The 282,756-nt window shown below is 51.0% G+C and overlaps 6 protein-coding genes and 1 pseudogene across 12 annotated transcripts; 5 read left to right on the forward strand and 2 right to left on the reverse strand.

Moving 5' to 3' along the window:
- The first annotated feature begins 6,901 nt into the window (after positions 1-6,901).
- On the forward strand, positions 6,902-32,709 carry Ldlrap1 (low density lipoprotein receptor adaptor protein 1). Its single transcript, XM_021160565.3, has 9 exons — positions 6,902-7,115; positions 15,458-15,600; positions 16,889-17,001; positions 19,035-19,149; positions 23,889-23,961; positions 24,298-24,381; positions 24,870-25,000; positions 26,007-26,041; positions 27,133-32,709. Exons 1-9 carry the CDS (start codon positions 7,031-7,033, stop codon positions 27,278-27,280), a joined length of 927 nt encoding a protein of 308 aa, XP_021016224.1. The 5' UTR covers positions 6,902-7,030; the 3' UTR covers positions 27,281-32,709.
- A 39,563-nt stretch (positions 32,710-72,272) lies between these two features.
- Man1c1 (mannosidase alpha class 1C member 1) lies at positions 72,273-212,418 on the forward strand. Of its 2 annotated transcripts, none has more exons than XM_021160348.3 (12): positions 72,273-73,591; positions 135,506-135,602; positions 182,434-182,549; positions 184,421-184,501; positions 190,793-190,887; positions 194,342-194,459; positions 196,833-196,926; positions 199,329-199,444; positions 206,470-206,689; positions 209,493-209,665; positions 210,807-210,922; positions 211,615-212,418. In XM_021160348.3, exons 1-12 carry the CDS (start codon positions 73,067-73,069, stop codon positions 211,739-211,741), a joined length of 1,878 nt encoding a protein of 625 aa, XP_021016007.1. In that variant the 5' UTR covers positions 72,273-73,066; the 3' UTR covers positions 211,742-212,418. The 2 variants fall into 2 exon arrangements, with proteins under 2 accessions (XP_021016007.1, XP_085694980.1); XM_085838854.1 differs by lacking the exon at positions 72,273-73,591 and adding an exon at positions 93,389-93,469.
- A 10,434-nt stretch (positions 212,419-222,852) lies between these two features.
- On the forward strand, positions 222,853-237,248 carry Selenon (selenoprotein N). Its single transcript, XM_021160663.2, has 12 exons — positions 222,853-223,066; positions 223,469-223,586; positions 227,098-227,231; positions 229,522-229,731; positions 229,926-230,050; positions 230,499-230,636; positions 232,066-232,147; positions 232,296-232,484; positions 232,739-232,844; positions 234,228-234,340; positions 234,428-234,529; positions 235,360-237,248. The coding sequence occupies exons 1-12, from the start codon at positions 222,884-222,886 to the stop codon at positions 235,531-235,533; spliced, it is 1,674 nt and encodes a 557-aa protein (XP_021016322.1). The 5' UTR covers positions 222,853-222,883; the 3' UTR covers positions 235,534-237,248.
- A 2,018-nt stretch (positions 237,249-239,266) lies between these two features.
- Positions 239,267-248,246, forward strand: Mtfr1l (mitochondrial fission regulator 1 like). 5 transcript variants are annotated; one of them, XM_021160664.3, is made up of 7 exons: positions 239,267-239,365; positions 241,875-242,000; positions 242,369-242,473; positions 243,847-243,956; positions 244,150-244,361; positions 245,153-245,474; positions 247,837-248,246. In XM_021160664.3, exons 2-7 carry the CDS (start codon positions 241,986-241,988, stop codon positions 247,940-247,942), a joined length of 870 nt encoding a protein of 289 aa, XP_021016323.1. In that variant the 5' UTR covers positions 239,267-239,365; positions 241,875-241,985; the 3' UTR covers positions 247,943-248,246. The 5 variants fall into 5 exon arrangements, with proteins under 5 accessions (XP_021016323.1, XP_021016327.1, XP_021016324.1 ...); XM_021160668.3 differs by lacking the exon at positions 239,267-239,365 and adding an exon at positions 239,371-239,389; XM_021160665.3 differs by lacking the exon at positions 239,267-239,365 and adding an exon at positions 239,395-239,533.
- A 2,319-nt stretch (positions 248,247-250,565) lies between these two features.
- On the reverse strand, positions 250,566-264,911 carry Aunip (aurora kinase A and ninein interacting protein). The gene is made up of 3 exons (XM_021160847.2): positions 264,782-264,911; positions 252,964-253,093; positions 250,566-251,380 (listed from the first exon to the last, which is right to left on the reverse strand). Exons 1-3 carry the CDS (start codon positions 264,857-264,859, stop codon positions 250,566-250,568), a joined length of 1,023 nt encoding a protein of 340 aa, XP_021016506.1. The 5' UTR covers positions 264,860-264,911.
- LOC110293078 (replication protein A 14 kDa subunit pseudogene) lies at positions 261,747-262,538 on the forward strand (annotated as a pseudogene).
- A 1,711-nt stretch (positions 264,912-266,622) lies between the features above and the next one.
- Positions 266,623-276,754, reverse strand: Paqr7 (progestin and adipoQ receptor family member 7). Of its 2 annotated transcripts, none has more exons than XM_029476650.2 (2): positions 276,567-276,754; positions 266,623-268,642 (listed from the first exon to the last, which is right to left on the reverse strand). In XM_029476650.2, the coding sequence occupies exon 2, from the start codon at positions 268,609-268,611 to the stop codon at positions 267,574-267,576; it is 1,038 nt and encodes a 345-aa protein (XP_029332510.1). In that variant the 5' UTR covers positions 268,612-268,642; positions 276,567-276,754; the 3' UTR covers positions 266,623-267,573. The 2 variants fall into 2 exon arrangements, with proteins under 2 accessions (XP_029332510.1, XP_021017095.1); XM_021161436.3 differs by lacking the exon at positions 276,567-276,754 and adding an exon at positions 272,689-272,767.
- Positions 276,755-282,756: the final 6,002 nt, after the last annotated feature.

Raw genomic sequence — 282,756 nt, forward strand, 5'->3', positions numbered from 1 at the left:
ATAGAGGAGGGCACAGGCCCAGGCAGCACTGGGAAAGGCTTCCCAGGGGTGGCGACTTTTGATCAAGCCTTGAAGGAAGAAGAGTGTTGTTTGCCAGTTGAAGGGCAAAGTCGGAGAAGGCTCTTCAGGTAGGAGAAATAGACCAGGAGGACTGAGAAAACACAGAAGGGAGGGGAGAGAAGGAGAGGGAGGGGAGGGGAGGGAGAAGGGAGGGAAGGGGGAGGGGAGTTGGGGCAGGCAGTGCAGAGCCACTCAACTGTAGTTTGTGGTTGTCAGGAATCAAGAGAGAAAAAGAGTATGGGATTTCAATATGAAGTTTCTAAAAGAAAAAAAACAAAAACAAAACCAGGCTAAAAGATTTGGTATTTATTCTACCAGGTCCAATCTGTGGCCCCTGCGAAGAAAACCACCCTGATATAGAATCATGAATTTACTTAGAACAGTGTCAGGGTATGAGGAGAAGTTCTGTTAGTAAGGTGGTTATCATGCAAGTGTGAGGTCCTGAGTTCAATCCTCTATACACTCACCTATCTCCACACATAAAATAATAAAATAATAAATAAATAAATACAGTTTTTGAGAAATTGATGAAGACCCCTGAAGTCAACCATGTGAACACACAAACACAAAAAAGTTGGTTTTTTGTTTGTTTGTTAGCCATTTTTGCTCTGTAACTTGAATGTGTAGTTCTTGAGCACAAACTCTGAAACTACAGCCCTGTGTCGCAGTGGCCTGGGGACTTTGCAAATGTGGAGAGTTCCTAGAAATCAAGCTGTAGATCTAGGAAGAGAGCATGCAAGGTCTCAGAGGCCCTCCATCCTGTGCTGCCGCCAGCCATCTGTGGAGAAGGCGTGGGCTGTGAGATCGTTCTAGCTGGGTTTGGTTGTGCACACCTAGTAGTGCTAGAAAGGCAGAGGCAGGAGGATCTGTGTGAGTTCAAGGCTAGCCTGGTCTACATAGAGAGTTCCAGGACAACCAGCGTTACATAAAGAGACCCACTTTCAAAACAAAACCAGAAACAACAACCAAAAAATGAAACAAAAACAAAAACAGAAAAAGGAAAGAAAGAAAGAATGCTTCCAATTTATCATAGATGGATTCTTTTTTTATTTTAACCTTTATTTTCTGTGCATTGGTGTTTTGCCTGTATCTGTGTCTATATGAGAATGTCAGATCTTGGAGTTACAGATGATTGTGAGCCACCATGTGGATGCTGGAATCTGAACCTGGGTCCTCTGGATTCAAATTCCAGCCCCATAGATGGATATTTTTTAAAAATACAAGGAAAATTAATTGGGGGGGGGAGACCCCCCAGCCTAATGTCTTTATTATGAGATTTGGTTTGCATCAAATCCTCCCCACCTGCTCACAGGTCACAGTGGTCCTTACCTCCCTCCCCCCCCCCCCCCCCCCGCACCCTTCCCCCCCTCCGGCTCGCTTCCTCGCTTCTCAGATGTACACAGGGCTCTCCTGATCAGAGCCATGTGCTTAGAACAGCTTCCTTAGCCTAGGCAAAGAGCATGCTCAGAGGAGGCAGGTGGCCTGCCCAAGGTCACACAGCTGGTGACAGCTGGTGAGGGAGGGGGCTGAACCCCAAAGCCTTGCTGAGCCTCTGAAGGCCTGAACCTTGCTTTTTCTCTTCCCCTTTGCACAAGGTCAAGGGCCCTGCAGATGGCAAGGGCTGGGGTGTGTGTGTGTGTGTGTGTGTGTGTGTGTGTGTGTGTGTGTGTGTGTTGTGGTCTGGGTTTGTGGAATGAGGTGTATGTGTGTGGTACGTGTGGTGTGTATGTATGGTGTGTGTGTGTGTGTGTGTGTGTGTGGCAAGGGCAGGGTGTGTGGTGTGTATGTGGCATGTGTGTGTGGTGTGTGTGTGGTATGTGGGTAGGTGTTGGAGCCAATTTAAGACAAGCTGGGACCTGCTTGCTCAGTGTTCTTCTGCAAGGAGGTGGCAGAGGCAGGCAGCCTCTGGTGTCCTGACACCAGCCAGTGCTCAGAGGCCTCCAGGGAGGGGCAGGGAAGGAGGGCAGGAAGAGGCAGGGGACTCATCAGTGGCTGGCAATTACACAGTGCTTTGTCATTCTTAATTAGCTCAGTGGCTCTGCAGACTGCTATCTCCCAGGGCTGTCCACGCTGGTCTGGAAGGAGATGACTGCAGGGTTCACTGGGGACAGCAGGCGGGGTGGGCAGGGCTCCTCAGGAGCACCTCTCTAGATCCCCCAGACCCTGACATTCCTCCAGTGGCAGAGAGCCCCCATCTAGGAGATATATTGGAGACTATAAAAACAGAAAGCACGCCCTTGGCTGGCTTCTGGGCACCTCCTGCTGTTCCCTGGCAGGTCCACGGGACCCTGGGAACATGAGGACTTCCAGTCTCCTGCTGGAGACCTGCTCAACTGTTGCTGGGAACTGCCCACAGGCTCAGAGTCACTACAAACTGGGCTGTTGGCTGGGCACTTTCTTCACGCCAGGCACTGGCTGACCACTCACAACGCATGAATCCCAAAAGCCTCTCAAAGCCCTCGAAGGTGGCCCTGAGCCCATTGTACAGACAGGAAAACTGGGGCATCAGTTAGATTGGAAGACACATACATAAATGGAGAATTTGGTTGCAGAGACCAGGCATGTAGAACTCCAAAGTCTGTGCATATGTGTATGTGTGTGCAAGCATGTATAGATGTGTATGTCTACACATGTGTGCATGTGTTAGGGTAAGAAGAGAGGTATAAGTAGCTAAGGTTTGGGTATGGAAGAGGCCACTTAGATTCTGTTGCGTGAGTGAGGAAGCCAGGAAAGTGGGGAACTTTCTAGAAAAGAAAGCATTGTTAAGCAGGGAGAGTGGGCCAGATGAGCAGGTGAGCAGGCAGGTGAAAGGTCAGGACTGGGTAAGGACAAGTTCCTTCAGGATTGCTGGCTCTCCCATCTTTCAAATTCCCTCAGGGCGGCTGGTCTCCACCAAAGCAGCAGAACTCTGGTAGTCAAGGTGAGGCCACCCTCCCTGCTCAAGACTCTGGCTAATTCCAAGGCCAAGTGCGGGTGACTCCCACCTCCTGCCTACCAACCTCAGGTACTGCCCTCCGGGAGCTCTCTCTAAGGCAGAGGGGGCCTTTGCAACTCACACCATGCTCCAGAGCTGTCTCCAGGACACTCACTTTCCTGCAGGGAGAGTCTGTCTTCTAAAACTGCCTGTTGTAGGATCCCGGGGAGACCTAAATGTCCGACCCGCGGCACCAGTTTGACACTTTTGAGGAAACTGAGGCCCGAGGTATTTAGAGGTTGTTTTTGCTGACGGTTAAGCTCATGCCAGCCTCTTCCGGACTAACCTGCTCTGTGGCAGAGCAGCAGCAGGAGGAGGCTGACTCAGGGAAGCAAGAAGATTAGAGTTCTTATTACATTTTACTTATTCGTTTTCCTGGGGGGCAGCGTGTGGGCATAGCGATCAGAGGACAGCTTTGAAAAGTCAATTCCTTTCTTCTACTCCGTGGGTTCTAGGGATTGGCCCAGGCTTTGGCTCCGCAGCCAGGCTCCCTGCTTCTCCTCTCAGTCTCTATACAGAGAGGCTAATGGTCCAGCCGGCTTGTCTCCTGCTCTCTCACCTGGGCCCTGGAGAAAACTCAGGAAGAGAAACCGGGTGGTGGTGGCAAAAGCCTTGAATCCCAGCACTTGGGAGGCAGACGCAGGTGGATTTCTGAGTTCGAGGTCAGCCTGGTCTACAAAGTAAGTTCCAGGACAGCCAGGGCTATACAGAGAAACCCTGTCTCAAAAAGCCAAAAAGAGAGAGAGAGAAAGAGAGAGAGAGAGAGAGAGAGAGAGAGAGAGAGAGAGAGAGAGAGAGAGAGAGAGAAAAGAAAAAGAAAGAAAGAAAAAAGAAAACTCAGGAGAAAAGAAGAAACCATTTGCCTAAAATCAGAAGCTGCCCACTCCTGCTGGGATCACCTTTTTCCCACGTCATAGGTTTTTGTTTTGTTATTACTAAGGGGCTCACAGTCATTGTAGAAGTGTTTGTAAAATTAGATCAGATAAGAGAAAAATTAAAAAACAAACAGGAGGGTCGGGTCGGGTGTGGTGGTGCTTGCCTTTAAACCCAGTACTTAGGAGGCAGAGGCAGGTAGATCTCTATGAGTTCGAGGCCAGCATGGTCTACATAGTGAGTTCAAGGACAGCCAGAAGTCCATAGTGAGACTGTGCCTTAAAAAATATAAATTAGGGCTGGTGAGATGGCTCAGTGGGTAAGAGCACCCGACTGCTCTTCCAAAGGTCCTGAGTTCAAATCCCAGCAACCACATGGTGGCTCACAACCATCTGTAATGAGATCTGACTCCCTCTTCTGGAGTGTGTGAAGACAGCTACAGTGTACTTACATATAATAAATAAATAAACCTTAAAAATATATATATATATAAATTAAAGCAAAACAACTGCCACCCAAAGTTAACCCCAGAGGTCTGGGGATATAGCTAGTAAGATGCTTGCCCTAATGTGTTCCAGACTCTGCGTTCAATGCCCAGCACCACACATACCTGGCACGAGGGGAAAGTCTCCGTAAATTCTAGCACTTGGAGGCAGAAAGACCAAGGTCATCTTCATTGGGTTACATAGTGTATCAGAAGCCAGTAGAAAGCAGAGAAAACAACCTTAAAGCCTTGTCTTGAACACTGAGTATGGTTTCCCTGCCCCTGTCCCGTAGTTTTAAGCACCCCAGTATTACATGTGGGATGCTAGAGCCCTGGCTGCTGGTCCTAGCCTGCTGTGTGACCTTGGGCAAGCTCTCGCTCCTCTCTGGGCCTTTGCCTCCTCACCTGTGAAATGAGGCTTTGGGCAGAGCGACTCAGTGTCGGCCCCTTGCAGCCCTGACCGTCTGTCTCTACTTCTCTTTCTGGGCGCAGCAGAAGGGCCCCCAGCAGTCTGCCCCTCCGTAGGTGATACATGCCTGACAACTCCCAGCAAGTCACCTCCGGAAGGACACACAAAGCTGCTAAACAGCCTTTGCTGCCCACACACAGTTCCCAGGCAGGTCTGATTACCGGGTCCATATGTCTCCCCCGGCCAGCCAGACACCACCGCTGCGCTGCTCCTGGGCTCGTGGCCCTGGTGACTGTTTTCCCTCCAGGCTCCAAAAAAAAAAAATCTCTCTGCTGGTCTAGGATCTAGCTAACCCTGGACAAGAAAGCTGGGGGGGGGGGGGGGGTCAGCTGTCACCTCTCTACTCACTTCTGAGCCTTCTGAGGGGATAGATGACTGACCAACCTGGTATGGTTGAAACCTGGAGAGGTCAGGAGAAGGAAAGAGCAGCCCTCCCTGCTGACAGTCCTCCAACTCCTCTCATACCGTTGTGTCCTTGAGGTCATGGTCTCTAATGCATGGGGGATCACGGGGGACAGCATTATAATGTTCCAAGTTTAAAGCTATGGGAGCCCATGGGGAGAAATCTAACTCAGAGACAGTGGTCCAGGAGAGCTTCCTGGAGAAGGTGGGTGGACTTTTGAGGGCAGGAGCTATCTCCTCTAACTCCAGTCACACAGGACAGCCCCATGGGAAAGGTCTTCTTGCTTCCTTTACAGCTGAAACTTATAATGGCCAGACCATGCCCCCCCACTAGGATTCCCACTGGGGCATCACTCTCTGACTCTTGGGGAACCACAGGTGTGTCTCCTGCTGTAAAGGAGGCTGTGGCTGCCTGTACTGTCCACTCAGGCGGAGCTCTTGGAACAGACAGGAGGTTTAGAAAGAGTGGAATGTGAGCCAGGCCTCCTTGGGCAGCCAGAGCACACAGCATGTGTGTCTCCCAGCCAGAATAGATCTGCTGGCTTCTGAAACTAGCCAGAGGTCACAGCTGCGCTGCTGAAGCCCAGCTTCTGGAAGCCAGGTAGTGAGCACCAGACACCTTTGGGCACAATCTGAACCAAGGGTCAGCGGGGTTTTTGTTTTTTTTTTTTATTAGTTAGAATTCTTTGTTATTTGGGTTTTCTGAGACAAAGTTTTACTCTATACCTCAGGATGCCTTGGAATTTGCAGGAATCCTCCTGCTTCAGCTCCCTGAGCGCTATGATTACCGGTCTGAGCCATCGCTCCTGGCTCTAGAGTTAAATTACCAGCTTCCTGGGGCTGGAGCAGGTGCTGCCTTGGAAACAGGCTAGAGCAAGGCTACACACCGAGGGCCTGCCCAGACAGGAAGGTGGGTGTACTACACATAGGATCACGCTTCATTTGACAGATATCATGACTCAGAGCAGGGAAGGACAGCCAGGGTCACACAGCACGCCTGAGTCTGTGTCTAGGGTTGCAATGTCCCTGAGACTATGGGGGCAGAGGACAGCTAAGAAAGCTGCTAAGGGCATCTACCAATACACTCCCGATCCTTCCCAGCAAAATTCGCGGCCTTCATTCCCTCGTTCAAAGACTCCCATTGCTTTGGTGAGCCCCTCCCTCATATTTATTTAATTATTTACATTTATTTTGTGTATGTAAGCAATGGGGGAGGTGCCACTGTTAGCGCCAGGAGGTCAGAGGACAATTTGCAGGAGTTCTCTTCTTCCACCGCGTTGTCTCCGGGATCATTGTCAAGCTTGGCGGCAAGTTCCTTTATCCACTCGACCCTCTCCTTCTCACCTACCGTTTTTTTCTTTCTCTTATTTTTGAACAAGACCCTTATCGTTCTACCTTTCACTCTTCCCATCGGTGAAACGGTATCCAGGTGCCTTTTAGCTGAGCTATCTAGAAGGCCATGGGATCCCGTAGCTAGAGAACGGGGAAAGGCACTGGGCTGGGAGCCTTGGTGGGTTCTGAGTTTAGGAGCACGGCGCGTGCAGCCTCGGAGTCGGTCCAGGTCGGGGAAGGGCGGGGTTGCGCTCTAGGGGCGTATCCTGGGGCGTGGCGGTGGGCGTAGCCCCTCCGGCCCCGCCCCTAGACGTCGCCGGGAGGGCGGGGGAGGAGCGCAGCGGGCGCGCGCCGCCTGGCCCGGCGGAAAGTTTTCCTGGAGGAGTTTTGGCGGCGGCAGCGGCGGCAGTGGCGGCGGCGACAACCGGAGCGGGCCATGGACGCGCTCAAGTCGGCGGGGCGCGCGCTAATCCGGAGCCCCAGTCTGGCCAAGCAGAGCTGGGCGGGCGGCCGGCACCGCAGTGAGTGTGTGCGCCCGGGGTCGGGCCTCCGCCGAGCTCGGGGCCAAGGTGGACAGGGTGGCTTCGTCCCGCCCCGCGCGGCGGGGCCCGGGGGTCATGTCCGGCTGCACGTCTGGGGCGGGTCGACAGGGATCAGGCTTAACTCGGGGTCCCCAGGTGTGGCGCAAAGGGGACGTCTAGAGCCTCTCTACCCACTCCAGCACAACCTACAGGGTCCCCTCTGGACGCTGGAGTTTCGCAGGTCTCTGCCGCGAGGGGCGATCCCAGCCCGGGTGCCACTCAGGGTCCCGCTTCCTCCCCTCTGGACGCGTCCAGGTGGCGAGGCTGGAGCCCAGGCTATTTACAAACCCTGTTTTCCTCCGTACCTTCCCTTGGGGGCTGGTCCGAGTCCCTGGGCACCTAGGCAAAAGGCAGACTCAGACTCGCTGCCATTTCTCCCGGGAGTCTGGAAGGGTGGAGAGGAGCCTCCCCCAGTCACCTCTCGGGTTACTTTCGGAGAGCCGTCACCTGGCACCCTCCCCCGAGGCCTGAGAAACCTAGCTTAGGTCCCTCCTCCCTTTTCATTCGCGTGGGATCACCCAGGCCTTCCCTTCCTGATGTGAAGCCAAAGCATCCGGTCTCGCGGCACACCCTCACCTGCCACCTACCTGGGGCCCCCCACCTCTCCCACTAACAGTGCCCCCCTCCCCGTCCCCAGCTTCTCGCCAGCACCTTCCCTTGCCCGGCTTCACCAGGGGAGCCTGAGTTTCCTAGTCCCTGGAGCGCCAGCGTGTCTGGGCCTCGGGAGCCCGCCCTGCCCCTCCTCATTCCCACTGTGGTGTTCCAGTTGTGGGCTCCTCCTAGCCCTGACTGGCATCGGGAACGTGTGCTGGTGCCTACTGGTGGGGGTGGGGTCAGAGGCCCCTTGGGCTGGGCATGTACCGTCTTCCACACTTCACTACCAAAATAGCCCTTCAAAAATTCGTGGGATGTGACCAGGGCTTCTGAGTGTGACCTTCTCTTCCAGTGGATGAACCCTGTGGTTTTCTACTGGGACAAGAGGGAGAAGGGTGGGTGGGGAAGAGGTCTGAAGGGGAGGGAACCAGGAAGCCGGAGATGAATCTAGGGGATCAGGGTACATTTTGGATGGTGAGAAGTTTCCCTGCCGGCTCCAGTCTTAAGGCAGATCACTTGTTCTTAGTGATTCTGTTTCCTATCCCGGAAAATAGGGATACAATTCCTGCGGGGCTGGGGATGTGTGTGTTGTGTTTGGTAGGGTGCTTGCCTTAGCTTGCAGGAAGCCCGTGGTACTTAAGTTCTTGGTTCCAGTATCAGCACTAAACAAATCAGGTGTAGTGGTGATGTCTGTACTTCCAGACCTAGGGAACTGGAAGCCTAAAAATCAGAAGTTGGCAGTCACGAGGTGTCAGATAGTGAGTTTAAATGAGGCTGGTCAGGGATAGGTGTCAGTTAAGATGTTGCTAGTCTATTTTACAGGTTGGTGATGAGATCTCTGTTGTCTAGGCTGGCCTAGGACTTGCTGTGTAGACCAGGTGTGCTTTGAGCCTCTGTCTCCCCCAGTGCTGGGATTAAAGGTGTCCACTACCATATATATATATGTCCATGTCCTCCGGGCTCAACCTGATTCTTACCAGGTTGGCCAGTTCTGAGATGGGGGCCTCAGGCTGTCTGTACCCCGGAGGGATGCAGCGCTCTCCTCTCTCCCTGCTTCTCCCAAAGCTCTGTGCTCAGAATGAGCTTCTCAGAAGCCTGGCCTATCTTTTTGGTTAAGTGTCAAGTTCGCAATCTTCCTTTCCCAGGATGAGTATTGCTTGGTCTGGAACTTTTGTGGGAGAGTCCGTGCTGGTCTTACTTGCCTAGAGGTGGTCTCAGTGAACGCATGCTCCTGCTTCTGTCTCTGGTATTTGACTTCTTTGAGCTCATTGGCTCCTGGGAGGTGACAAAGCTTGGGATTCTTATCTTCAGACCCATTTTAGAGATAGGACCAGGAAATGAAGTCCTAACTCTAGGCCTAGAGCATGGCCTGAGGCAGTGCTTCCCCAGCCCAAGGATCTAAGCCTTGTACCTTGGGTTTTCTGGCTGTTGGGGGGCAGGCTCTACCCCAGGTTTGGCTAGCTGCCCCCCAGGACCAGGTTAGACAGGAAAGCCTTGGGTGTGTCCAGCATGAGAGGTTGGGACCTATCCAGCCCTTGGGTCTAGCTTTCAAGATCAAAGGCCAGAGCCTGTTAGATGGGAAAAGGGACTTGTTCTCAAGCGGGAGGACCTGAGTTCAAGTCCTGGGCTCCACTTGGAGGAAGGAGAAAACCGATTCCCAGGAGTTGTGACCTCCACACATGCACTGGGACTCTTCTTCTCCACAGACATACTGAGTATTAAAAACAAAACAAAACAAAAGCTCAGAGGACAAAGCAAAACTGGGGGATTCTGGGTAGAATCAGCCCCTGCTGAGAAAGAGAACCCTGGAGGGAGCTGCAGCTTCCCTGAGGACGGAGCTGCCAAGCACAGACCTGTTGGCTTCCCACTCACCTGGGAAGAGGACTTTTCTTTCTCATGGCCACTTCCCCTTATGAGACAGGGTTTCCCAATATAGCCCTGGCTGCCCTGGAACTCACTCTGTAGGCCAGGCTGGCCTCAAACTGTGGGATCTCCCTGCCTCTGCCTCCAGAGATCTGAGAACAAAGGAGTGTGCCACCACCTCCACTGATCTTATTTCAGCTCCTGGCCAAGAATTTTCCCCAGCTCAGCGATATTCTTCCTAAAGGTCCTGGGAGTCACTGTGATCCTCATTCTTACGGGTTGTGCTAGGCTGTCAGAAACACCCCCCCAAAAGATAAATACAAGGTACCTGGTTCAGTAATGTGCCGGTAGGTGGGGAGTTACTCTTATTTACCTGTAGGCATGTAAATATTCCTGGGCATAATCCTTTAATCCCAGCACTGGGGAGGCAGAGGCAGGTGAATCTCTGAGGTTCAGTAAAGCCTGGTCTCTAAGCCAGTTGCAGGACAGCCAGAGCCACACAACAGAGATACCTTGTCTCAAAACCAAACAAAGCGGAATGCTGCCTGTACCTTACCTGTGACAATGATAGAGGCACCGTGAGTGGGTCAGAGTGTGACTTTGGTTCTCAGTTCTGGTGGAGGAAGGGACAGGGGGAGAAGGCCACAGATAGATAGTTGGTGGGGGTGGGGTGGGGGTGGAGCCAGCATAAAATGCTAGCATTAAGTAAGATAAAATGGCAGTAGGACAGCTTTTTCAGATAGCAGTGACTGTGCTAGTCTAGGAGTAGCCATTGAGACATGAGAGGGTTTCCCAGGACAGCTGAGAAAGGAAGGAAGCTGTGGACGGTGGGGCAACCCCCGGACCTAGTTCAGAGGTGCCTCAGGATAGAGTCAACACTAAGCTGTCTTGTTCCTGAATGGCTGGAGCATGCTGTACATAGAGACCAGAGTTCCCTAGTTTAGGGGCACCACAGGACACGAGGTACCTCCAGCAGCCAGGCTGCAGAAAGAATGGTGGGTGCTAGTGTCAGTGAGGAAGTAGCCTGCAAAGAAGGGATCAGAGAACGAGGCCCTGATAGCCACCTCTCTTGAGAAGGTGACCTGGAAGAACATTTGGCTAGTGGGACCGCAGTTCTGGGGGACATTGAACTAGAGGCTCCTCTCGGTCTGGTTACTGAGGGAGGGGCAGGATGTTTGAGGAGTTGGGTCACCCGATGTTGACAGGGGTCAGATGCTCTCTTTGGGTGCCGTGGCTTGCGTGTGTCACCCCTGCCTTGCACTGGAAGGGGCTTGGTGGTTGTTGGGTCTTGGGGCTGCTGTGTAGGGCCCTTTGTTTCTATTTCTTGCCGGTGCAGTGACATAGTGACTTCCCATAAAACTCTGTAAGCCGCCCGCCCGTGTGCTTTAAAGCCCTTTGTGCTTGTTGGGTGGCAGTGACAGTGGCTGGTTCTCATGGGGCTCTTGGTTTGTGCCAGGCAGGGTCCCGTGCAAGCTTGTCTCCCCTGTGACAGTGCCACGGAGTGGGTACTGCTACCCATTTCAAAGCTAGGAAGCTAAGGCTCGGGGAGAATTGCCCAAGAGAATTTATTTTTTTCTTCCAATGTATGTAGATATGAGGAAGCCCTGGCAGGAGTAACAATCAGTTGTTCATTTTTTCTTTTCTTTCCTTTTTTTTTTTTTCAAGACAGGGTTTCTCTGTGTAGCCTTGGCTGTCCTGGAACTCACTTTGTAGACCAGGCTGGCCTCGAACTCAGAAATCTACCTGCCTCGGCCTCCTGAGTGCTGGGATTAAAGGCGTGTGCCACCACGCCCGGCTCAGTTGTTCATTTTTAAGAACAATCTTGGTGGCTTTAGCTTCTGGAATTGGCTTAGTCCTTTTTGGAGGGGGATGGGGTGTTAAGACAGGGTTTCTCTGTACATATCCCTTGATTGTCCTGGAACTCAGCCATCCACTTGCCTCTGCCTCCTGAGTACTAGGATTGAAGGCTTGCATCGGTCACAGTGCCTGGTTCTTAGTCCTGCTTGCAATTGGAAACTTTCTGCCATCGAGGTCCTGAAAGCTCCGCCAAATTTGTCAAAGGTGACTGCGTTCCTGGCAGGGCAGCGTTTAGGCCCCCTCCTAGGATCTCCCTGCAGTTTCCTAGATAGCCTCACCAGGCTTGGGAACCAGGCTAGGGCCTGGGGCAAGGCCCATCCTCACCACCCCTGTGGATTGGCTGCAGCTCTGATGTTCAGACTCCAGCCAACCAGGTCTTCTAGGCAGTGAGGGGCGGGCCAGGATGCCCATGTATCTCTAACTCTTCCTGGGGCCTTGACAAGGAGGGAGCACGTGGTACCAGCTGGAGCTAGACTGGACATGTGGTCTGTCCCCAGCTAACTCCCACAGCAGGTCATCTGTAAAACTGCAAAATGAAAGTAGCAGAGTCATTGCCCACCATGGGGCTGAGAATAACTCAGGCAGGAATGAGGCTTCGGGTGCAGGCCTGTGTTTGCCCAGGGGCCCCTAGGAGCTCTGCTTGGGAAGGGGTGCAGCCCTGGCTCCTTGCTGTTTGCGGTGTCTGGTGGTAGGAGACCACACTGGTCTGTCTGTTTGTCTCAGCACTCTTTCTTGGGGAAGTTGTGGCTGCCAGAGGCCTCAGTGAACAGCAAGTCACGTGCCCAGAAGCACAGGAGAGGGACCCGTGGGCAAGCACTCAGCCCAGAGGCCGGTCCAGTTCCTGGTCCTGCAGCCTAGGGAGCAGACGGGAAGGCAGGACCTTTGAAGAAAGGCAGGCAGAGACCGCTGCTGGGTGGTGGGTGATGCAGCAACAGCAACAACCAGGATTGGGAGAGCCTGCATAGACCTGCCCCAGGCCTGGCCTCAGCCGCCTACCTTATCATACCTTGTCTAGTTCTTTCACCCACAGTTTAAACCGTCCCATGGGTCCTGGAAGGTTGCTAAGTTGCTTTCTCTGTTTTATTTTATCCTTGAGACAGTCTCACTATGTAGCCCTAGCTGGCTTGCAGCTATGTCACTATGTAGATCAGGCTAGCCTCAAACCCACCTATTAGGATTTGGGGCCACCACACCCTCCCTTTAATCAATTCATTTTTTTTTTAGATTTTTTTTAAATTATTTTTTAGTAATGTGTGTGCATGCACATGAGTGCAGGTTCCCTCAGAAGCCAGAGAGAGGTATTGGATCCGCCTCAGGCTGGAGTTAGAAGGAGATGTGAGCTCTCTAACCAGACCCAGTCATCATCGTCATCACTCTTAACTGCTGAGTCATCTCTCAGCCCCCATTTCTTTTTCCTTCCTTTTTCTTTTTGGAGACAGTCTCATGTATACCAGGCTGGCCTCTGACTGGCTGTAGAGTCAAGGATGACATTAAACGTCTGATCCTCCCGCCTCTCCTTCCAAGTACTGATTACAGCATGTGCAACCACACCTGGTTTATGCAGAGGTAGGGATGGAGCCCAGGACTTCATGCCTTCTAAGGAACCCTCTACCAATAAACAACACCCCCAAATTCCGAATTTCCCCCATTTTATTGATGAGGAAACTGAGGCTCATGGAGTATCAAACTAAGGGCCTCGAGGTAGCTTGCCTACTTCGGATTAGGCGCCCTGGGAGAGGCTGGGTGTGTGGATCGCTGCACAGTTCTGGCTGTCCTGGAACTCACTATGTAGATAGATCAGGCTGGCACCAAACTCACAGAGATCTGCCTGCCTCTGCTACCTAAGTGACTTGGATTAAAGGTTTGTTTCTGATACTAGATCTCAAGGTGTCGTTTAAGCTGGCCTCTACTTTAGAATCCTCCTGCCTCTTCACGAGATTATAGGAGGGCACTGCAGTACTGTGCTCCGAAGGAGCATTCTGGGTATTGAGAAAGTAGGTGCTGCAGTAGGTGGTGGGAGCTTGGGGGGCACGGGGGGGGGGAGAGGAGGCATGTGCACGCATGCGCGTACGCGTGCGGTCTGGAGAGGAGGGAGGCGCTTTCAAACACCCAGCCATCGCTGTGGGCATCTGACTTGCTGTGTGATCCTGCACAGAACTTCTCTGGGCTTCGGTTGTATCATCTGCCAAGTAAAGGCTTGGACGGAGAGTCTCTGAGGCTGGACCTGGAATTCAGTGTAGGAGGGGGCAGAGCCATAGAGAAAAGGTCAGATCAGGGAAGGAGAGGAGTAGAAACATGTCAAGCATTTGAGGTCGAGGAGGAGAGAATGTTTTGACAGCGAAGAGATCACCAGTGACCTTGGCAAGCTTTGGCCCTTTGGAATGAAGTGAACGGAAGTGGCTTTGGACAGGGGCCAGGAAAGGGCTGAGCTGGAGGAAATGGGAGAGCGGGACCCAGAGATAGGGGAAGGGTGTTTGCCTTAAGGCAGGGATGAATAATGAGAAAAGGCCAGTCGCGATTGATTAGTATTGCCTGCCTGCGGCCATAGTTGAGAAACATTGCTATCTATTAGCAATGTCTGTGAAGGACACAGGCAGTGGGCATGGATGGGTCTCAGGTTGGAAGTGGTGGGCTGGGTACCTTATCTATGAAGAAGTGGCAGTACTGGTTATTAGCCTTGGTTTCTTCCAGAGCAGGGAGCTGTTCTGGAGTCCTCATTGCCTGACACAGAACTGGGGGCACCACAGGGACTCTCTGCTCCCTTTTGGAGGAGCTAATGGATCGGACGCTGTGTTGGACTTCCGGGTCATCTGAGTTGGGGCTCAGCCTCATGTTTGGTGATGAAGCCCAGAGGGCACTGTGTCGAACAGAGCTGAGGTTGAGGGTGTTCGGGCCATCCCTGTATTCTCAGTAAACATTGCCAGCTGTGTGCTGGGCTCTGGGTGAGCAATCAGCGAAGTTCCTGCTCACTTGGGTCTGAGAGGAGGGGTCGTGCTCGCCGGTCTCCTCCCGCTCCCACCCAGGAACATGCAGTGTTCGTGGGGGGACAGCGTCTTGCTAAACACATATTGTGAGCTGTGAGCCCTGTGGATGAAGTGACAGAGCCCCTGGACCCTGAGGCTCTGGGACATGGCCAAGGAAGGCTACAGGGAATCCAGAGGGGGGTCATGGTGGTGTCCCTTGCGTCCAGGATTCTGCCTGCTCCTGACAGTACAGGAATATCGTGACCTTTCCCTCAAAGCTGGCAGGGAAGGCAAAGGGCTTCTGTGTGGGATGGGCACACTCAGATGAGTGCCTCCTACGGTGCAGTATCTGTGGGGTGACAGGAGGGGCCCTAACAGGGCTGTGCACTCACGCCCAGTGACATCACTCTCTTAAGTAAGCTTGGCTCTACTTCCCGCTGTGCGATGGGTGCCCTTAGCCTCTGTTGCAAGGAGGAATTGGGGCATGGCCAAACCTTCTCTTGGAGTCTAAGCCCCCTTGATCTCAGCAATCTTTCCTGCATGGGGGCCAGGTGGGCCCCTTCCCAACTCTCCCCTGCCCTCTCTGTGAACCCAGGCTCACCCCTCTCTTTTGGTGACATCTAACCCTAACTCTTCTCCTTGAGTCTAAACACGTGCGGGGCTCTCCCTGTATTTGCCGTGGTAGCTGTTAGCCCGTGCCGTCAGCTCCTGGGTCTCAGTTTCCTTATCGCCTTATCAAAGAATCAGACTGCGGGCTGAGGGAGGAGGCAGGACCATCTGCCCACATCTGCCCACAGCACTGATATTGAGTTTGGATTCAGGAGATGGCATAGCCCGAGTCTCTGTTTGACTTCCTGGTCTTCAGAGCCGCTGTCTGCGGTGTGTATGCAATGCAGGTTGTGGGTGCTCCTAAGACTGAATGGGGTCAGTGTATGTGATGCAGAGGAGGTGGGCGGTGAGAGCCAGGCCGGCTCAGCAGACTGAAGGTTGCCTGTCCTGTCCTAGAGTTACCAGAGAACTGGACGGACACGCGGGAGACACTGCTGGAGGGCATGGTTTTCAGCCTCAAGTACCTTGGTATGACGCTGGTGGAGCGGCCCAAGGGCGAGGAGCTGTCTGCAGCTGCTGTCAAGAGGATCGTAGCTACAGTGAGTGCCCAGATACCCTGTGCCCCACCGGGACAGCTCCCCCTGCCCCAGTTGTCCTTGTCCCCAGGTAGGATCTGTGTGACGTGAGCCTGGCCCACCTTGAGTCTCCTGTGTCCAGCTCATGGGCATTCATGGAGATTGCCTTTGTATTTGAGGTAGTCTGCATCCGCCTTTCAGACCATCCTGGCCGTGGCTGCTTCCAGCCTTGAGTCCCCACATCAGGCCCTGGTGACTCACTAGCTCCAAGGAGGGAAGGACGTTGTTTCCCATTTACCATGTCTCTACTGCTTGGCTGTGAAGCCCAACAGAGTGTCTTCTCCCTGGCTGTGAGGGAGTGTGGGCCCTTTAAGTCAGATCCCTAGGGCGTCCTTGACCTGCAGCTCAGGTCCTGGCATGTGGGTGGAGCTGGGTCCCCAGGTCATGGTGCTGGGCTGTGGCAGCACCTCAGTGCTCTGTCTAGCCTTGTCCCTCCCCCACTACATGTCCTCCGTCCAGTCCAACTCTTCCCCTGGGAGTCCCCATCTTCCTGGACAGGGAGGTGTAAGGCCCCTCCTGTGAGGGCCAGTGCTCCCCAGACATCAGCTGGGAGCGGGCAGTGATTGTCTGTGGTTTGTTTTCTGCTACTGTGCTGCCCAGACAAGAGTTGGGTAAGAAAGGGTTGGTGTGTCTTTTTTTTGTTTGTTTGTTTGTTTTGTTTTTTGAGACAGGGTTTCTCTGTATAGCCCTGGCTGTCCTGGAACTCACTTTGTAGACCAGGCTGGCCTCGAACTCAGAAATCCTCCTGCCTCTGCCTCCTGAGTGCTGGGATTAAAGGTGTGCGCCACCACACCAGGCAGGGTTGGTGTGTCTTAAACTTGCACCACAGCTCATGGCTGAGGGAATTCAGGGTGGGAGCTGAAGTAGACACTCTGAGGAATGAAGCTCACTGGCTTGTTCCTCATGGCCTGCTCAGCCTGCTGTCTTCAACAAGCCAGGACCACCTACCTACCCAGGGGCAGCAGCAGCCCCGCCTCTGGGGCCCTCCCACATCATCACCAGTCAAGGAATTGCTCCCTCAGACTTGTCTCTACAGGCCAGTCTGATGGAGGTGTTTTCTTAATTGAGGTTCCCTCTTCCCACTTGATCCTAGCATGTGTCAAGTTTACAAAAGCTAGCCAGCACCAAGGTGCCAGTTGAGTGTCCTCCCTGTGGCCCCTGCCAGTTAGTCTGTGCAGTGAGATACAGCCCGCCAGGCAGCCCTCTTCTCACCGTCCCCTCCCCACCTCCCCTGTCCCCCGTGTGCCCCTAGGCCAAGGCCAGCGGGAAGAAGCTGCAGAAGGTGACACTCAAGGTGTCACCCCGGGGGATCATCCTGACCGACAGCCTCACTAGCCAGCTCATCGAGAACGTGTCCATTTACAGGTACGCTGTGAGGGACTGCCTCGTGTCTACTCTGCCACTTGAGGGGATGATCAGAGTGTCCTATCTGAAACTAGACCTTAAAACTTTCTTTCTGAGTCCCGGGAACCTGAATTTCCTTCATCTGTAAAATGGCCTGGGGGCAGGTCCTGCCTTCCTCTGCGGTTAGGTCGGTTATGTTGTGCCACCGAGAAACCCACAGCTCACAGGGAGGCTGGGGTAGTGGGCACCGCTGTTCCCTAACCAGCTGATGCCGTGCTTAGTCAGGCTGGGAGCACACGGCTGTGAAGTCTGCCTGGCCTTCTGCCTTGAATATAGTGCCCAGCCCCGGTTATCGGGTTCAGTGCCCCCGAGAGGCCTCAGGCAGGATCTGGAACAGTAATGGAGATGCTCTCTCCCTGGTCCCTGGTGGTAGAGTCTAGCCCCAGGGGCTTGAGGCTACTTCTGTCTCAGCTGGTCAGGTGTAGGGGTACAAAACTAGAGGGGGGAGGCAGCCCAAATCCATGCTATCCATGGAGCAGCCTGAGGCCCACAGAGGGAAAGGCCCAAGATTGCACCATGAGGGGAGGCTGAGCTGGGACAAGCACCTCGGCTAGAGTTCTGTCTTCCCAGGTCCCAGAGCAGGATGGGGCAGACACCGGTGTGCTGGAGTGCTTCCCGAGGGCCAGGCTGCTGCCTTTACCCCACCATCTCTAAGCCAATGCTTGCAAGTGCCTGCTTAGCCCTTTGCTCTGGGCATGTCCAGTCCAGAAAGGAATGGGGGGACGGTCATAGGAGACAGTGTCTCCTCCGAAAAAAAATAAGGAGGGTGTGCCAGTGGGAAACCCAGGAAGGCCTCCCAGTGGTGGTGGCTCCTTACAGGATCTGGCTGACGGCTTTCCAGAAGCAAGGCACGCTTAACAGGAAGCCAGATGCCTAGGATGGAAAAGCTTTTGGGGACACGACACCCACTTCTCCCCTCCTGGGGATGGTCGGTGGCTTTATTGGAGCAGTGTACTAAAATCTGGGACTGCGTTGGTGACTGGTCAATCTGTGAGCTGTCCCACTCCTGAGCCCCCAGCCCCTCCCCTAACTGTGGTTCTTAGGATAAAATAGAAGAAGGAAAGGGTTAGCCAACCAGAGAACAGGCAGTGAGGGCTGCGGAGCTGAAGTTGTGGGGCAGAGAGGCAGGAGGCTGATACGTCTCCCCTGCACCAACTCGGGCTCCTGGGGGGGTCATCTGTACATAGCCCCGTCCCCAGCCTCAGTCCTGGCTCCACCCCTGGCCTCCTGGGAGATGGTCCTGGATATGATCTGGTCTCTGGTTGGTGTAGGGCAGTAAGTAGTTCTCAACCTGTGAGTCAGGACCTCTTGGGGAGGTGTAGGGGAGAGGTCAAACAACCATTTCACAAGAGTTGCCTGAGAGCACTGGAAAACAGATATTTACATTATTCATAACAGCAGCAAAATCAGTTATGAAGAAGCAACAAGGATAATTTTCTGGTTGGAGGCACCACAGCATGGGGAACTGTATTAAAGAGTTGCAGCATCAGGAAGGCTGAGAGCCACTGGTGTAGAGTACGTGAGGGGCCTTGGGAGGAAGGGCGGGGTCTTGCTGTTCCTTCCAGCCAGTGGGCAAGGACCCTCCAGGATTGTGATTCTGAGCTTACATCCCGACTCTATCAACAGCATTGTGTCTCAGACCCCTGGCTCTGAGGACCGCTCAGACGTTAAACAGGGAAGAATCTGCAGGCCCCTTGGTGCATTGGGTGGTGTGCAGTTAGGTTCAGGTGTTCCTGTGAGAGGTGTGACCCAGTGTGGCCTGGAGAGAAAGAAGAGAAAGAGGCTTCCTTCATTTCTTATTCCCATCTCCCCTGTGTGGCCTGAGTCCCTCCCTGGAGATGCCCAAGTCACCTCCACAGAGGCTTGCCCTGGTGGTGACCAGGCAACAGGCTCTCAGGGACCCAGGAGAGGCACATCTGGATTGTGGTCAGATGCACATCCAGATGGGATGAGGTGCCGCGCAGGCCTGGTGATTCTTCTCGCCTGCTTTCCAGGATCTCCTACTGCACTGCAGACAAGATGCACGACAAGGTGTTCGCCTACATCGCCCAGAGCCAGCAGAACGAGAGCCTGGAGTGCCACGCCTTCCTCTGCACCAAGCGGAAAGTGGTCAGCATGAGAACCAGGCCCAGAGGGGACAGACAGTAACATGGACTTACACATGGGAGGAAATTCCCCGGGGAACTCAAGTGGGCGTGAGAGGACTCGGGCTGTGACTAGCTGGCAGTCTGGCTGTGGGCAGTAGGCTAACCCATTGTTCCCTAGAAACACCTGGGTGTGTTCCTCTCAGCGATTGGTTGGGTTTGGGGCTGTGGGGATCATGAAGTAGTCTGGGAGTACAGGCCTTGTAGGGATTATTAGGTTTTGGAGATGGGAAACGGAGGGACCTGGGAGAAGGGAAGACTGAGAAGCCTTCAGCTGGGCTCTCTGGGGTCACACTTGGGAGGCAGATGGCCTCTTTGCAACCCCTCTGTCCTGTGCTCATTGCGGAGCTAGGCTTCCAAGTGTTTTTGTTCGGTCTCCAGGGCAGTACCATAAGGTGCAAGTGGTTAGGGTCTCTGTTGTTTTTTTTTTTTAGCCTTTTAATGACAATCAAACCCAGCCCAGAAGCCAGCAAGCTTGCTCATGCTGGCGCAGCCAGCCAGGTGCAAAACGAAGCTCCGAGCCCACAGTTCCTCTCCTCTGAACGCCCGAGAGGCTGAGAGCTTCCTGTCCGCACCCCGTGGCCACATCTGATGGGGCTTGGTGGCCTCCAGCCTGTGCTGTAACTGGGGAGGAGACAGTGCTCTACTGACCTTGTTGACACGACCCTGGTTTCTGGGGCTTTTGAGGGTCGAGTGGGAGGAGGCGCCTGATGTCAGCTGCCTCAGCATCTGTGTCTTGTTCCGACCTGATCCCCAGGCCCATGCTTCTCAGAGATGAGACCCTTTCCTTCCCCACCAAAGGACAGACACATCAGGAACTGCACAGTCTCTGGGGTCCCACGTCCCTAATATCAGATGAGTTTCTAAAGGCTGCAGGAACAAAATGACAACAAGCAGTGACTCAAAACAGCACAGATTCATCCTCCTTCCAGTCCCGGGAAGAGGCAGGCTGGAGTAGGACAGGGGCTTGCGTTTCTTCAGCAGCCTGGAGAGAGCCATGTCTTACAATCCCACTTTCTAAAGCGCCTTCACGGTCTAATAAGAGTCCTTGGGCCAGCGTCTGTTCTCAGAGGCAGCTGTGTAGTCTGTCTTAGTCACTGTGCAGAGACACTGTGACCAAGGCGACCCTTCTAAAAGGAAGACTTAACTGGGAACTTGTTTACAGTTCAGAAGTTTAGTCTATTGTCATTGTTACAGGAAGCAGGCAGCATGCCGGCAGGTGCTGGAGCACTAGCTGAGAGCTACCTCCGAATCCTGAGGTAGAGAGAGAGAGCAACACTGGGGGCTTCCTGTGGGCTTTTGACTTCCTCCAACAAAGCCATATGTCCTAGTCCTCAAACAGTGGGCCTGCGGGTGCTGGCCGGCCATAGTCAAACCACAGTGCACGTTCTCCATAACTGCTGCTTCTCTGACCATCCCTCTGAGGCCCCTGTGGCGTCACTGGATAATCCAGATTAAAGCCCCTCCCCCATTTCAACACCCTTAACCTAATCCCACCTGTGAGGCTCAGTAGCTGTGTGCAGGACACCCAAAAGACTATGTGTAGTGTGACCATGGGTGAGTGCCGTCCTTCTCTGGCCTGCTCACCTATCAACAGGATGAGGAGGTCACCTCAGCGACCCCTAGGGTTGTTCCGAAGGCCTCATTTCTTCTGCTGCCTTCTGTCCTTGTAGGCTCCCTGCTACCAGCCACCCACCCACCTGGGGTCCTTCAGGGACCTGAGCAGTGGTGGCATCTCCCAAGACTGTCTGGTTCCCATAGATGGCAGGTGACTCTGGTATGAATGAGGCCACATTGACTTAAAAATACAAACTTACTGTTTGCTTCTTCCTACCCACGGAGCACACCGGGCAGGGCCGCCAGCCCTTGACCATTGCGCAGGCAGGCACTCGTGGGAGGGGCATTAGCACGGGAAGCAGCTCTCTCCGAGGTGTGAGTGAGGCAGGACAGGCCCAGCCATTCAGAGGGAGGCCTGAGCCAGAGGACAATACATAGCCTGCCCCAAGTTAGCAGACATTGCTGACAAACAGAAACCAGCTGTGACTAACGGAGCTGCGTGGGATGGGGGCAGGACTCTTGCTGGACACCCAACTATTGATTGTCTGCACAGCCTGGCTGTGATGTGTCTTCCACTCATCTCTACCTTTTGTCACCCAGGGTTCCCAAGCCACTCTGGTGTGTTATAGTTAGCTCTCAGGTTCCAAGGCATAGCACTGAGGGTCAACAGAGTGGATGGCCTGTAGGCCTAAGATTTCCTGATTATCTGAAGGGTTTGCAGGGATGAGTTGGCACCCTTGGCTCTGTCCTCCCTGTTGGCAGCTGTCGCCAGTCAGTGGACGGTGCTCTGCTGAGTCTGTGGAGGAGGGACTGGGTTTGACACTAAGTCCAGGACTTGGCTCTAGGGTGGAGGTTTTTGGATCTAGAGGTTAGGGAGCTGCCTGGAGATCAGAGACTTAAAGGATGAATAGAGTAGTGACCAGGAAGGAGTGTGCCAGGCTGAGGGGACAGATGTGAGGAAGAAGTGCAGCTAGCTTATGGATTGGGTGTGCAAAAGCCTAACTTGATGTGGGCCTGAGGACCCCATCAGGGAGCCAGGCAGGGGCACGGTGCGGAGCCCGGGGTGCAAAAGTGGTCCTCGGTGCGGAACCTGGGGTGCAAAAGTGGTCCTCTTTGAGTTTTTACCTCTCCTTGCCGGCCAAGCAAGAAGCTTGGGCAGGGGTCCCTTCTGGGTCCCTCACAGCCCAGCCCAAGACCTCCCTTCCCTGGTCTCGTTTGGGCCTGACCAGAGCATCCGTGTGAGGAAGTGGTTCGGTGTGCTCAGGTGAGAAGCCTCAGCTCTGCAAGCGCTCGGCCTCTATGCTCAGAAGGGGAGGAGTTTAGGCTCACCACGTAGGCAGAGGCTGGGACACCCCCAGTTCTGTCTGGCCGAGGGGACAGAGCTGTTTCCTCCACGTAGACCTTAGTATTCTTTGTGCAGAAGTTAACGTGGGAGCCAGGTAAGCCCTGGCAGGGCTGATAGTGAGCACAGGGCATGTGTATGCTTCATGCCTGCCCCCCTTTGACTTATTGATGAGGCCTGCTTCCGGGGAGCAAGATAAGGATGTGGACAGTTGGGCCAAGTGGAATCTTCTGGCTAATAAGACAGACAGATCTACAGCAGAGGTCCCAGGAGGGCAGCACAGTGGCCTGGGGGATACAGGTCTTCCCTCTGGGTGTTCCCGTGACACACTGATGGGGAGGGGGGTTCCCTGGGGAAGCAGGTCACCCCCAGGCCTTCCCAGCCCAGCCCTGCAGCTACCTGCCCTCATTGCCTCACCTTTCAGCTCCGGTTACATGTTTACCACGACTTACTGTAACCGGGCAGAGGGGCAGGAAGGCAAATGAACCAGATTTATGTAAACAGCATAAACCTCTGTCCCCGGGTTACCGCAGGTAGACATAATGGCGTTTCCGTAGCCGTGCCACATGGGTGACCAGCCCTTGCTCCAGAGTATAGTGATCTGACTTGGGCTGGTAATTAGCCCATATTTTTAGTTCATGGGCAATTCTCAATGGTAACTGGGTCTATTAAACTCGATTCAGACGTGACAGCTTAAATTGTAAACAGCTGTGAAGAGTTTCATACTTAATTACCATATTTAAGTTTTACCATAAAGCATCCGTACTCCCTTCAAAAATGTAAACGACGGAGACATTCAAATGAGATTTGATACTTCGTGAAGTTTAATTGGCGCAGATCAGTCCGTTTGGAGAGTTCAAAAAAAAAATTTTTTTTAAAGAGTTTTGAAGGCGGTGGCCACAAATTTATTTCTCAATTAAATCGAGTTGTCTGGTGGAAGCTGCTCAAACGCTGAGCTTGTTCTGCAATTGAAGGAGTGTGGTGCCCTTCCCTGTGCCGAGCCAGTTACCACAGGACGGGGCTAACAGGAGATTGTAGCCGACCTATGCCCCAATCAGGACCTCAGACACCATCGCTGTCACTTGAGGGCTCTGTCTGAGCTGTGGTTCTCTCCTCGATTGTAGGAAACATACACATTGGGATGTAAGCCTATGAGATAGAGACATTTCCACCAGCAGATTCCAGAGGAAAGTGGGCAGGGCCGTAGAGCCCTGTGTTGGTGACAGAGGTGGCGCCAAGGCACCCGCTCATAGGCTGGTCATGTGCTAAATGGCTTTTGTTCCTAACTCTTGCCAGCATCTCGATTGTGCTACCTCCTACTTTGCTGGGGGGGGGGTGTCAGTTTTCAGCGGCTGTCACCCCCAAATGCCCTGTAACCCTAAATAGTGGGACTTCACTATTCATTAGTAGTTCATTCAAGTATGGTTAGGCTCTTCACCTCCTGGCTTCTGCTACCTGGTCCAAGAGTTCTGTGGATATAGGGAATTCTCAGATAACACAGGAGGACTTCCCAGAAGAAGTAGCCCTCACAGTTGGTTTAGGTTTGCCTGAAGAGGGCAGGTGGTGAGCAGCCATTGTTGGAGGGACTGGACGGGAAGTGCTTCAGCAGGCTTCAGCTGCCTCTCCAGGCTGTGGCTTCATTATGCCCTAGGCTGTTGTGGGAAATGAGAGAGCTAGGCCCCTGCCCCCTTCCCTCAGCCTTTCGGAGCTTGGCATGGGGTGGGCACCCCCTCAGCCCTCCAGTTCATACTTGCTTTTGCTGGCTGACACTGCACCCATCCCCACCCCCATTTCCTGTTTTTCAGGCCCAAGCTGTCACCCTGACTGTAGCCCAAGCCTTCAAAGTTGCCTTTGAGTTTTGGCAGGTGTCCAAGGAAGGTGAGTCTTCCTCCCCGGCACTGTGAGTGATGTGGGAAGGGACAGGTTCCAGGCAGACGTCAGACCCAGGCTGACCCCACCCTCATCTCGTCCTGGGTTTGTGGTTTTGAACAGGTCCTGTTACTTCTCTAAGCCTCAGTTTCCCCATCTGGACAAAGGCCACCTTCCTACTCCTTTAGAGTGTTTGGGTTTAAGGGAACTCTAGAAGGTGTTGCCCCTCTTTGATGGCGACCTTCGCCTGCCTCTGAGCATACTCAGCCTGCCTCCTCCCCAGTGGCTAATGGAGATGGTGGTGTCTGCTGTAAGGGCTCAGCAGCTCATGCCTTGATCCCACAGAGAAAGAGAAAAGGGAGAAAGCCAACCAGGAAGGAGGAGACGTCCCAGGGACCCGACGGGACAGCACCCCCTCACTGAAAACCTGTGAGTCTTGGGCACCAGGCTTGCCCTCTACCCAGGCCTTCCCTCCTGGACTCTTGCTGTTTCCTGTTCTGTTAAAGTCTGCAACACAAGTGCCTTGTTGGGAGCTGAGAGATTGCCGTGCTTGCTCGTACCTGGGTGTGCCCTAGGAATATGCATAAGTGCATATGCGCTCCTGTCTGCCTCAGAGCCCGGTAGACATCCCAGCCTACTTGGTGTGCTTTTGTACATTCAGCTCTTGTTAGGAATTTGCAGGTTCCAGGTCTGCCCTCTGGGGCCACAGGTCCTCTCTAGCGGACAACTGCCCTGGAGTTCCAGGTGGAACTGGGTCCGGGTCGGGAAACAGGTGATCAGGGTCCTACTTCTGGACAAGGTCAGAGTCCGAGAACAAGTCAGGACCAGTATAGTGCAGGGGTACCAGAATGCGTGCAGAAGAGGCCAGAGGGGCTGTACCTCCTTACTTCCTGATGTCCCCAACTGATTCCCCCTAGTGGTTGCTACCGGGAACCTGCTGGATTTGGAAGAGGTGGCTAAGGCCCCGTTATCTACAGTCAGCGCTAATACCAACAACGTGGACGAAACACCACGGCCTCAGGTCTTGGGCAACAACAGCGTCGTCTGGGTGAGTAGCTCTGTGACCTGGGCATGGTTTGGGATCCAGTGAGCTTTAGCCAGGTCTCTGAACGAGCATGGAGTGGTTTCCAGGTCCAGGCCCTAAGACCATGACTTAGCGGCCTCTGGGCGGACTAGACCCAGCACAAAGAACCCAGGCTCTGGGTGGAGTGGCTGAACAATGTCCCCTCTGAAGCCACGGTTGTGTCCCTGACAGGCCTGGTCCCCAGCACAGCCGTCTCCTCACAATACTCTGACTTGGAGTCTGTGGCCCTTCCCACCCTGAGCAGCAAAGGCTCCCTTGTTCTGGGCATGGCAGGTTTGAGCCTGGCGTCTTCCCTTCTCAGCTGTCTAAGGGCACAGCCCTGCTGCTGGCTCTCAGGACTCATGGCCTGCGCCTGACCTCTGTGTCAGCTTTTTCTTTCCCTCAGTGAGGACACTGGCCTTCCACAGCATCTCCCAGAGGAACCTGAATGGCTCTTAATTTTAGTTTTCATTTGGGTGGTCGGTTTCAGTCTGCATTATCCCAGTGCACCATAAACAATGAAGATGTTAGCATCCTAGCAGCACTGACGGACCGAGTGGACCCTGCTCCAGCATCTGCGGATTCCTTGCTCCAGTTGGTCCTGGCTAGCCTTCTGGGCCAAGAGTCACTGTGGAATGACACCTGGTGACTGTCATGGTTCCAGCCTTGCCTTGCCTTGCCTTGCCTTGCCTTCCTTCCTTTCTGTCAGGTTGTTTTGACTTTTGAGACAGAAGCTCTCTACATAGCCCTGGCTGTTCTGAACTCTGGCCTCAAACTCAGAAATCTGTCAAGTACTGGGATTAAATGTATGGTCCACAGGCCAGGCCCCAGTTTTGAGACCATGGATTGGGTATGAAGGAAGCCTGCCTGTGCTAGTTCCTATAGGCACCCCTCCCTTCCCACCCACATACACATACAGGTCCCGGGTCCCTGTAGCTCCCTTGGGGATACGACCCCACCTAGAGTTCTTACTTCTCCATTTGTTTCCCAGGAGCTGGACGACGGCCTGGACGAAGCATTTTCAAGGTAACAAACACTCTGAGGGCTTGTGCTCGGTGCAGGTCTCGGGCTGGACCTGGGCTCTCCTTTACCCTTGGGCTTTAGCTTTCTGCACAACAATTCTTGGATTCCTCGAGACAGGGAGCTTACTATGTAGGAACGAAAACCTTGCATGGTGTCTGATGTGTGAAAAAGCTTTTGCAGTTCAGTCAAAATGCAGGCGTAGCTTGAGAAGGCTGCGGGTGAGGACTGGATTCCTCTGGTTTCTCTGGCCCGGATCCCTGGGCCTCCTTCGTTCTCCTTTTGGATGCGAAGGGCCTTCACTGCCTCCTGTCTCGGGGCTTTGCTTAGGGTTGGTGCCTTTGCCCTCCAGCCTCCCTCCTCCCTCTTGCACTTCTTGCTGCAACCAGGGCCCGACCAGCAGGTGAGGCCTGGCCAAGGACTCAGGCCGCTTTCTCCCACCTTCCCACGTCACTGGCTGACTCGTCCCACATTTGAAAAACAACTTCATCTGCTTTTTGTGAATGTTTGGTTGTCACAGGTCCTTACTATCAATTTCAAAAATCAAATCACTGTGTATTAAAGTCCCTTGGCCCAGACTGGCCCCATGTCTGCTGACCCTGATCATGAACATGCCTGGTATCTGTTAGCTCACAGCCTTGGTCCTGGGGCCCGTGCATTCACTCAGGGCTGTCAGAGGCCTCCATCCAGGTGTTTATATCCCCTACGGTTCCCTCCTGAGGACAGAGCGACCTTGCACTGGCCTCTCCAGGCTCCTCCAGACAGTAAGGCAGACAGAACAAACAAACCAGTAATGTCTCCTGTGTGACTGTCAAGCACATACTAACCCCACTCACGCCAAGTCTTCTCACGGCTGAACATTTCCTGCCTACGACTGGCTCAGTGGATGCCCTGGCCTCTGTTAGAGCAGGGTATCGTGGCTCTGACTCTCTTGGGCATCCTGTTGTCAGGGGCTCTACTTCCTCTGCGGATCTTTGAGTCCAGCCTTTTTCCCACTCACAGCCTCTCTCCTGGTCTAGTGCTGACCAGGCTGTCCCTTTCCGCAGCCCCTGAAAGCCCCTCAGCTGATGCTTGGCTTACACAGCTTTGCCTTCCAGGCTGGCGCAGTCCCGGACAAACCCTCAAGTCCTGGACACTGGACTGTCAGCACAGGACATCCATTATGCACAGTGCTTATCGCCCACCGACTGGGACAAGCCTGACAGCAGTGGCATTGATCAAGATGATGACGTCTTCACCTTCTGAGGACCCGAGGCTGGCAATACACTACTGGCCTAGACATGTGACGGACCATAAGCCACCAGCAGCAGGCAGCCAACTTCAGGAGCCATCAGCTGCCTTTGGCCAGGGGCGTCAGAGCCTACAGATTTGCGTTGCACAGTCACGCAGGGAGAGGGGGAGAAAGATGCCTGCAGTATCCAGTTGGTGACTCCTGGTTTATGCTCGGAAACCAGTTTGATTCAGGTGCTCATGTGTATGGGGGGCAGAGGCTGGCCTCCTGGCCTCTCTCCTGGAGCCAGTGCCCCCTCCTGCTGTGGGCGTCAGGACAATGACCAAAGCGTTGCATGTTCCTTTTCTCTGGGCATCCTCACTCCTGAAGCAGTCAGAGAGCCTGCCGTTCGTTGTGTACTGGATGGGACGTGGCTTTCAGGAAAGTTGAGGCTTCTCAAGCTCTGCTTCCTCGGGGCCGAGTAACTGAGGCTCTCAGAGAGGCAGCCCCTGACCAAAGACACATTTAACTCTGCACTTTAACTCTCACGGAGTGGCCATGGTTCGAGGTCCGTGATGGTGCTTTGGGAGTAGAGCTTGCCTCCTGCCCTCCCTCCACAAGAGGGCCCCAGTCCCTGACGCGGCCCATACAGTGCTAGGACCTAGTGTACCAGCTGCCCATGACTCCCAGAGTCACTGCAACCATGGTGATCACCTCTGTGGCTCCTGGGAGTGTCCCACCCCCAACAGACAAAGCTGGGCCTGCTCTTCTGTTTTGTCTCTATGTCCTTGTGTGTGCTCCATTTTCTGCCTCCCATAATTCCTGGGATGATACCAAAGCCTAGCACTAGGCTGTGGCAGGCAATTTTACATCCATTTTACAGATAAAGAAACTGAGGTGACACACGTGTTGAGGGGTGGAGTTGAGAACAGAATCCTGATCTGATACCAAAGCTGCCGTCTGTGCTGCCACCTCCCAGCCCACGCCTCTTTCTCTGTGGCTTTGTTGTCCTCCCAGGAACCAGAACTCCCCAGCTATTTTCTGACCAAAATGTGTTTCATAACAAACCATCTGGTGCCTTTCCACACAGCGCTGGCGCAGGCCGCCATGCCCTGCTAGCTGCTATGCTGCTGACTTCTGGGCAGATGTGTTTTGAAGTCTGTTAATTCCACGGGTGAAATGGTATCTCACTCTAGAAACATCTTGCTGTCCTTTTCTGACCTGCAGCCGTAGTGGTCCCTCGACCCTAGCTGGTAGTCGGGCGGTCCAGTGGTGAGCTTCCCTTAATCTCTCTTTTCTTCCTTCGCTGGTCCTGTGGGCTCTGGCATCCTGAATCTCAGCCAAACCAACATCTTTCAATCTCAAGGATCCCCCAGTGACCGGGCTTGTGAAAGCCGGTCTCAGTGTCTCCAGGAAAACACACTCTTCCTGAGTGGCTGAGTCAGACCCTTGCCTTGGGGGGGGGGGGGGAGAGGGCTCGGCACTTGGAGAATTCTTGCTAGAATAAAGGTTGCCAGCTCCCTTTCCCTGGCCAGCTCCAAGGCCCCTGCTCCTTAGCCCAAGTGGCCAGGGTCCCGGCGTGAGGGGGACTGTGTGGTGTTGGGTGATGCTGTAGTCTTGCTTCCTGTGCCTGCTGCCGATGCTGCTGTGTGAAGCTGGAAAGGCAGTTCTGAGCAGGAAACAATAAATGTTCCCTTTCTGAGTGTGAGCATCACCTGGGGTGTTGCTGGTGACAAAGGGCAGGGTGGCGGCTTCTGGGGAGCAGTGGTGTGTCAAGAGATGGGTAGGCCACTGCACCAGAATGGAGGGCGAAGGCAGGTCCCCAGTTGTTGGGCCAGCAGGGTACCTTCCTTCTTCTGCAGACTGTGATAGTGTGACGAGGTCACTGTTGGGTGATGTAAGACCACACCAGTGGGCCTGTGTGTAAGCACTCTCTGTTTCTAACCGTGTGTTCTGGTCGGGCTCTGGGCTCCTGAGACACGAGTGTAAGAGTGTGCCCGTGTGCACCCCTTCCCAGGGATGGTGCTGTTCCCATGACTCTCCAGTGACTCAGAGTTGCAGCCTTTACCTGCTATTGGACCTGGGCTCAGTGCTAGGAATGAGCATGGCCCACTCGAATTCAAGATGTGTGGCTTTGTGTAAAAGGGGACAGAAGCAGAGGGTGGCGGGTTCTGTGAGATCCAAAGTCCAGCTACCATGGGTCAGTTACCTGGTTCCTTGAGCCTCAGTTTTCCTGTCTGCAAACAGGGTACAACAGTCTCCTGTGCCTATGTTCTTGGGGTTTTATGAGACTGTTGACCATTATCACATTATTGGTAGTCCATAGCCAGTGGCTCAAAGGTTTTTCTCAGAGCAAAAGGTCATTTAGATGGAATATGCACAGTCCTAGTGGACTCTTGGATAGTGACTACTACTCTAAGTATACTTCCTGTGTGCCAGCTGACTCACAGAAGTCAGCTAGAGCCTACATGCCATCTGATACCTCCTGCTGAGGGCTTCCTGCTTAGATGGGAGGCAGTCCTCTCCTGAGTGCGTGGTAAGGCCACAGCCCCATCTTATATCCCTAAGCCCCACCCTGCCATGTAGGGATTTCCCAAGAGATTGCTATGATCCAGCTGCTCCTGTCCTGGCCAGACTCACAGTGACCATCCCAGCAAGGCCACATTCCTCAAGTTCCACGGGCTTCTGTCTGGGGACTCCCCGGCCACTCCTCCTCCCCGTGGTTGTGGGGGTCTCCGGCATTTATGCCTTCATTCCATTGAATAGGCCTACTTCAAGTCTGCAGAGGCAGAGCCTTCTGATGCCAGCCGCCGTGCAGACTCCCTGAGAGGCCCGGTGGATCAGAGCAGACTACAGAATTCCTTCTTTTCTCCCCCATAATTTGAAAAGACACCCAACAAGCTCATCTTTCGGTTTAAATTTGGCCAACGCCTTTAGTCTCCGGATGTCTCAAATTATGGATCCTGAGCGCAGCCGTCTGCTCTTTCATGCATAACAGGCAGAGTGAAAGAACAAAGCTGCCTTTCAGACTTGATGTGACCTTCAGCTTCTCTGGGTGCATGTTGGGCCGGCTCTCCAGGAGACGCTGTCACAATTACACCTTGCAGAGGGGCTTCCCAGCTTCCGTGCCTGGGACACAGGCTGGAGACGGCTTGTTCCCCTTCCCCTGCCTGGTGCAGCAGAACAGGCGACCTGTTTGGCTAGTAGGAAGGGCTACTAACCTTGTCAGGACCCTTGTGCCCAGCCTGGGCGAGATCAGTCTGCCATGGCACACTGGGAGGTGAGTAGTAGTAGCAGGTGGCCTTAGAACTATTAAAAAAGATGACTTTCATTTATTCTTTGACAGTTTTATAGATGTAAGCGATGTCTTGATCCTGTGTACCCCCCAACTCAACCCTCCTCCTCCCAGGAACCCCAACACATTCCTTGTGCCACCTTTCCTTTTTCCTTCTTTGTAACCTGGAGTCCAGTTAGTCCTGCCTGGTAGAATGTTGGCTGGTCCCGCTGGCTTGATCCTGTGTAGGTAGCCATGGCTGTGGTGAGGTCTTGACTGTGCTGTCTATATCCCTTCTAAAACAATAGCGCGCCTCCTCTTCCCAGTGTTCCCTGATCCTTGGGAGAGGGGTATGAGAAAGGTCGACACCGACACCCTGTATAGGGAGAAGCCACTTGTCTCAGTACTAACCCATTAGGAGTCTGCAGTAACGGCTGCCCACTGTGGAGAGAAGCCATGCTGGCCAAGGGTAAGAAGAGCGCTGGTCTATGGGTACAGACATGAGTGTTCAGAAGCCAGTGCGGCATTACGTATCCTTTAGCAAAACAACAGTAAGAAGTTCCTCATGAGTCCCGTGACTGATCTAACTATGGAGTTTTGACAAGGTTTGTGGTACAAGGTCTCAATTCCTGCAGAGTAGGTCTTCAATGCCAAAGAGGCTGGTTATCTTCATAACCTTCATGCTATTATTGCCTGAGGGAGCAGATCGGGCATGGTAGGTCCGTCTTGTAGCATGGAAGATTGGATGCTGGCTAAGACGACTGATGTGTTTTCTCCCTCCCCTGGCCTGCATGGCTCCAGACAGCTCTGAAAGCTAGTCAGCTCTGAGGAAGCTTTCAGCTGATGTCTGTGTCAGAGCAATTAGTGTGTCTTCTGCAGTAGAATCTTACTATCTAATTTGGGTGACCTCTGGGACCTCCCTGACCAGTAAGTTGTAGAGAGGTATCTTCTCTTGTCCCGCTTCATCTCTGGGATATCTGAAGGACCAGAAAGATCAGCAAGGTGACCTAAGGCTTACATTTAAGAAGAGGTAAGTCTGGGAATTGAACCCCAGGATATCTGAATCCAAAGCTTATTTCAGGTGCCCACTGTGTAGATCCATTGGCTGGAGCTATGCTGTGCCTACCCAGCTGACTGCCCACCTTGGGCTGCTGCCCTGGACATGCCCACCATGGGACTCTGCAGGGCCATGTGCCCATTGCACCAGGCCCTGTCTTTTCCTTTTCCCTGCCAGCTTGAGGATGGTTTTATCAGAGGAGGGACAGTGGGTGCCAGTGCAAGAGGACTGGAAGGGAACATTTGCAGTGTCACATAGCGAGTTTGAGTTGATCTAATGGCTGCCAAGTAGTATCTGCCTTTGTGGGGATCGTAGAGGTTAATTACCACAGGCCTCAAACTCAGGTCCCATGTGTTCAGTGTCCTGAGCTGGCCCTCCCCCTGCAGGTCACTAAACACCCAGAGAACATGACATTGCTCGCGGGGAGCTCCTGGGGCCACCTAACACATAACACTGCTGGGCAGCTTGGAGCTTCCGGCCCAGACAGAAGTGGTCTGGGACATGAGGCCACGCTGCTAGGCAACCATCAGCACATTTCTGCTGATCACCAGCTTGGCCCTGTCTGTGGATGACAAGAGGCCTCTGCGCTTGACCCTTAATAATAGTCCAAGGGGCGGGGGCATGGTTCCCAGAAGTCACTGGTCCTGCATGCTTGCCTACGCCAGTGGGGAACAGGGTTGAGGGGTATTGCACGGGATACCTGGTGGGTCTGCTAAGTGCGGAATGGTCCAGCTGGACCTCAAGAGAAGAAGTAGAAAGTTGAAGATGCTCTCGATGGCTCGGTAGCTCTGCTGTTGGGGGCCCTGTGTGAGCCGCTCCATGACCAGGTACCCAGGCACTTCCTGCCTCCGTATGGTAATGACTGAATCAAGGCAGAAGTAGAAGGTTTCTGGGAGCCTTCTGAAGAGGTCAGGAGCCGCAGGTCACAGGCAGCACAGGAATTTGCAGGTCATCAAGGCCCTGGTTCCACACTTCCCAGCAGGCAGTAGTTGTGGTGTGCCGGGTCTTCCTTACTCCCAGGGGGCAGCCCTACAACCTCTGAGCTGCTTTGGGGAACCTCTGGTGTCTAGTTCTACATCCCGACCAAAGATGTTGCTTTCCAAAATGTTCTCAAATAAAGGTTCTAGAATCTGCGTGTGTGGTGTGTGTGTGTGTACGCGGACACGGATGTGTCAGGTTGCGGTGCCCATGCGGAGATCAGGAATCAACTGTCCTCTCTGCCCACCTTTACGTGGGTCCCAGGGATGGAAGTCATGCCATTGGACTTAAGGAGAAGCATCTGCTGAGCCTAGACTCTTACTGCCAGGAGATGCCTTTGTTAACACTTGGGAATGAGATCTTCCATGGGCATAGGACTTTCCCTACAGCTGAGAGATGTGCTGAGATAATGACCCCCCGTATATCCAAAAGCCCCTCGAGCCCTTAATGGAGGGACCAGAGCTGTAGGAAGTGAGTAAGACAGGAGGTTGGGGGAGGGCGCTGAGGAAAGCGCCAGTGTGGAGGGACATCAGCTTGTAGCCCTCTCAGGGACCCAGGGCTGTCTGCAGCTCAAAGCTGCCAATCCAGGTACCTGGGTGAGAGTGAGCTGTTGCCACACAGCGTGAGTGGGGTGCTGTGAACCCCTGGTCTGGCACAAGTTCGCTGCACACGTGACTCAAGTAGCCTGTTTGCTTGTTTGGAGGATAGGATGCTGTCAGTCAGTGTGAGGATTCGTGAAAAGCCACCGAGTTGAGCCTCCCAAATGAGCCTCTCAGCTCTGCCAGAATCCCGTTTTGTGGCTGTCACTATTGGCTGCCTTATAGATGGTTTAGGACAGTCTTGGGGAGACCAGGGTAAGAACCACTCAAAATATCAGAACAGAGGAGTCGAGTTGGTCTGTCCTGTGAACTTCTATCTGGATGCCACCCCAGTATAGGTACTGCTCACCCCTCTCCAAGTGTGAGCCCATAGGAAAGATGAGTCGGCTGTCTTGAAGACATTCAATCTCTGGATATTTCAGGTAGAAGATACATGGGGCTGGAGAGATGGCTCAGCGGTTAAGAGCACTGACTGCTCTTCCGAAGGTCCTGACTTCAAATCCCAGCAACCACACTGTGGCTCACAACCATCTGTAATGAGATCTGACGCCCTCTTCTGGTGCGTTTGAAGACAGCTACGGTGTACTTATGTATAATAATAAATAAATCTTTGTAAAATGTAATTTAAAAAAAGATGCCGGGCGTGGTGGCGCACGCCTTTAATCCCAGCACTCGGGAGGCAGAGGCAGGCGGATTTCTGAGTTCGAGGCCAGCCTGGTCTACAAAGTGAGTGCCAGGACAGCCAGGGCTACACAGAGAAACCCTGTCTCAAAAAAACAAAAAACAAAAAAACAAAAAAACAAACAAACAAACAAAAAAGATATATAAAGAACACCTGCTTAGAGAGCTGTGGGAGGGGAGGGTGTGTATGTACCCCTCAGCGTTCCAAGTGTGACAGGGTCGGAGCAGCTGCTGCCAGCCAGCTGTCCACCCTTTGGTCTTCACATTGCAGAGTTGGGAGAGGCCAGTGGAGGCTTCAGACAAGGCTTGGATGGCAGGGAAAGGTGAGCAAGGTGTCCAGCCCTTGAGATCCAGGGGGCCACACCAGCAGGAGGGGAGGGACCTCCCAGGCAGCAGGAAGACACTTCCCTGGGAATGAGGAGCTCAACAAGAGCTGAGTGCCAGGATCACGCTGAGTATTGGCATGCGTTCTGCACCTCCTCGTGATTGTTAGGGAAACCCTGAGTCTCAAAGGTGAGATGTTTTAACCCTGGGCTGAGGCACACAAGCTGGGCCTGCCTCAGGCAGTCTCTGAGGCTGGCTGGGGTCAGAGCTGCTCACTCAGGACAGAATGATGGAGCATCTGCCCCATGCCAGATATGTTAGGTGCTTGGAACATGGCGGCCAACCTAGTGTCAACAGCCCTCAATCCACACATGGAGTTTGCGTTCTATGAGTCTATAGACTCTGCTTGCAAACAGGCACTATGGTGTCTTCACTGAAGGCAGCAGAGGGAGGGAGGTTGGGGTGGGGGTGGGGGAAGGCAAGACTCTACAGGGGAGAAGAGCGCTGCTAACTAGATGGGAGGGGGAGGAGACATCAGATAGAGTGGGAGTGGGGTGGGAGGTGGAGAGGATAAAGGAGACGCCTCGGACGTGGAGGACGTGGAGATAAAGCAGACCCACGGGGACCAGGGGCCACTTTTAATCTGTCTCTATAAGACTCTGGGCAAAGATGTGATTCTAGAAGCTCTGGATACACAGACAGCCAGGGAGCTGTGTCCAGGGCCCAAGAGGAAGGAACTCTGAGCTTGCAAATGAGCAGACACAAAGTGACAGGTGTCACAGTTTCTCTGGTTTCCCAGCTGTTCAATCCAGAAGAAAGTCGGGCACATGACAAGGTGTTTGTCTTGGTGTTGCTCTCTAGTCTGTGGGGTCTGAGAGAAGTCAAAGTGTGTCCTGCGATCTGGAGGCCCGATGGTCTTCAGCCCTAACAGCCTGCTAGAGAGGCTCTGATATAGGGATCTCTCTCTCTCTCTCTCTCTCTCTCTCTCTCTCTCTCTCTCTCTCTTTGGTTTTTTTTTTTTTTTTTTTTTTTTGAGACAGGGTTTCTCTGTATAGCCCTGGCTATACTGGAACTCACTTTGTAGACCAGGCTGGCCTCGAACTCAGAAATCTGCCTGCCTCTGCCTCCAAAGTGCTAGGATTAAAGGTGTGTGCCACCACCGCCCAGCTGATATAGGCATCTCAAATGACATTTTTTGGTCAGGAAAGCAAGTGCTAGGTTCTGTGTGTTATAGTTATGTGGGCCCTAATGGGGCACATGTATGTGAGTTAGGGCACAGATAGGCATGTATGTTTATGTCTGTGAGCATCTCTTGTCTGGGGCGGAGGGAGTAGCCTTGGCTGCCCTGGAACTCAGAGAACTGCCTGCCTCTCTTTACCTCCTGATGGTTAATAGAGGCATGTGTCCGACCGCAGCTCTTGTGTCTTCTCTGGGCTGTAGGAGGGGCTCCTGGGACCTTGGCAGACACGGACTTTGGGACTTGAGAGTTAGCCCCTTGGGAACGTGACAGCTGAAACAGAGGCCCAAACTCTGGTCCCCAGATACAGAGTCATAAAACTGTAGGATGGCAACCCCTATACCCCCAGTTCCTAGTCATAGCGGGACCCTCCCCTCCCAGTTGGGAAGACTGAAGGTCTGGGCTCCACCAATCCTAAGTGAATCTACAGGATAACCAAGACATCAGCACTGGGGCAAAACCAGTTAGAAGCCCAAGGGTTCTGGGTTCCTAGCCTACTCTTGTCCCTTGTCCCATAACCTTAGTCACAGTGGCTCAGTGTTCTCCCCTGTAGAATGGGAACCCACCTCATACTTTAGGCATGAAGTAGAGGTGAGTGTCTGAGTGTGCCAGGCACAGGTTTTTCCACAAGTCACCTCAAACAGTTTCCAGCCCCATCCTCTAATGTGGAACTGTTCCCATCCTTGCTTAGGACCAGAGAGGTAAAGGTACTTGGCCCAAGTCATTCAGTGGAAAGGGGCCAGGCAGCCTGAGATGCTGCCTCAGTCCTGATGGCTAGCTAACTGGGGACATTAGGTCAAGGGTGGCCATTAGAGCTCAGAGAGATGAAGTGACTTGGATCGCCCAGGCAAGAAAGGGTGAAGTCCAAGAGGAGGCCAGACGTAACTGTAACTATACGCCAGTCTCTTGGTTGTGGCCTGGCGTCTTCCTCACTCCCAGCTAGCCTGCCATTAAAAACTGAAAGCTTCAGACTGAGAAGAACCCGAGAAGGACTGGGCCTTCCTCTTTAGATGCCTGCATGGTTAACAGAACCCAGTTCTGTGCCAGGGGTCGTGGGATGCCTGGCGTGGTATAGAGGAGGCTGCATACCCTCACACATAGGTATCAGGGAGCTGAGAGACTTCTGCCTGTAGCCGAGAGAAAAAGGGAGGCTGGACCAAATGAGGCCTCAGCTGAGCCAGTGTCTGGCCATGTCCTTGTGAGGGTGGTGGTCAGACCCACTCACTGAGCCCCCCAGCAGCAGGGCCCCTCACCCTACACCGACATTGTCTGAGATCAGGAGAGAGCACATCCCGAGTGCCATTTTATCGCTAGAAGTTTGTCGATTCAGCTCATTACACTTAATTAGAATTATTTAATTAGAATCTTAATAAAAGAGTAAAGCAGAAAGGAGGCTAGGAGCGGAGGTGAGGAGATCCGTGCAGGGCCTACGAAGCAGCAGCCGCAGCTGGGGAAGTGCGGGTGCAGGGGCTGTGAGGGGTGGGGGGAACTTGCTTGCACAGAGCATCTGTAGCAGGTGGGACCACCGCAGCTCAGGAGCTGTCAGTGGAGGGCGGAGTGGGTGGTCTGGACTGGGCCTCATCTCTTCTTTACCAGATGCCAAGCCCTGGGCTAGGGGAGTGGGCATGTGGTATGGGGCCCCATTTCCGGTCCCCAAGGGACACAGTTCACAGACGAGAAGAGAAGCTTACAGAGAGAACAAACTAGAAGTCAGATGTTTTTACAGATGGTGTGGGAGACAGAGTCATTGCCGCCCAGAGGTGAGGTACCTGTTCTGGCTGGGGTTCACATAGGGATAACTACACAGAGACCCGAACGCTGAGTTGTAGGTAGACAAGAGGGGGGCTTGGGGGAAGTGTAGGGAAGGGTGATAGAAAATGAAGTGTTGCTTCAAAGGGGGGTGCAGAACACAGTAGAGAACTTTGTCACCCTTGGAGCCTCTTTTTCCTCATCTATGGGAGAGGGTAGCAATGGAACCCACCTCACACGGCTCTTGCACGGAGAAGCTGAGCTGATGCCTGCATAGCACGTAGGCCAGAACTGGGCAGTGGCCAGGAGCATGAGCTACGATATTCGTGTGGCGATGTCTCTTTTTTTTTTTTTTTTTTAAGATTTATTTATTATATGTAAGTACACTGTAGCTGTCTTCAGACACTCCAGAAGAGGGAGTCAGATCTCGTTACGGATGGTTGTGAGCCACCATGTGGTTGCTGGGATTTGAACTCCAGACCTTCAGAAGAGCAGTCGGGTGCTCTTACCCAACTGAGCCATCTCACCAGCCCGCCATGTCTCTTTAAGTGGTCAGTTACACCAGTCTGAAGCGCAGAGTTACCAGCCTGGAAGTCTGAAGCTCGGGGAGATTCCGGGAGAGGAAGTGTGGGAGCCACCCCAGCAGGTGTGGCAGCATGGCTGCTGGCTGTCCCCTCTAGGTCATCTTCTTCGCTTATTCCTCCAAGAGGCTTATGTGGTTCAGCGCCTTTGGCTTCTCAGGGGAAACAGTCTACAGCATGGCTTCAGGGCTGATCCCAGAGACCAAGCCAACAAAGCTTAGAGAGGAAGACCTTGTTGCATGGTTAGCAGAATCCCCTGCCCCTCGCCTGGACAGTGGTGGATGGTCCGTGCTTCTCATCAGGAAGCCAGTTCTTTTTTTTTTTTTTTTTTTTTTTTTTTTTTTTTTTTTTTTTTTTTTTTTTTAAATAAACAGTTTTTTTTTTTTTTAAAGATTTATTTATTTATTATATGTAAGTACACTGTAGCTGTCTTCAGACACTCCAGAAGAGGGAGTCAGATCTCATTACGGATGGTTGTGAGCCACCATGTGGTTGCTGGGATTTGAACTCTGGACCTTTGGAAGAGCAGTCGGGTGCTCTTACCCACTGAGCCATCTCACCAGCCCAGGAAGCCAGTTCTAACAAGAAATCAGGGCCGCACCACATCACTTCTCGACCCTGCGGAGTAGCATTCACTGATATGCCTGGTAACAATATGCTTGCCAGAGTTTATTTCAAGTTATAGAGAAGAGGACATCCTCCCAAATGGTGTAGGGTGCAGGCAGTCAATCCTAAAACAGGGAGAGTTGGCTTCAGGGCCACTTGATTGAAACCATCCTGGCTGGAGATCAGCAGAAATGAGAGAAAACTCCTAGCAGACTTGTGGGGCACCAGAAGCCCAGCTCCCTCCCTCCGGGTCTCACAGTTTCTGTTACTTGCAGCCAAATGTACCCCACACAGCACAAGGCCATAAAATAAGAGAAAGAGCCGAGGCTGCCCCGGGGCTGTGTGCATGTGTACAGCCGGCAGAAGAGGGAGAAGCTCTGAGCGCAGCTGCCTCTGGAATTTGTCCCCCAGAGGAATCTAACTCTGCACTGGGCTTTCCACAAATCGCTCCCGTGGCAGGAAAAGGCAGGAGCATTTTTAGCCTGGTTATATAAAGTGTTTCCTGGCCCCAGGCACAGACTGGAGCTAGGATTTGAGGATTTGAACTAACTAACTCTCTCTCTCTCTTCTCTCTTTCTCTCCTCTTTCTCTCCTCTCTGTCTCCTCTCTCACTCTCTTCTCTCCCTTCTCTGTTCTCCACCCCCTACTCCTGCAGCACCCCCCCCCCACTCCCTTGTCACATGGAAGCAGAATCTGCCTTCAAACACCTCCTGTCCCCATGGGCTGTATGGACTGGGCTCTGCCCTCAGGCCTCTGACCTTGATGGTGGTTTTTCCCTTCCAGATGGCCACAGGCCACCATTTAATTAATGGAGTAAATGTAATTTAATTAGCTGTTTCAACACTCACTCCACACTTCGGGCCATTAAAGCCACATTCCCTTGGATGGGCCGTGGGGCTTTCTCCACCCTCTGACCTGACAAGACCAGACAGATCTTTGATTCTTCCATCTCCTCAACGTCCAAAGTCAACTTTTTTAGTGGAAAACAAAAGGAAATTACTGAAGAGACATCAAGTTGCTCATGGGATCTATGGGAAAAGCTGGCTCAGGGGAAGGTGGAGTTGAGGACAGGTTGTGGCTCCTGGCGTGGACAATGTGCCTTATGGGAAACCGTGGCCGTAAGGGATGGGGTGCTCATTGGGCAGCCCAGCACTGCTACTGCTCACCAACACGTCGTTTCAGTCATGCCCTGTGTGACACTTGTGTGTCCCTGACATGAGGGAGGTGCCTAAGAAACTGAGGTAGGGGCAGGTGTGCTTCCAGCTGGCCAGCTGGGACCAATGTCAGGTTCCCACTTAAGACAGACCTGCCTTCCTGCTCATCAGCTAAGAAAGGGGACTGAATGGTAAGAGTTAGAAACCCAGCAAACTAGGCAACTTCATCTCAGCACGGTGTCATCATTTCCACAGAGGTGGTCTCTGCTGAAATTCCAAGAGCTGTTACTGGCTTCCCCCCTGTGGTAGATCAGAGAAGGGCTCTGTGTTCTTGTCTGTCATTGTCTCCAGCCTTGGTGGGCATGGTGACAACAGGACAATGTTGTAACTGTGAGTCCTTGCAAGCCAGGCTTCTGGAGCCTTACCAACTTCAGGGCCCGGCAGAGGCAGGCTGAGCCTGTCCGGTATCAAGCACGGTGGGCCTGCTTGGCATGGGTTTCAGCGCAAGAAGGGACCCCTATGGAGACAGTGGAAGCCACAGCAGGCCAGTTTCTCACTAGAAGCACGGGTGTGGCAGGAATATGTGTTTCCTGTTGCCTCAGGGTGTGGTGGAAGTGTGAGGATGCTGGCTACCGCCCACAATTGAGGTAGTGGAGCCCACTGCGGTAAACTTGGGGCCACTGTGCGCACTCAACCCACATCTGGGCATGCTCACAGAGCCTCCTGATGGTGGCAAAGGTCTCCTCCATCAGACTGGTAGTCTCTGAACCTGAGGCCATCTCCCCTCTCACTAGAGGCTCCTAAGGGCTAAGCAAGCTTCCTCTTAGACATAGCCAGAGCTTCGGTGTACAAAGGTCTCCCACTGGCTACTGAGGATTCTGCGCACTCCTTCCTCCCGATTAGAGGGTAGGGAAGCCATGGGGAACACGCTAGGATCAGACATGAAGGGTGGGACCGGCAGAACTGGGAGGAACCCGTTTATCCTGAAGGAGTTTGAGCGAGGAGTTAGGACTTGCTGAGGTAATCCTCCAGGGGGGCCATTCCCTCCACAGGAGGATGAGGTGTGACCAAAGGAATGTAGTGCCTTGGGGTAGCCCTGCTGGCTCAGGCTCAGCCCCAGCAAGCGGCTGCCAGCCCCGCCCCTTGGAAGCTCCAGCCCCGCCCCTTGGAGGCTCCAGCGTTGTTCTGCCCGGAGGTTTTGAGTACTTGGCCCCTGCTCCTGGTTATTGTCTCATCCTACAGAGGCTGACAGATGTGCACAGCTGGATGGGGGCGCTCAGCAAAATCCAGATGCCTCACCACAGGCCTGAGCCATAGAGCTGGGCTCTGGGTGCTGGTCCCAGCACCATCACCTCCATGGGTCTTAGTTTCCCTCAGTCCAGAGGGAGGGTGCCTTCCTTCTTCCCTCAGACACTAACTGGGGCTTCCTTGGTCTTCTGGCCTTATTATTTGGGGTGCATGGTTTGATTCTATACTTCTCCTCTCTATTTTACATTTAAAAAAACAATTGTTTTATTTTCATTTGTGTGTATGTATTTATGTGTGTGCATGCATGTGCATGCCATGCGAGTGTGGGTACCTGCAAAGGCTGGAAGAGGGCATCAGATCCGCTGGGGTGAGAGTTCCTTGAATCCCCTGACATGGATGCTGGGAACTGAACCAGGGTCCTCGGGAAGAGAAGCAAACACGTAGCCAGGGAGCCACTGCTCTGCAGCTCCATGCCAGTCTCTTCAGAGGCTGAGCTCACAAGCCTGCTCGCAGGGCCTGGCTAGGAAAATGAGCTTCAGTTTCGCGCTCACTGACGTTTCAGCCCGCTCTGCTGGTCTTTAAGCTGCAGCCGCACTTTTTGGATTAAGTTATTGGGTTCCATTATCTACCACTCCTCTCCATCCAGATCCCGTCTAACCCCCCAACACAAGGTAGGAGAGAAAGAAGGTGAGAGGGGAAAGGGACCTAGGTCTCTTTAGATTACTTCCTGATGATTAGGGATATCGAACTCTTTGAGGCAAGTCGAGTCTTCTTCATCAGACTATCCAGCAATCCAACAATAACAAAAGTGGTGGTGATCACAACAGCAGGGACCAGCAGCTGTCCCAGGCTCTCGACTTTATACCCTCTTAAGAGTCCCCAGAATTCCAAACGCAAATTGTCTGCAGCTGGCAAAAATCCCGTCCCTTCTAGAGCATGAGAGAAATCACTGTGGCGGCAGACAATCGGAAGCAGCCCCATGTCCCAACCCCTGGACCAGAACAAAACATAATCACATAACATAACTGGGTTTTTATAAGGAAACCAAAATCCTTACTACATTAAGGAGACACGCATTTCTAGCCTATACCGTCTCTGTTCCTTTAACAGCTTACTTTAGTCTTCTTGCAAGGCAGTTTTACCGGCAGTAAATTCCACTATTTTTATCTTTTGCAGAAATCCTTATTTCTTCACTTTGTGCATATGCCTGTGTGATGTGTGATGTGTGTGCGTGGTGCACACATTTGTGTGTGTGTGAGTGTGGCTGCACACCTGACGTGATGTGAGAGTGGAGGTCAGAGGTCAGTCTTCCTCCTACCTTGTTTGAAACTGGGATTCTTTTTGTCCTTTATCACTGTGTAGCCCAGGCTAGCCTGCCTGTAAACTCTGGGGCTTTCTCCTCTCACCATAGGGGTGCCGGGGTCCCAGAGGTGCACTTCTGTGCATGGCTTTACATCGGTTTTGAGGATTCAGACTTGGGTCCTCACATTTGTGTGTCAAGCAGTTTACCCATCATGCATCTCTCTCCTCAGCCCATCTTTCATATTTAAGGGCAAATTCATGAGATGCAGACTTCTTGGTTGGTGGGGCCTTTTCTTTGATCACATTAAATATTCACACAAATGTGTGTTTGCCCCCCCCCCCACTGACATTCTCTTCTTGTTTGCACAGTGTTTTGTTTTTTGAGACAGGGTTTCTCTGTGTAGCCCTGGCTGTCCTGAAACTCACTCTGTAGACCAGGCTGGCTTCCAACTCAAAGATCTACCTGCCTCTCCAGTGCTGGGATTAAAGGTGTGCCCATCCTGCACTCTCCCCCCCCCTCCTGCAACACACACACACACACACACAGACACACACACATACACACACACACATACACACACACACTCACACACACACACACACTCACACACACACTCACACACACACACTCAAACACACACACACACTCACACACACACACACACCACACCAACATACACACACACACACTCACACACACACACACTCACACACACACACTCACACACACACTCACGCACACACACACGCACACACACACTCACACACACTCACTCACACACACACTCACACACACACTCACACACACACACTCACACACACACTCTCACACACACACACTCACACACACTCACACACACACACACTCACACACACACTCACACACACACACTCACACTCACACACACACTCACACACACACACACTCTCTCTCACACACACACACACACACACACACCAGTAGTTTGCACAGTTTTTCTTTGGCCACTTTAGGGATGGTTTCCTTCATCTTTGGTTTGCTGTAGTTTGAAATCAATGTGACAGAGGTTGTCTGCTGTTTGGCTTGGCTTGGCTTTCCCTCATCTTTTCTCCGGGGTTTGGCCTCTCACATTACTGTGGGAGAAAGTCACAGTGATGACTTCATGTATTGTTTCTGGTCCGTTCTCTTGATCTTTGTCTCCTGGTCTCCCCTTCACATGTGTGACACCTACTGCAGTCACCCCACCACAGACACTAGAAACTCCCATAGCATCCTCCGTCTGTGTCACTCACTTCAGCAGCTAAACACTATCCTGCTTTCTGTGTGGTCCTCTGTCCTGGGCCTGTGATGGAAATGCAACCATATACTCTGTGGTACCTCTCCCACTTAACGTAATGCCTCCCAGGATCAGTGTGGATGTCTCTCCTCCCTTCTTCCTCCTCTCTCTGGTTTAGCCGGGACCCCTGCTGTGGCAAGGGTCAGCATGACAGCTCATTGCAGAACATGTGTGTACTCTCTGGTATCCTGGCCCCCACAGTTTACCTATGTTACTCCTTAGCCGCTTTCCCCTTCCCACTCCTACTTGCTGCTACCAACCTGTGGCTCCTGCTGTTAAGACCCCATGCTTCCTGGGCGCTGGGAGTCTTCTTGGGTGGGTGTTAGGAGGCTGTATGAGCTCAGCACCTTTCTGTGACCCCTGCTGAGCCTCAGCACATGGCAGGCCCCAGGCTGGCTGTTGCCCTTTGACCACAGTGGTTCTCTATTCCCTTCTTACACTTCTCTTTTCTGAGGCTGCCCAAGGGAGGGGACAGCCTCCCATACCAGACAGTATCTCCAGGAAATGTATTTGCTTTTTCTATAAAAATCTATTTTTAGATGTATTTACTTTATTTCATGTGTATGACTATTTTTGCTTGCCTATATATCTCTACATCATGTGTGTGCCTGGAAACTGGAGTAACGGATGGTTGTGAGCTGCCGTTTTAGTGCTGGGAATCAAACCTGAATCCTCTGCAAGAAGTGCTCTTCAGCCGGGCATGGTGACACACACCTTTAATCCCAGCACTCGGGAGGCAGAGGCAGGAGGATTTCTGAGTTCGAGGCCAGCCTGGTCTACAGAGTGAGTTCCAGGATAGCCAGGGCTACACAGAGAAACCCTGTCTCGAAAAACCAAAAAATAAATAAATAAATAAAGAAGTGCTCTTCACTGCTACACAGTCTTTCGGAGACCCACATTTTGTTTTCTTGATACCTTTACCCCTGGGATTGGCTGGTGGGAAAATCTAGTGAGAATCTTGGTTTCTTTGAAAAACACAGAAATATGGGAATATGTCTTCATTTTGATCACAGATATGGGATATGGGGCTGCTTCAGATTGTCCACAGCAGCTGACTAGGAGTTAGTTGCCTTGTGGTCTAAGAGGGGTGTGGGTTTTGCTAGCCACAGACAATTTTGGAGATTGTGTGACCTTTGGAATTCTGGGGACACTTCAGAGGGTCTATAAATGCTAGGGCCCTGAGAGGCAGAGTGGGCTGTTGGCTGGATGCTATTAGTTAAGTAGTTGTGTGCAAAGAAACTAGAAGAAGAAATTAGATATTCTGCTGGGTGAAGATCAAACTGGCCTAAAGGAACTCGATGCTCCTAATCAGCAGGAAGTAGTTTAAAGATAACGTCACCCCCTTTTCCCTCTATCCTTTTTATCCTCTCCTTTCTCCTGTTCGTGTGTTGAAAGGGTGGAAGAAAAGGGGTAGAGACAGGTGGAAAGTGGTTCTGGGTCTCACTTCTCACCTTGGGCTGTCCAGGTGCCTGCTGCACATGGGGTGGGAAAGGATAGAGGAAGGACCGAACGGGTGGATCAGCAGGACCTCAGGATGTCGATCCAGCTTCAAGGTCCCTTAGAAGGCATTCAGTGAAGCACTGTGTGCATAAATAGCTCCAGGGCCCTTAGAGACCTCGGGAAGTGGGAAGGGGCTTAGAGACCTTGGGAAGTGGGAAGGGGCGGGTCAGGTGAAAGAGCTTTGGCAGAGGCTTGCAGTCCCCGGAGCACCTCATTTGCATGGGAATGCCTCATTTGCGTGGAGAGGCATTCCAAAGGCCTGCAGGGCAGGAGAATGGGAGTTGAACCAAAGACTAAGGAACGTTCCTCAGATAGAGGATGTGGGGTCAGGCTCCCCAGATAAGGTCAGGCAGAGAAGAGGAAGCCCTGCTGAAAACGGGAGTCCTCCTTTTTGTGCAGAGCTCAGGGAGCTGTCCAGTCATGGTATACAACGATCTTTACAGCAGCAAGGTTTCCCAACAGTGGAAGAAAGAAGAACCAACAAAGTAGTCAGTCTGGCTACTTTGTTTCACATCTCCGAGGAATCCCTGTCCCTTGCCCCAGTCTTTTGAAAATGGAGAGGGAGGGTGGTCAGTTGCTCTCTCAGTGAGCTCTAGAAGGAGCACCGGGCTGACTGAGCATCCTGTTGCCCCAGTTTGATGGCTTAGCAATGTTCTTGCTCGGGGCATGAAACCCAGGGCTTTGCATGTATTCAACTACTGAGCCACACCCAATCCACATAAATACTCCACTATGTCTCTGATCCTCATTATCCATTCAAGAAACAAAGGGACACCCCTTCTCCTGCCCGTTCCATAATCCCAACCAGTAGTCCCAACATTACTTCAGAATTAATATGAATGATTGGCTTCTGCAGGGCAAACCAGGAGGAGAGAGAGAGAGAGAGTGTGTGTGTGTGTGTGATGGCAGCCCCATTAGCACTTGCAGACCACTTCGCCTCTGCTTCCCCTTATCTCACAGACACAAGAGGAAATGGTGCCAGAGGTCGTCTCCCTCATAGATAGAGGTTTGCATCTTGCTCAGAGAGGTGAGGTGATTTGCCTGAGATCACACAGCAGGTGTGCACGGAAACCAGGATTTGATCCTGTGTCACGGATCAAATTTTTACTAGCTCAGGTTGGTTTGGACCTATTCAGCTCTCCTGGGCCCCAGGATCCCAGTGGGCCCAAAATGGGATCTTTATCCTGCTCCACCTCACAATTTCTTCTTTTCACCAGCCTCCAGCATGGGGTGTGGAGAAGTGATTTTGGAAACAAAGGTCTGACTGGCAAGAGAACTGTGGGCTTTGATGTTGACAAGCCTGGTCTTCATCCCCATCTCACTGTTTTTCTGCTTTGGGGCTCTGGGTCAGACTCTGCCTGACAGTTTCCTCGTCTGTCTGCTGTACTGGTGAGTTTTCTGTCAACCTGACACAAGTTAGAGTCATCTGAGAGGAAGGAATCTTGATTGGGAAAGTGCCTTCATAGATCAGGCTTTAGACAAGCCTTTGGGCATATTCTTAATGACTGATTGACAGGGGAGGGACCCAGCCCATGGTGGGTGAAGCCGTTCTTGGGCTGATGGTCCTGGGTTCTATAAGGAAGCAGGCTGAGCAATCCAGGGAAACAAGCCAGTAAGTAGCACCCGTCCTTGGCTTCTGCAATAGCTTGTGCCTCCAGGTTCCTGCCCTGCTTGAGTTCCTGTTCTGACTTCTATGACATCGACCAGTGATGTGGAAGTGTGGAAGTGTGAGCTGCTTAGGCCCTTTCCCCCTCAGATTGCTTTCGGTCATGATGTTTCTGTCAAGAAGGAAATTAGCCCTTCTTATTTATTCCCGTTTTGTAGATGGCTTGGAGACAAGATGTGAGGCAGTGACACCTAGACTCCTTACCTCCAGTCACAGCTCTTTCCTCTATACCTGGCCACTGTCTTCCCAGGGCTCTGGTTAGTGTCATTCCCAGGGAACAAGCATTAGGTGGCATGGACAGTTTGCAGAGACCTGGACTTCTGAAGACTGGTCCTGCCTGACCCATCACCCTGGGCCCCTCTGAACTGGGCAGGCATTCCCTGCAGCTATGCTGGAGTCTTCCCAAGGGCCTCGTGCCTAGATCCCTGCTTACCATGTGTGGGGTGTACAGTGTATTTGTGTGTGTGTATGTGTGTGTGTGAGAGAGAGTGTGTAGGTATGTGTGTGTGTGATGGTATGTGTTTGTAGTGTATGTACTCATGTGTATATGTGTGAGTGTGTATATGTGGGCATGTGTATGGTTATATTTGTATGTGTGTATTTATGTGTGTGTGCATGTGTGCATTTGTATGCATCTGTGTACATATGTGTATATACATGCATGGGCATGTATGTACTTGTGTATATGTGTCTGCATATGAGTATGTGTGTATATGTGTATGCATGTGTATGTCTGTCTATATGCATTCATGTGTGTGTGTGCGTGTCTGTGTGTTTGTATGTGTGTATGTTTTCACAGTGCACATTAAGCCAGGTGAGGGAATCACTAGTGTGTCTGTGGTTCAGCACCAGGGCAGGGGTGGAGAACCTGTCAGGCTATATGCTGGACTTCTGCCTCACTCTATGCTGGACACAGCTCACACTCCAGGCCTGAGCATCTGGGAGCCTCAACAGGAAAGCCAGAACCCACACTCCTCAACTAGATACTGAGTCAGATCTCTATCTCTGTGCTCAGGCTGAACTGACCCCTGCCTGGCTCCAGGCTGAGACCCCAATCTGGCCTGCACTGGCCCTTGTCCTCGGCTCCAACTGTGACCCAGCTCATAGTCCTAGACTGAGGTCTGACCCCATCTTTAGGCCGAGCCCTTTACTGTATACTGTGATCTAAACCTGACGCCCAACTGAAGCTTGGCTGATTAAAAATTCTCATGAGAAGCCAGGCAGTGGTGGCACACGCCTTTAATCCCAGCACTTGGGAGGCAGAGGCAGGTGGATTTCTGAGTTCAAGGCCAGCCTGGTCTACAGAGTGAGTTCCAGGACAGCCAAGGCAACACAGAGAAACCCTGTCTCGAAAAACCAAAAAAACAAAAACAAAAACAAAAACAAAAACAAAAACAAAAACAAAAAAAACAAAAACAAAAAAAGGCAAAAGGTTTGTTTAGGGCTGGTGAGATGGCTCAGTGGGTAAGAGCACCCAACTGCTCTTCCGAAGGTCCAGAGTTCAAATCCCAGCAACCACATGGTGGCTCACAACCATCCGTAACCGAGATCTGGTGCCCTCTTCTGGAGTGTCTGAAGACAGCTACAGTGAACTTACATATAATAAATAAATAAATCTTAAAAAAAAAAAATTCTCATGAGTCACCTTTAACCTCAGCTTGACCTCTGACCTAGTCTGACGCTGACTAATTTCCAGACAAAAAAGCAACACTTAACTTTAAACCTGACCCAGCAGAAGCCCCAGGTCCTTCCAAATGTGTGTTGGTGCTGGCCAGGGCAGGAGCAGGCCTCGAGGCAGAGCTGTAGAAGCTGTGCACACACATGGAGTGGAGGGAAGAGGGTGGATGTGGGTGCCTGGGGGACAGGCACCCCAGCTGTATATAGTTCAGGGAGATGAAGCAAGACTCCCAGGAGGACTCCAGACTCTGAGGTCTCTGCAGTGGTCAAACAGGCTCCATCAGGTATTAGTAACATGTTGGGATGAGCTAGACAGCTTCACTGACGTTCTGTGTGCCCCACCAGCAGCCTGCAGCTTGCTACAGAATTCTTTGGAGAGAGGGTCTTAATATGTAACTTTACATGCCTAGCCTGGAACTTACTGTGTAGCCCAGGCTAGCCTTGAGCTATCAGGTCTTTCTTACTCAGCTTCGAGTCCAAGCCATCACACTGGACTTGATCTACCAATATCTCTTTCTACATTTATTATTATTATTATTATTATTATTATTATTATTATTATTATTGTGTGTGTGTATGTGTACACGTACATGTGCCTGCCAAACTATGTACTATGGCAGACTTTCTCTTGTTTCTGTGCTGTGTGCTACAGGCTGGCTACCCTGTGAGCTTCCATTTAATTTTTCTGTTTCTGCCTTTCCTGTGGATGCAGGAGCTCTGAGATCACAGTCGAGCACACAACTTCCAGCTTTTTACATGGGTTCTGGAGATTAAACTCTTGTCATCAGGCCTGCACAGAAAGTGCTTTTTTTTTTTTTTAAAGATGTATTTATTTTATGTATATGAGTACACTGTAGTTGTGAGCCTTCATGGGGTTGTTGGGAATTGAATTTAGGACCTCTGTTCACTCTGGTGGGCCCCGCTTGTTTATTATTATAAATAAGACACTGTAGCTGACTTCAGACACACCAGAAGAGGGCATCAGATCTCATCACAGATGGTTGTGAGCCACCATGTGGTTGCTGGGATTTGAACTCAGGACCTTTGGAAGAGCAGTCAGTGCTCTTAACTGCTGAGCCATCTCGTCAGCTCCAGAAAGTGCTTTTACTCACTGGGCCACCCCCCAGCTTGTATTTCTGTCTGTCTGCCTTCCTGCCTGCCAGTTTTTCTTTCTTTTTTGTCTGTTCTTTTTTCTGTCTGTCCTCTTTCCTTCCTGTCTGTCTTTCTTTGTTCTTTCTCCTTCCTTCTTTCCTTCCTCCCTTCCTCCCTCCCTTCCTCCCTTCCTCCCTCCCTTCCTTCCTTCCTTCCTTCCTTCCTTCCTTCCTTCCTTCCTTCCTTCCTTCCTTCCTTCCTTCCCTCCCTCCCTCCCTCCCTCCCTCCCTCCCTCCCTTCCTCTCTCATTTTTTCTTTTCTTCCTTCTCTTTCCTTCTCTCCCCTCGTTCGTTCTTTGTGGTACTGGGGATTGTGCCCAGGGCTTTGCCTGTGCTAAACAAGTGTTCTCCCCCTGAGCCACATCCCCAGCCCTATTTCTGCATGTTAGACTGATGCATCCTGCTGTCCTCTCAGACATGAGCCCATGAGACTGCCACGCCCCACTTGGCCTTTGGTCTTTGGGTACACAGCCTTCTCTTCTTGTCTACCTCTGCATCCTCACCATGAACCATCATTTCCTCTAGGAATGTTTCCCAAGCTCTTCATGGTGGATGTAAGCCTCAGCATGCCTGTTCCTGTCCAAGAAGGGACATGGTACTCTAGGTCTAGAGCCATTGGCAGGTGACAGGGCTTCCTGTGTCTAATGAGTGGTCAGTGAATGTTGGGGTAAAAATGAAAGACTCGCCCACCACCTAACCCAGGACAAGTCTGGGGCCACTGTAGCTCTTTAGCGTCCTCTGGTGCCTGCCAGCAGTGGTCCAGAACGGTACTGCAGCTCACCTTTGCCTGAACCTGGTCTTCCCCTTTTGCTGCCTCAGAGATTGAGTGTAGGGACCTGCTCATGGACCTCATTTCAAGTTGATTCCTGTGTATCTGGAGCTCATTGGGAACACGGATGCAGATGCATCCATGGTCACCGTCCTTGACACAGAAGCAGAGCATGGGATGTCCACGGTCACTCTTTGTACCACAGGCCCTTGGCACGACCACAGCTGCCACAGAGTTGGGAGCCAGCCACACTTCAGGCCCTGGGTCAAGGTTCTGCCCTGCACTGTCAGCCGAAAAAGGAAAGGAGACAGGCCTCTAACTCGTAGACACAGATAGTGGGGCTTCTCAGCTTTCCTGACTGCGTAGACGGAGTTCCACGGGTCAGCACCCTCTGTAACTGTCTGTTGTTCAGAGAACGCTGGGCCACTGTGGAGGCCCAGACTTGTGTGCTGTGGACCCCAAGTCATGCTTTTCCAGACCCACCTCGCACCAAAGCTACTTACATGGTGAGGGAAGGACCAGGACCTGCCGTGTTCCCTGCACATCCATTGCTGTGGACAATTGCATGGCCAGGTCAAGAGGCCAGAAGGGAAGAGCAATTTCCAAAGCTGGAGCTCTGTGCAGGGCAGGATGAGCAGGGAGAAACACCCCTAGGGAGGAACCCCTCAAGGGTCTATGCCTAGATCCAAAGAGCAAACAAGAGCTGAGGTGAATGTTAATGTTAATAGGAAGCAATGGGGGCAGGCTCGGAGTGAAATCTCCAGACAGAGAAAGGCCACCTCTTTTGGCTCAGTGCCTGAGCCCCAGAGACTGTCGCTGCCAGAGGGGCTCTTCAGCTCTGCCTCCAGGACTCTTCATATCCTTTGAACCTATCAAACCTGTTGGCATCTCAGGCTCACCATGCCTGTGGCTGTCTCTCCTCTTCTCCCTCGCCGCTCCTCAGAGAGCTTTTTCTGATCTGACCTAAAATGTCTCCACCACCACTTAAAAAAAAAATTCCCCTCAACCTGCCCTTGAACTCTTTTTTTTTTTTTAAAAGATTTATTTATTTATTATTATATGTAAGTACACTGTAGCTGTCTTCAGACACTCCAGAAGAGGGAGTCAGGTCTCATTACGGATGGTTGTGAGCCACCATGTGGTTGCTGGGATTTGAACTCTGGACCTTCGGAAGAGCAGTAGGGTGCTCTTACCCACTGAGCCATCTCACCAGCCCCACCCTTGAACTCTTGATCCTCGTTTCTTAGTCCAGAGAGGTGGGATTACTGAAGACCTCCAGACCCCACCAACCACCCCCCCCAGTTTGTTCATTCATTCATTCATTCATTCATTCGATTTACATCTGGATCACGCTCCCCTCTAGTCTCACCCCCATGAATCTCCCCCCACACCCCCAACAGTGTCAACAGTTTGAAATTACTTGCCAATAGCAGGCTGGTGCGTACCTTTAATCCCAGCACTCCAGAGGCAGAGACAGGCAGGCAGATTTCGGAGTTCTAGGCCAGCCTGGTCTACAGAGAAACTATATATATCATGGATGGCTGCTGCTTTTCACCTCTGCTGTTAATCATTTTACATCAGTGTAGTTGTTTAGAAGGAAACCACTGTAGCTGCAGTATCCTCACACACACAGAGACAGTGTAACCAACTCCTATGAGAACAAAATGTCATACCACACTACCTGCCTATCAAAGGCTCAGCCCCAATGCTGGCTTCCTCTAGTAGGGAGATCGGCGCACCACGGAGTGGTAGACATGACGGCAGCAAGGAAACCGTCTCTTGCCTGTGTGATTTTTAGAAATCCTGAAGCAGAATTCCAAAGAGAGCATCTCTCACGCAGTGTGACTCAGCGGGGCCTCAAGCCAGGTCCAGCTGCCTTTTAAGATTAGTCCAGCAACGACACAAAACCATCCCATTTGTGACCAGAGGCACAACGGGCAACCAGGTGTGACATTCTCGGGGCATCTCTGAAGGGAAGCTGGGCATGGAGGAGAAACCAATCAACAAGAAAAGCAAGCAAGCTGCTCAGCCCAATTCAGTTTAGTCCCTCCACTGAACGTAGCATTGAGCACCATTTCTTTCCTGAGGCGATCCTCCAGCCTGGCGTGCGAGTGCAGGCCTGTGATCCCAGCTACTTGGGAGGTAGAGCTAGGAGAATTGCAAGTTTAATGCTTGCTGAACTTCAAAGAGGAACCTGTCTCCAAATTAAAAGTAGGGGCTGGAGAGACAGCTCAGCGATAGAAAGCTTCTCTACCAGGCCTGAGGTCCTGGGTTCAATACCCAGCAACCCAGCAAGCAAATGGGGGGCTGCAGAGATGGCTCAGCGGTTAAGAGCACTGGCTGCTCTTCCAGAGGTCCTGAGTTCAAATCCCAGCAACCACATGGTAGCTCACAACCATCTGTAGCTCCAGTTCCAGGGGATCCGACACCCTCACAGAGACAGATGTATGAGCAAAACAGCAATACAGATCAAAGACAAATAAATAAAATGATAGACCAATAGATAGTAAAAAGGTGGTTGAGGGACTGGTGAGATGGCTCAGCAGGTAAGAGCACCCGACTGCTCTTCCAAAGGTCCTGAGTTCAAATCCCAGCAACCACATGGTGGCTCACAACCATCCGTAATGAGATCTGACTCCTTCTTCTGGTGTATCTGAAGACAGCTACAGTGTACTTACATATAATAAATAAAATAAATCTTTAAAAAAAAAAGGGGTGGGGGTTGGGCTGCAGCTCAGGGGAGGGAGGCGCTTTTGCTAAGCACACACAGCACCTTGGGTTTAATCCTCAGTGGTGCAGGAAAAGGGACGTGGGAAGATGTGGGGGCTCGGTGCCAGCCTTGTCTGAGACCTTTCACCCTTCACTTCCTGCCAGTCTCAGAGTTTGGGGGCTTGCCAGCATCTTCTGATGTATCTTTGTTAACACTGGAAGTCTGCCTTTGTATACCTATCACTGTGTTAGTCAATGCCTTAGTAACTTTTCCTCTTGTGTGATAGAATACCATGACAACAGCAACTTAAAACAAAAAGAGCTCATCTGGGCTCTATTTCAGGGGTATAGTCTATCATAATGGGAAGTCATGGGGTCCAGAGCTTGAGGCAGCTGGCCACATTGTGTCCACAGTCAGGAGATAGAGAACAACAATTGCTTATGCGAATTTACTTTCTCCTTTTTGGACAGTCCAGGATCTGAGCCCAGGGAATGATGCCGCCAACAGTGGGCAGATCTTCCTGCCTCAATTAACAAATTTTAGAAGCTCTGAATACTGGCTGTGTGGTCTTGGATAAACTGCTTACCCTCTCTGGATCTTCCACTTTCCTTAACTATCATAGAATAGGTATGTAGCATAATTGGAAGGTCAGAGAAGACACTTGGACTGGGATATGAAGAAAGAGAGAAAGAAAGAGGGAAGAGAACTATAGGCAGAAGGGAACAGTATGTGCAAAGGCCCTGCAGCAGCAAGAAGCAGAGCTGGGGTCAGAAAGGCATCCCAGGACTGTGGTGCCTTGGAGCTTGGCTGCTCAGCATCCCCCCATTTGCCTTCCCACCAGAGGGACTAAAAGTGAGGTGGCTCTGACCTGAGGGAACAGACTTGGTTTAGGCTCTGCTACAATGTTGACTGTCTTCCAAAGGTCCATGTATGGAAGGGCTGGCCCTCAGGGTAGCACCGTTGGGAGGAGAGTGCACAGTGCTCACTCAGGGCTGAGTTTAGCTACTAGCACCCAAGCCAGGCAGTCTACAACATCCCATAACCCCAGCTCCCGGGGATCCGAGGCCCTCTCCTGGACCCTAGGGGCACCTGCACACACATACGCACATACCTCCTTACAGACAATATGGAAACACATAATTTAAAAACAAAATAAATCAGAAGAAAAGGAAGAAGAGAAGGAGGAGGAAGAGGAAGAGGAGGAGGAGGAGGAGGAGAAAAGTGCTGGTGAGATGGCTCAGTGGTAAAGGTGTTGGCAGAGCCTGACAACCATAGTTCAATCCCTGGGACCCCACATGGTGGAAAGAGAGAACTAATTTCACAAGTTGTCCTCTGATCTTTGACCTCTGACCTCTATGTGTGCTGTGGCATGTTTCCCCACACCCCCACTCTGTGTCTACAAGAGTAATACTTTTTTTTTTTTTTTTTTTGAGACAGGGTTTTTTTTTGTATAGCCCTGGCTGTCCTAGAACTCACTTGTAGACCAGGCTGGCCTCGAAATCAGAAATCCGCCTGCCTCTGCCTCCCGAGTGCTGGGATTAAAGGCGTGCACCACCACGCCCGGCATAATATGTTTTTAAAATGTGCATGGGTGTTTGGCTTGGATGTATGCCTGGGCACCGCATGGGTGCCTGATGCCCTCAGAGGCCAGAAGAAAGTGTTGGATCCCCTAGAACTGGTTACATGTGGGAAGCCACATGTGCCGTTGCAGGGTGGCGCTGGCTTCCGCTGGCCACTACGCATACATAGGCTGTAAAGTTCTTTTGCCAAGATGAGGTTTTGAGAATTAACCAAAATTAACCAATCAGATGAGAGACAAGTTAACCAATCAGATGAGAGACAAGTTAACCAATCAGATGTAGGCATGCAAATGAGGTCATAAGCATAACCCAAGCACAACCAATCCGGGTGTGAGACACGCCTCTCCTAGGCCTATATAAGCAGCACCAGTTCTGGGCTTGGGGTCTCTTCGCCTCTACAATCAAGCTCTCCCAATAAACGTGTGCGGAAGGATCCTGTTGCAGCGTCATTCTTGCTGGCGAGTCAGGGCGCATGCAAGAGTTACAGATACTACAAGGATGCTGGGAATGGAATTCCTGTCCTCTGAGGCAGTAACACGTGCTTTTTTTTTTTTTGACTTAATTATTTATTTTATGTATACAAGTACACTGTCTTCATGCACATCAGAAGAGGACATCATATTCCATTACAGATGGTTCTGAGCCACCATGTGGTTGCTGGGAATTGAACTCAGGACCTCTGAAAAAGCAAACCAGTGCTCTTAACCACTGAGTTATCCCAGTAATGTTCTTTTAATTAAAAAAAAAAAAACTGTAAGAAGAAAAAAAGGAAGGACGGAAGGGAGGGAGGGAGAAAGGAGGGAAAAAATGGAAACAGGAAGATGGCATCGCTGGTAAATGCATTTGCTAGACAAGCCTCATGACCTGAGTTTGATCCCTAGAGCCCCCTGGGGAAGGAGAGAAAGATGCCTGAAAATTGTCCTGTGACCTCCATACCGATGGTAAGTGTGCCCACACCCCTGTCCTCAGACCTTACACGCTTATAGCCAATAGAACAAATTAAAATAGAAGTCCTGTTTTGTAGGAATTTCAGGTCCATTCCGAGTGATCTGTGTACAGCCCTCACAGTGCCGTGGGTGCAGTTACAGTTACACAGTGGGTGTAGTTATAGTTAAAATGATCTGTTGCTTATTTGAAACTAAAACTTAACCAGACTCTGCAGTGTTTTTTTACTGGTTAAGTCTGACAGCAGCAGCTGACTCGTCCCTGAGTCACCTCTCTTGGAGCTATTTCACTTTAGTTGGAAAGCAAGTATGGTCATCTCTCTGGGTTTTGTTCTTTGGCATGGTGGCCAGGGCCTTTGGTGGAGGTGGCCATCTGGGATGAGATGGGAGTGGCCTTCGTCTCCACTGACTGCCCTCCCAAGGCTTGGGGACTCAGGTTATAGGTCAGACCCTTCGTCTTCTCAAGCTGGTGTCTTCAGGTGTTTGGGGAAGCAGATGTGTCTTGGGTTGTAAAGGGAATGATGGGAGCCCAAACATCTGTTTCTATATAGGAGCCGGGGGTCCTGGGAATATGTTCATCACTTCCTTGGGCATGCTCAATTGACTGCTAGGGATGGAAGGTGGTCTGATGTAGGAGGGTGTGGCGATCCTAGGCTGGCCAAAGCTCTCCCTGAGCTTCTCCAAGCCAGGAAGGACTGAAGGGAAGGGTACGGAGCAGAGCTCGTCTGCCTGCACAGACAAAGGGTGGCAGAGAAGGGCTGGGGAAGAAGCAGGACAGGGTTAAGTGGCTGCAGCCAAGGCCCACGTGCTTATGGGATGTCCCAGACCTCCAGCACCTGGCCTGCATGCATCTCCCTTCTCAGTCCCATCTTGCCATATCAGGCTTTCTTCCAGGGCCTGCAGAAGTCACCTCCTGTGGGCACCCCTTTGGCAATGCTCCTGTGTCCACTCCACCCTGTCCATAGGACTGGTCACAACACTGGGTACAGAGTGGATTATGCATCACTACTGAGGGCTGGCCACTCTCACACCTGTCCCTCAGACCCCAACGACCTACAGTATCCATCCAGAGCTGCAAAGCCAGGCAAGGGGGTGGGGAAGAACTACCACCCCAGTTCTGCTGCTCACTGAGGTCTTGCTGTCGTCACTGGGCCTTTGTTGGAGCAGCAATACAATTTGGTTGTTTCCAGCTCTCCTCGTTAGCAGTTCCGGACCTTTGGTGCTTCCACCGAGTCTCCTGGGTCTGCTTCCTTCCTTTCCAAATTTCATTAATGTTATCTCCACGGTGCTAATTATTCTTATGGTTTTATGTTCCTAAAAATAGCCCCTTGTCTCGGTGAGAATAGAGAGTCAGGAGGGAGCAGATACATACACGTCCAATCTATCTTAGTTTACCAGAACCCACGTTCAGCCTAATTTAATCTTCACACCAGTCCCAAGGCCAAGAACACACCGCGGGGAGAGAGCATAGTCTCTTCAACAAATGGGAAAAGCAGATAGCCCCAGGCAGGGACATCAAATCCGGCTCCTGTCTCACACCAAAATGGGCTCAAAATGGATGAAAGATGCCAGCATAAGGCCTGTAGCTAGGAAAGTACTAGATGGGGGGAAAAAAACCCCAAAAAACAAAAAACCAGAACCAGACAGGGTTAGCAAAGAACAGACAGCCCCAGGACATTTGTGAGGGCAATATTTGGGGAGGTAGGATCCAAAACACACAGGGATGGGAGAGAAATAGGTTCATGGACTGCTCTGTGCAGCCGAGAGAACAATCAGCAGAGTGAAGAGACAGCCACCGCCCAGACGGTGCTGACACACGCTGATGAGTCCAGTACTGGGAAACAGAGGTGTGTGGGTTTGTGAGTTCATGGCCAGCTTTGCCCAGAAACTGAGTTTCAGGATAGTCAGGGCTACACAGAGAAAGCCTGTCATGAAAAATCAGAACACACACACACACACACACACACACACACACACACACACACACACACAGCTACAGACTGAAGTGAATATGCCAAAGTACACATCTGACAGGGGCTTCGTATACACATTATGTAAGGACCACACCTCCCCAGCAAGAGAGCAAATAGTGTAATTAAAAACTGCATTAAGTCCCCAGGTGTGGAGGTGAGTGCTTGTAATTCCATATCAGGAGGCTGTGGATATTGAGGACAACCTGGGCTATGTCGCAAGTTCAAAGCCAGCCTGTCTCAGGAAACAAACCCAAGGAAGGCAAAGAGCTGGAACTGCTCCCTCTCAAGGACAACAGCTGTGCGAAAGGTGCCAGACGCTGGGAGTCATTGTCAAACTGAAACACCAAAATCCAAAGGGATGGAGCCGGGCGGTGATGGCAAAGGCCTTTAATCCCAGCATTTGGGAGGCAGAGGCAGGTGGATTTCTGAGTTCGAGGACAGCCTGGTCTACAGAGTGAGTTCCAGGACAGCCAGGGCTACAGAGAAACTCTGTCTGGGAAAACAAAAAACAAAAACAAAAAAAAAACAAAAACAAAAAACAAAAAACAAAAAACAGAGAGAGAGAGAGAGAGAGAGAGAGAGAGAGCGAGCTTGCCACGTTCTTGCAGAAGACCCAATTTTGACCCCCAGGACCCATGATTCCAGCTCCAGAGGAGCAGATGTCCTCTTCCAGCCTTAATATGCACCCATACTTACACGAGCAAAATACCCCCCGCACCCACGTACATAATTAAACAAACAAACAAGCAAGCAAATCAAAACCCAAGCCGCCATGAGCTCTCAACTCGTTTGTGGTTTAAAGATGCTGATCACACACATACGCTCTAGGCGTGCACACACATACATATGTACACGCTATATTTTTAAAAGGGCAGCATGGGACGAGCTGGTAAGAGGGCTCAGTGGGTAAAGGAACTTGCTGCCGAGCTTAACGACTTGAGTTCAATCCCTGGTACATGGTGGAAGGAGAGAGACGTCCTCTGTCACAGACATGTTGTAGCATGCAACATGCCCTCCCCCCCGCTAATACTTATTTTTTTTCTAATAAACAAGAGATGATTTTTGGCTCTTATTTTAAGAATGCACACCTCACGTGGCAGATCTAGTTCCCCCCTCCTCCTTAAAAAGCTGTGTGTCCTGACTGTGCACTGGGCAGGGTCCTGGCCTCAAGAGCTCCGTACACTATTTGTCAGGTGTAATTAACAGTTGGGAATGGCCTAGATGTCCACCAGTGACGGATTAGGAAAATAAATGGTGGTATATCCACTTTAGTGTATGCTCTGCTGACGGGAGAACAATGGAGCAGCCATTTAAAAAAATACCATTTGGCTGTTTCGAAGGATGAGGCGGAAGACTATTTAATTTCATGGAAAAATGCCCCTGACACATTGGTAAATTGAAGAAGCCAGTTTCCTAAGCGGTAAGTGCTGCAGAAACCCCATTTTCACAATAATAGCAGGCACACAGTGACAAATTAATTAAAAAGGACTCAGCGACTGCACACCATGAGGGCTTGACAGTCACCATGCGACCTCTCACTGAAACTTAATCTTGATTGTGAGGTGTTTATTTAAAATTTTTTTAAATTACATTTTGTTCAGTTGTGTGTGTGTCTGTCTATGTATGTGTCTGTGTGTGTCTCTGTGTGTGTCCATGTGTGTAGGTCACAGGGCGTTTGGGAATTGGCTCCCTCCTTCCACCATGGATATCATGGGGATTGAACTCAGGTGGACATGTTTATTCACTGACCCAGTGGGTTTAGGTGACAGAAACTTGATGGCATTGTGGTCTTTGGAACCTGAGGAAGGTTAAATGAGGTCACAGGGAGAGGCGGATGGGACTGTGGCTCTCTAAGAAAAGGAAGAGAGGCACAAGGTAGGACAGTATGTCTCTCTGTATGATGTCCTGTCACCGTCTTGGGTCATGAGAATCCCCACTAGTGAGAGGTTCTTAATGACATGGCCCCTCAGTCTCCCATCCGCCATACTCCAGAGCAGAACAAACCTTTATTCTCTATACATTTCAGTATCTAGTCTGTAGCGTTTAGTGATAGCCACTGAAAACAGACCAGCACGCTCACACCCATGGTCATAGCAGTGTTATCCACTGTAGCTAAGGTGGTAGCAATCCAGTATCCAAGGTAGATGGATGCACAAGCGAAATGTGGTCCTTGTGGGGCTGACTCCATGACCCCTCACTGCGGGGTCTGTGAATGTGGATGTGCCTTACATATAGTGAGGCTCCATTTGCACGTGACATGCAGTTGTCCTATGTAATACAGGTCATCTGGATTATGCAGTGACTGAGGGGTGAGTGCCTTGTGGAGACTCCTTCTGCTGTGTTGTTTGGGGAATAGTGACAGCAGCAGAAATCCACGTGCTCACTCAGTAACACAGTGCTGTGTGACTTCATGTATAGGAAATCTCACGTCTATTTCACACTTAGGAAGGTCAGAGGGCATTTTGCAGGAGTCAGGTCTGTCCATCAATCACATGGGGCTAGGGAATCAAACTCAGGTCTTCAGGTTTGGCAGCAATGTCCTTACCAATTGTGCTATTTCAACAACTCAATGTTGTTGTTTTGTCTTTCTAGTCAGAATCTTGCCGTGGAGTCCATGCTGGTCTAGAACTCACAATGTACTGACTCATCCTCCCCATGCTGAGACTGCAGGCATGCACCTCCATGCCCAGTGCTGAGACTGCAGGCATGCACCTCCATGCACACTACAGAGACTGCAGGCATGCACCTCCATGCCCAGTGCTGAGACTGCAGGCATGCACCTCCATGCCCAGTGCTGAGACTGCAGGCATGCACCTCCATGCCCAGTGCTGAGACTGCAGGCATGCACCTCCATGCCCAGTGCTGAGACTGCAGGCATGCACCTCCATGCCCAGTGCTGAGACTGCAGGCATGCACCTCCATGCCCAGTGCTGAGACTGCAGGCATGCACCTCCATGCCCAGTGCTGAGACTGCAGGCATGCACCTCCATGCCCAGTGCTGAGACTGTAGCTATGCACCTCCATGCCCAGTGCTGAGACTGCAGGCATGCACCTCCATGCCCAGTACAGAGACTGCAGGCATGCACCTCCATGCACAGTACAGAGATTGCAAGTATGCACCACCATGAACAGTACAGAGATTGCAGGCATGCACCACCAGGCTCAGCATGATTTTCTTTTACTTTAGGCTTGGCCTCTTAGTATTCCCTCCTTCCCTCTTCCCTCCTTCCCTATCTCCTTCCCTCCTCTTCCTCTCTGTCTTACTCAGGAATGTAGTGGGAGTGGATCAGCCAGGGAGGGCAGTGCAGCATCTGTGATGATAGGAAGGTCCCTGCCAGGCAGGCAAAGCAAGGAAACGGAGATGATCTCTCATCAAAGCCCGTCTTAGGAGACACTGGATCTCTCGTTCTAAAGGTCCTTTCTACAAGATCATGAGAGGCCAGACCTATTTCATCTCGGGACTGGGCTCCATCTTACAGAAAAGAAAAAAAGACCTGAGAACTTGACCTTTAGCAGAACCCATGCTGTATCCAAGTACCAGGAAGGACGCCACAGCTTATCCTTGGCCCATACCCCTAGCTACTTCCTAGCAACAGTCAATCAACAATTAGTCTGATTGTTTCAGATGCACTTTCAGACCACTTATGATTGTTCGTGGTCTTGCTTCAGAGCACCCACATGTTGGCTTACAGAGGTCATTCTATTAGATATTCGCCAGGCTGGACACCCACCACCCCCCCCGCCGCCCCATCACTTACTCTCATTCCCTGTAAAACCTTGTCCTGCTGAGGGTTTGAGGCTGTTCTGCCTTCCCTTCCTGTCCTGCTGTGTGTGTGTGTGGGGGGGGGCGTTGGCTTGGAGGAGAGCCTGAGCTTGTAATAAAGAGACCCTAATAACATTGGAGACGGCTCCTTGGTGGTCTTTTGGGGTTCATGAACACTTCCTGACACAACAGTCAAGGACCCATTTACTTATGTACCAGCATGTTTCAACTGAGGTCATTACCCACTACCGTTCAGTCCAGAAGTCCCAGGCCTGTGAGCTTATGGGACTCTTGAAGTGGGGCTTATTTTAAGGATGACTAGATTGGTATATATATACAAGCAAGATAATCCCCTGCAGATTTGCCCACAAGCCAGTCTGATTGTGTCAAATGGACATTATATATATGTGTGTGTGTGTGTGTGTGTGTGTGTGTGTGTATGTGTGTGTGTATTGTATATAGTCACTCTCCTAGTTGGCTTTAACTTTATGTCCACTTGACACAATCAGACTGGCTTGTGGGCAAATCTGCAGGGGATTATCTTGCTTGTCAATTTATGTAGGAGAGCCCACTCCACTGTGGGTGGCACCATTCCCTAGGCAGATAGTGTAGGCTGCTTAAGAAAGCTACCAGGAAAGATGGCTCAGTGGTTAAGGGCTCGGGCTGCTCTTGCAGAGGATCTGGGTTTTGGTTCTCAGCACCTGCGTATATTATAGAGGCTGACAACCACCTGTAACTCCAGATCCAGGGAATCCAACACTCTCATCCGGCCTCTGCAGGGACTGTATGTATATAGTACACAGACATACACAGAGGCAAAACACCCATACACATAAAGTAAAAATAAATCTTAAAAGAGAAAGAAAGCTACCTCCTCATGAGCCCGAGGATGGGCTACTAAAGAGCACTCCTCATGGCCCTGCTTCAAGTTCCAGCTTCAGGTACTTTCCTGACGTCTCTCAGCGGTGGCTGTAACCTGGGGGATGAGACGATTCCAGTCTTCCCCTAAGTTGCTTTTGGTCAGAGCATCAGACAGCAAAGGAAGCCAGTCACCTGTCTCATTAGTGATTTTCCCCATGATAACTGAACTAAGATTTTGGATGTACTGGGTTAAATAACATTTTGTGTTCGTGATTTGTTGTTGTTGTTGAGACAGGCTCTCATGTATCCCAGACTGGTCTCAAACTTAAAGTAGCTGCAGGTGACCTTGACTTCTGATCCTCCTGCCTCTTCCTCCTGGCTGGCGGGGTCATAGGCGTGCGCATATAACATATTATCAAAATTAATTTTTACTTTTTGAGAAAGGTTTTTAAGAGTTAATGACCACAGTGGCTCAGAAACTCAGACATAACCCCAGCTCAACACAACATGAATTAATCTCTCAGAGAAGCTCCACGAGGACTGCAGAAACTCTGCTCTCCGGTCACACCAGGATCCTGTGCTTCTGACAGAGCAGCTGCCTCTCAATCCCAGTCGGTCACCTGCAGAGTGGACAGCCCAAAGCTGTGTCCAACAGGGCGCCAGAGTAGAAATTCTCTGGCCTACAAGCTATAGCTGTCCTCCTTGCTAGGAGCTCATTGGCCAGAGCTACCCACATGACTTAACTCAACCACCAGGGGGCGGGGCAGCCCCACTTTGCACTAGGTTTTGAAGCTGTAGAGGGATCTCTTTTTAAGTTTTAAACATCTTTTTAAATCACTTTTAATTTTTTTATAGTTCAGTCATTACCCACCTCCCGGTCTGCCCTCCCACAGTTCTTCATCCTAGTCCTCCTCTCCATCTCCAAGAGGACGTCCCCCGCCCCCAACACCCTGCCAGGCCTCCCCACCCCCTGGGACCTCAAGTCTCTCAAGGGTAGGCGCATCTTCTCTCACTGAGGCCAGACCAGGCATATCCTCTGCTGTATATGTGTCAGGGGCCTCAGACCAACTCGTGTATGCTGCCTGGTTGTTGGCTCAGTGTCTGAGAGATCTCAGGGGTCCTAGTTAGTTGAGACTGCTAATCTTTTTATGGGGTCACCCTCCTCCTCAACTTCTTCCAGCCTTTCCCTAATTCAACCACAGTGATCCCCGACTTCACTCCATTGGGTGGGTGTAAGTATCTTTCTCTGTCTCAGTCAGCTGCTTGTTGGGCCTCTTGGAGGACAGCTCTGCTAGGCTCCTGTCTGTAAGCACACCATAGCATCAGTAATAGTGTCAGGCCTTGGAGCCTCCCCTTGAGCTGGATCCCGAGTTGGCCCTGTCACTGGACCTCCTTTCCCTCAGTCTCTTCTCCATTTTTGTCCCTGCAGTTCTTTTAGACAGGAACAATTCTGGGTCAGACTGTGGGATGGCAACCCCATCCCTAGTTTTAAATATTTTGAAGGTATGGTCTCATTCTATAGCTCAGGGTGGCCTCTAACTCCCCTGCCTCCGTCTCCTGAGTGCTGGGATAGCAGGCTTGGGTCATCTTTGCATCTGTTAGGACACATTTGAAAAACATTCTGAATTATGACCAAGTTATGATACATATCTGTGGAATGTTGAAGATTCTTTATGGACAGGGCCGAAGCACTGGTCCAATGGCTATCCCATTTGGGATATTGTGGGTCTCTTTTGCCTGTGAAGAAACTGGCCTGAGAGAGGTGAGGACCTGCTAGGTCACTCAGCCACCTGGCAGCACGTGGACGTGGGGACCAGAAGCACACCCACCTTCAGACCCATCGTTTCTTCTTGCGTGGAACTTGACCGTGAGCATCTGAGTTCAGATCCCCACGAATATCTGCGTCATCTCAGGGTCAAGGCAACTGGGGCCTAGACAGATGGCATGACCTGTCCCGAATCACACAACCCAGAAGAGACAGGCTTTGGCTGGAATGCAGTCTGTGAGGCCTTCTGCCTCTCTGCGGTCCTTATCTGGCTCTGCACACACACTTGAACACCATCAGGGTCAAGTGTGGGTGATTTTCTCATGGTTCTTTGGTCTGGGTGTTCTTTGCCCAACCACACCTGCCTTAGCACCCACTGTTTCTCCTTATTTGGACCCTAGAGACTTGTCACAGACTCTGGAGCCTTGACTTACAGTTGTTTTAAAAAGAACAGACAAGGGGTGGAGAGACAGCTGAGGTGGTAACGTGCTTGCCAGGACAACCTGAGTTTAGATCCTCAAAAGACAAAAAAGTTGAATGTCCCCATGCCGATCTGTACACCCAACAGCGTGGGTGACAGGCAGATAGTGACAGGCAGATCTCTGGGCTTCCTGCCCAGACAGTCTAGCTGAGTTAGGAGTCCCAGGTTCAATAAGAAACAGTGTCTCAAAAACTAAGGTGTGCAGGGTGTGTTCATGCACACTTGTAAGCCCCAGCTCTCGGGAGAAAGAGGTAGCATGTCTCTGTGAGTTCAAGGCTAGCTAGGTCTACCAAGTGAGACTTTGTCTCAAAACCAAACCAAACTAACTGAATAACAAAAAAATACCAAGATGAAAATTGATAAAGAAAGACATCTAGGGGCTGGAGAGATGGCTCAGAGGTTAAGAGCACTGACTGCTCTTCCAGAGGTCCTGAGTTCAATTCCCAGCAACCACATGGTGGCTCACAACCATCTGTAATGGGATCTGATGCCCTCTTCTGGTGTGTCTGAAGATCCATACAATGTACTCAAATAGATAAAGTAAATAAATCTTAAAAAAGAAAAGAAAGAAAGACATCTGTTGTCAATATCTCAGCTCTATGCTCATGGGCATACACGCCTGCATGCACGCCTTTGGGCACTCATGCTGAACACCCCACCCCCAAACAAAATCTCCTTGCTCTTAGCAAGTGGGAACAGGTGGGTAAATTATGGCAGGGCCACCTTTCCAGGAAACTATTTTATTTCTAGCATTATAAGGCTTGATGTGAGCTCCTGGAAACACATTTTTATGACATTCAAAGATATTTATTTTACGTGCCCTTTGAAAAGCACCAGGACCATAAATAATAATAGCTAACAATCTCTGCTGCATTCTATCTAGGTCCTCTGTCGCAATCACATGAGGACAAGCGGGGGGCGGGGCACGGAACCCTGGGGAACCTGAGGGCCAGTCAGTGCTCCTCAAGTGCTCTCAGACGGGATCCTCACCTGCCCTCTGTAGCCCTCACGTCAGTCACACACTCTGTGCCTTGGAGTGCACATTTGAAACTTCCCACTGCTCTGTAGATGTCCCCAAGCTCCCAGAAGGAGGACTTCCCTGGGTAGCACTCATCACAAACAGCCAGGATTGTCTGCAGTCACTCGGGCAGGAACCATATCCAGGGGGCTGGAGAGATGGCTCAGGGGTAAAGAGCACTGACTGCTCTGCTAGAGGTCCTGAGTTCAATTCCCAGCAACCACATGGTGGCTCACAACCATCTGTAGTGGGATCTGATGCCCTCTTCTGGTGTGGCTGAAGACAGCTACAGTGTACTCACATAAATAAGATAAAATAAGTCTTAAAACATAAACATATCCTAGTGGACGCTGGCCATTCCTCTCAGCACTGCCGGAACCTGGCGTACCCTGCTCCACACTCTCAGCTCACTGGGCTGGGTGTACTTCCCCCAGCTCCTCTGATCTCTATATAACTCAGCCATTTCAGCTAGATGCTCTCTTGCCCCAGGCCACCCTATTGGCTGGCAGCTCCTTTCTTGCTCTCCCTCCCCTCCTCTCCTCACATGGCCCAGCTCAGTCTGGCTGCTGTTCACTTTGGACTCTCCCAGATGCCTCTGTCTTTGCCTCTGTCTGTTCTCTCCCTTTTATTTACAATAAACTTTCTCCTCTACCACCCCTAGGAGGGTCCTGCTTTTCCTTCCTTCCTTCCTTCCTTCCTCCCTCTCTCTCTCTCTCTTTTTCTTTCTCTCCTTTCTTTCTTTCTTTCTTCCTTCCTTTTTTTTTTAAAGATTTATTTATTTTATGTATAAGAGTACACTGTCGCTATCTTCAGACACACCAGAAGAGGGTACCAGATCCCATTACAGATGGTTGTGAGCCACCATGTGGTTGCTGGGAATTGAACTCGGGACCTCTAGCAGACCAGTCAGTGCTCTTATCCACTGAGCCATCTCTCTAGTCTCTTCTCTCTCTCTCTCTCTCTCTCTCTCTCTCTCTCTCTCTCTCTCTCTCTCTCTCTCTCGTATAGTGGCATGCTTAGTCTGCGTCAGCACCATCAGACAGACGGATGGGAAAACCAGAGCTCAGAGAGGTGAACAATTTGCCTAGAATCACCAGCCCAACTGTGACCAAGCTAGGACTCAAACTTGTGCCTGGCTGCAAAGGCTTGGCTCTTGGTCAGGTTTCTTGCCCCCGACAAGGCTGTTCCATGCCCAGCATTGGTCCCTGATGGTGATCCCTCCAGGGCCCTGCAGAAGCCCCTACAGTGGGATGCCTTGCTCAGGCTGAAGATCCAGCTGCTGATAGCAGACTCAGCTGCAGGGCTCAGGCTCAAAGGCAAGGAGAGTTAAAAGGAAGGAAGGGCAACTTCAGAGAGCTCCTTCTCTGTGGCCTGGAGACTGGCCCCCAGCACAGCAAGGCATTGACTGGTGGCAGACTGCTAGGATGAGCCCATGCTGACTGCAGGGCCTTTGATCTCAGGAATCACTGGTGTGCCATGGTCTGGGGGAGGAGGGGACATTCTTTTGTCTCACTCCTAGTTGGCTAAGTCTCTCCTGCCTGGGAAGGCTATGTCTGGTGGCCATTAGGGAACTGTCTGATGGTTATCTCAGAGACAGCTTGGTTCTCTCTGCCTGGGATTCTAAATGGGGCTAATGGCCACTTGAGATTCAGATTCTGCTACAGCCCGGAGCCTTCCTAGTACAAGAGAATCAGTAGCAGTCCCTCTTGCTCACGCTCCCACCTCAGACATATAGAGCCCTGGGCACTGGTGCCAATACGGCTCCTGTCTACCATGGCCCAGATCAAGTCTTCCAAGTGTCTTCTAACCACTCCAGCAGCAGACGTCATGAACAGGGGCTACAGCGGTGCACCCCAAAAGGCCTCTACCTCCTTCACTCTATCAGTCCTTAAAATGTTCATTTAGCCAGGCCTAGTGTCACAGGCCTGGGGTCAGAGCTATTGGAGAGGCTAAGGCAGAAGGAGCAGGAATTCTAAGTCAGCCTGAATAACTTAGTGAGAGACCCTGTGTCAAAGTATGAAAGTTAAAGCGGGGTAGGGGTGGGGTAGCTCTGCCATGGAGTGCTTGCTTAGCAAGGGTGAGGCGTTGGGTTTGGTCCCCAGCACTACAATGGATAGAAAACGTTCATCTACCCTGCTTTTCCAACTCCCTGACCTGTCCTTATCAGTGAGGCTGCCTATGTCCCCACCCCACCCCCACTGTACTCTGTCCAGACCTCTCCACTATTGTTATTTTATTACCATCTCCTCCTCCTCTCCTTCCTCCTCTCTTCCTTCTTCCTCCCCTCCTCTTCCTGTTCTTTTCCTCCCCCTCCCCCCTCTTCTTCCTCCTCCTCCTTCTCATAGGGCCTAACCCAGCAGTGTGGGTGGGGTGGCACACCTTCAATCCCTGCACTCCAGAGGCAAAGGCAGGTAAACCTCTGAGTGCAAGAGGTCAGTCATGGTCTACAGAGTGAGTTCTAGGACAGCCAGGGCTACGGAGGAATTCTGTTTCAATTCTCCCCCATCATATAACCCCCTCCATAAATAAATAAATAAATAAATAAATAAATAAATAAATAAATAAATAAATAAAAGGTCTCGACATGTCTAGCCTGTAACTCGCTGGCTCTGTAGGCCAAGCTGGCCTCAGGCTCTCAGCGTTCATCTCCTCTGCCTCCTGAGTGATGGAATTAGAGGTGTGTACCACCATGCCCAGCTCCGCTTCTTTCTCTTTGCAGTGCTAGGCCCACTTTTCCTACTCTGACAGCACATGGAACCTGATGCTACAGCTACAAGGTTGGAAGTAGCTGACTTTGAATGCCATCAGGGTTCTAAGCATGGGCGTTTTTAGCTTTCCTTGTCCCCTTAGAAATGTGACATGGGGTCAATCTCAATGTTGTTACTTCTACAAAGGGAGAGTAAAACCACCTGCTTCAGGGATGCTTTTAGTTTTAACATCAGTCAGTCAGTCAGTCAGTCAGTCAGTCAGTCAGTCAATCAATCAATCAATCGTATGTGTGTGTGTGTGTCTCACTTGTGTGTCTCTGTGCCTGTGTGGAGGTCAGAGGACAGCTTGTAGGAATTGGTTCTCTCTTACCACGTGGACAGAACCAAGTCCATCAGCTTGGCATCGGGTGCTTTTGCCCTCTGAGCCATCTCACTGGCCCTCAGAGGTGGCCTTCTCCACCCGATGATTTATTTGAGACACAGTCTGAATCAACAGCCCAGGCTGGCTTTGAACTTGTGACAATCTTCTTGCCCCTTGGTTCCTTCCTGACAGGCCAACTCCACCGGCGCTGCTTTTCAGAGAAGATTCCCTTTGTACGGAAGCTTTGGGTCCTACTCAGGGCTGCATGCCCTGACACCTTTGGCCTTGGCACATAGTAGGTGTTCAGTGTACTTCCTCACCCGATGATTAGGTCAGTAGCAACAGGAACCACGATCTACCCATCTTGGTGCCGGAAACCAGATTTGTGGGCTATCTACCAGCTCATTTGAGTGAGTGTTTGGGAGCAGAACAGCTCTGTACAAGTGCTGTTGGGCTCTGTTTCCAGCCCAACTGAGAAAGATGCTGTCATGGGTAACTATATGTGACAGTTGGCTGGGCTGAGGAATGCCTCAACAGTGGGAAAGACACTTTCCCCGAGACTGTCTGGGAGGCCATTTGCCAGGAGCGTAGGTGTGAGTGCATGGACTGAGTGAAGGTCTAGCCTCAGCTACACTGGGAGGTATCACTAATCCACTGTGGGCTTACGCGGAGCTGGAGGGTCAGGAAATACTCAGGGAGGTCCTGAGGATGAGCTGAGATAGCCGTCTTTTGCTGTGGGCTGGAGGGGCTTCCAGTTCTGGGGCCTTCAAGCTTAGATGGAGGCTGACTTATACTACTACACCCCTTTCCTGGTGCTCAGGGCTTCCAGCTCAGACTGGGACTGTGTCTATGGTTTGCCTGGGCTCCAGCTCCAGCCTTCATGCTCCTGTGAGCTCAAGCCTCAGGCTCTCAGAATAAAGCTGTCTCTCTACTGGTTCTGTTTTTCTGGAGAACCTTGACTAAGACAAAGGTGTATTCGCTTATCCTAAATCTCGCAAGCCTTTTGTAAGATGAGGCTATTGATAACACTCACTGCATAAGGCTGTTCTGAAGAGTCACTGAGGAATACCCAGAAAGCGGTCACCTTGTGTCCTTCCTTGAGCCCCACTCTCTCCTGTAAATAGGTATCCACTCATCATCCACTTATTCACTCAGCAGACACAGTGTTTAAGACTCAGGGAAGTACCTGGGTGGTGGCCAGCAGTGGCTGCAGTGGCGCATGCTTTTGATCCCAGCATTCAGAAGGCAGAGGCAGGCAGATCTCTGAGTTCCAGGCCAGCCTGGTCTGCACAGGGAACACTATCTTGAAAAATAAAATAAAATAAAACAAACAAAGAAAAAAAACCCAATGCCCTGAGGGAAGTCACAGAGGCCTGCAGGCTCTAGTTCTTGCTGTGAGGGTCTCTGTAGATGGCAGAGTGCAGGACACTGATAGACACACAGCCAGTGGGAGAAGAGGAACATTGCGTGTGGTTCTACAGGGGCTAGAGGTGTGGGTGAGGGCACCTCAGGGTCTCAGAGAGCTAGCTAGCAAGTGTGTAAAGGTTAGAGGGCCACCAGCTTGTGTGTGTGTGTGTGTGTGTGTGTGTGTGTGTGTGTAGCATTGACATCATGTCAGTGTGAAATGGACAATGGACTCGTCCCCTGTTGTCCAAGTGCCTCAATGGTGCTACTTAGCCCCTGGCTCATGAAACATACCAGGGACTGCGTGGGAAGTCCCATCAGAATGGGCACCCTGCTCAGACGTCTTCTTTTCTTTTCTTTTCTTTTCTTTTCTTTTCTTTTCTTTTCTTTTCTTTTCTTTTCTTTTTTTAAAGATTCATTTATTGTATTTATATGAATACACTGTAGCTGTGTAAAGACACACCAGAAGAGGGCTTTGGATCCCATTACAGATGGTTGTGAGCCACCATGTGGTTGCTGGGAATTGAACTCAGGACCTCTGGAAGAGCAGTCAGTGCTCTTAACCACTGAGCCATCTCTCCAGCCCGACTTCTTGTTTTCTATCTCCTCCAATGACCCCCCCTCCCTGCCCAACACACACACACACACACACACACACACACATTCACATTACTCAAACACTCACACACACCCACACTCACACACATTTACACATATTCAAACACACACACTCACTCACACATACACATTCACACATACTCAAACACACACTCACTCACACATACACATTCACACATACTCAAACACACACACACACACACACTCACGCACTCTGTCTCTGTCTGTGCCCCCTACCCCCCTCAGTGCAGACAAGCTGACATTAAAGGCTAGGTCCCTGCCTTCTTCCCCAAGTCCATGCCAGGACTCTCCTGTAGGATCCACTGAGAAGCTCGGACAAGGGAGACATGCAGGAGACCAGGCTAGGCCTCTGGGCTACTGCATCTAAGGAGCACACACATGCTTATCTCATGCGCGAGCTAACTCCAGGGAACTGACTCCTGCCAGCCAAACTCATAAGAGACTGAAACATTTGAAGTAGAAATTTACATATATAAGCTAGGTGTATTGGGAGAAATTATTCATCTCCGGTGACCAAAATATTTGCACCTGTTACCGACAGTAGTCTTTTATCTTTTATTTTCAGCAGAGAGAAATTTATATGCCAGGGGTATTTAAATGTCAGGAGTGGGCGTGCTGGCAATGGCTTGGCCAGGGTTAGAAGGAAGCCTCAGTAGCCCATTTGCAGAAAGCCTCAGGGAAGAAGAAAGATTTATGAGGTGAGAGCCTGCCTGGTCTGCCTCCTCTCCGGGAAAGGCGTCCCTGCAGTATTTTCTGTCTTTCAAATTGCAGTTGAAAGCAGATATTTTCCCCCTTGCCTATTACACCTCTTAATTTGTCTCTCCCTATGCTGTTGTCTCCATAAAGAGTTTGCATGAGAGACCCACACAGCAGTGTTATTTTGGCCCCCGGTGTGAGGTTTAACAGCAAAGGAAGGACTAAAGTCCATGGATGCATGTGTCTTGGGGCAGGGGCACACGGTGTCTGATAACACATGCCGGAGTATGTGTGGGCTTGTGGAGGTGGCTCTGGGTATGCCTGTGCACGTTAATGTTTACTTATATAGACCTGTCTAGATACACTTTGGCATAATTGCTAGGGTGTCCGTGCTGAAATTAAGTGTATATTTGCATGTAAGCACACACCCACAAGGTAGCCTCTGTATGCATAAAAATGCAAATGTTCACATACATGCATATCCTATGTATGACCCGTGCATATGTTCAGGTCCCCGCGTCTCTCTCTGCCTGTCCCTCTCTTTTCTTGCATCCCTCGCCAACCCCACCCAAGGGCCTTGGCCACATTTTTGGTGGCGGTTTGCGAGGAACCCTGGAAATACTGATTCAGCCAGACCTAACCACAGCCACAGCTCTCGGGTTTGGTCCAGCCATCCCCATCCCCCCCCCGCCCCCCCCCCCCCCCCAGAGCGAAGCAGCTGTACTACCGCGACTGGTCTGAGCTCTGGGCATCCCTGGCTACCAGCAACCTGGCAATCCCCGGCTGGTGCTGAGAAGTGACAGGGTCGCCCAACGATGGGCAGCGCCTTCCAGAACAACCTGGTCTCCTGGCCCTTTGAGGGGGAGACCGAAACACAGAGCGGCGCTAGGCGGAGGTGGGCGGTGGAGGGGGCGTCTCGGTCTTTCGGAGTCCAGCGAACGCTGGGCAGAAGCCAATGGGTGACTGTGGCCCATCGGGGATCCCTCGGAAGCAGCCAATGACCTCTCTCCGCTCTGCACCCCGCCCTCTCCACAGCGCGCAGCTGGACCATTGGAGCTACCAGGATGGGGGAGCGCAGCGCCAGCACTGGGAGCGGGGGGCGTGGCCCAGACTGTGACCCGCCCATCTTTCCCGGCTAGGTTCCCCATTGGCCGAACTGCGCTGCCGCGGCGGGCGGAGAGGAGGGGCGCGAGGCGCGCTGTGGGCGTGGTCTGAGGGCGTGGCTGGCGGGGGGCGGGGCAGCGGCGCTGTCGCAGTGAGAGCCGGAGCAGCGGCGGCCCGTCTGGAGCTGCGGCGGGCGAGCCTGCGCGGCTAGCAGAGCCGCGGGGCCGGGAACAGGTGATCGCAGCAGGAGACCCGCGCCCTCCCGAGTTGCGGCGCCGGAGCCAAGGCTTCCTGGCTCAGCGGCAGGCCCAGGGCTGACAGAGGCCAGCTGCAGGCTTCACACGCGCTTCCCGGGTATCCCTCTCCCCCGCGCGAGCATCTGAAGCCCCTGGGTCCCGCGCAGCCTCGGGAGCGGCAGCCGCGCGCGGCGGAGCAAAGTTGTGGATGTGTCCCGACCGCCGGGCCCTGCGCCGTCACCACCGGCTGGGCTCGCGCTCTAGGAGCGGCGCTCACCCTGCAGCCCCGGGGGTTCCCTTTGCAAACTGCTCCAGAGGCTGAAACTTCGGGTGCCTGCGGGTCGGGGCCTGCGTCCTGCGCACCCTCCGCGAGGGCGTCGCGGACGGCATGTGACCACTCCGGCGCGGGAAGGCGCGGGAGGGAGCGGGCTCCGTGGATCAGGCGGAGGGAAGGTTGCGGCGCACGGCGGGCCCGGGCTCCAGCCGAGCAGCCCCCCTCGCCCGGGCCCCGCCGAGGCCGCCGCGCCCCCGCCCCCGCGCGGGAGGATTCGCTCCAAACTCCCTGAACTTCGGGCGGGTCCCGAAGCGGCGGCCTCGAGGTGCGCAGCCTTGCTCGGGGACCCCAGCCACTTCACTCTTGCTCCCCACCCTTGAGGACTCCCGGGGCCCCGGGCGGAGCTGACAGCCCCGTGCTGCTGGCCGCGCCGCGATGCTGGTGAGGAAAGTGCCGGGTTTCGTCCCGGCCTCGCCGTGGGGGCTGCGGCTGCCGCAGAAGTTCCTTTTCCTGCTTTTCCTCTCGGGCCTCGTCACCCTGTGCTTTGGCGCCCTGTTCCTGCTGCCCCATTCCTCTCGCCTCAAGCGCCTCTTCTCGGCCTCGCGGACCCAACAGCCCGGCCTGGAGGTGATGGCCGAAATCGCCGGTCACCACTCGGTGTCAGAGCAGGAGCCGCCTCCCAACCCTGCCCCTGCGGCTCCGGCCCCGGGTGAGGACGATCCCAGCCGCCTGGTCGGTGTCCTCCGTAGGAAAGGGTGGCTGCGGCGAACCCGCCCCACCGGGCCCCGGGAGGAAGGCAACAGGGTTGCAGCCCTCAGGCCGCAGGAAGAGAGCGTCCGGTTCACTTTCGACTACAATGGTTTCCGCAGCCGCCTTCGACACCCGGTTTTGGGGACAAGGACTGATGAGAGTAAGGAGTCCCAGAGTCTGGTGCGAGCTCAGCGAGAGAAAATCAAAGAGGTAAGCACCCCCCCCCCAAACACACACCTCCTGCCAAGACTTCTAGCTGCAAGCGATTCCCCACCTTCTTGGCCTCTCCTGGCTCCTGGTCTACCCGAGACCCTTCAGGCACGCCGCAGCACCGCCCCTCAATCCAAAGTTACTCTCTTTGCTTGATGCCTACTTTAGGATAACTAGGCTAGTTCTTGGCTCCCACCAACCTCCAGGTGGATCCCCCCGCCCCTCCCGTCCCCCTTTAAGTTCCCAGCCCTGGTGGGCTCCAGGCTTTCCCTGATGGGTTGCTAGTAGGAGTGGATTCTAGGTCCTTAGTTTTCGTTTGTACAGGAAGGGAGCCACTAGAAACCCTCTCCCTCCCTGTGTGCCTTTTAAGTCTTGACTTCTCCTAAGCTCCAGCAGGCTCTGGAAAACCCAAGACATGTGAGGTATTTGGGGTCCTGTTTTGTAATCTCTCGGCGTCTTGCAGCCCAGAGATCTCGAGCATTCCTGCTAACTGCTTCTATCGAGCGTTGCCACGATTGTACATAATTGCATGTGAAAGACGAAGGAGTGATCGATAAAGCAGTGGTAATGTTACAGAAACTCCGAGGTTATTGGCTTAATGAGGCGGGTCTTGGACTGGTTCCCCGTAAGGAGTGGGCCGCAGAGGGATTTAGAGGGATCACTTAGACTTGAGTCACAGTCTTAGTTTTAAGACATCAAAAACAAACACGGCTTGGAACTGGCTTGCCAACAATTTGCCAAGAGGCCACTGGTACCTGAGTGTTCTGCCCCACCCCAGCTAAGTGTGGTCTGTGAGAGCTGCGTGGCCAACATAGCAGCGGGAGCTGCAGTGACACCCCCAGGCCACAAGGGGGCTGTGAGCAAGCACTGGGCCAGGGTCTCTTCCCTGGAAGGAAGAGAATGCTTTCCTCTTCCTGGGGACCCAGAAGGAGAGCATTGCTACAGTCTGGACCTCCTAGGTTTACTGCAGGAAGTCAGCAGGGCTGTTTCCATTTCTAGAGAGAGCAGGCAGCACCTTTAGGGTCTCTGCTGCCAAGATGTTCCAGAGCCATTGGAGGACTTGGCTACCCTCTTCCTCTGTGGGAGCTTTCCTTCCTCCCAGGATCACCATTTATGGCTGCTGGTACCCCAAGGTGCTGTGCTGAGCCCTGTTTGAGATTCTATATGAGCAGTCACAGGTCACGGGGGAACCACACATGAGCGAAGTCCTTGGTGTGTGAGTGCTTGTGTGTGTGCACGCGAGCAACTTCAAGTCCACAATTTTCACTCAACTCTCAAAGGTTAATCAAAGACTAGAATTTATAACAGTTACTCGAGAGCCATCCTCTCTGCCCTTTCTGTTAAGGGGCTTTTTCTCTTCCATTCACCCAGGCCACCTGCCTCTCCCTTTCCTGAAACTGTCTCTTAGCACAGCCCTTCTTTCCCACTCTTCCAAACCTCCTTGGTGGGCCACAGCCCCCAGTGAAATCACACATACACCTCGTGCATGCCGTCTCTCATGGGATTCCTAGAGCTGCCAAGAAATTGTCAAAAAGATCTCCAAAAGCATTGGGAATTCTCCAGAGTGGGAGAGGTAGAAGGAGCCACTTCTGAAAGTCTGGGCTAGAGCCTTCTGAGAGCCTCCCTGGTAGGGCATGGCCGAGGGTGGAGTGGGGTGGGGGTGGAGCACGGTAAGCATGGGGGATGGGGGACATGGTAGGCTGGCTCCTGGAGGGGATCTTGGTCCTGCCCATGCAGAGACAGCCTTTATGACTAGCAGAGGCTGGTGCTCCCTACTTGCTGCAGTGGCTGGGGCTGGTAGAAAGGTGTGAGCACTGTAGGCTGTGCAGGTGGGCATGGCTGGGGCTGGTAGGAGGTGTGAGCACTGTAGGCTGTGCAGGTGGGCGTGGCAGGGGCTGGTAGGAGGTGTGAGCACTGTAGGCTGTGTAGGTGGGCATGAGTGGGAGGAGGGCCCCATGGTGCTAGGTATCTGGATGTGTGACACGGTCATCATCGCCTTACACCTCTGGTTGTAGCTAGAGGCAGACTTGTGGTTCCTTGCACCTGCTTTTCTATAGCCTCCTTGCTTTGTCTGCAGACTTCAAGCTCCTCAGAGAGGTGGGCTTGGGGCTGTATTCACAGTTATGTTTGGGGACCTGTCTGTGGTCTTCTCAGGCTCCTTGACTTTGAACCCTGCCCCATGTCCCTATCCTGAAAGTGGTGGCTTAGAAGGTAAGACACAATGATTGTCTTTGTTGTCCCATCAGAGGAGGGCATCTCGCTGGAGGTGTCTATCCATGGGTCTCCTTTGGTTTCTCTCTGTGTCCCACCTAGGGGTGGGTCATTTTAGAGGTACCTGTTTTCCAAAAAGGGACTGTGGCATTTGTCTCTGGTTTGTTTATCTCCAGACACAGATTGATTAGACCCAAGGAGAAGAGGAGAGCTAGCATCAGATAAAAAGAGACCTGTTCTTATACGACGAGGTTTTTGAGAGTGGAAGTAAGTATTAGGATGGAATCAGAGAGAGTGATGGATGAGAGTGGATGGAAACCGGACAGACACTCAGGCTCAGGAGCAAGGAAATGTCTTTGTGAACATTCTGGTGTTAGAGATGGATATGGCTGCTGATAAGATGGGTCGAGGTCACAGCTTCTGGTTAGACACGTGTCAGGACCTACTTTATCCTGGGTTTGAAACCGTAGGTGTCGGAGATGGGGGGAGGGACCAAGAGAACCCGGGTTGGCGTCTTAGCTCAGCTGTTAACTGTCTGTCTTTGGGTAAGCCACGCCCCTTCCTGCAGGACTGGAAGAAGAAGAGGTGATAGGCTGTTGGTGGACAAGGGTCTAGCTTTGGCCCCTCTGTAGAGGTCTGAGCCAGCGAGGGAGGTCTCAGCATTGCATTTCCTCCTTTCTTGTACCTCTTGGTCCCATGTGGTCTAGTGGAGTCACGTGGTGATGGTTTTGATGGCGGTGATGTTGTGTCCCTGGCTTGTACCCATGAATAGCTATCTAAATGTCCATTAATCTAGTTATTCCCGGCACTCAGGTTGAACTTGGGGGAGATGGGGTTGAATGGCTTGCAGCTTGGGCTCGAGAAGGGCAAAGATGGCTAGAATGCATAACACAGCTCTGAGGGCCATACAGACCCACAGGGGATGCTTTCTGGCATTGTGGCATGATGTCACCTACACAGGTGTTGGGATGCATTCATAGCTGTCCTGGGACATGTTTGATAGGGACTGGGAGTCATTGTCCATTGGTAGATGATCTGTGGATTCAAATTCAGGCTTCTCCCAACAAGAGTTGGGAATGGGCAGCCTGTTAGCGTCACATCGCAGGGAAATAATATACACTGTCTTGTTCTCGTGATGGTAGGTTGCTGATCTGAAAACCCCCATGGGTCTCTCCCAATGAAGGGGGCTTTTGTCTGAGGCAGTGGGCAGTCCGGAGCCATGGTACTGGGCACTGGTGTTGGTTATCCCCCTAGCTTATTAGTTACTTTTGAAAACAATTCCAGGAAGGGTCATCTCTTCTGGTTCCTCTTCCCAAAGTGCTTGTCTAGGCAGAGAAGAACTTGGATTGAATTTCTGCGTCCTTGACCGGTTAGCCCTGGACTCTCGTGTGTTACCTCACAGCAGTCTTGCAAAGATTCCATCCTGGGTCTGGGTCTTGGTCTTGATATGGTAAAGGCAATGACCAGGACTCAGGGGCACCTCTTCTCTTCCCCATGCCCCCACGCCCATGTTTACTGCTGTGTTTATGGATCTGCCCTATACCTAGGATCTGGTGTGACATTTAGTTGGCCCAGATACTTGAATATTGATCCAGCTTTATGAAAGATCTGTACATTGGGCTGGGGGAGATCTGTCAGTTGGTGAAGTGCTTGAGGACCTGAGCCTCAGAAGCCATGTGAGGAGGCAGAGCTTGGTGACATGTCCTTATCTTGGTCACGGGGAGGTGGAGACAGATGGATCTTTAGGATTTACTGTCCAGTCAGCCTGGTCTCCTGGGCAGTAAAGAAACCCATTGGTTTTTTGAGACAGGGTTTCTCTGTGTAGCCCTGGCTGTCCTGGAACTCACCCTATAGACCAGGCTGGCCTCGAACTCATAGAGATGAGCCTGCCTATGGCTTCTGAGTGCTGGGATTAAAGGCATGTGCCACAACTGCCCGGCTAAGAGACCCATCTTTAAAAAATAGAAAAGGAAAAAAAAAGCCAGGTTAAGTCAGCTGTTGCTAAGCGGATGCCCCGATTATGATCCCTGAGACTCACATGGTGGAAGGAGAGAACTGTTTCTAAAAGTTATCCCTGACCTCCGCTGACAAACCGAGGTGCTGAGGCACATGCCTGCACCTGTTCCCATAGGCAAAAGAAGCTGCTGGTTTTTTTTTTTAAAGATTTATTTATTTATTTATTATATGTAAGTACACTGTAGCTGTCTTCAGGCACACCAGAAGAGGGAGTCAGATCTCATTACAGATGGTTGTGAGCCACCATGTGGTTGCTGGGATTTGAACTCTGGACCTTCGGAAGAACAGTTGGGTGCTCTTACCCACTGAGCCATCTCTCCAGCCCGAAGCTGCTGGTTTTTAAAAAAGAATTATTTATTTATTTTATGTGTATCTGTCTTCAGACACACCAGAAGAGGGCATCAGATCCCATTACAGATGGTTGTGAGCCACCATGTGGTTGATGGGAATTGAACTCAGGACCTCTGGAAGAGCAGTCAGTTCTCTTAATGGTTGAACCATCTCTCTAGCCCCTGCTGTTTGTTTTTTTATTTTTATTTATTTATGAAGTGTTCTTTGTGTATATATGGTACATGCCAGAAGAGGGCATCAGACCCCATTACAAATGGTTGTGAGCCACTATGTGGTTGCTGGGAATTGAACTCAGGACCTCTGGAAGAGCAAGATCTAGTGTTCTTAACCCCCGAGCCATCTCTTAAGCTCCCAAGAATTGCTGTTCTTAGAAGACAAGCAAAAGCAAGATGGGTAGCACAGACCACCTGAGGTTGACCTCCAGTCTCCATACGCACACATACATGTGCATGTGTGCCCTCCTCCTAACGTGTACCACACGTGTATGAACACACAAAAATATCTGCAAATGAACAGTTAAGGCTGCTGATAGTTGAGGCTGGATCTTTGCCTCAAGAGCACCTGGGATTTCCACGGTGGGGTTGGGAGGGTGTCTCCAGTCATGTTTAAGGCTGAACAGCTCTACCCAAGAGATTGGCTAGATGTATCAGTAATTTCCCAAGGCTAATTTGAAGGGGTGGAGCTCCTGTGAGTGAACTCTTTCCTGCCTGGGTAGCAGGCACCTGAAGGATCCCTTTAATTATCCCAAAGTGCCTTTGGCTTGGCAGGACATATCCATGGCTCTACCCTTGAGGCCTGCCACCTCAGGCCTCCAGGATACTGCTGACTGTGACAGGCGATGGTGTCATCTTGTCGAGTGATCTTTGCTTCTCATTAGTAGGCTGGTTCATTAGTCATGTGTAGTTTCTCTGTATCTTTGATTTATCATCCCTGGTACTGGGGACAGGTAGGAAAATGAAAAGGCCCTGTGTTCGTTGTAGCATGTGAGTATTGGAGCCTGGGAGATGCCCAGGATAATTAATATTAGGAATGGCGCGGATCGAAACAGCTCTCTGCCTGGAAGAGCTGGCTTGCAGACCACTAAGATCCTGTCAGTCTTTCCTGCTCCTCTGTTTCCTACCTGCCTAGCTGTGTAGTTCATTCACGTAGATGGAGACAGGCTGTAATAACTGGACACATCCCTCAGGAGACTTGTGTCCTGAGCACAGCCACACCCTTCCAATCCCTCCTTAGAATTTACCGCTTTGGATCCTCACTCGTCAGCCTCCGCTAACCCCTGCAGATCGCTGGCTCTCAACTTTCTCTCTGGGTTGCCAGCCTTTTGGGGGACTGGGCATTAGAGAGGTGATTGCTTCCTGGGCCTGGCATCCTTAAGTCTGCCCTTAGTGTTAGATAAGAAACAAATAAAAGGATGCCTGTAAAGAAATCAGCTGTTTATTTCACAGTCAAGTTAGCAGGGGGCGGGGTGAGAATATAGATTCCCTCAGGTGTTCAGAGTGACTGATTTACATCCGTGTTCACAAGATGCCTTTTCTCCAGCTTTCCCGCAAGACTGATCCATTACCCCACCAAAAATAAATATTGTGATATATATTAGGCCTTGCTCAGAGGGTCTTTATATTTTTCTGTTATTGGAAAAAATAAATCAGGCTTGTAGATGGCAATCCTGGCACAGGGAAGCTGCTTGGTGATCTCGGTGGGCACTGGGCCTTGTGAATGGCGGTGCTTGGCCTTCGGGACCTGGCCAGTCTGCATCCCGAGTTAAGGGCAGGGTAGGGGATGGGCCAGGAGTGTTAGGAATCTCTGCTTCCTGTTATGTGTCTGTTGGCCACACCGGTGGTGGCAGCTTAGCCGTGAAATGGTGAATTTGGGAAACAAAGGACAGTTGTTGTCTTGAATAAAATCATGGTTTATTACACGTTTGACAGACAGGGACCATATGTGGAGCGTGGCAGAGTGTCATGAGGGGAGAGGGTGTGTGTGTGTGTGTGTGTGTGTGTGTATGTGTGTGTGTGTGTGTGTGTGTGGTTGGTTGATGGAGTGAAGGGGGCCAATGTTACTACAGCTCGGCATGCCTGCCATTCAGAAACACCAGGCTTGTTCAGACAGCAACGACTCCTGTTTTTCCACCAGCCTCGGGCAGGGGCTTTACTCACCAAGGTTTTCATGACCGGGGGGACGGTGGGGGGACAATACATTTTGGGGCTCTGTGTTTCCATTGCTGATAATGGAGACTCCTCAAAGGAATTTTGACCACCAGAGGACCCTAGTTCCACCTCCTTCTTCCTCCTCCATGTCTCTTCTCTCTGCGACTAGTTAGCACCCAGCTTTAGGCATAGATCTTGTTCTCCTCCTGGACAGGGTTTCCTATGTGTAGCCCTGGTCTAGAGCGGCTACTCACTCTGTACATCAGGCTGGCCTTGAACTTGCCACCTGCCTCTGCCTCCCAAGTGCTGGGGTTAAAGGTGTGCACCACCACGGTCCAGCAGATCTTGTTTTCTCTGCAGGCGAGAGAGCTCTCATCAGTCAGCCCTGTTTTTGTGACCCTACCTTGCAAAAGAGCAATAGCCACAAGGACCATGGCCACAGACCTCAGTATGGTGGCTCAGCTACAGGTGTTGGCTGCCTTTCTAGAAGGTTTGTTTTCTAAGATTTGGGTTGAGAGCCCCCACCCCAGATCTGGGAGGCAGGTGTTCAGCCTGTGCTTTATCATACTGGGGTCTGGCCGTCTCTCATTCATGGCAATGACGTTTTTGACTGAAGCTCAAAGCTGGAGTAGCTGGCCGCAGAATTAGTCTGTGTAAACTCTTGTGAGGCAAATTTGTGGTCCCTCCCCCCAGATTTAAATATATATATGTACTTGTGTGCCTGCGTGAGTTTATGTGCATACACGTGTCCTTGGTGGGGCGCTGGAGCCCCTGGGACGGAGGTTACATGCGTGTGGTAGCAAGCTGCCAGGTGTGGATACTGGGAACCAAGCTTGGCCCCTCTATATGAACAGTGAGTGCTCGCAGCCTCTGCACCATCTCTCCACTTCCTAGGTGAAGGGACAGCAGTCGGGCTTTTGTCTGGCATGTTCTGGGTCAGCTCCTTCCTGCTGAGCATCCACTAAGTAGCAGCCATTTTCAGCCAGGGGCTTGTTCTTTCCCCCCATGACCTTCCACCTCAGTCACTTTCCACAGCACCTGCCAAACACCAGTCATTCTTGCTACCTCAGTGGCCTCCATACACACTGCTGCACAGTGCCACCATACCCGAAGGGCCCAGGACTCTCACCCGTCATCGCTGGTCCTGTGTGCTCTCTCCTTTTTCACAGCTTCATGCTGTAGGCGTTATTTAGGTTAGTATGGGTTTATGTATAGTAAAGTGCATAGACCCTTTCCCCCCCCCCCCCAGGGGGCAGGGTTTAAGACAGGTCTGTCTGTTCGTCTGTCGTTGGTAAGGACTCCAGTTCCATCATAGGGGAATAAGAGCTGGTGACTCTTGTTTTGTTTTTTTAAGATAGGGTTTCTCTGTGTAGCCCTGGCTGTCCTAGAACTCACTTTGTAGACCAGGCTGGCCTTATAGATCAGATTGGACTTGAACCCAGCAATCCGCCTGCCTCTGCCTCTCAGGCTCGGTCTTAAAGGAGTGTACCAGGATTGACTGGCATGCATTGCCTCCTCCTCCTCCTCCTCCTCCTCTTCCTCCTCCTCCTTCTCCTTCTTCTCCTTTTTTTTTTTTTTTGTTTGTTTTTCGATACAGGGTTTCTCTGTATAGCCCCGACTGTCCTGGAACTCACTTTGTAGACCAGGCTGGCCTCGAGCTCAGCAATCCACCTGCCTCTGCCTCCCAAGTGCTGGAATTAAAGGTGTGTGCCACCACTGCCCGGCTCGTCTTTTTTTTTTTTTTTTTCTTATTTAGATATTTTCTTTATATTTCAAATGTTATCCCCCTTTCCTGGTTTCCCCTCTGAAAACCCCCTATCCCAACTCCCCCTTCACCTGCTTACTAACCCACTCACTCCCACTTCCCAATCCTGGCATTTCCCTACACTGGGGCATCGAGCCTTCTCAGGACCAAGGGCCTCTTCTTCCATTGATGTCCAACAAGGCCATCCTCTGCTACATATACAGCTGGAGCCATGGCTCCCTCCATGTGTTTTCTTTGGTTGGTGGTTTAGTCCCTGGGAGCTCTGGGGGTACTGGTTGGTTCATACTGTTGTTCCTCCTATGGGGCTGCAAACCTCTTCAGCTCCTTGGGTCCTTTCTCTAGCTCCTTCTTTGGGGACCTTGTGCTCTGACCAGTGGTTTGACTTATTCTCAAGAGAAAAGCATCTGCCTGGTTTCATCATGACAGTGTCAATCATAGCTTTCTAGTGAATACCTTTTATCAGGTCAAATCCCTCCTATTCCTAGTGTGGTGCAAGGGCTTCCCTCCCCCTCCCCCTCCCCTCCCCCTCCCCTCCCCTCCCCTCCCCCTCCCCCTCCCCTCCCCTCCCCTCCCCCTCCCCCTCCCCGTCCCCCTCCTCCTCCCCCTCCTCCCTCCCCCTCCCCCTTCCCCTTCCCCTCCCTCCTCCCTCTGTGTGAGTATATGTATATGTACATGTGTGTGTCTGTGGAGGTCAGAGGACAACCTTGGGTCTGATTCCTCCAGTTCTGTGCGCCGTCCCTTTTAGATTATCATTGTCTTGGTACTCACTGGCGAGGCTAGGCTGGCTGGGCAGTGAGCCTCAGGGGCCCACCCATCTCTGCCTCCCTGGAGGTGGGATTACAAGTGTGAATCACCGTGCTTGGCTTCTCGGGAAGCACTGAGCCACTGTCCTGGTGCCAGCGGGACTGAATGCTGTCAACTGCTTTCCCCAAATCTGTGGAGATGGTGACACTGTTTTCCTCTTTAATCACGTCACGATGGTAAAGCGGGATGACCTAAAAAGAATGTTACACCACTGTACTTGCTGTTCTGATAGTTTGTTGATAGCTTTGCCCATAGTTTTATCATAAGAAATCCTTATCTGCTTTTTGATGTCTACACTGTGACAGCCTCACAGATGGCTTCTCTTCTCTGCGTTCTGAAAGAATTCTGTGTGAGTGTGTTTATTACAGGGTCTCTTGTAGCTCAGGTTGGTCTTGGACTCCAGTGTGGCTGAGAATGGCCTTGACGTTCTGGTCCTCCTGTCTCCCGAGTGCAGGATTTATAGGAGTGCATGAGTGAATATTCCACCCCAGACAGGCACACATATACGTAAGGTTTTTTATTTAAAAGTAGTGTTTTGTGGAGAGGGCTGGAGAAATGGCTCAGTAGTCACCAGCACATACTATTCTTCCCGAGGATCTGAGTTCTGTTCCCAGCACCATGTTAGGAAGTTTGTAACAGCCTGTAACTCCAGATCCAAGGGGTCTGATGCCCTCTGCTGGTCACCTTGGGCAGTTGCACTTTCTTGCACAGACACAAACACAGAGATAACTAAAATTAGTCTTAAAAATTATGGTTTTGATCATATAAAAGGCGTGGAGTCATTGAGAATTTTTTTCTTGTGTCCGTTTTACCAATTTTCTCTCTTTAATTTATTTATTTTATGTATATGAGTACACTGTAGCTGTCTTCAGACACACCAGAAGAGGACATCAGATCCCATTACAGATGGCTGTGAGCGACCATGTGGTTGCTGGGAATTGAACTCAGGACCTCTGGAAGAGCAGTCAGTGCTCTTAACAGCTGAGCCATCTCTCCAGCCCACCAATTTCCTTTTTAGAAGTTTGTCTAGTTCACACAAGTTGTGCACTCAATCAGATGACGTCTTAGCCTCTCATTTTCTTTTACTTGTTTGAGGAATCTTTTGTGATCTTTCTTTCCTGCCTGAAATTGACAGTCCCTTCCCTTGAGTCTTTCTTGTAATAGTAGTTTGGCTGTTAGTTTATTACTCCTATTGATCTGTCCTAGGAATTAGTGTTTAGTATTTTCTTTGTGTGCATGTGGTATGTGCGTGTATGTGCAGTTGTGTGCATACATGTGTGGAGGCCAGAGTCAGGTGTCTTTCCCTCTCTCCCCCTTCCTTCCCCTTTCTCCATGCCCTCTTAACCCCTTTCCCCCCACAGAGTCTCTAGCCTGGCTTGCCTGCAGCTTGCTATGAGGACCGGGCTGGCCTCAAACTCAGAGAACCAGGTGCCTCTGCCTCTTGAGTGCTGTGGTCGGAGGTGTGTGCCATCGCTCCCTGCCCTTTCTCTGTTTTTTGAGACAAGGTTCGTCAGTGAACCTAGAGCCCGCCATTTTGGCTTGACTGATCAGCAAGAATCTGGTATTCTGTTTCTTCAGATCTGGGGCTGTAGGTGTGTCGGGTGGCACCAGGTTTTTCCGTGGGCACTGGGGATCCACAGTCAGATTTCACATTTAAACAACCAAGCACTTTACACACCAAGATGTATTTTGGCCTCAGAACATTTTCTAATATCCATTTAAATGGCTCCTGTTACCTTTTGCTTTAGTTTAGTTATTTGATAGATTGTCTTGGGGTTACAATTGCTGTGATGGAACACCATGGCCAAAGCAGCCTGGGGAGAAAGGGGTTTGCAGGGCTTACACTTTAGGGTTCATCACTGAGGGGAGTCAGGGCAGGAACCTGGAGGCAGGAGCCGATGCAGAGGCCATGGAGGATGCTGCCGGCCGGTTAGTTTCCTCATGTCTCGTTTAGCCTGCTTTCTTCTAGAACCCAGGACTGCCAAGCCCAGGAATAGCACCACCCAATGGGCTGGGCCCTCCCCATCAGTCACTAGTTAAGAAGATGCCCTACAGACTTGCCACAGCCCAGTCTCATGAAGGCATTTTCTCAGTTGAGACTCCGTCCTCTGATGACTCTGTGTCTCTGATGGGTCAAGTTGGCATAGACCCAGCAAGTACCTATGTATACATTTAGTATTGCACCTTCTTAATGAAATCACTGTTCTTCTTCTTCTTCTTCTTCTTTTTTTTTTTTTTTAAAAACAAACATTTATTCTGTGTGCGTGGCAGGCATGGCGTGTTTACCACCGTCTGCATATGTGGGTCAGAGGACAACTTGTGGGAGTTGGTTCTCTCCTTCCACCGTATGTTACCTCAGGGATTGAGCTCGGGTAATGTTTGGTGGCAGGCACCTTTGCCTGCTGAGCCATCTCCTCAGCCATCAAACAACCTTCCTAATGGTATAGGCATGTTTCTGTGTTTGTGGTGAATGCTCTTTGTTTGAAGTTTATTTCACTGGATATATATAGTATATAATAATAGGTATATTTTTCCATTCTTGCCTTTTTCTTTTCTTTTCTTTTTTTCTTTTTGTTTTCTGTGACAGGGTTTCTCTGTGTAACAGCACTGGCTGTCCTGGAACTCACTTTGTAGACCAGGCTGGCCTCGAACTCACAGAGATCTGCCTGCCTCTGCCTCCTGAGTGCTGGGATTAAAGGCATGTGTCACCACCGTGCCTGCACAGCCTTTCATTTTATTAACTGTCTGTGTTTTGTATTTAAAGTGTGCCTATCGGGAAGAGCACAAAGTTGGCTCACTTCCTTACTTTAATCTGATAACCTTCCCCTGCTCGTTAGTTTATTCCATTTACATTTAATGTAATTTATATACTGCTACTCAAGTCTATAATACAGCAGCTCCTTAAATTAGTTCCACATACCTTGTCTCTTCCCCTTTGAGTCATCTTTTAGGTTAATCAGCTGTTTATAACTAATCTGTCATTTTAGGTGATTTTTAAAGACTATAATTTATCATCATCATCGTTATTTGCTTTTTAAGACATGGTTTATTTGGTTAGCCCAGGCTGTCCTAGAAGTAGCTCTGTAGACCAGGGTGGCCTTGAACTCACAGAGACTCCCCAACCTCTGCCTCCTAAGAACTGGCTCTAAAGGCATGCACCACTACTTATAATTTATTTTATTTTTTACTTCTGTGTATATGCGTGTATCTGTATGCATGTATCTAACATGTGTGTAAGTACCAAAGAGGCCGGAAGAGAGTATCAGATCCCCTGGAGAGTTAGCGACAGGTGACTGTGAGCAACTGGATGTGGGTACTAGGGGGTGAGATGAACTCCTGGCCTCTGGAAGAGCAGTGAGCACTCTGAAGCCATCTCTCCAGGTCCTTATGTGATGTCTTAATTATTAGCGTTGTGTCTCTTCTGCAGTTGCACCCTGTATCATCTAATGCTGTGGGATGGGCTTGCCTTTGCTCAGTCTCCACTTTGTTATTGTGCACTTTCAGTTTAACATAGACATAAATATATGCATATGTGTATATACACATACATATATTTTAGTGATGGTTATAAGCAGTGTAGTATAGTTGGTGTTATTTTGGCTTTATTTTAAACAATCAGTTGTCTAAAGAGAGCAATAAAGTTTTCCACCCACATTCTTACCATTTCGAATGTCTGATTTTTTTTTCTTCTGTTTGTGTTCCTGTTTGCTTTCATTTCCATTTAGCTTGAAAACATTCTTTTTAACAGTGTAAGTCTGCTGATGACAGATCCTTGCAGTTTCTGTGTATATAAAAAAGTGTTTCAACTTTATTTTATTTTGGAAGTTTACTCATTCACTCATTTTTTAAAAATACATTTACTTTTATGTGTATGAGTGTTTTGCCTTAGTATATATCCTATTGAGTGTCTCTGCCACACATGTGTTCCTGTCATCTGCAGAGGCCGGATGGGGGTGTCAGTCCCCTGGAACTGGAGTTGCAGACGATTATGAGCTGACATGTTGTACTGGCTAGTTTTGTGTCAACTTGACACAGCTGGAGTTATCACAGAAAAGGAGCTTCAGTTGAGGAAATGCCTCCATGAGATCCAACTGTAAGGCATTTTCTCAATTAGTGATCAAGGGGGAAAGGCCCCTTGTGGGTGGGACCATCTCTGGGCTGGTAGTCTTGGGTTCTATAAGAGAGCAGGCTGAGCAAGCCAGGGGAAGCAAGCCAGTAAAGAACATCCCTCCATGGCCTCTGCATCAGCTCCTGCTTTCTGACCTGCTTGAGTTCCAGTCCTGACTTCCTTTGGTGATGAACAGCAGTATGGAAGTGTAAGCCGAATAAACCCTTTCCTCCCCAACTTGCTTCTTGGTCATGATGTTTGTGCAGGAATAGAAACCCTGACTAAGACACATGTGTAGTGACAATTCTGGAATTTTGGTTTCTTTAGAAGCACAGAAGTATCATAGGAATGACTTCTTGTTCAGACCCCAGTCGTGGGAGGTGGGGCTGCTTCCGACTGACCTCAGCAGCCGACTATGATTTGCCTTGTGCTCTGGCGGAGGTGTGATTTTGTCCGTTGCAGATAGTTTCTGTGACTGTGTGACATTTGGAATTCTGGGGACTGTTCAGAGGGTGTATAAATGCTAGGGCCCAGAGAGGTGTGGGTTGTAGGTTGTTGTGGGTCTGGTTTGTTAAGTAGTTGTGCACAAAGAAGAAACAAGAAGAAATTAGATATCCTGACAGTGAAGCTCAAACTTACCCCAAGGAACTCAGTGGTCCTACTCAGCATGAAGTAGTCTCGTGATGACATCACTCCCTTCTGACTCCTGATTTTATTCAGGGATTTTTTTTTCTTTTTCTCTCTGTCCTTTTTTCTCTCATATTTAGTGTTAGGGAATTGAAAGGGTGGAAGAAAAAGGGTGGAGAAGACCAAAGACCAGCTATACACGAGGGTGCTGGGGACTGAACCCCAGGCCTCTGGAAAGGCAGCCAGTGCTTCTTAACTGCTGAGCCAGCTCTGGCAGCCCCTCATTTGTACTTTTTGAGTCAAGGTCTTTGCTAACCTGTCCAGACTGGCCTGGAACTCGCACAACTCTGCCTTCCTTTGACTCCTGAGCACGGAGATGAATGGTGTCCCCAAACCTGGCCTTCTTGGGGATTGTTTTATTTTATTTCTTAGGTTGATATTTTCATCAGCTTGGACAAAAAAAAAAACCAGTTCACATGTCTTGAGGTACACTGAACTCCGTTATATAGAACTAAGAAGGCTTTCTCTTGCCCTAGGGGCTGATTTTTTTCGGAGTGCCCCCCCTTCTGTGTCAATGAGTTCATCATTTGCATAAGTCTTTTTTAAGCTCATTGAACGTTTCTTCTGGTGGCTGTTATCTGCTGTTAAGTTTACCTAGTAGGTGTTTTAAATGGAAAAGGTTTCTGTTTCCCACGTGTTTGTTCATTGTTTGTATGTTTTCCTTTAAATCCAAAGGCATATCTTTAGAATGGCTCTGTTTTGTTGTTTTAACACAGGGTTTCTCTGTATAGTCCTGGCTGTCCTGGAACTTTCTCTGTAGACCAGGCTGGCCTCAAACACAGAGAACTGCCTGCCTCTGCCTCCAGAGGCACCACTGCTAATAGCTCTTTTTTTTTTTAAAGGCATTTTTATTTGCTTTATCGCCTTGTGCTCACCTCTCCCTCCCACTGCCGTTGAATCTCCCACTCCCTCCGCTCCTCACTGGCTGGTCATTTGTTATTCTGTATTAGACCTTGTGGCTGCTACTTTCTTTCTGAGATCCTGGCTCATCTGTGATCAGTTCCCCTCTCCCTTCCTGGTAGCCTTCAGCTGTCAGTTCCTCTGTGTCCTGATGCTCTGTCCCCTACTTGGCCAGTTTTGTTATTTTCTAACCTGCAGTTGGCTAGGAAACCATTTCATCTAGCTTATTACCAGGATAGATACAGTGCAAGCAGGCAGGCTACAGAGATCTCTAAGGACTGCAGAATCAAGGGCAGCTGGTGCACAGTGTGGCATTTTAAGCACCTCATTGATTGATTGATTGATTGATGATTGATTGAGTGTGTGTGTGTTAGGATTTTTCTGTTGAAGCCATGACTGAACAGTGATGAGATTCTGGAAAAGGGTCCTGGCTTCTGGTTGATCACGTCTTAAATTGTGCATATTTCATCTGCTTCTTCGTGTTAAAAGAGAGAGAGCTGTTTTTAGTGTTCCACAACGTCCCAGCCGACATTACTGTGACTTGCCTCTCCGGGTCTCATAAACAGTCAAATACTTCCTCTGGGTGCTTTACCTTAGACATAATGACTGCCTTTGAGTCTTGGTTTATAAATCTCTACATTAAAAAAAAGAAAGGGACGGGTAGAGGCGGGGGAGTGGGGGGAGGGGAGCTGGGTGAGCCTAATTGCTGAGTTACTGAGGGATTTCTGTGGTGCGTTTGTTCTGTGAGGTCTGATCCCATCTCTCCTCACTCTCATGCTCCTGGTGAAGTATCATGTTTCGTAGGGTTTCTGTTGCTGGGATAAAACATCGACCAAAAGGGAGGGAAGGGATGAAAAGCTCACAACTCCATCATGCCTCATTGCCTAGGGAGGTCGGGCAGGAACCCAAGGCAGGAACCTGCAGGCAGGAACTGAAGCAGACAGATGCTGGAGCAGAGGGCCTCGTAGGGCTCTGTTCTCTTACGGCTTGGTCCTCCTGGCTGGCTCAGCCTGCTTTCTTATACACTCCTGCCCAGGGATGGCCCCACCCTCAATGGGCTGGGTCTTTACACATCATTAATCAAAACAATTCCCCACAGGCTTGCCTACAGACCGGTCTGATAGAAGCAGTTTCTAAGTTGAGGCTCCTCCCCTCTTCCCAAATGTCTGGAATGTCCCAACTTGTGTCAAGTTGATACAAAAGTAGCCAACACAATTTATCACTGTGCATAGTGTCTCATTTGGGTAGGGGGAGGTGTTGAGTCTCAGTTCCAAGTCTCTGGTTGAAGATCCCGCCCCCACGCCCTGGACAGGCTTTTCAAAGGTTAAAACTTGACTTTGCCTGTTAAGTGGTAATTTCTCAGGAAGATATTCCAGCCCCTGTTCTGTTTTCCTGCGTGTGTCCTCTTGACCTAAATCACACTCCTCCGTCCTCCCTGGCTCTCCACAAGCCGTCTCCCCTGTGCGTCACTTGCTTTGCAGAACTCCGGAGTAGCCTTGGGTTTTAATGATAAGAATCAAGGGGAAATGAAGCCTTCCATTCCTCCCTTTCAGAAGCAGACCTTTATAAAAACAGCAAGTAAAATATAATCGATTCTGCTACCTCATCGTGCAAGGGAACTCTTTATAAAAGAGACACGTTCCTGCCTTGGCAGAAAAACAGCAGCTCTGTCCAGAGACTCCAGCAGCTTCTGGTGCTGGCCTTCCTGGGGGGTGGGGGTGGGGGTGGGAGCACTCACTACTCTCAGGGTGGCACTGTGCAGGAGCATCCCCTAGCCATGTCTTGTTCTGCATCTGCCAGGCTACCAGAGAAGCCTCCACGCAGAAGGAGTGGGCAGAGGCGGACATTGCAGGTTTCCTATGGCTGTCCAGTGTGGCGTTCCCCGTGCTCGGTGTAAAGTGCTCTTAGGTTTGGTGTCAGGGGAAGGAGCAGGAGTACAACCCTCCTCCGGGAACTAGAGTTCTATTTGAATGCAAGAAGTAGAATTCTAAGGGCTCATGAGGTGGCTCAGCGGGTAAAAGCGGTTCCTGACTCAACACAAACCTGACGACCTGCAGTTGGTGCCTGGGCTCCTGGGTATATACATACACACACACACACACACACACACACACACACACACACACGATCACAGAGATACAACAATAATAAATAATATAATTTTTACTGATATTGTATCAAGCTGCATACATTTAATAGCTTAATATAAATTTATTTTGTGCAAAAAAAAAAAAACTTTCAAAAGAGAGAAAGAATTTTGACTTAGTACCTACCACCCCTTATATGCAAGGATCCTCAGGGCTGGGGTGGAACTGTTTAAAGCTGCTTTTCCTGAGGACCAGGGTTCAATTCCCAGCACCCACCTTGTGGCTCACAACAGTCTGTAACTCAAGATCCAGAGGATCTAGTGCCCTCTTCTGGCCTCTGGTGGTATTGCATGCAGGTGGTACATAGCCATACATGCAGGCAAAACACCAATACACATAAAAATTAAATAAAAAATAAAAATCTTTAGGGAGTCTGCTTTGAAGGAAAGGGCCCAGGCTGAGATGCTATCATCTAGAACAATTAAGTGAGAAATTCCTGTGGTGGTCGCAACAGAGCCCCAGTATCCCAAGCAGATCTGTCTAACAGACTGACATTTAGGGCAAAGACTGTAATCCTGGCTCATCCTTGACAGAACCCCAAGAGGAAATTGACCATGAGACTGCAGGCCACTAGGTTTTTCATGATGTTGACCTTCTCATGACGTCATCAGAAAGCCAAGGTGATGGTAATTTTGGACGGAGAGCTTTCACTTTGGGATGGAGCACAGTGGAAATGCCATATTCTTAGGTATTCAAAAGAATGAGTCGCCTGAGTCTTGAGCGCAGGGCTTTGGGCCTTTATTGCCTTCTAAAATCTCATGTAGGATTTTGGTAAATGCTACTGTCCTCCCTTTTATGAAATTGGAGATGCAGACTTAATTGCACTGGCTGTAGCCCGAGCCACTGGGCCTTTAGACTCTTCCCGGATGGGTCTGGGGAACGAGCGGCAGGTGTGCCCGTTCTGAGGTGGTTTTCAGTCTAGGCTCATTTTGAAGTTGAGTTCATTTTTTCCTCGCTTAAGAGGGATGCTGAAAGTTGGCTATATGTCAGACTCCCTCTGGGGGTTGGAAGAGAAGAGACTGGGGCAAAGACTCCATTAAAACCAAGTTTTCCTGAGCCGAGAGCACACATGGTTCCCTTGATCTCACGGATTCATTAAAACTTTAAGAAAAATATTGGAAAAACAGACAGTCCACGAAGTCTCATTTGCACAGTGGGCACAAAGGAAGGGCAAAGGGGAGCCCCTGGCTTCACAGAGCTTTATAGAATAATATTGTCACAGGCTCAGGTCACTTCCTCCTACAAACATGCCCAGAGGCAGGGAAGCATTGCTTAGCTGTGTAAATATTTGCCTGTTCAGCCTAAAACATTGTGGGGGGAGCAGATGAACCGCAGAGATGAAAATATTTGCTCGTCCAGGAGTAGATCTCGCAGCGGGCCGTTCTTGCCCTCCCGTGGTGGTCTCTGATGCTTTTCCGTCGGCGGAGCAGTCTTTCCACATTGCTTCTTCGCCTTCTGGAGAGCCTGTGGTCAGCAGGGTGGGTTGCTATCTATAAAATCCAGTCATTGACAGAATTCAGGAGGAAGGGATGCTAACAGTGGAACCTCCCCGAGTCCTGCTGTTACCTCATTTTTGCCACGCTGGGTATGATCTACCTTGAGCCTTGCTGACTGGGGTTATCAGACCCCGGGCATTGAGGCTGCTGTGGTTGAAGCTGCCAGGGAAGGATGGAGAAGATGCTACCACTGAGGGGGAGAGATGGGCCAGCTACTGAAGGGTCTTGCTGCCAAGACTGACAACCTGAGTTGGACCCCCCCAGGACTTTAATGGTGTGAGGAGAGACCCCAACTCCCGTGAGTTGCCTTCCACACACTTGTCATGATATGGGGGACCCCATCTACTTGTTGTAAAACAAATTTGGAAAGAAATAGTTTCAAACAAAGACTATATTGTTGCTTTCCGGAAGCGTTCTTTGCAGGGGCATTTGGATGTGTCTTGCAGATCTCCATGTCTGTGAAAGAAATCTGTGAATTCCCAACCTTCAGCCGACTCACAGCCTCTCTTCGCTTCTGTCCCAACTGTTTATTTCTAACAAATTCCTTGACTGATGCAGCCTATAGAAATGCATCTCATTTGCCCAGTCTCTGATTTCCTTCCAGCTTGGATGGGTGGACATTTAGCCAAGGGGCACCAGTGGAGAGTCAGGCTTCAGAGGGGGAGATCTCTCTGTTGTTAAATCTCGCGTTAAGCCGTGCTTACTCTGGCTGCTGGCTGCAGGAAGCGGTGCCGGGCGGGCGGGCGTCTTGGCAGATGGCCTCCTCGCCTGTGGTTTTCTGGAGGCCTGTGTGGGAGACGATGTTTGTATATTGGTTTTCGTTTATGTGTCGCTCCTATTTTCATCTTCCCGAGGTACCCAGATGCTATGGTGATAGATTGATTGGAAACGACTCATTTGTCAGGGTTCCGTGGGGGACTCAGGTTCCTTGCTCACGTGCAGTGGAGTCTAAAATGTTTAATTAGATGCTGAGGCTTTCTGCATGGGTCCATCTCCGCCAGTCCTCCGAGGACTTAAGTGAGAGAGGAACTGGGGGCCTTTGGGGCTCTGCCTACTCTTCCTTCACCCCTTCATTTTGTCTCAGGGCTGCCATCCTTTTAAAGGCTGCTGTTTGTCTTGTTTCTCCCCCTATTACAGTTACCCTAAAAACTGCCCTCCTGTGGCTGCTGGAATTTGCAGATCTGCTCCGTGTTGCCAAACAGGTCAGACCCAGACCTTTTCAGGATTGACACGCTTGAACTGAGAGGTGGGTGTTGAGAGGAATGTTAACTGCCTTCTGTTCCTTTCTGGTTCAGCCTTTCCTACGAACTGACCTCATTTAGCCCCAGGTGTGAAGACATGGAGGTGCGGTTTCACCCCCACTGTGTAGAGCACATGCAGGTTGTATGTTGCCACAGGCACACGGTGGTTGCACCACAGAGGTGTCCTATATATGGGTGCAGAGGGCCGAGGAAAGTGTTGGGAGTGGTGGGTTTGTGGAGTTGAAGCTGAGGGTGCCGGATTGTGGGAGAGATCGGTAGGCGTGACTGAGATGGGTGGTGATGGTGATATTTGGTATGGCCAAAGTTTCTGCCTGGGGTGGGCAGATTCGGGTAATTCTAGACACACTAAACGTGAGAGGCTTGTGGAATGGAGGTAGCTGTTTCTGCTAGGGGCTGGAGACTGGGCTTCAGGTTGGGTGTGGTGAGGTTGCAGATGTCATTGTATAGTGTGCTAGGGGTCAAAGGCTTTCATGCCCAGCCACTGGAGGAACACCTGAAATGAAGGGGAGGGGACAAAGCTTTTGGGAGCACCAGTATTTAGAAGAACCAGTGGCTGGGGAGATGGCTCAGAAGGTAAGCTCCCTTGCCGCTTTTCAGTGGATTGGAGTCCCGTTCCCAGCATCCATTTTGTGGGGCTCACAGCACATGTAATGCCAGCTCAGGAGGCTCCTCAGCGCCCTCTTCTGGCCTCCACTGGTGTCTGCACACACACAGTGTGCACACAGACATGCTCATACACATAAATACAAATTTAAAAAAAATTTAAAAAGAGAGTGTGGAACCTTCGTTTCCCCTCGGCTTAGCCAGGCACCCAGCATCTCCCAGCTGTGTGAAGAGACTGCCATTGGTCCTCCTACTGCACCTTTCTCCAGGTTTGCTGATGGCAGTCCTCTGTAGTCACGGAGCCTTTCTTCCTGGCTCTCACTAAGGACGGGAAGCCATTTGCTGGCAGGATGTCAGGATTCACCATCCGAGGAGATCTGGGCGCCTGAGTTCTCTGCTTTCCAGCCTCCCACCGAGGACAGTCACGTGACCATGCTGCCAGGCCTGCTGCTGAGCCAGAATCCATAGGCTCTCAGCTGTTCACTTGATTTGCGCTCTCTCTCTCTCTCTCTCTCTCTCTCTCTCTCTCTCCAAGAGTTTCTCTGTGTAGCCCTGGCTGTCCTGGAACTTGCTTTGTAGACCAGGCTAGCCTCAAACTCAGAGATCATCTGTCTCTGCCTACTAAGAGCTGGGATTAAAGGCGTGCACCACCACTACCACTGGCTGGTTTGGTTTTCTTGAGATAAGGTGTCCTGTAACCTAACCTGGCTTTGAACTAGCTATATATCCTAGGCTACTCTTTTTTTTCCTTCTTTTCTCTTTTCTTAGATATTTTCTTTATTTACACTTCAAATGCTATCCCGAAAGTCCCCTATACCCTCCCCCCACCCTGCTCCCCAACCCACCCACCCACTCCCACTTCCTGGCCCTGCTATTCACCTGTTCTGGCAGGTGGGGCATATAATCTTCGCAAGACCAAGGGCCTCTCCTCCCAATGATGGCCGACTAGGCCATCCTCTGCTACATATGCAACTAGAGACACAAGCTCTGGGGGGTACTGGTTAGTTCATATTGTTGTTCCACCTATAGGGCTGCGGATCCCTTCAGCTCCTTGGGTATTTTCTCTAGCTCCTCCATTGGGGGCCCTGTGTTCTATCCAATAGATGATTGTGAGCATCCACTTCTGTATTTGCCAGGCACTGGCATAGCCTCACAAGAGACAGCTATATCAGGGTCCTGTCAGCAAAATCTTGCTGGCATATGCAATAGTGTCTGGGTTTGGTGGCTGTTTATGGGATGGATCCCCGGGTGGTGCAGTCTCTGGATGGTCCTTCCTTCTTTCTCAGCTCCAAACTTTGTTTCTGTAACTCCCTCCATGGGTATTTTGTTCCCCATTCTAAGGAGGAACGAAGTATCCACACGTTGGTCTTCCTTCTTCTTGAGTTTCATGTGTTTTGCAAATTGTATCTTGGGTAGTCTAAGTTTCTGGACTAATATCCACTTATCAGTGAGTGCATATCATGTGGGTTCTTTTGTGATTGGGTCACCTCACTCAGGATGATATCTTCCAGGTCCATCCATTTGCTAGGCTAGTCTTGAACTCCCAATCCTGATTCTCGATATATATATATATATATATATATATATATATATATAAAATATTTTTTTAAAAGGGTGTTGCTATGCAACTAAGCTGGCCTAGGACTCATGAGACATCCTTTGGGTGGTACTTTGTGGGAACACTTTGTCAAATGAGCTCTTCAGTGATGAGGGACTTGGTTTAAGAGTACACAGTGTGGGAGTGGAGGGCTCTGGACACCGGCTGGGAAGAATTGAATGCATCTACTCAGCCACGGCCAGCATGTGAGGTTTTATCTTTGCTCTTCTGCCAGACAGCAATGAAGATGAAGCTGCATACCCCCACCACACATGGCCTCCTTCCTTCTCCAGTGTGTCTCTGGAGAAGGCCATAGACCATAGACCTGCACATTTCATTTCCCAGAAAGAGGGAACCCTGGCTCTGAACTTTCAGCCACAGAGGGTGCACATGGTGGCACAGGCCTGGAGTCCCAACACCTGGGAGGGGAGTCAGGCCACTGCCACAGAGGTCACCTGGCTTGCTGGGTCTGGCCTGAGTATGAAGATAGGCACCTGGGGTGGGGCACCTTCTGCTGGGGGATGGAGACTGGGCTTCAAAAGGGACCACAAGATCTCTGCCACCACGTGTCCCTGTGTAGGCTATCCAGGAAGTGCGCTTCTTCTATCTTGCCCAGATCATTCTGTCTTCAGTGGTTCAGACATCTTAAGGCCTGCATGCTAACCCCGCTGTTCCCCCTGAGTGCAGGGTGAGGCCGGGCCAGCGCTAGTCAATTCCAGTTTATTACTGCAGAATTGAGAAGGGCCTCTGATAGCTGCGCTCTCCTCTGATGGTGCTCGGTTGCTCAGATTGCTCAAAGAACTGTCCTCTCGGGGTCCACAGAGGAGCCTGGAATCATTTCACCAGCCAAATTGAAAAGCATATGACTTTCTGACTCTATACCCTGTTCCTCCTGTATCCACTAGACCTGGACCTGAATACTCAGCCAATGCCTAGTCCCTCTCCCACCCCCTCCACCTCCAGGTTAGGACCAATATGCCCTCTTTGTAGTTCTGTATGTGTGTGTGTGGGGGGGGGGCGTGTATTTCTGAGTGTGCATATGTGCTTGCTATGTAGGTGTGCATGTGCACTCGTGTCTATGGATTTATGTGTGTAAGTCAGAAGACAGCCTTAGAGGTCTGTCTTCGCCTTCCAACTTATTTGAGACAGGGCCTCCTTATTGTCTTTGGGCTGTTATGTGCCTAAGGTTTCTGCATGGCCCTCAAGTTACTGGAGATTCTCCTTCCTGTCTCTACCTGCCAGGTTCTGGTAGGAAAGCAGGGATTGCAGGCCCCAAGCCCATATGCCTGTCTTTTATAGCTTCTAGGGGTTCAAACTCAGTTCCCCGTCTCAGCACTTTTACCCACCATGCCAACTCCCCACTCCAACCTACTTTGTTTCCTTTTTTGGGGGGACAGAGGGTGTCTCTTTTGGGACAGTAAAAACCAATGTCTAGTTTGGGTGAAGAGAAAGTAAAGAATGAAGTGGTTGTGGGGCGGGGTTGTGGGGGGAGTGTTGTAAGACACATATGCAAGTAAGGACAAGGAAAGGCCCGGAATGCTGACACCAGGGTCTCTGAGGCCGAAGGTGCTGCATAGCAGTCTTTGCAGCTATGGCTTGACTGTAGCTGAGCTGTGGCTTTCAGGCCATCTTAAGTCCTCAGTAGCCCTGGCTCAGTATAGCAGTGTTAGCTTGGGAGTCTGTTACTGTCCCTGGGCCTGAGAGACCAGGGGACACCTGACAGAGGCCTCCTTTGGGGCCCATGAGTCTGGACAGTGCCCCCCTATAAATGGCTGGAGTTTAGCCATGTTTTCAGAGACTTCTCTGTATTCTGCCTGCTTGTTCAAATGGGGGAGGTGGGGCTCAGGAAGAGTGGGGTCCACAGCAGCACCAGGAAGAAACAGAACTAGGGCGCGTGTCTGGGCTTCCCGGCTCCACTATTCTTTCTGCTCTGCTCATTTCTGAGGCACTTCACAGGTCTGAGACCTGTGGTCATCTCTCCCTACCCTGTCTCTGTCAGAACAGAGTAAGGTCTTGGGCTCGTTGAGGAGTCAGAAGCAGGCCTAGAATCTGGGCCATTTTTGCCTCTTGAGCTGCCAGCATTCTCTCTCCCCAGGCTCTGGTCAGATGGGAGATGAATCTGCTTTTCCTGGTCTGCTGAAGCCATCTTGACCCCTGGCTGTGCCCCCATCTGTCCACGCCCTGTTGTGGACGGCAGGACTCCCAAAGAGATGAGCCCTTATCTGAGTCACAGCCAGAGTGTGAGGGGGCACATTAAGCATCCTGGCTTTGAGCAAATGGTAAACTCTACTTGAAGGCAGCATTCAATTATGAAATCTATTTCTCTTGCCACATTCAAAAAAAAAAAAAGTCTCCTAATGTGCTTTTGTGCATACACAAATTTTGTGACACATCACTAAATGTGTATGCGGTTGCCATGGAGATGCCTCTCTTTCCCAACGTGGCGTGCTAAGAGCACGCGAAAGGGAAGTTTTCTTTGTGAAGAGAAGCAGAGCAGAACTTGGCTAATTGTCATCATACTAATTCCCAAACTGTCACTCCTCCCTGCCTACCTGTCCCCTTCCCCCGGTGGCAGCTTCACAGAGGAATGAATCCAAATCAGCACACAGGGCTGGGTCCCTTCCTCCACTTCCCCAGGAATTCACAAGCATACCCCTCCCCCACCCCGCCAGGCAGGTACCTGGAGGGAGCCCCGGTTTTCTCGATTTGAGTTTTCACTGGAGGCTCCAGAGCTGCACCCCGGCCCCTCTGGCATCAGCCACTCTGGCATTGCGGCTCTGAAGGACTCGGTGCCATTTCTTGATAGAAAGTCTGGCCTGAATAGGTGGGTCTTCTGCAGGCTCCTGTGACCTCCACTGGGGACTCTGAGCTTCAGTTTCTTCTGTTTGTTGTTGTTGTTGTTTTGTTTTGTCATTGTGACAAGCTTGTAGCATGGCGCCATATAAGATGTTCCGATTTCACGGTACCTTTTGACTATCAGAAGCCCCAAGTATTTTCTTAGTAGTGTGTGAATCCACACGATGGAGATAGGGAGAAAGGCCAGCAGAGACTTAAGTTGGCCCCCCACCCCTAGGTCTCTGGTCTTCCTGGCTTATCTAGAATTTTGACCCTGGGTTTTTGCCTGGTTTGCCTGGCTTAACTGATCCCCTGTGTGGGCAAAGACATCCTTGAAGTTCTGGGCTTTACCAGTTAACTTCTGTGGTTGGTTTATATTTGGCTGGACTGTGGACTGGGCCATTGGGCTTCACTGTCCTGGCAGGGTTTAGAATGCAGTAGCTCCTGTTACTGGTACAGAAGTTCAAGTTTGAGAGTCTTAATGGGTTTACAGTCAAGAGCTGGCCTCAGGACTTGAGGCCACGTCACTTATACTGTGCTTCCTCTTCCTGGTGTCCTGGTTGGACGTTTCTCTTGGCTGAGAGAGGCTGCTTGTTACTTTCCATAACAAGATTGTGTCAGGCCTGGAGAGGCCCGGAGTCAAGCAGAGCTTCTGACTTGCTGTCTCTGAGGAGAGGCCATGAGCCCTTCTGCAAGTCAGAGCAGCCAGGAGGCGTGTGAGCAGGAGGCCAGAGGGCCACCTTGGTTGTCTTTCCTCAGAAGCTGTCTACTTTGTCTTCTCAGGGAAGAAAACTGGAGGTTACCAAGTAGGCTAGGCTGACCAGCCAGGGGGCCCCATAAATCCACCAGTTCTGCCTTCCCAGCTCCAAGATTACAGGTGTGAGCAATCTGAGTCTTCTTACTGGAAAACCTTTAGCTACTGGTCCAAGCAGTGTGACAGAAGTCACAGGACACAACTAACCTTTTATGTCTTTCACTCTCTCTTAAAAAAATTAAATTTATATATAATATATGTATTTTATATATGAACATATACACATATATCATCTTTTTGAGTAACTATGTAGCCGTGGCTGGCTAGAATTTGCTATGTAGACAAGGCTAGCCTTGAACTCACAGAGATCTGCTTACCTCTTGAGTGCTCTGATTAAAAGCAGCATACCCTACTGTGTCTGGCCCCAGAGCTGGCTTTTGACACTAAAGGTGGTGTCCTAATGCTGGATGCCTGTGTGTGTGTACATCTGTATCCCTGATAGAGTCCTGGGTACCAGGGGCATAAGGTTTTTCATCTACTGTTTTGTCTCCTGCTCTCAGGCTGGGGCATGACCTAATAGAATTTGTTAAAGGAGCAAGGCATAGGAACCCTTTAGTTACCAAATTGGTGTCTGGTGCTCCCTTTGTGAAGTCTTGTTGAGGACATGTCACCTCTGCAGGCCACCACACATGACTACTAACAAGTATTTGTTGCCTCCTGGCTCCTCTGAGCTTGAGAGAGGAGGGCTCATGACCTCAGAGAAACCAGGTCAGAGGGCCAGCTTGACTCTGAGCCTCTCCAGGCCTGACAGAATCTACCCTTTGGCAAGAAACTGGCCTTTAACAATGGTGATGGCTCAGGCTGGCTGGATGTTCTGATAGGAACTTTCTTCCTGCCGCTTTAGGCTGTGATAAATCTCGCTGGCGTGGGTATTTGAATGGCTGTTCGGAGAGCCGCCTGTCCCCTTTCGCTCTTGGCTTGTGTTAGTAAATATCAATTTAGTCCTTGTAGGAGGAAAATAAAGGAGACTGGGCTGTCTCTGTAATCCACACACCCTGTAATTCTCACCTGGAAACTCTGGCTCTCCTATTTCAAATCTCTTTTAATGGCAGAGGCTAAAGGGGGCTTTATTGTTCTCACCCAGGCTTAGGCTGAAACTGCCTTCCTTTTGGCTCATGCACTCAGGAAATAAGAAACCCCTTCCGGGAACACTGGAGGAGGCCAACACCGGAGAAGCTTGAAGCTGGGTACTGGAAAGAGTCCCACATAGAGGTGGGGACCCAGGCAGACGTTCTAGACAGAATTGGGCATGATTGCTGCTGAACTCTTGAAATGGCTTCCCATCTTCCATTCTGTCCCTGAGGGGAAGTGGACAGATGAGCCCTTGCTGAAACTATTAGACAGGGAACAACTGATGTATAACAGACAGACAGACAGACAGACAGACTACCCAGAGAGAGGTAGGAGTGTTTTCAGCTCTGTGAGGCCCCGCCCCTGAGCTTACCTGCTTTTTGGGTTGGACTGAAAACCTAACTTTGAGCCTCCTACCTCATCCCTAGGACAGTCTGGACCAGTTGATCCTTGTTGTCCTGCAAAGGTTACGAGCCAGATGGAGTCCTGCTCCCACTTCCGCCCTTCTTGTTCTTGAGCAGTCCTCCCAACAGATGGGAGAGGACAGCCAGCTTTACTGACTGCAGTGCCTCAGAGAGGTCCTGATGTCACAGATGGACTGTAATGATAGCCCTGACTCCGACCAGAGGTCCCATGTCTGCACCAGCTGGTTTTGTGTGTCAACTTGACACAAGCTGGAGTTATCACAGAGAAAGGAGCCTCCCTTGAGGAAAGGCCTCCATGAGATCCAGCTGTAAGACATTTTCTCAATTAGTGATCAAGGGGGGAGGGCCCTTTGTGGGTGGTGCCATCCCTGGGCTGGTAGTCCTGGGTTCTATAAGAAAGCAGGCTGAGCAAGCCAGGGGAGGCAAGCCAGTAAAGAACATCCCTCCATGGCTTCTGCATCAGCTCCTGCTTCCTGACCTGCTTGAGTTCCAGTCCTGACTTCCTTTGGTGATCAACAGCAGTGTGGAAGTGTAAGCTGAATAAACCCTTTCCTCCCCAACTTGCTTCTTGGTCATGATGTTTGTGTAGGAATAGAAACCCTGACTAAGACAATGTCCAAGAAGAAACCAGATGCTTCCCATAGGGGACGGCTACACTTTCCTCGAACTGATGGGCTGTGGATTTAGAAATGTCACTAAGTCCTGCTTCACAAGCTGGAATGGAGTCCCCAATTCTTGCCTGAGCAGGGACTCCTAACAGGTTTGGGAACCAGCAGGCCATATTGCCATCAGTATCCAAGCAAGGCTTTCTGATTGGTTCCATCTATAGCCATTCACACATCCTAACGCCTGACATATCCCACAGATGATGGCGGTCACCTCTTGGATCAAGTGGAAGAGCCTTGGTTCTGTGGGTCAGGGTACACAGACTGTGGAAGCTCTGACAGGAGGCCTGGGCTTGGAGGGATGGCACAGGACAGCTGCCGCCTTCCTGGTTACTGTTGGCAAACAGCAGGCCCTTCTCAGTGGCTGTGATTCGGGCAAGTGCTGCTTGCTGCCAAAGGAGGTTGTTCTGTGTGGCAGAGCCACACTCTCCTGAGAAGTGAGACTTTGCTAATGTGTTCTCAAGGCCGTTCCAGCTGGCGGCCCCCATGCCTGCTCCCGTGGCTGGAAGGTCCCCAGCGCCCACCCGGCCACGGGGCTGGTTCCCTGGCAGCTCTTGGCCCTTGGCCATTCAGCTAAGACTGGAGCCTGCTGCCTAACAGTGGCATCTTCCCTCCTGCCATTGTGCGTCTTGGCACCACGATGGGGTGACTTTCTCTTGAAGCAGATCATGTGTGTGTGTGTGTGTGACCTACAGATTCACAGGATGGAATACTGGTCCCAAGCAAAAAGTAACCTAACTACAGCCTCAGTTTCTTTTCTGGCGCTGATGGGTGATCTTGGGACCTCCTTGGGGTCAGAGTATGCATACCGTGCCTGGCACATGGTAGTTGTTTAATTAAGGTTAGTTTTTACTGTCACTGTTAGAACCCTGACATTTCCCCAGGGGTTACAGCTAGTTGTAGACTGACTTTTTGTGTTTCTGTGGGATTGTAGAGTGACTCTAACTTAAATTGCTCCTAAGTTGGTGACCTGTTACCCCATCCTCTCAGATGGATTGATCCTTACAGAATGCTTGTCCTGGGCAAGGGGCCATGATGGAGACAGTACCTCAGAGCTCATTTCCCTAGACTTGTCTGCAGTGCTTGCCCGGGCCTTTCCCTCAGCTGTCCCTGCAGGCGAGCTCCTGAGTAGCCTGGCTCTCCCCAGACAGAGGAGCAGGGACACATTTGGGCGGTAGGTAATTTGGCATCAAACTATTCCAGTGGCTCCCAGCTGTGAATCCCACCTCTACGTGTGTCAGAGTCTGGGGACACTTTGGGGTGCCACAGTGAGGGGTGGCTTTGGCATCCTGTGGGACCAATCTGAGGGTGTTATTAAAAGTGAGACTGTACCTAGGACACCCCTGTAAATAATCATTGGTCCAGCAGTGGTGGCGCATACCTTCAACCCTGGCACTTGGGAGGCAGAGGCAGACAGATCTCTGTTGAGTTCGAGGCCACCTTAGTCTACAGGACAGCCAGGGCTATAGGACTAAACCCTATCTCAAAAAAAAGAAAAAAAAAAGAAAGGAAAGAAAAGAAAAGAAAGGAGGGAGAAAAGAGAGAAAGAAAGAAAGAAAGAAAGAAAGAAAGAAAGAAAGAAAGAAAGAAAGAAAGACAGCCGGGCGTGGTGGCGCACGCCTTTAATCCCAGCACTCGGGAGGCAGAGGCAGGCGGATTTCTGAGTTCGAGGCCAGCCTGGTCTACAAAGTGAGTTCCAGGACAGCCAGGGCTACACAGAGAAACCCTGTCTCGAAAAACCAAAAAAAAAAAAAAAAAAAAGAAAGAAAGAAAGAAAGAAAGAGTTACCCAGTTGAGAAAATCAGTAATGCTGAGATGGAGAGAGAGCACCCCCACCCCCACCCCACCCCTGGCTAGGCAATGAGATGAACCTGGCGACCCTCAGGGTGCTAGAAGCAGCACCCATCAGCTAGATCCTCTTTTCATGTCTCCTAGCCCGGAGACCCTGCAGCCACTTCTTTCTCGATGTGCTGTGTGACTGTGGGCAGGATCCATTAACCTTTCCGAACCCTCCTTCATCCGACTTTTGTATTCCTAGCAGGAGTGATGGGAAGTGGCTTTTACAGCTGAGGACTTTTCAGTGGCCTGCTGTCTTCTCAACACTGTGGCCCTGGGGACCCTGGGCAGTCCTCCTGACTCATGAGGCACCAGACTTGTAGGGCGCTGGGCTCTGTAAAGGGGAAGCTGTGCTGGTCTTGGTTTGGGCTAGATGGTATGCCGCTCTTGTCGGGCAGAATCCAGGCCAGGAGCTGAGGACTAACCCTGCCAGGCTAGGTGGGCATCGCCAAATAATGGGCCACAGGATTTTGCTTCCATTCTCACGTGGCTGACTTGATGTAGGTGCCACAGAGTGTAATCTGCTCACAGTTTGACAGTGAATTTTCTGTGCCCCCAAACTATGGCAGAGTTCAGTGGAACCAAAACCTTCTCAGGTTACAGTAAACCAGGCTGGTTTAAAACGGACACAAAACTTAGATCTTAGCTCCCATAAGCACAGTCACTCACTCCAGCCTACACCGTCCCCAAAAGACCCCGGGCGAAGGAACTGGGTGACTCTAGTTCTGGGTACCACCCATCACTGTCCAACTCTCTGTCTCATGTAAATCCCATCTGGGACGGGGTTCTGTCTGGGGATAGGGTTAGGGTTAGGGGTTCCACCTGGGCTTCCGTCCGTAGAACTTAGGCTAGGAACCTGATATCAACCACTGTTCTCAAAGGCCTGGGCGGGCTGTGGCCAATGGTTTCCTTCCTTGCCCACCTCTGTGGTTGCTAGCCTCAGGCACTTTCGTGACTCCGAATGACTGGTTTAGTCACAGGGAGCCTCGGACACTTGTGGTTTAATCTCTTTTCTCGGCTCCCAGGGAGCAAGCAGAGTTGACAAATACAGATGGAATCCTGTTGTCTGGGTCTTTGCTTGGGCCCTGGGGATAGGAGGTGATCGATGGTGCGTACGGGCTAGCGCAGCTGCTTAGAAGACAGCCTCTTTCCTGTGTGGCTCCGCTCTGGTCTCTCGCCTGCTGCCTTCTCAGCCTCCAATCAGGAGGAATAACTTCCAAGACTATTGGAAGGAATCTTAATTTTCCTTTAAACTCCGCAGAAAATGCCAGTTTTCCCGGGGGACGCGTTCTCCGGTTAATGGGGGGAAAGTATGAAGAAATGTGCCTTTGCCTCCGAACCTCTGTTTCTCTTGGGTGATGGTTTGATTCAGGAGGAAGGGAAATCTTGTCCTTGAGCGTGACAGTGTAGGGTGGCGTCCCCAGGGCTGCAGACAGGACAGAGTCCAAACTGTCAGTGGGGTATCCTCTGCAGCGGCTGCCTCTTTGGAGACTACAGAAGTGGCGTTCTGACACGGAGACAGATGTTGGAGCGGAGTCATCGTGTCTCTTCCTCATTTCCTTACGAGTCCTTGTGGGACTCGAGAGATGGCTCAGTGGTGTAGAGCACGTGCTTCTCTCGTGGAGGATCCAGGTTTGACTCTCAGGATCTACACGGCCACTCAGAAGTCCATAACTCTTATGCCGGGGGATCCGACACCCTCTTCTGACCTTTGCATGCATATGGTGTGAGTACACACAGGGAGACGAAACGCTCATGCGCATAAAATAAAAATAAATACAATCCTTTAAAGAAGAAATCATTTGTATGTCTGTGTGCAGGTACACGTGTGTGTACATGTATGTGGGCAACAGGTCATCTTGATGGACACTTGGTTTTCCCCCTGAGGAAGCGTCTCTGTCGGTTTGGGATCCGCCGGTTAGGTCAGGCCGGTCAGCAGGTGGGTCTCGGGGACAGATCTGTCTCCACTCTCCAGCACAGCTGGCGTTTTCCATGGCTTCTGGGAATGAAACTCAGAGCTCCATGCTGGCATGGCAAGCCTTTCACATGCCAGCTTTAGGAAGAATGTTTATTGACACGTACTATTTCCAGAATGTATGGGGTATGGTATCATCACCTGACACAGATAATATATAGTTGGATGTAATAGATACAATGACCAAGTCAAGTCTTTTTAGAAGATATCATTTTAATAAAGGAAACACTCTACTTGTGAGCTACATTGCCTGAAAGATGCCATTCTGTCATCTGTCTGCAGGTTCCTTGGTCCCTTGCCTCAGGCTACCCCCTTAGTAATGCCTTGAAGTGTTAGCTGTGCTCCTGGCTTCAACGTGAGGTGATCAGCTTTGCGATAGCGGCGCTGGACGCCTCAGCCTGAGCGATTCCTTCCCGTGGTCTCCACCCTCTGTCGCGTGCTCCGAGTGCAGTGCCCTCAGTAGGCCGAGCCGAGGCCTGCTTAATTGCAGAGGTTCATTTGAAAATGCCCTCAGAAGTAAACTTGAAAAGGCCCGCGTTCCGGCACGCCCGTGCTGGCATCTTGCTGTCTGTCTTCAGTTTGCTGGGCGCAGGGAGTCACGGAGTTAAGAGGAAGAGATAGTTGAAAGGAAAGGTCACCTGTCTGGGCCCTGCCCCGTGAGGCCTGCAGTCTGGCATGGTGGCGCCTTCCTTTCTCAGCCTGAGGCGCTTTGGTGACTCATCTGGAGCAGCAATTTATGTTATTTTCCTTCTTTACCGAGAGATAATTTCCTCCCCATCTGCCACTTTAAGACTCAAGGCCTCCGTTTCCTGTGCTGAGAAGAGAGTGGCCTGTTGTCCCTCAGCTCTGTTCATGTCCTTTGGGGCTTGGGTTTGGGGTGGGGAGAGGTTTCTGTCTGATGGACGCACAGAGACCAGATTGCATTATCCAGAGCCATGGACAGGCAGGAAAGGAGGAATCGGGAGCGTGGTCCACAGGCTTTGTCAGTGGTGACTTCTGTCAGTCACCACAGCTCCCTCATCCTTTTCTCCACCGTAAGTGTAAGGAGACAGGCAACCAGCACCCTGAGGTGATGTCTGGGGACTCCAGCTCCAAGCTGAAGCAAATTGCAGTGAGCAGAAGTGGGTGACCAACCACACAGCTTGCCCTGCAGGGACAGCTGTCAGCTTCAGGGCCCTCTCATCTGGGCAGGGGCGGGGGTACAGCCGGGCATCTATGTATGTATCACCCCTCACTCACTGTGCTGCCTCCTGAGGTCTTGGCAGTTCTAAAAATGAGACTGGACCCTAGCTGTCTTAGGTACTACTGGTCATACCCTGGGTGGTCTAAAACACATTAAGTTAGCCAGCCTGAGACTTAGAGACAGGGTGAGTCCTTCGTCTAAGTTTCCATCTTCATGGTGACTCAGGAGACAGGGGTGGCTTTCCTGTGCTGGAAACTGAGGCCTAGAGGTGGAAAGTAACACAGCTGGAAAGTGGCCACTCCAGGGTGGGGACAGAGTGGGCATGCTGCCTGTGAGGGCCAGGTGTCCAGGCTGTGGACTCAGGACCCAGGAGAGTGAGGAGGGCCCAGGGCTTCATGGGAACAGAAAGCCACCGTACAGAGACAGCTTCTGGCTCACCCAAACTCCCCCTAACCCCCAATTCCATCTCTTCTTGGAGGTTCCTCTCAGCTGCCCAAGGGACCAGGTTTTCATTATTTCCTTTGGTCTTCACAATAATCTCAGAATTTCTCTTCTTTGCAGATGAGGGCGTGAGGCAGGGATGGTACTCTGTCTAAGATGCCGTAGTAACCGCTGAGGTCTCGGGAGCTGGAGTCTGCTGGTTTCTGTCCCACACCATGTGTTTTCCATGCTGGGCTTTCTGTGTTCCATATATCTCAGGCTCAACTGCCTTGTGAGATGGGCTCTGGGCCCTGATTTGTATGTCCCTGTGGCTTCTCCAGGCACAATTCACACTTCTCCACTCCATAGCACCTCTCACTCACCAAGGCTGCTCCACAGCCTGTTCAGCTTTGAATCTCCTGCTCCGTGAGAAGCCAAGAGATCGCCAGGTTATCTGCAGCCTGTGTCTCTTCAGGCCAGGCCAGCAGGATAAGCAGAAGAATGGGCTGCCGACTCTTCCTTCCCAGCAGGTCTGAGCCCGAGCAGGGAAAGGTTGGGAGGAGCAGGGAGCTGTGGATCCTGGGCATCCTCATCCCTACCACCTGACTGAAAAGCTTGGGCAGTGTCTGTCACCGGCTTGCCCTGGCTGTTCCCTAATTTAAGTACACGGTACCAGCCGGGGTGTGGAAGGGACGGAAGATAAGGATGGAAGTGGGATGGGGGCAGTGGGGAAAGGCAGGAACAGCTCTTCTTGCTGCTGAGCCAGCGTCCGGGGCACCCAGGGCAGCTTTCAAAGTCATGATTCTTCTGTGTCAGACTGCTTGTCTCCAGGGCCGCCTCTCAGGGCCTGCCAGAGTCACTCTAGCTCGTGGTCCCTGCACCCTGGCTCTGTCCCCACCCTGACCTCAGATCTCGAAAATGGTCAATGATACCTCATTCTGACAGGGCTGGGAATGAGCCTGGTACCTCACTCTGACAAGGGCTGGAAGGGAGGCTGGTATCCAACTCTGGAGGTGAGACTGGCCTGCCTGGCTAGTGCAGCCAGGGACTAACGGGACCCAGAGCTAATGGGAGAGGGTGGGAATTTTTTTTAAATTAAAATATAATTATGGGGGTTGGGTCGATGGCTCAGCTACTGAGAACACTGGTTTGGTTCCTAGCACCCACAGGGCAGCTCGCAACTATTTGTAACTCCAGTTCTAGAGGCTCCGACACCCTCTTCTAGTCCCTATGGGCGCCATACATTCAAATGGCGCACAGACATACATTCAGGCAAAACACATACACATAAAAGGAAAATCTAATACCATTTCCCCCATTTTATTTTTCTCTTCCAATTTTTCCCCCATTGTCCCCTGTCTCCTTAAACTCCCAGGCTTCTTTTTCATTGATTGTTGTTGTTACACACACACACAAACATACACACACACACACACACATAAATAGAATCCTATTGAGTCTTTTTAAGTTGCATGTATGTATATATTTCAGGATTGACCACTTGGCATTGGATAACCAATTAGGGGGTTCATCTCTTGGAGAAGACCACTTCTCCCAAGAGCAAGAACATTTTATGGGCTGATTGTTAAAACAACTGCTATTTGAAAAGTGCAGTTTTTATACAAGTTTACCGTTAAGTATATTGAAAACACTGGCAGCAAAGGCTCAAAGCTTCTCTCTTGCTAATTATCTTGCTGCCTTTTAGATAGATCGTGTAGACCTATGGTATCTGTGTGTAGGTTTACCCATACTGGCTCTGTCCAGTTACACCATGTTGGACAATGGTGGGAATATTTACACAGAAATTGGCAAACATTGTAAATCAATATGTGAGATTTCCTTTTAATCATTGTCTGGTCTTAGAGAAGTGATAGGGTGCCAGGTGTGGAGAGCCTTTAGTCCCAACCCTCGGGAGGCTTCCAGCAGAAGGCATGGCCCAGATTAGAGACTGGGTTTTCCTACCTCAAAGGATCTGGATGAGAGGTGTGTGTGCCTTCCATACTGGAAGTGCACCGCCCCACTTCTGATAAAGCTCCTCCGAGGCGCGCCTCTCCATCTTGGGCTTAGTTCATTTCAGATGTGGTCAACAACTAAGTACAGCTGTTACACCCCACGCAGTTCATCAAGGAAGCCACTGGTGTCCTGGGACACGGAAGGAATAGAGCAGCCACAGCCACAGATCCTGTTCAGTGGCTGAGACGGTCCAGAAACAAAAAAAGACGCACCAGACCCCGTGGTCTGGCTTTGCAAACTTTAACCCCCTTTAGATGCATAGAAGACCTCTCTGCCTCGGTTTCCCCGACCAAGAGTGAGCACTGATGGGGATCCATCTCAGCCCAGGGTCTGAGGTGGACTGTGTGTGAATGGCCGGGAACGGAAAACAAGGCTAACATGATCACGAACGGGTTTGAAGTGAGGGAAGGTGACCATAAGGGAAGTAGAGCCCCGAATTGGGGTGCCTGCTACCTAACTCATGTTCAGCTGGCATTTCTCAACTGTGTGTGGGTTGAAGACCTGAGGAGAGACCTCTGTTCCTGAATGGAGTTAAAAGTATTTAATCTAAGAAATATCACGGGGTAGTTAGTCAGTTTGTCTGTGGGTCTACCTATTAGTTGAGCAACTACAAGTGTCTACCTAGTGCTGAGTGTCACAAACTCCATAAGCTGCAGGGTCATGTGATTGGAACCCTCTTCCTGAATGAGCTTTTCCAGTGTGTGTGTGTGTATGTGTGAATGTGTGTGTGTGTATGTGTGTGTGTGCACGCGCACGCACGCATACCCAAACCTAAATAGAATGCTCTGGAAGCCTTCCCTGTTGTGGAATCATTAGCCATTTTCTCCACGTCTGCCTTTGTCTTTCACATGGATTTCAGTTTGTGATTATCTGTGTATATGAACAGTAAACGTTTGTCTCTCACACTTGTGCCTGCCTTGAACACAGAACCTGAAACAATGTGGGTTCAGTAAAGGCGGGGGAAGCAGGAGGCTGAGGCGGGAGTCAGGTCTCAGAAGCATCTAAGAGGTTTGCTACAAGGAGAAAGCCTTGGGCTGGGGAGATGGCCCAGTTGATAAGATGCTTGTGTCGAAAGAATGGGGACCTGAGTCCAATGCCCGGATCCCACTGGGTGTGGTGGTACTTGCTTGCAATCCAGCAATGGGGAGGCAGAGAGAGGCAGTCCTGTGACTGCCAGTCATGTAGCCTGGCCTGATGAGTTCCAGGCCAAATGAGAGACCCTTAAAACATGGTGTACAGTGCTTCCACATGCCATGCATATGCAGCCTCAGACAGACAGACAGACAGATAGACACACACACACACACACCTCGTCTTCATAGTCCTGTCCTTTGACCTTACATTGGGAACTGAAAGCCCTTCCCCTCCATTGTTTTTCTTCCTTTCTGGGCTGTCGCTGGCAGGTCATAGTGGTTTACATTAAGGCTCACGTACATACAGTGATTTTATGGGGTCGGAGACTCCTGTATGAATCTGATGAAACTGTAAGCCTTCTATCCTAGAACAATGCTCCTAGCACATGTGCACAAACACATCCTACCTAGCTTTACGTGACATTTCTAGGGGTTCCCATATGCCCTGAAGCCCACCCATCGACTCCAAACCAAGACTGCTGGAAAGAACGTGAGTCTGGTACGCACACATCCTGGTCCTCTTAGCCCTGAAGGCTAGTCTAGTTCTTAGCAGATCGGCTGTGTGTAATGGGGTGAATCTGATGGCTAGCTGAGTTATGGAGCAGTGCCCTGGTTTGCCTTGACCTGGACAGAGCTGAGCTCACTGGGGTGGGGGGCAGCTGAGACTAGTTCCGGCCTGTTAATATCTAGGAAGCCTTCTTAGTCTCTGAGGCTAATTTTAAAATCAGAACTTAGAATGTAGGGGTCTGGGGCAGTGGTTCTTTACAAGCACGAGGGCCTGAGTTCGAATCCCAAGCACTCATGTAAAAAGTCAGGCATGGCTGTGCTTGCCTGTAACCCAGTGTTGGGGGATAGAAACAGGTGACTCCTGGGAGCTCAGTAGCCAGCCAGCCAGCCAAGCCAGCACAGCGGAAATGGCGGGCTTCTAGTTCGGTGGGGGACTCTTGTCTTCAAGGGGTGAGGCAGACACTGATAGAGAGAGGTACCTGGAATCCTCCCTGGCCTCTGCATGTGTGCACCTGATTATGTACATGGACATACACACCCCTCAGCTCATAGATCCCTCAGCGCATAGACTCCTCAGCGCAGAGGGCGATAGGCATGAGTTGGTATTGGGGCAGGATCTTAGAAAGCCAACATCTGTGCGATTTCATCCCTGGGGATCACTGGGGTTCTTCCAACCCTGAAACTCCCACAAGGGGTATATGAGTCCTGTGCACCCCACAAAGATTAAGTTACACCCCCAGTTCTGGGTAGAGACCACCGGTACAGCAGCCGTCTGCCTTCCACCCTTTCCGTGGTCACGTGGGTTGAGTGACAGTCTTGGCAGCCCCTCTTGATGAGGTCCATCTCTCAATCAGTCTCCTGCCCACCCTTCTTTCTCCCAAAGGGCATCAGGATCATGTTTTTTTTTTTTTATTTGTTTGTTTTTTGTTTTTTGTTGTTTTTTCTGAGACAGGGTTTCTCTGTGTAGCCCTGGCTGTCCTGGAACTCACTCTGTAGACCAGGCTGGCTTCGAACTCAGAAATCCGCCTGCCTCTATGGTTTTGTTTTTTAATGCTGAGCTTGTGTTTTTATTTTTGTTTTTTGTTTTTTCTCCTCCTTGTTTTGTACATTAGAACTTTTGGGCTGCTTGATGTCAGAAGTGTTCAAACCCATGGGGTGAGGCGGTACAGTGTTAGGATTTGCTTGTAGAATTGTTGACATGGAGAAAGAGTTCTGCACATCTCCTCCCGGGAGAGGCCTCTTTTTTCTTGTCTCCTCACATTGAACATCATTCTGCCACATGACCATGGTCAGCAGAGGTACCATTGGCAGGTACTGTGTGTAGCCAACATCTAATTATGAATTTAAACTCTTCCTGGCATCTTTACAGATTGCTGGCCAATAGCGGTCGCAGTTTTAAGTTCAGCGTGTGGTGTCTGCACTGCTCCCGGACACAGGAGCGATGCAGGATTCCTCGGCTCTGAGCTAGCCTGTGGGATGCTTCTGTGTTAGTGAACAGAGAATGCGCCTGGTAGATAGGGCTGACACTGCAAGGGAAGGAAGGTGGAGGCTCCCGAGGCAGGGCCATGACTCAGGATCCTGTGTGTGGGGAACCTTATCTCAAGGTTAGACACACTGGCGGCTAGACACCAGCCAATCCTGCTGGCAGGAACTGCCTCCGAGACACATTCCATGAAGTCTCTGGCCTGCTCAGCTGTGAGCAGACCCCATAAGCCGGGCTGGCAGCTGTAATTACCACCTGTGAGGACTCCAGGAACACAGTGTTGGCCCCGTTAGACTTACAGCCACGGGCCCTGGCAGGTGGTTAATCCCAGACCTCTGCACTCCCGCGGAGGAGCATGGCCTGTGTGTAAACTGTAGAATTGCTGAGAAAGGCAGAGGTGGCCTGTCTCTCCACTTTCTTGTTTGGGTTGGGATCTATTGTATTTGCAATCATCTTTAATTATAAAAGCTATTACTATGGAGTGGATTATCAGCGTGGTTCATTTCTGCCATGTTGCTTGGTAACATCCCCTTGTGTCCAAGACCATTTGCTGAAGAAAGGAAGCCTGTCTTTTTTTTTCCCCCCCAGCCATTCTGCCATTGTACAGGTATAGAAAGCTCCTTAAGAAGGCTGGAGGGCTAGGGAGATGGCTCAGCGGGTAAAGGCACTTGCCACCAAGCCCTGAGCACCTAACTGCCATCTCTGGGTGGGTTACCAGGCAACGTTACAGACCCACATGGTAGAAGGAAAGAACCAATTTCTGCAAGCTGACTTCTGATTGCTGCATGTGTGTATGTGTGTGCACAGTGAACACATACAGTTAAACAAACAGATGTTTTGAACTTTCCCCCTGCCAAAGGTCTGGGAGGTCTAGTTCAGCAATAGAGCGCCTGCATAGTGTGAATAAAATCTCAGGTTCGATTCCTGGTACTGGGCAAAAACGGGTCGGGGAGGACCATTCAAAGAAGTCTATATTTTCAAGAAGATGGAAAGACCCAGAATAGTTCCGAGCGTCGTGTCCAAACAGACGCTGGTTCTAATCTGTTAACCTGCAGTTCTATGCCCCCCCCCACCCCCAGGATATCATCCTGACCTGTTCTGCACCCTCTCTTCCGAGGAGCCTATCCTATACACCCTCATGGTCTGGAGAAGTCGTGGATCTTTAGGTTTTTAACTTCCAGTGGAAGAATTGATGACACAGAGAGAGAGAGAGGACAGGGCATTCTTAGCTGTCTTGGTTGGATACAGTCTGTTGGCTCCCTGCGAAGCCGTTCTGTCGCCCCATCCTGCTGATCTTTAAAAGTCTCTGTTAATGGAAGAAATGGCGGTAGTTCTAGCACGAACACTAAGAAGTGTCGTTCGCTCTAAGGGCACACCGGTGGGATTTTCAGATGACGCTGCCGGCAGGGGTTGGGTGGTTGTTATTTTTTTAAGTTGAAGCACAGCTGCTCAGACCACTTGGAGAGATCGTCTGAGGGGTGTCAGCGCCCCAGCCGTGGCTGTGACCCCGAAGAAGTGGTTATCACTTAAAGATAATCACGTTCCGAATTGTTCAGCTAAACCCTGGAAATGGACTGATTGGCATATTTAAATCTCATCTTCCAGCCATGTGCTAATTACCCATAGCCTAGTTGGGGAGAAGAGACACTAATCAGGAGGCTTTGCATTTTAAAATCTTGCTGCATCCATAGGAAGAGGGAGATGGTTCCTTCTCTGACCTCAAGAGGGTTTAGACCTTCAATGGTTTAAATGACCATGGCTAATCACACTGGGACTATTTTTTGCATCTAAATCCTCAGTTGTTGTTTTTTTTTCCTGCCTTTCCATGTAAGGTCCCCCCTCTTTCAGTTACTTTCCATCCAGGAGGGAGGAAGTTGAAGCCAACTAAAGATGCCCACCTGTCTCACTCCTCGTCTCTGGGCACAGCTAGGCCTGGAGTCAGACCTGAGTACCAGCCTCCTCCCCACTCATCCCTCTCAAGTTCACACATGGACTATCAAGTCCCTTGTGGAAGTGTGAAGAATTTCTCCCTCTATCCAGAAAAAGAACAGCCGGAGAGAGCAGAGCAGGTCTGTGGGTGTAGCGGAGGTCCCACCTTAGGAAAAGCACTCCTAACAACCTCACCCCACTCCACCTCCACCCCAGCTTTAACCCCCACACCTGCCATCCTGTCCCTGTCCCCCTCTAACTTAACTTCATCCTATGCCCACCCTCCCCTTCCTCTCGCCTGGCACTTCAGGCCAGCCGACAGTGTTGTCCTTATTTCTGAAAACCATTTATTTGCGTGCAAGTGTGTTTGTGTGTGCGCACATGCACGGGAGGCCAAGAACAATTGTAGGTCCTTTCCTTTTCACCGTGTGAGGCCCAGGGATGGACTTCGGGTCATCAGGCTTGGCAGCAGGTGTCTTCCCCGCTGAGCCCCACCGCAAAGGCCATAGCTGACAGTGTTTTAAGCAACAATGCCTGTCAGCTGCTGAGCTCAGAACTGGGAAAACAAGATGGTTTCTGCCTTTATACAGACTATCTGTGAGGGATGGGAATCTCAGCGCAGTCTATCCTCCGTTGGAAGTGTCAGGAAGAGCCTGTCTCTGAGATTTATGAAAGAGGCCCAGTGAGTCACCATCACCCACAAAGCAAGTATGGAAAAGAGGAATTTTTTGACGGCTTTGTCGAATCACCTGTCACGGCTGTCCGCTCATTTGTCTGGTCTGCGCGCACGGAAGGGGTCTGTTTTGCCCACACTGCGGGAGCTGCCATCTCCCCGTGGCAGGTTTATGGGCCCCAGTAGGAAAGCCCCAGATCTGGAGGCAGCTTGGGAAGGAGAAAATCCTGGTGCCATCAGAACTGACAACATTGTCAGAAATGGGGGCCTCGGATTTCAAGGGGGGTGCAGCGCATCAGGAGGAAGGCTCTGGAAACCGAGCAAGTCCAGGGTTCCTGTGTGCTTTGATTGTGATCACTGAAGTAGTTCAAACGATCTGAGTTTTCTGTCTCTCTCTTGGCCGGTCCCACTAGTTCATCATGAGGAGGCCTTTTGGTTTTTCTAGTTAATTGTTCTTTGGTGTCTTTTTCAAGGGTTTGCGATCAAATGGCCTGATGCTCTGCCAGCTCCCGCGTGATTAGGCTCTCTTTTCAGAGGGCGGCTGCAGGAATCCTTTCAAGCACTCCTCGCTCTCTGCTCACACTGTCACTGGAAACATCCTAAGTATGTGGCCCGAGGAATTCAGTCTTGCGGGAGTGAGAGAGAGAGAGAGCCACCGGTCCTCATTAGGCACCTAGAAGGGCCGCCACGCATCGTCCATCACCACAGACCTAGAAAAATGAGAAGCAAGCCTGCCTGAGCAGGCTGATGAATGCAGACACCAGGAGCGCTTATGGGGTGGCAGCTCTCCGGCTCCGGGATGAATGAGTCTGGGACCCAGTCGCTTTATGACATTTGTAAGGCTGAGCCGTGCTGTTTGCTGTTGCTGCAGAGCCCCCTCCTAGTGCGAGCAGATAGCCTTCTCCGTCGGTTTGGCAAGCTTTTCTAGCCGAGATCAGCAAGCTACGCCGGAGTCCGTGCTGATGGGGGTCTGGGATGCACAAGGGGATTTCTTAGGCTGCAGATGAAGAAACAAAGCTTATCCTTTTTAGTGTTCACTAGGGGCTCAGCCCAGCTGTTACCGTGGAACCATTCACGGCCACCCCACCCCTCAGCTGCCTCCACCCCCATTTGCTGAGGGGCGCTGGGTTTTCTTTCATAGTGTTTAACCCCAATTGAATTTCTCATGTTCATTGTTGTCTGTTTGATCATACGAGGATGGGTGAGTTACGAGTCACACAGGGTGCTATGCAGTCGGTTCTCAGGGCGTGTGGATCTGAGTGGATGAGGTGGAAGCAGGGACAGGAAGAGGCAAAGATTGAAGTCAGGCTGGGTCCAAACCTTCTTCTACTATTGGCTGTGTGTCTTTGGTTCCTGTCCCCTATCTGTGATGGCTGTGTCTCAGGTTCCTGTCCCCTGTCTGTGATGGCTGTGTGTCTCAGGTTCCTGTCTGTGATGGCTGTGTGTCTCAGGTCCCTGTCTGTCCCCTGTCTGTGACGGCTGTGTGTCTCAGGTTCCTGTCTGTCCCCTGTCTGTGATGGCTGTGAATCTCAGGTTCCTGTCTGTCCCTTGTCTGTGATGACTGTGTGTCTTGGGTTCCTGTCTGTTACCTGTCTGTGATGGCTGTGTGTCTCAGGTTCCTGTCTGTCCCCTATCTGTGATGGCTGTGTGTCTTGGGTTCCTGTCTGTCACCTGTCTGTGATGGCTGTGAATCTCAGGTCCCTGTCTGTCCCCTGTCTGTGATGGCTGTGAATCTCAGGTCCCTGTCTGTCCCCTGTCTGTGATGGCTATGTCTCAGGTTCCTGTCTGTCCCCTGTCTGTGATGGCTGTGTGTCTCAGGTTCCTGTCTGTCCCCTGTCTGTGATGGCTGTGAATCTCAGGTCCCTGTCTGTCCCCTGTCTGTGATGGCTATGTCTCAGGTTCCTGTCTGTCCCCTGTCTGTGATGGCTGTGTGTCTCAGGTTCCTGTCTGTCCCCTGTCTGTGATGGCTGTGAATCTCAGGTTCCTGTTTGTCCCCTGTTTGTGATGGCTGTGTGTCCTGGGTTCTTGTCTCCTGTCTGTGAGCTAGGTTTCATACCTGCTTCCTGGAGTGGCCATGGGCTAGGAGGTGTGTGATCTCACTTGAAGCAAGGGCTGATTCCCACCTCCTTCTCTATCTTTTAGCTAGAATAATTTTGTTTGAATCAGAATCAGGCACCTTACATCTGGGTGAATAATGGATGCTGAGCCTTCTAGTTTTGAAGGAAGATCTCACTCTGTGTCCCTGGCTGGCTCAGAACTCCATGTGGACCAGTTGCTTCAGAACGCAGAGATTCATCTGCCTCCACCTTCTGGGTGCTAGGATGAAAGGTACATGCCACCATGTCCTATTCAATCCTCTGCTAGTCCAGGGACAGGGTCTCTGAGATTAAGAGTCCTTGCCAAAACCCTTTTGGTTCAAGGAAAAGCACCGGGAAATGTACAGTTCCGGAAGCTTCTATGTGGATCCCAGACGGAAAGCCATCTTCTTGGCAGGTGACAGCTAGCCAGCAAGACCTCTCTCCTCCTAAGTCCCTTGTTCCCACCCGTGGCATGGGGCTTCCTATAAAGCTCACAGGTGTTGGCACAGGTCACCAAGGCTGAATGTATAGACTTCAAACTGAAGTCTGAAACCTAGCTCTGTGTGCTCAGCCTGGGCCCATCTGCCTGCCACTGGCTCTGGTATTTTCTGGCTTTCACTCAAACTGGCCTATTCGTTATTTGTGTGTGTGTGTCTGTGCGTGTGTGCATGAGTGTGTGTGCTGTGTATATACATGTTAATGTGCTGTGTGGATATATATGCATGTGGAGGTCAAAGATTAATACTGGGTGATGTAAGTCATTTTCCACTGTATTTTTGGGACAGGGCTTCTCACTGACCCTAATCTGAGCTAAATGGATTCTCTGTGTTTGTCTCCCTAACACTGAGATCACAGACAAGGGCTGCCTCTCCTGGCTCTTGATACAGATGCTAAGATCTGAACTCAGCTCTTCATGCTCCACACCAAGTTCTTTACTGGCTGAGCCGTCTCCCCAGCCTGCTTCCCAGGCTCTTACAGCTCAGGCTCAGATCTCACAGATCAGACAAAAGAACAGCCTCTTCTGCATCTTCAGAGGCTCCAGACTCTGCAGGGTAAAAGCAGGCTGCCCGTTCCTTCCACCTAGGCAGCCTCCAGGAAAGAGAAATTGTGACATCTTGCTCTCACAGAGAACAGACATCGGGATGGACCCCTTGGATCAGCCATTGGGCAGCAGCCAGCCCTCATTCTGACACTGCATGTTGCCACATGCTGTCTAGAGGTGATGTTTTGTTGGTTCTCATTAGCCAGTTGGAGCATCCTGGTGAGATGAAGGGACATGGTCTTTCAAATCAGCCAGACCCAGGCTTCACATTGCTTCTGCCACTGCCAGCCCTGCAACCCCTAAGGTTGGGAAGAGGAGACTCTAATAAGACCCCTGTAGATTGCTGGGTGGGGTGCAGTTTGCTCCTGTGGATCAGTGGGCAGGCTCCTGGGCTCTCTCCTCTTACACCATTGCCTGGCTCAGCCTGCTGTGTGGCTACGAGCAGGTGATCTCATCCTCTAGGGTTCCACAGCCTCTTCTGTTAAAACCAGGATGGAGGGGCGAGGGGGATGGTTCAGCTGGCAGAATGTTTGCTGTGCAGTAGCAAAGACCTGAGACAGACAACTAGAAAATAACTAGAACCCACGTCCAAAAGAGATGGGAGAGGTGGCCAAACCTTTATTCCCAGCATAGACACAGACCTCTGTGAGTTCAAGGCCAGCCTGCTCTACAGAATGGGTTCCAGGACAGCCAGATGTAATCCCAGGACTTGGGAGCCAGGCAGGCAAGACTTCTGGGGCTCACTGGCCAGCCAGCTCCACTTACTGGGTGAGTCCCAGGCCATTGAGATCCTGTCTCAGAATCAAGGTGGACAATACCTGAGGTTGTCTTCTGGCTTCTGCATGCTAGTGTGCACACGTAATTCTCACCCTTCACTTATGTGCATCCACACAGAGAAGTGGGTGGAAATGATACTGAGGCTGGCAGGGTTGGCATGGGATTGAATGTTTAGGAAGGGCCTGGCCCTGTGTCAGGTTTAAGTGCTGGAGGCATTCAGTGCTGAAAGAGCCATTGTCAGGACAGGTGTGCCGTGTCGACTCTTTGAGAGCTCATGCCACCTGTTAGAAATGCAGAGGTGACTGGGTCACACATTCAAGGGAAGCACAGACAGAGGCAAGTGGAATTCCTATCTAGTAGAGAAACCAGACACTGCTAGGATGGCCTGCAGTGGCTGAAGCCCCTGAGCCGGAACAGACATCCTGAGCAGAAGGTGCCAGGAGGCTTGGCTTGTTCATTCTGGGTCATGTGTCAGTGTCCTGATGCCTGGGTGACTGGTCTCACAAACGCAGTGACTTAATGCATGCATTTTTTCTGAAGGTCTGAAGTCTGAGATGGGTCTCACTGGCTAAGAGTCAATGTGTTGGCTGCACTGTGTCCATTCTGTTCTGGGAGAGTGAGTCAGGCAGGGTTCTCCAGGGAGTTAGAATCAATAGAGTAAGGCTGCAGAAATGAGCTGGGTTCTGGAGTACAGGCCTGTGGAGCTGTAGCAGGTAGCACACCTGTAGTTTACCACCCGGGTAGTCAGGGGGATTTGCTTGGGCAAGGGAACTTAAGGTAGCTTCGAAAATGGCATTGCCCTATTCCAAAAACAAAATAAGGAGATAAAAAGTAAAAATGAAAGAAGGAAAAAAATAAGACTAGTTAAAAGGATGGATGGCATAGTACAACCAATTTAAATTTGTCCCCGGCTGGCTTACAAATAAATGAGACTCAGACTATGGTTATTTTATTTGGCTTTGACAGTTACTGGGGTCACCCTGAATCTTGTCTTCTAACTGCTGGCTCGGCTGCCTCCCAGTCTGTGTACCCCAGGTACTTGTGGTTTTTCTTGGCCACGAGCTCATGGTCCATCTCTCCTCATGGCGGCCTCCTCCTCTCCTCTCCTCTCCTCTCCTCTCCTCTCCTCTCCTCTCCTCTCCTCTCCTCTCCTCTCCTCTCCTCTCCTCTCCTCTCCTCTCCTCTCCTCTCCTCTCCTCTCCTCTCCTCTCCTCTCCTCTCCTTTTTCCTTCTCCGGTTTCTCCTCTCTACCAGGTAACACAAAAACCCACCTACCTCTAATCCCTCCAGTAACTGGCTGGAGCCAATTTTATTTAACCAATAGTATTAAATTAAGGAACAAGGCTTGCCCAACAAAAGCTTGTAAATGCGAGAATTCACTCGTAGGCCTAGCATTCCAATGCATCGCAACAGACCAGCCCTCAACAGGATGGATGGAAGGATTCGTGGTTTCTAAGGAGAGCTGAGAAGTCCCATGACAGGTCCTGAGAGCCAAGGAAACTGGTGATGGCGCTCAGTGCGAGGCCACGGCTTGAGCACTGGGGAGAGGGGGACTGTTAGGGGGTTGTTGTTGTTGCTGCTGAGAGGACACATGAGTCTCGTGGGCCAGAGTGCCAGGGTGCCAGGGCTCTCATGTCCAAAGACCAGACAAAGGTCTCCTCGGTCGCCCAGAGAGAGGAACATGCTCTCCTTGCTTGGGTGGTCCTCCTGTGCTTGGCTAGCTCCCATGAACCCTGAGCAGGGCCTGCCTGCCTTCTAAGTCAGCCCCCTGACTCAGATAAGTCTCGCCCACGAGCCTTCTCAGAGACTCACTCTGAAGCCACGCTTCAGCAACCTCGGGAGCTTCCCTCAGCCCTGTCAGGTTGGCACTCACAGTCAGCTGCCCCGGGAAGAGCCCTTTGGGAGGCAGGTCTGCGTTCCTTTGCTTCTGGCTCCTTCTTCATCCTCAGCTGTGCCACGGCCTGCAGAGACCTTTCCTGTCCACCACTGAGGCTCTGACTGGATCCTAGCAATCATGGTGGCTTGTCTGGATAACCAGGCTCATCTCCCAGGGTCAAGTTCAGCTGATTAACAGTCTAGATTCACCTGAAACTTTAATATCATCTTGCCCCGTGACCTCTTGGTCTCACAGGTTCCACTTTGGGACTACGTGCTACCTCGGGTTGGGGCCAGGTGTGTCTGAGGCTGACTCAGAGGTTCTTGTGACTGAGCGTGGTGAGCAGAGATGAAGTTCAGGGAAAAGTCAGAGACAGGCATTTGCCACAGGGGGCCTGTGAGTCAGGGGAGAGCCCCTGGTGTAGAGGGAGGGTGGGCAACAGGTGAGCGAGGGGTCGACCTCAGACAGGACGGATGTGAGGTGTCCGGCAAGAGGAGACTTGGGAGGTTCTGGCCAAAGCTAACTGCAGGGCCACCTCAATGGCTGTTTCCTGGGGAAGGGAGGAAACTCACTCTGTGGTCCAGGAAGTGGCAACCTTTGATGACACCTTCTGGGGGTTATTGAGTGCTTGCTGGGGTAACAGTGGACAGCATCGGCTGTTAAGAGAGACAGGTGAGTACCATGGATCTAATGCTTCCTGTGGCCCTCAGGGACGTGCCTCAGTTTCTCTCTCTGTCGATGAGCATGATGGTGTGCTAATCTAAGATCTGTGAGACGGGGAAGAAGTGTGTGTGCCTGTGTGTGCATGTGTATGTGTCTGTTTATGTGTGTGTGTGTCAGTGTGTGTGTGTATCGATGTGTGTCTCTGTGTATATGAGTCTGTGTGTGTGTGTGCGCATGTGTGTATGTCTGTGTGTGTCTGTGTGCATGTGTGTATGTCTGTGTGTCTCTGTGTGAATGTGTATCTCTGTGTGTGTTTCTCTGTGTTTGTGTGTGTGTGTGTGTGAGTGTCTGTGTGAGATCCGGTATTGTGGAGAGATGAAGGAAGTGGATGGCCATGGGCTGTGAAACATGGGATTGAGACACCACCGAGTCTCACGTTCAAGGACACACAGCTGTGTCGAGCAGGGATCAGTGCTGGACTCTTCCTTGCCTGGCCTCTCTTCCTCCTGGGAGCACCTTCCAGAGGCATGGGGAGCACCAAGTGTGCTATGTTTTTAAGTGTACACTGTGTGGGCCCTAAATGACAGCCTGTGAGTGTGTAGCCCTGTTTTCTGGAAAGTAGAGTATGCCCCCATGCTTAACCAGGAGATGTAGAAAGGAGGAAGATGGAGCTCTCTAGAAGCTGGCCAGTCTGCCCACTCCTGGGAAGGTTTACACCAAGTGTCTCCACAGAGCTGTGATTTCACTTCAGCCAAGGTCACCCACGCTACTCTCCCTGCCTTTTCCAGATTCCTGGCCCTCATCTCAGACCTGGCCGGTGCCAGTGGGAGGGGGAGGCAGCCCAGCAGTGTTTACTCCTGGGCAGGCTCTCTGTGTGGCTGCTAAGCAGCTGCCTTCAGAGGTGTAGCAGCCTCAGGGTTCACCAGGGAGGGTTTCCCAAGAGCCATTGCTGTGCTAGTCCTCCGATGATACCGTACTGGCACATTAAATCCTGGCACTGGGGGGTTCTATTCTCTCTCTGCGGTCCTCTGACCTGAAACCCAGGATCCCTGGTTGTATTGTAACTCACTGGAGACACCGAATGTTCGTGTATTTATGCAAGGGCCAGTGGTGAGCAGTGGAGCCCACAGCCCTGCTCAGTGGGGAACTAAATACAAACTAGCAATTCACAATCAGTGTGATGTTTCAACTCTAACCAGTCTACACGTGGGTGATCCAGAAAGCCAGCAAGGATTCAGTAATGCATAACAACTAAACCAAGTGTGGTTGGGCACATGAATAGTATTTGGGAAGAAGAAAGAAGTCAAGGTTATCCTTAACTACATTGTAGCATCATGAGTTCTAGGCCATCCCGGGCTACATGGAACCATGTTCCCCATCTGCCCCACAAGTGTCAAATTGAGAGCCACCAGACAGTGGAATTCACTAGGCAAAAAGAAAAGGGAGGGACATTTCCTGGGGGATGGTCACATGCAAAGGTCCTGTGACAGGGGGAGGGGGTGTGAGGAACATAGCGGGCAGAGCTAGCAGAATGGGGAAGGAGGAACTGACTGGAGACTTCGGTGGGTGGGACTCTGGATTGACAGCTTCATTAAGGAGTTGGCTCTTTCTGCCTGATGAAGGTGTTTTAAGTGTGTTGGGGTAGTGTGGAGCTAGGAATAAATTTGCATTTCAAATAGCCGCTTTCGCTCCAGTGTGGAGAATGGCTTTGGAGGCCTGTGGAAGAGCTCACTGGGGATTCTGATGCTGCGTGTGGGTGGGGAAGTGCTTAATGGATCATTAACAGGATGTGATAGCCTCACACCGCTTCTTCCTGGGCATGTACTGTACACCAGCCGCCGTGCTAAACACTTTACCTGCCTCATCTTCTTTCTCCTCCAGGTGATCCTAAGAGTCAACTATTCCTGCCCTGTTTTAGATATGAATGCTCAGAGAGGTTGAGACACTCCAGCAAGGGCACACAGCCAATGGAGGCAGAGCTCGAGAATAGCATATGGATTTATATAGATCTGGGTAGTGTCCAGGGTGCCCCCATTCATGTTGTGCCCAGTTGCTGGTCCCAGACCACACCTGGGATGGCAGAGTTCTATCCTCTGGGACCCACAGTCAGCCATGGTGTCTTAACAGCCACGAGTTGGGTGAGCTCCAGCAGCTCTGGTCTAGGTCCCCAGGGGCAATAGGCAGGGCTTGATTGGCCACAAGCAGGTCATACCACACTTACTGCTCATTTCCTGTCCCTGTGCCTGCAAACCTGGGCATGAAAAGTGGGCAGCCCCTCCCTGTCCCCTCCCCAGGGGCAGCTCTACAAAACGGAGTTGAGGTCACAGGTCCTATTCAGGTCAGCTCCCATGCTCCACCCAGAGTCTGGCTAGGTCAAGACCAGCAGGTGCAGGATCTGGGAGGCTGAGTCAGGAGGATGACTACAAGTTTGAGGCCAGTCTGAGTGATACTGTGAGTTTTAGGTTAGTTTAAGTTAGTTTTAGGTTAGGTTAGATACAGAGTAAAACCCAGTCTGGAAAGAAAGAAGAAAGAAAGAAAGAAAGAAAGAAAGAAAGAAAGAAAGAAAGAGAGAGAGAGAGAGAGAGAGAGAGAGAGAAGAAAACAAGAGCTAGTGATATGGCTTAGAGGGTGGAAGGGCTTGCTGCCAGGACAAGACGATGTAGGTTCGAAGCTGAGACCCACATAGAGAAATGACTCCCACAAGATGTTCTTTGACCCTCAAATGTATGCCATGGCACATACATACATACATACATACTTACATACAATTTAAAAATTAATAATTTTTTAAAAGAGAAAAGACAAGCCAGCAGGGATGGTTCCTAGGTGTCTAGCCGGCAGCTGTTTCCTCAGGCTGCACAAAAGTTGGGAGAAGCCCCCACCTCCCACAGCTTCAATCTGTGCACGCAGTCATTGGATCCCAGTGTCACTGGGGACCAAACACTTTCTCCCTGGCCCTGTAGACGGGACTGGTGTCAGTCCTGGCTGCTGCCCGTAAGGCATCCAGTCAGGACACCAGCTGTGGCCTTGAACGACCAGAAAACCCTTTCCCTTCCTTGCTTGGAAGAGAGCAGCTATATTTGAGCCAATGTGGGCCTGGCTTGCTGTGCTGGTGAGTCTACTGTGTGTGCACGCTTGTGTGCATGCGTGTGAGCACATGTGAGCACGTGTGTGTGTGTGTGTGTGTGTGTGTGTGTGTGTGTGTGAACACACACCTGCCCAAATGCATGTGTATAGAAGCCAGGGGACAACTTTGGCCATCATTCTTGGGCACCAGCCATCTTTTTTCTTCTTAGTCTTAGCTGTGCTGGAAGTCACCAGTCGGGACAGACTGCTTCTCCAGTAAACTCCAAGGCTCCATCTCCATCTCCATCTGCCTCTCCAGCTCTGCACTGTCACCATACCCAACTTGCTTTATGAGTTCTGGGGGAATGAACCTAGCTCCTTATGCTTCCGGGATGCACTTCCAGGACAGAGCCATCTCCCTAGTCCAAGTGACTCTGACAGAGGTCGCATCACATGGCTTAATGCTCACCTCTTCTTCCCTGCTGGTCCTGCATAACTTTCTGTCCCAAACTGGGTGTTCCTTTCTTCTTCAGGGCCACCTCTGGGACTGTGTCTCCCCTGCTCACAGGCTCCTTTTCTCTGGTGTGGGTTGTTCTGAGCTGCTCAGTGGCATGGACATCCGTGCCTGGAGAGACACTGGAGCCTCTATTCTGCAGGAGAAAGCCTTAAGAACTTCTAGCACAGTGATGCTTCGTGCCTGCCACCGCCACTGTCACCCATGTGGTGGCCTTGAGTCGGGGCTATGGGCTCAGAGGGATGGAACTTGTGTTGTTGGACAAAGAACTAGAGATATCGCAATGTCTGACTCTATGGTGGCGCACGGCTCTCCACTCTCGTAGGCTCAGGTGATGGGAAAGCTCTGGGATCTGCTGACATGTATTCTCTGAGTAGACAAGAAAGCCTTTCAGAGACCCTGGAAGCCACGTTCTACCCAACTTGTGTGTGCATGTGTGTGAATGCACACACATGCACAAATGGTGACTGCCCCTCCTTAAGTCTGACATGAGATCTACTGTATTCCAAGCTGCCACCACCCCAGCCATTTGTCTCGCCTTAACCTTTGTGTCTGGCTGGGGCAGGTCTCTTCTCCAAGTCTCACACAGTTTTCATGATATGTGACTATGAGAATAGATTGTGTCTTGGGCCATGTGTTAGTTCGGGTTTCTAGTGCTGTCATAAAACACCATGACTAAAAGCAATGTGGGAAGGAAGCAGCCTATTTCAGCATCTCTGAGCAAGAGCGCATCTCATTGGTTTCCCACGCCTTGCCCGGGCTGGTTTGCTGCTGTTTTGTTTGTTTGTTTGTTTGCTTGCTTGCTTGTTTGATACAGGGTTTCTCTGTGTAGCTCTGGCAATCCTAGAACTCATTCTGTAGACCAGGCTAGGCTTGAACTTACAGAGATCCACCTGCCTCTACCTCCAGAGTACTGGGATTAGAAGTGTGTGCCACCACCATCTGGCTGCAGGTCTATCTCTTTAGGGACAGTATTCTGCACTAAGCAGGAAGGCCCATGAGACCAAAGAGCAAGAATCAGACCTTAAGCAAGCTCCATCCCCCTGAACCCACAGCCCCGACTCAAGGCCACCACATGGGTGACAGTGGCGGTGGCAGGCATGAAGCATCACTGTGCTAGAAGTTCTTAAGGCTTTCTCCTGCAGAATAGAGGCTCCAGTGCCTCTCCAGGCACGGATGCCCATGCCACTGAGCAGCTCAGAACAACCCACACCAGAGAAAAGGAGCCTGTGAACAGGAGAGACACAGTCCCAGAGGTGGCCCTGAAGAAGAAAGGAACACCCAGTTTGGTACAGGAAGTTATGCGGGACCAGCAGGGAAGAAGAGGTGAGCATTAAGCCATGTGATGCGACCTCTGTCAGAGTCATTCAGACTAGGGAGATGGCTCTGCCCTGGAAGTGCATCCTGGAAGCATAAGGAGCTAGGTTCATTCCCCCAGAACTCATAAAGCAAGTTGGGTATGGTGACAGTGCAGAGCTGGAGAGGCAGAGGGAGATGGAACCTTGGAGCTTACTGGACAAGCAGTCTGTCCTGACTGGTGACTTCCAGCACAGCTAAGACTAAGAAGACAAAAGTCTGAGATGCAAAACAGTCCACAGATATCTAAATGTTTTCAAATCGTTAGTACCAGGCAAAGAGCGCTCATTATGTACCATTAAGTGGAAAAGCAAGATATCAAAATTTATGGCATGAAGTCATCAAATGTATATATGTGTTAAAGGACTTGAAAAACAGAAAAATCTTGACGGTGGTTACATCTCAGGGTGAGGCGTTCGATGATTTTTGTTTGCATGAACCTATGTATTCTGACTGTCCCACAGTGATATCTGGAAATGTCTGTGATACAGAAAATAAAGGTTATTAACATGAAAGACAGAGGAAATAGCTTGATGCCCTTTGTGAAAGGCAACACAAGGACCTGGGGCAGATGCAGCCATACAGGGTTCGCTATGACAGAGGACGATGGTCGTTATCCAGCAGGAGGAGTAACAGGAAGAGAAGCCCAGGCAGCCAGAACCCCAGAGCCTGACCTGGCAAGTTTTTATATCAACATGACAGAGCGTCATTTGAGAAGAGAGAACATCCATCAAATGTGCCCCACCCTATTGGCTTGTGGGCTAGCCTGTGGTCATTTTCTTAGTCATTGATGTGGGAGCACACAGCCCATTGTGGATGGGTGCTAAAAGAAAGCAGCCTGGTAAGCGTGGTGGTGCACATCTTTAGTCCCAGCACCTGGGAGGCAGAGGCAGGCGGGTTTCTGAGTTCGAGGCCAGCCTGGTCTACAGAGTGAGTTTCAGGACAGCCAGGGCTACATAGAGAAACCCTGTTTCGAAAAAACCAAAAAAAAAAAAAAAAAAAAAAAAGCAGCCCGAGGCAGGCGTGGTGCATTTCACGTCATAAAATTTGATATCTTGCTTTTCCTCGTAATGGCACATAATGAGAATCCCTCGCCTGGCGCTAAGGATTTGAAGACATACTTTAAAATATCTGTGTACAATTCTGCTTCTCAGCCTTTTTTTTTTTTAAAAGGCCCTTCATAATTATTTTTTAAAAGCACTAGTGTCAAGTCTGTGGCTGTGTCTAAGTCAGGGAGCTAGGATGGAGTCAGGACACTGGATGGAGACAGTGACCGCTCTGTGTGTGGGTTGGTCTGATGTGTCACTATCCTCGACTTTTAGGGGTACCCTCTGCCTCCACCTCCTGAGTGCTGGGATCCCAACTTTGAGCCACCACAGCTGGCTCAGTCAAGTTTTACACAATGTGGAGCAAACAAGCTATTTGCTCTTATCTGTGTGTCTGTGTGTTGTATGTATCTATGCATATATGTGTGTATGCACATGCCTGGTCATGCATGCATGTATGGAGGCCTGAGATTAATGTCAAGCATCCTACTTAACGCTCTTTGCCTAAACTTTTAAAAATTTACGAAGTGTTTGCTGTGTACGTATGCGTGACAGCGTGCTTGCTCCCACCCCCTGAGGTCAGAGATGTCAGATTCCCCCAGAGCCACAGTTATAGGCAGTTGTGAACTGACAAGACCTGGGTGCTAGGAACTGAACTGGGTTCTCTGCAACAGCAGCAAGTACTCTGAGCCACCCAGCCATCTCTCCGTTCCTTCCACCTAGTTTGTGGAAATGGGTCTCTCACTGAACTTGGAGCCTGCTGTTTTGTTTGGCCAGCCTGCTTCGAGGCATGAGCCACTGGGCTCAGCTTTCCCCACGGGCCCCAGAGTGATGAACCCAGGTCACCGTGCTTGTTCAGTAAGCACTTTATCCAACAAAGAGACCTGTGGTCCCAGCCTCCCCAGCTGTCATCCCTGAGCACTTCACATGCGCTCATAACTCCTCGTCTGTTTCCTATGATGAGGCTCTGGACGAAGGAAAGGGTTTGAAATGTTCTGTGTACAAAGATGCGCACCGTAGCGTCGCTTTACAAACGAGAACTCGTAGTAATGTCTACAGTTGGGCAGGCAGATGAAACAGGAGTTGATGGATCTGCTCCAGGCTGTTACTTAGCCATTAACAGTGATGTTTAGGAAGTGTCTGTCATGATACTGAGTGTGTTTGTGTCATAGTCACTGGGAACAATGAGACAGCAGAATAGGAATGTGATTAGATTGAACGGTGGGTAATTGTTTTCCTTCTGTGTTCCTTTTCTACTTTAAGGCTCTGTACTTCTCCTTTATTAAATTATAGACAGGTGCATGGATAGGTATCAACCTTATTTTTCTTTTAAATTATCTATAAAAAAAAGTCATAGTCTTCTCTATGTTGCTATAACAAAATACCTGAAGTGGGTACTTTAAAAAGAAAAAAAAGATCAATTTGGCCCGAAGTCATGGAGTCTAAGAATAGAGAATAGTATGCTCCGCTCTGCATTGCTGACCCACATCATGTGGAGGAACAGAAAGGGGAAGGGAGTGTGGGGGGGGGGCAGAAGAGAAAAAGGAGAAAAAGGGGGAGACAAGAATCTGAACCCACTCCAAAATAATCCCCTTTCTTAGCAGCCAGTTCTGTCCAGTGCAAGGCACCCCCTTCTAACAAGACTGTCACTTATCCTTCCCCAGGGTCATGCCCCTGTGACATGGTCACCTCCACCTGGCTCTCCACAGCTCAGGGGTGCCGTGCCTCACATCTCTGTTACACTGGGGACCAAACAGTTGGCCCTTTTGGGGACAGACCTCATCTAAACCACAGCATGTCAAAGAGGACGTTGAGGGTTCAGAACTGAGCCCAGAGGAACCTGGAGAAGAGGAGGGAGCAGAGGGGGTGGAGCCGACACTGAGGGAAACTTCTGGAAAATGTGCGAAACTGTAAAAGGACCCTCTAGTTAAAAAGTGAGACCCGGGCTGGTGAGATGGCTCAGTGGGTAAGAGCACCCGACTGCTCTTCCGAAGGTCCAGAGTTCAAATCCCAGCAACCACATGGTGGCTCACAACCATCCGTAACGAGATCTGGCGCCCTCTTCTGGAGTGTCTGAAGACAGCTACAGTGTACTTACATATAATAAATAAATAAATCTTTAAAAAAAAAAAAAGTGAGACCCACTGAGGATGGACAGTCCGTTTGAATAAACTTAGCAGTCTCATCCCAAGAGAGCAGGCAGGTTGACAGTCCCCACTTTATCTACTGGGTCCTATCTTCAACAGGACAGGCTTGTTTGCCTGAAAGCCTGCCGTGGTGGGGAAGCTCTGGGGTGGGAAGACCTGAGGATAAGTGTTGGGAAGTAGAATTCCACGGGACAGACATTTGAGTGAAGATGACGTCAACCTTCGGCAAGATTCTCTAATGCACGCATGCTTTCTTCCTTTCATTTTTTATGTATGTATGAACATACACGACTGTGCTCTGAACCATTGGAGAGTTTGTTGCAGACATAATTCTCCTAAATACGTGTCTGTGTTTTTAGCAAGATCAGACACTTCCCACAGCACCACAGAAAACCCATTAGAACCAGAATGTTAGCCCCATGGCCCGTTCCAATCCCGAGGCCACATTCGAATCTGTCAGCGGCCTCAATAGCACCCTTTCTTTCCCTCCGCAGCCAGTCACTTCCAGATGACGTTTGCTTCAGGAGTAGCAGGTTCTGGCTAATTTGTCTGCTCTCTTGTGGGTGTTTCTCGATCTTTCTCTTCCCGTTGGGCATTGGTACATTGGGTTGGTCTGATGTGCCTTTAGGGTTTGTCCAGGTGAAGCATTTTAGGGGTAGAAATATCTTTGAGGGGTTGCTGGGTTCTACGTGCCATCTAAGATGCCATGTGACCTCTACTTCTGGCCACTTAAGATAGTTTTTTTTTAAATATGTAAATCAGTAACAGATTTATTGAGACATAGTCCCTATGCTGTAACGACCACTTTTTAAAAGTATGTTGTCGGGCTGGGGAGGGCGCAGAGGGTAAAGCACTTATGTTGCGAGCATGCGGACATGGGCGCAGGTTGCAAGCGGCGACAGGTGTCTGTAGTCAGCAATTGCTAGTGATCTGCCACTGCATCTGATGATCAGCAGGAGAGGAGGGAGGCAGGACACCTGGGGTTTGTTGACCAGCCAGCTTAGTCAAACTGGTGAGCCCAGTGAGAGACCCAGTCTCAGAAAATACTATGGGAAGACTCCCAGTGTCGACCTCTGACCTCCACAGTGCGCATGCGCAGACTTCATCTCCAGCTTTAGTCTCCTCCCCCTTCTTCACCCCAGAGCCCAGCAGCCAGAGATCCATTTTGTCACCCAGAGTTCCCTTCTGGGTGTCACTCTTAATTAGAATCACACAGTAAGTGGCATTTTTGTGTCTGGCTCCTTTTCCCTAATGTAGGGTTGTGGGCCTCATCCGAGTTGTCGAGTTCCCATGTCCTTTTTACAGTCACTTTAACCACAGCCTGTGGCTCATTCACCAGTCAACGGGCCTTTGGTTTATTTCCACTTTCTGGCTGTTTAAAATAGGGTTGCCATGAGCGCTTGTGCCCACGTTCCTATGTGGATGTCTGTGTTCCAGATTTCACTCTGTTGCTATGATAGTCTCAGCAACTTGGGAAGGAAAGAATTTCTTTGGCTCACGCTTCCAAGTTCCAGGCTGTCAGTGGCAGAACTCAGGGCAGGTACTGAAGCAAGAAGCCACAGAGGACTGCTGCTCACTGGCCGATCCCTTGATGTCATACTCAGCTCCCTTTATTATACAGCCCCACCAGCCTAGGGATGGTGCTGCCCACAGGGGACTGGGCTCTCTCGCATCAGTGAAGGTCATTCTCACAGATGTGGCTGTGACCCCATCTGATCTGGACAGTCCATCAGTTGAGACTCCCTTGGTCTTTAGCCGTGTCAACCTGACAGCTGACGCTAACTAGGACATTATGTTTTGATTCTAGCTGTGTGCCAGGTGTCCTCCAGAGGATCCCTAGATTCAATAGTTCAGTTGGAGGTCTTGCTGTCAGGCCCAGTGCATGGTCTTGATCACAGCTAATGTTTATGAAAGCAGTGGACACACAGTCAAGTTAACCCAGGAGCCGATGCAGGACAGCAGTCTGCAGGGTACCAGGTGCAGCTTTCAAGTGTGACCTCCCAGGGAAGCCACACAGGATGTACCTGCAGCGTGAGATTGTGGCTGTGTAAGGGGCTCTTACCATGTGTGCTCCTAGAGACTGGTCACGTCAGCACCCTCTGCCTAACATGTCCTGAAGTCCCAGGCCACAGGCAGAAAAGCAGATGCCTCCGTGTAAGTGTGTTTGTGTTTGTATTGTCTTAGTTCGGTGGATCTCCTTATCAGTCAGCCAGGCATGGAATACTCAAGAAATTCATCTGCTCTGAGGCTGGCTGAAGCCCAGCCTGGCAAGCAGACCTTTCTGAAGATGGACTTCCTGGGCCTCCTAAGCTGATGCATTTTTTTTTTCACAGCCATTTTACCCGTGATCATCTTACCCAGAAAGACTGGGTTAAATGCTAACTCCCCTGTCGTGGTTTTTATTGGCAGCATAACCAGGAATCACCTACGAACAGAATGTCTCAGTGGTAGGCTTGTTAACAGCAGTTTGGCCTGTGGTCTGTGGAGAATTGTTTTGATTGTTGGTTGATGTGGGAGGAGCCCAGCCCACTGTGGGCAGCACCATTCCTAGGCTTCCAAAGTGAGCAAATGAGCCAGGTACAGTGTGTCTCCTGGGCTCTGTTCCAGGCTCCTGCCTCGGCTTCCCTCGGTGATAGACTGTGATGTGGAACTGTAATTCCTCCAGGTTGCTTTGGTTACAGTGTTTATCACAACAGAAAAAGAAACTGGACCACTCCACATGGGAACCTTTTTCTGCCCGTCTCCATCACCACCCGCCATTGATGAGGCCTTCCCTACATCCCTGCCAATGCTTTTAGTGTCATCTTTCTGCATATTGCCATCCTTATGGGACCAATGGGGCTTTAAGTGAGTGATTCGTAAGAGTTTAGAACAAAAAGGAATGATCAGAGGCAGCCAAAATGAGTTCTCCAAGAACAGTCCTGCCAGCCTGAACCCGTTTTCCTTCTCTGTCTTTGCATACAAACATAGAGTGATGGGTTTTGCTGGTAAGCTCTTGGCTCATGGTCAGCAACTGGTTCTAGAACCAAGAGGAAGGCGTCTGGTGATTCCTTGCCCTCAGTCCAACCATCTGCACTTATATCCCAAATCAGGGTGGCACAGCTGCCAGCCCATCTAGTCAGTTTGCCCGTTGCCCAAAGCAGGCAGACATTGAACTGCACGGTCAGATCTGGTTCCACAAAGGTCGGGATAGTGTCAGATGAGAAACAGAAATGGGAGTCACCAGGTGTGGGATGGTAGACGGAGCCAGGTGAAGTGGGTGTCACCAGGGACAAAAGACAGCCCCCCAGCTGCAGGGTGGCCAAGGCAGGTACAGTATTTCTGCTTTTTATCAAAATGCACCCATTTTGAATGATGAAGTCATGGGGTACCTGAGGGGAAGGTGTGTTCACAGAGGGTGCCATGGCTGAACACAGGGGATTCAGAGGTTAGGCTAGGGGAACCTGTTGACAGAGCAGGGCTGTTCAGCTAGGGGGACAGGAGCGTTGGGTCCCTGAGGGGAGTGTGTGTGTGGAAGATGCTTTTTGACTCGGGCACTAGGGGAGAACGGATTGGACAGGTTCAGGAAGGGCTTGTGACATTCTGCAGTTGATGAGGCTGTCCAGAAAGGTGGTGAACTCCACATCACTGGGGGTATTCTAGTAGAGGTAGCTTAATGTTCTACTTAGGAACGTGGGTGAGACAGGAAGTAGCCTGAGTGACCTCCTTTGGGATCTTAGGATTACATCATGCCTTTGGACAAGGTCCCCTTGTATGCACCTGTCTGACCAAGCGTTTGGGACCCAGCAGACTCCTCTAAGCAGCCCTTGTTCAGTGGCCGGTTCCCACCTGTATCATGGAGTCCACATAGGAAAACTAGCCCTGGCCATGGGTGAAGCTGAAGGGCTAGTTTTCCTATTTGTTCTTTCATTCAGTGCTTCAGCAGATATTTAACAAGCCTCTTCCATGTGCCGGTGCCAGAGGGCGTTTAGGTGTGCCACATGGATAGGGGCTGTGGGGCAGATTTGATGGCAGTGGGAAAAACCCTTGATCCGGGCACCAGGGTATCTTTTTGCTTGGCTTTTTTTTTTTTTTTTTTTTTTTTTAGGCAGGGTCGCATGCATCCCAGACTGGCCTCTACCACACTACATAACCAGGTGATATGGAACTGAGGCACGCACCGCCTCAGGCGGGGCTGGGACTGACGACTCCCTGCATGCGCACACACACACACACATCCTTCAGCTGGGGCCTGAAGGAGGATGAGCAGCTGGTAGGGGGGAGAGGGTGGGGCTGCTGGGAGAGCCTTGCCTCCACGTGCAGCTCAAACCCGAGCCCACGCCCAGGCCTAGCAGGCACTTGCTAGGTGTGTGCACGCTCATCTGGTGCCCAGGCATCTTAGCCGGAGGGAGGGGTGGCTTGTGCGTGTTTGAGGGTTTGCACATAGAGGCAGTTGTGTGCCTTCCCAGTCCAGCTCGGGGTGGCACGGGGATCATTTGTGCCTTTGGCCACCTCTGTCCTCCTCCACTGATGCAGCTGGCAGGTCACGGCCTGGAGGGGACGGCTCTGAATATACACCTGTGATCCTCATAACTCGTGAGCACTCATTTCTAAGCAGGGGTTGGTTCAGGGTGGGGCACAGCAGCCTACACAGCTCTGCTGTGTGGTTTATGTTCTGAAATCTTGTGGCTGCTGCCTACCCTACTGCCAACTTCAGTAGCGGCGGGGGCGGGGGCAGGGGGTGCATAGGAAAGAGGGAGGGAGGGAGGGAGGGACTCCATTCTTCCTCCACGCGCATACCCCGCAATTATTCTCCGTTATTGCCAATTGGAGATAAGTAGAAAATAACAGAGGAGTGGGGGTGGGCCTCCAGGCCCGTGCCGAGCTCTTGCCACACAGTGCCACGACGCTGGCATGAGCCATGGAGCAGGGAGCTACACAGCGGCTATGGATGATGGGGGCCTGCTGCTCTGGGTGACGGACGCAGTCTAGTCTGGCTAGCTGTGCTATCCTTCCCACTTTCCTGGAACCTCCGTGCCATCATTTGGGACATGGTGCTAGAGCGTCCTGCCAGTCAGAGTCCATGCCATGCTCCCATGAGGTCACTCCCCTGCAGATGTCGGTCACAGCAGCAATGATTACCAGAAGAGATGGCTTTTAAGCCTGGGCACCAGGGAAAAGGCTGACTACTGGGAGCACGGGGAAGGGGGTGGGGTTGCCTCAGAGGCAGGCGCTGCCAGAGGAAACACAGGACAGAGTAAACCAAGGCACAGCAGTGTTTGGAAACACTGACAAATGGGAACCGGCAAGAACAGGTTGAAGGGTTGTAGTGGCTCAACTGGGCATGCACACCTAATGTGCAGAGTGCCCTGCTCCCAGCCCAGAGCCACATGAGAGGTGCAGACAGGAGTGAGTGCCAGAGGTTTAAGATTATCTTTGGCAGTAGAGTGAGCTAACGGGCCACATGAGACGCAGTCTCAAAAAACAAGCAAGTCCCATTCCACCCATTGTCACTCCAGAGCTCCATCCCTGCACCCTCTTCCTGAATCCTGCCTTACAGAAATGAAAGGGACAGAGTGTAAAAACAAATGAGGGTGACTGTGGGGATTCGGGAGCAGGGTGAGCAGATTGTCACCGTGTCTCTGAGCCTCTAGGCTGAGTGCAGCTAGGGACCAGTAGCCCGGAGGAGCTTTTATGTTGAGACTCCCTGGCACAGAGTGACTGTCCTCAGGTACTCTGATAGTGTGTACCATGACCTGGGCCGGGTTGTCAGGGAAACTGAGGCAAGGCAGGTATAGTGTCTGTCTTCAAGGAGCTTCTGGCCCACAGCCATACAGAGAACAAATGACAGAGACCAGCGAGGGCCCAAAGAGCCCAGGGTGCCTAGCCCAGCACAGTCCATAGCCTTTAGGGGACAGACCTGACACTTCTAACCAGAGTGTGCATCCTGTTCCCAGCCCTCTCACTGACCACCTGGGACATTTGAACTGGTTACCTCATTTCCGACCCATCTCCTTGTGTGTGTATTGGCTTTCCACACTGCTCCAATGGGCAGGCTCCTACCACTGAACCACACTGCCCGCCTAAGAGTTTTTCCCTCTTCTTTCTGGTTTTTCCTCTTGGCCTCGAAGGAAGCTAGAATTCAGCCAGCACTCTAGGTTCCTTCTGGGAAACCTGTGGATGGTCTTCGGTGTGTGGTGTGACTGGAGAGGAACGGCTGTCTACACGGCCGAGAGCTTGGTAGAGGGTGTGGTGGGTGCCTCTGGCCACCAGCATCGTCTCACCGGGGCCTGGTCCCCTGCTCTTTCCCGCAGATGATGCGGTTTTCCTGGCAGAATTACCGCCGTTATGCGATGGGCAAGAATGAGCTCCGGCCACTCACAAAGGACGGCTTCGAGGGCAGCATGTTTGGTGAGTTGACACAGACCTCTGGGGCCTCCGGCGCTTCTGTCCCTTCCTGGGCTCTTCCACGCTTTTCTGGACTCAGAGGACCCAAGTGCTCCTGTCCGCTCTTACATCCTCACTTCCGAGCGATGCAGCTTGGGAAAGTGAGGCTGGTGAGGGACGGGGAACACGGAAGACTGGGTAAATCCACCTTACAGGAGGGAGGGTGATTGGCAAGGTGGCATTGTCTCCAGAGAGAACGAATATGTGTCTAAAGAGGCCCCGTTTGGGTTGCCTTTAGATAAAATCTTAGGGTGTCCTTCATGTTGGCTGGTGACAGCAGGTCAGCCACTTGCCCTTACGTTTCTCCTGAAGCCCTTCTGGCTGTGTCCCCTGCTCCATTCTTTGAACCCAGAGCCCCTCTCTGCATCTCCTAAAGGCTGTAAGCTCAGCCTCCTATTTCAGATGTCACTCCTCTGCCTGTCATGGTGCTAGCTCCTGTTCTACAGGCCCTCTAGTGAGAAGGATGCTGGGGGCAGCCTGAGCACCTCCTTCCTTTAGGGAAGGATGCTGTGCTGGACCAGATAACAGCAGTACCATATCCCCCACTCCTCACTCCCATGGAATACAGGCTGCTGGAGTTGGATCCAGAGAAGCAAGCCTGATAGGAAACCCCAGGGAAATCTGAAGGGTGACTGGATGCGGGAGCCCAGGGCCTGTGTGTGGACCCGTCATTATCATGGTTGGCGTTACAGGAAATGTGATCCAGACCCACATTCTCCTCCAGTAGTCAGCACTGGAGGATCTCTGCCTGCCCAGATGAGTCACCCCTGTGGCAGTGGCAAGGGATGTGGATTTGAGCAGCTTCATGCATTTATGAATGCAGGAGGAAAGGGGATCCAAAAAGTACAAAATGGGCAAAATAAATAAACAGAATGCAGTTGCTGTCTCGTAAGTGTAGCCACTGCTGACGACACTGCTGACGTCTGTGTTCATGGCCTTTCAGTTTTTCCTCTGTGTATACAGTTTGGATTCTGTGAGAGGGACATTTGTGTTGGCAGTGGTGGCTCAGGCCTTTAATCCCAGCACTTGGGAGGCAAAGGTAAGGTCATCTCTGAGTTCAAGGCCAGCCTGGTCTACAGAGTGAGTTCCAGGACAGCCAGGGCTACACAGAGAAACCCGGTCTTGAAAAAACAAAGACAAAGCAAACAAAGCAAACCAAAAGAATGTGTGCCTGTTGGTTTTCTCATTTCGATGGCTGAATGTTTGACAAAAGTCAACTTAAGGAAGGGAGAGTTTCTTTTGGCTCACAGTTTAAGGGCACCCAGTCTATCTTTTTGGATACAGGAATGTGAGGGGGATGTTGTTATTGTTTCCATAGTGAGGAAGCAGAGAGAGGGGCTCTCTGCTTTTTTATACAGCGTGTTTCCTGAGCAACATGCAGAGAGAGTTGTGTCTCTTTGTGATTTTTAAATCCAATCAAGTTGACAGTTGAAGATTACCTGTCACAGGGTATTTGTATTAAGTTTTTAAAAATCTTTGAGCTAGGTGTGGTGGCATATGCTTTCAACCCTGCACTTGAGAGGCAGAGGCAGGCAGATCTCTGTGTTTGTGGCCAGCCTTATCTACATGGACATATCTAGGACAGCCAGGGCTACATAGACTCTATCTAAACAGACCAAGCAGTAATAATGATAATAATAAATGCTGGACCTGCTTCTCCCTGTGTTGCGCAGGCTGATGAACTCCTGGGCTCAGTCAGCCATCCTGCCTCTGCTTCCTGAGTGGCTGGGAGTATAGTCTGCTCAGCTCACATGAGATGACTTTAGTGGTTTGGCTGACTGGATGGATGTGTCACCATAATTCATGGCACCGCCTCACTAAGGGACAAAGGTGGTTTCTGTTTTTTTCCCATTAAGAATAGTGTAAGAGTTTCACTCCAGGCATAACCACTGGCCTGGGCATGACCTAAGGATAACTCCTGTGTTGGCTCGGGGGGGGGGGGGGGGGAGATGGACTTGGGTGTTCAAGTATGAGGATCTCTGTCAGGAAGCCAGCTGCCTTCTCTCTCTGGCATAGACCTGCCACCCGGTGTCCCGCTCAGCCGCATGGATAGGAAACTGGCGGGGCTCTTCTCAAAGCTGTTGAAATGTGGGCTGGCAGGCTAAGTGGGAATGCAATAAGAAAACAACCCCCTTTCTTCCCTGTAAAGGGGAACTGGTGTTGTTGGTTGGGTGTCTGTGTTTGAAACTGCTCAGCAGAGAGCCAGCTATTGTCTAGTTTTATAGGAAGCACTTCCAGGAGGGACTGGGCTCAATCGGGCTCCATTTGTTACCATCCTAAGGATGTAGGATTGAAGGCACAGCTCTTCAAGACTCCTCTGCAAGGGAGAAGATCACTAGGCATCTGGGACAATGGAAAGATCAAATCCCTTGAGTTTGAAGACCCTAGTGCAGATCCTCCCTCTGGCCATAGCTGTGTGGATGTGCCGGAGGCACTTAACCTCTCTGGGCTCCAGACACTGCCTTTGTCCTGGAGCTTCTGTAAGGACAGCCATGGGAGCATGTCGACCACACATTAGGAGCAAGCAATGATTTGCACTGAAGTCACCGGGAGCAGCCTGGTCCCAGGAAACCTGCAGGGGTCCTGAGTCCCTCGGGTGTTCTGACTGCTAGGAGGTGCTAGGAACCCATCTGGTCCCACAGTACTCCAGACAGTAAGCAGGCTCTGCCCCACATGGTGTGACCTGGGGAAGGGAGGAGTGCCTCCCCACCCCCACTGTCATGTGTGCCCTTTACTCTCCACAGTGTTGGGTGCTGGGCTTGGGGTCAACCGCCTGGAACTCAAGGATGAGTGACAAAGTGGAGTCTCTACCAATCCCCCAGACTACCTTAACCCCTTTCTCCTGGCAGCCTCTGGGGCCTGTCCAGGGTCTTCAGAAAGGGACAGGTAGAGGTGGCCATAGACCATGCCGTACCTAGTCCTTATTGGCATAACATTCTACAGTCAGACAGACCTGGGTTCAAACCCAGGCTCACAGCTTCCTTGCTGAGTGACCTTGGGCTGATCATTTCTCCCTGTTAGCTGTTTCCGGGAGCTGGAGCCACTGGTGGCGCTGAGCACAGCCTGGGCCTGCCTGTCTTAGAGCCCCCATCAGTGGTGATAATTGTCAGAGTCCATGAGAACACATGGAAAAGAACAAGGCTCCCACCCCAGAGCAAGGGAGAGGATTCCAATGGTAGGAGCGGGTGCACTGCCTGGATCCAGCCCGGTGCCATGCGCCCACTTCCTCCCCAGACTCGGTGGGACTGTTGGGTGGCCTCTAATGCCTCAGTGACCTCAAGCCCCTTGAGCCCTGTAGACACAGGATGCTCCAGATCCATCCTGCCCAGCCCCCGCTGTGTGCAGTGCTCAGATGGGACAGGCTCCCACACTCTGGTCCTGGGGACTCCTCTGGGAGCCTGCATGTAAAGAAAGTCCTGAGCTCACAATGGTGTCTCCCCTTGCCAAGATCTACAGGAGCTCTGGTGAGAATGGTCACTGCCTGAGTGTGGTCTCCCTGTGTGGCCCTTCCCCATGCCAGCTACCCTGTGCTGCCCCATCCTTCCTCAGATCAAAGCTGTTCTTTCTCTGAGGGTGGGTCGTCTTGCTGAGGAGTCTCTCCAGCCCATTTTTTGTGAGGCACTTCACTGTCCTCAGTAGCTTGTTCTCGGCCACATCCGGCTCAGCAGGCCCCATGGAAGACACTCCCAAGGCCCCGCTGGCCACCAGAGAAGACACTCTTGGTCTGTCACTCAGGCCAGGGGACATGGCTTTCCCTTCCTCTGTTGGTTTGCCAGATGGGACACTTCCTGCCCAGCTGGATGGCGGAGAGGCATGGACTTCTGGTCCAGATAAGGTTGCATGGTTCTTGCAGAGTGACCAGGGCCTCAGTTCCCTGGGCCTGGGATGATCCTAATTATTGTATATATTTTTTACATTCTATTTGCTTATTTTGTGTGCGGGCACAGATGCACACCGTCGCACAGGTGGAGATCAGCAGAGTTAGTCGTCTTCTATGACATGGGTCCTGGGGATTGGACACTGGTGGTCAGGCTTCCTGATGGACGCCTTTATCTGACGAGCCATCTTGCTGGTCTTTCCCGTGATGATTAACAGGGAGATGAGCACAGGACCTAGCCCCAGGCACCACGGAGACGCAAGTCAGCTGCTCTTACTGTCCTGTCACCGGGACTAGTCTTCAGCTTGGGACAGTGTGTGTGTGTGTGTGTGTGTGTGTGTGTGTGTGTGTGTTTGTGGGGGGGGGGGGGACACAATGGTAGAAGAGCCAGCCACAGGTTGGCAGCCACCTTGTAATAAAGCAAGTGGCTTGGTGTACAGAGGCCCAGTCTCTGCCTGTAGAAAAGGCCAGTCATGAATACCTACAGTGAGAACGCAGGAGGCTGAGAAGTATAAGCTCACTGTGAGAAGCCTTGTCTCCACAGCCAGAGGGCAGGGGGTTAATAACACTTTGCTGTTCCTTGCTGTGTGATCTTGGGCTAGTTTCCTAACTTCTCTGGGCCTGTCTGCCCAGCTGCACAGCGAGGCACTAACAGTGTTTCCACCCCAGGATTGTTTTCAAAGGAAGCGCTAGCTCACACAAGCTGATGCGCATACCCAGAGCATAGGCTGCAGTCTGCAGATAATGCAGGAAGGGCCCTGAGATCAAACTGTGCTGCTCCTGTGTGGTGGAGGCATGCCCAGCTTCCCTGGACCCAGAAACCCACGTAGAGCGCAGGGCTGTTCCCATCCCGTCCCTGTTGCCTTGGTAGGAGTGCAGTGGGCACTGCTCCTCTTGGCCCTCATCTGAGCAGCGTCTTAGAATCTTGTAACAGGAAAGCCGCACGGAGTAAACTAGCCTGTTGCCAACAGAAGGTTCGGGGTGTCCAGGGCCAGTGATCGGCAGCACCCCGTCTTTGCATTCCACATCAGCCAGTCGTGACTGTGGTCATTTTTCTGTCTGGGAATTGAGAACTCGGCCCCTTCCTGACAGGAACACCACAGGACAGAGCCTTGGTACCACTGCAGGGGCCCTTTGGTGGTTCCTTTGTTTGTAGGGTTGGGAAGCTGAGGTCCAGCTTGGGGAAAAGGGACTTGCTGGGAGTGACAGCTCGGGTTAACCCCGGGCCCATTGTGCTCTGTAACACCTATGGAAAGATTAGCCAGATTGTCACACACTGCTTGCCGCTGTGGCCAGGTCACAACCAGATATGGATAAGCTCAGAATGTCAGCACAAAACTGTCTTTCAGGAGGTGTGGGAATTGGGGGCCAAGGGTCCTACACACCCTAAATACACATCCCTCCAGACACCAGAGCTGCACTCCAGTGCACTCCTTGTAAGGTGTCATTTACCCCCATTTACCCAGTGTCCCTCATTTCACAGGCAAGAGGACAGAGCTACTGATCTCCAGGCCTTGCAGTGTAGGCTCTGACGCCCAAACAGTAAGGTAGCATGCAGCCCACTGCCCCCGAGCACAGTGTACAGGGACAGAAAGCTGCCCCAGGGTTGGAGGGATGTGCCCCCCCTTCCTCCACCCACCACAGCTAGGGTCTGCATCACCTGTCTCTCAGCGTCATTCAACTGTACATGAGCGGAGTTTTTAGAGCACAAAAGACTTGTCTCGCACCTAGAAAATCTGCCCAACAATCTTAGGAATATCTGCTTGCAGCCATGCCATTGGCTGTCTGGGCTGAGCTGCGAGGAGCAGGGATTCGAGCATCAGGCTAGGGTTTGAATCCCAGGTCTGCCGCTTACCCATCCTCTGAACCTAGGGTTAGTTTCTTGATCTTCTGCACCAGTTTCTCTATCTGCGCAATGGGTACAGCAACAGCTTCATCCGGTACAAGGATCGAATGCAGCTGACGCGTGTTAAGCACTTGGTGCAACACCTGCCCGCCTGCACTCATTAAGCGGAAGCCGCAGTCAGCATTCTGCTTGCTAATTAATAATAACGACTGATTCTAATCCAGGAAAGAGCAGTGTCTGGCACACAGCGGGCTCTTGATGGATTGTACAAAGAATGAACAGCCTGCCACCGTCTTCTGCCTGGGCCATTTCCTCTTTGTTCCCAGTCTGGCTCCGTTCTCTCATCCCCTTCAGTGGCCTTGACCTCCTGCCATGGAGTGCGCTCGCTCACTCGCTCGGAATCAGCAAAGAGACCTGGGAAAGTGGCTGTCCTGCTTAGTCAGCAAATCTGGTTCCCGGCGTCTTCGCCCTAAGAGGATGGAGGTGTCCCTAAAAGTGATATTCCCCAGCTCCGAGCCTCAGGGTGATTGTGAAAGCCCCAAATTGGATTCTGTCTCTGCCCATGGATTGCCCTATAGAAATGCCGGCCCAGTCCTCATCGTGAGGATGATTTATAGCCCTGAGTGAGTTAAGAGGCAAAGGGAGCACGGTGTGATTTTCGGATCACAGGCTGGCCGTGTTCGGCCTTGGCGGAGAGAAAAATCATCTTCGCCTTGTAAACGAGCAAATAGGATGTCGAGGAGTGAATAAATCCAGACCCCTGAGGTGTCGTTTTTACAATTGCTGTAGGGTGTGTGGCTTAGCAGTTCTCACCCCATGCTGCTCACAGCCTCCTTGTGTGCATGCGCATACCAGCACACCGCCATTCTTCCTGGTCTGTTTCTGATGTGAGTGCTCCTCCCCAGCCCATGGAGCTCCCCTTTGAGAAATCAGCTTTGCCAGCTGAGGAGTTTGAAAAGCATGCCAGCCTGCCCATATCTCCCCAGATCTCTACCGTGCCTCTCAGAGTTTGGTTCTGGGAAATTCTATCTCTGGCACTCCCCAGGAAGTCCCCCCTCCTCTGACCCTCCCTTTACTCCTGGGTGAGGCTGGACGGTCAGCACTCGGAATGGCATCAAGCATTAAGAGGTTTCCAGCCTGGTCTGGGGAGATGCTCAGTCAGTACAACGCTTGCTGTGGTGAGCATAATGGCCTGAGTTCGATTCCCAGATCTGATGTTAAAATCCTGGCCGTGGTGATGCATGCTTGTAACCCCAGCACTGGGGATACAGAGACAGGCGGGTCCAGGGAAGAGATGTCACTGGCCAGCTAGCCTAGTCTACTTATCCATGCTGGACAGTGCCTAAAGACACCTGAGGGTGCCCTCTGCTTTCTAACACATGCACACAGACGCCTGCATACTGATACATACAAGAACTTTTTTCTCTATTGCACATGTGTCCCCTTACTGATGTCTTTTTAAAAGAAAGGATTATATTTGTTTATCCACGCGTGTGGCTGTATGTGGGTGCACACATGCCTTGGCACATATGTGGAGGTCAAAGAATACATTTCAGGGGTCTGTTCTCTCCTTCTGTCATGGGGGTTCCAGGGATCAAGTTCAGATCATTAAGCCTGGAAGCCAGCATCTTTGCCTGCTGACCCATCTTGCCACCCCCCTCTCTCCCTAGTACCTAATGCTTCCCATTGGTTAAGTAATAGCGTTTCAAGTTGTCTGGTGAAAATACTGTTTCTGTTTTATGATCTGTTGTTGTTTTTTTTTTTTTTCCTGGAGTTTTTCTTCTGAGGGAAGAAAAACGTCTCTAGTTCTTGGAACATCAGCGTTCAGCTGGGCCGCTGGCTGTTCTGGCAAGCTGTGCACACACACACATTCCTGACTTGGGCTGGGGTTTGCTTTGAGAAATGACTGTCATCAACTTTGTGAGCGAGTAGCCACACTGTCGTTCCTTAGACAGAGTAGGTCAGGCATTGGGGCAGCCAGCACCCTTCCAGGAAGTCACATGCTTTGGATGCCCCGCAAGCTCAATCCAGAGGCCAGAGGGTGGAAAGGCACAGAGGAAATGAACTAGAAACCTCGGGCCGCTGGCAGATGTGCCTTTGCCACGAGGAGGGTAATTGGGTGAAAAGTCAGCCGCTTCCCCCAGCCCCCCGAGTTGGACAGGCTGGACCCACAGTCACTCGACAAATGCTATAGCCCCATGGGGTCTCCGTGGGACCTTGAATGACAATCTCCTAGCCACCTTCTGATGGTTACAATGCCCCTCAGGTCACCCTGGGTGATTTCAGCATAAACACTTGTCTACAGCGTGACTCACTGGGTTTTCAGGCTTACGGGCAGCTGGCTGGCCACTGGCAGGGCCCTGTTCACTCCCTCTGAGAACGCTTTCTCCTCTGAGCAGTTTCTAATTAAGATGCATTGGGGCTCTTTTCTTTTCCTTTAAAAGCCCTAGCACAGAGCAGAATTTATTTCTTTAGAAAATATAGTAGCAGGTTGTTGTAAAAAGAATTCTCAGGCGAGAGGCCTGGGTTGGTGTCCCAGTACTGGCGCCGGCTGTCACCAGAGCCCACAATATCCTCTGAGCCTTGTCAGCATCCACACAAAGGGCCTGTGCGCAGAGCCTCTGCCTCTGGACCCCTGGCTGTTTATTAGGTGCGCTTTCTGTCTCTGTCTCTGTCTCTCTCTCTCTCTGTCTCTCTCTGTCTGCTATTGCTGACTCTCTTGGCATCTGAAACGTTAGCAACAAGTCCTGCTCCCGTGGGAGCCTAGTGAGTCAGGGTATCTATTCCCAGAGTGAGTTACTGCCATGCGTGAAATGATTCATATTGAAATTGACATTCCCTCCCCGTGGCAGTGTGTTCCACCCACTCTCCAAAGACCTTTCTTTCCTTGGAAACAAGGCTGAGCTGACAGCAACCAGCCCCCTCTCTTCTCACCACGCTGATGGCGCGCACTCGCCAAATTCTCCCGCAAATTCTGTGACTCATTGGAATGTGGATTCACACCGTGGCAATGCCAATAAGATTCTCTGCAGCCGTCTGGTCTGGTGCCCGAGGATGGGGAGGATGGGATCCAGGGAAGACACTCTCACCTGAGGCTTGACAACCCGGATCCAACCCTGATTTTGGAACATGGAATTATTTGGAATTATTTCTTATATGTAATTGCCGCACATTTCTTTCCTGAGATTGAAGCATTTCCTGTTGGAGTGAGGCATGATTAAGACCCAGGAAGTAAAGGAAACTCACAAATCATAGGAAGCTCCTGAAACTTAAAAGATTTACAGAGCCCCACCTCTACTGTTGTATCAACAGTGACAGTTGCTAGGGAGGGGAGACTGTCCAGCTGTGCCACTTGCAAGTCTGGGAGGGAGCACCAGGGACAACACTTCCATGAGTTGTCACTTTGCTGGGATGAAGCAGCTGCCTTTAAGTCACTGGTGCCCATTTAACTAACCCCAATAAACTCATTGGTTCACTCAGCTAGACTTGAGGGAGCCTTTTCTTTGCTCTGTTATTATGTGTCTCGAAGAAAAGCCACAAAATACTTGCAAGGAGGGAAAAAAACCAAAAACTTGAAACTCTTAGGTGTTACTTGAACATCTGCCCAGTAAAATCATAAGCACACACCACAGCGACATCTGCACATATACAGCTGTGGACCGGCCATGCAGACCAAGATGGAGAGAAGTCCCTGGTTCTTTAGGACGTCCTTCCTGGTCAGTGGGTACCCAGTGGTAGCTGCTGTCTTGACTCCTGACACCAGGAACTCCTTTTGTCTGCTCTGAGCTTTTATGCCCTGCACCTTCCAGACATGGGTCTTAGGCTCATCATTCTGTTATGAACAGCAGTTGACCAGAAGACGGCATTGGATTCCATTACAGATGGTTGTGAGCCACCATGTGGTTGCTGGGATTTCAACTCAGGACCTCTGGAAGAATAGTCAGTGCTCTTAACTGCTGAGCCATCTCTCCAGCCCAGTAGTTGGTTCTTTATCAGGTCCTTCAGCCAATTGTATTGTTGCTGGCCGTTTTTGTTTCTAGTATTTGGTTACTATGTATAAGCTACCATAAAAGACTTCTTGTTTATCATGAAATGATACATGGTGTACTTATAGAGGTTTTAGCCATCACTTCAATTAGTTTTAGATCATTTGCATCATCTCCCTTAGAAACCCCATACTCACAGCACATGATTCTACTTATCCAGTTTCCCTCCCCACCCCCACCCCTGGGTGGACTGGCTAATTCTAAGCACTTTATCTAAGTGTTAGGATATGGTCTGACTCTGAACGGACCCCGGCAGGCTTGTGTTTCCATCACTTGCTTCCTAGCTTGTGGTACTATCTGGAAAGCTGTAGCGCCTCAGGGAGGTGGGTCCCAAATGGTAGGAGTACTGCTCGGGGCAGAGCTTTGCAGAGAACACCTGCCCTGTGTTTGGGGATGGCACTACAAGCGCCTGCAGTGTAGACTGAATCACCCCCTCCATGCCTTCTCTGCCAAGATGTCCCGAGACCCTCTGAAACCAAAGGAAAGCTTCCCTCTGTTAAGATGTTGCTCAAGCATTTTGTCATAGCAGCGCAGAAGTAACTAATGCATGGTCTTGGTAACTGGCTTCTTTGAGTATGTTTTGTGTTTCATCCACATAGTAGCACGTATTGGCACTTCACTCTTCTTTATTGATGAATACTATTCCATTGTATGGATATGCCACATGCTAAGAGCTCCGTAGTTGACAGACATTTTAAGTTTCCTTTTCTGTGGCTGTTGCTGTAATGAATAATGCTTCCATGACATGTGAGGGGGGCGCACGGCACAGAAATACCCACAGGGGTGTAAATGAATTATCTTTATTATGAATATTACAGTGAATTAAACTAGCAGCTATATTTCTTCAGCTTATATTATTCCCCAATAACCATACAGAAAAAAAAACAATATTTAAAACCGTACTTCAATAGCTGAGTGGTTAAATGATCTATCTTTACTTTCTGTGCTAATCTGATCACCCTCCAGCCCCATCCCGCGATACTTGCATATTATCAATATTGCAGATTATTGATCTGGGCTTTGGGCTTCAGGTGTGCTTCCATGGTCTCTCTCCAGACCACTTCCTCATGGCTCCAAATCCTACATCCTCCTAACTGATTGAATCTCCCTCTCTCCCTCTTTCTTTTCTCTGGTTGGTGGACATCCCACCATTGTCCTGCCATTGGATGATCAGCGTTTGTTGACAAGGCAGAGAATAAATGGTAAGAACTGTTTACACAAATTTGAGACAGGAAAGTCTTGACATAAGCATTACAAAGCCATGTCTGGATTGAAACAAGATGTGAGGGCAGAGCATTTGAATAACACAAGGGTAACCTTTACAGGGTGCACAAAAAACCTTATGCCTTCAGAGAAGAGAGTGAGCAAGAGTGTGGTCCCTTTGAGTCTAAAGGATGTTCCTTGTGGCTCAGGTGAGGCACTCTGTTGGAAGAGACCTTCTTTGAGCGTAGACACCATGTTCGCAGATGGAGCTTAAAATACCTGCTCCTGCTCCTGCCCCTGCTCAGGAACCAAGGACACCCGGCTTCTCTGTTCTCAGCTGCTCAGAACTGCAGGTTCCACCCCATACCATACAGGTGCTACGCACGCAGTTGGTCTGGTGTACTTCTGCCTGGCTGCTAAGAGCCCTGCAGCTGGGTGAGCCGCAGTGGGTTCACGCAGGCGTGGGGATTGCAGGGATGGCTCACTGACCACAGGAAACAGCACTCAGCCGCATCTCCTACCCTCCAGCCAGGGGCCTCTGGAGCAGGAAGATCACTTTCCACACTCCACAGAAGGCAGCCCTCACTCGCATTATCAGAATCAATAGGGACGATGACATCTTCTGAAAGAGCCCGGAGGAGACAAAGCCCCGGAAGTAAGCTGTCAGCACAGTTTGGTGCTAATATTCAAGTTTGTTTTTTCTTCTCATCAAGTCTGAAAGACGACTTGCAATTCTCTGCCCGTGGTTTTGTTTTGTGTTTTAATGACTGGGTAACACATAATCGCATTTTCTCCCCTGATAACGGTGAATTCTGGGAATAGTCCATTGGAGGTCTTTGCCATTGTCCTACTTGCACCCGCTGTCCCTGAAGAGGGAAGGACAGAAGGAGGGAGCCATGTGACTCAGGCCTTCTGTCCAGGTTACTTCCTGGGTATGGCTCTGCCTAGGGCCCTGCTCCTGAAATAGCCATCGCCCAGAACTGTGTCTGGACATTGTCTTGCAACAACTAGCAGCCAGGGGTGAAGACGTGGAGAGCATGGGTTACTGCATAAGTTGGAGTTTAGTTTGGCGTCTGTGTGCACTGAGTCCTCACTGTGCACCCAGCTAGGAGCCGGGCTCGAGATGGGAAGGAAGGTTGAAAATCAACCAGGCCCGACGGGCTCACAGGAAGGTAGATCAGCGATGCCCACATCTGCCACCGGTCAGAATGTATGCAAAGGGATAATATCTGCCAGAGACCCCTACGGTGTCCGAGGAGGGGCACGCACCCCATTCCTGAAGCCCTAAAGCTGTCATCCCTTTCCCACCCATCTCTGCATCTTGCACTGTGGGGGACCACGGAGATGGTGGCATTTGGAAGGGGTTATGTGAGCGCAGCTGCTCATTCTCGGGTGCCAGGTGGCTGGGAAGGTACACACTGACAGATGACAGTGAAATCCATTCCAGGTGAGGGACAGCACAGGCCACACCCAGGAGGCCACTGTCTGACGGGGGTTGGGAAGTGTGGGAGTGGGGTCTGGGCATCAGAGATCTCTGCGCACTCAGCTGTAGATCACTCCTCATGGCTCTGTGCAGGCTGACTACTTCATTAAGTATAACACATGGGGCCCATGGGCCCACAGAATGTTTTAATTTCAATTTCTTTTCGAATCAGAAGAAAAAAAAAAAGCACATGTAATAATGTACCCAGATGAGATCAGACACATCTTTATAGTGATACAGCTGTAAGTGGCCCTTTTCGCTCTTTGTAACAGAGGAAGGGAAGTTGGGTATGATAGTGTAGGCTTACAGTCCCCACATTGAAGGTTGGAGGCAGGAGGATCAGGAGGTCAAAGTCTAGCCTGGACTAAGAGTGAGAACTTGTCTCAACCAAACAAGAAAAGAAAAACGCGAGAAAGGGGTCCCAAAGACAACCTTGCGAGGCCCCAGGAAGTCATATGGTCCCTGGTGCGTAGAGCTGCCTTTCCCTGCTGGTGGGTCTGAATCCTGGGCCTGTCTCACTGTTGCCCCCAAAGCTGACCTTAGCAACTCAGCAACAGCCTGTTTCCTCCTCTCTTCAAATCAGGATGTTTCCTCTTGAGCACCAGCCATTACATCTTAAAGGGGGAACAGACTCCAGGGGCTGACCTGCCCCTGCTGCACAGGTGGTCAGATCTGGGCTGCCTCTAATCTGAGACCTCTTTCTTTTCTGGGCCGGTAGGGATAGGTGAGGTGGGGGGTGTAGGACCATGCATGTATGAGGGCCTCAGGCAGCTTCAACATCAGGCTCAGAGGCACTCAGAGGAGGCAAGACTGTGTTCTGATGACTTAGAAGGGGGCTGCTCTATCAACACTGCTTGCCTTGGTAGCTGGTGTCCCTCTTCCCTGCATTAGGATCTAAAAATAAAAAGCCAGACTAACCTTCCTCACACGGAGGATGAGAAAGAATCTCGAACACTCCAGACAAAGCTATCGCTTGACATTCCCTGCCACCCTAAGAGGCTGCAGCTCCTGGCTAATGAAGAAGACTTCTGTGGGAAAAAACTGAAGCCTGCTTTCTTGCCTGAAGCAAACCCTGAAGTGGCTTCATTTGAAGGGCTTGAATTCCCAAACATCAAACTCCCTCAGACCAAGAAGCAAGTGCAAAAAAGTTCCTGCAGTCTTTGAAAAATGTATTCTCTGGGCTCTGCCAGGTTCTGGGGGCTGGCTGTACATGTCTCTCCTTCAGGGAACAGGGAGTGGGAGCAAGTCTGGGCATCTCTCCAGGGTCCAGCCTCCCCTCCCAGAACATGTTGGAGTGGATAGCTCAACCCACGGACTGGGGAAGGTGAACCCTCTACGGCTGGGTGGTTAACTAGAAAGTTGTACAGGCTTCAGTACCAGGAAACCTTACGTACCATGTGCTTGCTGCCTGTGTGAACCTCGGGGATGGGAGTTAACATTCCTGTGCCTCAGTTTCCTTTCCTGGAAACATGGGAATTGCAATGGTTGAGGATGGGCTTAGTTAGTGCATCATAAGGACATTTTCTGACTTTGATGCCTTTATTATTAATCTTGGGGTTTTGGTTTTTTTGAGAGTCTTCCGGAGCTCAAGCTGGCCTTGAACTCCTCGTTGTAGCTCTGGGTAGCCTTGAGCTCCTGTTCCTCCTGTCCCCATTCCCTCGGTGCTGAAATTGCATGCAAGAGACACTGTGCTCGGCTCCCATCACCATTATAGACATCATCTTTCTCGCGAATATTTCCTGATCTGTCTTTTAAGGAGCCCCTTCCCTGCTGTACCATCTGTGACTCCTTTAACCCACCTTCCTTTGAACATGGGCTCGCCAGCTCTGAAATGAACTCTATAGTAAAGCTATTCATCTTTTAAAAACACTTTTATTATTTTTTTTAAAAGTACATATCACTGTGTGTTATGCACATGAGTGCAGTGCCTGCAGAGACCAGAAGGGGACGTCATAGCCTCTTGACGTTCCAGGCAGCTGTGAGCTGCCTGGTGTGGATGTCAGGAATTGAACCCCTGTCCTTTAGAAGTTCAGTGCATGCTCTTAACCGCTGAGCCATCTCTCCAGCCCAGATTTGGTACCAACACCTCCCATTGGAGTTTGGTTCCATCCACAGCAGACCCAGTTTGGGGTGGGGTCTGGAGCTGGCCTGGGAATCTGGGTTGAGCACAATATCTCTGTGTCTCTATGATGGTTCTGATATCTTAGACCAGGGAAGCGAGCGCTGCCACAGAACCAGGTCAGGGCCCTGAAGTGACTAGCCCCTGCTATCCCAGATAGGATTTTGGCACCTCAAGCCCCCTACTCTCATCCCATAGGTGCCAAGTCTGCCTTGTAGCTGGGCTCCTGCTATACCGGGGACAGTAGAGGTAGCCTGGAAAACAGCCATATGTGCAGTGGCTCAGCTGATGTTAGCTGACGGACTACAGAATCTGCACACGGCAGGCAGACCAGTTGTAAGAACCCATCTTCCAGCTGGCCACATGCTTAGTACTTGAGACTACTGCCCACCCCAGCGGAGAACATCTCCCATCAACCTCCATACTGTTTCTAAGGCGTTGCCAAGGAGGGGCTGAGCTATGGGTGGATATCAGCCTCCAATGGGACTTCGGTACTTCTAATAAGAAAAGCCTTGAAGGCCAGCAAGATGGTTCAGAGGGTAAAGGTGTTAGTGGCCAAGCCGGATAGCCTGTGTTGGATACATCCTGGGTCACACCTAAAGATGGGAGGAGAGGCCCGATTCCACAGAGAAGGAGGCCAAGACTCTGTCCATCATGTGTGCTGTGTGTTGGTAGTTCCAGCTTCTCAAGAAGCTGAGGCAGGAGGATGACTGAGGACTGACCCAGGTTACATGGTAAGATCTTCTATGAAGAGGGGAGTGTGAAGGAGGTTAAAGAAGCTTTATCGCAACAAACAGCCCATCCCCACGACAGGGCTGGGTCCTGCCTCCCTAGCCCAGGCTAGCTATACCCACAGACACCACCCCTGTGCAGGCCTGGCACATCCTGCTCACCTCTCCTCTGATCAATGGCCAGAAAAGCAGGTCTGTGGCCTTGGGGTTCCCAGCAAGTACTTTATCTCTTCCAAGGCTGAGTGGCTCTCATCCATCCCTTATCTCCCTTCCGGCCTCCGACCAGCATTGCCTGCGTGAAGTTCACTGGATTAATGCCGCTCTCTAAAGATCGGCACTGCGGCAGGCAGACACTATTTTCTGAAGGCAGGTGCAGCCTCCCACCGGCCCCCAAGCCCCACCCCGCCCCCATCAGATGCCAGAACAAATGAGTGTACTTCAGAGCTGCACAGCCCCCAGCGTGAGGAGAGGAGGGAAGCAGGCCCCCCAGAGATGCCAGGCAGGCTGGAGGAGCAGGGCCTCAGCCTGCTCAGCACAGGCTTCCGACAGAGCCCCCGAAGGGCGGTGGTTACAGGGCTTACACATCTAACCGCTTCAGTTTGGCACAGGTCTGAGGTTGCTGGCTAAGCATCTTGTCAGTGTCAACACAGCTGACAGAGTTACGACACCAGGAATACTTAGAGTTTGCAGTTTTCCCGGCCTCCAGCTGATCCTGTGAAAATGTCACTTCTGTTTCCAGAGAGCTGATTTGTGTCCCAAATTTTCTCATCTCTGTGGGAAGGGCCTCTTTGCCAGGTGGAGCAGAATCCTCTCTTCACCTGAGGCTCCGGTGTTAAGGGATCTGGAGACCCGGCGCATTTCACGGCTGGTTTGTCACTGGTTCTCAAGGCTAAGTTTCTACAGGGTGGACTAGTGAATGAAGCAGTGCCAAAAACATGGCCATCTCCTATTTATATGTTCATTTATTAAATAATGTGTCTGTGCATGCACTTGTGTGTGTGTGTGTGTGTGTGTGCGCACTGATACATTCAGAAGTGCATGTAGCAGCCAGAGTGGGTGCTGGGTGCCCCCCTCTATTTCTCTCCACTGTATTCTTTTGAGGCAGAGTCTCTAACTGACCCTCTAGCTTGAGTCTTGCTGCTTGGCTAGCAGCCCAGAAGCCCCAGCGGGGAGGATAACCCTGGTGAGTGGGGGGGAGAGGGGGAAGAGGTGTGTGTGTATGTGTGTGTGTGTGTGTGGTGTGTGTGTGTTTATGTTCTGTGTGTGCTGAGATCTGATCTTAGCCTTCACAGATCTGCAGCAGATTCTGTTAACAGCCAGGCCGTCTCCCCAGCCTGACGCTGTCCTTTTGAAGCTGCTTTCATGGACTCAAAGCCTTTCACCAGGTGGCATGTGCCCTCATCACTGATGTGCCTATGTGTCTGTCCAGTCTGGTGAAGTTTGAGCAAACTCTGTTATCTGTGTTGGCATTGTCTGAGTATGGAAAACAATTTTTAAAAAGATTTATTTATTTATTTTATGTATGAGTGCACTGTAGCTGTCTTCAGACACACAGAAGAGGGCATCAGATCCCATTACAGATGGTTGTGAGCCACCATGTGGTTGCTGGGAATTGAACTCAGGATCTCTGGAAGGCCAGTCAATGCTCACAACTGCTGAGCCAATCACTTCTTAGCCCAGGAGAACAATTTTTTTGAAATAGTTTTTCTGTGCAGCCCTGGGTGTCCAGGAACTTGCTATGTAGACCAGACTGGCCTCAAACCACGGAGATCTGCCTGCCTCTGCCTCAAGTGTGCTAGGATTAAAGGTGTGTGCCACTATAATAGCCTTGGAAGTCTTTTCAGCTCTTGAAATTACTTAATCTGTGTGTTTGTACGCGTGTGTGCTTGAGTGTGCAGCCTTGCTGGAGGAAGTGTGTCACTGGGGGGTGGGCGTGCTCTTAGAGACTCCATGGCCTTGACCCACTTCCGGTTTTCACTGGCAGCTTCATGCATGTGATTAAAAATGCGACCTCTCGACTTCCTGCTCCTGTCACCAAGCCTGCCATATTTGCTGTCCTGCCCTGTCTGTCACTGTGGACTCATTCCTCTGGAACCGTAAGCCAGAAAAAATTCTTCCTTAAGTTGACTTCGGCCATGTTCAATCACAGCTCAGAAAAGAAGTTATACAGAAGGTTCCAGTCAGTCCAGATTCTCCACCCATGCTAAGCAACACTGTGAGGCATTTCATAATTCAGTGCATTCATTTTAATTTTGTATGTGTATTCTGTGTGTGAGTGATGTGTGTGTGTGTGTGTGTGTGTGAGTGTGTATGTGTGTGTGTGAGTGATGTGTGTGTTTGGGTGTGTATGTGTGTGTGTGAGTGATGTGTGTGTGTGAGTGTGTATGTGTGTGTGTGAGTGATGTGTGTGTGTGAGTGTGTGTGAGTGATGTGTGTGTGAGTGTGTATGTGTGTGAGTGAGTGATGTGTGTGTTTGGGTGTGTATGGGTGTGTATGCGGGCACACACATACGCATTCTATGTGTGAGTGATGTGTGTGAGTGTGTGTGTGTGTGTGTGTGTGTGTGTGTGTGAGTGATGGGTGTGTATGGGTGTGTATGCGGGCACACACATACTAGGACATGCACTCATGGGAGTGACAGCACAGCCTTGGGTGTCAGTCCTTGCCTTCCACCTTGTTTGAAATTGGCTCTCTCAATTTCTGCTGCATACGCCAGGCTAGGTGGCCCGAGATCTGCTGGGAGTTCTTGTGTCTCCACCTCCCATTTTGTTTTGGGAGCACAGGGACTGCAGACACGGGCTGTCGCATCTGCTTCCATTTCACGTGGTTTCTGCTAATCTGATCTTAGATCCCCGTGCTTGTGTGGCCAGAGCCTTTCTCCTGGAACTGCCTCCCCAGCCTTGACTCATTAATCTCTAGCCAGTTGTCTTAATGTTTTCCTAAAGACTAGTTAGTATGCCCAAGCATTTACCACCGGCTACTCTGCCTACAGAGTACTTTAAATATAACATCTGTGGAATTCTCTGAAGAGTTTATACAGGAATATTCACATGTCACAGAAGAGGATGCTGAGGCACAGAGAGGTTGGGTACTTTGATCAGTGTTGCACAGCTAGCAGACTAAAGGATTGGAACCCACACTTTTGGTGCAACGACTCAATCCATTTCCTGTGGGAAGAGGGTCCTTTCCACTTCTCCCCCAGCCCCCCAGCCCCACTCTTGCTGCTCTGACTGACCAACCTAAATCCTGGTCCCCAGGAGTCCTCAGGCACTGCCTTGGCATCTCAGAGCTCTGCATCACAGGACCCTGCTCCCTAGTCCCCTGGAAGAGGCCCCTGGAGACGTGTCTTGGGAAGCTGGAGGGTGTCTATGGCCTGAGATGCAGCCAAGGTTAGGAGCCCACAGTCAGGTCTCTGACTGGAGAGAATCCTTGCAGGTTCCTCTGGGGAGAGCCTGGCTAGCCATGCACAGGGTAGTATGGGAGTCTGTTCTGCAGAAGAGAGGGGGAAACACAAGATGGGGGCAGGAGACAGTTAGCTCAGTGGAACTGTATCTAGATTGGGCACACCCAAGACCAAACCCCCAAAGTAGGCCCTATTCTGCAAGGACTTGGGGTACGGATACTAAGACAGGCTTGACCTAGAGAGTGTAGTGGCTATTCCTGGTTGTCAACTTGACTATATCTGGAATGAACTACAATCCAGAATTGGAAGGCTCACCAGTGACCCTAATCTGGAGGCTGGGAGATACAAGTTTCTGACCTGGATCTTGGTATGGAGATCTTGAGGCATAGTGGCTATGAATTCTAGAAAATTAAGACAGGGAGATCTCCGAGTTCAAGGTCATCTGGGATTAAAGGTGTGGTGGCACACATCTTCAGTCTGGGCTACACCTTCTGCTGGAGACCATATAAGGACATTGGAAGAAGGGAGTCCCTCTCTCTCTCCTTCACCTACTTGCCGTGTGGGACTGAGCAAGCCAGTGGAAGCAAGCCAGTAAGTAACATCCCTCCATGGCCTCTGTATCAGCTCCTGCTTCTTGACCTGCTTGAGTTCCAGTCCTGACTTCCTTGGTGATGAACAGCAGTATAAGCCGAATAAAGTGTAAGCCAAATAAATCCTTTCCTCCCCAACTTGCTTCTTGGTCATGGTGTTTGTGCAGGAATAGAAACCCTGACTAAGACACCAGGTGTGTCTCATCTTGTGATCCTTCCTGGACCTGTGTCAGCAGCTCTGCCCTTTGGAGATAACTGGAGGCTTGACTGCCTCTACCTTGGGCCTGTAGTACCAAGCTAGAGTCTAGGATTCCTGCCCCTGCCACCTTCCAGTCCAGAAGAAAAGATGCAGAGTGGGGAGGGCTTGCCCTGAGCTGGGCCCAGTCATGTCTCCTCGATTTAGCTATAGATTGCGCTTGATGATACAGGCTCAGAATATTCATTCAACTAATCACGCGAGTTATTTCTGCAATTTAGGTCTTCGAATAAGTGCACCCGGTTGCTGAATATGTGATCAGCCCCAGATTTTTCATTCTTTAAAACCCGGGGAGCAGAAATACCAACCGGAGGTCGTCAGCACACAGCAGAGCTTTGCTGAGGCAGGGAAATCAGGCTGCACAGAATGCTGGCCCCCGGTCCTCCCCACAGGCTGCCTCTTGCCTGCAGAGCCCAGGTCGGGGAGCTTTCTCTGGCCAACCAGGATGGTGGCAATCAATAAGACAATCTTTTCTCATTCTCTTACTTAACTCAGAGAATTGGTTTGCCGTGCTTCTGCGACGGCATCTGGGGGAAAGAATGCACCGGAGGGGTTGGAGGGAGGGGTTGAAGGCTGGGAAAAGCTCCTGCAGCCTTTGAGGTGGGGAAGGTCAGCCTTGTGCTGGATGCTCTGACCCTGAACAAGGGCTCCGCGTCCAACTCCTTTCTGTCACTGACATCGTCTCTGCGGGCACCACCACCAGCTGGGGCTCGCCAAAGCTGTTGGATTTCTGCAGTGTTCCAGGGATTAGATTCAGCACTGGAGATTTCAGAGAGAAAACAGGTCCGGGCTCTGTCCTTACCAGGCTTGAAGCCCCACAGAGTTGGGGCACCTGCAGCAGCTAAATAAAGGTGTGGAAAGCAAGCATGCACAAAGGAGCCCTCCACCTGTGCACAGCCACCGGGTGCTGTCCTGTCCTGGAGCAAAGGTCTCAGCCTCTCTTTACTGTCCCTGGCCACCAGGCTGGGTCCTCTGAGAGGAGTCCTACAGGACTCTGAGGAACAGCTTGGATTCTGCAGACTGGGTGGTCAGTGTGTCGCTGCAGGCAAGGCTGTCGGGAGCAGATGGTAGAGAGGTACGCTATATTTGGGTTGAATCTGTGTCACAGGGTTAGTGGCATAAACTTCCAGACCCCCCCAAAACAGAAGTGAAAGTTTCAGATCCTTTTTTTTTTTTAACCCCACAGGATCCAAGAGCTTGGTCTGAAGGAACTAACCAAACAGGAGTCGTCACTCAGGGCCGGCTCTCTCTAGGCTGGGAGTCTTTCCCTACCCTTCAAAACGTACATGTTTTTAAGAAACGATCCTATGGGGATCTGAGAAGTGACTTGCATCTTGTTCAAAGTGACTCTCCTGTTCCATCATGCTGTGGGCTCCAGAACAGGGCAAGCCTCCTGTCTGAGTCCGACAGCTGGAATGGGGGCAGGGCAGGCTCCCTCGTATCCCCACAGCTTCTCTAACCACAGGCCTGTGTTTCCTCTTCTATAAGATAGGTCTGGTGTCTCCAGACATGTGTAAAGGGGATAGTCTCCCTGAGCTGTGGCCATTATTCATTCACCTGGCCTGCTGGCTGATGAATGGTAACAGGCACAAAAGGTCTCAGAATAATTTGTGGGCGAACACAATAATAGCAATCAGTAACGTTTATTGAACGCTTACTGTGCGCCGAACACAGCTCTGCACGTCCCTTAAAGATTACTGCTAATATTAAAAATCCTATTGATTTCTACAAGTTTTCTCTGATTGGGGAAAGGCCACTGCGGTTTGGTTTTCGGGTCAGGGAATGAGATGATTTGAGGGAACCTAATGGCTTCCTGAGAACAGATCTCTCATCTCAGAGGTAACCAGCTGGGAAATGCTGAGATAGAGTTGACCCTTGTTATAGCTGCTCAGCGGCCTTCACGCACCTGCTCCTGCCCTTTGTTCGGAACCTGAGGGCTAACGGCTTAGCTAATATGAGAAACAGGGCTTCCTGAAAAAGGACTAGTAATTGGTATCACTGGACAGGCCCTGGGTGACTGCTTCTCACCCGGCAGGTGTAATTTTAAGAAAGGCCTTGTTCCTCCTCGGGCCTCAGATGCCTCCTCATTCTTTGGAATGCTGAACTCGGTGTAACAGTTAGCTACTGCTGTGTAACAAAGCACCCTGAGACTGGGTGTTGACAAGCAAAGGCCTGTGTTCTTTCCGATGCGCCTTGATGTGTGGTAGAGCCTTGCTTGGCTAGGCTAACTTGTGTGGCGTTAGTCATCTGGGAGCTGCTTGGTCCAAGATGGCCTTGAATTACTCAGCTTTATTCTGTCTGAACCTGAGCTCCTTTGCAAGGCAGAGTCAAAATCCAAGAGATTAGGGTGAGGTACACATAGCCCCCTGAAAACCCAGATTCAGAATCGCACACCGTCGTGCCCTGTGCCTGTTGATGGTCAAAGCAGTGAAAGGCCAGTCCAGGAACGAAGGGGGAGCATGCTGAGTCTGTCTGTTGACAGGAGCAGCTGCTGGGTCACATGCCCAAAGCCATGAACACAGAGAGGGAGGGGTGGAGAATCAGGAATGTGGTAGGGTCACAGCCACCTCCCCTTCCTCTAGAATATCTCTATGACCAGAGAGTTCAGGGCTGGGGGCCTGTTGCAAGGGCCTCCATTGCTAACATGCTTGCTGTATAGTCACGAAAACTCGAGTTCAGATCACCAGTGCTCACATACAACCCTGGACGAGGTGGTATGTGTCTGTAATTCTTGGGAAAGGTAGAGAGAATCCCTGAGGCTTGCTGACCAGCCGACATAGCCGAATCACTGAGCTCTCGGGTTCAGGGAGAGAGCCCTGTTTCAAAAACAATGAAGTGGAGAAGGCTGGCAAAATGGTCTAGTGAGCAGAGACACTTGACGCCAATCCTGGTTGCCTGAATTCAGTGCCAGGGACCTATACAGTGGAGGGAGAGAGCTGACCCTAAGGTGTCCTCTGACCTCCACACACACACATACAAGTGACACATATACAAGCTCACACATGTACATTGTACAACCGCCCTCACACAAGTGAGCATCACACACACATGTACATAACACACACAGAGACACACAAGTGGCACGTGCTAACAAATGCACACACACACACACACAAGTGACACATGCGCAAGCTCACACATGCACATTGTACACCCACCCTCACACAAGTGAGCATCACACACACATGTACATAACACACACAGAGACACACAAGTGGCACGTGCTAACAAATGCACACACACACACACAAGTGACACATGCGCAAGCTCACACATGCACATTGTACACCCACCCTCACACAAGTGGCACATGTGCTCACACATGTGAATCACACACACACAAATAGCACATGCTAACACATGCACATCCTTCACACACACACACACACAAGCAGCACACGTGTCACACATATATCTCCCCTCACATGTACACCCCCCACAACTGGCACACATGTTCACACATGTGAATCACACACAAGCAGCACATGGGTCATACATGCACATCACAGGCATGCTAACACATGTACTTCTACACACACATATAAGCAGAGTGAGTGCTCACACATGTACATCTCCCCTCACATGCATATCCCCCCACAAGTGGCATATGTGCCCACACATATGCACCCCCACACACACACAAGCACCACATGTACTCATACATACCCCCCCAGGCATCCCATGTGCTCACACATGCTCATCCTTCACACACATACACATACAAGCGGCACATGTGCTCACCATGTGTGCCCCCCAACACCAAACTCAAATAGCTCACAAACCAACCGGAAAGGGAGGAAGACACTGGCTTCTCGAGCCAGGACCCACCAGCCTTCCTGGATTTGAGATCAGATACTTGCGCTGTTGGTGCTGCACTCGCATTTGATGAAATGGACAGACCCCGGAGCCAAGTTTTCACTCCCATGATTCCTTGTGCATTTATTGAGCACCACCATATGCCAGATGTATAAATCACCGCATCGCAGCCTGAGTGAAGCCAGTATTGAATGTGTGGCTGGGCCTCTTGGATGCAACCCCAGAGGCCCCCAGTAGGAGTTTCCCTCAGCCCCACACTGGGCAGACCTGGAAGTCTTCTGGCTGGACAGTTCCACACAAAGCCCTCCATCACTGGGCATCAGGAGACAAATGGGGAAGCAGGTGACCAGAGCCAGAGTCCACGTGACTGCACTGTGGTCCCAGGCCAAAGGCTTCTCACGCACCCCCCCCCCCCCCAGCGTGGCTGGCTTCAAGAGGCAGTTAAATCAGCCTCGAGTCTCCCACAGCCCCTCCTCGAATAGACACCCAGCTGGCATTTTTCCTTAAATACCACTCATTTTTAAAAGGGGAAGAAATGTTGGTGGCATTGAAAGAGATCACACTTTAGAATGCAGAGTAGCAGCGAGTCGGCTCAAATTATTCTCTTAATAGAGTTCTTGGGAGCGGGAAAGTGACGAGGGAGCGTAATTGGTTCTTTTGTCATTTGGGCAAAAATCTAAGGCCTGCAATCCATCCATTTGTCTGCAGAAGTGTTCATGCAAATTGCAGCAAGCCGTCCTCCATCCTCCGCCCTCTGCCAGGGAGAGTTGGGCTTTAGTTAAAGTCGGTTGTCTCGGGTGCTTGAGGGAGGTAAGGAGCTCGAAGCCCAGACTAATATGAATTTTTTTCCTCTTTAAAATTTAAAAATTTTCCTCTTTAAAGGGGGGTTGAGGAAGTGACTCGGTGGGTAAAGAGCTTTCTGTGCAAGCATGAAAAGCGGGGTTCAGCTCCTTAGTACCCATGTAACATGCGATCTGCATGAAAAGGCAGAGACGGGCAGAACCCAAGGACTAATAGGCCAGTCAGTCTGTGTGATATGGTGAGCTCCAGGCTCAGGGATGACTGAGTCAGAAAAATAGAGGAAGACACCTTTTGTCAGCCTGCAGCCTCCACAGGTACACATGCATAGGCTCATAGACTCGCGTGCGTGCGTGGGTGCATGCACCCACTGAAACAATGCAGCCAATAGCTCATGACTGTAATCCTAGAACTCCGGAGGAAAGGGTAGGAAGATCCGGAGTTCAAGGTTAACCTGAGCTACATAGCCCAGGCTACCTAAGATTCTCACAAAACAAAATATGTATGTTACTTAAAATTGCATTTCCTCAATTTGATAATCAGTGAAAGCTTCCGGTTTGTTTTCTGTTTGTTTGTTTGTTTGTTTGTCTGTCTGTCTGTTAAGTAAAACTCTTCTGGTGCCTACTGGTGTTCAGAAATGTTTGCAGCAGGCCTCTCAGGCAGGGGGAGGATTTCCATAGCAATCCTGGTGGCGATGCGTCCTCACGGCATCGATTTGTGTAGCTCTGGTGCGGTATGTGTTTTGCATGAGCCTTTGAAAGCTCAGATAAATGAGGTGGCCCAGAAAGCAGATAAAAAAAAAAATAACAGGAGGAAATTATACCCGATCCACAAAGACAAATGCCCACTAATTCTCGGATTAACATTTTCAACTCCTGTGGTTTTTATAGGGGGATTTTTTGCAATGCTTATAAGGTGGGATTGGCTCACAGTGCAGCAGAGTGGGTGAAATCAATGCATTCTCAGGAGTGCCGGCAATGCCGGGCCTGGTGCGACAATGGCCCCACCCGGTATAAGGCACTAGAGGTAACCCCAGCCCTCAACCTTCTTAACGCTGCGAGCCTTTAATCCAGTTCCTCGTGTTGTGTTGGCCCCCAGCCATAAAATCATGTTCGTTGCTACTTTGCAACGTAATTTGCTACCATTATGAATCTCAGGGAAACATTGGACATGGGACCCCTGTGGGGTCGCGACCCACAGGTTGAGAACCACTGCCCCAGGGGTGCCATTGACCCTCCAGGTCACATCTGCCCTCTCTGGAGAGAAGGAATTGACAGCTGCTCAGAGGCCATTTAAATCCAAAAGGGACATACCCGTTGATTTGATGGCGCTCATTAGCACTGGACTCGGGGAGCAAGCCTCAACTGTGTCCACCCCTGGCTCTCTCTCTCTCAGGTTAGCCCTTCCTTCTTTCCCTTCCATGAGCTGCTTGCTGGCAACCCAGCCCCCATCCACACATGCAGTCGGCACTTGTCCCAGTCCCTGTCCTGTTGCTGTGTAGAGACAGCAAAACCAGTTATTTCCCCCAGCAAGCGCCTGGGGCCTCCGGAGAAGCTCCTAGAAGAGGTGCAGGCGTGACTGTGGCGATGTCAGGACTCAGAGAAATGGTTTCTCTTGAGCCGACGCTGGACCATGTGCATGGGCTCCATCTTCACCGAGTACCTGCTATGTACCTGTCAGCATAGGGGTGAAGAAACCAAGGCTGGGTCCTCAGGCGGTATAGAGTAAAAGGACAAAGGTGTCCTGGAGAGCCTGGGGCACTGGGGACAGCAGCTCACTACCCCTCACCTCTGCCTTTCTTCATCGTATTCTTTAGAATTATATTTTGGCAGAACTGATGGAAAGTCAAAAATAGCAACAACTTAAGTAAAGTAGAATTTACCTCTCTCTCAAGTCAAGGTAGTCTGGAACTGCACTACTGGCCCTTGTGTCCCTGGGCACTGGGGCTCCCTGATCTTCCCACTAGCGTGGTCCCTGATCATCTACCTTTGGTCCAAGATAGCTGCTGTGGCGCCAGTCATCATGACCACATTTCAGACAGCAGGAATAGAAAAAAAGAGTAAAACTGTCCCTCCCTTTAAATGTATTTCCTAGAAATCTCTCTCTCTCTCTCTCTCTCTCTCTCTCTCTCTCTCTCTCTCTCTCTCACACACACACACACACACACACACACACACACACCACTTTAGCTAATAGCTTATAATAGCTTATTGGCCAGAACTTGGTCACATGTCTGTACATGGTTGTTAGGTGACTTCGTGTTTTTTCTCGTGACCATGTGCTCAGCTACATGGACATTGGGGGAGGTGCCGTTCAAACTCATTCATATTTATTCTCATTCTCCCTCCCTCCCCCCTCCCTGCTTTCATCCCTTGTTCCTTCTGTAATGGATTGTGATGGTTAGCTTTCATTAGCAACTTGACTATTTATTCACCTGGGAAGAAAGTCTCAGTGAGGGATTGTCTGCATTGGGTTGGGCTGTGGGCATGTCTATAGGGGATTGATTGTCTTAATTAAGTTAACTGAAATGGGAAGGCCCAGCCCACCGTGGGTGGCACTATTCCCTAGGAAGGCAGGCCTGACCTGTGTAAGAGTAGAGAAACCAAGCAGGCGAGTGAGTGAGCATGCCCGCGTTAGTTTTTCTCTGCTCTTGACTGTTGGATATATGTGGCCAGCTGTTTCAAGTCTCTGCTTCCTTGACTTCTCCATGGTGATGGTCTGAGCCTGGAATAGTGAATGTGAATAATATGATGATGCATGAGTCTTCCTCTCTGCTCTTCTGTGGCATCTGGCTGCTCCTTGTGAAATTCCATGTGAAATTAGTATCAGCCTGACAACTTCTGATACATACATACATACATACATACAGTTGGGATTTTGATAGGGATTCCATTGAGTGTATAGTCCAGATTAGGGACTGTTAGCTTCATAATAATTTTGTATTCCAAACCACAAGTATGAGACATCTTTCTACCTATTTAGAAATAACTTTATTTTATTTAAAAATAAAGTTTAAGACAGGTATGGTGGTACATGTCTTTAATCCCAGCACATGGGAGGTAAATCTTCATGAGTGTGAGGTCCACCTAGTCTACGTAGACACAGAGTTCCAGGCCAGCCAATGATACCTGCTAAGACCCTGTCTCAAAAAGAACAAAATAAATAAGTAAATAAGTTTAATTAAAGGGTTGTTAAGTCTGTTTGTAATTTTTAATGACTTTTGCACACAAAACTTTAATTTTGTTTTTGGGGTGTCCTTCTGGTCCTTAAAACACAACCGAATACCACCACCTCAGTGAGCTCTTTACCGCTGTGTTTTCACAGACCAGGGGTTTTATTTACAAAGCTGTGTCACCTACAAAGACAGTTGACTTCTTTCCCACCACCCACGTGCCTTTCATTTCTCTCGTCTGCCTAATCTTCCTGTCTAGACGCTGCAGGAATGTGAAGTGGACAGCTGTACTGGCTAACAGTTCTCACAGCTCTGACAGAGTGCCCGCTGGAAGCAACTTCAGATAGAAAGGTGGATTTCTGTTCACAGTGAAGACACAGCCCATCATGGCGAGGACAGCCTGGAGGGGGGTGGCTCCATCGGGGGCGGGGGGAGTGGGCGGCAGGGAATCCCCTCCTCCCATCCTGATAGAACAGGAAACAGAGTCTACAGGACAAGGGCCAGGCTACAGCTCTCAAGGCCCTCCCCTAGAGGCCCACTTCCTCAAGCCTGGTCCTACCTCGGAAGATTCCAAACTCCCAGAAGAGCGCCACCATCTGGGGACAGGTTCAAACACTTGAGGCTGCGGGGAGCATTTTACATCCAAACCATCTTTAGTCAATCCCGACCCGGAGAAAAGCGTTGGCCTCTAACCGTCCAGTGTGAGGACGCTGGTTATCTCCTGGGGTCTCCCTACCCACGCCCCACCCGACACATCACTCACATACACACTACACACACACCACACCCTCTCACACACACACACCACACCCTCACACACACCACACACACACCACACCCTCTCTCTTTCTCTCTCTTTCTTTCTCTCTCTCTCTCTCTCTCTCTCTCTCTCTCACACACACACACACACACACACACTATACCCTCACACACTACACACACACCCTCTCACACGTACCTGGGGCCTTTCTTTTACAGTATGCTCTATCCAGTAGATGGTAAGGCAAGGAGGGGTGTTGGAAGGAGATTAAAATGGTTGAAATTTTTGAAATCTGAAACTGCCCTGCTCTCGGGCTTGGCGACTAGGCTGGGGTAAGGACCATAAAAATCGTTTTCCCTCAGACTTTTGAAATGGACCCAGGTTTTAGTTCCCGGCATCCCTGAAGAGAAGTCTGGAGCCATTCCACACCCCATAGCTCTGACAGATGTGACCGGTGTGCTGTTCTCTGGACCCTCGTGAGACCTACTCTGTGTTCTCTGAACCATCACAGCGGCAGGTCTTAGCGAGGGTCCCCTTCGTCCATTGCCCATGGCCCTGAATTACACAGTCGTCTGTGTTCCTGGAGTTGCTGCAGTTGGGATGTTAGAGTGGCTGATCTGCCCCTTCACCTGCCACACCCCTCCCAGTGTCCGTGTCTGGACTCGGTTCTGTGTCAGGCTCCTTTCCTCAACTCCATCTTCAACTCTCTGGCTGAGTTTTCTGTATCCGCTGGCTCGGTGCTTGTTGCTGTCCCCAGCTGCTCAGGTTTCTAGCGGCTCATCAGTGTGGGTTGGTCCATTCACACTAAATAATGGCCTCAGTCCCTGCCAGTCAGGGGCTAGGGGTTCCTTTACTTTGGCATCCTTAGCCAGTCTCTCTCTGTGTATTTTTACTTTATATGTATTTATATGTATAGGTGTCTTGCCTGTACGTATGTCCATGCATCACATGTGTGTCATATCCCCTGAAACTGAAGTCACACACAGTTGTGAGCTGCCATGTGGGTACCAGGAATTGAACTCAAGTCCTCTGGAAGAGCAGCCAGTGTCCTTTTCCGTTGAGCCATCTCTCCAGCCCTCTTCTCACTCTCTGGCTCATAATTGATAGATTCTCTGCATATCTGAGGGGCTCTGAAATTGAGACCAATGAGCCCCAGCCTAGCACCTGCTGGGGAGCCTTTGCAAGGATCAGATGAGTCTCTGGGTAAAGACTCACCGTTCTGATGCCAGGGTACCTGACAGTTGATGCTAAGTGCTACTGGAAGCAAGGGAACCTTCTAGAGGCTAGGGCTACAGGGAAGCCATCCTGGCTGTCAGCCATCTGTTGCCATGAGAGAGCTGTGGAACAAACAGCTCCGACCCGGGAGCCTCCAGAGTCCAGCTGGCCCAGGAAAACCTCTGTCTTTAGCTGACCTAAGGGACTGTTGTCTGGATATTAGGGTCAATTCAGCCATGTTCAACATGGAGGTGACTGGGGGGAGGGGCAGGGTCAAGAAAGCCAGTGTGTTTGGTATGAAACAGATGTATGCTGATGAGTGTGTGTTCATGTGTACACATGTCTGTGTGAGCATACATGGGTGTGCATGTAGAGGTCAGAGGTCAGCCTCAGGTGACATTCCTCAGGCACCATGTGGTCTTTCCCTGGGATCGGCGTCCCTGCGTAGGGTAGGGTGGCTCGCCAACATTCCCAGAGGAGCGCCCTGCCTTCACTTTTTCAGCACTGGGATTGCAGGTGCCCACTGCCACACCCAGCTCTTTACCTGGGTACCGGGGACTGAACTCTGGGCCACCTGCTTTACTGACTGATCCCTCTCCTCAGCTCCTGCAAGTCTCCTTAGAAACCATTACATTCATTCCTTGTCGTCGACTCCAGGTGTACAGATGAGGCACCAACTGTGTTGTACAAGGTATGGATGCAGGACAAGGTGAAGAGCCGGACCCGTGTACCCCTCAACCGTGGGTACATGGTATGAGGGTACCCCTCGATTGTTCTGAAACATTCCCATGCTCACCCTTGTTTCCTTCTGCTGACCCCAAAATATTTTTGTTCAGTCAAGCATTGCACTGGCCTGACTTGCGTTACCGGCTCCCTAACCTTGGCTGGGGAGCCACAGTGTCCGTCTCGAAACTGATCGGGACTGGTCTCTCCCTCAGCATCGACCTCCAGGCTCCCGCTCGGTCTGCTGATCACAGGAGGTCGACTTAATCTGCTTAATTATTTGATTCAATCAGAAGTTGGCTTAATTACCTTCTTACCTCTCACCTCCTTTGAATCCATTCTGGAAACTGATTATGTCTTTAACACCAGCCCAGAGATAAGCGTTGCAATTGGGAAATGTAATTAGCCAAGGAAGACGAACGTGGGAGCTGCCTTTTGTCGAAGCATCATTAAAACTCAGCTCCAGTCAATACCAAGGTGGAGGAGACAGCAGAGACGCTCTATTCCTCTGTGACCCAGAGAGAAGCGCGCCTGGAGGTGGGTGATAGGAACCTCTGAGCCTGTGCGAACAGCTCGTTCATTCTCCAGGCAGCTGTAGGCCAAGACGCAGGGTGAACTGGTCATGGCCTGACTCCCAGTACCTCACCTTTCCTGAACAGTCCATGCATCATCATGAGGTCAGAGTGCTGTGGGAACCTGGAGAAGCAGCTATGGATGTCACTCCTGGGAATGTCACAGAATTGGCAACACTGAGCCAAGGCTGAACAAGTAGGCAGAGGAGGACAGAAGGAGTTAGGGACAAACTGAAGTCTCTCAGGAGGGACTTGGGAGAGATGCCTGGGCCTGCCAGGACTCCAGGAGTAATCTCAGACACCCCATTTTGCCTTCCTGTCACCCTCCCATCTGTATCGACCTTCCTCTACTAACTTTGTCCCTCTGATACTCGTTTGACGGTGCTCTCAGAAGTCTTGTTTCATGGAAGTAAGTTGTGTGGCTTTTAAGGAGTCTGAGCCATCTGAGACAGGACAAATTGAAGGTCATCAAAAGCCATAGGTGTGCCCATTTGAGCTGGAGAATTGAGTTTGGGAGATGGAAGAAGTCTGGGTAGATGGCATAGACTAGGCAAACCAGAGCGATTGTCCATGATGTCACGGTGCTGACCTGATAGGCTGGGTGACTCACAAAGGCTCTTTCAGAGGCCACTGAAGAGCAGTTTCTAGGCTGTGACCTCTGTGACAGAGTTGTGGTCATGAGGCCCTCGTCACTGATGGAGATGTTGTGGCTGTGGCAGCCCCAGCCTGCCAGGCTTGCAGAGCAGGGAGCCTTAGATGCTTGAGTCGAAGCCAACACAGAAACTTGACCAGGCTGCTGCGGCTCCTATACCTGTTACAGGGAGGGAGCTCCACCCTCCAGGCCAAGGAAAGGTTGAGCCCCTCACCTGTACCCCTGGATCCTGCTCACCTGAAGCGTTAGCCATCCACACGTGCAGTCATGCACACCTGTGCACCTACAGAGGATGCCAGCCCAGTCATGCCGGCTCAGAGGGTCTCAGCCTCTGGGTTGCAACCCCTTTGGGGCTGACCGACCCTTTCACAGGGGTCACCTAAGACCATTCTGACTATCAGATATTTACATTACAATTCATAACAGAAGCAAATGACTGTTATGAAGTAGCAATGAAATCATTTTCTGGTTGGGGTCACCACAGCATGAGGAACTGTATTAAAGGGTCACGGCATTAGGAAGGTCGAGATCCACTGCTCTGGGTCCTCGGCCCTCTGCAGCCAAATCCCTGTCTGATCCTAGCAGGCTTTCTGACAGACTGGTGTCCTGCATCGCACCTTGATATTTCTTTCTCTCTCTCTCTCTCTCTCTCTCTCTCTCTCTCTCTCTCTCTCTCTCTCTCTCCCCCCCCCCACCCCCTCTCTTTTTTGGTTTTTCCAAGCCAGGGTTTCTCTGTACAGCCCTGGCTGTCCTGGAACTCACTTTGTAGACCAGGCTGGCCTCGAACTCAGAAATCCGCCTGCCTCTGCCTCCCAAGTGCTGGGATTAAAGGCGTGCACCACCACGCCCAGCTTGATTTTTTTTCCCTCTTTGACACCTCCTTCATAGGGTTCCACAAGAAGGACCGGCCTCACAAGTGACATACCTGGTGTAGAAAGAAAGCCCAGTCACGTGACACTACAAGCAGTCACGTGACACCTTACGCATCAGCCCATGCCTCCTACTGCTGCTTCTTTTTTTCATGTTGAAATTTTTGTTTGAGATTGTCAAATCCGAGTCCCACATTTACATCGTGGTCACCCCTCCCTCTGCCTCCACAACTTCCTCCTTACTTCATGCCCACCTTCCTCTTAATTGTTATTATAACACACACACACACACACCCCATGATGAGTCCACTTAGTCTTGCTTACATGTGTATGTGCTTAGGGGTGACCATTTGGGGCTGGGTAGCCTAGGAGACTGAGCCTCCCTCTCTCAGCAGCCATCCCTCGCCCATAACTCTTCATCTAGAGGCTGGGCCTGGCGAGATCCTCCCTATCCACATTGGCATGTCAGTTGTCGCCAATGTGTAGGTCTCGATTAGGCAGCCATATTGCTGACATTTCACGGGCACAGCTTTCCCGTCATATGTAGAAGACATCTCTGTGCAGATGTCCAGTGACTTACGATCTGTTTGTCCCCTCTTCCAAAACCGTTCCCTGAGCACTTGGTGCAGGCTTGGGTCCTAAATGAATCAGCTGTATCTGGACACTGGTGGCCTCTGTACTGTGACCAGTTGTGGCCTTCCATGGTGGCCTCTGCTGCAAAAAGGGGCTCCTTGGAAAACGGGTGACAGCTGCACTTCCCTGTGGGCATACAGGTGTGTGGAGTAGAGTTAAGTTGTTATGTTAGGGAACTGCGGAACCAGTGAAGATGCCATTGACCCTAGAAGAGGACTTACTATTGTCACTGTCACACTAAACCAGTTCCTGCGTTACTGTGCAGTCTTGGAGGAGTTGCTAAACCTCTCTGGAACTGTCATAGGAATATGGAGATCTCTAAACCACCCATGCTGTGAATTATTGAGGACTGAGAGATACATTTTCTGTCCCATATTTTCCATGTAGGGAGCATTAACACACATGTGGAGAAGCTATGGAGGTAGCTAGACCCAGCTCAGAAGGCCACTAGGTAAGCTATGGTGAGCCTTGGGCACTATCATTTAACTTCCACGAGCCTCAGTTTCTTCCTCTGTATAGTAGAGATAATAATAGTGTATAGAACAGGTTAATTACTGTGTGAGACCATGTGCCGCAGATTCTTGCCACGGTCCAGGACACCAGTGACCTTTATTCCCCTGATCAGCATAAGGACCCCTATTTGTATCCAGATAGAGCCGGTGAGTTGGATTGAGGGAAGGGAGAGCTAGTGGGTGGTGGCCTGTGTTTGCCCTGCCCCACCCAGCAATGAGTAGGACCGTGGGTGCCCTTGGGTGTGATGAGATGGTCTGGTCCCCAACCCCACGCTCTGGGCACCCAAGGAAGCAGTCTCAACCCTGGTCCAAGCTAGGGCAGAAGACCCACCCCTGCCCATCAAAAAGACAAGGGTTAGGCCAGAGAGGCAGCTTGTCACCTGTCTGCCGGTCCTTAACCTTCCTGGACCTGAATGCAGGATGCTTCAGACCGGAGGTCAGGCCTCAGCTGCCGTGTAGACAGATTTTTATCCCAAGCTACTTCTAGCCACCCATGCTGGCAGAGCTGACTCTCAGAGGCAGTGTGCTTGTGTGGCTCAGAGCCTGGCAAGGACGCAGCAGAGTGTTTGGGGGCCTCGAGGAGACATGACAAGGTTTGATAACACACTCTGCCTGACATGTCTGAAAATCAGGCAAGCATCTTCCTGGCAGGGAGGGTGAGTTCCTGCTAATGAGCTGTGAGAGGCTGGGAAGAAGTTATCAAGGAAGAACTGGGCCCTCTCCTTCCTCGGGGAGCCTGTGGTGGAAGCCTGCCAGCCTCCCTGTCTCAGCCCCGGCAGGAAGCCTTAGCTATCAGAACAGTCCTGCTAGAACTGGGACTAGTGCCTGAGAGTGCATCTCTCTCTGGGTCAGGACCAGCTGTGAACCTGGGCTCCTCTTTTCTTTTGCCTGGAGTTAACCCAGCCTTGACGAACCCCTGGCTTTCAGGGAACACCCCCAGACCTGTCCAGCAGCCTCAGGCAAACAGAGACCCCAGGCTAGAAATCTCAGAGATGAGACCCTCCCCCACGAGGTACCTCTCTGTACATGAGGTCCTGTGGAGTCTACGAGGGAAAAATCTGAGCGGTTCAAGCAAGTGTCCTGCGCCAAGCCATCAGTGGGTATATGTGTCTGAAATCAGGCTAGCTGCTATAACAAGGGAACCCAGAACTCCAGGACATCTGTCTATTATCTGTCAGTCATATAAAGGCAAGCTGATGCTGGAGGGGGTGTCTTTACTACAGCTCACAGGCTCTTCAGGACTCGGGGAGTTAGAGGCACTCTGGTGATCCCCACAGGCACCCCAGCTTTGGAGGATTTTATGGGCCAGACTCCTGGTGGCATAGGGAACTCATACCCATATTATTTTGACTAGAACTGGGCCCCAGGTCCTACTGAACTGCAGAGAGACTGAGCCATGGTTTCTGTCCTTGATGCAGCGCCTCACCTCTGTTCTACCCCCAGGGAGGCGGGCACTCTCCTCCAGCAGCATCTAGGGACCAGGGTAAAGATGCTTAGCGCCAGCGAGTAGCACAGCGTACACTTGAGAGCTGGGAAGGAACATGCCATGTGTCTCTGGACTCTGCAACAAACCTGAAGTCATATTGCCTCTGCCTACCCTGCACCCCTTCCCAGTGCCCCCAGGTTTCTCCTAGGGGCCACCACCGTCAGCAGCTCCACCCTGCAGACATGCCTTCACATTCCAACCTTGTCTGTCCCTCAGAGTCTGAGACCCTCAGCCTGCACGCATGTCCAGGGACCTCCAGCCCCTCCTTCCCATACACTCCCTCTAAGTGATCACCCCAGGGCCTTTGCACGTGCTGGACTCTGCCTGGGATGATGACCTTCCTCTAACTTGCCATTCTGCAGATGTCTGCTCTTCTTTCTCCATCCAAGGTCGCCTCAGGCTTCCTGTCTCAGCAGGCTACTCAGCTGGGCATTGGTGGGGCTGCCTGAGTACCAGGAGCTCCGATAGCTGCTGTGTGGGAGCCCACTTCACAGATGTAGAACTAGAGGCCCTGAGGGATGTGTGCGGGAAGCCATTTAAGGTCGGCTGAGCCCTGACTGTGGAGTAAGTGTCCACCTGGTCCTGCCACAGTGCATTCCCAGGGTTCCTTTCATGGACCTGACAAAGCAGCCGTGGGGAGGCTCAGGCCATCACTCACTGTCTCTGCCATCTCAGTCCGGATGGTGATATCTCTCAAATCCTTTATCCCCTGAGACCCAGACAGACCCAGAAGCCCCACAGATTGTATCTGTCGTAATCCTCTCCCTGCTTGCTGATGGTTTTTGCAAGTTATCCCAGAGCATCTGGAGCTGATCTAGGGGGGCAGTGCCCAGCCTCTCCAGACTTGATTTTGTCCCGTGGTGTCTTAATGATCTGAACTAAGCCTTTCATTGACTGACAGAAACAGCTTACATCTGTGCCTCCGAATCAGATCTGTGCCATTTCCTCCAGCTTCCCCACGCTGGTACAGAGCGTGACAAATACTCCGGGCTTTGACTATTGAGAACTGCCCTGGCCGCGGTGCCCTAGATACCCTGCCTCTCAATCTATGTGCACTGTGATGCTGTGAGTTGCCCAGGCTCCCATCCTTTTGTCCTCAGAAAGCCATTCAGACACCAGCATGAACTCAGGTTGGCTGTGGGTGATACCTATATGCCACCTAAGATGACCGTTTGCTTCTGTAATGAGCCAGGGTCCCGTTTCATAGCATGAATCGGGTGACCAGGGATACACAGCTGGTGATAACTCAGGATGTTTAGTGACCTGGCCGCCCCCTCCTCATCATGCATGGGTCAGCATTCCAGGCCTGTCCCTTAGCAAGAGTCAATCTGGATGCATGGGTCAGCATCCCAGGCCTGTCTCTTAGCAAGAGTCAGTCTGGAAGCATGGGTCAGCATCCCAGGCCTGTCCCTTAGCAAGAGTCAGTCTGGTGGTGGGTGCTGCGTGTGCTCAAGAGTCTCTGTAGTAAGGAAGTTGTTGGACCTGGTGGCCTACATTGGGAGTCAGAGGCAGGTCTATCTCTGGGTTCGAGGCTAGCCTGGGATACATAGTGACACTGTCTCGGAGTCAGGGAAACAGAGAGGGAGAAGGGGAGAGTGCAATTGGCTTCTGTCAGAATCTCGAATGCTCTGGGAACCAAGAAAGACAAACCCCAGGGCTGTCGGCTGGGTGTCCCCACCCTCTTCTCTCGATGCTGCCCATGCTTGCTCCTCAGTCCTCTCAGCTGGTTCACTCATGACTCAGACCCTGCTGCACAGCCAGCATCCTCTTGGGTCTTTGGTGGTTCTGGAGATAATAACAGGGCAAGACCTCTGCCTTCCCGGATCCCATGTGTCAGGGAAGTTTGGCCTCCTAGGAGCGCATCTGGAGCAGATAATGAGACCCAGAACAGTGTGGGGGTGGGGGTGGGGATGGGCATCAGACCTGAAGGCAGCTACATGGTGTTCATGCAGGAAAAAAAAAAAAAAAGCCATGCCGGCTGGCCCTGTACTGGGATGAGAGTCCCCAGGCCTCCAGGGAGAGATAAGTTCCTCACACAGAGACAATGCCTGACAAGGAATGGCACTGCAGCCCCAGGTAGGACTTAACACCAGGCTGCAGAGAAGCATCCTTGACCGCCTGCACTTAGGGACCTCTGCACAGTGGTGATATGGAGGTCCTCTGGGGCAAACCCTGGCTCCCAACCCCTACTCTTAAGACTTTTAGCTGACTCTAAGCCACTGTCTCTCATCTGTAACCACAGTCTCTTTGCCAAGTTGTCAGAAAGCTTGTGTGTGTGCTGTCAAGGCTCAGGGGTACCCCTTAGGGGTAGAGTATTTGCCAGTGTGTGTGAGGGCCTGGGTTCTGTCCCCAGCACCACAGCCAGGAATGGCAGTGCAGCCCAGATGCTGTAGCCCGCGTTCTGTGGGCTCTCTAGCCCCCAGGGCAGCTTAACAGGTAGAGGTACCATTGTTCCTTTTATACAGATAGTGAAACTGAGGCAGCACATGAACACTGGAGTCAAGTTTCCTTGGTGTCTCCAGAGTTCTACCCATTCTCTGTTGCTGGAAGGACTGCCCCCAGGGACTCAGCTCTGTACCAGTCTCTCTACCTCCCCGGCTACGTCTGCCATCTCCGTGTGTATCTTGCGGGTAAATGGGGCCCCTCTGATTGCAGTCTAATAAGTATTCATCTGGTTATCAGATCCACACATCTGTGCTGCTTGGCTCTGGCCCATGGAGTAAGAGGGAATGCATAGTAATCAATACATAGCCCTGTGTGGCCATAGTGTATGCCAGACAGGGTCTGTAACTGCACTGGGATGGGGAGACCCTCCTGTTACAGGCAGATGGAAGCTCTCCTAAGCAGGTTAGAGAGACAGCTTGCTAACTATACCAATCTACAGGAGGGTGAGAGGCCTTAAAGCTTAAGTTATTCCTGCCAACACACACATGCACACACACACACACACACACACATGCACTTACACAACCCTGAGTGACTATTGGGCACACCCCAGACTCATATCATAGCTCTGCTGAAGTTCTCTTCTGGGTCCACTCCAGACCACTCTTTATACAGCAGCCCATCAGATCTGGTCCTAAGCTAGCTAGATCCCCTTCCCTTAGCCCCCATGGCCCTATGCAGCCTGGGTCTGACCCCCTCTTCAGCTGCTGCTTTCCCTCTTCCTCCATGCCTTCTACTGCACCGAGAACTTGTTCACCTTGCGAAGAACCTTGAACCATCACAAACTTGCTAGGATTTCCCATCCTCCAGTGTATGCAGAGTGTGCTTGCTTCCTGCCACACCTTGCCCTTTCCCCTCCATACTTCTTAAGCTCTTATCAAATGGACACAGCACTTCCTAACCAAAGCGCACCACCCTCCAACGCAGCCCCATTCAGCTACCTTCCTCCCCTCTGCTGTAGACCTCTGCCCCTGCCCTCTGGCTGCCCGTAATCCTATACATGCGGTCTCAGAAGACACTGTTAGTAGAAAGGGAAGTTGGTTGAAGAGGGGACTCTGCAGATTTTAGGAGGTTGCCACCTGTGCTGGGGTGGAACTTCTATTTGATACAGCTATTTTAGGGCCCCCACTCTGGTAAGAAAGCCCCATTCGCCTCTGATTCACCAAGCCAGAGTGGGTGTGTTTCTTTGGTGTGTCGCCGGGACCCTGCCTGGGCTTAGGGAGTGTGTGTTCACATTCACCCAGGAGTCACCCAACACTCTTACAAGCATAGGTCACGGCACCTCTCTTCCCATGGAACTCCTGTGCCAGGCCCCAGCACCCTGAGAGCAGAGTGGGGCTGAATGGATGAATCTTGAGCAAGTGACTTAATCCGATAAGCCTTGATCCTCATCTGTGAGATTGAGACAATTTGAGAACTGTCACGAGGCTTCAGAGAGCAGTGTGTGGCACTGCAGTGCCTGGCAGGAAGTGAGCCCGGGAGAGGGGGGTGCAAGCGGGGAGAGGCAGTTCTGACGAGGTCTTGCTGGTCATGGGTGTTTATCAGGTTTCACACTCCACTGGCATTCTTTCCTGGGGTGTCAAAACCGAGCCAGGATCTAGGGGCATCATGCAACTGGCCTCTCCTACTGTCATCCTGTAGCAGAAGAGCGACAGAGAAGGAGGGGGCCAGATTCATCCACTGACCAGGATCCATGCCTGAGATAACTAACTAACCAACTCCCGTGATAACTGCATTCTTTTTTTTTTTTTTCTCCGTTTTTTTGAGACAGGGTTTCTCTGTGTAGCCCTGGCTAACCGCATTCTTGAACAGAGGCTAGATACACTGTAAACAGAGACCGCAGGACCTCCTTATCTCCTAGGTCCCACCTGCAACACTGTTGCATTGGACTTTATATTCCTAGGATGTGGGCGGTACCTGGAACCCTAGCAAAAGGCATGGCAGGCACAGAGACCTGTGCTAATGGATGCCCTGAGCAAACCCAGGGTTCTGCTGGCAATATGTGGTTGGGACAGAGCATCCCTTGCAGAGTGGGTAACAGAGGTATCCTGCAGAGGCTACAAGGTCTGGACTGCATCTTTGCTCAATGCATCAGGAGTTAGAACAGAAGGAATGGGGCCTTTAAATAGGCCAATGGCGTGGGCAGAGCAGACTAAGCAAGTGTTGTGTTTCTCAGCTTCTAGCGAGCGTTCTGGATTCCGGGAATAGTTCCTAATAACGGTTTTCCTCCCAGAATCTCCAAGAAGCTTTTGCCTGGAAACAGCCTCTGAGAGCAATTCAAGTGACCCAGGAAACAGCATCATAAACATTCCAGGAAAGAAAAAAAAAAAAAAAAAAAAGAAGAAGAAGAAGAAACCCAGACCACGTAGGAATAGAAAGGCTACTGTGTGGGTGGTATGCACTGTAATCCCAGCACTCAGGAAGCCAAGGCAGGAGGACCATTTGCTTGAGGCTAGCCTGGGCTACTTAGGGAAGGAAACAGAAGCTTTCTGTGCAACTGAAAGGCTTCCTCCTACAAAACAGTGGTTTTTGACAGTGTGCCATATGCTTTGTGGTGCGGGTGGGGGTAGGGATGGGGCAGGTACCACTTTAGTGGGTCTTCCTAGAAACTTATGTGGCAGAACTTCCCAGGAGCCTTTGTTGCTCCTGAATTCAATGCTCGCAGTGGTTATTTGATGAAACCGTCAGATCAGACAGGTCAGGAATTCTCAGAAGGCACAGCATGGATGGCTCTTCTTTGCACCTGTGCGCAGGCGCTCAGCTTCGTAGGTTGGAGGCGGAGGCTTTTCATTCATGTGTCTGGAATCCATGCCAGTTGTTGGCCAGACCTCTGGTGGGACTGTCAGTCGGGATAAATGTACATGGAGTTCTAGTGGCTGTCTTGGGCTCCCCGACAATATGGCATCTGTCCCTCACAGAGGCAGGAGAGCTGCCAATTTCTCAAGGCTGGCCTAGAAACCAACATATCCTCACATTCTTTATTCTGTGGGTCCGAGTCATTACCTGTCCTGCCCAGGTGTTGGGGTAAAGCCAAGGAAGGAGCGACCACACCCCAGGAAGCCTCACTGTCCTGGGCAAGCAGTGCCTTTGGTCCCCATCTGTAAAAAATCCAGTCTGCCACACACAGCCACCCTGCTCTCTGTGGCAGCCGAGAAAAGATGTCCATGTTGTTTCACTGCAGATCAAGAGAAGTCTCTGCGGATTGTATCATTAAATTAAACACAGCCATTAGTGCGTGGCTCCGGGGAGACGCAGTAATAGGCGAGGCCTTGGGTCATTTTTTTTCCTTCTAAATGTTCTTCTGGGAGCTGGAGTTGCCCAGCCTGACCCATTTCTCTCTGTTAATATAACATCACATAAAAGACATCATTATTATATGGCAGAGCTGGTGGGGACACAGACCAGGCAAGTAGCTCTGTGAAGGTGGCCCTGGCCCTGAGAGGAGGTGCTGGGGCCCGAAGTTCTCACTCCTCTCAACAGGCAGCTCTGTGTGAGGTGAGGTGATGACCTTGAGTGTTGATCCTCTTTGGTGTTGTCCAGCTTGGGTTTTGAGACCTAGTCTGTCCTTGGCCTGGAGTTCATTGATTAGGTTAGACTGACTCTGCACTGAATCGAGGGCAGCCTCCTGTCTGTCATTATTCCACAAGAATGGCTGTGGGTGGGGTAGGGAGGGGTGTGTGTGTGTGTGTGTGTGTGTGTGTGTGTGTGTGGTGTGTGTTTAGACAAGGCCTCACTCTCTAGCTCTGGCTTCCCTGGAACTGTGTGAATCAAGCTGGCCTTGAACTCATAGACATCAGCCTATCTCTGCTTCCTGAGTGCTAGAACTAAAGCAGTATACAACCACTGCCAGCAAGAATAAAGGCTAAACCTAACCCCAGCTCTCCCCAGCACAGGGACTGTAAAAGCGTGCCAACCTAGCTTCTTCATTATTACATTTATTTGTTTGTTTGTTTGTTTAGTGTGTGTATGCTTGGGGATGATCCAACAGGAATGGGGGTCTTTATGCCAGAGGCACCAGGGATTGTTTCTCAGAGAACACAGCAGAAGGTTCAGTGTCATGCACACAAGGCTATGGGAGTCAGAGAGGTGCCGAGGGCCATCGAGGTGGACCCTAGGCTGCCACAGGGGGGTGGGAGCAAGGGTTGGTAGAGGAGCGTGTATGAGGAGGCTCCGGGAATGGACACTGGGCCTTTGCGCAGAGCTCTGGCCTTTAGGCTGCTTGGAAACAAGACTGCAAGGTTCAATATGAGAGGGACAGAGAGACAGAGGAACTCTCTTTAACCTTTGAGCATTCATCGGAGAGAAAGATACAAGGAGAATGCCCCAGGAGAGTGTTGTGCAAATGCTCTGAGTGGGAACAGGTTCACGGGTGGAATCAGGGAAGGCTGTGTGGGAAGCAAGCTACTAACCTGTCATGATGCAGGGAGATCATTTGTACAAATCCATGAAGGCAAGGGCAAGCACCCCTTAATTGTACGGGTACTGGGAAGCCATGCCAGGGAGACGCTCCACCGGATCTAGTTCTAGGAAGACAAGACATATGAAAACAGAAGCAGTGCTGAGAGCTGGTGCTTAGAGGTCAGGTGTCAAGGTGGCCCACACAGCAGATACTCGGGACCACCAAAAGCATTGTGGAGGGGCTGCCCAGGGACAGTCAGGTGCAGGGGCCTGATGACAGGGTATTGTGTACACACCCACATTGCTATCCCCCTCCATCCCACGCAGCCAGCAGTATTGTGGTGCAGGACCTACAATCTCCCATGGGAGGTTTCTGAAGGCTTCATTCCATGAACCAGTCAGAACAGTTAGATGACAGCATCCCTTCTCCCACATAGAAAGGACCACACTTCGTAACCCTTCCCTATGTCCTAGCCAGGCCAGTTTCAAGATGAACAAAGGGATCCGATTAACCAAATGCTGTGTTCATCTAGCAGGGGCAGGTGAGTGTATGGTGGGTGAGTTATGCTCAGGGACCAGAGATGACTCTTCAATGCTCCACCCAAGGGTCTTCCCCTTCATCCACAGATAATTTTGATCCTTGGAGCAGGCGTGCTGCAGGGTCATGCCAGGTCATGCTGGATTTGGAGCCAGTTCTGCTTGCTGGGTCTCTGTTCTTTCTAGCATGTTCCACTGTATCCTGCTCTGACTAGGTTATCCTGTGTAAAACATGGAACTCAGAAACAGGGCTGAGAGAATAGGCTCACCCACAGCCCACTGTAGCAGCAGCCCCAGGAAAGGTCTGGCTGCTGTTGTGAGCCCTGTGGGATCTTTAGGTATACATAGGTCATGGCCTCTCTACTGGCAACTCTGTTCCCTGTGGAAACCGTCCCAGCTGGCACTTAAGGTTGGACAGGAGATAGGGCCTTCTCTGTCTTCTAGCATGAACTCTGGGATAACCCTGAGGCTGAGGGGAAGGTTCTCAGTAAGTGCCTTGCTGGACCCCAGCCCGGCCAGGTGCAGGGAGAGGGGTGGAGCAGAGACCAACCAAGCCAAGAAGCCAGAGCCTCAAGCCAGAGCAGGCCCTCACCAACAAACCCAGCCGGTTTCTCAGGTGTCCACATCAGATGTCTGGAGGTGTCATGCGGACAGCTGGTCATGAGGAGCCCTGGTTGAGCCCCAAGAGACAGAGGCCATTGAGGTGAACAGGTGACCCAGGGCAGGATTCTGAAATCAGAGACCTTGCCGTGCCCTGGGGGAAAGGACTGAGCTTCCTCCCGGTCCTGGCCTGGAGCTGAGTGCTAGGTTGGGTGAGCGGGTAGATCCTTTTGCTCAGAGTTGAGAGGCCACACTGGCAGTGGAAGCTTATCACCCCTGAGCTGGCTTAGTCCTTGATAGGGCCTCATCTGTGAGATGAAAGACTGACCTAGAAGGACCTCAGAGTCCCTCTAGACCCTTCAAACACAGGGCCCCATGTCACCAGGTCCTTCAGTGTGGGGCCTTGCTGGAACCTTGCCTGCCCCGGCACCTTTTAGAAGGGAGGTGGCCGGGAAAGGAATACCTGACTGGCTTCATGGCTGTGGAAGGGGCAGACACGCTCCACGCTAGCTTAAGCCCTAGTTCAAGCACCCAAGTGCACCCCTTCCTCTGTGGCCAGCCTTCCCTTCTGTGATATGCCCGTAACAGCTGGCCCTGCCTTTACCCCACTCCTCCCTCGCCCTCCTTCTCTCTAGTTCTTTTTCAGGCTGTGCCTGTATCACACCACGCCTTCCCATGATCCAGTTCAGGGTTCTCCATGGGCACTGCCAGCACAAGTGAGCAGTTAAGGCCACATGGGTAGAGAATTCCTGGGTGCGGGGACACCGAAGCCAGACTAGACCCAGTGGGCTCTGCAGAGGAGGGCTGAGCCTGTGCCTCCTGCGCCCTCCCCCCAGAGCTTGTGCAGAGGCACAGTGGGAACAGCCACTCTTCTGGGGGGTCATGCTGGGTCCTCTGTGCCCCTTGGTTTGACCTGAGTGAGTCCAGCCAGCCACCGATGGAAAATATTTGGGAGGAAAGTGTGTATTGGACTTGATCTTCTTTTCTCTGGCTCCTAATACAGTGTGATAGGGACTCGTCTGACACTGAGTCTTATAACTCATCTGAAATGAAATAGAACACATGGGAGAATTGCCGGTCCTATGCAAAAAAAATCCCATTTATATATGGGACTTGAACATCTACAAATTGGCACATCAGAGGAGAGTTGGGGATGGTGAGGACAAAAGATGGGGACAAATGATCTCAGGACCAGCGTCCGGGTGGTGGGGGCAAGCAGGTAGCTTTCTGTGAACTCGCTGCCCTGGAATAAGAGGGAGTGCGAGGACTGTTGGGTTGAGCATTTGTTTGGCTTCTTTGTCTAAACCGTCTTCCCGTTGGGTTGAGCATTTGTTTGGCTTCTTTGTCTAAACCGTCTTCCCGTTTCCTTTTTGATGGAAATAAATCTCTTATTGATAAAAATAACCCAGAAGAAATAAACCGCACTTCGGCCCAGCACCCAGAGATAAGCCCTGAGCCCCGCTGCCTCCAGCTTGGAGCCTAGAGGTCCCCTCTTCACTTTGCAATAAAAGAGCTTGTGCCACGCTACCTTTGGGGCTTTCTTGGCTTGAGACCGTACATGTGTGCATGTGCCAGGTGGCTACACTGGTGGCCACTGGGCTCCAGGGATCACCCGATCTCTGCTCTCCCAGCTCTGGGGTTACAGGCATCGCCACCACGTCACTAACCAAGCTGTCTCCGACACCAGTTCTGGTTTTGTTCTTTAATCTCTTTTTGTATTGTTTGAGAATTTCTTACATGCCTATAATGTTTGCTCAACCCCATCCTCTTCCCTTCTCCTCTAATTCTTCCCGTCTTGTCCTTCCCAGTGTCCTGTGCTCTTTTTGAAAACCTGCTGAGTCCACTTAGCACTGTCTGTGTTTACCTGAGGGTAGGAACATCTACTGGAGCGTGTGTAGTGTGTGAGCTGCTTTTCTGTTGCTGTGATAAAACCATACAAGCCAACGTAAGATATGGAGGGAAGAGTTTATTTGAGATTATGGTTCCAAGGTGAATGTCCATAATGGCCTAGGAGGCATGGCAGTCAGAGGCCAGAACAGGAAGCTGAGAGACTGCTCCTCAACCACAGACAGGAAGTTGAGAGTGAGAACAGGAAGTTGATCAATGCCCAGTGATGCACTTTCTCCAGCAAAGCCGTGTGTACCTCCTAAAGGTCTCATAAGCTACCTCCATAAACAAGTGCCACCAACACAGGACCGGATGTTCAGGCACAGAGTCTGAGGGGACATCATCTCTGGCGAGAACGGACTCTCCTCCTCTGGCAGCCATCAATTGCCAGTAGCTCCTTAGCTAGGGGTGTGATGCCATGCTGCAGTCTTTCTGGCTTGTTTTTTAAAGATTTATTTATTATATGTAAGTACACTGTAGCTGTCTTCAGACACTCCAGAAGAGGGAGTTAGATCTCATTACAGATGGTTGTGAGCCACCATGTGGTTGCTGGGATTTGAACTCTGGACCTTTGGAAGAGTAGTCGGGTGCTCTTACCCACTGAGCCATCTCACCAGCCCCTCTGACTTGTTCTTGTGCAGTTCTTATGCATGTTACCCCAGCCACTTTGAATTCGTGTGTGCAATGGCCCTGTCATGTCTGGCAAATTGTTTTGCTTTGGACATCTGCTCTGTCTGGCTCTTATAGGATTTCCAGCCCTTCTTCCCAAATGATCCCTGAGCCTTGGGTGAGGAGTAGCGATGTCTCGGCTCTCTGTATTAATTGCCACCTCCTGTAAATAAATAAATAAATAAATAAATAAATAAATAAATAAATAAGCAGGCAGGGAGGCAGGCAGGCAAGCCTCTCTGACGAGGCCTGAGAGATGTGTGAATCTATGGATACAAAGATAAGTACTTAGGAGGCCGTTAGAGGTGTCCACTTAGCAAGGTACTAGTACTAGGTTCTCCCTTAGGGCTTCTGGCCTAGCCAGCCACAGATTGTCGGCCCAGTGAATAGTACTGGGCTTGAGTCCAGCTTTGTGGCGCAGGATTCAAATCCAACCAGAAAGTGTTTGGTTACTCCCATAAGGGTAATGCCACTATTACGCCACCGGGTCTCTATTGCCAGGCAGTTGTGGCTGTAGCGCACAGCGTGCAGAAGTGGATCAGGTCGATGATTGATTTCCTTCGCTGATAGCATGCATGGCACCTCCCAGGATCGTGAAAGCTACACAGTAGGGGTGAAGCTTCCAAGGCGGTGCCAGCTTGATCGCACCATATTCGAGAATTATAGAATTCAAGAATGTGGGGTCTTCAGCAATGGAGTCTTACCATCAAGTCTGCAGGACAGCCAATAGCAATAGCCTCTAACATTTGGGGGAGTCTAAAGGACCCCACTGACCAGCAACTTTTTATATGATAGACAGTGTCTGGCTTTAGAAGTCATTATGTAACTCAGGCTAGCCTTGGAATTCATTGTGTAGCCCAGGTTGGCCTTGAGCTCCTAGCAACCCTCCTGCTACTGCCTCCTGAGTGCTTGAGTTGTAGGCATGCACCACACAGCCTGACTGGTTTGGTTTTGTTTTGTTAACTTAAGTGGTCTCTGGGTTATCTTCCAAGTGCATAAAGACAGGTCTATGTCACCTCTGTGGATGGATGTTCCTGTGATGTCCCTATGCTATGTTCTAGCCTCCATTGCAGGACTTGGGGGACTTGGATCTCCATTCTGGGTTCACAGACATGGCTATCTCCCTGCATAAGCAGATGTGAGCGCCTGTATTTTCCACAGGATAAAGCAGAAGGCAGGTTGATTGAGCCACAGGACTGGCTGTGCCCTGGGAGCTGTGTGTGTCACATTGGTCAGGGCAAGTGTCTCCTGGAGCTGAGTGAGTTGCTGACCACAGACTGACCATGGTCTGGGAATGGGTCAGCACGCCCTCCATCTCCCCTCCCTCAACGAGACAGGATGGTGGGTCCATTCTCACCTTTACTGGTGGTACTTACTAGATGCTACCTTGAAGTTCTCCAGGCATTTGGGGACCCGAGGGAAGGGTGACCTGTCGAGCAAAGAATGGAAAGGATAATAATGGCCCCCAGGTCACACATGCGATTCTCTGTCCCGCAGGCGGTCTCAGTGGGGCTACCATCATCGATTCTCTTGACACCCTCTACCTCATGGAGCTGAAAGAGGAGTTCCAAGAGGCCAAGGCCTGGGTGCAAGACAGCTTCCACCTGAACGTGGTGAGTCGGAAGTGGTTGGGAAGGCAAGGGCTCCACAGACAATGGGCTTCTGGCCTGGGACTATGTAATAGAGCAGCGGAGAGCCAGGCTGCAGTATATACCCTGGAGAGCCAGGCTGCAGTATATACCCTGGAGAGCCAGGCTGCAGTATATACCCTGGAGAGCCAGGCTACAGTATATACCCTGGAGAGCCAGGCTACAGTATATACCCTGGAGAGCCAGGCTGCAGTATATACCCTGGAGAGCCAGGCTGTCCCTCCCTCTCCACTGCTCATCTTGTGCCTGTCACTTTCTCAGCAAGTGGTAGGAGGGAAAGTGGCTTAGTTAGAGCCAAGAGATGAGGGGCGCCTGAGCTGAACTGGAGAGCTGGGAAGGGCTTCTCACCTCCCCGACCCTTCCGACCCTTCCGAGAGGCAGGAATGATGACCCACTGGCAGAGGGCTGTGGAGAGTTTTTTATGGCGCCATAAAGTCAACCCAAGGCTAAGTGGGTTCCTCATCACCGCTATAATTGCTAGAATCATCTTGAGGCCTTTGTGAGCCCAGCTGAGCCTTTGTTCCTTTTCAGTGGATGAGGGAGGGGCAGAGGAGCATCTTCAGGGACTCACCTGGCACAGGCCCCAGCTCCTCCCGGCAGAGGATGGGTCTGCCCAGGGGACCACGGAGCTGTGGACACTCAGGCAGCCTGGGGTAGGTTGGAGTGTTTTCAGGAAAAAAAGAAAGGTGGGGTCATGATCTCTTTGCGCCTTAGCTTCTTCATCTAGAGAGTGGGGTGACATCACGGAGCCCTACGAGGTTAAAAGGAAGTGAGATTTGCACACTTTTTGCTCGTGGAAACATCCTCCCAGATTAACAGCTAACAATGGCCGCTGTGCATAGTGAAGGCTTGAGTCAGACCTGGTAGTGTGGTCCTGGAATCCCAGTGGAGGCTGAAACAGCCAGAGCACAAGTTCAAGGCTAGCCTGGGCAATTTAGCGAGACCCTGTCTCAAAAGAAAGAAAAAAAAAGCCAGGACTATAACTCATTTGCCTAGACCCTCAGTTAACTCCACAGCGTTAGAAATAAAAATTTAAAATTCGATGCGGAAAGCTGCCAAGGGAAGCACCTGCGGTAAGGGGTGGAAACAGGAGCCTTCGTGAGACCTGCCACAGCTTACTGAGTCACCGTGAGAAGGCTTGCCTGGGAGGTGGTGTCACACTCGTTCTGTGCAGGAGGAAACGGGGGGGGGGGCGGGCGGGAAGGGGCTTGGGGGGGCGGCAAGAAATCTATCCCAAGTCACAAAGCCATGTACAGATGGTGCCCTTGGCAAGATGCCTCCACACCTGCTTTATACTGGGCAGTGTGTGGGGCACAGGCATGGAGAAGGGCAGTGTCGGTGGGCCCAGAGGCTGCCGGCTCTTACACAGACATCTGCCCACAGCCTCTCCTGCTCAGCCCTGCCCTGCTCTCTCACTCCAGCTAAGCCATGGGAGCTTCTTGGGACAGGGCAAGGGTGGCAGGCCAGGCTAGAGAAGGTTTGGCTTCTCCTTGGGCTAAGCTTCTCCTGCAGCTCGGCACAGGTCCTGGAGCTCCTTGGAGCCCAGCCAGGCGGAACTGCTCCAATGGCCTCCGGCAAGGCTGGGGATGGGAGCCAAAGCCGGTGTTTATTTGGAACACTTAAATGCACAGTAGCAACTGCCAGGCAGGTGCTGGCCTCTCCCAACCTCAGCTATGAAAACGGAGCAGTGGCCTGGCCTGCTGGGGTCCTCGAGGCAGGGTACAGGTGTGTATTGAGGGGAGCAGCGTGGCCCTTGTCCAGGGCCTGGCTGGCTGTGGGAGACTCACACGTATCCTTACTGGACCTGTTGTCCCCCCTCCCCCACCTTCTTGCAGAGTGGGGAAGCATCTTTGTTTGAAGTGAACATCCGGTATATCGGAGGACTGCTCTCGGCCTTCTACCTGACTGGAGATGAGGTAAGTTGGTCCTTTGAGGCTCCAGGCTGGACAGGTCTTAGAAAAACTATAGTTCTGCCTCTACTTTCCCATGGCTTCATGGGGGCAGGAAGTCAGCCAGAGACCAACCAGGACCCCGAGTCCTCCCCGCCCCCCGACTCCATGAGGATTCCACATTGCACAGATCTATGGCCCAGGTGAGCACACTTGGGGCCCAGAGCACCTGATGACTTCTGTGAGGATGGAACCATGTCTGTGCAGAACCAGACGCTTGCAAACTGACATTCGTAGATTTCAGGTCTCAGGACCCACAAGGCCACGGTGCTGCTTCCTCTTACCCCCATGGACATTGGCCTTTTTTTTTTTTTTTAAACAGGTGTGAGTGTTCGCTTGTATGTATATATGTGAACCGCATGTGTGTCTAGTACCCACAGAAACCAGAAGAAGGCATTGAATCCCCTGAAATTGTAGTTACACCTGGCTGTGTTAGGATTGAACCTGGGTCCTCTGGAAGAGCAGTCAGTGATCTTAACTGCCAAGTCACAGAGCCCATAGATTTTCATATACTTCACAGCCAACCCTTTCCTTGGCTCCCCTCCTGGGCAGAACTGGCTGCACCCATTCTCAAGGGAGCAGTGGGGCAACGGGGCCGCCCTGCTGGCCATAACCTGTAACTGCAAGCTTTTGAGGGCCAAGAAGTGCCCAGGGTCACCTGCTGGTGGCCTTAAACAAGTCCCCTCTTACCACTTTCTTTCGAGTCATAGGATGGTCATGTTACCTCTTTAGACCAAACAGCCCTTGTGACATGGAACAGGACAGAGTTTGGCTTGGCCTGGGCTGTCACCTCCAAATGATGTCTTCTCTCTGCCAGAGAATTCTGAATTGAACTGAGATTGGGAGGAACTGGAGCCTCCCCTCTCCCCTCGTGAGCACTTGTCATAGCACAGTCTGAGTATCAGGTGGCCGGGTTGGCAGTGTCCCCAGAATATAGGTCATCAGTCAGACTGTTCCCCGGGATCCAGAGGGCCCCTCTGCCCAACTCTGCCACCACTTGGAATTAGGAGCCAGGCAGGTAAAGCAGGCAAGCTACAGAGAAATCCTGACCCGCTCCGTAACTATGATCCAAGAAAGTCTCCTTCCCTTGCTGTTGTGACTGAAGTTGAGAGCTTAGAGGCAGCAAGCCGCCTCTATCTCTCCAGTCGCTTCAGGCCTCTCTCCATCAAACATAATCTCCTCAGCAGAGATTACTGCTTGTACCAATTTGTCCAAAAAAATTGTCGATGGGAGCCCTCGGCGTTGAGCCACCCAGAGCTTGAATATCGTTTGAAAACCCCAGGACAGGAAAATGACAGAGCGAGCAGGGGGAAAAACAGCAAAGTCACTCATGTGCTTCAGAGGCTCCTGCCCAGCCCCCGCTGGCTGGCGTGGTTGGAGGGATGGATGCAGGGAAGGGGAGGGGAGATGCTTAGGACCAAGAAGCTAGTGGCTCCTGATGACAGCCTCCCAGCTCTCCTTTGACCCTTCTCTGAAGAGTCTGTCGTTCTGAGCCTGTGACTTCCTGAGTGGCCTGCACTTTGACTTCAGGATGTACATCTGGGGCTGTGGCCCAGGGCATTGGTGACTTGAGAAACAGTTCACAGCCAGGCGGTGGTGTCCTTCTGTAATCCCAGCACTCAGGAGGCAGAGACAGGTGGATCTCTGTGTTAGAGGCTAGCCTGGTCTACAAGGTGAGTTCCAGGACAGCCAGAGCTATACAGAGAACCCTGTCTCAAAAAAAAAAAAAAAAAAAAAAAAAAAAAAAGGAAGGAAGGAGGAAAAGAGGACTTCATAAGGCTCAGAAGGAAGCCCGAGTAACGAGCATGCTGAGTCTTTCTGTACAGCGAGGTGCAGCACACATCCACGGTCTCCGCTATGCCCAGCCTTCTTCCTTTCTAAATACCGGGTTTTGAGTTCTGTGCACAGCACTGTGAGAGCTGCCTATGTCCCATCAGTGAAAGGAGGGCATCACCCACTTACAGATGATGAAACAGACTAACAACCATGACTCACTGAGGGCTGTGCCAGGCCCTGCTCCAGTCCTTTGACCCTCCAGTCTGTCTCCATTGTCAGTGCCTCTTCCAGTCACACTAAGCTCAAGCCACACCTAGTGGCTGCCTGTTGGGGGCATGTCTTAACTTCCTACAACTGTGTGTGCCACATCTGCTGCCTGCCACTTTCTTGGCTTCAGAGGAAGTGGCAGAAGAGGACCCTGCTGGCTGGTCACTCCTGCTGAGACTGACTCCCGTCAAGAGTCTGGCATGAGGCCAGAGAGATGTCTTGGTAGACATGAGAGCACTGGATGCTCTTGTAGAGGACCTGGGTTCAATTCCTAGCACCCACATGGCGGCTCACCAGCCTCTACAGCTCCCCTCCCAGGGGTCCTGATGCCCTCTTCTGGCTTTCCTGAGCCCTACATGTATACGGTGTAGAGGCATACATACTGGCTAAACAACTTTACACATAGAATAATAATTTTTTAAGATGACAGGCATAATCAGAGCTGTTCCTGGGGATGCTGGGACAGAGCTTCACAGTTCAGAAGCATGTCCGCACAAAAGCTCCCTCTTTCTCAATTTCTGCAAGAACTCTGTGGAGCTGCCATGGCACGTCCACCATTCTACTGGGCAGATGGGGAAACTGAGGCTCAGAGACAGTGCAGGGTTCAACGAAGGTCACACAGTGGCAGAGAGAATGTGTGCTGGGCCCTTGGCTCTGTGTGCTTTCTGCCCCTGTAAGATGAAACTCACACCTGTTTCCCTTCTGTTCGGGGACTAGGACTACGAGGCCACTGAGGCCACACCCCTCTGAGGAGAGACTCCTAGGTGTCCTGGTGAAAGCCACAGAACTCTGTAGCCTTGAGCAAGTCATCGTGGATGACTTAGCCTTAGTGCAGGCCTACTCTGCAGAAACTGAAGGTCTGTGGACACAGCCCCTCCCCCTGCTCCATCCCGGATAGCAGAGTGGACCCATGTCTTTCTGCCACCATCAGTTTCATTCTAGAACTCATGTGCTCTCCCAGTTCCTCCCCAGCGCCACTGGGACCTTCTGTGACAACCAACAGCAAGACCTCTTAAGGACTGTGCACAGGAGGGACATGGTACCCTGGCAGAGAGGCCCTTTCAGCTAGCATCTTCTTAGAGTCTCAGGCAACCATGCAGTTGCCTGAGCCCCAATCTGGGTGGGCTCTATTTGCCACCGACAACCTCCTGGATGGACAAAGCCATCCAAAGCCTGCAGGAGATCAAGGCTCTTACAAGCCCTTTCTGTCACTAAGCCAGTGGCTTCCCAGCCTGCCTGAGCACTGCAGCAGACTCACAGAGCCAACCCTGCAGCCCCAGAAGACAGGTGCCTTTGGGATCTAGAACAGCTCCCTGGGGTCTACTTCCAGGTCTCATCGCCAGGCACTGGACAGTGTGCTCTTGTCTGACCACGTGGCCAGCCCGGCCACTCCCCTTCTTCCCTGGCAAGGCCATGTGACCTCAGAGGCCTGGAACCCGTCCACGGGCTCAGGGTTGGGAAGCCCCTAACAGCTGTCTCACGGGATTTTGTTGTTTGCTTGCTTTATATTCTGTGGTATAGATATGAGACCCAGGGCCCTTGGGTCTCTGTGAGCTCCGTCCCCCAAGCCGTCCTCATTCATCAGGTTTCTGGTGCTAGTGGGTTTGTTAGGGATGTCAGGAAACTGAGTCAGCAGAGTGACAGTCTGGGGACATACATCTCAGCTCGTCAGTGACTTTTATGATCCTCTCTAGGTATCCATGGTGATTGGGCCCAGAACCCCTGTGAATCTCAAATTCCAGGAAGGCTCAAGCCCTTACCTGAAATAGCACTCTATTTGCAGAGAGCCTACCTCCATCCTCTCAAAGTCCTTAGGACCCAACAGCCGGGGCTTTGCTCTGTTCCATTCTTTAGGAAGAAGAATCCCTGTGCATGGTCAATACAGATGTGATTTACAGATGTGATTTTTTAATCCCTCCTCCAGGGTGTGGCCCGCACTGGCGTCTAACGTTTGTCTTCCTCAGTGTCAGGATTGCAGGTGGACCCCATCATGGCCAGCTTCTTTTTAAAGTGTGTTTTCGGTCTAGGATTTGTTGAAAATGGAGTCCATATAACTGTGTTATAGGCCTGGTGTGTGTGTGTGTGTGTGTGTGTCTGTCTGTCTGTCTGTCTGTGTGTGTGTGTGTGAGAGAGAGAGAGAGGGAGAGAGGGAGAGAGGGAGGGTTGTCATGCATGCATGTGGGTAGGTGCCTGTACACATGAATTAGGAGGTCAGAGCAGAATATCTCTTACTGTACTGGAGGCTTGCAGCTTGCTGTTTAGGCTAGGCTGCCCTGCCAGGGAGCTCCGCCTATTTCTGCCCTGCCCAGTCCTGGGGTTCTAGGAACCACAGCCACACCTAACTTCTTATGTGGGTGCTGGCAATCTGAGGTCAGGTCCTCAGACTTGCAGAGGGGGTGCCCTGACCACTGAGCCATCTCTCCCATCCTCTTGTAAAATTCCCCAGGCTGAACACAGTCATATACACCTGTAGTCCCAACTGCTCAGAAAGCTGAGGCAGAAGGATTACGTGAGTGTAGGTGTTCGAAAGCAGCCTGGGCAGCACAGCGAGACCTTCCCTTCAGGAAAATAAAAATAATCTCGTAAAAGGCACAGACCGACCAGAAGGAGGAATCAAATCCCATCCCGGGCTAACCCCTCTGAGGGGACATTATTAACGTTTTCGTGTGTTCCCTTTATTCAGTGCATCCATATGTAAACAAATTTTAAACTGAGTTACAGTATTTTGAAGTACTTTTCTAGGTTCAAAGATGTGTATACTCTCCTGCTCCTGTGCCATTTTGGTGGCTGCGTGACATTCCATCCCGTGGAGGCCAGAACTGAGCCACTTCCGAGTTGCCTGATTCACCACGGTCTATTTTAGGCAATGCCGGAACAAACAGCCGTGATAGAAACTCTCTTGCAACTCAATTATTTATGTCCTAAAAGAAATTGGGTTGGTTCATTTAACTTTTTTAAAAATCACATCTGTCCATTTGTTTTGTGAGGTTGTGTGCACGCTTGTGTGTGTCACAGTGCACGTGTGGTTGTCAGAGCACAACTTCTAAAGAGTGGGCTCTCTCCTTCCATTATGCGGGTCTTGGGGATCGAACTTGGGCCATCCAGCACCTTTATGAACTGAGCCCTCTTGCTGGCTGTTTTCGAGAAACTGGTTATGAGAGACACTGATGAGTCTGAAGGTCACGTGTCCTGAGTTAATCTAGCATTTCAGAGGGATAGTTTAAAAGGCTCGGAACCTCACTTGGGGGCCCTGATCTGTGACCTTGTGATGCCTCTTTAGCTATGGTGTAGAGGGTTCAAAACAACCCGTTCACCCTGTGTCCCCTGTGCATAACACTGAAAACAACTGAGTGGCCTCGACTCTCAAAGAAAGACACGTCTCCCGTGATCTCGTTGAGAAGCTGTCACCAGGAGGTAGAAGTTTCTAGAACCTGGATGGTCTGGACTTCAAGTCCAATGCTATATATTCTCCACACAGATACACAGCTCACTTTCCCTTACTCTCGATGCTTTAATTAGCTCCCCCTCACAGAACAAAATGTCTGAGACAACTTGAAAAAAAAAAAATGTCCAGCGGGCTCACTGGTTCGATGGTCCCTGCCTACTTAGCCACTGCCTCAGGTCCAGACTGGTCCAGGACATCATGGCTGGAACACATGATGGTAGAGATGCCAGGAAGCAGAGACCAAGAGAGGGGTGGGGGCCCCTGCTATCCCCATCAAGCCCCCTTCCCAACCTAACTCTTTTCCCTTAGGTTCCAGCTTTTAAAGGTTCCACCATCTCCCGGTAGTAACAAGACTGGAGACCAAGCCTTCAACACATAGACCTTTGGAGTTGCTCCAGGTGCATGCCGCACCATTCGGCTTGTAGCATCCCACAGCCTGTAGCATCCCATAGCTTGGTAAAGGCAGTGCTGATGCCAGCAGCACCCTCTTCTCAGTGGGGTCTGTCCCTGGACTTGGAGGTGACACTGACTTCTTTCCCCTCCCCTTCCCAAGGTCACCTGATCACAATGACAGTCCTTCGTTCCCCCCTACCATCTGAGGAACAACCCAGGCATTTCGTGAACACAGAAATGGATGCTCAGAAATGCCTGGTGTAAGGACCCCAAAACCCAGCTGTCTGGGGGCCAGGTCCTGTCTCTCAGCCTTGACTGGGTTAGAGTGACCACTCCACCCTATTCGGACTCAGTGCCCTTTGACTCTTCTCCCTCAGGTGTTCCGAGTGAAGGCCATCAAGCTGGGTGAGAAACTGCTGCCTGCCTTCAACACACCCACGGGCATCCCCAAGGGCGTGGTCAACTTCAAAAGGTGAGATGCCCACTTTGAACTGGTGACCGTGATCCACCCCCATTTGTGGGTCTTGAGTTGGGGCCCTGATGAGAAGGCCCAGGGACAGTTGCCAGACAGAACGGAGTCCTAGGGAGTCAGTTTTCTCTGACTTAAATGTTTGCAGATGCGGGTGCTGAGGGCACTCGGATGGATAGCTTCCTTTCTGTGCACACTGCGAACTGACCTTCGCTAAGCACTGCCCTGGACAGCCACTGACTACCAAGTGTAGGTTTCAGGGTTTGAACTACAAAGGCTTGACCTTCTCAGGGTGGGAGGGACATTTGTTCCTCTGCAAACAGCCACCAGTGTCCTGTTGCCCTAGAACCTGTTGGCCCTGGCTTCCCAGGCAGATCCCGCAGCTCTGGGCCATGCGTGACATCCTTGAGCTGAGAGAGGAAGGCTGGGTAGCCCATACTCCCTGTCCTGCCAGAGCAGTCGTCTGGGATACCTCACAAGAGTGCTGGCCAGGTGCCTGGGATAAGAGTCCACTCAGCTCTTCCTGGGCCTCACCCTCCCTCGCTACCCTGTGGCCTGGGTAGCTTTGCCCTCCGTGCCCCCCCAAACCAACTCCCCCCTGGTGGCAAGACTTCCCAGTGTCCTCAGTTAAACTTCACAGAGGCCAGGGTGGCCATGAGGCTGGCCGAGGTAACACGCAGATACCTCAGAAACATACACCCAGGCCTGGATGCTGAGCGCTTCTCCACAGACACTGATCCTGAGAATGGAGGCAGAAGAGACCCACACCCTGGGTCTGGGCACAGCCCCCAGTACCCCTCCCTCAGCCCTAGCCTCCTGTCTCACCTGTGGCCCCAGCGGAGCCTGGTCCTACCCAGACCCCAAGATTCCTGGCCCAGTCGTGGCTATTTTTAGGTTCCGTGATGGGCCAAGGAGCGATGCTGTGTGTGGCGGACTTCCTGGGCTCCGACGTTCAAGCTGGCCATTGTCACACCCTTCTCAAGTCCATACACGGCCTCCCGCAGTTATCCAATATACCTTTACTGGGGTGTTCTCCCTCTAAACCTGTGTAAACACAGCTACATAACTGCTAGCAGCTTTTGAGCGCACAGGCACCCTGTGAGCCCACGACAGAGAACTTTCCTTTCTAACCACCGGGAAGGACCTCTTTTTTTGCCGGGAAAGAAAACGAGGCTCAGAGAAGTGCAGTAACGTCCCCAAAGTCACGCAGCAACTGAGTCAAGTTAGTATTTGAACTCAGCTCTGGCTGTCATGATTACACCATACACAAGAGGTTAACCAAGCAGCGAGGGTACTGTAGAGCAACCTTGCCAGGCGAAAGGAGAGGAGTGAAAATCTTACTGTTGGTCCACTGGGTCACAGCTGGTCGGAGGACCCCTCTCCCCTCTAGAATGCTGTGATTGCGTTTAGTACCTAGTATTTAGATTCGGCTCTACAGATTTCTGTGTGACATTGAAAAAGTGCCTCCCCCTCTCTGAGCCTAAATATTCCTACCTATGACAGGAAGATCACAGTATCTGCTAATAGAGTTGGGTGAAGGTAAAATAAGACACCAAAGTCACCTGGCTCCCGTTAGAAGTGTATTGTCACTTACATATGCATAATTACATACTGATAAAGATGACGGTCACGTGCATAATTGATGCCTCACAATAGCTCCGTGAGACTGAGCACCTTGGTTTAAGGGAGGAGGAAGCTGAGGTCTAGAGCTGAGGTCTAGTTAAGTGGAGGGGCACTCCTGAGGGCCCCTGGTCTGGGACATAGAGAAAGCCAGTGACTAGGCAGAGTGACAAAGCGCCCCCCACCATCCACCCCCACCCCTATGCATGGTCACATGTTCACATGTTCTCCCTACTACCTGAAGCTTCTGGGGCGGGTGACTGAGGGAGGCCAAGAGAGAGAACAGAGAGGCCTGTGTGTTGGACAATGAGTCCAGAACTCACTGGAGGCCGGAAGGAAATGAGGGTGTACATGCCTTTGATCCCAGCACTCTGGAGGCAGAGGTAGGCAGATCTCTGAGTTCAAGGCCAGCCTGATCTACAGAGTGAGTTTCAGTATAGCCTGATCTACCTAGTGAAATAATGTCTAAAAAGCAAGCAAGCAAGCAAGCAGGCAGGCAGGCTACCTGGGAGGCTGAGCTACCTGAAAGAATCATCTCTTCTTCTCTGCCAGAGCACCAGAGACCGATACAGGGCACAGGCAGAGCTTAGAGTGGCCTGTGAGGCCTCGGGCCTTCGGAAGCGTGGCCCCCAGGCACCTCCACACCCCACACTGCCTTCCCAAGTCATCTCCATCTGCAGAGATGGATGGACAGCAGCGGGTTCCGAGTCAGCAGGAGAGCAGAGGACCCCCCCCCCCAAGGCAACACAGCCACCCACAGCCTGCAGAGGGGAGGTGCCTGCTGTGTCTTGCTCTCTCCCTGACTCTTACACTAACTCTCTGTAGAGTGCCTGTCCCCTTGGAATCCTAAATAATCCTGTGAGAAAGTAGTGAAGATATACGTGTGGAATCTGAGACATGGGAGAGGAAGCCTTGGTCTTGCCCACAGCAGTCCTTAATACCCCCCTCCCTTACTTTCTTGGCCCCCACAGAAGCCTGAGCCTGGGGAGGCAATGGCAAGAAGCGGTTGTCCTCATTCTGCTATACGGAGACAGAAACTGAGGCACACAGGATGCAAGGGCTTGCCTGAGCTCGCCAGCTGAGCAGCACTGTGCCTTGCACCTTCTGGTTCCAGGGTGCAGCAGGCAGAGAGGTCTGGGAAGCTCCCCCTCAAAGGGTGGGGTGATGCGGGCAGAGGCCTCGGCTGGCTCAGTGCTGCTTCCTGGAGGGCCCAGCTGCCGCGCAGACTGGTGACTGGCGGATAGTGTCTGACTCTGGCCTGATCCTTTGTCTCTAGAAGGGAAGGTAGGAAGATAACTCACATGCTGAGAATTTTCTTCCCATAGCACTAGACCCTGAAGTGGACATCAGAGCCTCCTGCAAGCACAGGGCTAGAACATGACTGACATGTTCATGAGAGGCTAGCCTTGGCTACGAGGGCCCTACTTCTTTCACTCCTCACTCCCAGCTTCCTTGGGTCCAGCAGTCCAGTCTGGGGCTTATAGGACCCTAGATTAAAGGGCAGACAAAAGTCTGTGTGTGTTTCGGGGTGTCTCTGAAAATGATCATTGAGTGTCCTGTGGGGCTTTGGGGTGACCATCAATGTCACCTGCAAATTTCACCACAGACAGAACACCCCAAACACTATAGAGGCTACTTGGGAGGAACAAAGACTGTGGCATGGGCTCAGACCACCTTCACCAGGTCCCACCCCTCACCAGCTTCGGTGCCATCCATGTGGTAGGGCTCAGAAGGATTAGCCGAGGTGCCTGGCCCACAGCAGGCACCACCCTGTACCACAGCTGCTGCCTCTCTCAGCCAAGGAGCCAGCAGGGTGACACAGCTGATGTCTTTTCAGCGGTAGCTGGGGCTGGGCCACGGCAGGCAGCAGCAGCATCCTGGCAGAGTTTGGGTCCCTGCACTTGGAGTTCCTGCATCTCACTGAACTCTCTGGCAATCCAGTCTTTGCAGAAAAGGTGAGTTTCCCCCCCACCGACCCCACACACTCCAAGGGATAGAGGGCAAGTGTCTGCAGTTGAGGTTTGCAGACCCCAGCCACCACTCTTGAAGCAGTAACTAGTGGGAGAACCAACTGTGCCCAACGCCAGGTGGCAGGAAGGGAAACAGAAGCCACCAGAACTCTGCCAGCGAGGCTTGTGCTGGTGCATGGGCTGGTGGCAGATCTGTGAGCCTGTGAAATCTGGAGACTGTGACTGAGAGCCAGGCTCCGCATCCTGGCAGGAACAGGCGGTGGTGTGTGAGTCCCTTTCCAGGGACATTTAGCTTTTCTCAATGTGAGATCTCCCTGCCTTTTCCTCCCAGGTGCTGTCTGCCTCGAGCTGGCAGCAGGCTGGCAGAGCGGCTTCCTCAACACTGTTCTTGGCTGCCCAAGGCTACATGGGTGCTGCGAAGTGTGTCCTGATGATTGCCCCGGACCTGGCCCTGGGACGCTCTCCAGAAGGGCTACAGTCCTGGGCAATCGACAAACGAACATCTGGATTCAGAGTTAATCCTGAATCCAAAAGAAGTCAGTGTACACATAAGCCCCTTCCAGACCCCTCTGAGAACAACCTTTGGGGTCCCACTGTCCCTCTGAGATGGCTGTACACCGTCTTGGGCCACCAGCTGTTCCCTGAGCATATCCACCACCACCCCAAACAGCTGGAAGGAAGCCTTTCTTGCCCCAGGCCCTGGAGTCTGCAATTCACATGATGCCCAGTGTTCCTTAATACTAGATTTGGGGCCACTGTGTCCTCTGTGTGGGAATCCATCAGGACAGAGACACTCAAGACAAGCTTCCTGTCCCCTTGATTGGTGCCTCTGACTCACCTCTTACCTATCCAGGGTATGGCCACTCAGATGAGTCTAACCACACTGCCCAATGCCATGCATGCTCTCTGACCCTAAGCCAGCTCTGGCTTTCTGTTCACACTACCCTCCAGATGAACTTCCCTGGGATGCCCTGGCCAGCTCAGGAAAAGGTCCCCCAAGAGTGCACACTGGCCCATACCATGTGCTGGGCAGGTTTTATCTTAAGGCCCAGCGAGGGAAGGGGGATGGCAATGGTGGGGGGAGGGGTGTTTTCTGCCAACCCAATCTAACTGAGGGTGGAATGAGATCCAGAGAGGCTGAATCACCTGCCCCGGGGCAGCCAGCTAGTGAGTGATAAAACTGAGAACAGGGCCGGGAACTCTTCAGCCTCTTTCTTCCCTGGCCACAGCTGGCTGCAGGCTGCAGCTCCAGACTCCCGGTCCCTCCATCGCTCTCCATTTGCATACTTCAGCTATTTTCGTCCCCCTAGTCACGCCTGCCTCCCGCAGAGGCGATTATTAGCAGTCAAAGTTTTACAGCGCCCTGCCCCCTCCTGGAGAGCTAATATAGCCGGCTTCCTGGGTCCCACCAGGACAGGGGAGCATAAGACGATAGGCACAGAGAATCTTCCTGTCCCTCTCCTGGTCTATGCTGCCTTAAAGGGACCTGAGGTCCAGTGAGGCAAAGCCAAGCGCCTCTGAGGTAAAGGAAGACTGACGATGACGCTGACGGCTCAACCTCCCAGCTGCCCCTTTGTGCCAGTTTATCTGGGGGGGCGGGGGCAGTGTGGTTCTGGAGGCTTGCTCTCCCAGAGAGTCCAGTTCTAGTGGACATCAGGGAAAAGTTCTCCATTGCGCCTCCCGCCACATGTAAACCTGGAGGCTGCAAGCCCAGCCTCTGCCGTGTATCGCCCTGTGCTTGCCTCGCTCTCTGGGTCTGTATTGGACTCAAGGCCTGTTCCATGCAGGACAAGGAATACAGACAGTCCAGGGACTCGGAGCGACCTGATTCATGCCCCAGCTCTCTGCTTACTCACATGGGCTGGACTGGGGCTTCATCAGTGGTGTTTGCCTAGCATACTCGAAGCCCTGGGTTTGATCCAAAGCAGTCAGTCATAAGTAGGACGTGGTCATGACCCCAACACTCAGAGTGGAGGCGAAAGATTAAGAGGTCAAGGTCAACTTGAGCTACATGAGACCCTGTCTTTAAAAGAAGGAAATGTAGCTTACAAGGTAGCCACTGCCACTCATCTTAAACTCCTCCCCCAGAGTGGTCTGCAGGGGAGGTACTGGTAACCAGCCCAGGATAGGACTGTTGCAGGCAGAGCAGTCAGCAGAGGGATGGTGAGTCAGGCTGCACTTGGCTCCATCCCACCATGCTCTGTGTGCAGGCACAGAACCTGTGGCTCTTTTCACGGTCTCCCCCACAACCAGAAAGCTTTAACCCCCATGTGCATCTGAAAACTATGTGTGTCATCCTCGTGGGTGGAGAATCGATGGCTTTTTCAGGAAAGTGACTGCGCCTGGTGTCTCTCACAGGTCAGACATATCCGCAAGGTCCTCAGGGAGATTGACAAACCCTTCGGTCTCTACCCCAACTTCCTCAGCCCCACGAGTGGAAACTGGGTGCAGCGTAAGTACTGGCCCTGTGGCTTCTCCTCCCGTGGGGTTCCCATTCGGGCTTCCTGAATCCTAGCAGGCACCGGCTGAGAGCCGGGGTCGGGCACCAGCTCTGGATTCACCAGCCTGGACATGCCAGCACCTACCTACCTACATGTGTGCCCAACTCTTCCCAGCCGCCTTAGCATCCATCTCTCTCAGCAGCCCTGCTCTCTCCTCCATTATCCAGACTTGCAGGAATGTCCCACTTAAGGCCATCATTCAGAAGTGACTGCAGGGGGGCCCGGGGAGCTCCCCCTACCCCTTTGATCTGGCTTCCCACCTCCAGCTTTGATTGAGATAAAATTTTAGGTGGGGCCAAATGAGGCAGTGATCTAAAAATCACTCACCACTATATTTTAACTTCCTTGAATCAGTCCTGGGCGTTTTCAATTTAAAGAATTAGCCCAGGCTATTCTGGAACTCCATCTATAGATTAGACTGGCCTTGAACTCAAAGATCTGCCTGCCTACCTCTGCCTCTTGAATGCTGGGATCAAAGGCATGCACCACCATAGCCCTACTGTTTGTTTTTTTTTTTTTTTTTTTTTTTTTTTTTGGTTTTTCGAGACAGGGTTTCTCTGTGTAGCCCTGGCTGTCCTGGAACTCACTTTGTAGACCAGGCTGGCCTCGAACTCAGAAATCCGCCTGCCTCTGCCTTCCAAGTGCTGGGATTAAAGGCGTGCGCCACCACTACCCGGCAGCCCTACTGTTTAAAGACTTTTTGAGATAAGGTCTTCAGGTAGCCCAGGCTGGCTTTGAGTCCTCCTGCCTCCACACCCCAAGTGCTGAGATGACGGGTGTGTGGCTTCACACCTAGCAACTTTGGCAAACACCTGTGGGGCTTCCCCCAAGTCCTAGCCACAGATAGAGTGGGACTGGACTTAAAGTCGACCAGGCCCACAGACCCTGCTGAGCTCACTCTGTGGAAGAGCCAGGCTCTGGGAGTGTCAAAGGCTCAGCCATGTGGTGAGTCAGCAGGAACTGCAATCTGTATGTGTGTGTGTGTGTGTGTGGTGTGTGTTTTATATCATTTGCAACCTCAGAAATGACAGATGAAAGGGGAAAGAGTTAGGGCCACAGCTCAGGCTACCCAGCCTCTGCTCCTGCCTGCTTCCCAGATTCTCCATCCCTGGCTTCAGCCTCTCAGGAGACCCAACTCCTCCTACAGCTTAGATCTACCCAGGGTAATCCACTGGGCTCCAAACACACACACAGATATACACAACAAAGATCCATACATATACACAAACACACAGCACACTTATATACATACACACAGCCATATGCCATATAGACCCACACATATGCACAAACACACCACACATATACACACACACCAGACACAAAGATATAAACCACACAGCCCTACACAAACACACATGCCGCAACATACACATGGACATACACCACACAGACCCATGCATACACACAAACACACCATGCACACATGCACAAGTACACAGACATAAGCCACACACATATATACAGACATACTGCACATACGCACCACATACAAACACACACCACACAGACACATGCATACACAAAGACACAGGCACAAAACAACACATACACTGTATAAAAGCACACACAAAAATACACATACATGCCCAACAATATACATGTCACACAAACACACCACATAGCTGCAGGACGGGCCCACCGTCCCCAGACAGAGAGGACCTCAACCCTCCCTCCCTTTCAGCTCCCATTGCCTTGACCCACACAAACCAACTTGGTTTCCTGAGGGGCAGTGTGGCTCAGTCTGAACTCGGGTCTGAACTCTTGCTCCCTTTCCCCAGCCTCTTATGAAGGCCCAGCAGTCACTGCTAGGTATGGCAGACATCAGTCATACCTGTGAACTGTCTGCCACCAGATGAAGACACACACACAAACACACAAATGCATATGCATATGGAATATATACATTTATATGTATTTCCTAGTATTCAATTATAAATGTTTAATAAAAAATGAAAAACACATGTCCTTAATCTCAGCACTGGGGAGGCAGAGGCAGGTGGATTTCTGGGAGTTCAAGGCCAGCCTGGTCTTCCAGGACAAAAAGAGAGAGGGAGGTGGGAGAGACAAGAGGAATAAATCGGCCCTTTATAGTTAATAACCAGGACCCTGTGTCATCATCCTGCTAAGGTCAGGTGAACTATGGCCCCAAGGACCCCAGGTGTGGATATAGGACACCTGTCTCAAGATGTCCTGGTTCCCAGCCAGGTCCCTTCACCCTACCCTAGTGGGACTGGGCGACAGCTGAACGGATGTTGGCTCCACCCCAAGCATAGCTCAGACCATGGAGGTCACTGTTTGAACCCAGCCAGTGGCAGATGTGCTAACCCCCCTTGTCATCCTTTCCTTGCAGATCATGTCTCAGTCGGAGGACTTGGGGACAGTTTTTATGAATATTTGATCAAGTCCTGGTTGATGTCAGCCAAAACAGATATGGAGGCTAAAAATATGTACTACGAAGCCTTGGAGGTAAGCAAAGCTTCCCACTACCCACCGAGTGGGCAGCCGTCACCCCTGGGGACCCTGAGTGCTGGGTGAGGCCGCAGAGTGGGCAGGGAGAGACCGGGAAGGCCTCACCAGCCACTGATAGCTCCCCAGGCTCCACAGACATCTGCGAGTCCCTCCCCCATGCTCAGAAGCCCGGGCTCTGGCAGGTCAGGCCATTTGTCCAAGATCTCATAGGAAGTGACAGTCTGCTCTAGAAAGCTCGGCTTAAGCCCTCCCCCAGGGGTCTCTGGGCTTCCACTAATGTGCCAAAGCCCAGATGGCAGCCAGGAGCCCCCGGGGGGCTTCCAAGCGTGATCTTCAGCTGTCGTTCTGTAAAGCAGAGGTGACACTTCAGGAGAGAGAGTGACATCCAGGTTGTGTGGAGCATGCCCTTGTGTCCCTTCTCAGCATGTGAGTGCAAGGTGAGGTTCAGAGAGGGAGGACACTTGCCCACGGCCACACGGCACTGAACTGTCAGAGTTAATGTCACTGCTGGTCTACTCGGGGTGTGTGGAGTGAAGAGGAGTGGAGCCTGGGATGAGTCGTTCCCCAGCCACCCACCCAGAGAGAGGAAAACTTAGAAAAGGGAGTTGGGGAGCTGGAGCTATGGATGCCGGTGAGCCCAGCTGGTGAAGCAGCACATTCAGGGGCTGGAGAGATGGCTCAGTGGTTAGGAGCACCGGCTGTTCTTCCAGAGGATCTGGGTTCACTTCCCAGTACCCATGCGGTGGTTCACAACTGTCTGTATCTCCGGTTCCGGGATCCAGTGCCATCCTCTGATCTCCCTGGGCACCAGACATGCACATGGTACACAGACATACATGCAGGTAAAACACTCATGCTATCATAAAGTAAAAATCATAAATCAGAAATACATTTATATTTTTGAGTCAGAGCTTTTCTGTGTAGCCCTGGCTCTCTTAGCACTCCCTGTGTAGACCAGGCTGGCCTTGAACTCACAGAGATCTGTCTACCACGAGTGCTGGGATTGTAAGGGATGCACCATCCCAGTCTCGCTAGGAAAGAGCAAGCATGAGCCAGGCTTTGGGTTTCCCCGGTCTCCTCAGTGGGTTGGATGCTCTGTCTGATCACCTCGCTCAGAAACACCGCTGCCTCGTGTCCTTTAAAGTGAGCTTCCTCCCCTCTGCCCCGTGTCTGAAGCGGTTCTCCACACAGCAACCATGGATGAGTTGTTCCTGTCCTGGCCAGCTCTTCTTACTCCTAGAGTTAACCATGACCCTCTCCTTCATCCGTGAGGCCCCACCTGGTTGGGACCCTGCCAGTCCCAGGACTGTATCACTCACTCTATGTCTGTCCCTTCCACCCAGAATGCCATTCGAATGGCCAGGTCCTTCAGACTGGCCAACTCTTCTCTCATATGCTACTGAGATGACCTTTCAGCCTCTCCAGCACACACCCAGGCTTGTTCTCTTCTTCAACAGACTCTGAAATGATTGTTTGCACACATTTGATCTTCCCCCAAATACAGCGTGAGTTCTCTAGAACCAATAATCCAGTCTCCGCGTTTACCCCATATGCCTCACTCCTGAAACAGACTGGCACATGGTGGGCACACAGTAATTGTTATAGGAATGAACAGATGCAGAGTGATGGACAAGACTGAGTGGGTGACTGGGTGGGTGGATGGATGGGGGGGGATGGGTAGGGGGATGGGTGGGGGGATGGATGGATGGATGGATGAATGGATGGATGGGTGGATGGGTGGGTGGGGGGATGGGTGGATGGGTGGGTGGGGGATGGATGGATGGGTGGGGGGTGGATAGGTGGGTGGGTGGGGGGATGGATGGATTGGTGGATGGGTGGGGGAATGGATGGATGGATGGGTGGATGGATGAATGGGTGGATGGGTGGGTGGGGGGATGGGTGGGGGATGGATGGATGGGTGGATGGATGGGTGGGGGGATGAATGGATGGATGGGTGGGTGGATGGATGGATAGATGTGAATAGTTGCATTGAGGGATGGATGGATGGATGAGTTGACAGATTGGTATAAACAGATGGGTAGATGGATGGACAGATGGATGGATATGTAAATGGGTATATAGATTGTAGATAGATGTGAATAGTTGGGTGGATGGATGGATGGATGGGTGGTATCTTAGTTAAGGTTTTACTGCTGTGAACAGATACCATGACCAAGGCAACTCTTCTAAGAACAACATTGAATTGGGGCTGGTTTACAGGGTCAGAGGTTCAGTCCATTATCATCGAGGCAGGAACATGGCAGCATCCAGGCAGGCATGGTGCAGGAAGAGCTGAGAGGTTACATCTTGTTCCAAAGACAAACAGAAGACTAAATTCCAGGAAGCTAGGATGGGGGCCTTAAAGCCCACACCCACAGTGGCACACCTACTCCAACAAGGCCACAACTTCTAATAGTGCCACTCCCTGGGCCACACATATACACACATCTGGACTGATATGGGCATCCTGACCGACAGATAAAAGGATGGACAAATGGACACATGGACTGGTAGATGTAGGCGTGGGTGGATGCATGTGAACAGTTCAAATGGTCGAGCAGATGTGTGTGTGAGTCGGTGTGTGTTTGTGGGGTAGAGAGCTGGGCCAATGGATGGATGAGTAAATACATGGATGACAGATTGATGGGAACAGTTGAATGAGTGGATCCATGCATGGATGAGCTGATGGGTAGACAGCACATTAGCTACGCATAGGTGGATGCGTTGGTGAATTGATGTGAGCAGATAGGATGGATACAGTGGGGGAGGGGTAGATCGATGTGAATACGTGGATGGACAACGCATGGACTAGGGGATGGATGCTCTCTAAGCACCACCTGATGGTATGGGTCTGCCCAGAAATGGCAGTGCTTATAAAAGCATCTAGAGCCATGGACCTCTTAAACTGTGGGTTTGGAAATCTCAGGGGTGAGATTTCTCTACCCGGCTGCCTGGCGCCAGACTCTGTTTCATGAAACGGTGCAGCTCAGCGAACCTCGCCTTGACCCCCCCCCCCCCCCGTCTGCCCTTGGCTCTGGCCCGCGTCCTCTGTCAGGGGTTAGGTGCTTCTCTTTCTGCTGCTCTCTGCAGAGTAAACAGGACGTTAACGAGAGAGCACACTGACTCCCGGCCCTTAGGGCACACCGTGTTTGCGAGGAGAGATGACCATGAATTATTTAAGCAGTCTGGGAGCCTCAGAAAGCATGGCTGAGTAGAGAGAACTCAGTGCCCACATTTGATCTCCTGTAAGGAGCCTGGGGCTGCAGACCCTGAGTGACGGACAGGCCTCTGGCAGGTCTGAGACTTTGAAGAATGCTCTAGTGGTCCTCTCAGCCTTGCTGGCACATTGGAATTACTGAGGAGACTCAGAGCCCCTTCTCAGGCTGCACCCCTGCAGTGGTGCCAGGACCTTGGGGTGGCCCAGAAATGGTTCTCTGGAGCTTCTCGGGGATCCCTGTGCGGGCCAGAGCTGAGAACCTGAAGTTTTAACTTGTGTCTGTTGGGGTGAGTGGAAGGGTTCAAGGCACCTCATAGACACACCCTTGAGTGTCATAAGAGGACATTTAAGGGAACCAAGGAGATCTCGCCACTGTGGCCTCCTATAGAAAAATCTATTAGGTCCCCGTGTAGCTCCACCTTAAAGATAATGAAATGGAGACTGGGAAAGACCTAGCTGTTTCTTTTTTTGTTTTTGTTTTTTTTTAAGATTTATTTATTGATTATATGTAAGTACACTGTAGCTGTCTTCAGACACTCCAGAAGAGGGCGCCAGATCTCGTTACGGATGGTTGTGAGCCACCATGTGGTTGCTGGGATTTGAACTCTGGACCTTCGGAAGAGCAGTCGGGTGCTCTTACCCACTGAGCCATCTCACCAGCCCCACCTAGCTGTTTCTTACTGCACTGGCTGGCTTCAAGTCACCTGGGTCCCTATAGGTGGACTTGGGTGGGCTTCCCAAGAAACATGGGAAAGAACTGGCCAGGTCACAGTGCCTCTTCCTTCAGGCCCTACCAGCATCCTGTGAGCTTGTGTTCCCATTGTACAGATGAGCCAAGTGAGTCTATAGAAAACTGGGAAGTGGCTCTGAGATACCCAGATACCCCTCACTACCACCAACCTCAGTACCATGTCTTGTGGCTTGAGCCTTGCCCGGACACCTCACCCAGAGCCCGAATCTCACTCTTGGCTTTAGTTGGAACTAAAGGAAGGTTTCAGCCTATAAAACTCTTACCTCACAAGGGCAAGGACCCGAGTTCCTCCCCAGATCCTACATAAAGAGCCCAGCGTGGCGGTGTACATTCGTAATCTCAGAGCTGAGGAGGCAGAGGTGGGGGTCCTGGCAGAGGAGAGGGGAGTCTTACCGGACGGCTAGTCTAGTCAACAAGCCCCAGATCCCAATGAGAGACTCTCTCTCTAAAAAGCAAAATGGAGCCGGGTGGTGGCAGCACACACCTTTAATCCCAGCACTCAGGAGGCAGAGGCAGGCGGATTCCTAAGTTAAAGGCCAGCCTGGTCTACAGAGTGAGTCCCAGGACAGCCATGGCTACATGGAAAAAAGCATGTCTTGAAAAAACAAAACAAAACAAACAAACAAACCAAAGTGGACAGCTCTTGAGAACCGCCTGTGACTGGCCTCCACACATATGTGCACACATTACAAGCGTACCCACACCACGTGTGCCAGTGCACACATGAGCATGCACATGGGAACACACACAGAGAATGAAGCTTGGCACGTCTGTCTCCACCTGTGCTTGTCTCTGTCATAGTCAGGGGCACTGAGCTGCACTTTCCTCAGAGAGGCAGTGACTTGACATGGCCAGGGAATGCAGAAGATGCTGTTTCCTAGCGCCCAGACACAGCATCCTGGCTTCTCCCTGTATATCTGTTTCCTCACATCCCACACATGGGTAAGGTTCTCGGACCCTGAACTCGCCTAGATGCCCACCCCCTGCAGTGACCTTTAACAGAGCAGCTGCTGGGACCCCCATTCTACCCAGGAGCCAGTGCTGAGCCCAGAACAACCCCGCCTGGCAGCTGGTGACACTCCAGGCCTCCGCTCGATCCCCACGTGGAACTGATGCCCTAGCAAGGCACCTCATCTGCTTTTTCCCATCTGCCACCCAGTGAGGGTCCTGCAGCTAACCCCCTAGCCTCGGCCCTGACAGGGGAGGAAAAGGAAGCCAGCCCCGTCTCCACGTGCCAGGCCCTGGCTGGTGGCTGGCGGCCATGCCAAGCAACACTCAGATAATTGGGGGTGAGGAGCATTGTTTGTAGTCATGCTCCAAATGGAGAGCCAGGAGGTAGGAGTAAGAGGCTTGACCTCAGAATGCAGGATGGGACATACACAGCCAGAGGCACGAGACCTCTCTGGCCTTTCTCTGCAAAGCAGAGCGTCTACACTTTCATCCCCAGCTGTCCACTTATCACAGCCATTTCCAATGTGTATTTGAATCTCAGCACCCACAGCTAGACCCGTCCACAGTGCTGCTGTGTCTCAGGCCCCTGGCCCAAAAAGGACTCAGGTCCTCTTTGGATGTCCAGAGGAGGCAGGCATTAATGGAAAAAGTCCATTGAGGCTGGGAAGGAATGTGAGTTGAGGGCAGGGGACAAGGCTGCAGGGGACTCATGGGCAGCATTGTTGGGGACTCTGATGCAAAGAGACAAAGCTGACATGGCACAGAGAGAGTGTGTAACTTGCCCAGTGCCACGCAGCAGAACTGATAGAGAAGAGATTTGAACTCATAGAATGTGTGCCCAGGAGTGACTCTAGAAAGCCAGTCACACCTTGAGGGCCTAGCGAGACCATCCTACCAAGGATCTATTGAAGTTGTACAAAGGCCTGTGATGTGATCCAATTCATTTAAAAGTAGACTGGAGGCAGAGGCCCAGTAATGTCCCCTTGGGTCCACAGTTAAAATCAGGACTCAAGGCCTACGGAGGCCAGCTTTGGGCCATGTGGAGAGCACCTTTTCAGAGTTCCTGGCACTGTCAGCAGGGAGTGGAAGGCATCCCAACATCACAAGTCATTTCCTAGGAGCCCCTTTCTACTGAAAGGAGCCTGCGGTGCTTGCAGCAGGAGCAGGGCTCCCGAGAGTGATGAGGGTAAGCCGATCCTTTAAGCCGATCCTCCCACAGCCGGCTTTGGCGTGGAGAAAGCGCTGCTGGAACCCTGGACAGAGCAGAGCTTCTTTCCTGATGAGACACAGGGACCTCCCCTCCAGGAAGACGGTTAGCCACAAGAAAGCTGGTGACTCCAGCACAGGCCAGCAGCCTTCAGGCTAAGCCCTGCTAGCAGACGGTGCGGTGGAGGAGAAGGCGCTTCGTTAAACTTTATTTCATTCAACATGATTATTGTCGGTTCTGGGAATCTGACTCAGGTGGACAAGTTTGCACACTGATCCCCATTGTAAAGTTTTTCCTAAGTGTTCTTTAAAACATTGATTTCTTTTTTTTTTTTTAAGATTTATTTATTTTATACATGCGAGTACACCACCATTGCTCTCTTCAGACGCACTGGAAGAGGGCATCAGACCCCATTACAGATGGTTGTGAGCCACCATGTGGTTGCTGGGAATTGAACTCAGAACCTCTGGAAGAGCAATCAGTGCTCTTAACCCCTGAGCCATCTCTCCAGCCCCAAAACATTGATTTTAACCTTGAAAACTTCTGTTTGGAGAGTGGGTGGGTCTGCTCACCATGTGCATGCAATGCCTGCAGAGGCCAGAAGAGGGCATCAGATCCTCTGGAACTGGCGTTGCCAATGGTTGCGATCTGCTTTGAGGGTTCTGGGAATGAACCTGGGGACCCTGGAAGAGCAGCCAGTGCTCTTAACCGCTGAACCATCTCCCCAGCCACAGGATGTAGAAGATTTATAAGGCCCGTGTACATCTTAGCTCCTGGCAGGGCCCCTGCCACACACTGGCTCTGGGGGACAGAAGGGCCTGAGAGCACCTGCCGCTGTTGCCTCCCTCCCGGCTGACGTGTTTCCTTTCCCTCCTCCTTTCCCTCCCCGCCCCCAGGCCATAGAGACCTATCTCGTGAATGTCTCTCCCGGGGGCCTGACCTACATTGCTGAGTGGCGTGGAGGAATTCTGGACCACAAGATGGGACACCTTGCCTGCTTCTCAGGAGGCATGATCGCCCTTGGTGCAGATGATGCCAAGGAAGATAAAAGAGCCTACTACCGAGAGCTTGCAGCCCAGATCACCAGGACGTGCCATGAGTCCTATGCCCGCTCAGGTAACCCTGCAGGCAAAAAAAGCAGCACTAGATACCCAGGCTAGACACCAGGAAGCACTGGCCAGAGCAGCAGAGCAAAGGAGGGAAGATCACTCTAGCTACCATCTCTCCTGGGAAGCTGTTAGAGTTCCAGTGAGAGGCAAGCAGGCCTGGCACTGACTGTATCCTGCCCGGCACTGGAGAGGTTGCTACTGAGCCTTCCAGCACAGAAGGGGCATCCGAGGCTCAGAGATCAGAAGGGGCATCCGAGGCTCAGAGATGATGGAGCCAAGGTTCCACGGAAGGCAGGGATTGGAGGATCCTCCAACACCCATGGCTGATTGACACCTGAGCCTTGCAAATCCTCAGCCTCTCCTCTGCAGCCCATGCGGGCTCTCACCTCACCCTGTGTCTAGCCACCCTCTGATTCAAGACAACCAGCAAGCTTGAAGATCTCTGCGCACACTGGAAACTTACCAAAACTACTGAATAATCTGTCTAGGAGCATGAGCCCCAAACCTCATTTCATACTTGGTGAAACAGCCCAGCAGGGCTGGGGAGCTGCCTTAGGGAAAGTCCCTCTGAATGTGAGTAGCTCAGCCAGGCCCTAATAGCCAGTGCTACACAGACAGACAGACAGACAGACACACACACACACACACACACACACATACACATATTCTGCCCTTCTGAAAGTATACTGCCTGGCCTCCGAACCATAGTCTTACCCTTGGATGGCTGAGAGGCTCCACATAGCAGCTACCTGAGCCCTGCTATGCCCCCACAAGCCAGCATCTAACTGGCTCTGCATGAGGCTCTGACAGCAAGAGGCCAGCGACAAGTGTCAGGGCTGGAGCTGGTTCCAGGCGGGTTATGTCCGTGCTGAGCCTGAAATCGGGTGATCCATTCTTTGCACAGGGCTCCCTGCGCCAGGGCCATAAACAAACGGGAAATCTCAGGAATAATAAAGAGCTTGCTGTTTGTCTGGGACAATCATCCAGGGCTGTAAAAGACAGCCGCTTAATCGAGCATATTGTCCCAACCAGCCTGGCTCACCCACTGCCGCCTGTGAGGCCACTGCCTCTGTCACCCCATTAGCAACTTGGCAAAGGCCTGTTTCCCAGTGGCAGAGCCCCTGAGCCATCTGGGGGCGGGGCAGAGGACAAAGAAGCTGAGCCCAGTGACTCCTAAGGAGATACACCTCCAGACTGCCAACAGGCTCTAGAGACAATCCCCGACCCTGGGACCTCCTGGGGGCCAAGGCCAGGCAGGAGTGAGGACATACCTAGGACTAGAATCAGTGTTCAGCTGGCCTGGACAGGTGTGCAGGCAGGAGAGGCGCAGTCTAGCTCAGCCTTGACTGACTGTGTGGCCTTGGATAAAATGCTTAGCCCCTCCGATCCTGTTTCTGTATGAACAGAAGATTGCCGAATGCCGTTTGCAAAAAAGAGAGAGAGAGAGAAGTCTTTTGGTTTGGTTTGTTGTTGTTGTTGTTTTTTTTTGGGGGGGGGGGTGTTGTTGATCAGGCTGGCCTCAAACTCACATAAATCGCCTGCCACCCCAAGCGCTAGGATTAAAGGCGTGCACCACCAAGCCCGCCTGGTCGTGCTCTACTTTACAATTTTGGTCCTGTGGAAACCATATTGACAGCAGACTGCCCACACAAAACCTAGACCCCATGAAGCCAAAGCAGGCTATGACAGGTGCTTTCCCGGGCTCCTGTCTGAGTTCACATCTCCACTGCTGTGATCTAAAACACTGAGCAAAAGCAATCTGAGGGGGAGCTCATTTCATTTCACAGCTCTCAGGCCACGCCCCATCACTGATTGACGTCAGGTTAGGAACTCAAGACAGGCACCTGGAGGCAGGAACTTAAGCAGAGGCCATGGAGGGGTGCTGCCTACTGGCTTCTACCTCATGACTCGCTCAGCCTGCTCTCTTGCAGCATCAGGACCACCTGTCCAGGGGTTGCACTGCCTCTGTTGGACTAGGCCCTCCTGCCACTATGATCAGTTAACAGAATACCCACAGATTTGCCTGCAGGCCACTCTTACGGTCAGGTCAGTTTCTCAATTAAGAGCTCCTCTTCTGGGGGGGGGGTGCTGGCAAGATGGCTCAATAGTTAAGAGAGAGCACTGACTGCTTTTCCAGAGTTCAGTTCCCAGCAACCAATCACATGGTGGCTCACAACCATCTGTAATGGGATCCAATGCCCTCTTCTGGCCTACAGGAGTACATGGAGCTCTCATATATATAAAATAAATAGATCTTTTTTTTTTAATTCCCTCTTCCCAGATATGTCTAGATTCATGTCAAGTAGAAAAAAACCCAGCCAACACTGATTCTCCAGTAGAACCTGCTCAATGTTTTCTCAGGTGGCTTAGGGTGTGTGAGGGATGGATTGCGGGGGGGGGGGGGGGAGGGAATGGTAGCACATTTGCATAATAAAGGTTCTGGTAAGTCCTACGACCCCAACTTTTGGGGGGGAAGAATTGAGACAGGTTTCAAAATGTAGCCCTAGTTAGCCTATAACTCATTCTGTAGACCAGGCTAGCCTAAAAATCAGAGATATCTCTTCTTTGTCTCTCAAATTCCGGGGGCGGGGGGTATAGGTGCGCATACCACACCCAGCTAAACAGCTCTATTCTTTAAGCTTCAAGGAAGTTGCTGTGGAGGCTCGGCACAAATTGGTGCAGCCCCCAGGGGCAATTGACAAGTCTACCCCAGTTCAGCCCTCTGCCCACATCCCATCCTGATCTATTCTAGACAGGGTCCAGAGAAGTAGGAAGTGGGAGTTCTGACTATTTGTTGATCTGTCCCACAGACACCAAGCTGGGGCCTGAGGCCTTCTGGTTCAACTCTGGCCGAGAGGCGGTGGCCACGCAGCTGAGCGAGAGCTACTACATCCTGCGACCCGAGGTGGTAGAGAGCTACATGTACCTATGGCGGCAGACACATGACCCCATCTACAGGGAATGGGGCTGGGAGGTGGTCATGGTGAGTGTGGCTCAGCAGCTGTCCCTGGGAATTAAGCCTCTGACTCAGAAACTACAGGGAGGCTGCCAGAGCAGCCCTCAATCCCCCCATGGTCTTCCCTCCATCCCAAACACTGGTTAGAAACCTGGTCCTTCTCGGGTGTCTTAGTCACTGTTCTGTTGTGAAGAGACACCATGACCAAGGCAACTCTTATAAGAGAAAGCACTTGATGGAGGGTTTCCTTACAGTTTCAGAGATTTTAGTCCATTATCATCATGGCAGGGAGCTTGGCAGCAGGCATGGTGCTGGAGAAATTGGGAGAGCTATATCCTGATCCACAGGTAGAGACCAACAGACAGACAGACAGACAGACAGAGACTAAAACTGAGCTTGGGATAGGCTTTTGTAACCTCAAAGCCTAACCCCAGTGACACACATCCTCCAACAAGACCACACCTACTCCAACAAGGCCACACCTCCTTATCCTTCTCAAAAAGTTCCATTCTCTCTGCATTCCAATAGATGAGCCTGTGGGGCCATTGTTATTTAAAGTACCACAGAGGGGTAAATGGAGAAGACTAGGGTAGTGCTTCCAGAAAATTCTCTGATAGGTCCTTTTTTCCCTTTCCACAAGCCTTTGTGCCCATGCCAACAAGGGTCACCTGCTTTGGGGACAGGGTATCCTGGCAGCACGCAGTTCAGGTGGGAGACTGCTTACAGTTAGGCCTCAGGACTCAGCCAGGGCTTCGTTTCCCTGAGGTTCTTGACCCTCAAAGGCCAAATGTTTGGTGCTTAATGTTGGTCCTCAGGGCAGTCCAACAGGGTCCAAGGGGGCCTGTGTTGGATGTAGAGAAAAGCAGCAGCAAGCCTGACGGTTTCTGAGTCTGCTCTCTAGATCCCAGCAGCCCCTTGACATCGTCACCTCTGTGGTGAAGGTCTTCAGGTCACCCAAGTCCCTGGAAGGTCTCAGACCAGGAAATTGCTCAGTTACCTAGGAAAGCATCCGAGCTGAGTTCTCAACACAAGCGAAGGCGGAGTGGGCAGGCTAATCCTGGGAAGGCCACCCCCACATGGCCAGCCAAGAGTTGGGACCTGAGGGCTATTGCGCTCCAGCCACCAGGCATCTCCTCCCCACACTAAGGCTGCTGCTCCCTTCCTCCAGGCCCTGGAGAAACACTGTCGGACGGAAGCCGGCTTCTCGGGGATCCAGGACGTGTACAGCAGTAACCCCAACCACGACAACAGGCAACAGAGCTTCTTCCTGGCTGAGACGCTGAAGTGAGTACAGCTCTTCCTGGGTCAGGCCCACAGCTCAGGAGTCACAAGCAGGGAGCCCACATGGGGGCAGAGGCTTGGGGTCCCCAGGGCTTCACAGTAGGCTGAGCTGTGGCCAAGATCCCCATCTTTGACCACAGCAGGAGTTTCCCAAACCCTTTCACCTGGTCGTTTGCCACTCTTCATTTCAAAATTAAGTCACACTCCTCCGCTATGTGACACTGCTGCTGAGTACCATTGGGCCTGTCCACCTGTCATCTCTGCAGCCCAGCTTGGAGTGCTTGGCAGTCTCCTGCCTGCTTCCCTTGCTGTTCTCAGAGTCCTGAGCTGTGCCTTGCTCTGGTGGTCCCTTCTAGTGAGTCCCCTCCAGAGGCTAGAGTTCCCAGAGCCCAGCTGTGTCACTGCCCTGCAGGAATTAACAGCAGCTTGGGAACATAGTAACACTTTAAGCAGGTGCAGTCCCTGGGTCACCAGACCAAGAGCAAGTCTAGGCTCTACCTGCAGGGCTCACAGCAGAACCATCAGGCGAGTGAAGCAGTGGATGGTGGCCAGAATTAAACAGGTCTTCTGACCCTACAGCTCAGGATCCCTGTGCTTCCTCAGGAGCAGCACCAGCAGTGCTCACACACACACACACACACACACACACACACACACACACTAACGGTTCTCTCCATCCCTGCCCTGCCGCACAGATACCTCTATCTTCTGTTCTCTGAAGATAACGTGCTGTCGCTGGAAGACTGGGTGTTCAACACCGAGGCTCATCCGCTGCCCGTCAACCGCTCGGACAGCTCTAGCATAGCTAGCCACCCTCACTGACCACTGTCGCCACGCCTGTGTCTCAGGGACGCCTCTACTTTCTTGGGATCCGGGACCGTTCTCAGAGGCACTGGGGACGGAAGGCCCGCTGTGGGCAGACCCTGGACGGATGTGTTGGACAGGCGACTTCTTTTCCTCTGTGAGGAGACAGGAGCTGGTGATATACCAGCGTGGGCCCCCGGGCTATGGTCCCTGGTGCCTACATGTTCCTTTCTATGGGGGAATTTCTGTGTCCCCACACTTGCTGTCCCTGGGCCAAAGGACTGGAGGTTTGCGTACCCATCTTGTGTATTTGATTCTGTTTCCTTTTTGGTTTTGCTTGACTTTACTTTTTTTTTTCTTTCTCCCCGCTTGAGTTTTATGACAATTATAATTTTCAGATTCATGCACCTTCTAAAGCGGCGCCACCTAACTCAAGGAGACCTTTAGTGTTTGTACACACACACACACACACAAACACACACACACACACACACACACACACTCTTGACCCGTCTGCTTTTAATGCCTATCACCCGACATTGATTCTGTTCCACTTCTTGCCATCTGCCCTGTCATCAGAGGAGACAGTCCCCTTTGCTTTGGTCCCAAATGTTACAAATCACTAATAATGCTATTTTCATTACTGTAATGGAGAAATATGTGAAGTAGAATAAAGGAGTTTATTGAATAAGAAATCAGATTGGACTCATTGGCCAACAGAGGCTCCTGGGAGAAAATCCTCCAACAGTGTCATCTGAAGCCGTCACCAGCTGGCAGCGGAGCTGAGGTGTGACTTACTAAGGGCAGTGGGTGCAGCTTCTCTGTCTCTCTCCAGTTGGCCCTAGTAAGTGCAGGAAATGAGAGGCCAGCCCTTTGGGTAGAGTTGGGTATGAATACTCACACTCAGATGGAGGAGTGGAAGAAGCCCAGGGAGGTGACTCTGTTTGCCTGAAGTCACCTTGCCTCTGGGATCTTCTGACCACCCTGGTCCTTTGTTCATGTTGTCAATCATGCCTCTACATTAGTGGAATGACTATAAACCATTGCAAATACTAACAAGGACACAGGAGGCTCAGCCAACAGTAGCTAGGACCTGGGTGGGGGTTAGGGACATAAGGACAGGGGTTATTGTCATAAAGATAATAAGACCCAAAGACAAGTAGGCGCTGTGTATAGACAAGGACATAGTGTGATATCTTCTAACCCAGACTCCCCTGTCACTCTCTTTATGCCATCTCCCTGTGAACCCAGAAGCCATCTGCATTGGCGAGGAGTCCAGGTCCCTACACTGCCGTGCCAGGCTTGCCTTTCCAACAGCCCTGCTGGCAGCCTGGACACAGCTGAGGTCCTGGGTAATGTTAACTCTCTCCCAGCCCCTTCATTAGACTGTGCTTGTCAACTGGCCATCAAGGTATTGGGGCTCCAGGCCTGGTGACACCCACCCACCCACTGTGTGAGCCCAGACCAGTCACCTCACCTCTCTGGGCTGTTTTCCATCAGCAGAAATTCCACCTGCTGAGGTTGCTATGAGAACCAGCAAGATGTTCCTGATGCCCTATGGTCCAGGATCCACTGCCTCCTTGTTCTGGAGGCTCAGACAGCCCAGCTCTTCCTGAGCAGAGCTGTGCATGCACAGTCCTGCTATCCGTAGCACACATGTCAAAGGGAAAGGGTCACTCGCTGCACAAACACTGTAGGACAATTAAGAAACCAAGATAATCAGAAAGGAAATATGGTCACCACCCAACTCTCCGGAATGAGTACTGTTCTATTTTCTTCTAGACCTTTTTCTATGAATATATAGAAAATATATTTTGCAAACACGTTGTCAGCCTATGCATACTGTTTTTTCTTATAACCTGCTTTTGCACTTAACTATATATTGTGAACATCTTTCCATGTCAAGAAATATACACGTCTGTCAGCACTCTTCCTGGCTGTATAGTTTTCCACCGTGCGCCGTCTCCTGCTGTGTGTATCTAATGCTGGGCATTCGGGTTTGTGTCTTTGGGGATTCTTAGTTATAACCTTGACAACAACAACAGCCGTGTATTGAATTGCTGGTGAATGGCTCCTGGAATCGTGGGAAGAAGGGAAGAGCTAGACCTCAAAAAGAAGAGAGCTGGAGAGATGGCTCGGCGGTTAAGGAGTTAACACTGCTCTCAAAGAGAGACTCAATTTGGGTCCCTGGCACCCACATCAGGCAGCTCACACCACCTGTGACTCCAGCTCTGGCAGATCTGGTGCCTTCTGGCTTCTGCAGGCAGGCGCGCACACACAAAGACACACACAGACACACAAATTATTTTAAAAGAAAAAAAAAAAAAAAAGACAAGACAAGAAAGAGGATTTGGTGGGCAGGGGTCCTATAAGAACCAGAGATGGCCTACCTAGATCCTGCTCTTAGTTTCGTTTGGCTTAGCCTGGATGCCCGCTGGCCCATAGTCAAGGGTGGAGAAGCATCTTGATTGGCAGCACACCCACCAAGGCTTGAGCGTCAGATGTTCATGGAGCACAAACGCAGGTCACTACCAGCATCCGGGGCCAGGCTTCTTCTGGAGTGGCAGAGTTATGATGAGCAACCTGGCCCCTCCTCCTCCCACCGTGCCCAGCTCCCTCCAAAGTCCCCAGGCTCCCCGCTGGGCCCGTGTCACATCCTTGTCCTTTGTCTTTCTGCTGAGAGCAACTTGTAAAAATGGCTACTTTAACATCCATCCTCCAGGAGGGCTCTTGCAGGTGGGGAAATAGAATCCTCCCAGCACAGAACACCACACCAGGGATAAAAATAAGGAAGGCCCGAGGCAGCTGAGAGCAGACAGGCACTGAGAGTGACTCAGGTCCCTGAGGCAGGAGAGAGCCTATGTCAGGCCTTAGGCTACCCTTCCCTACAGCAGCCTGCAGCTCCTACCCAGCATCACCTCATGAGCCTACCTCTCTCGAGAGTTCTCCTCACCCTCTGCCTTGAGCCCTGGAGCATCATGGAAAACATAAAGCATAGTCTAGCCAGGAACCCCCATCTAACCGTGTGCTTGTGTTCAAATGTGCTGTGGGTGCCGGAGCCAGAGCTGGTGGCTGGGGAGATGGCTGATCGGGGAGAGTGCTTGTGCACAAGCCTGAGGATCTGAGTTCAAATCCCACGTATCAACATACCCAGGTTAGACACACACACACACACACACACACACACACACACACACACACACTGGGTGGCTCTTGTCGGCATTCCCAGAGCTGGAGCGGGGAACCAGTGGATCTACAGAGCTCACAGGCTAACCAACCTAATCAAATTAGTGAGGTTTGGGGAGAGCCCCTGCCCCCAACATGTTAGAGTAGAGGCTGGAGCACTGGCCGGCTGAAGGGCATGCACTGCGCTTACCCAGGACCCAGGTTTGATTATCAGCACCTGTGTTGGTGCTTCCCAACTGCCTATAACTCCAGCTCCACATGATCCAGCGGCCTCTTCTGGTCTCCTTGGGTACCTGCACTCACACACACGGATCCACACACAGACACACGTGAAAATAAACCTTTTTGTTTGTTTTTTATTTTGTTTGTTTGTTTGTTTGTTTTGGTTCTTTGTTTGTTTTTGTTTTTTGAGACAGGGTTTCTCTGTGCAGTCCTGGCTGTCTTGGAACTCACTCTGTAGACCAGGCTGGCCTTGAACTCAGAAATCCACCTGCCTCCGCCTCCCAAGTGCTGGGATTAAAGGTGTGTGCCACCACTGGGTGGCTTTTTTTTTTTTTTAATGGTGGAGAGTAATAGAGGAAGACACTCAACATAACCTCGGACATCCACACATGTATCCCCATGTGGGTGCATGTGCGGCGTGCTCATGTATGTGAGTGCATGAGTTTGTGTGTGTGTGTGTGTGTGTGTGTGTGTGTGTGTGTGTGTGTGTGTGTGTAAAGAATACAAAGCAAAACTGGAGCTGCTCAGGGAACACCCTGAGGCCAAGATGGGGCTCCCATGCTAGAACTGATGACCAATGGCCAATAACTCTCCTAGCTTGTGCCAGGCCCTAGGTTCTGTCCCCAGCATCTTCCCTCGTGCCTGGGAGGTGACAATCAGAGATGAGGTCATAGCTGTCCCTGAAGAGTCTGTCCTGGCACCTGTCTACCGGTCTGTGTGACTCAGCTTACTCCCTGACTGCCGGTGGCAGAACTCTGTGGCTGTTTGGCTGGAAATGCGCTTGGTTCCCTAGGTTTGAGTGATGTTTACACACTGCTCAGCCTGGCCCCTAAATCAGAGCGTCTCAAAGAAGATGTGCACAGGAAGCACCTGTGGACACTGTTAAAGAGCAAAGCCGGGCAACAGCTCAGTGGATAAGGTGCCTGCCTCTCAAGCTCGAGTACCCGAGTTCAGGTCCTCAGAACCCCCCATGTAAAAACCTGTCTCAGAAGGTTGAATGCAGCTGAGCAAAATGCGCTCTCTCTCTCTCTCTCTCTCTCTCTCTCACACACACACACACACACACACACACATACACACATACAGAGGCTATTGTGGGTCCTGATCCCCTGGCAGATGAATGCACCAGGGCTCATGAGCAGCCAGGCCCAGGTCTGGGGTCACCCCTTGATTGCCTGGCTTCCCTTTACACCCCTGAAGCTTCGGCTGTTCTAGGAGACAGGTGCAGGGACAATTATTGCAGTGGCATCTAGAGGTGCCTGAGCTGTAGGCAGGATCTACATGAAAACAGATGTGTCCCTTGATGTCACCTCTGAACAGACAGTGGGGGAGACAGGAACAGGCAGCTGGTGGCTGCAGGGCTGGCCGGAGGGATTTCCTGAGGTTCTGGGGCCCAGGCTTGGCCACGTGCCTCGGAGCCGGAGCACGGGGCCAGGCACAGCAGAAGTACAGTTTTAGTGTTTTTCATTTCAATGTAAACAGCCACATGTGGTTGCAAGCTGCCATTTAGCCAGCACAGAATTAGAACTTTGAAAGCAAGTGTCTGCCTCAGACCCTGCGAGACCCTCAGGCTCAGCTCCGCTGCAAAAAAAAAAAAAAAAAAAAAAAAAAAATCTTAGCACAAAACGTTCTGTTGGGGACGGCAAGTGTCCCCCGGCACACAAGTGGTTATTTTTGGACTGATGTCTCCTCTGACTGTTTGCCAAGCACACCCCTGGGTTTTGTCCCATTTTGGTTTTGCTCCACAGTTTGTCTGCAGATGGCTGAGGTAGGTCAGGGTCAAGCTGAGAGAGGACGCAGTTACCTTACCAGAGGGCCAGCGAAGTCTCTGAAGCCAGGTGGACCTATGGGCAGCTGTGCCCTGCCCTGAGCTGTGTGGCCTTGGGCAACCCCCTAACCTCTCTGAGCCCAGCTCCTCAGTTGGTAGAAACACTGGGATTCCGTGAGTCTCCCCTGTGCGAATCCCATTCACATCAGAGACAGTTGTTATTGTTGCTATGCCAACGGTTTTTTGTAAACCACAGACACCCCCCCCCCAGTTAAATGTGAGGCAAAACACTGCCATCAGAGGAAGTTCTCCTTTTTAAACACAATGCTTTGAAACTTAGAGAAAACAGCACGAAACAGACCCAGGAGATGGAACAAACTCTCCGAGCAATAAATCCAAATCGAAACGCTTTCCGGCTTTTCTCGTTGAGCAAGCGTTGGCCGTTAGCCCCGAGTTGGTTGAAATTGGAAAACTGGGAGGACGATTTGCTAGCTGCTCAGGGGCTCCTCTGGCTGAAGTCAGGTGGACGAGGCCCGGCGGGGGCCTCCAGGGAGAGAAAGCACCAGCCTGGAGGCCCCTCCTCCTGGGGGCGGGGCGGGACGGGGCGGGGCGGGGCGGCCTCGGTCGTTCTGGTTGTAGGTTCTTCCCAAGTTCAAGGCCATCCTCAGCCTCGTTGCAAGATCCAGGTCAGCTAGAGACACCTGAGATCTCTCTCTCTCTCTCTCTCTCTCTCTCTCTCTCTCTCAAAAAAAAATCCTAAGTTATTCTGTTGAGAACATTTATATGCCACGAGATATATCCATTCGCCATGTATAATTAATATTTTTGGTATATTTATAGTCATTCTGTCATCACCCTCAGCTAATTTTAGGAGAAAAAAAAAAAAGAACCTGTCCCCACTAGGAATCACAAGCACCCTCCCACCGCAGGCCACAGCAACCCCTCATCCATTCCGTCCTCAGAAATCTGCCCGTTCAGGGTTAGCTCACATCTGTGGCCTCTGCATCTGGCCACTTTGCCTAAGGCTTAACTAGGCAGCGTCCGCAGCCCTGCCAGTTCTCAGGACAGTCTCCAGAGAGTCACAGGCCAGCCTGGTCTATAGAATGAGATCTATTGCGAGAGGAACATAACAAGTTCATCTGGCCCTGTGGTGCCCACTGTCATTCCAGCACTCAGGAGGACCAGGAGTGAATTCAAGGTCATCCTTGGCCATATAACAAATTGGAGGCCAGCTTAGGGGACGTGAGAACCTGTCATGGAAGTGGGGTGGGGCCTTGTCATGCCTAGAACAAAATCTTCTATGGCCATAGCCTGCCAGAGTCTTGATGTCCTTGTCCCTCTGCTGCTGCTCTCTCTGTCAGTCCCTCTGCCTGCCTCCCCCCACCCCCTTCCTTTCATTTGCTGACCTATTTATATTTTATATGCATGTGTGTTCTACCTGCATTTATAACTGTGCACTGTGTGCGTAAGTGCCCACAGAAGCCAGGAGTCATCAGATCGCCTGGATCTGAAAGTTACATATGGTGGTGAGCCGCTATGTGGATGCTGGGACTCGAACCCAGATCCCCTGTAAGAGCAGCCAGTGCTCTAACCACTGAGCAACCTCTCCAGCCCCTTTCTTTGGTCTTGAACACACCACGCAGTCTCTCTCAGGGCCTTCCCATTCACTTTTCCCTCTGGCTGGGTGTTCTTCCCCGTTCTTCCCACAGCTGACCAATTCCTCCCACTCAGGCTGCCGTGTAAATCCTGTCAGCTGAGGCGGTGCCAGTGTCACAGTACCCACGCCTCACTTCCCTTCCTTTGTCAGGGCAATCATTATCTGAAGTTACCTTGCTATGTACATCAGCAATTCCCCTGCAGAACAGTCTACTCTGGCACAGAAAGACCTTCTCTTCCCCCCTACTGTGTCCTGGGATACAGGGCAGCTCCTGGCACACAGTAGGTCCTTATTTAGTTTAGAAACCCAGAAGAGCCATTTTCCCCAAGTGGCGCTCGTCTCCCACATGCTGGTCTCATCACTGCCTTCCAGGATGGCGGAGGTGGAATTTGAGTAAAGCTTCCCTTTGGGGGGTGGGGAGGCCCCAGGTAATAGAAAAGATTCAGATGCCGCTCCTGGATTTGCTGTGGGGGAAAGAAGGAGGGAGCTGCAGCGCCCCCTGCAGGCACTACTGTCCCTTCAGGGCTAGCATAGCAAACAGTTGGGGAACAGGAAGCTGCTGGAGGATAGCCTCTGTGTGTGTGTGTGTGTGTGTGTGTGTGTGTGTGTGTGTGTGTGTGTCTGTCTCTCTGTCTGTCTATCTGTCTGTCTATCTCTGTGTGTGTCTGTCTCTGTGTGTCTGTCTCTGTGTGTGTCTCTGTGTCTATGTGTGTGCGTGTCTGTGTGTGTGTGTCTGTGTGTCTGCATATCTGTGTGTGTGTCTGTGTGTGTTTGTGTGGCACAGAGAAAGAAAGAGACATGCACAGAGAGAGACAGACAGACAGAGGAATCATAGAAAGGCAGGCCAGGACTAAGACAGAACCCTCTTCCCCCTTGCTTAAAGTACTTCAGCCAAGTTAGGCCCCACTCCACCCTGTGTCCTGCACCCCTCATTCCCAGCCCCCACCCCTGCCTGGGCAGCAGACATCCCCATGGAATCTATGCCTTTAACAAAATCCCAGTGTGATAAATAAAGCAAGCCTGGCAAAGCCATGTCCCCTCGTTTGTTTTCTGGGGACCGGGCTCATCCATCTTCCCTCCTAACCTGCTCTGCACTCTGTTAGCTGTGTTTCCGCATAGAACAGAATTTGGTTTGCTAATGGCATCTGTTTTATGTAGGGTGTCCCCAAACATTAGCTATAATGAGTTGGAAGTGGCACAGTTAGGAGCTTGGGACGTCAACACCAGATGTCAGGTCCTCCTCATCCTCTGAGAATCTGTAGTCAGAACACAGGACAAGGCTAGGCCAGGCCCACAGTCCCGGAATGTTCCTGGGAGCTACCTGTCTGTCTTAGTTTGGGTTTTATTGCTGTGAACAGATACCATAACCAAGGCTACTCCTATAAAGAACAACGTTTAATTGGGGCTTGCTTACAGGGTCAGAGGTTCAGTCCTTTATCATCAAGGCGGGGAAGCATGGCAGCATCCAGGCAGACATGGCGCTGCAGGAGCTGAGAGTTCCACCTCCTATTCCTAAGGCAGCTGGGAGAAGACTGGATCCTTTGTGGTTAGGAGGAGGGGTCTCATTGCCAACCCCCACAGTGACACACTTCCTCCAACAAGGCCACCCTGAATAGTGCCACTCCCTGAGCCAAACGTATTCAAACCACCATCCTCTCCAATGGACACTGTGGAGTGCCTGAATAGGAAAAACAAGGCCCTCTCTTCATGGCATGGTGACAACGGGTGACCAACATACTACAGAATAGCAGCAAAGTCAAGTCATGCTCACCATCTTGTGTCTCAAGACCTCACTGAACTCAGGAGGTCACCGACCTTCTATACTTGCTGGCTCTTGAGCTCCGGGGACACCCCCACCTCCACCCCAACCTCCCCTGTCCCTAGTCCCCTGTCCCCTCCCTGAGCCTGCAGCCACCCAGCCCTGGGATTACAGATATGTCTACACTGATTTACTTACGTGAGTACTGGGGATCTGAACCAGGGTCCTCAGGGTTGTGTAGCCACTGCTGAGCATCTCCTCAGCCCCCAACAGAGTTCAATAAAAACAAAAAAAACAAAAAAACAAAAAAAACAGGCAGACTTGGCTGGGGCATGGTGGTGCACGCCTTTAGTCCCACACTTGGGAGGCAGAGGCAGGCAGATTTCTAAGTTCAAGGACAGCCTGGTCTACAGAGTGAGTTCCAGGGCAGCCAGGGCTACACAGAGAGACCCTGTTTCAAAAAACAAAAACAAAAAGGAAACTTCACTTGGCTAGGTGGCCTGGGAACAAAATAAGACAATATTATAAGCCAGCCAATCCCCATCTAGCACACAATGGCCTGGAATCCACTTGTGCATGCACACTGGGGGCCACTAGTGCACGGGAGTTGATGGTGGTTTGCAAAGGTTACACATCTTTCCTGAAGACTGAAGTCTAGAACTTCACAGCCGCTGGCCCCTGGGAAAGAGCAGTCACCTTGGGGCCTTGGAGCCCGATGTCATTAAAGGATCCCTGGCAGGAAGTAGGACCCCTGGGGATGGGCCCAGAGGAAAACTTTTCCTCTGGTTGCATCCTTTCCTTGCCTAATCCCTTTCCATGCCCAGTGTGCTCCAGGCAGATCTAGCTGGTAGTACTACATCATCTACTGGAGTTGCAGTCCCAGCAGCGATAGCTCCAGCTCACTGAACCCCAGAAGGGCCTCTGGCACTCTCCATACACTGAGGCTGGGAAGGCCTCAGTGCTCACTGCCTGTGTGTGATCAGGAGCGATCTGAAGAAAGCCCTTCAGCTGGACCCTGAAGGGGAGGTGCCAGGTCCAGACATCATTAGAGGCCGCCATTTTTATGTGTGGCTAAAACCTGCTCAGCCATGTTCTGTCCTGGTATTATAAAGTGGATTCATGAGTGTGTGTGTGTGTAAATGTGTATAAATGTGTGTATGTATGTATATGTGTGTGAGTGTATATGTGTGTATGCATGTGTGTATGAGTGTATGTATGTGTGTATGTATATGTATGCATATATTGTGTACATGTATGTGTATGTGTGTGTATATGTGTATGTGTATATGTGTATATGTATATATGTGTGCATATGTGTGTGAGTATGTGTGTATGTGTGTGTACGTGTGTATGTATGTATATGTGTGTATATATGTGTATGTGTCTGTGTGTATATTCATGTATGTATGTATGTATGTATATGTGTGTATGTATGTGTGTATATGTGTATATGTATGTGTATGTGTATGAGTCTATGTGTGTATATGTATGTATGTATATATGTGTATATGTATGTATATGTGTGTGTGAGTCTGTGTGCATATTCATGTATGTATGTATATTTGTGTGTGTATGTGTATGTGTGTGACTCTATGTGTGTGTATGTATGTGTGTATGTGTGTACTATGTGTGTGTGTATGCGTATTATGTCAATGTCAGGTCTCTTCCTCTATCACTCTCCAACTTATTTTTTGAGACAGGGTCTCTCACCTGTTTGGCTAGGCTAACTGGCCAACAAGTCCCAGGGGTTTTTCTGCTCAGCCTTCCTATTAAATGATGTGTGGGCACATCTGGCTTTTTAGCATGGGTGCTGGGGATCAGCTTCTGCAACAACCCGCTGTGCCCTCTCCCCGGTTCCCAGGAGTCCTTTTGAGTCCTAACCGTATTTTAGATCATAATTTCAACAGCACTCTTTCACTATGGCACACACATTTTCCAGAACTAACTGAACTTTGGATGGAAGGGAGGGAGAAAGGGAAAGAGCCTGTGTGTGCAGGGATGAGGGTGATCATAGCGTGTGTGTGTGCAGGGATGAGGGTGATCATAGCGTGTGTGTGTGCAGGGATGAGGGTGATCATAGCCTGTGTGTGTGCAGGGATGAGGGTGATCATAACCTGTGTGTGTGCAGGGGTGAGGGTGATCATAGCCTGTGTGTGCAGGGATGAGGGTGATCATAGCCTGTGTGTGTGCAGGGATGAGGGTGATTATACTTGGAGGCTCAGAAGACAGGAGGATCATCGCAAGTTCAGGGTCAGCTTGGACAACACAGCGAGTTTCAGGCTAGCCTGAGCTACAGAGTGAAAGGATGTCTAAAAGAACTTATTTGTTTGTTTGTTTGTTTGTTTTTATTATTTTATTTATTTTGAAGGCGGCGAGGTAGAGGGCCTGTAGACCCGCTGAGCAGGCGCTGTGCCTTCGGGGCCTCCCTCTTCCCCCCCCCCGGCAGTGATGGGCCGGCAGTCCACCCTGCTGACGCCCTCCCTCCCAGCTCCGCCCCGCCCCGCGCCGCCCGCCCCGCGCCGTGCGATCCCCGTCCCCGCAGCCACCGGGATCCCGGGAGCCGCCGCCATGGGCCAGGCCCGTCCCGCAGCGCGCCGTCCGCACAGCCCGGACCCCGGCGCGCAGCCCGCGCCTCCCCGCCGCCGCGCCCGCGCCCTGGCGCTGCTCGGAGCCCTGCTGGCGGCCGCTGCCGCCGTTGCCGCTGCCTGGGCCTGCGCGCTCCTCGCCGACGCCCAGGCGGCCGCGCGGCAGGTCGGAGGGGACAGGAGGGGGACAGTGGCTGCAGAAAGAGGCGCAGAGCAAAGCTCTACCCCGCACCAAGGAAGGGGGGAAGTGGGGAGGCCGGAGGGGACAATGGCCAGGACAGGGTAAAAAGTAGGACCGGGCCTTTGGGAGAGGAGGGAGGGAACTCGGAGTAGACAATGGATGAAGATGTGGAGTGAAGCTGGGACCAGACGCGACTGAAAAGGGGACAAGGAACTCTGGGACTGTTGGGAAGTGACATTTGAGTAAATGAGCTGGCAAGCGTGGAGGGGACTCTGGAAGAGGATGGCTGGAGCCATTGTAGCAGGAAGCAGCTGCCTGCTTCAGGGACTGGGATGGAGAGTTTGGGGCCCATGGCGATGCTTAGCTCAGCCCCTTCCTTCCCAGCAGGAATCGGCATTGAAGGTCCTGGGGACAGATGGCCTCTTTCTCTTTTCCTCGCTGGACACTGACCAGGATATGTACATCAGTCCAGAAGAATTCAAACCCATTGCAGAGAAACTGACAGGTACCAGAGAGACTGGGCACTCAGGGAAACCTAAAAGGAATTGGGCCCGGGCCCGGAGCCCACACCCCCTCACCACTTTCGGGCTGGTGGGTACCTGAGTTGCCTTGGCACCCAATCCCATTTCAATGGTGACAGTAGCATTCCTCCGGCCACCTGCCAGGCCACATCCTCAAATTGAAGCCCTTGAAAGAGGATACAGCCTTTACACCTGTCACACGCTTGGGGTCGGGGCTGCTGTCTGGCTAAGCTGTATTTCAAGCGATGAAGATGCAGGCAGATTGAGCCTCTTGCCAGGCTAGAAGACGACAGAGCCAGGTTAGACCTGACCTGACTCACAGGGTTAAGGATTCAGAGACTGTGTGTGTAATGGCCAATATGCAGATAGTCACAAACAGGAAGGAGTCACAGCTGCTGGCACTGCTCTAAAGCCTAGGTTGTGTAATTCCTAGTCGCCAGGCCAGCCAGTGCTGCCCAGGTGCGGATTTCCCTACGATAAAGGGGAGGAGGATAATCGGAGTCTCGAATGAATGACTTATAAAGTGCTTGTCCCTCCTGTCCAGGCTGTATGTCAGTGCACTTGTGAGCTCTGTGCTCGTGTACGGTGTGCCTGTGACAGAGGACAGCCTCAAGGGTCAGTGCCCAGGCGCCTTCCACCGTTTGTTTGAGGCAGAGTCTCCCCTTAGTGTGGAACTCTTCCACAGAGGCCAGGCTGGTGGCCAGCAAGCGGCCAGGGATCCTCTTGCTCCCCTGTCCTGGTGCTGGGGTTACAGGTTTATCTATGATCCTGCCTGGCTTTTTACATGGCCTCTAGGGGTCTGATCTCATGCTTGCGAGGCAAGTGCTTTATCAAGGGAACCATCTTCCTTGTTGAGACTGAACACAGAGCTTATGCTATATAAACGTTTTCCCACTGAGCTACATGCCCAAGCCTTTGAGACAGGGTCTCACTAAGCCATATAGGCCAGGCAGGCATCTAACTTGCAGGCTTCTTGCTTTGATGTCCCTGGTTCGATCTGCTAGTTCTCAAACTTATGATCGTAGGCACTCAGTTGGGCACCAGCTGTCAGTGGAAGCCTGTCGGTGGATGAGAGGCCAGGGAAAGAGAGAGCAAGTGCTCTCGGGGGCGGGGGTACTGTAGTACCATTGCAGGCTTTACAGGTTTCCAGAGGGGTGTGGACAATGGCCGCTGGCTGGCCCAGGGTTCTGTGGTCACTGCTAGAGGAGGATGGTCAGGTGAAAATGTCAATTGTAAAGGATCATTTTATGTGTGCATGTGTGTGCACCATGTGAGTGAAGTACCCTCAGGGGCCAGAAGAGGGCATCAGATCCCCAGGAGCTAGAGTTACAGGCAGCTGTGAGCCATCATGTCAGAGCTGGGAATTGAATCTAGAGGCTTCTAACGGAGGCTTCTAACCACTGAGCCCTTGCTCCAGCCCCGTCTTCTACTTTTAGTTTTGAAATAGAGTCACACTAAGTTGCCCAAGCTGGCCTTAAGCTCACCCTAGAGTCCACACTAGTCTTGAACTTTGGGTTTTTCTCCCTCAAGCTTTTCAGGAAGCTGGGATTATAGGTCTGCCCACCGCATTAGGTGACATCATTTTGTTTTTGAGACATACTGTCTACAACAACAGCAGAAAAGGCGACAGCCATCGAGGCCCATTCTGGTTTCTGTTTTGGTTTGGTTTTTGGAGACAGGGTTTCTCTTTGTAACCCTGGCTGTCCTGGAACTCTCTCTGTAGGCCAGGCTGGCCTGGAACTCAGAGATGCACCAGCCTTTGCCTCCCGAGTGCTGAGATCAAAGGCTCGTGCCACCACTGCCCAGCAGTCCAGCTATTCTTAATTACCATGAAGATCAGTCAGTGTGTAAGGCAAATTAATAACAACCCTGCGTAATCCTCTCTTCCTTTGTCTGATGTTTCCATATTTGCTGTTTTAAATTTTTTTTTTTTTTTTTTTTTTTTTTTGGTTTTTTGAGACAGGGTTTTTCTGTATAGCCCTGGCTGTCCTGGAACTCACTTTGTAGACCAGGCTGGCCTTGAACTCAGAAATCCACCTGCCTCTGCCTCCCGAGTGCTGGGATTAAAGGCATGAGCCACCACGCCTGGCCGCTGTTTTAAAATTTTACTGACCAGAGGTGGTGGTACACATTCCAGGAGGCAGAAAGGAAATTGTACCACACATTTAAGGCCAGCCCTACCTCCATACCAAGTTGCAGGCCAGCCTAAGACCTTGTCTCAAGTAAATAACAACAAGGTTTTTTGGCGTTGACTGACAGAACAAACAACAAAGCTGGGTGGCGGCGGTGCACAGTTTTAGTCCTGGCATTCCAGTGGATCTCTGAGTTCAAGGCCATCCTGGTCTACAGAGTGAGTTCCAGGACAGCCAGGGCTACACAGAGAAACCCTGTCTAATGTAACAAAAATCATATAAAATGTTTATTATTATTGTGTGTGTTTATGTGCCACAGCACACACCTGGAGGTCAGAGGATGACTTTGGGAGGTTGGTCTCTCCCCTCCCCGCAATTGGGGTAGAGCCCCTCCTGCTTCCCTCAGGCAGTGCATGTTTCAGGAATGGAACTCTAGTCAGGCTTGTGTGGCAGGCCCTTTTACTCCCAGAGCAGAGCGGTCTGGCTGAGCCGTCTCATCAGTCCCCAAGTGATCTTCTGAGCAGGGCTGCTGGGGACTGCTAATAAAAAGGGCAGTTTTCTGAGCCTAACCCTTGAAGTTCCACTCGGTAGGCAGAGGTGGGCTCTGAACGGCTGCAGGGTGACCAGGCAGCCCGGGAACTTGTGATATCTCTGATTGATAGGTGCCTCTGATGTGCCCCATTCAGCTTGGCTAGTCACCAGTGCCACCAAGTGCCAGAAATTGTCTCTGTACCTCCTTCCATCCTCGGGAGTCTGTAGGGCAGGCTAGTGTGCTTCATTCTGTCATTGCTTTCAAAGTTGGTTTTTCTCTCCTTACCCCTGCATCGTGGCTCCACCCACAGGGAGAATACAGGGAACTTGGCATCTCCTTATGGGATAGCTGAGAAATCCGCCAGCCCTAAACTACTCATGCAGGGAAGCCAAGCCAGCCAAAAGATCAGGGAGAAACAGATCACGTCTGCTCCGCCCACCTGTGCTCATCCAATGACGTCAGGCTGTGACTTGCTTTTCTTTTTGCTAAGCTCCCCTTGACTGCGTCCCTCACAGTCGCCTAAGATCCAGAAGTGGATCATACGTATCTGATCATGGATTCATAGTGACACAGGCCTGGCTTGGAGTCCTGACTTCCCCCCTTGCCTCTTATGTGACAATGGGGAAGTGACGTCATCGCCACTTATTTGTGAAATGGAGTTGCTAGTGACATCATCTGCTTCCGGGCTGTGGGGAAAGTAGACCGCTCGCTGTGCATGGTGACTTAGTTATCAGCTCTGTCCCAACCCTAGCTCCCTCGTCATAGGCATCCTGAGAGAATTGAGGCTTGGTGTCCAAAGGCAGGGCCTCTCCAGTCACCTCTGTCCCATAGGGTCAGTTCCTGTGGCCAGCTACGAGGAGGAGGAATTGCCCCATGACCCCAGCGAGGAGACTCTTACCATAGAAGCCCGATTCCAGCCTCTGCTCACAGAGACCATGACCAAAAGCAAAGATGGCTTCCTAGGGGTGAGTCGGGGCTGGGTTACGGCACAGGGGGACCACTGGTGACAAGGCCTGTGTACACTTGCTCCTAAGGACAGGCCTATACCCTCCTCAGGCCTGTCAGCATCCCTCATGTGCCCACTGCATTCAAGAAGCCGAGCTTGCAGTTCGGTCTGGTGGGAGGGAGAGCAGGAGGGAGCTGCAGAAGCCCCTTCCCTACTCAGGCAAGTTGGGAGAGTTTCCTGGCAGGGGTGACAGCTGACAGGCTGTCCCCAGGATGGGGGTGAGCTAGAGAAGGAGCCTATGTGGTGGGTACTTTCTGCTCATCCATTTCTTGGGCCCGTAGCCAACCCCTGGCATGTGGCAGGTGCTCTGTCAAATGTCCATGACCTGTTGCACATTCAGCTCCTAGAGGGGACTGTGGTGAGAATGAGCCCCTGGTGGGGGGGGGGGGCAGGCAGGTGCTTGTGTTGCCAGCTTCTTCACAGCTCAAGGCCCTGAGGACACAGAGAGCCCATTGCAGGGTCATGCCCTGCACCCCCCCAAGTGGCTCTCACCTCTCCGCCCAGATCCTCTGGCTTTTCTTCCTAGTTACTGGGTTGTTTCTCACCTTCCTGCCCACCGTTCCCTCTGCCACACGCAGCCGTTGCTCCAACGCCAGCCTAGACCTGCTCGGCAAAGCTTCTCTTCTGCCTAAACTCCAGCCTGCTGCAAAAGGAGGTGGGAGGGCAGGCCAGAGGGCAGGTGTGGCAGGCCCAGGGCCTCTGAGTGGCATGCTGGCTAATAGGGCTGCAGAGGCGTCTAGATTCCTGAGGGTCTCTTTGCCTGACTTCTAGCCTTTGTTTTGCAGAAGCCAAATGCTTCAGTGGGTTGATTGTGAAATTATATTTGTGTTCTCCAGGCTGGAGATGGGGGTGGTGTGTGTGTGTGTGTGTGTGTATGTGTATGTGTGTGTAAACAGACCAGTTCCTGGAGTGGGTAGAGGCAGGGGAATGGGAGGAAGGGAACAGAATGGATGATAGGAAGAAAGGGTGGGGTGTGGAGCAGAGGTGGGGTGTGGAGCAGAGCAGGTGACTCAAACTCCTGGCAGGGGACCAGTGCTTGGTGTGCTGTTTGCCCAAATAGGGGCTGTAAGAGGACACAACAACCGCTTGGGACCCAAAGCATTGAGGTGTGCAGGGGCATGTCAGGGGGACTTCTGTAAGTGGAGACACAGCTTTGACCTTCTTGGGGAGACCTGGAATGGAGGAGGGATTGAAGGTGATGTCCCTGGCCAGGGAGTTAGGGCAGTGTCCAGAACCCAGACCGGCCAGCAAGGCAGGCCTCTCAGCCCGACCCTCCTTTGAGAACCTGTCTGTTAGAGTCCTCTGGATGGGAGCTCTCCGGACCGTTCCTCCTCCTGCCTCTCTCTAAGTTCTTTTGGCACAGCAGAGGTGGAGAGGGAGGGAGTGGCCTGCTGCCCAGCAAGGATTGGCGTTTCCTCAGTGGTCTGCATCCCTAAGGGGATGACACTCCTCTGTCCTCGTAATGATGCTTCAAGGGGCACAGCACCTGCAGACAGCGTATGCAGACAGGTGCTTACAATCGGTAAGGTCACAGAGGCGCTACCGATGGAAGAGCTGTAAGAGGGGACCACCACCCTGCCTCTGAGCTCCAAGGCATGCGCAGATAGCTCTGCAGCTGCTGGTGAATCAGTTCTGCACACACACACACACACACACACACACACACACACACACACTTCAGCTGGAAGAGACAGAGGAGGGCAGGCCTTGCATGATGGGTTAAGTAGGATGTGGCTGGTGACTCGAGGCAGGGCCTTCTCTGGCGGTGATCTTCCTTCTGCTCCTAATGCTGGAGTTTTCTCCATTTTTCACTTTCCTCTTTCATCAGACTCCACAGCAAGTCCAAATTCTGGTCAGCTGTGGTTTGGGGGCCACCCAGGGTTTGGGAAACGGGCATGCCTGAGGGAGCCAGCAGCCTGAGGCAGGGTCTGGCACCTGGGACTGGTTGGAGGCTTATGTAGAGGCTGGGGGTGGGACCTGCTCCACCACCCTGTTCTAGGCCAGGTAGTATCTCTAGCTACACAGTTGCCCACCCTGCATATGCTGCCCCGGGCCTGGGCTGGGCCCAGAAAGCCACTGAAACCAGGGCAGGTTGTGTGTGAGGTGCGCCGCTCTCTAGCAGGACAGTGCTAAGCTTGTGGCCATTTCTGAGTCCTTTCCCATGCTCCGTCTCCTGTCCCAGACTATAGCCTAGCTGGTCTTGAGGGACATCGACAGGGCATCCTAGAGCCTTGGCTTCCCCATCCCAGGTCTCCCGCCTCGCTCTGTCCGGCCTCCGCAACTGGACCACAGCGGCCTCACCGAGTGCAGCGTTTGCTGCCCGCCACTTCCGGCCCTTCCTGCCCCCACCAGGTCAGGAGCTGGGCCAGCCCTGGTGGATTATCCCCGGGGAGCTGAGCGTCTTCACGGGCTATTTGTCCAACAACCGCTTCTACCCACCACCGCCCAAGGGCAAAGAGGTAAGGACCGCACTGGGAGATGCAACTTCCGCCTGGAGCCACCTTGGGAGTGGCCCTTCCTATCAGAACCCAAGAACCAGGCATCCCTCCCCCTCTGTCTCCCTCTTGGGGCCTTCGGGTCCAGAGCTGACCCTTGGCTTACGGATCCAGGCCCAGAGCCCGACAAACCAGTTAGGATCTTACTGCCCCCCTAGGTCATCATCCATCGCCTGTTAAGCATGTTCCATCCGCGCCCCTTCGTGAAAACGCGCTTTGCCCCTCAGGGCACCGTGGCCTGCCTGACTGCCATCAGCGATTCCTACTACACCGTGATGTTCCGGTGAGTGTCACTGTGCTGGACGTGTAGGAGAAAGCCAAGCCAGAGGCCCCCAGCTTTACCACCTCCCTCCCTGCTGGGCTTCGGTTCTCTGAGCATCTGTTTCCTCCTCGATGGGTCAGGGGAGTAGTAACTTCCTACAGATTTGGTGAGAGGTGTTTGGAACTTGCTTAGCCCTGAGCTAGAATTAGCTGTTGACCAGGATGGTATCATTCACACACAGGACCAGGGTATGAGATATACACACACACACACAATCTGGAGAAGGATGGCAGAGAGGGTTGGGGCAAGGCTTCTAAGGAAGGCGGCACAGAGCCTTTTAGAGGAGTGATATTGGCAGTATCTCCTGCTTTCTCCTTGACTCTGACCGCACAGGAGTCTGGCCAAGGCTCCCCGGGCTCTGGGAGAGACTGGGGAGGGATCCAGGCTTAGCAAACTCCATTCCCAACAGGATCCACGCGGAGTTTCAACTCAGTGAACCTCCTGACTTCCCCTTCTGGTTCTCGCCCGGCCAGTTCACTGGCCATATCATCTTATCCAAAGATGCTACACACATCCGTGACTTTAGGCTGTTCGTGCCCAATCACAGGTAGGAGCTAGCCCTCACAACCTCAGCACCCTTCTCCTGTGTTCTGCTGCTGCTGCTGCTGCTGCTGCTGCTGCTGCTGCTGCTACTATCATTCAGTTCCCTGAGCTCAGAAATCTTCAGTCTGCCCTTCCCTCGATCCCCAGCGCCACCACTTGGTGACCAAGAAGAGGCAGCAGGAGACAGCTGAGCAGTCCTACCATCTTCTCAGATAATCTCCAGGCACTTGGCACTCCCTCCACCTCCACCTCAACACAGAGCCAAGGCCCTAGGGCCAAGCAAGCCAGCTGGGGTCTTTGCTATTGTCCCACTGCTGCTGTAGGTCCTCCCTAGACTCAGTTTCTCTTGTCCTCCTAGACATGGAACCTCACCTACTTGTGCCACCGATAGGGAAGGTCAGCAGCTGGGCAGGGCCCATGGGAATTCAGGGAGGCTTCCCAGAGGAGGTGGCATCTAGTCAAAACCCTTGGGGAGGGAAGGAAATAAAACATATATGGGCTTGAGAGAAGGCAGACATCATAGGGTCTTAGTGGGACTTCTGGGACAACTGTTACTCTAGTTATTTGTCTGTTCTGGGTCAGCCCCATCAGCAGATCTGGGAACCAAGGGGTGGAGTGTTGGTGATGGCATGGGAGGGAGGCAAGAGTTCCCTGATAGCAAGTAGACTTTAAGCAGGCCCATGGTGTCTTGTGCAAGAGCTGGGAGTCCTGAGGCCCCAGTGCAAAATTTGTTCTTGGTAGCAGGGGGGCTGTGTGGCTGTGAGCAAGGCCCTGGCCCTCTCTGAGCCTCAGTTTCCCCCACTGTCCTGGTAGAAGACTGACTGTTTTACCCATGGATCAGAGGTAACAATAGTTGGGAGAGCCTGAACTTACCTACAGTGCTTTCTCTCCCTCTCTAAAGGGGCAGGGCAGAGACATGGTGAGTTGAACCCAGTTCTAGGCAGAAGCTGGCACCAGTGTACCTGATTCAAGGACCAAATAACACAGAGGGTAGACGACTAGCCAGGATCTATTGCTTCTAGGACTGTCTAAGAATCAGGTCCCAGGGACACCTCTGAGGGTGTTCAGTCACTTTGCAGAGACTATTGCTTGGTGGTCCTGGGGCTCCCCCATGTGGCAGACTTTCAGACTGCACTGAGCAAGCCAGACTTCTGAGCTCTGCGGGTGAGAGCCAGCCAGGAGGTCCTTCCACAGCCTCAGCTCCAACCTGGTTCTTACTGCTGCCTCATCCTGTGTCCTGCAGTGGGGCACTGCCCCTGTCTCTGCGACAAAGGGTCACGAGCAGTCTATGGGTCGTGCTATGAAAGCCCTGTGCACTATCCAGGCCTGGCCCAGGCTCTGCTGTAAAACTCCCTGTGTCTTCAGCTGCTTGCGTTAAACAAGATGTCACCTGGGCTTTGATGGTGACATTGTTTTACCCTGGCCATCCTCAGGTCTCTGAATGTGGACATGGAGTGGCTGTACGGGGCCAGTGAGACCAGCAACATGGAGGTGGACATTGGCTACATCCCCCAGGTGAACACTCAGGTGCCCCCACCCAGATATGTCCAGCTGCAAGGCCTTGCCCTGAGCCCCGTCTCCCCACTTCTGCAGAGTAGAGCGTCCCTGGAGGTTTTTCAGGGCCCCTCTCTGAGACACCCCTCACCACTGACTTCCGGCCCAGATGGAGCTGGAGGCTGTGGGCCCCTCGGTGCCCTCTGTGGTCCTGGATGAGGATGGCAACATGATTGACAGCCACCTGCCCTCAGGAGAACCCCTCCAGTTTGTGTTTGAGGAGATCAAGTGGCATCAGGAGCTGAGCTGGGAAGAAGCTGCCCGGCGCCTGGAGGTGGCCATGTATCCGTTCAAGAAGGTGAGGCTGGGCGTGAAGGCCAGAGCGAGACTCCATGATGGAGGCCAAGGCTGGGAACTCTGGTCTAGTCATGGCACTGTGCTGGACCGTTGGGGCATGGCAGTCCCTTCTGCTACTCTGAGCTTGGAGAAGGCTCACATGGCTCAGCTATGCCCCTTCACACACACACACACACGAATAAATACTTCACTGGCACAACCACAAACAGGCAGGACCTCGGCCGCTCAGTAGCTTCTGTCTTGGTTTGTCCACAGGTCAACTACCTGCCGTTCACGGAGGCCTTTGACAGAGCCAAGGCTGAGAAGAAACTTATTCATTCCATCTTGCTGTGGGGGGCCCTGGACGACCAGTCCTGCTGAGGTGAGGGAAGCCCTGGTCAGCTCTAAGGGGAAGCGGGGAATTTCATAGCTATGGATAGGTCACAAGAGACTCTGGGACAAACAAGACTTGGAACCGTGAGGACTTGGGCCACTGAGGTCCCAGGGACACTTGCAGTACTTGGGTGAGCCTAGAAGACAATGCCAAAGTGTAGGAAAAAGGCCAGGCAGATGTGTTCATGCTTGGCCATTTTAATTTAGTGACCTTGACCAAGCAACATCCTTGCCCTGAATCTCAGTTTTCTCAACCATGAAGTGGGCAGAGCATACCAGTCGTGGTATCGGGTGTCATCATATTTTGTACTCTGTCAAGTAAAATCTACATGTGAGAGAGGAGATAGTACCAGAAGCTGGGTTTGGGTTTCTTATCCAGAATGGTCGCCAAAGACCTTCTGGAAAGTTCTCTGAGTGTCTAACAGTGAGCTCAAAGATGAGATAAGCAACGCCCCTGCCTTAATCTTGTCACCCAGCCAACATTATGGGTCCCTGCCATAGCTATGCATTATCCCAGTGTGGTGCAGACACGTGCAGGGCAGGTAACCCCAGGGCAGCGAGCTGCGTGCGAGGCAAAGTGGGGTAACAGAAGAGAAGCTGGGGGAGCTGGGAGGCCTCTTGGAGAAAGTGACATTTAACCTAGGATGGTGAGAGGTGGCGTAGTGGTGTGTCACATGACAGGAGGAAGAGGGTTTGAGGGGAACGTGCCTATGTAAAGGCCCTAGAGACAGAGAACGAAGTGGAATCAAGAATCTGCCACTGGGACTGGAGAGATGGCTCAGTGGTTAAGAGCACTGGCTGCTCTTCCAGAGAACGTGGGTTCAATTCCCACCGCCCACATAGAAGCTCACCACTGTCTATGATTCTCAGTTCCAGAGGATCTGATGTCCTTATACAGCCACACATGCAGGCAAAACGCCGAGCACATTAAAAAAAAAAAAAAAAAAAAAAAAAAAAACTTTTTATTTAAAAGAAAAGAGAGAGAGAGAATCGGTCACTGTGAGCAGGCCCTGGGCCACCCCCAGCTGCAGCTCGGCCTGCCAGTTTGTCCATGCTGATCCTACAACCTCCTTCTTCAGCATCTACTCCTTGAGAGTCTGTTCTTGGCTTTTCATTTGAGACAGGCTCTCAGTCTGTAGCTCAGGCTAGCCTATAACTCACTCACCATGTAGCCCAGGCTGGCCCCGAATTTGTGGTCAGCCTCCTGAGTGCTAGGATACAGGTGTGTGCCACCACTCCTAGCTTCTGTCTACTCTTTTAACCTGTTATTTCACCTGGGTGTGGGGACATTCCAAAACCCCACGGAATTTACCTAAACTGAGGTCATTGCTGTAAAATCAGGGCTACTCACCCTTGGCCTTACTCTGAACAGGTTCCGGGCGGACTCTCCGGGAGACTGTCCTGGAAAGCCCGCCCATCCTCACTCTCCTCAATGAGAGCTTCATCAGTACCTGGTCCCTGGTAAAGGAGCTAGAAGACCTGCAGGTGAGCAAGGGACCAGGGGGAGTGGCCTGTGGGAGTCCCCACGACAGCACTGGGCCCAGATACCAGGAAGTATCATTGTCTCCACAGACCCAGCAGGAGAACCCACTCCACAGGCAGCTGGCAGGCCTGCACTTGGAGAAGTACAGCTTTCCTGTAGAGATGATGATCTGTCTCCCCAACGGCACTGTGGTAGGTCCCCAGCGACAGTGAACAGCGGGCAGGGACACAAGGGGTGGTCTCCATCCCTGGCACAGCGACCCTGAGCAGACTTCAGAGGTGCTTTGGGAAGGGTACAGCAAGGCTCTTAGTACAGCAACAGAGCCAGACATGTTCCCCCCAGGGAACCTTGTCAGTTCAGTGGACAAAACATGGCCCAAGGGAAGGCCTCCCTGGACCACTTTAGCCAGGGAAGGAGGGTGGGGAGGAGTAGATGGCCTGGCCTGAGGTCCCCTTCTCTCTGCGGGCTGCTTAGAGGGTCTGGCATCAGGTTGCAGAGGGTTTGAGTGGAACGTGCCTGTGTAAAAAAGCCCTAGAGACGGAGAACGAAGTGGGATCAGGAATCTGCCATTGGGACTGGAGAGATGGCTTTGGAAAACGTGCCCATTTTCAGACTGGTAGAGTCAGGCTCCCACTCTGAATAGCTGCCCCATCTTCAGTGTCAGTTTTGCAGGAATAGGAGGGCAGGGTTAGAGGAGGGGAGTGAGCTGACCGGCCTTTACTGCGTGGTAGCCAGGAGCGGGAGCTGGGGCTGGATGGGAGAGAAAACACAGTGAGCTTGAAGCTTCTGCTGGCCCAAGTTCTGGTGAGAAAAGTCCTTGGAGGGATTAGAGAGTCAGAGAGGAAAAGCCCAGGTTACTGGTTCCTACCCTGGGAGCTGATGAAAAAAATGGAATGACCTAGCCTGGGCATCTCTAGGCAGTACATCCTCAGTGATTGCCTGACGCTGGTGGAGGCGGAGCTGACCTGGTTACATATGGCCTGGGGCCTCCCCAGTTCTCTTCACCAAGTCCTTCCTCTAGGTCCACCATATCAACGCCAACTACTTCCTGGACATCACCTCCATGAAGCCTGAAGACACGGAGAATAATAACGTCTTCAGCTTCTCGTCCAGCTTTGAGGACCCGTCCACAGCTACCTACATGCAGTTCCTGAGGGAAGGACTCCGGCGGGGCCTGCCCCTCCTCCAGCCCTAGTGTGCCTAGTCCTAGAGAACCTGGACCTGGTGAAAAGCCAGCGGACAGAATCCACGCGCCTTGGAGCCACGGTGCCCGGAGCCTGTTTCAGACTGGAAGTGGTCCCTACCTCATCCCCAGGCTGCCTAGAGAGGTCCAAGGTCATCTGAGGCTGTCACCTTCATAAATCCTGAGGGATGGTGGCCAGAGGAGGGGGCCTGTCTGCCCGGTCATGTGACTGAGCTTAATCCTGCTACCACTAGCAGCCCATCTGGCTCCAAGAGCTTCTTCGAGTCCCCCCAAAAGGGGTCTGGAGAGACCTCCCTGGACCTTCCATACAGTGTAGTTCAGGACCTCGGTGTGAATAGGGAGTGGACTGGAAAGGTCCTTTCTTTCTAGGCTCCCCTTTCAAGCCAAAGGAATTAAAAGAGCTGGGCTCAGGGCCAAGCTGCCAATGCCTGCTTGGAGCCTTCTATGCTGGCCATCCCTAGGTAGCCTTCTGTGCATAGTGCCCCCAGCTGGGGTCATTGTCAGCTGGAGACAGCTGTCTGGAGCCTTCTACAGAAGTGGAGGCCATATTGTCACACTGCTACCCTTCAGCCCGTTGACCTGATGACCCGAGCCCAATCCTGTTCAGGGAGTTGGAGAAGTTCACTGTGAAGTGTGTCCCAGCCAAAGAGTGCAGCCTTTCTTATTGCCAGCACTGTCTAGCCCCCCAGGGTACTGCCAGTCAACTCACCACCGGATGGCCACCAGTTCCCATCTGCTACTTTTGGGGACTTGGTGAACATCTTGAACGGCTGACCATGGTCAGTCATTTTTTATGCATACGGAAAAGTGTTTTTATAAGAACTTTCTCACAGTATATATTTTTTAAAACTCTGAATGCTGAGGAGAAAGAAGTGGGCAGTGGCTCCCCCCAGCAACAGCCGCATGATGGCTGGGTCTGAAATCGCAAATGGATCCAGCCTGATGTCCTCGCAGTTGCACATGTCGGGAAAAACTAAGCCCATTTTCCTTCTCTCCAGCTTTTTACAAGCAGTCAAGACTCAGTATTCCCCAGCTCTGTCCTGTGCTCCACACTCCCAAGAAGCGCCTTGAACTCAATCGCATCTGAGCCTTCTTGACATCAGCCAGGTCCCTGTGAGCCATCTCTTTCCCTGGCCTCACCAGGGGCTCAAGCTTCAACCGTGCAGAGGAGGAAGGCACATAGACATTCCCTGATTCCTACTCCCCTGCCAGTCCTTGGGACCACCACATAGAGCCCCCCCCCCCCAACGCTCTCTGGCTCCCAGGAGCCTTGTCTCTGGGGTGCCCTGTGAAGGTCACATACATTTTCTCATAGCAAACCATGAATTGGAAAATTGCCCCCATTTTCAGAGGAAGACACTGGAGTCTTAGGGAAGCAAAGTGACCTCCTGGGGTCACTCAGAGGACCAGAGTTGTAATCCAAATCCACATGACTCTAAAGGCTATGTCTTGGTTTTGGGGGTGCCCTGGCTCATTTCCCCCTGTGGTGGGAAGGGAATCTTTTCAAATCATGGCTTCTTATCAGACTAAACAGAGCAGGTGTCTATAGCTCTGCCAGGTTCTCTGAGCAGTCCTATGGGAAGTACTGATTGCTGGGGCTTTCTGGGTCTTCATCAGACGCCTCTGCACATCCCCAGCTGCCATCTCATCACCCCTCTGCCTTTGTTCCCCCATCCCCAGTATGTCCTGTAATAAAATTGGAGAGCCTGCAGTAGCTTGGTGCTTTTCCTTTGAGCAGGATGCTCGGTTTTGGCCTTCCACAGTCTGACCACTGCCTCTATCGGGGAATGTGTAAGAGTGGGCACATTTGAGCTGGACTGTTTTGGAGCCTTGTCTATCAACAGAGAGCTTGTAATAGACAGAATGAGAAACTACACTGGAGAATCTGGAAGTCTGTGTTGAGAATGGTCCTGATGTTGAACTAGTTAGAAGCGGAGCATATGACAGGCATTAGATAATTATGGGAGGACACATACCTGTAGGGGTGGTGGGATGGCTCGCTGCATGAAGGTGTTTGCTACCTAGACAACCTGAGTTCAGTCCCTGAATTCCCCATGATGGAGAAAAGCAATTCCTGGTTATCTTTGGACCTCCTCCTCATAGACACCATAGTGCACACATGGTGGTGGTGGTGGTGGGGGCTGTAAAGATGGAAACCTGTAAAAGAAGGTTGCGTCATAAGGCAAGGAAGCATGCTGAGGCAGGACATGTCAAAGCCTAGCCTTCCACAGAGGAAAGACTGCAAACCAGCCCTTTGTCCCCATATCATTTTCACTGACACAGAGAGGTAAAGTCAGTTTCCCGGTTAAGGATTGATTATAACCCATTATTTATCCTTTTTTTTAAAAAATATTTATTTATTATATGTAAGTACACTGTAGCTGTCTTCAGACACACCAGAAGAGAGCATCAGATCCCATTACAGATGGTTGTGAGCCACCATGTGGTTGCCAGGATTTGAATTCAGGACCTCTGGAAGAGCAGCCAGCACTCTCAACCACTGAGCCATCTCTCCAGCCCCCAATTATTTATCTTATGGGGAGCAGTGCAAAATGAAGTGCACACACACACATACAAACCCATAAGAAACGTTTAAATGGTCAGGTGCCACACAGTGGTGGCTTTGTCACTGATAGACTGTCTGACAGTGATACCCAACAATCAAAAAGGAGCTGAGAAATTCCAGCTATCTATCTTGGCACGTGCCCTATCTGTGTTTAGATGTAAATGTCCACAATTGTGATACAACTTCCCTGGGATTTAGCACAGTTGCAACTGTGCAGGTTTGTAGCCTGGAGCAATAGGCTTTACCAATTCACCTAGGATGTAGTATATTCTGTAGGTGTGTGTACGTACTCACTCTATAATGTTTGTGTAACTCAGTCACCTAAGGACACGTTTCCCAAAGAGTACCCGTTCTTCAGCAACATATAACTGTAATTTCCAGAGGACAACAATAGAGAAACAAAGCATGTATGGGCGTAGTAAGGCAGGTCTGGGCATAATGCCCATTGTGACTGCACAGAGCTGTCCACCCACGAATCCAAAAGATTTGTCCCTGGCAGGTGGGGATTACAGGCTTTGGGAGAACTGGTGAGTCAGGCAAAGCCACGTGCAGAGAAGAAAGTGTGTACCCATTAACTGGATGCCATGGAGACTGGTAGAAAGAGCGACCTTGAGAGCTTTGGAGTCTCCGAGTGTCATCAATCCACCCATCTCATTAACAGACTGAACAATCCTGCACACGTGTGTACGTGTATGTGAGACAGAGAACTTTTAAATAGAAGACAGCTATTCCGAAACACTGGAGGGCATGCCTGAAAGGCGAAAGCAGCCATTTTTGCTGAGGGATGTATCTGGGGAACTTGAAATGGGACGAGGGTCCAGACTAGACAGGAAAGACTGAAATGCCAAGATGAGAGGATTCGGAGACCTGCAGCAGGAGTAGGGACAGCATGGACTATTTCCGGTGCTGAGCAGCAACACTGGCAGACTACCGCTTCCCAGAAGTTTGTTGACACTAAACACGGGAAGCAACTCCTACCGCGGCAACTAAACTTGGGAGGAAAACTCCAGCGGGATGCGCGCACAGACTCCGTGCCCTCCCCGGGAGGGGAGAGGGCGTGGCCCAGGGGAGGGGTGTGGTCTCCTGGCCGGTCTGCCGTCCACTCAGAGCCCGCGTCCGTTCCGGGCCCCTCGCTAGGCCCGCCCTCTCCTGGGCGTGGGGCTCGCCGCGCAGCTGCAAATGATTGCTTCCGGAGGCGGGTCAGCGGAAGTGAGGGACTTCGAGACCGGGCCGCTCGCTGGGGTAGGAGGGGCTGAGGTGAGTGTGGCGCTGGAGTCCGGGGTAAGCCCGATGCGGGGTCCCACAGGAGACGGGCTCGGTGAGCGCCCCGCGGCGTCGCCGGCGTCTCCGTCCCGGCGCAGGGGAGCACGCGTTCCCTGTTCCCGTGCAAGTTCTCGCGGGAGTCGCCGCTGTCTGCCCCCTTCGGTGAGGGCACTGGTCCCCAGGCGTAGTTGCTGGCCGTGTCACCCAGCGGTTGGGGTCGCCCCAGCCGTTGGAGCGCAGTACGCCCCGGGCCGCGCGGCGTGTCTGGGACTTACGACGGCCTGGAGGCTGCTGCGCGCCCCGGTCCGGCCCGCGGGTCCAAGGGCCGCTGGACGCGCGGTAGGGACTTGGCCGACCTTGGCCCGGGCCGGGTCGCCGTCGCGGGGGTGGGGACGCGTCGTTGAGGGCGCAGGGGGGCTGCATCTTGCTGGCCATCGGCGCCTCGTGAGACCCTCGCGCGCTCTGCCCGGGTGTCCGCTGGGCACCGCTGGGCTAAAGTTTCTCCCTGGCCCAGGACCTGCCGGGTCGAGGCGCTTCTCGGAGCAGAGAGGGTCTGCCGAGACTGGCCACACGGGAAGACGCGGGCACGGCCGGCGCAGAAGGGGCTGCGGCAGCGCCGAGGTGCGGAGGGAGAGCCGGGGCTGCGGAACCGGCAAGAGCGGCTAGCGGGCACGCGGGGGGCGGGGCCTCCCTCGAAGCTAAGTTAGTGTCGCCTACAGCGGTTTCTTAAAAGCAAGCCAAGCGCTTACAGCGGCTGCCGGAGGCCGGGATGTGGGCCGTTCGGTTACTTCCATTTCTGTTTTGAGCAGCCTCGGAAGGCGATCCAGGCTGCCACGAAGTGAACTGAGAACCCCAGGCTGCCAGGGACAGAGTGATGGATGAGCTGGGTGCTGTGGGACTGAGCTGGATAAGTTGGGTCCCACAGAGGCAGTGGTATAGACTGGGGCACAGATAGGCGTGTTGGGAGCCGGTAGCCCGGTAGTAGCATGGCCCCAGCAGAAGACTAGGGAGTGAGTATGGCCGCAGATCGTGTACTTGCCAAACGGTATCAGAGCTTGGTGTTAAGAGAGCTGGAAGATGGGGTACATCCTGCTGGCAGGACTGTGGAGTCTAGGAGAGAGTTGAAAGATTAAACACCAGAGTAATAGAACTGGCAGCTTGTTAAACCCGAGGTTTAGATTCGGTTGGAGTCTTTGGAGGTGAAGCAGGACAGGAGAGGGCGTAATGGCAGGAATAGCACAGTTAAGTGGCCTTTAGCAAAAAGTCTGGCACACAGGGACTTTGTAGGCTTGAACATGGCTGCACATATCAGAACCTGGACCAGACTTTAGACACTGTCCACTGAACAGCCATTTGGTGACTGGCCAAAGAAGTCCTTTCCTCTCTCCGTGTATACTCTCATGACAACTCAAGGCACAAGAGGAACTCCAGCTCTTCCTTAAGAGATGCCAGCCATCCAGTTCATCTCCTCACTGTTGAGAGCCAGACCTAGGTTCTCCAGTGACTGCTCACCCGGGAGTTGGAACCCCTCACAAGACCTCTGCTCTGCCTTTTGCAATCCCTTGGGATGCTCTGTCCTCTTTAGAAGAATTTCACTTTCCTAGTCTCTCCAAACTCACCATGGGGCCCTGGGCTGTAGTCACCTCTTAATGAGGCCCAACCTTTCATAGAAAAATGTATCCAGGTCCTGCAGGTCCCGTTGGACTTGAGTTCCTTAAAAGCACAAATATCTGCATGCCTGGCACTAGTGGGTATTTCTGTGTTTAATAGACAAACGCTCACTGATTGAACCTCCGTGCCAGGGCAGCTGTGAAGGGTACCGTTAGGAGTACTGCTTTGTATATTAACCTTATAAATGAATTCTCAAAATTTACGAGTAACTGTCTTATTTTAAATTTTGTTAAGCACTTTACCCACCCAATTTCACTGAACTTTAAGGTAGTCTAGAGTGGCAACTTTACCTTTCTCCATTTTACCAATGAAGAAAGCAACATCCAAAAGCATTATAAGACAGTCATAGATGAGGAGGACAATACCTCTTGGGGCTGGAGGTGTGGTTCTGTGACAGAATGTTTGTAGTTGGGGGTGGGGTGATGCATTCCAACCACTTAAAGCTCTTTTCCCCATAGCCCAGTAGATTGAAATTAGCACGAGTTGGCTGTTGAGTCTTTCTTACCCACTTGAATTCTCAAGAATAAATGCTTAGGCTTGGACGGCATTCTTGGTTTTGCTCTCTGTTGAGTGTTCTATCTACATCTTGGAGGTGTTGCCTCAGTTAACCTTAGAGCCTGGAAGTTTCCCTGGGTTGGTCGAGCTTTCTCATCAGGTCTGAAATGTACCCTGTAATGGGTCTGGGTTTAGAAAAGCCAGGGACAAGGAAGGGCAGCCTCCTTGGCTAGCTTTCTTTCTTTAACCATTGGCGGTGCTGGTTTTAGTAATGGCTCTGCAGAGGCTTATTTTGTGGCCACTCAGTGCCTGCTGATCTCTGGGGGTTGTTTCACAGGAAAGGAAACCTCGTGCTCCTGGAAATGGCCTGATATGAAGGAGCCACCCCTCCAGCTTTCCCTGTGGGTGCCTCGTCCTTCAGGTGCAGGAGCTGGCTGAAACATCAGGAATGGAAGCCAATGTGGTAAGGAGGCCCGAGCAGGGGGCTAGAGAGCCGAGTACTGTACTGGCTTAAGAACGATAGGAGTCCCTGAGACACCAGTTCATGTTTGCTTTTCCCTGAAGCCCTGCCATTTGAGCAAGGCTGGGTCCTTTCTATTTTTTTTGAACAGAGAAACATGAGGGAGCCGGAACAGCCATACCACCTGCTAATTCTAGTTCCTTCTCTAGACCCTCCCAACCATTGGCTATGTTAGCAGCAGCAGCAGCAGCTGTAGAGACTGAGACTGGCCCTAACAATTGGCTTGACTCACCTCTAGGAAGAGAAAAGCAGGCAGGGAACAGAAGTTGGACTCACTCTGAGGTTTGGGGTTGTCTGTCTGTCTTCTCTAGACTATCCCAATCTGGCAAAACAAGCCACATGGGGCTGCTCGCAGTGTGGTAAGAAGAATTGGGACCAATCTCCCCCTGAAGCCCTGTCCACGGGCATCCTTTGAGGTGAGTGTACAGGAAGGGTTCTGTGTATGGGAGATAGATGCTGCTTCTGTGCCTCCACATCTTGCCGGTTGCTAAGGCTTTTTTTTTTTTTTTTTTTTTTTGCCTGCTTTCCTGGTCACTTTGATTTACTGAGTATTTATAATGGATCCTGGACACTGCCTTTCTGATTGCACACAGACGTGTGACCACAACAGTCAGACTTCCAGAGTGCTCATAAATTGACAATCTTTCATCTTATATTTGTTGCTACTACTAAGTGACTGGGGTTTTATAAGCTTCCAGCAATGCATTTTTATCAGAGCAGGCCCCAAAGCCTTTGCTAAACCAAATCTCCAGATGACTTACATCTGAGGCATCTGTGCCTTGTGTCTCTGTCTCCGTGAGTGCTGTGACTCCTGAGTGGACCACTTTGCCTCTATTTTTAGTGTTTCTCTGTGGCCTCAAATCCCCACACTCTTCTGTCCAAACATGGCCACTCTATTACTGGGCCACTTTACTCTGTCTCTATGGAGGCTTTAAAAGCATCCACTCTACAGTAGATTCCTGACTGGCCAAGGTCTCTTAAGACTTGCCTCCATTAAGAACTCCCGGTGAGGCACCAGCCCTGTGTTGGATGGCTATGGTGGCAAGTATGGGAAGCAGAGACATAAATATGTGCATGAGGGCCTGAGCCTTAGGTATTACGAGAAACGAAAGAGCAAGCTGAGTGAGTGAGTGAGTGAGTGAGTGAGTGAGTGAGTGAGTGAGTCTGTGTAGGAACTGAGTCCAGGGTTAGAAGTGGTGTCAGGGTTAGTGCTAGGTAAGATTGGGATGGGAAGTATGTGGTTCCCAGACAAGTGTCTCATTACTGAACACTATCCAGAGCTGTCAAAGGAGCATGGGAAGGTCCTGGTTACTCAGAAGCAAACAAAGGGAATACAGCTGTAGTGACACTGTAGACGGTCCCTCACTTCTGACTGTATCCATGGCCAGATGCTGCTGAGCCAAGACAGTTACGGATGCAGGCTCTTCAGATAGTATATGTGAGTAGCATTCATATTTAGTATGCGGGACTGAACAGATGGCTCAGCAGCTGCTTTTCCAGAGGACCCATAGGGCACCTCACAGCTGTCTGTAGCTCCAGTTCTAGAAGATCTGCCACCTTCTTCTGGCATCTGTGGGTACCAGGTAGGCACATGGTACAGACATCATGCAGACAGCACTTTAAAGGGTGGAGGGGCACTTCAGGCCAGTCCCATTAAATAGCCTAATTTGTAAGCAGGAACCTCTCCTTACTCTAGGAAGCTTTCCTAAGTGCTGGATTAGGGTCCCCTTTTGCATTAATCTGATTAGCTCATCGAGTTGGGTAAATGTTGAATTTTGCTTTCTCACAGACCCTGCCCAACATCTCTGACCTGTGTTTGAAAGATGTCCCTCCAGTTCCTACTCTGGCTGACATTGCCTGGATTGCTGCAGATGAAGAGGAAACATATGCTCGGGTCAGGTAGCTGCTCTGCTGTGCTGGGCAGTTTCTACCAGAAGTGTCAGCAAGGAGGGTGCTTATAAGATGCTGAGGGGCGATAGGATTGAGAGTTATGGGCTTAAAGGGGAGTGGACTGTGGGGTGAAGGAATTTAATCAGGGACATACAGCAGCTAGTTGTCTGTAGTAAGACATACTTTTCTTTCTCTGGCCCAGGAGCGATACACGCCCTCTGAGACATACCTGGAAGCCTAGCCCTCTGATTGTCATGCAACGTAATGCCTCAGTGCCCAACTTGCGTGGCTCTGAGGAGAGGCTCCTGGCCCTGAAGAAGCCGGCCCTGCCTGCCCTGAGCCGCACTACTGAGCTGCAGGATGAGCTCAGCCACCTGCGCAGCCAGATCGCTAAAATCGTGGCGGCAGACGCAGGTAGGAGCCCCACCAAGCAAATAGTGTATAGCAGGCTGCCCTTTCCCTGCCCCTGATTAATGAGCAAGATACGGAGGAGAACATTTATAGTCTGTGACTTGGGAAGATAGGCACAGGGCTCTGAGGTGCTCAGCAGGTAAAGGCACTGTCACCAAGCCTAACTATCGGAGTTTCATCTCCATCCCTAGGACCCACATCGGGGAACAAAGACCAGACTGCTGCAGGTTGTCCTGACCTACTCTGTGGTAAACCTGTACCTACACTCTTAAATAAGTGTAATAACATTTCTTCAGAACTCTGAAGAGCTGTTTCAATTAAAACAGGAGATTTTGTCTAAAACAGTTCAAGCTCATAGATAGCAAAATTCAAAATGTAAAACCAAAATACCATCACAGTTGAGAAAATGACAAATGTAGGAAATGCAGGCCATGCTTGGCTTCTGTTTAAACCAGGGCTTCCAGCCAGTGGTGGTGGGGTGCGCGAGTTCCAGGCCAGCCAGGGCGACACAGAGCAGCTCTGTCTTGGGAAAAACAGAAAAACGGCTTCAAACCTGTATCCCACTGTGGAACAGGAGCATTTCGAAGTCCTGACTTCCTGTGGGATGGGTTTCTGTTCTGGACACTCAGCTCTCAGTAGGAAGTGGAGTGGGGAAGACTCCCTTGGGAATCTCCCACCCGTGGCACTCACTCAGGGAATGTGTGTGTGTGTGTGTGTGTGTGTGTGTGTGTGTGTGAGACGTGGCTGTACTGCAGCCCAGTGTCCATGATGCCTGCTGTTGTTTTCTCTTTCAGCTTCGGCTTCATTAACACCAGATTTCTTCTCTTCCGGAAGTTCGAATGTCTCCTCTCCTTTGCCTTGCTTTGGATCCTCACTCCACTCTACAACTTCCTTTGTCATTAGTGACATCACCGAGGAGACTGAGGCTGAGGTCCCTGAGCTTCCAGCCGTCCCCCTACTTTGTTCTGCCAGCCCTGAATGTTGCAAAACAGAACACAAAACTACCTGCAGCTCATCTGAAGAGGATGACTGCATCTCTCTGTCCAAGGCCAGCAGCTTTGCAGACATGATGGGCATCCTGAAGGATTTTCACCGGATAAAACAGAGCCAAGACCTGTGAGTATCTGACAGGAGCCCTGGCTTATCTCTTACTCCTGGCTCGTGATGAATGCATTCACATTCACGGTTGCTGCATTCACAAAGCATGCTGAGTGACTAGGACCTAGTGTGAGGAAAAAGCAATACTTTGCGCTTGTTCTACTAGTTACCTCAGTCGAGTGCTAAGACTGCAGCTAGGGAGCTGGAGAGCACTTAGTTTACACGCTGCTAGCTACCACGTTTCCCATGCCCTATCCTTTCGAGGTTTATAGGACATACTGGTGTCTCAAACTAGTAGACTTTGGTGGAAGGAAAATTTCATAACAGGTTTTATTGTTGAAATAATGAGATGGCTCAGTGGTTAAAACCACTCTGCGCTCTTGCAAAGGACCCAAGTTTGATTCCCAGTACCCACGGTACAACTATCTATAACTCCAGCTCAGGGCCTTACATCTCTAGCTGCTTTCTGCAGGCACTTGCATTCATAAATAGTACTGTATAATGCAAAACCTTCAAGTTCAGGGACTTGAGAACCAAGCTTTGTTTTTAAATTTTCAAAACAGGGTTTTTCTGTGTAGCCCTGGCTGTCCTGGAACTCCTCTGTAGACCAGGCTACCTCTGCACCTGAGTGCTGGGATTAAAGGCATTTGCCAACACCTCGTGCCTTCATATATAAAATATATTATGTAAAATTCATATAAATCTGGCTGCTCATCAAAACTGCTCAGATTTAGGGTTTTGTTTGTTGGTTGGTTTGTGTTTTGAGACAAGGTCTCCGTGTAAAGCCCTGGGTGGCCTGAGACTCAATTTTCAGAGTTCTGCCTGCCTCTACCTCCCAAGTGCTGGGATCAAAGGCATGAGCCACTACACCCGGCCCTAATTTGTACACATTAAACTTGTCAAAGCAGAATACGCAGAGAATGAAGCTGTGGCTGACTTTTCAAGCCTGAGGGAATTTGAGCAGGTCTGGAGTTTAAAGCAAGGCCATTCTCCGAGCCCCCTGAGAAGCTTCCTGCTATAGACAAGCTCTGCAACTGCCTGAGGGAGCCTGTCCTTCACAGCTGCCCCAGATGTACCGAGTGACTCTACAGAGGGCTTATTCTTGAGCACCTTAGTTGGAGGTGGAACTTGGTGGTGGGTGCCCAGTATAGCTGTCCTTGTGAGTGTTGGGCAAAAAGCTTGCTACTCCAGCCTTCCTATCTGACATGTAAGGGTTCTTTGATCTCTTACTCCCCCAAATTCAGCTGCTGTGTCACCTCGTTTTGGTTGACCCTGATCCCCTTTTCTTTCTTTTTCTTTTGGTTTTTTGTTGTTGTTGTTTTTCGAGACGGTTTCTCTGTGTCATCCTGGCTGTCCTGGAACTCACTCTGTAGACCAGGCTGGCCTCGAACTCAGAAATCTGCCTGCCTCTGCCTCCCAAGTGCTGGGATTAAAGGCGTGCGCCACCACGCCCGGCTTGATCCCCTTTTCTTCTACTCATTGTTTTAAACCTTGCCTCTTGACTGTGTAGCTCAAGCTGGTCTTGAACTTGTGGTCCTTCAGCCTCTGCTTCCTGAGTTCTAGAAACAGACATTTGTCACCAGCTCAGCTTCTAAGTATTTGGCTTCTTAGACCAAATTATAGCCAAACCATTGCCAAACCTGTCCCACATGTGTCTTGGCATCTTTTTCTCTAATAGAAGAAAGAAAGAATGATTCGGTTAGCCAGGTCAGCAAAAGTTCAGATAATGTGATAGACCAGAGACAATCCTTGTTTTACTTTCAGATTTGAAGCTAATCTTTGACCTTTATGTATTTCTTCAAAGACCAGTTAAATTACACCTTCAGGAGACAAGTGTGCAAGTTAGCAGCTTCAACTATTTCCAGAGCATCCAGGATGCTCTTTTATATAAATGTGTTCAATTTGTTCCCACAGTTCCTTATAATGTAGATGATTTTGATCTTTTAAGGGTGGGGGTTGGGAGAAACCCACAACCAAACAGCTCACTTAAGGGAAGATGGTGGTAAAAGATCTCCAGGATGTCATGTCTCCAGGACTAGTAAGGATCAGAATGGCTGAGCCATCAGTCATTTACTTGTAGACCATTTTGAGATAAGATCAGAACTCCAACTAATTGATAGGCCTTGATTTTACCCATATTTTGTACCTGTGTAAGAAATATAGGCATTCTAGTTAAGAGATGGGTCCAGATCAGATAGCTCGGTTTTACCAAACAGACTGTAACTCCAGCTCTGCGTGCCGAATCTTCCCATAGGCATGGGAACATGCACTGGCAAGTGCTTCACAGAACTCCTGTGATGATTCAGGGGGTAAAGAGTGCACATACACCGTGACCCAGAACAGAGCAAGGGCTCCCTAAATACAGGTTCTTGTGTCTCAGGAGCCGGAGTTTACTGAAGGAAGAAGACCCTGCTGTCCTCATCTCTGAGGTCCTTAGGAGGAAGTTTGCCCTGAAGGAAGAAGACATCAGTAGAAAAGGGAACTGACAGCACTGACTGCAAACTGTCTCTTGCTCCTGAACTTCAATAGCTGCCTTCCTCACCGCAGATGTCTGTCTCCGAGATCTGCAACCGTCTTGCTGACTAGGGCTTGGGCTGGAAGAGAAGAGCCGGATTACGTGCTGTTTCCTGCACTTAAGCCTTGGCAGGAGCCAAGGTCTATGGTTTTTTTTGAGATGAGGCATTTGTTACAGATAATTGGGTAGAGTGGAGTATATCTGCTTAAGGGGTGAAGTTTGTTTTTTCTTGTCTCTGAAAACTAAGCCCTCAATGAACGACTTAATTAACTCACTGCATTAGTCTCCATAATTGGTCTCACTGGACACGTGCACAACTGTGGCTCTCAGCAGCTTCCCTGCAGCGCCACTGGGCTAAGGGGGAGCGGCCGTTTATGTTCATGTTCACAGGAAGGTCTTCTGCTGCTCCATCCTAGACCTGCTCCAGTGCCCAGCAGTCACCCTTCCCCTCTAGCTACAGAGGCCAGGCCACCAGACCAGCCAACATCTGGGCTGCTGCAGGGAGGCCTGGCCTATTTTTTCTTAAAACATATTTTATAAAACTACAACCTTATCTACCCTCCAGGGCCTCCTCAGTTCCACTGATTGAAATTTTCTTCTTCCATGGACTTACCAAGTCCATCTAGGAAGGAAAAATGAGGAGAGAGAAAGAGTGTGGCATCCTCCTTCTAAGACAGTGACCGATTTCTCTGGGTTGGGCCAAGACTTTATTTACTGCATCATGCATGACTCACTCAGGGGCCCTCGGGGCCCTCTTCTCTATGATATGAATACTGTGTGTGTGAGTTGAAGCATTACCTGACATTAAATGAAGGATTTGGAGAAATGGTGCATTTTTTTCTTGGTTCATCTCTGAGTTCTGACCACAGTAGCCTCTGGTGAAGAGAGCTCCTGACTTCCTTTCTTGCCCTCAGGAAAGTGGTTCTCACTGTGACCTTTAATACAGGTCCTTATGCTATGGTGACTTCTCCACAACCCTAAAATTATTTTGTTGCTACTTCAAACTAAATTTGCTACTGTTATGAGTTGTAATGCAAATACCTACTATGCAACCTCAAGAGGCCACGCGCCACAGGTTGAGACCCTTACGTTTCTTAGGTTGGAGAGATGACTTGGAAGTCAAGATCACTAGCTGATTCCCAGCACCTGCATGGCTGTTAACAACTGTTTGGTCTTCCAGTCCCAGGGAATCTGTCACACTCTTCTGGCCTGGTTGGTACCAGGCACATACATGAGGTACACATACATTCAGAGAAAACACCTGTACATCTTATTCTAAGGGATTTTGTCCTTTCCTTAGAAAAATTTCCAAAACTGCATTTGGTAACTTATTGTGGTTTGCATCAACTGCCAGAGTACCACGTGACCAGTGGTGCTTTGGGTAGAATACAGGCAAAATCACAGAAGTTATGATTGGTGGAATTCAGGGCAGTGACACCAGTTATTAAAACATTGATTTGGGCTGGCAAGATGGCTCAGTGGGTTTTCTCTACTCAGCCTGACCCGAGTCCGGAATCCACATAGCGGAGAGATCTGCTCCTGGGAGCTGCCCTGGAGTGGCACATGTGCACCCGTACTAGCATATCACAAAGTTGCCCTCTCTTTTTTTCTAGCTCAGGCTGGCCCAGTACTCAACTGTGTAGCTCTGATAAATGTTTTAATTCCCACCAGAGCCAGCTTTCCAGACGTTAACCTAGAGTCCGTTTTGCAAAGGGAACTCACCTCTTCCCTCATGGAAGAGTAATAGTTCAGATCTGGGGATGAAAAGATAAAGCAAATAGCTTTAAATTTTTCATTTTATGTGTATGAGTGCCCACATGTCTGTATGTACCACATGTGTGTCTGGGGCTTGCAGAGGTCAGATTCCATAAAACTAGAGGCAGTTATGAACTGACACATGGGTGGGTGCTGGCACCTGAACCTGGATTCTCTCTGAGTGCAGCTAGTGCTCTTAACATCTGAGCCATCTCCCCAGCTCCAAGTGTACAATGTATAGTTAACACCAACAAAAAGATGACCTATGGGCTGTGGTGGCTCATCCTGGCACTTGGGAGGCAGAGAGAAGCAAGTAGATGTCTGTGAGTTCAAGGCCATCTACAGCTACACAGAAAAACCCTGAGGAAGGGGGATGGAGATGACCATCTGCCACATGCTCCCGACACACACACCAGCTCCACACACCCGGGCTGGGGAGGCAGGCTTCCCTTCCGCTGCAGTGGGGCTAATGGTCACAAGCTTATGCTTGAATGACCCAGAGATGATCATTACGTATCTGTAAGAAGCAAACACTGCAAAGCCTCTAGAAGTGCAGGGGAGCAGCTCTGTGAATGACATGGTTTCAGTGGTTAGTCCTGTCCTGCTGTCTCAGGACCCCCTCACATCCATTCAGGAAATGCACCAGTCACCCTCCTGAGTGGGAAGCAGGACACCAGCCAGCATGCCTGTCACACAGGGCTTTATTTACATATGGAAGATGTCCATAGCGCAACTGCTTTACCCCACCGGGGCTTTTACCTAAACCCTCCTCTACCCAGCCCCGCCCTCCTCCCCTCCTACTCTGCCACTTGCAGATACCCTCACATAAACATCTAGAACTAGTGCCTGATAACCCGATTACCTTCAGAGTCCTGGGTAAAGAGCAGGTATGACTGCAGATGTAACTGAGCAGGCCCATCTTGGCCCTGAGCCTGTGGGCTGTCAGGAAACTGCCCTGAGCCTTGATTCCTAGCATTGGTCACATCTCGGAAAGGCATTTTAGTGTTGTGGGCAATGACTTGCTGGCCTTGGGAATCCTCAGTGAAAAGCTGACTCCAGGAGTCCCTGTCACTCCTTTCACTGTCCCAGGGAAATACAGAAAGAGGACAAGGGCTTTTTGTCACTAATAGTGTTTTTTTCCTACTGCAGGATCCAGATCTATAGGTCTGAAGATGCACAGGGGCCTGCCTGTTTTCCTTGGCAGGCCCCCTCTTGCCCATTTCAGCTATGTCCAAGGGCTGATGGCATTTACTCCCGGGTGGTCTGATGTGGCTTCCCATCCCTGGACAGTCTGTCTTAGATTCACGAAGCCCTTCCCCTTTCCTCTTGGCCTCTCCTTGGTCCAGCAAACAAGAACGTTCCAAGTACTGGGTAAAGGAAGAATCCAGGGGGCCTTCACTCTCTCCAGTGCCCATCAGGACATCAGGCTGGGTCAAAGACATCATAGTCAAAGACGACAGTTCCAAACCCCGGCAGCCTGAAATCTGGGGAGACTCAGGATGCCCAGCTTCCTGGATGTCTGCAGGAGCTGAAGTGACCAAAGGTGATAGCAAGCCATCATCCAAACAGTCTAGCTGGGTTCTCTTGCATTCTTTGTTGGTCTGATTTTCTTTGAGAGAGAAAATATTCTTCTGGTTACCACCACTTGCCATTCCTAATGAAACAAAAGATAATTACACTAAGAAAATGTTCTGAGCAAGAGTTCATTGGGTTTTCTGAACCCAGTACCAGGCACTGGTTACTACCAGGTACAGGAGTCCTAGACTCTTGAAAGAACTTCATGGCTAACAGTCCCATTTTCAATCTTGCTTTTCTCTGTTGACACGTGATGCTTCCAGTGATTCACCTTCTGCCTAACACCTCAATTACGCTTTCTAGTCAGACCATAGCTGACTTCTCCAACTCCCTTTTCCTCACACAGTTTTTAACAAAGGGCCAGTTTCGCTTTTGTTTTATTTACTATGGCTTCTCTAAACAATGATCCTGCCTCAGCCAACCACATACTCAGGTAATACTTAAGGAAATATGCCTAGACATTTGTTTTTTAAGATCATAAAAAAAAATCTCATATTAGCAATCAAATTCTAAAATTTTCTGGTAATTATAAAAATAAATGTCATTTCTCCACAACTCAGATATTTCATGGGAAAGCCAATGAAGATAGTAGGATGATAAATCAACCAGCTAAAAACTGAAAACAAACTGGTGTCTATCTAGCCTACCCATTACAATAAGTGTGGGATGGATCCCATTCTCCCTTAAAGAGGAATGAAACAGGATTCCTAGTCCACTCAAATTACACTCAAATTATATAAAGATATCATTTTAGAAAGCAGAATGTTGGATTTCTTTTTTTACTTCTCTAATAAGATACACTGCAGAAACTATTCTGTGAGAATCTTCAATTCTTAAGAATTCAACATAGAAGCCGGGCGTGGTGGCGCACGCCTTTAATCCCAGCACTCGGGAGGCAGAGGCAGGCGGATTTCTGAGTTTGAGGCCAGCCTGGTCTACAAAGTGAGTTCCAGGACAGCCAAGGCTATATAGAGAAAACCTGCCTCGAAGAAAAAAAAAAAGAACTCAACATAGAGAATATAAAATACACCAGATTGGGCTGGTGAGATGGCTCAGTGGGTAAGAGCACCCGACTGCTCTTCCGAAGGTCCAGAGTTCAAATCCCAGCAACCACATGGTGGCTCACAACCATCCGTAACGAGATCTGGCTCCCTCTTCTGGAGTGTCTGAAGACAGCTACAGTGTACTTACATACAATAAATAATAAATAAATCTTTAAAAAAAAAAAAATACACCAGATTTTGAAAATGGGGAGTGTTTTGGGGGGAGTGGAGAGGGCTTACTTCCCTGGTAATAAGAGACAGAAGTGTTTATGTTTTGTTTGGAGGAGAACGGTGCACATTAAGTTCACACAGCTATCCTGAGTGGCACCGAGAGTGGGAGCACTCATTCCCGGTGCTCCCCCAACTGGCTCTGTGTGCTCCAGCCTGCTCCGAGGCAGCTCTCACGTATGCCCTTACTCACTGCTCTTTCAGTGAATAAAAATATTTCAAATTAGATGGAGGAGAACAGAACCAGCAAACACGCATATAAAAGTATGTATAATATCTACCTTCTCCAGAGCACGATGTACAGCTCATAAAGGCCCCATCCCATCATGGAGAAGTGAGCACACTTGTTCTGCTCCTCAGATACGGAAGTGTTGCCAGGTGGGTCCCATACCTGACTGTAAGGTGACGAAAGATGCCATGCTGGTCTGTCTAGTGCCTCTTCTTTGGGGAAAAGGATTATCAGGTTGCCTCTCTCCAGGAAGCAATGGCAGCAGTTTGGTGCCTAGTTTGATTAAATGTGTCTGGGGGAGAAAAAGAATGGAACCTGTTACTGTAACAGCAGTGATTCTTAGAAGCATACTGGTCCCACCCTATGGCCCAACTCATCCAACTCTCTAGGCAGGTGGTTTGTACTGGACACCATCTCCCTCTGCTTCCTGTCATCGAGAGGATCTTTACTTCAGTGCAGTCTTTCCAATATTCAAGAGTTATCAGTAAGGCTGACCAAACAGTATTAATCAAAGAATGCAAAGATGAGGCCCTCTCCTTTAGACTTAGAAATAGTTGATTCTGCACTAGCAATCAATACATTTTGGATAATTTTCAAATATGCACTTAATTGGTTAAGAACATGGCCACAGAACCACATGGGATGGGTTCAAATCATTCAAACATCCCTTTATGGTCAAAGTCCCAAAGAAACCCCGAACAGAAGAAGCATAAATATAAAGGAAACATATGTTACTTAAGAAAAATTCCCACTAAGCCCAGGAACAAGTCAAGGTGTCTACTTTCTCTGCTCCTAACCAGTGCAGCAGTCTCAGCTGGAACAGTAAGAGACGCAAACGGAGCCGGGCGTGGTGGCGCACGCCTTTAATCCCAGCACTCGGGAGGCAGAGGCAGGCGGATTTCTGAGTTCGAGGCCAGCCTGGTCTACAAAGTGAGTTCCAGGACAGCCAGGGCTATACAGAGAAACCCTGTCTCGAAAAACCAAAAAAAAAAAAAAAAAAAAGAGACGCAAACGGAAGGGTTAAAAATATTAAAGGAAAAATCGAAGCAGCCCATTGTAAATGCAATTATTATAGACACAGAGACACTATACACTACCAGAAAACTCTAACTGATAACCACTCCAGCAGGTGAAAGACACATTAGCTTACATACATCTGTAGCTCCCATATACCAATAATACAGGCCAGGGAGAAATCACATTCAAAATTACCTCAAAAAAGAATACCTTGCGATAAACTTACCAAAGAAGTAAAAGATCTCTACAATTATAATGGAAACTTTAATAAAACACTCAGAGAAATTGAAGACACTAGAAGATAAAAAGATCTCCCATGCTCATTGAAGAATTGGTATTGTGAAAATGATTGTCTTAACGGTGGTCATTAACACTGTCAATTTGACAGGAGTTAAAGTAACCTAGGAGACAAGCCCTGGCCTCTGGGTACACCAGGAAGGGTGTCTTAACCAAGGTGGGAAGACTCACTCTTAGAGTAAGCAGCACCATGCAGAAAGGAGAAGGCCAGCTGAGCCACCAGCCCTCAGTCTCTGCTCACTAACTGCAGACACAATGTGAACAACTGTCCTCCGCTGCTATGGCCAGGACTTCACCACCACATGGACTATGCCCTCAAACTGTGAGCCAAATACCAGCCATTTTCTTGCAAACTGCATCATTTCATTTTCTTTAAGGTTGAATATGATGTGTATATATATATGTATATATATACATACATACATACATATATATGCTTTCATTATCCACTCAGTTCATCTGGATGGGCATCTGGGTTGATTCCATCTCCTTGGTGTTGGGATAGAGTGACAGTAAACAATGGGCAAGTCAGCATCTTTGCAGTAGGCCCTGAGTCCTTCGGGTCTATGTCCAGCATCTCTGCAGTAGGCCATGAGTCCTTCGGGTCTATGTCTAGGCGTAGGAGGCCAGGCCATGTGCTTGCTCTCTTTTTCACTTTTAGAGAAAGGTCCCTGATGATGTCACAGTGGCGCACAAGGCTCCCCTTGGAACCAGCTGGGAATAAAGTTCCTTTCTCCCTCCCACTGCATGTGCCAGCTTTCCCCTAAGATATGTTACTATTTCATGAGTAGGAATGTTTGCCTACATGTGTGTCTGTGGACTGAGTGCACGTGTGGTGTCCTCAGAGGCTAGAAGAGGGCACCGGATCTCCTGGAACTGGAGTTATAGACTGTTGATAGGTTTCACTATGTAGACCCAGCTGACCTTGAATTTGTGGCCCTCCAGCCTCCACCTCCCAAGTGCTTAGCCTACATGTACACACTAGACTCCAAATCATTAATTCTAGGCAGGAGTTGACTTCAGTTGTACATATGGAAACCCTATTGTACCTCAAATGGTTAAAACAAGATATAAAAGCAGATTTTTGCCAGGTATGGTGGCACACATTTCTAACCCCAGCACTGGAAAGGCAGAAGCAGGTGACTCTCCAAATTCAAGGTCAGACTGGTCTACATAGCAAGTTCTAGGCCAACCCCGGCTACATACAAACCAAACATTTAAACACAGGAGCAGTGCACTGGGGAGATAGCCCAGCTGGTAAGAGCACTAGCTGTTCTTCCAGAGGACCTGCACACACATGGCAGTCACTACAATCTGTCGCCCCAGTTCCAGGCTATCCACCAGCACCAGGCATACATGTGGTACACAGACATACAGGCTAGCAAACATTTATACACCTAAAAGTTAAAATTAAAAAACAGAAATAGCTGACCCCATGAAAACCCAAAATACCATGAACAGCAGGCAGTTAAGAACTGAGGGCAGAGAGGAGACCATGGCAGGCTTCCCTAGCCTGCTACTGGAAGCACTTTCCAGGTCAGGATGCACCCAAGATGAGCACTGCAGTCTATCAACTAAGTCACTGTAGGACTGTTTCTTGTTTGTTTGTTTTTCTTTTCTTTTTGTTTCTTCATTTTTTTCTAGACAGGGTTTCTCTTTGTAGCCCTGGCTGTCCTGGTACTCACTCTACCAACCAGGCTGGCCTCAAACTCAAGAGATCCACCTGCCTCTAACTCCTGAGTGCTGGGATTAAAGACCTTTGCCACTATGCCCTGTCAATATGAAGTTTGAGACTTGGGGAAACTGAGGTAGGATTTGTAACTCAGAGATGACTTGCAAACATCTGCAGAGATCCCTTTAGTCTACTGTTCAGGCTACACCTCTATTAGGGGAGCCCTGAGCAGCAGCAATGGCCAGCTGGAACTGCAGGCCCAATGATTCCCAGAGCTCACACTTTTGTGAGCCAAGACACTGGAGTTCCCACAACCCAGGTAAGACAAACAATCGTGAGTTTGCATGTCTCATGTGTTCCTGCTAACATGACCATTCTATTTTTCCGTGAAAGAGAGAAGTCCTTATTGCTTCACCTTGAATTTGAGTTTGGGAGAAATCCTGTTACTATCTTGACCCATAGTCTGAATCCCCAAACTAGAATGCAAAGGACTTCTGCCTTGCTCCCTAGAAACACTCACTCTTGGAACCTACCCAACACATTGTAAGAAGCCCACGCTGGCATATGGTCTTTCAATTTGATGGGAACACATGTTAAATGTGTGAAATATTGTGAATGATATTTGAGTATCTATATATGCAAGCTACTGAAATACAAACAAACAAAATGCTCAGCGAGCTAGAGGTCAGTCTGCATGGGGGGGGGGCTGGTTATGGGGGGGGGACGACATGATTATAAGCCCAAGGCAGGAAAACAGAGACGAAACCACTGGGCCAACCCCCTTTCCATGAGTCCAGGACATTATCCAAACAAGTTTTCCTTGGAGAGTTTCAACTGGTGGGTTAAGGCAAGCAGATCTGAGTTCTAGGAGATCACAGAGTTAGGACCCAGTCAATGTCAGGTAGGAAGATAAGCAAAGCCAGACTGCATCTAGCTGTCCCACAGGACGTGGGCACCAGCAAACAGCTGTATAAAGCAGGTAACTGTATTGACCACACTGAGGAGCTGTGGGGTTCTAGATAAGGGTACAAAATTGGAAACTTATATAGTCAATGACCTCCACTTCTGGCATTAGAAAATGTAACTTCTAACTAAAATGGATGCCAGGAGGACACAAAGCATAAGAATGGACAACAGTCTTTGCCAGGCTACAGGTGTGCATCCCGCGAGTGCAGTTATCTTCGTTTGCCACTGCTGTTAATAAGCCTTTCCACCTAGTGAATTAAGCTTTCCCTCTCTCTTAGAAAGAAAGGAGGTAGTAACAGCAAGGAGAGTGCTAAACACGTCAGCAGCCACTTTCCTGGAGATCTCCAGCCTATTTTTACCCAAAAAAGCTCAAAGTCCTCCCACTCATCCCTCAGAGAGGAAGAGTAAGGCGCTGCAACAGGATGTTCCTGATCAGCAAGGCTGGCCGGTTGTTCACGCGGCAGATAACTATTTACTGAGTACAACTGCTAAAGACTCCTGCCAGCCTTTCACCCTAATGAACAACAAAATAGACAGGTTAAATATATATTTCATGCTGGACGGACCATGCTACAGTGAAAGATGAAGCAAGGGAGAGATGGCGATGAGCGCTTCGGGCAGGGACAGAGGCTAAGGAAGAACTCACTGATAAAACTGGGATCTGAGCAAGCACAGAATGGACCACATGGCTCTACTCCACCCACTCCGGAGCAGAAAAGTGCTAAAGCACCAGGCCGAGGGACCCAGGAGCAGCAGGGTCGGTGTGGCTGGAGCAGAGCGAGGTCGAGCAGCGAGAAAGCCAATGCCTGTCCAATCAGTGCCCGAGAGACTCCCAGACTGAAGGAGCTTCTGGCCATTATGAGGAGACAGAGACAATTCAACTAAGCCAAGGGTTATCCTGGCCCTGGGAGAGACATGGTAAGAAACTCGACTCTAGACTAGGCACTGAGGCACTCTCATAAGCCCAATGCGGGGGGGAGACCTTAGTGGGGTGAGGGGAGGCAGAGCCGAGGACATGGAGGTGGTAGAGGACTGTTCAACCCAAGGACAAACTGACAGGATGGAGAGAGAAGAATGGAGGAAAGAATTCTAAATATAGCAGAAAGCCCAGCAGAGAATGTGCTGACGGCATGAATGCTAACAGAGCTGCAGAGGATCAGGACAGCAGTCAGTGCTCCACCTCGCTGGCCTAGAAACCAGCGATGACTCAGCCAGGGTTTCTGGGATGCTCCTGATCACGCCCTTTCGTTAATTATAATGACATTTAAATGTAACACAATGAAGGTGGCAAACATATCACCTTAAATTTGTGTCACCTCCCTAATGTGTAGGAAAATACATTTCCTAAGGGCTCCCAAGGATGCCTGCACACACACACACACATGTGCACATCTGCATATGAAGTAAAAATGATTTAAAAGTCAGAGAGAGTAGTTTAGTGGTAGCAGGATTGCCTGGCACGTGCCAGGCCCTAGATTCAATCCCCAGTACTGGGGCAAGGGCGCAGTGCCAGGTTTTTCAATGTTTTGTGGTTTTTTTTTTTTTTGTTTTTTTTTTGGTTTTTCGAGACAGGGTTTCTCTGTGTAGCCCTGGCTGTCCTGGAACTCACTTTGTAGACCAGGCTGGCCTCGAACTCAGAAATCCGCCTGCCTCTGCCTCCCGAGTGCTGGGATTAAAGGCGTGCGCCACCACGCCCGGCTGTTTTTTTGGTTTTTTTTTTGTTTTTTTTTGGTTTTTTTTTTTTTTTAATACAGGAAGCATAGTTAAAAGATAAAACTTGGGGCTGGAGAGATGGCTCATCTGTTAAGGGCACTGACTGCTCTTCCAGAGGTCCTGAGTTCAATTCCCAGCAACCACATGGTGGTTCACAACCATCTGTAACGGGGATCTAATGCTCTCTATATGCTGGTGTGTCTGAAGACAGCTACAGTTGTACTCATATACGTAAAATAAATAGATCTTTTTTAAAAAAAGATAAAACTTGAAAGTTACATAAGTGAAATAGTCTTTTCAAACAGTCATAGAACGTGGGGGGTCTTCCGTGGAAGGTGCATAGCTATAACCCCAAGAGTGAGAGAACCCCCTTTAACAATGCTCTGCTTTCTGTTGTTTCTTTCAGTTTTCTTTTTTTTTTTTGTTTTAGATTTATTTATTATATGTAAGTACACTGTAGCTGTCTTCAGACACTCCAGAAGAGGGCGCCAGATCTCGTTACAGATGGTTGTGAGCCACCATGTGGTTGCTGGGAATTGAACTCTGGACCTTCGGAAGAGCAGTCGGGTGCTCTTACCCACTGAGCCATCTCACCAGCCCCTTGTTTCAGTTTTCTACCGGCAGCTCTAGTCTAAGGTATTATTGGAAACTACAGAATACACAAGGTAAGCTGCAATCTGTCACTGATTACTGCAGTGGGTTTCTACACAATCCCTCTCCCAGGATGTGAGCCATCTTCAGCCAGTGTGCTTCCCTGTGCACTCTGCGTTCCCTGTTCACCAGTATATTGTTATTAGTTTCTATTATTGTTCTTCATAAGGTAAAACTTCAGGGCTGGGGATGTACTTCAGTTGGAGTGCTCATCTGGCATTCACAAAGCTCTGATTTTGAGCTCTAGCACATTATAACATCGGGCAGAATGGCCATGCCTAAAATCCAGCCCCCAGAAGACAGAGATGGGAGATCAGAAGTTCAGCTCATCCTGGCCTGCATGTGAGCTCAAGGACAACCTGCAATGCACAAGGCCCTGGCTTTTTGGGGGGAGAGGGGAAGTTCAAGACAGGGTTTCTCTGTGTAGCTCTGACTGTCCTGGAACTCACTCTGTAGACCAGGCTGGCCTTGAACTCAGAGATTTGCCTGCCTCTGACTCCTAAGGGCTGGGATTAAAGGCCTGCACCACCACTGCCTGGCTGAGACCCTGTCTTAATAAGGGCTGTAGAGATGACTCAGCAGTCAAGAGCACTTGTAGTCCAGAGGACCGGAGTACTTCACAATTGCCTCTGACACCACTCCAGAGGATCTCTGGCCTCAAGGCACCTGCATCGATGCGCACATACTTCAACACAGACCCGCACACCCATACAGAACTAAAAATAGATCTTGCCCTTAGGTGGCATACACTCTGAATTCAAATACTTGGGAGAGGCCAGCCTGATCTACACAATGAGTTCCAGGACACCCAAGGCTATAGGGAGACACTGCTTCAAAATAAAAAAATTATAAAATAAAAACCTTAATAAATGCTGTACATAGTGGTACATGCCTTTAATCTCAGCACTCAGGAAGAATAGACAAGTGAGTTCAAGGTCAACCTGGTCTACATAGTGAGTTCCAGGACAGCCAGAGCTGTGTAGAGAGATACTCTCTCAAAAAACAAACAAACAAAACAAAAAAAAAACCCTTAACACAAATTTATGACAGGTTTCTGTCTATGGGAAAATACAGACTCTATAGGGTTCAGCACTGAGGTTTCACACGCCCACTCGGTTAGGGGACACTGCTTTACTTATGTGCACATCTTGAAGGACATCAATGTTAACTGTAACTACCGCCCATGAGGCCTATTCTCTTTAAGATAATTCACTATTATCTGTTTGGTTTTATTTTTATAAGCATGTATGAAAATGAGAGTCTATCATGTGGCCCAGTGGCTTTGAACTCTTGATTTTTCTGTCTCCATTTCCTAAACGCTGGGGTTACAGGCTTGTGCTACCATGCCTGGTTAAATAGTTCTTAAATCATAAAAAAGAAAATACCCACTATCCACTGCACCAAAACCTATGTAGTGAGGCCAGTGCTGTATGCCCATGGCAGTGAGAACAGGTTAGACAGAAACTCGCTCTCAATAGAGGCTAACTATATGCCACCCCCATTCTCTCCAAAGTAACAGTTTTACTCAAGGACCAAGATGGGGGAAGACAGGTTTTCCAAAGCACTGGCCAGTAGCTGTGCCATGTGCCTCTCTGATGGCTACTCTAGAAGAGGCAGGTTTCTACAGTCTGCCAGACACTGTAGTGCTCCAGTCTGGTATTTGAAGTGTTTTATGAGAATATAGTTAAGAAAGTACACATTCACCAAGTGCGTGGGATTTTTTTCCCGCAGCCCAGCAAACAACGCAGGTGGCAAAAACCAGTTAAAACATGCTCTGACTCAATTCACTGTGACACCATTACTCACAGAGGTCAGGCCCCACAGGTTAAGAGGCACTGTCCCCTCAAGATGCCAATCACAAGCCTAGGGCTGTGAGACTTGTGCTATCATTCCGGTCTACAAACCACTGTAATTTGCTCTCGGCGGCTCCAAGAGCACAGAGAAACACTAGCATTTATTGTTTTCTTTAATTATTACATACGCCCTGTCATCTCAGCAGGAAGATCAAGGAAAATTCAAGGCCAGCCTGGTCTACATGGTGAGCACCAGGCCAGGCTGGGTTTGTGGTGATTCTGTTGCTGTTCCTCCCCAAGGCAGTCTCCCTGTATAGTCCAAGCTGACCTGAACTCAGCCATACCAAGATGGCCTCAAACATGGAATCCTCCTGCCTCCGGCTTCTGAGTCCCATGCCATCAGCTCAGTAGCTGTTTTAAATAGCATAAGATGGAAGACAACTTTTCATTAATTAGGGACTACAGACACAAACAGTCAGACAGATAGACACACACACCCCTCTGCTACGGAGTTCACATACTGAAACAGTACCTCCCGGTGAGGTGGGATGTAGAGATGGAGACTTGGGAGGTAGTTAGTATTGGATGAGATTGAGGGAGCCTCTGATGACTCTAGAGAGCCTGCTGTTTCTCCTCCTCCACACGTGCACCCACACAGACATCACAATGCCACCTCAGCACAGTTTGCAAGCTAGGAGAATCCTCGCCAAAACAGGAGTATGACGACACTCTGATCCCGAGACTAGCAGTCCTCAGAGCTAAGAAAACCAATTCTGAGGTTTTTTGTTTTAAAAGATTTACTTATTTATTTTATGTATATGTACACTGTAGCTATATTCAGACACACCAGAAGAGGGCATCAGATCTCATTACAGATGGTTGTGAGTCACCACGTGGCTGCTGGGAATTGAACTCAGGACCTCTGGAAGAGCAGCTGGTGCTCTTAACCGCTGAGCCATCTCTCTAGCCCCAGTTCTGTTGTTTAAGCCATCTAGTCTATGGTATCTTGTTACGGCAGCCTGAGCCAACTATGGTAATATTACAATGAACGACATTCTATACATGTCACTGAATTACAAAGGCATGAAGGCAACTCTAGGAAAACCCGATTCACGAGGCAAGAATTAAAAACCCAAGCTTCGGTTGGCGCGGCGTCAATCATTTTCTGCTTTCCTGCGGGTTGCGAGTGTTGGCGGCAGAATCATGGAGAACATAATGGAGCTCCCCAAAGCGCGCGTCAACGCCAGCATGTTACCACAGTATATCGACCGGCCTGTGTGCTTCGTGGGGAAGCTGGAAAAGATTCATCCCACTGGAAAAATGTTTATTCTTTCAGATGGAAAAGGAAAAAAATGGAACCATTGAATTGATGGAGCCACTTGACGAAGACATCTCTGGGATTGTAGAAGTAGTTGGAAAAGTCACAGCCAAGGCGACCGCTCTGTGCATCCTACACCCTGTTCAAGGAAGATAGTAATCGCTTGATCTTGAACTTTACAATGAAGCTGTGAAAATTATCAATGAGCTTCCTCAGTTCTTTCCTTTAGGGCTTCCACAACATGAATGAGCTTCTTCAGTTTCTTAAGATTGCCAGTAAGCTACATTGAAGGCTATTAAAGAAGAATCCTGCAGTTTAATGGAGCGACTCCTATAATTTCTAATATTTAATTTGTTCTTTCATATATATTTTTTTGTAAATCTATTATGACAGTTTACAACTAAGCCTTTTTATAAACTTTTTAAAAAGTGATACTTCAATATATGGTCTGAATAATAAAAATCAAAATATGAAAGAAAAAAAAAAAAACAAAACCCAAGCTTCAGGCTGGAGCCATGGCTCAGTGGTTAAGAAAGCTTGCTGCCCATCTAGAGGAGCCAAGTTCAGTTCCCAGTATGGGACCCCGACTTAGAGGGTTTCTCCCTGGAAGGTAAACCCCCTGGACATTCCCCAAGCTTGTTTTCCCTGATCTCTAAAAATACAGCCAGAAAGAAGCTCTTTGTTCTCTATAGCCAGCAAAAAGCCTTTTTGTTTCTGTGCCTTACAACCAGAGATGCCTGCCTTCCTGTGCCGAGGACTCTTGGAGATAAAAATTCAGAAAGAACTCACTCCCCACTCCTGCCTTGTAAATTTCACCAAGGACACCCGGAAGAGAAGAACTCTCTTCCCAACTCCTCCCAACTCTCCTCCCAATTCCTCAGCTAGCTGTTAAAAGCCCCCTACTGTCACCGCTCTGTGCCCTGCACTGCGGAGGGACTTTGTCCTCAGCTAGCTGATAATAAAACCTCTTGCGGTTTTCTCAGGTGTGGTTTTCTCTCGGATCACTGGGGTGCTGGCCAGCTCATCGTGGGACTTGAGCGGGGCCCAGCTTCGGGGGTCTTACACCAGTACTCATATCACACAGCTCACAAATGCGTGCAACTGCTGCTCCCCTCCAAAGTCATCTACACAGACATCCGGGGGTAGGTGGGGACAGCCTGGAGAGATAGCTTAGTGGTTAAGAGCGCATAAGACTCTTCCTGAGGACCTGAGTTCGATTCCCAGCACCCATATCAGGTGGCTTACAACTACCTGTAACCCCAGCTTCAGGGGGGTCTCTCACACCTCTGACCTTCGTGGGCACCTGTACTCCTGTACATATCCCATACATACATACATACATACATATCATTAAAATAATTTTAAAAACCTAAATATACACACACAAATTGCCAAACAGTGTATTGCATGCAACTATTTGTAAATAGGAAAAAGATGCGTGCGTGCGTGCGTGTGTGTGTGTGTGTGTGTGTGTGTGAATTACAGGCAAAGCCAGGAGTATATCTCACAGACCATATGTTTACATTTCCAAACACATGTGTGTGTGTGTGTGTGTGTGTGTGTGTGTGTGAATTACAGGCAAAGCCAGGAGTATATCTCACAGACCATATGTTTACATTTCCAAACACATCGATATATTACCTATTCCAAAAATGTTCTTAAGAGGAAAAAAAATGTGAAAATTTGTTACCCTCAAAAAAAAAAAAAAAATTACTTCAGCCAGGCAATGGTGGCCTTTAATCCCAGCACTTGGGAAGCAGAAGCAGGTAGCTCTCTGAGCTCAGGGACAGCCAGGACTACACAGTGAGTTCCAGAATAGCCAGTTACATAACAGAAAAAAACCCTGGCTCAAAACAAAACAAACCAAAAATCTCCAATTTTTCATCAGCAAAAAATGGTTTAACAGCTGCTCTTTAGATGGCTAATCAAACTATTTAAGATCTCAGATCTCCACCTGTACCGTTCAATCTGCTTTAATAGTCTCAAATCAATAGCAATCTTTCTAAACTCCAAAAGTCATATTTCTCTTGAAACTACTTATGGGGACATATCATGTTCTGCCTAGGTAATTGGACTGATACTAGCATATAGCTGGACCAAACAAGGTAATATTACCTAAAACCCTAAACACAACGGCCAGCGTAAGATGCTAGACAAGCGATTGTCTAACACTTGTTGGTAATGAGCGAATTGGGTGAACCTGGTTTACTCAACGCTCTTTCACTAGTGGAAAAAAAAAAAAAAAAAGATTAATGACACAGCCAACGCGTATTAAAAGCCCAATTAGTCTCCAGCACCCCAGGGATGCTCATTTACTGTTGGGCCAGATCCCCGATCTGCATTTTCCACGTTGCTGGTTCTGGCAAGCTGGGTAGACCGCACCCTGTGGGTGACCAGTCGTGGAGCCCTTCCCAGCATACCACAGGACGCCTGAGGCGCCAGTTCAATGGCCTCAGCAGCCAGTCGCCCCGAATCCCGTCCTCTCTCTATGCCGACCTCCTCCCTTCAGGCGTCCCCCAAAGCCCGCGTATCGCCTCAATATTGGCGTCCCACCTGCATCTTCCGCCTCTTCAGCGCCGCCGCGTCCAACCACACGCCACACGCCTCCTCCTCGGGCCCTCTACGCCTCATGGCGGCCGCGAACCGCGCGCCACTGCAGCGGCCGTTAGCGCCGACCGGCGTTCAGATCTCCCGCCACTGGAGGAGGCGGGGCTCTGCCCGGCGTTACGGACGTAAGCCCCGCCCCTAACCACGCCCAGTGCGCTAAGGAAGCCGGGCAGTTCCCGGGAGCTCTTCCCGCCTTGCTCTTCATTCCTGTGTGGACTCTGCACCCTCTGCATGTGTAGGTCACCACCAAGTTTGGTTTGGCAGGACTGCACTTTTTTTCAGAAATATATATATGAATACATATTATAATATGTAATATGTATCCACATATATAATATGTACTCATATAATTTGTGACTATACTATATAATTGTATATGTATAGAATACATGTGATAAAATAAAATATATGCATATACTCTATATGTGAGTGTATAATATGTTAATATATTATGTGTTGATATATTTATGTAAATATATTTATGCATAATTTTTTAAGAATTATGTTGGGGGGTGTCTGTAGGCATGCGCGCATGAGCGTAGGTGTAAATGGAGAAGAGTCGGATCCCGAGGATGGAGCTAGAGTTATAGGCTCTTCTGAGTCACCATATAGGAGCTAGGAATCAAATCAGGGTCCTCTGCAAGAGCAACCAGAGCTCTTAACCGCTGAGCCATCTCTCCAGTCTCAGACTGCACTGTTTTACTCCGGAGCCTCCCCTCCAGGAACAGTGGAGCCAGGCTCTAGACCCCACTCTAAACCCTCTTGTCCCAGGCTGACCCTGTGGTTGATTACCCGACACTAGGGGTTGCCACTAATTGGCATGTAAGAGTAACTGAGCCAATGCATGGAAGATTTTTGAAAACATGAAATAAAAAATTGAATCAAGGAATTGGGTGGTGGAACCACAGGCCTTTAATCCCAGCAGAGGCAGTGGATTCTGTGAGTTACAAGACAAACCTGGTCTACAGAGCAAGTTCCAGGACAGAGAAACAGTTTCAAAAAAACAAAAGAAACAAAATTGGAATCCAGGGATGAGGCTGTAGCTTCATTTGTTAGAGTGCTTGTCTAGCAGGCATGGGAGGCTTAAGTGCAAACACTTGAGAGACAGAGGCAGGCAGATCTCTGTCGGTTCAAAGCAGAACTAAAAGTTTGTAATTATTATTTAGAGTTACAGGAGATTGTGAGCCACCCAATATGTGTGCTGGAAATCAAACTCAGATCTCCTGGAAAGGCAGGGCACACTCTTAACCACTGAGCCCTCTCACCAGCCCTGGGTGTTTATTTCTTGTAACTTTTCGTATGTCTGGTTTTATATAAATTTTATATATGAATTTCATATGTATTACACGAAAACCCTTAGAATATATTCTAAGTGGCAGGATATGTCCTATCCGTTTACTTATTCATCTGCAGTTCTGGGGACTGAATGAAGTGTCTCGTGCAAGGCTCTCCATGAGCAATTCCCAGTCCTTTCTTTACTTCCAGGCAGGATCTCTCTGTTTCCCAGGCTGGCAAACCTGGCTGATCTTTAATCCCTCAAAATGCCAGATAGGAATATAATTACACATATGCACGCACACACACACACACACACACACACACACTGCATTCCCAACAACAGTTCTACCCTTTGGTAAAAATGAACCATGAACCCCTACGACTCCACATTCACCCCTTCAGCACCCTGCAGCTTCATGCAAAAAACAAACAAGAAAAACCCAAAAAACAAAAACCCCACCTCCTGTGAACAGGGCCCCTCCCTGGAACAGGAGTCGAAACAAAGAGGAAGCAATATCATAGTCATTTTATTGAATCTAGGGCATATCAGGGACCAGCCTTGCCTCCAGCCCCAGGGACCAAACTTGCCTCTAGCCCCCCCTAACTCCCTGCATCTCTGCCTCTCGCATCTCGGTACAGGTGTCCCCTTTGCCTGCAATGCCCTTCTAAGCTTAGCCTGCAAACTCCTCCTCACCCTTCCTAACCCAAGGCTCGGAATGCCCCTCAGTGCTGACTAGTCTGGCCCTTTGAGCTTTCCTTGACAACTCCTAACGGTTCTAAAGCCTGGAGCCCCAGGAAACAGTGAGCTAAGGAGACATATCTCAAAATCGTAAATGAGTTGTGGGGAGAAGCTGGAAACAGTGTGCAAGAGATATAGGCCAATGCTAGCTGTGAGGCTTTCTGGCTGGGCTGTGATGCAGGGATGTGGGTAGGAAAAAGGATCTCTTATCTTTGGGGACTCTCTGGAACCCAGCAATCCAGGCTGTGGTGCAGGGCACAGTGAAGTTAAAACACTACCCATCTTTGGGCCTGTTTCTTTTCCCTCCACCAGTGAGCTCTGGTAGGTGGTGGCTGCTAAAACTTCCACTCCCTCTCGGCTCAAATTTGACACTGGCCTAAGTCTTACTTCTCGCCCAGCAACCTGGAAACCCCAAACCAGTGTGGTGACCAAAGCTGAACTCCAACCCTTAGCTCTGATAGGCGGCAAGGGAGGGGCAGTCAGGAGTCCCTCATCTCTTCCCCTCCCAGGGAACTGAGCAAGGCTCTACAGCTCCCAGCCAATCTGCAGACCCAAGGACTGGCTAGCATCACTTTGGCCATTGAGCTTATATGCAGGGAGTCATGGCCTGCCAGATAGAATCAGCTTTACCAGGCCTTGTTCCGATCTGGAGCCAAGTCCAGGCTTTTGTCCCTAGCACCTTCTCTTACCCTGCCAGCTCCCACCCACCCGCTTTCAGCTTTCACTTGGTCTTCTGATGAAGTTTGCGCCGCACCAGCTGGCTGAGGAGGAGCGCAGTGAGGCTGCTGCTGGCCACCGTGAGCAGGAAGAGACCAGAGAAGTTGTGGGGCCAACGGGAGTGCAGAGGCTCATAGATGTCCCTCCGGGCCTGATAATCCAGTGTCACCGCCTCTAGCTGGGCCAGAGTGCACAGCACCAAAAAGACATGGAAAACTTGGTGTCCCTGCCCAAAGATGTGACAGCTGCCGGGGAACCAACTCTCAGGCATAACCGTAGAGAAAAAGGCAGCAGCTAGAAGGAAGAAAACCACTTGGCATTTGTGATAGAGAAGAGCGGGATCCTCCTCGGCAGGGACGGGAGACATTATGATGCGGTGCAACACGGGGCTGATGTCCAGCACATAGGCCAGCGCCGACGGCGCCTCCTGGAAAATGCGCCCCAGCAGACCCGGCTTCTGGCTGTACTTGTTGTAGCAGGAGCCAGCGCAGGAAAGCCAGGCCAGGAAGGCAGCCGTGGGCAGGAAAATAGCCTGCACCTTGTCATGCCAGGACGGCTCTATGGCATAGTAGAAGTGTGCCAGGGCACTGCCAAACTGGTACACGGCCACACCCACATAGTCCAAGAAGAAGAAGCTGTAATGCCAGAACTCCGACTTGGCCTGCAGGAGGTGAGCCACAGCACTGAAGGAGAGGTAGGTGAAGGAGGCCATGACGATGAAGAAGAGGGGCAGCGCGTGAGGGTCTTCCTGGAAGCCCACACTCGCCGCCAAGCCGACCAGCCGCAGCAGCAGAGCCAGGGCCGCCAGGAGGTGGGTCCACACGTTCACAGCCTCATTGTGCCGCTGAAACAGTGTGCGGAAGTAGAAACACCAGTTCTGATGCAGCGGCCGGTAACCAGCATAGATGTACGGCTTCCAGAAGAGTGGCGGCACCTGGGCCCGGTCCACTGTAAACACGGGTTCTGGCTGCAGAGGCTTCTGGCCCACGTGCCACAGGCTGGACAGCAGTTGGCTGAACTTCTGGGCTACTGCCATCGCCATGCCGGGGGACCCGGAAGAGAAGTCAGCAAAACTGCAAGAGAGGTCAGGACAAAGTCAGAATCCCTGTATTTCTATCTGAGGTTTGGATGCCCCAGACTGTCATTTCTTTCCCATGCCTTGTGATGGGCTGAGTTTGAAGATGCGGATTTCTGAGTTCGAGGCCAGCCTGGTCTACAAAGTGAGTTCCAGGACAGCCAGGGCTACACAGAGAAATCCTGTCTCGAAAAACCAATAAGCCGGGCGTGGTGGCGCACGCCTTTAATCCCAGCACTCGGGAGGCAGAGGCAGGCGGATTTCGGAGTTCGAGGCCAGCCTGGTCTACAAAGTGAGTGCCAGCACAGCCAGGGCTACACAGAGAAACCCTGTCTCGAAAAACCAAAAAAAAAAAAAAAAAAAAAAAAAAAAGAAAAACCAAGAAAGAAAGAAAGAAAGAAAGAAAGAAAGAAACACAGCACATTTGCCTGCTTCCTGCATCCTAATCCAGGCGTATCAATTTGTGCTGGACAGTTTTATGTCAACTTGAAATAATCTAAGAGTCATCAGAGAACAGGGAGCCTCAGTTGAGAAAATGCCTGTATAAGATTGGGATGTAAGCAAACCTAGCGGGGGGTTTTTCTTAATTAGTAATAAGGGGTGGGGGAGGGCCCAGTCAATTGTGGGTGGGGCCATCTGTGGGCTGGGTTCTATAAGAAAGCAGTCTGAGCATACCATGAGGAGCAAGCCAGTAAGCAGCACCCTCCCTGGCCTCTGCATCAGCTCCTGCCTCCAGGTCCCTGCCCTGTGTGAGTTCCTGTCCTGACTTCCTATGAAAACGAACTCTTATATGTACTGTGGAAGCATAAGCCAAGGAAAGCCCTTTCCTCCCCAGACGGCTTGGGCCACGGAGCTCACCACTGCAACGGTCACCCTCAGACACCACCTTCTTTTGCTATCTGCCAGACAACTCCCTGAACAAGCTTTCTGGGTTCAGCATGCAGTGTTCTGTCCACGGAGTATCAGATGCCTGGCCAAAGCCACCTTTGCCCCAGCCACTGTATGTGGAGGTGACTATGTCCTCTGAGCCTCACTGCCAATACCTCCAGGCCACCCAGGGATGCCCCCAGGCCACCCAGGGATGCATGCACAATTTAAGAGCTTGCTGTGTGCAGGTAGCATCAGGACCTGCCCCAAACCTGCTCTCCCTCTCTTAAACCCCCACGCTCTAGGCTTCAAGACTTGGATCAGCCACACACTACTGTACGGGGTGGGGGTGGGGGGTCCTTAGCATGGGGCTCTTCTGATTCCTTCACCTCAGAAAGCCTGGCTCAACACAGACTCAAGAAGCCTTCAGATGACCTATTAACAAGGACTATTAACAATCTCCACTCAGGGCTCCTTCCTCTTCTCAAGAGAATGGACTTCAGCCATAACCAAGTGGCCTCCACTGGTGTCCACAGTTTTGTCTTCAGAATACGTCTTGTATGGCTCACAAGGACACTAGACCTGAGAGTTCCCTCTTAGACCTAGCCAATACAGCAAGGCTTCCTCTCTGCTCTGGGAACAATGAAGCTGGATGGAACCTATGAACACCTAGTGACCGGGTGTCTGTGATCTGTTACGTCTAAGGCTCCATCTCCCACTCCTGTCACTCCCCAGTACGAGGACATATCATAGGCTCTGGAAAGTTCCATAGCAAAATCTACTCAGCTTTGTCGAACCCTACATATGTCAAGTTTACACGGCTTAGGCCTCCTTTCCCAGTCATGACTACATGTTAAAGGCAGGTAAAACCAAACAGTTTGTTCTATATGTCCATTCTTCACTACCTTTTTGTAATCATTTCTTGTGACCTCCCTGGGAGGTAAGCACTCGTTCCCCATTTTGTTGTGACATAAGCTGCACTTCAGAGAGATAAAGAGATTCTTTTTTGTTTTTAAAGATTTATTTATCATTATATGTAAGTACACTGTAGCTGACTTCAGACATCCTAGAAGAGGGCATCAGATCTCATTACAGATGGTTGTGAGCTACCATGTGGTTGTTGGGATTTGAACTCAGGACCTTCAGAAGAGCAGTCGGTGCTCTTACCTGCTGAGCCACCTCTCCAGCCCCAATAAAGAGATTCTTATTCAAGGACAGAAGAAGAGGGAGAGAGCATGCCTGGCGGACCCAGTGCTCTGCCTGAAAACCTGGAAACTGTTTTGTTTTGTTTTGTTTTGTTTTGTTTTGTTTTGTTTTGTTTTGTTTTTCAAGACAGGGTTTCTCTGCATAGCTCTGTAGACCAGGCTGGCCTCAAACTCAGAGATCTACCTGAGAAATCAGGGGCAGAGGTGAAGCCCGAATCAATGGAAATGACTATGAAGAGAGAAACCCTAGGGCACCCAGAATGATCTGCCAAATTAGCAGCCAGGCCTTGCCTAGCCTGGATAGCCAGCTCAGTCTAATGCCACACCTCCCACTAGGTACCTGGGGGTGTTTCTCTGGATCCTGAAACCAATGATATCCGCTGTGGGATGGTACAAAGTCATCAGATGCCAAGGGCTAAGTGGCACTAGCACAGATGAGGGACCCTAGGGGTGGGGCTTCCAAGGGCCTGGAGATGTCTTGTGTGATGTCATGGGAGGGTGGGGCTAAAGATACCCCACCTCCCTTTCTTTCTGACGTCCATGCTAGTAAAATCCAGGCTCCACATGGGCCCTCCCAGCCAGTCCTCAGTCACAGACAACACCTCCATGACAGAACTATGGGGCTGTCTGGAGAGCTGTGGCTTCCTCGAGATCACACAACAAAAGAAGAGCCCAGCCAGCCGGTCCCAAGTGCCTGGGGCCTGGGAGGACAACAGGTACACTTGGTTGGTTCAGCAGGAATCAGAAGAGGAGTTAAAAATAAAAAGATAAGGGGCTGGAGAGATGGCACAGCGGTTAAGAGCACTGACTGCTCTTCCAGATGTCCTGAGTTCAATTCCCAGCAACCACACGGGTGACCATTCAGGGGACTCAGTAAATCACTGCTGCCATTTTTATGACTACTAGAGCGATCAGAGAAATCCCGGCCTGCAGTTAGCTTGAGGGAAATTCTTTAAAAATCTGTTCTTAAGCTGGGAGTGTGGTTTTTGGCAGGCCCAAGGCCTAAGTTCCCACCCAGCATCAAAATAAACACAAAACCCTTCAATCTGTGCCAGTGGATCTGGGGGGAGGGCTAGAAAGGTAACTAACCTAACTTAGTGTGGTGGCACCAGCCATAATCTCAGCACTCAGGAGGATCGGATGTTGAGGGTCATCTTTGGCTATACAGCAAGTACAAGGCCAGCCTGGGCTGCATTAGACCCCCGTCTTGGGGAGGGAAGTGGTCGACTGTCCCACGAAACATTTACCTGATTTTTGGGGACACATCTAAGGACCAGGGAAGTCTGGTTAGAGTTTGTACTCCTGAAGACACTGACCTATTTAATAATTAAGTTGTTCTCAGCAAGGAACATTCAGAACAAACCTACCGGATTGCAGGAGGAATCTGAATTCTGAAAACTGGCACTTGCTCACAGACCCAGAAAAGGTGGCTGGGAAGTGACTTACCCAGGGAAGTAGTCTTAACCCAGCTGCCCTATCATGGAGCTAGAGGACACCAGAGGGCAAACTGTAAGCAGGCAATCCAAAAGATACACCGCCGTGGGCTGGGGTGCTTTAGTAGCCAAGAGTGCCCAATGCTCACACAGGATCTGAGTTTGGTTCCCAATTCCAGCTCCAGGGGGAATCTGATATCATCTTCTAAACTCTTTTGTCATCTGCACTCATATGTGCACAACCCCATATGCAGAAACACATATAAAATAAAATACATCTTTAAAAAAAGAATAGGTTGCCAAGAGAAGCCAGAATTCCGGTCTCCCATCCCCCTTCTCCAGGCCTAACTCATGCTCCCCTTTTCCTAGACTCTGGGTCACCCTCTTCACCTTTTCATCCAATGTTTATCAATCTTAATTCCTCCTGGAGGTCACACACCCCTTGGTGGTACCTCCCCCTGGCTGTGGGTCATCTGGAGAAAGTGGAGAGAGTGAACCTGGGGCCCTCTGCACTGAGTTTTCTCCCAGTGCCTACTAACCTTGAGCCACCAGGCCACCCCACAGATCAGGGCACACAGGGGATGATGGGTGTCCCCGCTCTGCTGCCTCACCCACACAGATGCCTGTGGTGAGAAGCAAGCCAGAGGTCAACTTAGAGAAAGACAGGGCCACCGTCTAAAGGGTAGATGGCTACAACTCAACTCCAAAGAAGCCCAAAGTCTGGGATTTGTGTGGGCCTGGAATCTGAAATCTGGAACTTACTAGCTTGGTAACTTCCTGAGACTTCCTTTACCTCTCTGAGATGGTTTCCTGGGAGGCTAAAAGAGCTACCATGGGGCTCTTGAAAAAGCTGTCATGGCTCAATGCTTAGTGTTGCCTCTGGCTTTGGCTATAATACTTTTTTTTTTCCTGGTTTTCTGAGACAGGGTTTCTCTGTGTAGCCCTGGCTGTCCTGGAACTCACTCTATAGACCAGGCTGGCTTCAAACTCAGAAATCCACCTGCCTCTGCCTCCCAAGTGCTGAGATTAAAGGCATGCACCACTACTACCCAGCTACTTTTTTCTTTTAAGATTTATGTATTATTATATGTAAGTAGCTTATATGTAAGTATATTACAATAAGCTGTCTTCAGACAGCACCAGAAGAGGGCGTCAGATCTCATTATGGATGGTTGTGAGCCACCATGTGGTTGTTGGGATTTGAACTCAGGACCTTCAGAAGAGCAGTCAGTGTTCTTACCCACTGAGCCATCTCTCCAGCCCCCTGGCCCTACTACTTTTGTTGGGATTTTCTTGCTCAACTACATAAGCTCTGGGTGGCTTGGAGAAGTTCCTTGCACGATGGCCCCTTTTTTAAGGGGGAAAAGCGATTACACTTGAAAGGGTCCTAAGGCCCTGTGACTTTCCATCAGTATTTTAGGCCTGCAGAACAGAGCTAATGAATTGGCCTGCTCTCAGATGCCTCAGGCCTCACAAAACAACCATGGTCAGCAGGCATGGAAGCATGGCAGGCATGGTCAGCAGGCTGGGTCATGCCTTTGCCTCTTCCTGTCCTGGCCATGCAAAGTACTCATTGTTGTTTTGTCTATCCGGACTGTCCAGCGTGTTCTCCTAAAGATTATTTTATCTCACCATGGAGAACAAGGTTTGGCCTCATTAGGTAAAGAGAATAAAACCAGGATTCAGAAATCACACAATGTACAAATGTCTCTTCTCCCTTCGTTTTTTTTTTCTCATTTATTCATTCATCTTTCCTTGCTTTCTTCCTTCTGTGTTTCTTTTTCTGTGGGTATGCACACGTGTATGCATGTCCATGTGTGAGGCTCTGTGGGGACAGAGGTCTATCAGGACCTCTACCATGCTCCACTTTAATTTGAGGCAGGGTCTCTCCTCAAACTTGGAGCTCATCAGCTGGGCTAGAGGGACTGGCTGAGGAGTCCCCTAAGCTCCACCGCAGCCCTGGTGGGACAGGTTTTCCATGTGAGTGCTGGAGGGACATCCTCAGTTCCTCACACTAATCCAGCAAGCACTTTACCGGCTCAGCCCTCTTCGTCCTTTTCAGACAGGATCTCACCGTGTTGCTCAGACTGGCCTTCAAATCGTGATCCCCCTGCCTCTGCCTCCCGAGTGCTGGGATTGCAGGTGTGTACCATCATACACACCTAATTTTTCATGTTTCTATGATCCTGTTAAGAAATAAATAACCTTTGGCCAGAGAGTGGTGGTCCATGCCCTTAATCCTAGCACTTGGGAGGCAGAGACAGGCAGATTTCTGAGTTCCTGAGTTTGAGGCTAGTCTGGTCTATAGAGGTATTTTTTTCCAGGATAGCCAAGAGCTACACAGAGAAACCCTGTTCCCAGAAACCAAAAAAGGAAGGAAGGAAGGAAGGAAGGAAGGAAGGAAGGAAGGAAGGAAGGAAGGGAGGGAAGGAAGGAAGGAAGGGAGGGAGGGAGAGAGAGAGAGAGAGAGAAAGAGAGAGAAGAAAGAAAAAGAGAGAGAAGAAAGAAAGAAAGAAAGAAAGAAAGAAAGAAAGAAAGAAAGAAAGAAAGAAAGAAAGAAGAAAGAAAAAGAAAGAAGGACCCTAGCAATTTGGAGCTGAGGTGGGAGGGCTACCTGAAGCCAGCCTGGCCTACAAACTAAAATCCTGCATCAAAATTAAGTTAAGTTAATAGCCTCTTGGAAACAGAAGGAAAAATCACTTGAACTCAGGCGTTCAAGGCCCATGTGGGCAAACAGGCAAGACTCCTATCTACAAACGATAAAGAATAGCAGTAAGAAGTATAGTCAGGGGGCTGGTGAGATGGCTCAGTGGGTAAGAGCACCCGACTGCTCTTCCGAAGGTCCAGAGTTCAAATCCCAGCAACCACATGGTGGCTCACAACCATCCGTAAAGAGATCTGGCACCCTCTTCTGGAGTGTATGAAGACAGCTACAGTGTACTTGCATATAATAAATAAATAAATCTTTAAAAAAAAAAAAAAAGAAGTATAGTCAGAGTTCATATTGTGACTGGGAGGCAAACCCTCCAGAGGGGTCCTGAGGGAAAGACAAGCCATGAAGGGCCCCAAGAGGCATTGCTTAGGCTCCATCAGTCACCTACAGTAGCTACTTTCCCACATGTTTCTGCACTACTTCAAGCCCCATTGCATCTGGTGATCCAGGCCCAGAGGCACGATAATGCCGACATTTGTCTAAGACTAACTCCAGAAGCAAGGCTGCAGGCAACTTCCGGGCACCCAGTGTGGGTGAATGTAGACAGGACAAGCTCTGGCAGGCTTTCCGGTCTCTCAGCAACCAGTTCTCCTCCCTCTTTGCAAACCAATTCTCCAATTCAGCTCAACCAATTTAAAGAAAAGGCTACCTCCGTGTCTTCCAGGACTGAACAAGAAACTATTGGTGTTTCACACTGCATTGTGGGTCTCCATTTGTACTGAGTAACGTGATCAGAATGGAAATGTTAAGGACATTTTTTCCCCAAAGTTCAGACACTCCCACGGTTCCAACGAGTACCCTGAAAGGAAAGATCTTCATCATGGTGTCCCCGGGTACCCAACAAGAGCAGTCCAGCTTGAGGAATCCACCAAGCCTCCTCTCAGCCCATAGCCTGAGGCTGCCTAAGAGGCTGCAGGGGTTGCTGGGAGGAAATCCCCCAGGTTAAGGCCAAGGGTGGTGGTGGGGCCTTGTCTCTTTTCCTATCTAGGGCAATCTGGCTTTCCTGACGCTAGGGAAGGGATCCAATATTCTGGCCTGGTAGCCCTCTCACCTCTCTAAAGCTTTCCTTGGGGGTTCCCCACAAGGATCTGCAAAACACACACACATACACACACACACACACACACACACACACACACACACACATGCATACACTTCCACTCCTGCTCCTTCTTGCCCCATTATAACCTCGCTCCTAGAATACTGCACACAGCCTGTGAGGTTGTTCCTGCACAGGGAGTCTCCCATGCCTACATTCTGCAGACGACACTAAATTATTCTCCCCATTCCACAAGCCACAAGCTCATAGGCTTTGCTCCAGCCCAGGTCCTCCTTCTCCATGGCAAGCTACCTCTGGTCCTCCCATAATCCTTCTGCTCTCCCCACTCCCTTACAGTGACCCCCCACTGCTCCTCTGGGGGTGGGGTGACCTCAGACGTTGTTTCTTCCGGTCCCCTCCTTGCGGCTGATTCCCTTGGCGACCTCTCCTCACCCCTACCGGGAGGTGCTCCCCTACATAACTGTCCGGCTGTCAGGGTCCTGCTGTCTTCGGCCTCGCCCCATCTTCTGCCACCTGCCCACTTCCGCCACTGGGCACCGCACGCATGCAGCTAGGAGCACACCCCCAACCCGCGTGCCGGGGGAACACTTCTCTACTCCCAGCCCAGCCCTGCCCGGCCCCGGGATCTCCAGGAGCAGTCTCACCTGTGGTCAGAGCAGAGCTGGGAGCTGTCTGCTGCGTCCCCCGCGCTGGAGTCGCAGATAAAGGGGTAGCGGCCACGCCCCAAGCCCGGAGGGCGGCGCTGGGCACCCGGAGCTCAGCCGCCTCCGCCAGTCTGCAGCTTCTCGCCTGGCGTTATGCAAGCTCAGACTGCAGGAGGGGTCACTCCCCGACGCATCCCGGGACTTCCTGCGGCCACAGTACAGTCTGAAAATAGGAGGTCCAGAGAACCTAGGCTCAGACATGGGGCTGCAGACTCCTGCAGAGTTTACCCACTTCCCCAAAGCGCAAGCTTCGGTCTGTGATAGTTGCAAGAGAGTCGGATGAGTGTCCCAAGAGCTCTGAGGCAAGCTTGAGCTCAGCACATACCGCTCATGCCTCACAGGGCTACTGTAGTCCAGATGTCGCTCTCCCTGGGGAGCTTCGTCCTAAACTGGGCTCTCTGACTTATCAAAGTCTCATCCCGTGATCTCTGACATTTTCCCTGTCCTGGTTTGTCTAGAATTCTGTGAGAACAACCACTCCTGGTTGTCACATCTTCCAGGTATGGGCTCAGCAGAGAAGGTGAACAGCCCAGTGGGTTTTTATAGGCAGGGTATGCCTCCAATAAATACTGGCTCACAGTGCCTCATGTGCCTGCCCCTTCTGTGGCGTTCATACCTAACAAAAATGGAGTACCAGGGGCTGGTGAGATGGCTCAGTGGTTAAGAGCGCCGACTGCTCTTCTGAAGGTCCTGAGTTCAAATCCCAGCAACCACATGGTGGCTCACAACCATCCGTAATGAAATCTGATGACCTCTTCTGGAGTATCTGAGGATAGCTACAGTGTACTTACTTATAAATTAAAAAAATAAAAAATAATAAAAAAAAAAGGAGTACCAGACTGGGTCTTGAGTAAAGAGGCCTGATTGTAGAGGCTAGGGCCCTGTCCTTTACTGAGCTTTTGAGTCTAGAGCCCTGGCACATTAACAGGATTGAAGCCTGATGCTACCCCAGCTCACCCTGCGACCTTGGACAAACCTTGCTCTTTTGGGCCTCAGTGTTACAGAGATGACAGTACCACTTGACAAGGTGTTTAGGTCAAACGGTGGACATGAAGGTCTTTGGAAACTGCAAAATTTCCCTCTGTACTGTGATGAGCATATTATCTTAAGAGAATTGTGTGTGAGAGACTGGCCTCTCATTCAACAAATTCAAACGCCCACATTTCCTGAATCCATGGGGCAAGCCGACAGGCCTGCCATCCCGTGCCTACTACTCTGGAGGCTGAGGCAGGAGGATTATTTGAAGCCAGGAGTTCAAGGGCAGCCTGGGCAACATATGGTGACTGTGTCCTGATAGGATGAATAAAAATTAGAGACTTTGCAGACAGTAATGGCAGCGGTGGTGCACGCCTTTGATCCCAGCACTCAGGAGCCAGAGGCAGAGGCAAGGGATCTCTGGGTTCCGGGCCAGCCTATTCTATGGAGCTAGTTCCGGGAAAGCCAGGGCCACACAAAGAAATCCCGTCTTAAACAAAACAAAACAAACAGTAAGGACTTAGAAGAAGCCTCAGACTCAGCTTCTATTTTTGGCAGGGAGGGCAAGCTCTCACTGCTTTGATTCTTTGTTTCCAGTTGGTTTGGCTTTTGTCAGAGGTGGTGTGTTTTTTGTTCATTTGCATGTTTTTAAAGACAGAGTCTCACCCAGGTCCTGCTTGGAACTCACAAGTGAAGCAGAGGCTGAGGTCTCCCGCATACACCACCACATCCTGTCCCCTCTTGGTTTGTTTTCAAATCCACGGTTTATATGTAATGTTCTTGGCCTGTGGCAAGCGGTGAGCCAAGCAGTTGCCATGGCGACCTCTCTTGATCTAAACCATCCCCAGAAACAGGTTCTGTGTCTACCACTCTACACAGTGGGGAAGCGTGCTCTGAGGAGGAAGCAAGCTCTGAGGAGGAAGCAAGCTCTGAGCAGCCATGGGGGCCTTCTCTATGACCTTCTTCAAACCTGGAAAGTTCCTTTGAGGTGAATGTGGTGGCCACTGTTTTATGGGTAGAAAAGTCGAGGCCTAGAGCAGGGAAAGGTGCATCCAGGCTCAGGCAGCTGTAGCTATGTCTGGCTCCGGCTCTGGGAAGTGACTCGAAGGTTTGCCTGCAAGAGAGAAGTCATTTGGCCATGACCCCCTGAGAGCCCAGCAGTTGCGTGAGGACTGTGGTTAGCCATGAAGCCTCACCGCCTGTCAGCTCCATGCAGGGCCTCTCAGGTATGCTGTTGATCTATGGCACACTCTGTCAACGTCTTTGTCTGTGTCTGAGGAAACAGGTTCCAGAGTGTGACCTGCCCAAGGCCTCCCAGTCGCCTAGCACTGGACCTGGATCTAAGCCAGCTCTTATCTTGTGGTGCAGGGATGATATGAAGGAGTAGCCCCAGCGTTTCCTTCACGGTCTTGCTACTCAGCAACTCCTGTCCCCAGCTGGGAACACTGCATCTCACAGCTCATTTCAGGCCCTTGGGTGAGAGGCAAGACCTCCATGGTCCAGAAGCACAGACACCCCCCTTTCCCCCCCAACCCAGAATCCTCTAAGCTCAGGACCCTGGGGCCTTGTGGGTAACTGTGTGTCATCCAACCGTTGTCTCAGATCCTAGGAAGAAGGTTTCTAGCGAGATTGGAGTCCAGGGCCAGCCTCCCTCAAGCCCCCAACAGAAGTCAACAAGCCTTAGGAATCAGGCTCTGAACTCGAACTTACCAGGAAAGGGCTTCAAGGTGCTCACAGTGAGAGAAAGAATGGACAGGACAGGTGGCACCTGTGATGTCCCCAACAAAGTCGCATATTCATGAACTCCGCAATGCACCTGCTGTGTTACCATGAGCATATTGCATACCCTTTCTGGATACATCCACATCACTACAGGGGGTGTGGGGGGAGAAACACCATTGCGAAGGGTTTTGTAAGGAGAATAAATCATGTAAAGCGATCAGAGAACTAGTCAGTACATGCCACATAGCATTTCTCTCTTTTTCGGGATGTGAGATTGGCAATTGAACATTGTAGGGTGTAGGGCTCAGCTCACTGGAAGCCTTCTGGAGTGCAGGGCCCACCATCTGTCCAGGACACAAGTGGGGATGTATCTGACCCCAAAAGCCATCAGGGATAAGCTGTCTCCCAGCTACTAAGTCAGCGGTTCTCAACCTTCCTGACACTGTAACCCTTTAACACAGTCCCTCATGCAGTGGGGACCCCACCATAATTATCTGTGTTTTCTGATGGTCTTAGGTGAGCCTAAAGGGTTGTTTGACCCCCAACCTGCAAAGGGCTACAGATTGAGAACTGCTGTGCTAACTCTTCAAATACATGTGCATTAGACTTCATAAAACCCTACCTCTTGGAGATGTGGATCTACGGCTGCTGCCAGAGAACACTTGGCTCTAGGCAGGACCTCAATCACATGGTTTTTATTCTATAGCCTAGTGCTGACCTGGCCAAATGGACCCTGGCCATTGTGCCCTGGGGCTTCCCAGAGGCACCCTGCATAGCTATCTGGAGCCCGTCAGCCCCAGCACAGGACACCATCTTGATGACTCAGATGAATGGGAAGGACAGGGCCACACTCTAGAATGAGAGCCCTCTTTGCCTCAGCCTTTCGCCATGTATTTGTTGTTGCAAACACTGGGAATCTCTCGGGCTTCGGAGGAGATTATCACACTTGTCTGACTCCATGTGTCCACGAAAAGGGAATCCGCCCACTTTTGCTGCCTTCTGTCCCAAGTCAAAGGTGAATCGCTGCTAATATCAGAGACGCCTGGGCAGAAATGATAAACTGGGTATAGTTTGCTCTTACAACATGGGTAGCACTGGACGGGGCAGTCCATGGGGAAAGGATTTTAGGTGACACTCTGGAGGGAGGGATTATTGCTTTACAATAACAGTGTGGTGGTGGTGGTGTGTGTGTATGTGTGTGTGTGAGAGAGAGACAGAGACAGAGAGACAGAGAGAGATAGAGACAGGAGGAGAGGAAGAGAGAGGGAGAGGGTAAGACCTGTGGAAGTGAGAGTACAACACAGGAGAGAGTCTATTCCCTCCACCCACTGCATGGGTCTTAGACATTGAATTAGTAGTATCCATCAGGTGAGACCACAGGTGCCTTGGCCCACTGAGCCATCTTGCCTGCCCCTCCCCTCTTTTCTCTTCCCTTCCCCTCCAACTTTTGCCCAAAATGAGAAAAGAGAAAGGAGCCAGGGCTGGAAGGTTGAGGTTAGGTTCCTTTGCTGAAGGCCTTCTGGCCTCACATGTAACAAAGCCAGGTCTGAGCCTCTGGGGTCTAGCTGAAAACTGTCATTGCAGCCACACCAGGGGCAGGATGACTTTCTTTCTTTCTTTTTTTTTTTAAGATTTATTTATTATTATATCTAAGTACACTGTAGCTGTCATCAGACGTGGCAGAAGAGGGCATCAGATCTCATTACAGATGGTTGTGAGCCACCATGTGGTTGCTGGGATTTGAACTCAGGACCTTTGGAAGAGCAGTCAGTGCTCTTAACCGCTGAGCCATCTCTCCAGCCCCCAGGATGACTTTCCTAGTCACTGGTCCTCCTGGGACCAGTACCCCAGGAGCCCTCAGGAGCAAAAAGGACTTCTGGCAGAAGAAAGAGCATGTCCACAGGCTAAGGATGGTCAGTGAGTGGATTTTGGAGCTGTGGACTGGGAGCAAGGTGGGGGTTCGGAAGGACCAGACAGGAAGATGACAGGAGGGAGCAAAATAGGATGGCCAGGGGCTTCAAGGAGCCAGACATCCCCTACGACCACAGGGCTTGGTGTCCCGCTGGAGGATTCCAGAGGATAAAATGACTGGCTATAGCACAGGCTTCCTCCCGCCCCCTGCAAAGGCGGCAGAGTGGAGGGTGTCGCATCTCTATGGAGACAGGCCAGGTATGTATGTTTCTTGAGTCATTGGACACAGCTCTAGGTACCATGAGCCTGGGCTGAATGTCTTGGGATGGTTGGGGAAGAAGGTGGTCCCAGGCAACCTGCTGGCAGAGACTCTCCTTGGCAGGGCTCTTCAGATGGCAATTCCCACAGTGATTGCCTCCTGTGTGGCAGACACCCGAGTCCCAGGTCAAACTCCTACTTCAGCCTCCACAGTAGAGGATTTCACCAGGCTGGTTGACTCAGCCACCCCCATTTTCCTGCCTTGGGGACTGTTGGCTAGCACAGGCCATTTACAGCCTGGAGACACAGTGCTATCTGGGAACCTTTATACAGGCCGTGGCCTGTCTAAATGGAGCTGTGTGCTGAGAGCAAGGTGGGGCTTCCAGAGACGCCAGATCTCTGGAAAGAGCAGGATAGAACGGGACAAGGCTTCAACAAGCCAGGTGTCCCCTGTGACGTGGCTTGGCATGTTGCCCGAGAAAACCCGCTTTTCCTTTGTGTGTGTGAAATGCCCCAGGAAACAGCTCTGTTTCCCTAAGCAGCAAGCTGGAGTGGGCCCTCACTTCCTCCCTTTGCTTGCGCAGAGGCACAAAGCCACCGGGTGTGAAGTGCAAAGGCCAGGAGTCTCTATTCCCACTCCAGGCTCAAAGATGCAACACCTGCCCAGCCCCGGGACCTTTGCACGTCTCCTGCTATCCCTTGGGGTATGTGGAGAGGTGACTTGAGGTGCCTCAGATGGGACTGACGGCTGGATCTGTGGGGCCTATGCAAAATGAAAATACAAAACTGAAGATTTCAAGATGGCAGTGCAGAATCCCGCTGGAAGCCTGGGGACCGTCTGTGTACAGGGCTCTGCTGCTCACAGGGTCCCCGAGAGTGGCAGGTCTGTCTGACCTTCACTCAGATCTCTATCTAGATGTTGCCTGATCATAGAGGGTCCCCTGCCCACCTCAGCTTCCCTCTGAACCTTCCACTCCCAGAACTGAAGGACCGAATCTCCCCACAAGGAATGTCAGCTCCCAGAGGTCCTGGGTTGTGCCTAGTCACTGTTGTATTTCAGAACATTTTTGATACCCAGTAAGTACTTTGTAAAGATTAAGGAGGAGGAAGGGAGGAAGAGAAGAAGGGGTGTGTGTGTGTGTGTGTGTGTGTGTGTGTGTGTGTGTGTAATCTTCAGGCCTAGAGTAGATTTAAGCTTTGGAAAGCAAATACTTGACTAAAACTCAAATTACCCCAAGAAGACTGTTTTGTGTTTTAAAGTCAC

This window comes from Mus caroli, unplaced genomic scaffold (assembly GCF_978045245.1).
Source record: "Mus caroli unplaced genomic scaffold, Mus_caroli_1 scaffold_6, whole genome shotgun sequence".
Lineage (NCBI taxonomy): Eukaryota > Metazoa > Chordata > Mammalia > Rodentia > Muridae > Mus > Mus caroli.

What these genes read in the sequence shown, in the direction of transcription:
- Mtfr1l (XM_021160664.3), top strand. An exon ending in GAAACATATGCTCGGGTCAG is followed by an intron (nt 243,957 to 244,149) that starts GTAGCTGCTCTG and finishes TCTCTGGCCCAG; the next exon opens with GAGCGATACACGCCCTCTGA. An exon ending in ATAAAACAGAGCCAAGACCT is followed by an intron (nt 245,475 to 247,836) that starts GTGAGTATCTGA and finishes CTTGTGTCTCAG; the next exon opens with GAGCCGGAGTTTACTGAAGG.
- Man1c1 (XM_021160348.3), top strand. Translation starts at nt 73,067, where the DNA reads ATGCTGGTGAGGAAAGTGCCGGGTTTCGTCCCGGCCTCGCCGTGGGGG. An exon ending in AGCGAGAGAAAATCAAAGAG is followed by an intron (nt 73,592 to 135,505) that starts GTAAGCACCCCC and finishes TCTTTCCCGCAG; the next exon opens with ATGATGCGGTTTTCCTGGCA. An exon ending in TTCCTGGCTGAGACGCTGAA is followed by an intron (nt 210,923 to 211,614) that starts GTGAGTACAGCT and finishes CCTGCCGCACAG; the next exon opens with ATACCTCTATCTTCTGTTCT.
- Ldlrap1 (XM_021160565.3), top strand. Translation starts at nt 7,031, where the DNA reads ATGGACGCGCTCAAGTCGGCGGGGCGCGCGCTAATCCGGAGCCCCAGT. An exon ending in TCTGCACCAAGCGGAAAGTG is followed by an intron (nt 19,150 to 23,888) that starts GTCAGCATGAGA and finishes CCTGTTTTTCAG; the next exon opens with GCCCAAGCTGTCACCCTGAC. An exon ending in TTGGCAGGTGTCCAAGGAAG is followed by an intron (nt 23,962 to 24,297) that starts GTGAGTCTTCCT and finishes TTGATCCCACAG; the next exon opens with AGAAAGAGAAAAGGGAGAAA.
- Aunip (XM_021160847.2), bottom strand. Translation starts at nt 264,859, where the DNA reads ATGAGGCGTAGAGGGCCCGAGGAGGAGGCGTGTGGCGTGTGGTTGGAC. An exon ending in TGAAGAGGCGGAAGATGCAG is followed by an intron (nt 253,094 to 264,781) that starts GTGGGACGCCAA and finishes TTTCTCCCCCAG; the next exon opens with ACACATTTAATCAAACTAGG. An exon ending in TTTCGTCACCTTACAGTCAG is followed by an intron (nt 251,381 to 252,963) that starts GTATGGGACCCA and finishes TTGTTTCATTAG; the next exon opens with GAATGGCAAGTGGTGGTAAC.
- Paqr7 (XM_029476650.2), bottom strand. Translation starts at nt 268,611, where the DNA reads ATGGCGATGGCAGTAGCCCAGAAGTTCAGCCAACTGCTGTCCAGCCTG.